The sequence below is a fragment of the Mirounga angustirostris genome, unplaced genomic scaffold (assembly GCF_029215605.1).
Source record: "Mirounga angustirostris isolate CCGP_5_RB_7025 unplaced genomic scaffold, mMirAng1.0.hap1 SCAF_5, whole genome shotgun sequence".
Taxonomy (NCBI): domain Eukaryota; kingdom Metazoa; phylum Chordata; class Mammalia; order Carnivora; family Phocidae; genus Mirounga; species Mirounga angustirostris.
Window position 1 is genome coordinate 147,344,854 of NW_026991713.1, and position 288,358 is coordinate 147,633,211.

General features: G+C 44.8%; 1 protein-coding gene across 1 annotated transcript; it reads right to left on the minus strand.

Moving 5' to 3' along the window:
- Positions 1 to 19,028: 19,028 nt before the first annotated feature.
- Positions 19,029 to 186,292, minus strand: GRIN2A (glutamate ionotropic receptor NMDA type subunit 2A). The gene is made up of 13 exons (XM_064590311.1): positions 186,223 to 186,292; positions 184,983 to 185,125; positions 179,134 to 179,726; positions 139,289 to 139,403; positions 102,458 to 102,663; positions 96,841 to 97,009; positions 96,576 to 96,729; positions 91,898 to 92,023; positions 88,179 to 88,408; positions 81,176 to 81,336; positions 61,181 to 61,368; positions 29,764 to 30,002; positions 19,029 to 23,289 (listed from the first exon to the last, which is right to left on the minus strand). Exons 1-13 carry the CDS (start codon positions 186,290 to 186,292, stop codon positions 21,490 to 21,492), a joined length of 4,194 nt encoding a protein of 1,397 aa, XP_064446381.1. The 3' UTR covers positions 19,029 to 21,489.
- Positions 186,293 to 288,358: the final 102,066 nt, after the last annotated feature.

A 288,358-nucleotide genomic window follows, 5' to 3' on the forward strand; every position in this document is an offset into this window, starting at 1 on the left:
GCCACCGTTGTGACCCGTAACTGACGGATGGTGGTGCTCCCGGGTGTGTGTGATCTGCCTGAAGACAGGCCTTCCATGCTTGACACACACACTCCACACACTCAGCAAATACCGATGGAGCTCTCCAAAGTGCCCCCAACCGGGCCACGTGCTGAGGGAGTCAACGTGGGGGGTAAAAGGTGCCACGGATCTCTGTCCTCCTGGAGCTTACGATTTGTGGAAGGGGCTGGTATGAGGTAAAGAATCACCAGATAAGCGCAAAACTACAAAGCAGATCATTTCTACACTGGGAACATGTAGGGTCTCTACTTTTAATACGTGTGTGCGTGCACACACACACACACACACACTTTGTCCCTGACTCCCTGGCCTAGTCTGAGGGCTCAGAGAAGACTCTCCTGAATAATTATAATAATTATTCCGTAATAATAATTAATACATTTATAGCATTACCGTGTGCCAGACTCTGGGTTTTCTTGTTCTGCTTTACCCCTGATGCTCACGGCAGCCCTCTCATATATTGCTACCGTAATGCCCATTTTAAGAGATGAGACCCAGAAAGGTTAAGTGACTTATTTGCTCGAGGTCCCCCGGCTGGCAAATGGCGGAGCTGGACCAGGCAGTTGATTTAGAGTCTGTGTCCTGAGCCGTGCTGAGGTCTGGAGGATGTGGAGGCTTTAAGTAGGCACCAGGAGGAGGCAGAGGATGGCGCGCACAGACCCCTTGTGTCGCAGGCGGTGTAGATGGTGCCCGGGGCTGAGTGTGGCTGGAGCTCAGGGCCACAGCAGGGGACAGTGACGACAGAGCCATGGGTGGACCATGAAGGCTCACAGGCCGGGTTGGAGGTTTTGATCTGTAACCCAAGAACTGTGGGCATTGACAAAGGGTTTGCAGTTTCCAAAGTTCGCTCTGGCTGCATCATGAAGGACAGGTTGAAGGCATAGCATAAGAAGAAGCAGGTAGACCAGCACTGAGAGAATCTCGTCCTGGTCCGGGATTAGATGACAGAGGCCCAGACGGCAGGGTGACCTTGGAGCTGGAGAAGAGCTGACACATGAAAACCCACCGAGTGGTGACACGGACAGGGTTTGTGGGTAACCGGTGCAGTGGGTGGGAGTGAAGGAAGAGTGAACGCTTGCTCGTTGGATCAAGGGCACGGTGAGCTGGTCACCAGAGCCAACGCTGGTCCCCAGGGAAAGGAAGAGGGAGACAATTGTCAACAGTCTGTGATCTAAAAAGACTCACTAGGTTCTAGTTTAACTGGAATAAGTATAAATCCTTAGGATTGGGCCCTAAATGTGCACCGTTCGAGAACGCAATGGGGATGCCATTTCTCATCAGAGCACGTAGTGGGAAAGACTGGGCACTGAGTCTGTAGGAGACGGGTGAATCATCTGTGCGACATGGCCACCAATGAACACCTGTTGTCGGAGGCTGCCCCCCTGTAAGAGGGGACACATACCCTTGTCTCTTCTGAGATGATCAGAAGACACAGGGTGACACACAATCCCTCCTGACATGCATTCAAGGAACCGCCACACCCCGCATGTCAGGATAGCACCCAGGATCCTGACAGGGAAACATGTCCCATTGTCCGAGCATTTATTCTGTATCAAGCTTTGCAAAGCTCTTCACACACGTGGCTCCTAATTCTTCTCCCGATCGTGTGGTATGTTATCCCCGTTGGCAAAGGGATGACGGCAGCTCAGATATTTAAGTGACGTATCGAAGGTGGGGCATCTCATAAGAGACAAAGGAGAAATTTTAATTTGGGACAGCCTGACTCAAACGCTTAGGCTTTTTCTACTCTACTGTATACAGTGGAAGGATATTTCACCTTGAAAATAAAGACTTGGCATTGATGTTGTCCTCTGTAAAATGGGGATGAGAAAAGTACTGAGTGTGTGGGACTATTTTTGGAATGAATGACAATGCACGTCAAGCACCCAGCCCTGTGTCTGACACACAAAGACACATGAGTTTTTATTACCATTGTTATTATTGGTGACGGTGTTGTCACTGTTGTTGAAAGGGAATTGAACTTACTCTCAGTGAGTCCGGAAGATAAGATGAAGGCAAATGGGTAGAAGTTACGGAGATGTTGGTTTGTCTCAGTGGAGTGAGGCAAGTCTTTCAAACAGGGAGGGCTGACCCAAGTACAAGGAACAGCCTCAGAAAGGGGTGAGCTCCCCGTCACGGGAGCTGCCCAAACCTCAGCTAGACAGCCACTCCTGGGAATGACAGATGATAGATCGGCTCATCAAATTGAGTTATACAACCCCCAGTGGCCCTTTAAACTGTAAGTCTGATTCTACCTCCCCCACCTGCTCTAAAGTGACATTTTTATTGTGACGTGGAGTAAATCTAGGGCACCCATTCCAAAAATAGCCTCAGAGGAAGGTGGGAGGAGGGGTTGGGTGTGTATATGTCACCTTCCCTTTGACTCCCTCCTCCTGCATGTCACAAGGCCAGACGGGAGCCGGGAAATGATGAGACAGTCCTTCTGCCCCAGCCTTTGACTTCTGTGCAGTGTCTCACCTTGGGCCGGCGTCACTCACTCCATCTGGCCCTGGGAGACCCAGCTTGGTGGCGGACCCTGAAGGACTGGTCCCCTAACTCTGACCAAGTCATCTGTCCCAGGAACACCTGGCCTGCCCTCTCTGAGGTACCGATTCAGAACGTCAAGAAGCCATCACTCTAAAAGGAGGCCGGGCTTCTGCTCTTAAGAGCTTAGGGCTAATTCACCCTTAGGACTTCTGGAGGCCTCACGTGGAGGATTAATTGATATTAAGCCAAATTAGGGCTCCTTAAAGACAGGGATTATATTTTATTCATTGTTGCATGCCTCACAGTTTCGTCCTGGGTCTTGCACATAATGCATGCTCAGTGGATATATACGAATGCATGCCTGAGGTAATGAGCAAATATGGGAATGAGGGAATCTATTCATCTGACAAATACAGATCTACTGTCTTTCAATTCAGCTCGGTGCTGACAGTGGAGGGGTGCAATTTAATGCAAGTGTTAGTAGGTGGCTGCAGGTTCAGGCCGTATCTCTAGGTGAGGAAGAGTTCCAAGACATTAAGGGGTACAACTGAGAGTTACATTTCTATGGGAAGGGCTGGGATGGATGCAAGATCCGCTCCCATGCAGCCAAGACTAGAAACAGAGCAGGAGTTGAACCACCATGAATAAAGCGAGGGCAGACATGTTGGCCTTTTCCTGTACTCGGCTGTTTCTTGAGAGTGGTCCAACAGACGGCCACACAGTCTCTGATGAGCCTTGTGTCAAAAGCGAAGCTCGGTTCCCTCTTCTTGAATGTGGGTTGGACTTAGTGACTCACTTCCGTTGTGTAGACTGGAGCAAGAGCTGGGGGGCCACTCCTGAGACTGTGTTATGGAGGGCAGAGTAGCCTTCGCACTCTTGTGTCGCTAGCTCTCCCTGGACGGGTTTCACGTCGTGAATGTGCTCAAGAGCCTACGGAGAGGGCTGTGTGGTGAGGAAAGGAGGCCTCCCAGGGTGGTCATGATCTGTATCCTGGTGACTCTCTGATGAGCTCCGTCCTTTCCCCGGGCCTCATATGGGTCATTGTCTTTCTGGTTAAACACTTTATTGAGGTATGATCGACATCTAAAGAGCTTCACATATTTAATGGGTACAACTCGCTGAGTTTGGGGATAAGTGCACACATGGGAAACCATCACCACAATCAAAGCCATAGACCTACCTGCAGCCTCCCAAAGTTTCCTCCTGTTCCTTTCTCCGTCTTCCTCTTCCTCTGCTTCTGTTTCCTCTTCTCCTTCTTCTCTTCCTCCTCCTTTTCCTTCTTATCATTGTTAAGAACACTTAACATAAGATCTACAGTCCTGTGGGCACTTGGGTGGCTCAGTCATTTGAGCGTCTGACTCTTGATTTTGGCTCAGGTCGTGATCTCAGGGTCGTGGGATCGAGCCCCATGTAGGGCTCTGTGCTCAGTGGGGAGTCTGCTTGGGATTTTCTCTCTCCCTCTCCTCCCCCATGCTCACACACATTCTCTCTCTAATAAAAACAAAAACAAACAAAAAAACTACCCTCCTAGAAAATTTTAAGTATATAATACAGTGTTTTTAGGACTAGGCTCTGTGCAGTACAGTAGCTCTCCAGAACTTACTTACCTTATGTAAATTAAACTTCATGGCCTTTGACCACCATCTCTCCATTTCAAACCACCTCCCCACCGCCCGCCAACCCTCCATGCCCCTGGCAGCCACCATGCTATTCTGGGTTTCTATGAGTTTGACTATTTTAGATTCCACATATATGTGAGATCACACAGTATGTGTCTGTCTCTGGCTTATTTCTTTCTTGTTTGTTTGTTTGTTTTTTATTATGTTATGTTAAACACCATACATTACATCATTAGTTTTTGATGTAGTGTTCCATGATTCATTGTTTACATGTAACACCCAGTACTCCATGCAGAACGTGCCCTCCCCAATACCCATCACCAGGCTAACCCATCCTCCCAACCCCCTCCCCTCTAGAACCCTCAGTTTGTTTTTCAGAGTCCATAGTCTCTCATGGTTCGTCTCCCCCTCCTATTTACCCCCCTTCATTCTTCCCCTCCTGCTATCTTCTTCTTCTTCTTCTTCTTTTTTTTTTTAACATATAATGTATTATTTGCTTCAGAGGTACAGGTCTATGATTCTACAGTCTTGCACCCTTCACAGAGCTCACCATAGCACATACCTTCCCCAATGTCTATCACCCAGCCACCCCATCCCTCCCACCCCCCCCCACCACTCCAGCAAACCTCAGTTTGTTTCCTGAGATTAAGAATTCCTCAAATCAGTGAGGTCATATGATACATGTCTTTCTCTGGTTGACTTATTTCACTCAGCATAATACCCTCTAGTTCCATCCATGTCGTTGCAAATGGTAAGATTTCATTCTTTTTGATGGCTGCATAATATTCCATTGTGACATCTTCTTTATCCATTCATGTCAATGGACATCTTAGCTCTTTCCACAGTTTGGCTATTATGGACATTGCTGCTATAAACATCGGGGTGCACATACCCCTTCGGATCCCTACATTTGTATCTTTGGGGTAAATACCCAGTAGTGCAATTGTTGGATCCTATGGTAGCTCTATTTTCAACTTTTTGAAGAACATCCATACTGCTTTCCAGAGTGGCTGCACCAGCTTGCATTCCCACCAACATCTGTCATTTCCTGACGTCAATTTTAGCCATTCTGACTGGTGTGAGGTGATATCTCATTGAGGTTTTGATTTGGATTTCCCTGATGCCGAGCAATGTTGAGCACTTTTTCATGTGTCTGTCGGCCATTTGGATGTCTTCTTTGGAAAAATGTTCATGTCTTCTGCCCATTTCTTGATTGGATTCTTTGTTCTTTGGGTGTTGAGTTTAATAAGTTCTTTATAGATTTTGGATACTAGCCCTTTATCTGATATGTCATTTGCAAATATCTTCTTGTCTTGTGGTTTTGTTGACTGTTTCTTTTGCTGTGCAAAAGCTTCTTATCTTGATGATGTCCCAATAGTTCATTTTTGCCCTTGCTTCCCTTGCCTTTGGCAATGTTTCTAGGAAGAAGTTGCTGCGGCCGAGGTCGAAGAGGTTGCTGCCTGTGTTCTCCTTCAGGATGTTGATGGACTCCTGTCTCACATTTAGGTCTTTCTTCCATTTTGAAATTATTTTTGTGTGTGGTGTAAGGAAATGGTCCAGTTTCATTCTTCTGCATGTGGCTGTCCAATTTTCCCAACACCATTTGTTGAAGAGACTGTCTTTTTTCCATTGGACATTCTTTCCTGCTTGTCGAAGATTAGTTGACCATAGAGTTGAGGGTCCATTTCTGGGCTCTCTATTCTGTTCCATTGATCTATGTGTCTGTTTTTGTGCCAGTACCATACTGTCTTGATGATGACAGGTTTGTAATAGAGCTGGAAGTCCAGAATTGTGATGCCGTGTCTCTGGCTTATTTCACTCAGTGAATGTCATCCAGGCCCATCCGTGTTGTCACAAATGGTAAGGTTTCCTTCTTTTTGAAGGCTGAGTAATACTTGCTTGTATGTATATACATCGCATTTTCTCTCCCCATTGACTGGCTGACAGACAGACATGTCACCTCCAGGTCTCGGCTGATGCGAACAGTGATGCACCGAAGGTGGGTCGGCAGCTGGCTCTTCAAGATAGTGATTTCCTTTCCTTTGGATCTACACCCAGAAGTGGGATTGCTGCATCACATAGGTGGTAGCTCTGTTTTTAACTTTTTCGGGAAACTTCAGACTGTTTCCCAGAGTGGCTGCCCCAGTTTGCATCCCCACCAGCAGGGCAGCAGGGACCCCTTGGCTCCATGTGCCCACCAAGGTTCATCTTTTGTCTTTTAATAACTGCCATCCTGACAGGGCTGAGGTGATAGCTCGTCATGGTTTTGATTTGCATTTCCCTGAAGGTTATTGTTGTTCAGCACCTTTGCATCTACCTGCTGAGTCCCACAGACCATTATCTTTAAGGGGAGCCTCACAACAGGGGAGAGTAAACATGTCCAGGGACATGTGACCCCCCTACATTGGAGAAGTAAGGGCCCCAAAAAGTCAGGGGTGCCCGGAGATAGGGCCACTCCCTCGGTCTGGAGGAACTGAGAAAAGGTTCCCAGGGCTGATGTGTGAGCTGGGATTTCAAGGATATCTATGTGTTTGCCAGATGGTTCTGGGTTCTTTATGAAGAGGACAGAGTATTTTTGAGGGCCCCTTTGAGAGGTTCCAGGGGTGTGTTTTGGCTGGATCTGCGTGTGTGTGCAAGGAAGTAGTGGGAGACGAGGTGGGAGAGCCAGTGTCCAGAAGAGCAGACCAGGAGCCTCCTGGCCAGACGTGTCATGGATTTTGGTCTTTGCCTTCTAGGTGACAGGGAGCTCTTAGAAGCGTTTCATTTGGGGATGACATGGTCAGAATTTTATTTTCGAGCAATTATTGTGGCAGGTGGGTGGAGAAAGAATTCAAGGTGGTTCTGTATTGGAAGCAGGGAGACCTGTCACCCAACTGTCACGATCAATCCATGAGGGAGAAGGTCAGAGATGGAAGGCAGGCAGTGGGGATGGAGGGCAGGAGGTGTGTGGGACATGCAGGACAGGAAAATGAACCAAAGTGGGGGAGGGATGGGAGATAGGAGAAAAAGGAGGGTCTGGACTTGAGCCTGATGGGGGGGTGGGTTGTAGGGGGCTGACACTGCTCCGCTCTGACATGGGAGACCCTAAAGGAGAAGCACGTGTTGGCCACAGCGGGGAGGAGGATGCATTTCATTTGGAATGTGTTGAGTTTGGAGGGTCTTCAAGAAATCCAGGAGGCAGCCAAAAGTATGTATCTGTGGTATTTTCCTTACTTACCTTATCTTCGATGAATAAATGTGAGCTTTATGATGCTGAGCTCTATTCCTTATGGTCAAACATCAAAAATGCCCCCCAAACCAGCTAAACACTTTCCCATGCTGTGGGCAATACCAACGCTCATGCCTCTTCCTCTAGATTCCCCTCCCCTGCAGCTTCTGATGGGGGGGAGGTAGAATGGGGTCTGCGGGCGGTGGATTTGGGATGCCCTGGATAGTAAAGCCTCTTGCGTGTGTGTTGGTTGCAATAAAAGAGGCTTGTGGTGCCCTATGCCCTATTCTGATGACATCTGAACACCTTCAAGTCCATAAAACACTCTGTGGTTCTGTGAGCCGGACTGGACCCTGGCTTCTTTATATTGCTCTGAGCACATGAGGGAGGCCCCAGAGAGTCCCCTTCTTGAGCCAGTCTGATTTCCCGAGTGGGAAGCCCACTGGGCTCAGTGAAAGGGGAGACAGAGGGGGATCTGGATGCCAACTGACAGGGGCTGGCCCCTCTTCTCTCTTTCTCTCTCTCGCTGCACATCCCTATTCCTTGGCTCTCGTTCGCATGAAAGGCCCCAAACAACGGCAGTGAGCACATCTGATGCCATCCGTCCCTGGGGCCCCCGCCTCTGCCACAGTGACCAGGGTTTGTAATCTGCTGGGGAAGGAATGCGGGAGGAGGAGGCTGTCCTTAGAGGGCAGGATTGCCTGCAGGCCCACTGAGTTCAGAAGAACAAGGCTGCTAGCAGCTTCTTCCCCTGGCTGGTGCAAGACGGAATGAGGCAGAGGCCAGGGAAAGAAAGGGGAGCTTGTGACCCGCTCTGGCATGTCCACAGGGGCTGGGACCCGGGAGAGACTTGGGCTCTTCTTCAAGGGAAAATAAGGAATTTTAAATGGAAAGGTCACAGCGCAGTCTGTTCGCAGCGTCTGCTGGCGTGCATGCGGGATGGAGCTTCTTGCCAAACCAGAGCGTGGACGCGTTGGCATCAACATCCCCAGAAATTTTAGCACCTTGGAGCTTCCAGAGGCAGAAATGGGGACCTCTTTTCTGTCTGCTGTCTTAGGACAGTAGTGAAGGCTTGCACACTGAGCCCTGGAACTTAGAGTACCCCGGAGTGCTCGGAAACAGAGCAGGCAGCCACTTTTCTATCTGCTTCCTGAGGGCGAAGGCCTGACCTGTGACCTCTGGTTCACGGGCCATTTTCCCCTCCAGGGAAAGATACTCTCTGTCCCCAGGAAAGCTGGGGCCAGGTGGCATGGGCTTCCAGCCACTTCTTATAAGGAAGCTATTTTTCCTTGGACGTGCCCTGAGCACAACTTTGAAATTCTGGAATGAAAAAAAAAAAAAGCACAAAAGGGAGTTATCTTTAGCACTGTATGGTTAGCAATGTGTCTGCACGCGCCTACGAGGAAAGCAAGCTGGAGATGACGATGCTCATTTCCAGATAGGCATGAGAACACCATGTGCGTGGGAAGAAGCAAAGGGCAGAGGGACTGGCCAGAGGTCACATGGCTAGGCTGTGGCCAAGAACCCAGACGTCCTGGCTCCTCTCTCTGCTCCTTGTTTAACTGAAGAATATTTCTCCAGCATTTACAGTGTCTTAGGAATTAGGCACGCAGGGAGTTTCTGTCCGCCCTCCATCAGAGTCTATGTGACAGCGAGCACAGGAGTGGAGATGAAAGATCATGGGGTATGGTGTCCAGCTGACAAGGGCTCCCCCTGAGCCCAGCAACATAGCCACCTGGGGTCCCCTCAACTGTCTGAGCCTTGCTTTCCCAATAGGAAGAATGGGGATTATGATCCCTGCGACAGAGGGGTGCTCTGAAGATTTTAAAAGGGTTCTTTCCAATGTTGGGTTGGCTTGATGACCTTAGGCAAATTTCATCAGAACTCTTGGAAAAGAAGGTAAATGAATCCCAAACGCCATTTCTAGCAGGCGACCACAGGGTCTCCCAAAAGAGAGAAATCTTTCTTATCCTCCAAATGATGGCACGTTTGACTGGAAAATAAGAGCTTTGCTCTCCCACGGGGCTGCCTGTTAATTCAGTTTGCTCGGCAGTCTGGTCATCTGACTCCAGCCAGTGGAATCTTGGGGTGGAAAAGACAGAACTGAGCCATTCTGGAAAGCCACATCACTGGCAGAAGCCAGTGTCCCAAGTTCCAAGTGTAAATCGTCTTCTAATTAGGAAATAATTATGCCCCCAAATGGGGCTGCATGGATGCGAAGGCATCTCACAAATTGCTGATTAGTTTCATAGCAGCGATGGTATTTAGTGCCACTCCAATTCATGGAAAACTGTGTTGGAAATGGCCCATCTTCAGCTGCTCAAAAAAAAAAAAAGAAAGAAAGAAAGAAAGAAAAGGTCGGGGATGAGAAGCTCAGAAGGGGCAGGTGGGGTAGGAGACCAGGGAAACATTTGCCCATTTTCTTGAGAGTGTGCCGTCATGACAGAGTATGGGGCACGGAGTGACAACGAGGAGGAATTTTGATTTTATTCTGGTTGTAATGGAAAGGTCGGGCAGACTCGAGAGCAGGTGAGGGATATGGTCTAATAGATCTCTTTAAAAGATTACCCTGCTCCTTCTGGAGAATGGCTACAGGTGGAGGCAAGAGGAGATGCAGGTGGAGGGGTGGAGGGCTATTATAGTCATCTACGTGGCAGGTGAGGGACCGGGGTAACAGCGGTAGCAGCTCCCGAGTGGACTTTATTTTTTTTTAAGATTTTATTTATTCATTTGAGACAGAGAGGGCATGAGCAGGGGGAGAGGCAGGGCAGAGGGAGAGGGAGAGAGAGATGCGGGCTCCCAGCCGAGCAGGGAGCCTGATGCGAGGCTCGATCCCAGGATCCCAGGATCATGACCTGAGCCGAAGGCAGATGCTTCACCGACTGAGCCCCCCAGGTGCCCTCTGAGTGGACTTTAAAGATCATGCAGACCGAGGTGGCCGATGACCCAGATGTGACGGGGAGAGAGGAGTGAAGGATGACCAGCAGGGTGTTTGGTCTGAGAACTCAGGTCCGCAGCAGCACCGCTTCCTGAGATGGGAATGCTGGGGAGCGTCGGATTTCTGTTGGGGGGAGTGGTCCAGAGTACTTTTCGACATTCTAGAATCTGAATGTAACATCTCTAGGTGGAGATCTAAACTATAGATGTGAATACATGAGTTCAGAGTGTATAGAGGAGGTTGGACCCAAATATATAAAACTTAGGGGGTAATCGGTGACTTAGGGTCAAAGGATTGGGTGAGATATGGTAGATGAGGTAGCGAGTGAGGGAAACCAAGAAGAGGTCCCCAGGCCCTCCATGTGTCTGCCCACCCAGCCATCCACTCTTCCAACTAGCTGTCCCTCTGTCCATCCAACAGTGTTTTGTAAATGCTCTCTTTGGGTCCGAAGCTGGGTGCTGGGATTCAAAGGTGAACAGTTATATAGCCCCTGTCCTGGAAAAGCTCACAGAGAAGGAGAGAGAGCACACATAAAATATAACAAAGCCTGCTAATTTTCTGATAGACATGTATACATATGGGGCGGGATCATGGAGAAGTCCCCTGTTAACTCTGCCACTGGGGAGAGTTTACAAAGGCTAAGAAGAGGTGTCATTGAAGATACACCTCAGAGGAGGGTGACCAGGGTCCCAGGAAGAAGGAAGGGCATGTGGGAAGAGAGCTCATGGTGGCTCTGCGGGGGAGGAGCACGAAGACCTTCGGGGCAGAAGTCGTGTGAGGTCCATGGTAGGAGGGAGCGTGCCAGGGACCAGAGGCTTTGTGTGCAGGGCTACGGAATCCGGGCTTTTCCTGTGGGCCACTGTTCTGAGGGTTTTCAAAGGGGACGCAGCTGGATTTGGGTTTCCGAAATGTCGCTTGATCTGGGGAAGAGAGTTGTCAAATAAAAATCCAATCTGGATTCAGTAAGGAGAGATTTTATGGACGAAACTTATTTCACGGGGGTGACAGGGACTATTATAATAGGGGAAGAGGCAGCAAGAGTTTTTCTTCCATAGGGAGGAGGACACAAAAGCAGGGAGTCAGGAGGTGAGGTGAAGGGGGCTGGCTTGTGGTTGGACAGGTCAGAGGGTGTGAGGTTAGCCTAGTCCCAGGGCGAGGGTGTGTGCTGGTGTAGGCTGACCGTGTTCGGAAGCCCAGGAGGAGGAGAGAAGCTTACTCGACGTTTGGTCGGCAAGCATATTGTTCTGATCAATCTGTGGGGACAGGAAGTTCAGCTAATCACTTATGAACAAAGGCGGGGAACCTGGAGGGTGTGTGTCTGGCCATGGTGTAGGGAAACAGTGGGGGGTGTCCGTGGGTCCTATCAAAGTCATGTGGAAAAGAGCAGTTCTTTGTAGGAAGCAGTTTCCTGGAATTCAGAAGGGAGGGGAAGTCTTTAACCACCACTTTTTTTCCACCCCCCAGAATCACGAGTCACAGAAGCTTTGGTGAAGGTCAACATTATCAGGGTCAAGGTTGAGAATGTGGGGAGTGCACAGGAAGACCAGAACCAGGTAAGGGACGCTGGCAAAGCTTGCTGGTAAAATCCAGAAGCTGAGCCACGGATTCTTCGAGATTCGACGATTCCTTCTACACTGCTGTAGGGCACAGAGGGGGAAATCGAGTCATCTGCCCTTTGTACACATACTAAGCCTGCCCGAAACATTAGTGGTGCGTGCCTACCACAGCAGTAATATGGACAACAAAGACCACGACTCCATGTCTCGTTTTCATATCAATCGGCAGAAATTAGTTTTATTAGAAAAATGAAATTTTCCTGTATTTACATTTTTACACCATAGGACTGGGCACTTTTGTTGCCTTGGGAGTTATGTACACATCAGTTTGCACACACATTTCAAACCCCATTCCTTAAAACAGTTGATAACACGTTGAACAAAAAGAAAAGACATACTACAAGAAGACAACCATAGTATATACTTTCTCTATCATAGAAAGGTGTTAAGCAAACCTGTAATTTTGTAGCTATGCTTGGAAATATTGACTACAGTTATCAGCACTTCCTCATGCAGTGGATTAAAACATGACAGGTAGAAACTGACGTGATTGGTAAGTGAACGTCTGTTCCCCAATGGGGACCACTGAGTAGAGCACCCAGCTTGCTTGGGGTTCCACCATACAAGAGATCAAACCAGTTCTGAAGTGGGTTTTGGACTGTGTTTGAGTGTGTCACTGTGAATGGGAACCCCTCTGCATATGGAGGTCGATCCTGCCCATGTTGGGTGGAAGGTGGACTCAGACATGGGTCCTCAAAGCTGCTTTATTCCATGACTTCCTGTGGGTAATGACCAGCTTGTGGATTACGTAGGCAATGGGTCTCATAAAGTGACCGAAAGATGAAGAGTTGACCCTCTTTTTGTGTCTGAGAAGGCCACTGTTTGTCTCTGATGATCTGGTTCTTACTCAAACCACCAGTGAGACTTGCCTAATTCTTTCTGAATCTTCAGCTTGAAATATATATACTATACATAAACACATATGCACAAACATTCTATTGTGATCAACTACAGTAAAGTCTACCGACTAAATAATTTGGCAAGTAGATGCTTTTAAGTTGGTTTGAGCAGGGGAATGAACAAGATGAAGATTCGGGGCTCAAGAACAACTGATAAATCTTTGGGGAACCTCAGGCTTGGAAGGCATCTGAGCCACGTCTAGCCACGTAATTCGTGGTATCGAGTAGTTTCCTGAATTTGCTATGAAAATGTTATTCTTGACCTTATCTCTGATTGGGGAAAAAAAAAAAAGGCAATTGGCATCCTTTCCCAGTGAAAAATGTGGGGAACGTGAATGTTACAAGTGCCCCCTTCATCTTTGCAAATCCACCAGAATTTTCAAAGATGATCACCTGAATTTGATGCAGAATAGTCTGAATCTTCAATTTCTAAACTGGAACATTTCCTTAGTGGCCATGGCTTCAGAGCTGTGTCTACAAACCTAATAAACTTAAAGGTTTTTTTTTTTTTTTTTTTAAAGAAAATGGGTTTTAAAAAGTCAATACCGCTCATTTATTTGACTTAGCTTAACTGAGAATAGAAATAATTCAATAGGTCTTAGATGTAATGTAATGTAAAAACCTCAGTCGAATTTGAAAGGCTATGATTATTTTTCATGGAAAAACTGACAATGTTTTTATATTTCTGGACCTTCACTATGTGCTCAGCTATTGATAGTCTTTGATTTGAGCCCTTTAGAAGCTTGAAACAGCAAAATGTCAGATCAATGAGAAGCATTTAAAATGCCAAAGACAAACTTACGTTCGCTGGAGAACAATTAACCTTATTAATTTAAAAGGCAGCTGTGGTATTGGCTACGTGTTACGTTAATATTCCTTTGAAGGCTCATCTTAAATCCTTCCCAAAAGGTGTGGTAGAGAATTAACTGGGGGAGGTTATGACCCAGGGCTATGGCTCATGAGGAATGTTCTAGACTTGCAGAAATGCAAACTTACTGTTTCATGGACCTGGTACCTAAGAGGGATTGATGAGTGATCATCTCAGTTTTGTCTTCTCTCTGCAATACTGCTGTCACCTTATTTGAGGAAGTTAATCTGAGAAATGACTCCATTGCAAACAGTTTGGTTCTGGCTCCCTGGAGGGCTGTGTGCTTTGAAATACAGCCCCAGAGAAGAAAGCCTACTGGCCAAATGGCTCTTTTGAGTGTTCCAGTTTCCGCACAGCTCAGCATCCCTGGGAGAATGTTGTCACGCACTTGTAGACCCAAAGATGGGATCTTAAAATAGGTATTAAATAATGATAACTTTTCTGGCTTAAGAGACTTTTTGCTGCCAGCTTGAAAGGTGTAAACAGCTAGAGAATTTCTCAGGGACAGTGACAAGGGTGCTTTGTTAGATTCACTGACCCTCCAGAAGGACTGAATCGCAGAACCTCCCAGAAAAACATTCCTTCAAATCTGAGCTCTGTTTCCTCACCTACGAAATGGGCCTACTGTGGCCCCAATTCACAGTAAATAGAAATGCCTGGCGGGGGGAGGGTGGCTTAGAACCGGAGTGGTGCAAGAAAGGGGTGCACAGGCTCAGTGTGGCGCCCACATCTCCCCCCCACCCCCCAATGCATTACGCACGCCGTCATGTTGGACTCCCAGAAAGCGTCATGGAAACATTCTAATTCAACACTCATTAGTGAGGCAAACTGATCAAGGTAACAGTAGTTATCTTGGTGCCAGGGACAGCCTCTTGCAAATACCATGACCTTTCTGAAAATGGGCCACAGTGTTGAGGAGGGCTCTGATGGGGGCCCACAGGGCGGTGTGGGGGCCTGAACACTTGGGAGGGTATACTACTTGCACGTGTTGAATGGAAGGAACCCTGATGTCTACGGAGAAAAAGAAGAGAGATTCGGAAGGGGATATTTAAAATTAGGCACATGCTACAGAGTAACTCCCCAGCAACCAAAAAAGTGAATGCAGAGTGCAAGGGTATGGGGAGAGACACAAACAGCATTCAAGTGTCAGAAGGGATGTGAACAGAGGTGAGATCCCCAGGAGTTCTCAATACACCCCAAACCAGACGACGAGGGGGTAGGACACTAACAAACCTCCTCCCTGCAGAGGCTGAAGCTCAAGAGAGAGCCCCAGGGGACCTCAGAACAGCATATCTCTCTTTCCGACTTTTATTCTGACCTCCGGGGCAGAGATCAGGCACTTCAAGAATACGCCCAACATGAGGGATTTATTAGCAAACTCCTGTTGCTGATGAGGCTGAGACCAACCTGAGCCTCAGTTTCCTTATCTATAAAATGGGAGCAACCGTACTTCTATCCTATGGTTATTTTGAGGATCTCATTCTAGGATGCACCTAGAATACAGTCTACACTCAATGCGGATCCCTTTCGATACTTCCAAGCTCAGGTGCTGACCCCAGGCGTGCACAGGAGATCAGCAGAGGATCCCACATTCCTGGCAATGCCCAGAGCAGGATGGATGGAGAGAAAAGACACTCCCTCTGCACCCTCCATCTTTCCGAAACACACCTTGACTCCTTCCGCCGTCTCTCTGCCCCATTTTGTCTCTAGGGAACCTGATGCGCTCGCTTTTGTCAGCCACACAGTAGGCACTTGGGACTCAAGGAGGAATTCTCCCCACTCCCTTCCCTGATACATTTATACCCTGAACGATCCAAGGTATTCTTCCTAAGACAAAAATAAAATCAAACGAAAAAGCTTTCAGGAAATAGCCTTTTTTTTTTTTAAAAACATCGCAGTCTGTTTTCTAATCCTTTGGGGGATTCTTTTCCGCCTTTTCTGGAAGCCCACGTCATAAAGCAGGGCTGCAAGGAGGCAGGATCTGGCAAGGGCTGGAGAACCTGGTGGAACCAGATTCAAGCCTCCTGCACACACATGTGGGAGGGCAAGTCTGGTCACCTGTTTAGATGCTCCTGGGTTTCCCAGGTACTGTCTTTGAATGTTCAAAGAATCAAGGGTATCTCCCCTGGAGCACCAACTATATTCTCCAAGGTTACTTACGGGTCTAGGGAAGGATGGGTTGGTTGGTTGGATCGTGGAAATCAGTGTGATATTTATTTCCTGGCAAGAACCTGATTTATCATTTCTACTTTTTACACTCTGTCTGTGTTTGGGTTTTGTGGGCCTTCGGTGGTCTTTTGTGTTAGGGAGCTGAATTTCTAGACCGAGTATGCTGCTGATGAGAAGAGTGTGTTTTCTATCCCCTTTGCATCTCCCAACCCCAAATCGGCCTTAAAAGGAGAGTAGATACTCGGTCAAGTGCTATCAGCTGATCATTGTCCTTTGTTCATCCTTGGCTCACGAGAAATAGAACTCTATCACCTCAATGATCATCACCGGCTTTCATCTTTGGTTTGAGGTTTTAAACTATATCCCTTGTTGGCTCTTCCCAGGAAATAGGTCCCTGAGAAAAGTTTTCTCTTCTCCAGGATTCTGAGGCAGGGAGTGTTGGGGAGCTTAAGGGACAACCAAATCTAAAGAGGGGGTGTATGGGTCTATATAAGGCAAGAGGGAAAGAAAGCAGGGGCCATTCTGTGAGGTTCTCTGGCTCTTATCCCAGAGGGACCCGGAGAAACTTTTGAGAGAAACCTAGAACTGAGTCAGCCTGGGGAAGGGAACCAGGCGAGGAATTAATTGGACCATGCACGAAGGTCTTGGTTTCTAGATACTGTTGATCCGATGATTCCATACAGATTATGCCCCTTCAGGAGCTCAATCTCTTAATTTTCTCATCTCCATTCCTCCAAATCTTGGCATAGCTCTAGAGGTTCTATTTTTCTAAGACCCTTCTGGGCAGGCACCTTTAGCTGATGCTCTATCAAGAGTACTTTTGGGCGCAGAGCAAGTGGGGATAGGGAAGAGGATAAGGAATTTAAACAGGAAATCTGCCCTTCGGTGGGTTCACAGAAATCGCCCGCATGTCCCTATCAGCATCGTCTTCAGAAGTTAATGTGAGAGGAACATGTATCATACCCCGAACCCCAGATAGCTTTTCTGAAAGGAGGCCAAGAACACCAGCACCCAAATCCCACTTGGGCCCTGCCATCCTCCCTAGAACATAATTTTTTTAAAAAATAAAAACAGTAGCGTCCTCTCTTCCTAAATGTCAGCCCATCGATAACCAGAATGGGTTTCCCACGTTAATAACCATCACCACGACTTAATTTTTAACATAAACTTTACATTATATACAGTTGTATTTGGATGGCACACTTGCCGTGTGTGGTAGAAATCAAGCATGTATATAGAGTATGTACACGTGTTCACGAGCATTGGTATTGGCAGGAGGAGGGCCTTTTCTCTCCTCCGATGTGTATCAGGTGGCCAACTGCCCTCATCTGCTATGACTCGATGCGAACACAGTACGATGTGAAGGGGTGAGATGGAGAAGCACACCCGCGTGTTGGTGTAGACCCCACCGAACCTCTCACCCAGCACTTCCGACCCTGCTGACCAAAAGAATGCAGGGCATCCGTAAGGTCTAATTTTGTCTCAAGTGAAAATACTGCTTTTGCACTGAAAAGCACTGTCACGTGGAATCCTTAACTCCTATTAAACACCAACCCAATGAGTTGCGTTTCCACGGACTCGGTCCCCCCGCCACCCCCATCGAACTCCAATTCCATCCACTCCAGCCGCAGTTCATACAGACGGGTTCTGCTTCAGAAACAACTCCTGTCCCCTTTGCAAGGATTCACATGCGACATCTATGCACAAGCAAACAGGACAGGGATGCGCCTGAAGTTAACACATCTGTTCAGCCCTTCTGAAAGATATTTGGGTTTCTCCAATTCGTGTTTATTTAGGTCTTACACCGTATGGGATTTCAGTGCAAGGTATTTATTTATATGACAACTGATTATTAGAGCTGCACTTTTTAGGTTTAAAGGAGATAAATTTTTAATCACCATTTAATTAACACCAACTCCCCCCCCCCTTTTCATTAGCATTTGCAAAGAATTCAGGGCATTTGTCATTTCCTGAGAAGGACGCAGAATATTAAATACACATCAGTGGCAGGCATATCAAATAGAATAAACAATGTGGGGCTATATAGCTGCTAGGGATCTTTTGACTAATTAACTGCCTTGGCCAGAGTCCCATTTAAGTGAAACTATTTCGTTTGTAAACAAGGTGTAATTTTCTTGTTTCTCCCTTGAAAATAAGTGTGAGTCAAATGTGACTGATTTTGCTGCAGTGGGTGCATTTTAATGGTCTCCTCAGAGCAGCTGAGTATGAAAAGTTCTCAGGCTCTCTGCAACAGGGGAGAGAAACCAGGTATAATCCCCAAGAGCCCCATCACGGTGCTGGCTGCCATTACGGAGTGAAATTGCAAAGGACGGAAGAGTGGGGAGATCATAATTCTGTACCTCTGGAGGGAGCCTTGCTGGCAGAAAAACAGACCCGTTAGGGAGCTGTCTTCTGGGAGCACTGAAGCCAGAAGTAGTCTGAAACCTGCAGGTGGAAGGACCAGGTAGACTATGTTCTAGGAACTCCAAGGGCTCCAGGGTAGAATATTCATGCCCCAGAAGACTCTCTTCTTACCCAGACTATTTTAAGTTGGGCATGTGTGTACCGTTACTCATCGACAGAAACGTGAGCACCTGCATTTAGGCATACCTGTTGGGCCCTTCTCAAGTGGAGAAGGCCACTTAGAGTCACTGCGGTACTGTTACGGATGCCGGCTCTGGCTTGAGTCAGGTGAAACTCGGGCACGATTCGGGGGCTCAGGCATGCTGGCTCTTTGGCATGAACAGCTGCCAGATCTCAGGCTGGGATGTCACAGGAACCCTCTGTAAGGGATCCAGAGTTGGAGGGCCTTCTATTTGTCTTTGACCTTCTGCTTCCAAAGAACAGAACTGACTTGAATCACCTTCGAATAGCTCTATGTCATTATCTTTCACTTGGCAGATGGCCTGTCTGATCAGCGGTCAGTTTTCTTATGCTTGGGATCATCACAATTAAGAGTCGATGAATTTGTGGAGGAGGAAAATTATGTATTCATTATAGATAGCATTCCAATGCTCAGTGTTTATTTTTAAAAATGCGTTGGGTATTAAAGGAAGCACGGTACTGTTGGTTCTTCCAAAAGCCCCATTTTTAGTTTAGTTTTTTTTTTTTTTAATCTAAAGAAGCATAGGGTTAACAGCAGAAATAATGCTGTTGTTAGAAGAAGGGTTTTTGATCTATGGAACAGTTCTGAGTGTAATTTGCGTTCTCCCTGGAGGTCTCTGTCACTTTTGGCAGCCCCCTCTGGGTTTTGAGGACACAGGAGGAAGACAGAAAGCCTCTTTGGATTAATGACATACCACTGCTCTCTGTGCTGGGGAGACTTTTTAATTCATTTCATGTCATGACATGCAGGTCTTGTGGGGGAAATGAGGTGATCCTGGCTGGGGGAATGTAGGTCTGGAAAGCAATGGGAGGGCAAAGGCAGAAAGTTCTAAAAGACAAGACAGCCAGGAGTGTGCCTAAGAGTAGGAATGGAGGTGAGGCCCTTCAGTCTGGGCTTCTCCATTCTTGGGCCTTGGGGCAGCAGAAGTGCAACATCCGAGAAAGAAAATGCAATGTTCAGATACATTTGTCATCAGTGCCTAGCCCTCCCCTTCTGACGGGAAGACCTACTCGCCCATGGCCTCCTCTGCCTCCCCACCGATGATCCCGAAACTTACTGCAACCACTTATCATTACTGGATGCACCTGCCCAAAGATGGAGCCATTCGCTGAATCCTCGAGCTCTAAGATAATTATTCCTGGCCCCTGCCCGCTCGCAGGAAAACACTGCCTACAGAACAGAACATGCTGTAAGTAAAAGAAACAGGGTGACTTTTCAACCTGCCACTCTGTGCCCTTCTCCAAGAACCCAAAGCAAAATGCAGGAGGAAACCAGGAGAAGGGCAGGCTAGTTTGCTTAGGGTGTTTGCAGCATGTCGCCAGACTCAGCGACTCTACAGGACCAGATGGCTAGTTATCCTAGCTATTTCAGGGTCATTCGTAAAGTTAAAATACACTAAATTAGAACTATATAAAAATGTTTAATATTGTCTGTGGGTTTTATAATATTTAATTTTTAAACTACAAAATTCTGGTCTGTTATCGCATAACAACTACCTTTGTGTTCTCAGCATGCTCTCGGTGCCAGGCCCTGTGCTGAGAGCTTCCCATGCTGCAGACTCCCCTTCCTCCCCCAGTGGTTTTAAATGAGTCTCATTCCAGGTCACATAGACACAGGTCTGAGTAAAGTAAGAATGAGACAATGCGGGGGGGGGGGGTGACTTGGAAATGACAAATGCTTTGGAGAATTTTTCATAGATTTCCGTTGGTGCTAGTGAAGTGGTTTTGACTCCAAAAGAGCGAAAATTTCAGAAAAGAGCAATCATTTTTGCCACCAAAGGTGACCCACAATTTGGAGGATGCTCAGGGTGGATGCATGAGTGTCTCATGTTTTGAAGGCTTTTGATCTGAGGAGGTTGGAGTGGAAACGAGCATCCAACTGAATTTCATGACGTGAAGGAAGAGAAACGCAACAGGTAGCACTAGGCTTCAGCAGATGGCTGGCATTGAACTTCTTACAGATCACAGGACACATTTGGCTGCTGGTGGGTGCCACCATGTTAACAGCTCTGGGAATAGCAACACACGTAATTAGATGCCACCCTGGCCTTTTGGGGATGGAACGAGTTATGGTCAGTCTGGGAGGGAAGAAGGGGTAACAGATACTATACAACCCTGAGTCGTCACCAGAAAGGGGGGGGAGACGCAAACTTACGTACACAGGAGTCTTCAGGATAAACTACAACAGCCGCTGTGTCAGAGACAGGAGATCCACAAATTAGATATCAGAGACATGGGTGTGTTTGTGCAGCTCTGAACAAGACCATCGAAGCCAAGGGTGAGAGAGTGTTCTGTGAGACGCACAAGCTGACATCCAAAGAGATGCTCAGAACTCTCCGCCTGAGGGCCCTTCTGGCTCCTTACTCCAGATGTGTCTTGGAAATGGACTCTAATGAAGGTAGCATAGTGACTGTGAACACACGGATTTGCTATTCTTTGGGGGGGGAGCCTGGAGTTCTGGGGTTGGGCCTGGGCAGTGATGGGAGGCATAACATGAAGGCTGAAAACGGGTACGAGGCCAAATTTCCTAATCTCTTGCACGTCAATCTCGCTACAGTGCAGATGCATTCGTAACTGTTTTGAGTCAGGGGTACATGCATACCATATTGCTTATTTGGAATGAGAGAGACCACTAGGCATTTCTGATGAGGGGAGCACATGGTGGACCGGTCTTAATGGAATTTGGAATATAGGAAATCATAGCATCACCATCAGCATCCAACGCATTCTCATTGCCAACATACCTAGTGGGCGTGTCTGGGAGACCTGCCCTTGTGTGTGTTTGTGTTTTTGGTTCAGGACTCACCTATCTGGTATCTGCCATGCTCAGCACGCACCTCACAAGATTCCTTGAGTGGAAGACTATGGCATGGAGCCATGTGCAAAAGAACCAACAAAAAAAAAATACCTTCCTAAATCCTCTTCCTCTTGGCAGGGCACCATCGGACATCCGACATTTACCCTCCAGCACATCGGCCAGTTACGTATGTTTCCCTATAGATAAAACATTAATGGAAGGTTTTAAACATCAGATTCAATACTAGGCATTTTCTTGTACACACGTCTATTGCTGCAGGAATTCAAAACCCTGGGGGTAGAGTACATACTGTTCTTATTTGCAGCATAAGGCATAACATGCTCCGAAATGTACACGTCGTTGTGGCCTCGACTGTCCCTGGAGCAGTACGATGCTGTTGACCTCAAGGACGATCGAAGGTAGCTGTCGTTCACGGCCTGGGACGGCAGCGAGTGTTTGTAAGGGTCCGAGGGGCATCTCCCGATGACTAAGCGTCGGTCGTCCCCATAGCAACGGAGGAAAGGGTTATCGGAGGTGTGGTCCGGCAAGAGGGACTTGCTCCGCTTGCTGTCCTCCAGACCCTGGGGGAAGAGGGCGCTCTTGTTCCCCGAGAGTTTGCTGGAGGGGACACTAAAGAGACTCCCATACAAATTTCCCTCCAGAAGCCGTTCCCGGTCCTTGAGGCTGATGCTCCTGGAGGGCCTGCTGAGGTCTGTCTCCCTGGGCTTGTCGACAATGTTATCGTAGGAGTGCTGACGGCTGATCCTGAGCTTGTTCTTCTGGAACTGGAGGGTGCTGTTCTGCGCCCAGTCCTGCTGGTAGACCTCCTCCTGGGCGGCCGGGCTCCCCGTCTCCTGGAGCATCTGGTCTTCGTCAATGTCATAGAGGTTGCCCATCCGCAGGCAGGCGTCGCACTTGAAGGGGGACCGCACGGTGAAGTGGCCCGAATAGGTGGGCAGGTTGGACAGGCAGCTCCGGCAGTGTGTGGAGTTCTGCCGGTACCGGTCGCTGCCCTCACTGTGAGGGGAGCTCTTGTCTTTCAGGGTGAAGTGCTTGGCGTAGAATTTATGTTTGTCATTGTTGGGGAGCGCATCCTCATTGTGCAGGGGGTTCCTGTTTGTGGGCAGTGCGGGGTCGCCCTTGCGGAAATTTTCGCTGGGGTCCTGGTAGGTGTCTGGGAAGTCCACATTCTCGGGCAGGGCCATGTTTTCAACAAACTGGGGCGGGTCCAGGTGGAAACTAGGTTCCTTCTCGCCATCGATGGTGTAGATCTTGTCCCTGGGGGAGCTCGCTTTGGTTTTCAGATAGGAGCACTCGACCTCGCTGCAGTCCTTGGGGTATTTGGAGGCCACGGACCTTTTGAAGTTGTCCTTGGTCTTGTGGTTCTTACTGTTGTCGGGCTCCCTGTGGCACGTGGCCCGACTCGAAGTTTCTGAGATGTCCGAGTGGGCCACCTCTTCCGGAAGGTACCGGGGACTCTTCAGGGAGTGGGTCCTATTCTCCACCACTCCCTCATCCCTCTGGGACACTGGGTTCTGGCTCAGTGAATCTTGGCGCAGCGATTCCATGGATTTCTTCCAAAGCTGCCGGGGCCTGGAGTTCGCTTTGGACTCTGTGCTCACGGCCACCTCCACCGTGTTGGGGTTGGACTCATTGAGAGTAAGTGGGTGCTGTCCCTGGAACACGTAGTTATTGAGGTTGTCCTTGTGCCTGTTGGCCACGAATGTCTGCAGCTCATTCATGTTGTCCCCAAAAATGTTGTCTTTCCCCTGAAAGGATCTGTTGTCTGAATAGATCAAATTTCCCTTATCAGAAACCATGTCCATGATGAGGGAACCTCTTTGGATTAAGTCAGCAGCCCTTTTGGGGGAATCCATTCTTGAGGAGTTCACGTTGGACACGTCGGAGATGTTTTTGGCTGACCGGAGGAGTTTTAACATGTTGCTCTGGGATCCGGTCAGGTTGAAGTCCGGAGACTTCTTCTTCTCCTCGATGTGCACTCCATGGATGCAGCTGTAAATGCCCTGTGGGAACGAACACGAGACACGGTCAGCAGCAGCAGGAACACGAAACAACCGCACACCCGGCCTTCACCTGCAAAGGCGGGATGTGTCCTTCTCGGAGGAGCCTTGGAGGGGATCTTGAAGTCCAATCTGAATCCCGGGAATGTTTCTTAAATCTATGAGACCAGTAAGCGCCCAGCTTCTCTCGTCTCTCTGGCTCAAGCTTATCCCAACACTTTACCGAACAGTTACATGTGGAGTCTGAGAAAAGGCATCGACTAATGCTCATGTATCTTATAAAGTTCTCGGTGCCTCCAAATTAGCACGGAAGGATATTGAATTGATACCTGGGGCACTAGCTCATCTTTTGCTGTAGTTTACCAGGATCATCTTTGGAGTCTGGATACTAGAGTGAGAAAACCCTTTCCGGTTACTCTAAGGCTGGGCATAAAAATCCATGGGTGATCACTCAGACATTTTGGGGAAGGAAAGATAGAGAAGCTGGGCTAGAAGGAGCAGTTGCAGGGGACTAGTCTTGCCACCATGTGGGGATGTTAGCCTGAGAGTGAAACCATCATAGAAAAGAGCAGAGCACAGGGGATGGAGAGACAGGGCATGCTTTGAACTACTGGGGCCACCACTTGAGACTTTTCATAGATGCCATTGAATATATCCTTTTGTGTGTGTGTGAGTGAGTGTGTTTGACACAGAGTTGGGTGCTAGCCATTAGGAACAGTGGAGCATCCCGAGGACACTGTAATGCAGCACTGAAATCCACCCAAGGACGGAGTGACTTTGGGACTTCTGGGTGGCTCAGACATAAGTACCCCCAACTGTGGGTCCCTTGTTTTCCATGCTGCCTTGTTCCTTTCTTAAAGATAGCTGTTTACTTTTACTTCAAAGTAACTCAAGAGCTCTTACTTCATGGTGCAATGGTGGGCAAGGCGACTTTGGGGGGGGGGGGACATTGTGATTTGTGTCCCTCTTTCCCCACTGCTGGCCCCAGATTTTGGCAGCCATACCTAAAGGGGACGATCAGAACAAGGCCCTCCCAGGACGGACAGGGAGCCAGCCCAAGAAGGGGTCTGTAAGGCAAACGTGGAGGCTGCTGCTGACTGGGGCGTGAACTGGTGGAAAGGGTGCGTGGTTAGTTGTGGATTCTGCTGACCATGGCCCCGCCGGCCCACCTCCCCCCCACCGCCTCCCCGGCATTTTTCTAGAGAGTCTGCACTCCGCCTTCCAGGAACGGTACACGGGGAAGGCACAGTAGTGAGTCTGAGCATCTTTCTCTCACCCTTTTCCCCCCCACCCCAGGTTGCATGGCTTGGGCTCCCTAAAACCTGGCATTGTGCCCTTTCCCACCTTCCTGAAGCCTGGTCCTCTGTCCCCTCTGTGCGGTGTGTGGGTCCTGCTCACCCGCTGCCTGGAAGGAGGGTCCCCTCTGCCTGCTTCCACGGCTGCTGGGCATGGCAGTCACACCAATGCGCCGTGGGTTTCACATAGCACAGAGCTTCTGGACCTTGTATGTGAACCCGTGCCCTCCCCGCCCAGCTCAGGAACAGAGCAATCCTACACCCTGACCTAGGGAGGCTCGGCCACTGTGGGTGAGAACCAGTGTGTCTCCTGTGGGTTTGGGTCAGACAAGATCTATGCTTTTTCTTCCTTTGGTTAGTATTATAAAAATAGTTTAATTTTTTTTTTCTGAATCTGTAATTTTGTTCTAATGAGCTCCCATCACCCTGCTAGAGCTTTTGAAAACCTCCCTCCACCCCTTCACGGGACAGGTCAGTATGCTCCCACAGGCCAAGATGAGCTGGCTGTCCATGTGGGGGAGGCCCACAGAAGTGGTCAGGGAGCTGAGTTATGTCTCAGGAATGGGGTGGCTGGTCATTGACTGCTTTCTCTCATCCCTGGCTTCCCCTGGGACTCACAGGCTGCAGCTCAGGCAGCTCCCAGGTGCTGATGTGCCTGGTGAAGCCTCGGGAAGGAGTCCACGTGATGGACCCAGCCCGTCCCCCAGGCCTGGGTGGCAGCAGTCTCCTACAAAGTTAACCCATCTTCTTGGTGGGCTGCCGAGGAGAGGGGTGCATGGCAGAGAAACATGGAACCTGCGGGAAGTGAGTCCCAGCTCCATCTGTCATTAGCTCTGTGACATTGGATAAGCCACTAAGCTTTTTGAGCCTCAGTTTCCACACCTGCAAAGTGGGAACCACACACTCTCAAGGTGGGTAGAGGGCAGGATAAAAGGGTGCAAACAAAGCCTCAGATAGAGCAGAGGCTCCAGAAACATGAGCCAGATGAGCTGCGCCGTCGGTCATCCCCGATGTGCCCTACTTCGCTGCCCCCTCCTCCGCCCCCACACTAGTGCGAGCATCTGGCGCCCATGGTCCCGAAGCTGCAGGAAAGCGCAGGCTGCCCCTTAGTACTGAAGGTTTGCTCTGGTTAGGGAGCAGCCCAGACCTTCCCTCGGCAGTGGGCCCTGGGCCACAGAGCTCTTGTTACTTGGAGATTCAGGCTCCATCCTTCAGGTGATGGAATGAAATGCCTTCTCGGCCCCACCGGGGCCCAGACGAGAGCCGCACTGATGAGAGTGTGAAGCTCTGGACAGTCCACTCTGCTCTGCTCGAGGGCCCTGACTCTCAGAACATTCTCGATGGGGCATGGGCTCTCCTGCCCTCCATGGTTCCCTGCAGTCTGTCTGGACCTGACCCCTGAAGCATCTGCTAAGGCCTAAACGTTTGTACCCTCCCCCAAAGTCACATTGAGATCCTAACTGTGAAAGTTGGTGGTGTGAGGAGGTGGGGCCTTGGGGAGGGGATGAGGTCCTAAGGGTGGGGCGCTTGTGAGTGGGATTAGTGCCCTTAGAAGGGAAACCCCACAGAGCCCCCTCGCCCCCTTCCACCTCGTGAGGACACAAGGAGAAGTCTGTAGCTCCTGTTCTATGAGCCCACCGGGCAGGCCACGCAGTTGCCATCCCCCTGACATCTGTCTTTCCTGGCATGTATGCATGAATGTGCCCATAAGACACATTCTCTGCCCAGACCCCCTGACCTCTCCCATTCCTCATGACTGAAAACCGAGGCAGTTATTTTTGCTGGTGACAGTGAATGTTCTCTTCTATGTGAGAGGGGGAGCATTTTGGAGAGAAAAATTAAGAGCCCCCCTCAGACCAGAGGGCACATTTTTTTTTAAGTCGAAAAAGGCAAAGGCCAAGGCTGTGGGAGAAAGTGGGTTCTAATGGCTTCTTCGAGCCCTGGCCGTCCCCTTTGGCAGGGCCAGAGCACCCATAGGTCCGGTCTGTATTTTGTTGCATGATCCAGGAGCTTCCCAAGGGACATCTGGCCCATGGGGAGGGCTGCATATGTCTGCTGTGTGGCAACAGCTAGGTCCACAGCCTGGGTGTTGAAGCTGCCGCAAGAGCTGGTTAATGGAGAGACCTGGCTGATGGGCAGGAAAGAACGTGCCTCGGGGGCAAGCACATTTCAGAGGCAGCCTGCATCTACATCCCCTGGAAAGGAACCAACACTAGGAAATGGGCTGAAGCATGTGACCCAGCCCTGCACACGTGACAGGCTTCCTCTTTCCTGTCTTTTTCTGGCATGATCCATGAAGTAGGAAGAACCCTGTAGTTTGAAGGACATTTAACGTGAAGCCAAAAGGGTCCCATTCCAACCATTGGGGCCCCAGTTTCTCCATATCCACAGGACGGGTGTGATCATAGCAAACTCACAGGGGTTGTAAGAGAGGATGGAGGAAACCTATCTGGCCCAGCCCTTACTCACACACGACCATAATTCATTGTGGGGTTGTGGTCTTGCCTTTGTAGGAAGGTGGGTTCTTGGGCTTGGAAATTCCCCACTGCAGGTTTGTTAAAAAAAATGATTATGTGTGCACAACGAAGACATTTTTGTCTGTGTTCTCTGCTCTGTGTAAGGAATATACACGTAAGGTGGCATATGCATGAATGTACCCATAAGACAAGCTTTAGAGCTATGTGTTAGCCCTTGATGAGAAAGGGAGAACATTTTTTTTTTTTTAGCAATCCAGAAGCCCTGCTATGGATAGCATCAGGGGCTCAGCCCCTTCTGAGTTCCCCTAACAAATAAGAGAGGCAGGAAAGTATATTAAATATGAAACCCTTCTATTCACGCATATCAGGCTGCACTTATTTTAAAAAACAGGTATTATCTGGGGAAAAGGAGGGTCAGTGCTGAAAGTAGGGCTCCCTGCAGGCTTTAAGGACACAGGAGTGATGGTGGCTGGGAGTCCCCAAAGGGGCATGGAAGTCCTTGCAGTGCTATGAGACACAGGGTCCTCTCTCCCCTAGGGAGGGAAGACTGAGTTCAGATTCCAGGATGCCTGGCTCCTGTGTGCCCCATCCCCCTCCAATCCTGTCCCTCAAGATGCTTGGAAGGGAAATGGGGGATTTAGTTCATTTCTCATAATGACAATCCTCTCCACTCGGCTTCCCTAACGGGATCTCAGAGGAAATGCTCTTCCCGATACAGGCAGGATTTACAAGGAAAAGCAACAGTGTGCATTTGCTCATGATAATCCCAGAGTCATTTGGATATGGAAAGCCTTCAGTAACTGGTGGAGAGAATTAGCTTAAAGTTGGCACAATACCTAGCTATATGCATAGCTATGTATGTTATTTTTAAGCAGTCTGTGTGTTTAGATGCCATCAAGTTAATTAGGAAATATGTATTTGCACAGAATGCAAGTTAAGAGTGCCACTGAACAGAAAAAATAAATCCTCCCCACTAAGCTAATGTGTGCTTTCTGAATCTCCCAAGTGCTTAAAATCACCAAATGCTAAGAATATACAAATTCCTTTAAAAATGATTATTTTGTTTTCCCAATAACCATTAGCATATAAAACCACACCAAATGTTTTTCATTAAATTCTTCTAGAGTGAAAACATTCCATGGTGAGTAAATGGGAGAAATAGGTAGATAAATAGATGGACAGATGGATGAATGGATGGAAGGATGGATGGATGAAATAGGTGGATGGATGGATAGATGGGTGGGTGGGTGGGTGGAATGGATGGATGGATGGATGGGTGGGTGGGTGGAATGGATGAATGGGCAGACAGATGAAATGGATGGATGGGTGGGTGGAATGGATGGATGGATGGGATGAATGGATGGATGGATGGATGGATGGATGGATGGATGAAATAGGTGGATGGATGGATGGAAAGATGACTGACTGTGAGATAAATAATATTACATTCTGTTAGAAGATGAGTGAATATATATGTATGATGCAACTAAGTGACGAGATTGTATTGAATATGTAAACATCCATTATGTCAGTTGTGTGCACATATGTGTTGGGTAGTATGATTTGTATCAAATCTCTTGTGTTCCTTGTATTGGATGTTTGTTGCTTATGTAAGAGCATGTGCTCTGGCTGGTACCACACCACCCGGATGCGAGTCCCGGCTCCACCAAAGACTGTGAGGCCTTGGGTAATTCTCTACCCTCATGACTTTGAGTTTCCCCACCTGTAATCTGGGGCTAATAATGGTTACCCACCTCACAGAGATGGTTTGTAGCTTAAATGGGACGAAGAGTCTACAGTCCTTACAGGGTGCCTGGCACATGTAGGTGCTCCACAAATACAAGCATTTTCCATGATTGTTGTCATTACCGATGAATTACATGTCCTGTTTTATGGTGACATACACGTGCTGTATTGTGCACCAGGAGAGGGGTTTCCTTGCGTAGTGTGTGAGCTCACTAGAGCATGTGTGTTCCGTGCTGTAGTTTATGCTGGGTTGAATGTGTACTTTGGTTTTCTATTTGATGTGTGTGCATCTTCTCATGGTTCTTCATGTCTTTGTGTCATCTGAGGCTCTGCTGCATTGCACGCGCTCATGAACTGTAACGTCCTGCACAGGGATTTTAGTGGTGTTGTAGAGCACGTCTGGCTGCTAATGGTGGACAACACAGACTGCTGCGTTTGGCTTACATGGTATTTTGTTTTTTTAAAAAAATTGAATTTGTCACTAGTATTTAAAAACTGAAAGGTTTCACATAAAATCAGATGACTACTTTCTCTTTTAAAAACTAAAAGACCCGACAATATTGCCCTTGCGTTCTCATAAGCTAATACTCTGCCCCACTTGAGGAGGACTGACCCCTTCAGGTGGGGTAGGCAGTCTGGAGTGCTCCCTCACCTTGACACCCAGGGGGCTTTCGCTGCGTTTCATCTCATTTGTAGCTATTGTTTCCATGCCCAGCCTGCTTTACCCCCAACCCTCTTCCCTCTCTGGCTTGCACAGTCATCTGGGATTGCTCCTGGCTGGGTTATGAAGGCGCAGAACCTGGATTCCTTTCCGACAAGCCCAAGAAGAGTTGGTGAGCGAGGGGAGGATGTGCACACCGCCCCCCCCACCCAGGAGTCAAGCATCCCGGATTCTTGAGGCCCCGAGGTCTTCTGGACCTGCCCTCTGCATTAAGGTCGTAGCCGGCAGCGGTACTGACCCTGCTGATGGAGAAGAGCAGCCCTGGCCGGTCGGAGCACACGCCGGTGAAGCAGAAGCGCAGCTTCCAGTAGAAGAGGTGCTCCCAGATGAAGGTGATGAGGCTGAGGGCCATGGCGGCCGCCAGCATGTAGAACACGCCGGCCATGTTGTCGATGTCCAGCTGACTGCTCATCACCTCGTTCTTCTCGTTGTGGCAGATCCCCGTGAGCCACAGTGTCTCCAGCTCCTCCATCTCGCCTGCACAGGAGACAAGAGCCGGAGGCTGTGAGGAGCGGGGCATGCACTCTGGGTCGGGGGCAGACACGGCGGACTTAGAGCTGGGGGACCTGCGGGCACCTTACTGAGCGCTCCAGGCCTGCGCATGCTCACTTGTGCGGTGAAGCTCAAATGGTAACGGGACCTACCTAATACTGTCGTCGGGAGGATGAAACAAGATAAGGTGTAGTCAGGTGCAGTCCCTGGGAGGGGGGTATGTGGGTGTGTGGGTGTGGGTGTGAGTGTGTAATCACTGTCATTATGTTCTACCCATCCTCCTTTTCTCTGCCCGTGCGCCCACTCAAGCCTGGAACAGGACGGGGCATAAACTGGCAGCTTGCTACCGCGGAAAGTCTCGCATTCCAGTTATGACTTCATCACTTACTAGCTGGGTGAGTGCAGAGCCTCAGCCCTCCTGTCTGTGAAATACACAAACAACAGTGCACCCTTCCTGGAGTTCTCATGAGGACCAAATGAGCTCACGTCTGCAAACGTCCTAAGTGCAGTGCCCGGCTCATAGCAAGTTTTCATAAATAGTAGCGTTCATGGGATTATTGCGAAGGAAATGCCCGGCACATTGCACGGCACACGGCAGTCCTCAAATATGTTAGTTTCTTCCTGCATCTTCCTTTAGAACATCTGGGATTGTTCCAAGATGCCACGCACTAGCAGGGCACTGAGGGCAGAAGGCATTGAAGAGAGACATCCCAATCAGCTCTGAATGGCCCCTTGCAAACTAAACACCTCCCCACTTCAGTAGGCAGTTAAAGAAGCAGATGGAGTTTAGACTGGGAAAAAAAAAGTAGACGTGCTTAGCATTATTTTGTCTTTCTATTATGTGCATTTCATCCAGTTGCCATTTAGGAGGAAATTCTCTGATCTAAATGTCTAGCTATTAAGCTGTCTAGCAATTCACTAAACTATGGCACTTACACTATGATTCAAACTTTAAAAATTATCCTTCAAGCACAGTGAAAATCAAACAGGATGCATATAATGTTAAATGAAAAGTATGACTATGGTGTGTGTGCGCCCGTATATCTGTATCTAAGATACAATATGAAACATTAGTAGAGACAAGTAAAAGGAAACACTCCAAGTGTTTCTTTGATTCTCTTTTGAAGAGTTTAGCATAATTACCGCTTTCATACTGCTGTCTTTTTTCAGTTTCGTGAAATTAGCGTGTGATGCTCTTGTCTGGTTTGCTCTCTTGAATGATTTGGCTGAACAGAGAAATCTAAGTTGATCCTTATTTTCCCTGGGCCTTTTGAAGATGTTACTGGGTTTTCTTCTGATCTAGATTACAGTTGTTGAGAAGTTGGCTAATAATCTAATTGTCACTACTCCCTACGCATTCTGTGGTTTTTCTCTGATGGCTCTTTAGATTTTCATTTTGTCTTTGGTGTGGAATGTAGGTGTGGACTTGCTTTATTATTTGTTCGGCTCTAGACTCAGTGTCATTCTTTGATGTGTGACTCAGGATTTTAATTCTGGAAAAAAATCTCACCCATTCTTGCTTTGAGTATCAACTCTCCCTATCCCCTTTTAAGAAAAAAAATTAGTGGGCGCCTGGGTGGCTCAGTTGGTTAAGCGACTGCCTTCGGCTCAGGTCATGATCCTGGAGTCCCGGGATCGAGTCCCACATCGGGCTCCCTGCTCGGCGGGGGGTCTGCTTCTCCCTCTGACCCTCTTCCCTCTTGTGCTCTCTGTCTCTCATTCTCTCTCTCAAATAAATAAATAAAATCTTTAAAAAAAAAAAGAAAAAAATTAGTAAACTTTATTTTTTTAGAGTAGTTTTAAGATTTCAGAAACATTGAGTAGAAGGTATAGAGTTCCCATAACTCCTCCCCATTCGCTCAGTTTCTCCTACTAACATCTGGCAGTGGGGTGGTTTTTTGTTTTTTGGTTTTTTTTTTTTTTACAATTCATGAACTGATCTTGATACATTAACTAAAGCCCAGAGTTTACATTAGGGTTCACGCTTTATGTTGTACCATTCTGTGGATTTTGCCCAAGGCGTAATGCCACGTGTCCATCGTTACAGTATCATACAGAATAGTCTTGCTGCCTTGAAAGTTCCCCATGTGTGCTCCCTGATTCAACTCTCTTCACGCCCCATCCCAACCCCTGGCAACCACTGATCTTTTAATGGTCTCTCTAGTTTTGCCCTTTCCAGAACATCACATAGCTGGAACGAAGTGCACATAGTAGCCTTTTCAGACTGGCTTCTTTCATAGTAACAAGATTTTTTTTTTTTAAGGTGAGCAATCGTCTGATTTGTAAAAAGATGAAACACAATTTAAAATGATACACAATATCAGTTTCAAAACAGCATCAGAAAGTCCACGGTTAAGTATCCGTACTCAGCTCATAACAGAGCAAGTGGATAAGCAGAATAATTCGTACTGTAGCATTTTGCTATACGAACTGGTCGTAGAAAAAGCTGATAAAGGAAGGCAGAAGTGCTCTATCTTTGAAGAATTAGAACCGAGGGGTTCCAGAATCATCTGGCATCCATTCAGTGTTGTATTCATGGTTAGAAATGTACATGGTGGGAATCCAGGGATCTTCCGGATCCTTCCTTTAAGGTCCCAGTTAACTGTAGCCACAATGTTAACACTTATGCTGAGACTATATGCATTTAAGTACCTCCACTTCTTTCCATGGCTTGACAGCTTTCTTTTTATTTGCGAATAATTTCCATTGCATAGATGTACAGTCTGTTGATCATTCACCTACTGAAGGACACCATGGCTGCTTCTGAGTTTTGGCAATTATGAATCATGCTGCTATCAACATCCGTGTGCAGGTTTTTGTGTGGACATCCGTTTTCAACTCCTTTGGGTAAATACCTGGGAGCATGACTGTGGGATTGTGTGGTAAGAATATGTTTAGCTTTGTGGGAAATTGCCAAACCCTCTTTCGAAGTGGTCGTGCCATTTTGTGTCCCCACCAGCAACGAATGAGAGTTCCCGTTGCTCCACATCCTCGTCAGAATTTATTAGCATTGTCAGTGTTTTGGATTTTAGCCATTCTAATAAGGTACATAGTGGTATCACACTGTTTTAATCTGCATGCCCCTAAGAACACATGATCATTCTATCATTTCTTCTGAAAATTGTGTTTAAAATATTCTAAACCTTCTCATTCTATCCTCCAGGTTATTAACTTTGTTTTAATATTTTCCACTCCTTTATGCCTCTGTCCTACAGTTAGATGCTTCCCACAGATTTTATTCTTTCATTAATAATATTTAGCCTTCTGCTTTCATTTAATCTATTTTAGTTGGGATATTCATCTGGCCATCTTAAGTTCCTGCCCATTCTTTTTATCATAATGTCTCATTCTTCTGTTATGAGTCTTAAAAAACTTTTCTACATTTAATAATTTCAAACCCACCATCTTTCAGATTATTCTCTGCCCTGCCTCCTCCCCACCACCTTGGTTCTTGGGATTCACATTTCTCTGCTTGCTGTGTGCGCTGGCTCTCATGGTGGATTTCTTCCTTTTGAGGTAACTTTTGAGGATGAGCTCATCTTCAGCAGGGTTGTTCTCGCTCTAAACCCCATGGGGCCCCCAAGCACACGGGGCTATAGAAATGTTCCTATAGTGGGGTTCTGAGTTTGCTTCTGCCATGGTTCCAGAGGCTTCCAATGTACCAGTTTTTGTATGAGAAAAATGTGGCTGTCACTGCCACACCATGTAGGTAGTATATGCTTGGACCTCCATACTCCTATAGGTTTTAATTTCTCACTCGGAGCTTCAAGCAGATGGCAAGACTTTCTTCGCACTGATGGACAGTTTTTTCTAATCTTTGCACAGATGCGTTGATTCACTGGGGATCTCAGATTCATGCAGTGGTATCATTTTCTACTCTCTGCACAGTTCAGGGCCCCCATGTGGATGTGAAAGCCTCGGTCTCCACCCCTAGGCCCTACATCCCCTTAGGCTGCTGTACTTCCACAGAGAGGTGCCGTGAGAATATCCCATTCCCATCTGTTTCCAGCACCTAGGGCTTCCCTGTTCTTTTGATCTTCACCGTGCTTTGTGTGAGCATGTGGGTGCATATGCATGTGTGCGTGCGTATGTGTGAATGTTCATGCATGTGTGTCTGAGCAAGCATGTGCATGAGTTTGCGCGTGTGAGTGCACGTGAGCGTGCGTGTGCATGTACTCGCTTCTAATCCTGCACTGCGGTGTGTTTGCAGCATGAAAGGGGCTCCTGTCAATTGAGTCTCCCTTCATACCACAACCACATAGACGTTTATAACTTTTGTTATCATGGCCAAAAAAAAAAAAATCACATTTATGGGAGGAAAAAATAGGAAACCCAGCCTTTTGTAAATTCATTGCCCACAAGGAACGGTGTGGTTAATCAGCGGTACAGGCACAGGTATGGGAAGGGACATCTCGGTCTCAGTTCCTTTCCTTCCAAGACCCCGCAGGGCTACCACGCGGTCACACTTGTCCTGGGGGCCTCTGTAATATCACCTCATCGTGCAGCCACAGCCCCAGCTGCTCATCCAAACGCTCCTGCCTGCCACGTGCCTCATGTACATCACTGCTTCCTCTTCTCCAGAAACACTGATGCCTTCCCTTCAAAACTCCAGCATGCTCTTGACTTCCCTCTTCCTTTGGAGCGTGCGAGGACACAGAAGTGACTCTCCGTGCCACGTTCTGTTCCCCTTGGTGTCATCCCAAACACAGCCGGGTCTGTAAGCCTAGAACAGCGCCAGTCTGGGTAGAAGAAACATCATTAGATTCCTTTCGTGATGCAAATAAAAAGATCTTCCCTCCGCCTTCTGACCTAACACCTGTCTTTGAGGAAGTCGACTCGGTAAACCGGACCCATGAACGATCTTCCCTCCGCCTTCTGACCTAACGCCTGTCTTTGAGGAAGTCGACTCGGTAAACCGGACCCATGAACGATCTTCCCTCCGCCTTCTGACCTAACGCCTGTCTTTGAGGAAGTTGATTCGGTAAGCCGGACCCATGTCACGCAAGGACAGCAGACGCACATTCCTCGATCCCAGGGACAGCCTCTGCTGCAATCACATTTGTACTTATTCATTTCCCGCCTCGTGGTCTTCTACTGGTGCACTGAACTGTAGTTCAAATACTTTCTTATTTTGTTTTTAATTTACTCAAGTATACCGTAATCTCCTTGGGGGCGATCAGGGACCGTGTTTTATGATTTTGCTATTTCTCGTGGCTGCAGCACACAGCAAAGCACTGAATCCATATTTTCTGTTTCTACTTCTTTCCTTGCATCCTCGGGCTTAAATCAGGCAGCAACGCAAACACATTCAGATCTGCTGGGTGAGTTTTTCTGCCATATAAATAGAAGGAAATACAGATCAAAAGGGAACTTGCCACAGGCTTGGGAGTAAGAGGCTGAGCAGTGCACATGTCATCGGCTGGGGTGAAGTGGCAAAGGTCAGTTTTCGAAGGAGCAGCTCTAAGATGCTCATTCCACCGTCCATTTCTTCCATTACAAAGAGGCCGTGATCTTTGTCAGTGTGGTCTTGTGAACTGGAGCTGGTAAGTGGGACAGTTAAATCTGTTTCCCGGAGCAGACTCATCCGTGCTAGGAAGACAGAAGCTAAGCGCTCCCCTGGGAGCCGAGGGGGTGTGGGCCGCTGTGGGTTTGCACCCAAGAGGACTGGTCCCTGCGTGATGCTGAAGCTTCCCCCTCCCTCTGTCTGTGCCTCTAAGGACAGGAAGCTCTGCGCACCCGAGAAGGCTTCTGCAGCCATGAAGTCATGTCTGATCAGAAGTCCTGCCTGTACCTGGTCTTCAGGGGGGGAATGTTGCCTTCCACAGGTATTCCTGTGGACCTCGGGCTCTCTGCCGTCCCAAGGAAGGCTGTGAGGCCGGCACCAGAGCGGGCGCCCTGGCTCTGTCCCTTCCCAGGGTTGCCATTAAAAGGCAGAGTGGTGGGGCTTTGAGAGGTAGGAGCCAGAAAGATGTACAATCTAAAAGGGAATATGTGACGCATCCAGCTCTCACTCATGAGGTAAGAGCCGTGCGTTTCTCGTTTGCAAAAGGAATCAATGAAAATGCAAGTAGACACTGTCCCGGAAATCACAAGAAAGAATGTTTTAGGTAGAAAACACCAGAATAAGCCACAAAAGGGAGCGCCCTTCCCCGAAGGGTTTGGGGAGCATGGCACGTCATCCTGGCAGGTCTGGAATGCCACAGGAGGTAGGACGAGAGTCTGTATGCCTGCACTCAACTGCCTTCCACACCTACGACCCATTTGACCTTGGCCCAGAGACTCCACTTACCTATCCGTCCACTCATCCCTTCCTTGATCTATTTTCCTATTCTCTTATTTAACAAAGTTACATAAATTCCATTCCATTTCGAGCACTATACTAGGATTTTTGAAAATTAACCCACGTGGCACTCATATCAACCCCATGTGGCTGGTGCCATTATCATACCCATTTTACAGATGAGGCAGAGAGAGGCATCAGTCTCTCTGGTGTCTACCAAGTGAAGCACAACAGTATTTAGCTCATACGAGTCGTGCTGGAATTAAATGAGGCTGCACGTACCTCGTGCCTGGCACACACTCATTACTCAGTAAGTATCACTGGATCCGCCGTTCTTTGCTGCCAGAAGCCAGGGGGCCGGGGGTGGGGGGTGGGGGGTGTTGTGTGTGTGTGTGTGTTGTGTGTTGTGTGTGTGGATCACACACCCCTCCCTCTGCCCTGCCAATCCGTGGAGTCTGCGATTCCAGGAAGGCATGTCCAGAGAGAAGGCTTAGTCCTCCAAGACGAATCTGTTATGTCCAAAGTAAGAGAAATCAGTTCTTTATTTGCCCTCAGACTCATTCTCTGCACTTCCAGAGGGACTGCAGGAGGTTTTCAGATTAGATTTCATTCTATTCTGCAAGACTGTCTGAGAGCTAAGGGGATTGCTTCAGGAAAGGATTTTATAGCATGCCATGTGACTAGCCTTCAGACTTCCTCAGCATTTCTCCTCCGAGGTCGGTTGTAAAAAGTTCATTTTGAACCTGTACCCTTTAGGCTCCATCGAGGGCCTGAGAATGGGCTGCCATGCATCTTCTAGAATCAGCCCACACACAGACCCTTGCGGGCATACATCTACTTAGAGTTTCTCTTGGTTTCCGGCCAGAGCCCCTGACCCTACACAGTGATGGTAATGGGGAGATGGCGTATGTGGTTTTGAGAGGCTGGCTTTGATGCCCTATTTCATTTCTGGTCATGCTTTTGGGTTCTTTGAGGACTTCATTTGGTTTTGCCCGCATTCATTCACTCATTCATTGAGAAAAGAACACTTCTAAAGCACTGAGCACGCGGTCAGCGGCATCTCTGTATTTTTATACGGAGGCAAATCGCATATAGTCTTTGGGCTCCATGAGCTCAGAGTCCTGTAAGTCAGTCATTCTGGCCGGATGAGATGATTGAACCTGCACAGGGAGTGTTTTGACATCAGAGAGAGGTTCAGAATTTGGGGGAAGGAAGAATCGATGAAAGGAGGGGCCAACTGCAAAGGACTTGGCTTTTGTGCTGAGGAGTTGGGGTGTCCTGAGAACGGGGGGGGCATTGGAGGAGCTGTATGCTTGCTGGACCTTAGAGTCTTCAGTTGCTGTGTTCTCACACATAATGTAAGGCAGGCTGTTACAGGTGCATGTGGGTGGCAGATGGGAAGGACAGGGATACAGTGTGGGGTCTCCAGTAAATTCCATCCCAGTGACATAGTCACTTTTGGGGCCCTGTCCTGGTCTCAGAGGCAGGCAGGACATGCAGATTAACTTCTCCTGCTCCCAAGATATGTGACTGACTAGAGAGAAACCCATTTGCAGGAAGTCACTGATAAGGATCCACTGTGAATTGCCATCCATATCACCATCGCCCATAACAATTTACACTGGATATACCAGCTGCATGATATGCTGAAATCTTGCCGATGGCTACCTCTGGAGTGCAGCTCAGAGGTCTCCACTTCCAGGAAGCCTTCCCTGAACGCACAAGGATGTGGGTATGAGACCATGGTTTCTTCTTCCACAACATCCTGGGTTTCTCATCAGTAGGGAATCTGTCACACTAGAGTCTAATCACTGTTTGCTTCTAAGTCCTCCCCATCGGGAGGTGAGTTTATTCAGGGTGGGCATCCTACCATATTCTTTTTGTATCCCCAGTCCCTGGTGCGGGGCTGGACACAAGTAGGGGGTTTGTACAACTGTGTTGACTGCTGATGACACAAGGCTCCTCCTCTTGATTAGCTTGTGATACACTGTTCTGAGCATCAGCAAAAACCTGAGAGAGGAAGGAATATGTGAAGCCCCAAGCAGAGGGGTCAGGAAGAATGTCTGAAGCCCAGAAATCAAGGCTGACTCTTGGGGCAAGCAAGTTCCAATCAAAGAGTCTAGCAATAGAGTTTGGTGGTTCCCCATGGGGAACCAACTTCCATCTATAGCCAAAAGACGTCAGGATGATGTTGCTGCTGATCCCGTTAGGGTTGGCTGTGAATACCAAGAGGGGAACTGACCCCGTTTCAACCCCATTTCATGTCTTGCCCAGGGATTGGGCACTTCGGGTTTCTCAGAAGCCCGAATGGAATTGGAAATGGCAAAGGAACAATTCTCTTTGTAGAGAATCTAGGACACCATCATTGACAGGCTGGTGTTCTTGATGAGAACAGATTCGGTCTCTGTGAGCTCTGAACTGTGGTCCCTAGAGTGAGGACGTGCTCTCTTTGCCCAGTTGTCCTGGAAGGAAGCGCTGGTCAGATCTAGGATGTAGTCTGTGGACTTGGAACAGAGTATGGTCAGCCAGACCATTCGATTACTGACCTTGGTGCCTAAGCTTCATCAATTTTACACTCTTGATTCAAAGCCAAGTGACCTTGGATCTGGAAATAATAGCATTCTGGAGCCTAGGACCTCTGTATCCATGACCTATGAGGGTCACTGAACAATCTGCTGGAGAGAAAAAAAAAAAACCTTCTCTGGTGGTGGTGGTGGGGATAGTACAAGATTCTGGACACACATAGCCTAAATCTGGAAGATGCATCTCCCTTATTTAAATGTCAGTATATTCCATTTCGGTATAATGCTGAGAAGTCACAAAAGCAAAATAAAAATAGGGCTAAGCTTAAAAGGATCCAGTTAGATGCAGAGACAGGCTGTCTTTGGCATTAATGTGTTACTACTACCTTCCAGCTGAGGTCTCTGCTCTGTGGACAGAGCCCGAGGCCTGCAGGAGGCCCTGCTGTTTGTCGCCATGGGGCTGGGGTTTCACAGGCCACCGGATCAACCATGCAATTTGGAGTTGGGGAATTTTGTGTGCACAGGTCCCCAACCTGTGTCTCTTGAGGAAGAAAAAGGAAGAAGCGTGCAGAGGTTGGGCTGCCCCATCAGACACCAGGCAACGTAAGTGGTCACAATTTTCCAACAGAGGGCCGGGTTGGCAAGAACCAATTCTCTGGGGTAAGGCTGCAGAAAAATGTCGCGGGTGAATCCTGTATATACCAAACACCACTGGAGCCTGCTTCATCCATCTGCTTCACACACCTAGAGATGGTCAAGCTGCCATGATTCAGAAGGCATAGGTACTGGTGAATTCACAGTAACTTTTTGACAATTGCACATTTTCTCCATTGACAGTCCTGAAAATCCTATGACTCATCATGTAAGAGTGTGAGGGCTTTTTAATGTCACAAAGGGGTCCTTGCATTTTAAAAGGCTGTAGATGGAAGGGGGAAGAAAAGGATAGCAATAATCCCACATCCCAGGTTGAGAAAGCTCTTTCTTTCTTTTAGCAGGTAAAATGGCCATTCCCATTTTTCGGCTCCTTTCTTTTTGGTCAACAAGCTTCCTGAGACTGTGGGGACCTTAAGCAAAGGGATCACATCCATTGCCCATTTTATCTGCATTCCCCATTGTCCAGGACAGTGCAGAGAATTAAAGGGCACTCAAGATTTGGCTGTGGCGTGGAGGAGAAAGAGGAGGAGAGGGTGGGGAGGAAAGCAAAGGCGAGAGGAAGGAGAGATGATGTGACTGAAGATGAAGAAGGGGAAGACCAGGGGAAATAGGACCTGTATAGGAAGGACCCTATATCTGCTGGCAGTGCTGTCCATAACCAAAGTGGAAGGAAGACCCAGTTTGTCTTTTTATGGAGAATGTGGGTTACAACTGAAGAGCGCACTCAGACCTCCTTGATGATAGTCCTCTCCCCCCTTACAGGTGTAGGCGCTTCTCTGCCCTGCTCTTCCTTCTCCCAAATCAGAAGCAACAGATGAGGTGAGACCATTGCCAGGGATGAGGGGGGAGTATAGGGGGATGGGGGTATGGTTGATTCAGATGCCAAGTCAAGAAAGTGTGTGGGGTAGACACCACAGTCCTCTTGCTCCATTCTACACAAGCAGGGAGATGGAGAAGGAATTGGGGTCTCTAAACTAGGGGCTACGATCATGCAACAACCACCGACCACAGGCATTGATGAACACACCTACCGTTCAGTGACACAAGACCACTTTACCTCTCTCCTGGAAGGGAGAGACGGGGCACTCAGAAATTACAGGAACCACACACTCTAGTGATGGGAATGCACACTGGCCGTTCTTTCTCTGAGAATTGTTTGGAAGTATCTACTAGAACAGAGTATATGCACATTCTGTGACCCAGCTATTTCATTCATAGGTATATTCCCAAACAATTAAGTGCCTACATGCGCTGAAAAGGTACAAGAATGTCCATCAATAGCAAATGTATAAATAAACAGCAGTATATTCATACAATGGAATACCATGCAGTAATAAATAGGAGTTTTAGTTATATGCATTGATATGGATTAATGTCCTAAAAGATATGAATGAATAGATGTTGTATGATTCTACCATTTATTTGAAGTTCAGAAGGAGGCAAAACCTATCCATATTCATCAAGGTCAGAATGGTGGTCACCTTTGGGGGGAATCTTCACTGGAAGGGAGCTTTCTGGGGTACTGGTCATGTTCTCAACTCTGATCTGAGTGGTGGTCACACAGTTGTATAAAAATTAATTGGACATTGAGATTTGTGCAATATCATGAACGTATGTTATAATTTACAGAAGAAAAAAAGCAGCAGAGGTATAGTAGAGGTATAAGGCGTTCTTCCATTTTGGGAGTCAAGAGAGAAAATAAGGAGGAAAGGGGAAGAAAAAGGACTTTCTAACTCAGAAAGTGAAAAAAAAACCCAATTTTTTAGAAACATGACTTTTTTTTTTTTACAAAGAGAAAGTTCTTAAAGGATAAAGAGGGATGAGTTATGTTAAATTTTTCCATATTGTTGGAATTATTTTAAAAGAACGTGTTGTACTTTTATTATTGAAGCCAAAAGTCACCAATCTTTCTGAAAAGGTCTAACTAGTAAATATTCTCAGCTCTGTGGGCCCTGTGGTCTCTGTCCCAACTACCCCCCTCTGCCTCTGCAGCGCAATAGCATCTTTAGACACACACAGTGAATGAAAGGATGTGTCTGTGTTCCAATAAAACTTTATTGGCAAAAACAGCCAACAGGGCAATGTGGGCCATAGTTAGTAGAATCCTGATTTAAGCAATTAAAAAAAGAAAAAAATGGTTATTTAAAAAAAAGTATATATATGAACAAGAATAAATCCCAATTTAGGGAGACTCTTAGACCATTGTTATGATCAATGATACTTGCTGAGTACCTACCGATGGGTACTATACTTAGCAGTTCTCATACATTATACCATTGAACTTGGTGAGGTCAGTGCCATTACGATCCCTAACTTAACGGGGAGGAATGCGGCCCTTAAAAAGGGTAAATAACTTTCCCAAGACCATAGAGCTAGGAGAGATCTGTTGTTGTATTTGAGCTCAAAGCCTTTGGTCTCAACTACACCCCATGCTGCTATATTTAGGACAGTTTTTTTGTGTGTGAAATATGACAAAGTTTTAATAAATTACTAAGATATATAAACTGTCCAGTAAAATCTATACATAAAAACAGTTAAATGGCCAAAAAAGATGAAAAGACAACTCCCTTTTTTTTCCATTTTCGCTATTCCAAGGAATTCTAAGGCAACCCTAAGATGCATCTTCTAAAACAGCCGAAAGAACAGTAATGCTCAAAGCTTCTAGACTGTTTTAAAATTAGTACATCGATTCATTATTAATAGTACTTTTAGATGGGAACAAGCCTTCTGGGCATTAATATGACACTATAGATGAAGACTCCTGATGATGTTTATAGCCATTAACCCTTCAAATTCTACATCTAAGAGTTTGTTGCAAATACACAATTAAAAAAAAAAGAGGGGGCATGAATATGTTCCTTCCATCATTATATGTACCAGCAAAAAAGGAACATTTTAACATCAGGAAAATAACATAATGAATTATGGTTTAAAAATGACTATGACATTCTATGCACAAATGTGAGGACCCGATTATGTAATGGCATGAAAAAATTCAAAATAGAAGGTAAATTAAAATAGTAGAATATAAAAGTGTATATAACCACTTATTAAATATATTTAAAGCAATGTGTCTGCAAGAAAAAGGCCCAGAAGGTAATACCTCAACTGAAAACAATTATGTTAAGGCAGTAGACTGGGTGATTTTATAAGGATATTATATTGCCTTTCCAAATAAATGTTTACAGAATCATAGCCTGAAAGGGATTTGGGGCCAGTGTGTATCCATCCTGTAATTCCCCCATCAGGTTCTGTGACATCAGCATTTGACTTACCAGCAAGCCATTCATTATGTCTTATTTCAACTTTGACGGTTCTCTTGACATTTGACTTTCCCTGGTTGGAGCGATTCATGGCTTGTCAGGCACGAATCTGGCACCACTGACCTTGTTCTAATCCTGGCGTCAGACTGATAATAAACACTGCAGCTCTGACTCTCAGGAGACCAATTGGGAAATTCACTGCAAACTTACGCCCATGAAAACCCTCAGTGCTCTCGAGCACAGAGCGAAAGTCAATGGCCCTCCAGGATATTTATGGATTTTATCTGTTTCTTAAGTAAGTGCTATTCCATTATTATTCCAAATATGTCTCTAGTTAAAATTAGGAAGGAGATAAACAAGTCTAATTTTTATGGTACCATCTGGTCACAGGCCAATGAAGAAGCAGTTAAACCCTTTATTGCTAATCTATGCTTGGGATAGATTTCATTTCTTCCTCTCGAAACATTTCATTTCTGAATGAATAGTGTGCTGTGGACATAGGAGGGTCAAAGTCACTCGGTTGCTAGGGCATCACAATGGTCACTGATCAACTCCCTTTGGGGATATGGCATCAAAGTGAGGTTTGTGTGCCTGTCAAAGTCATCCACACAGAGCATCTCCAATGTTCCTTATAGTGGTTGCTGTGCTGATGCTTACACGTTCCACACGGTTTATTTCTTGGGTTTTCACAATCTCCAAAGGTCTCTGGATATGGAAACCCAGTTAAGAGCCTTGAGAGAGGAGGAGGAGCAAGATGGCAGAGGAGTAGGAGACCTAAATTTTGTCTGGTCCCAGGAATTCAGCTGGATAGGGATCAAACCATTCTGAACACCTACGAACTCAACAGGAGATCAAAGAAAAGAAGAGCAGCAATTCTCTGAACAGAAAAGCAACCACTTTCTGGAAGGTAGGACGTGCAGAGAAGTGAATCTGAGGTGATATTCAGGAAGATAGACGGCAGGGGAGGGGGCCTCCGTTGGCCGCTTCTGGCAAGTGATAGAGCCACGGAGCACAAAATCGGAATTTTTTAGAAGTCTGCTTGGCAAGATGGCGGAGGAGTAGGAGACCTGGATTTCGTCTCCTCTCAGGAATTCAGCTGGATAGGGATCAAACCATTCTGAACAAACTCAACAGGAGATCGAAGAAAAGAAGAGCAACAACTCTCTCATCAGAAAAGCGACCACTTTCTGGAAGGTAGAACGTGCGGAGAAGTGAATCCGAGGCGATATTCGGGAGGATAGACGGTGGGGGAGGGGCCTCCGTCGGCCGCTTCTGGCAAGTGATGGAGCCGCGGAGCACAAAATCGGAACTTTAGAAGTCTGCTCCACTGAGGGACGTTGCTCCGGTGGCTAAGTGGGGGGTGGACCCTCACGGGGACAGTGTGGTCTCAGGACCCTTGGGGTCACAGGAAGACCGGGGGTTCTCTGAGTGCAGCAGAGCTCCCAGGTATCGGAGCGGGGAAGCTGGCTGCAGAGGCGGAGCCCAGGCGCGGGCTCTCAGCTCAGGGTTGCCATAAACCGTGATCCGCGGCCCAGTCGGGCCCCTGCTCCTCCAGCAGGGACCCAACAAGCGGCAGATCCGGGGAGACTCACCTTCCTTCCCCGGGAGGAGCCGCGCGGGAGTGCACCGCAGGGATCTGCTGGGTTTGGAGACTCCACACGGGGTCGGGTGCCAGAGATAGAAACACTTGGTCACAGGCCGGGTGAGCACGGAGTGTGGCTGGAGACCGGGGAGATGGGAGCGACTGACTACTTTTCTCTGGAGGTGCACTGAGGAGTGGGGCCCCGAGTTCTCGGCTCCTCCAGAGCGGAGACTGGGAGGGCGCCATTTTCACTCTCGGCCTCCAAAGCTGTATGGAAAGCTTCCAGGGAACAAAAGCTCCTGAGAGCAAACCTGAGCAGATTACTTAGCCCGGACCAGCAAGGGCAGGGCAATTCTGCCTCCGGCAAAGACATTTGGGAACCATGGCCACAGGCCCCTCCCCCAGAAGATCAGCAAGAACAGCAAGCCAAGACCAATTTACCAATCAATGAGAACAGCAGAACTCCAGAGCTAGGGGAATACTGCACATAGAATTCATGGCTTTTTTACCATGATTCTTTAGTCTTTCAAAGTTAATTTTTTTAACTGTCTTTTCTTTTTTTTTTTTTTTTGAATTTTTCTTTTTTCACCATCTTATCAATCCCTTTTTAAAAAAATATTTTTTATTTTTCATTTTTAGAGTCATATTCTATCCCTTCATAGTAGTTAACCTTATTTTTGTTATATATATATAAGTTGTTCTCTCTTTAAAATTTTGTGATACAGTTTCTTCTAACAGACCAAAATATACCCTAAATCTCTAGTGTATGGCTTTGTTCTAGTCTCCTGCCTGATCACATTCTCCCCCCCTTTTTTTATTTTTAAATCCTCTTCTTTCTTTTTTCAACCAACTTCTTATCTTATCAATTCCTTTTATAAAATCTTCTTTAATTTTCATCTTTACAAGTCATATTCCATCCCTTCATCATATTTACCCTTATTTTTGTACATATGTAAGTTTTTCTTTCTTTAAAATTTTGGGAGGCATTTCTCCTAACAGACCAAAATACGCACAAAATCTAGTGTGTGGCACTGATCTATGCACCAGCCTGATCATATTTGATCATATTCTGTTTTTTTTTTTGTTTGTATCTTTTTCTTTTTTCTTTCCCTTTCTTTCCCCCCGGTCTCTTCTGATTTGTTTAGTGTGTATTTTTCTGGGGTCGTTGTCACCCTGTTAGCATTTTGTTCTCTCATTCATCTATTCTCCTCTGGACAAAATGACAAGATGGAAAAAAATCACCTCAACAAAAAGAAAAAGAGGCAGTACCGACTGCCAGGGACCTAATCAATATGGACATTAGTAAGATGTTGGAACAAGAGTTCAGAATGACGATTTTTTTTTAAATTTTTTTATTCTTATGTTAATCCCCAAACATTACATCATTAGTTTTAGATGAAGTGTTCCATGATTCATTGTTTATGCATAACACCCAGTGCTCCATGCAGAATGTGCCCTTCTCAATACCCACCACCAGGCTAACCCATCCTCCCACCCCCCTCCCCTCTAGAACCCTCAGTTTGTTTTTCAGAGTCCATCGTTTCTCATGATTCGTCTACCCCTCCGATTTCCCCTGCTTCATTCTTCCCCTCCCACTACCTTCTTCTTCTTCTTTTTTTTTTTCTTAACATATATTGCATTATTTGTTTCAGAGGTACAGATCTGTGATTCAACAGTCTCACACAATTCACAGCGCTCACCATAGCACATACCCTCCCCAGTGTCTATCACCCAGTCACCCCATTCCTCCCACCCCACCCCCCACTCCAGCAACCCTCAGTTTGTTTCCTGCAATTAAGAATTCCTCATATCAATGAGATCATATGATACATGTCTTTCTCTGTTTGACTTATTTCACTCAACATAATACCCTCCAGTTCCATCCACGTCGTTGCAAATGGCAAGATCTCATTCCTTTTGATGGCTGCATAATATTCCATTGTATATATATACCACATCTTCATTATCCATTCATCTGTCGAAGGACATCTTGGCTCTTTCCACAGTTTAGCTATTGTGGACATTGCTGCTATAAACATCGGGGTGCACGTACCCTTTCGGATCCCTACTTTTGTATCTTTGGGGTAAATACCCAGTAGTGCAACAGAATGATGATTTTAAAGATACTAGCTGGGCTTGAAAAAAGCATGGAAGATATTAGAGAAACCCTTTCTGGAGAAATAAAGAACTAAAATCTAACCAGGTCGAAATCAAAAAGGCTATTAATGAAGTGCAATCAAAAATGGAGGCTCTAACTGCCGAATAAATGAGGCAGAAGAGAGAATTAGTGATACAGAAGACCAAATGATGGAAAATAAAGAAGCTGACAAAAAGAGAGATAAACAACTACTGGATCATGAGGGCAGAATTCGAGAGATAAGTGATACCATAAGATGAAACAATATTAGAATAATTGGGATCCCAGAAGAAGAAGAAAGAGAGAGAGGGGCAGAAGGTATATTGGAACAAATTATAGCAGAGAACTTACCTAATTTGGGGAAGGAAACAGGCATCAAAATCCAGGAGGCACAGAGAACCCCCCTCAAAATCAGTAAAAACAGGTCAACACCCCGACATCTAATAGTAAAACTTACGAGTCTCAGAGACAAAGAGAAAATCCTGAAAGCAGCTCGGGAGAAGAGATCTGTAACCTACAATGGTAGAAACATTAGATTGACAAAAGACCTATCCACAGAGACCTGGCAGGCCAGAAAGGACTGGCAGGATATATTCAGAGCACTAAATGAGAAAAATACGCAGCGAAGAATACTACATCCAGCTAGGCTGTCATTGAAAATAGAAGGAGAGATAAAAAGCTTCCAGGACAAACAAAAACTAAAGGACTGCAAACACGAAACCAGCCCTACAAGAAATATTGAAAGGGGTCCTCTAAGCAAAGAGAGAGCCTAAAAGTAACATGAACAGAAAGGAACACAGACAATATACAGTAATAGTCACCTTACAGGCAATACAATGGCACTAAATTCCTATCTTTCAATAGTTACCCTGAATGTAAATGGGCTAAATGCCCCAATCAAAAGACACAGGCTATTGGATTGGATAAAAAAACAAGACCCATCGATATGCTGCCTCCAAGAGACTCATTTTAGACCCAAAGACACCCGCAGATTGAAAGTGAGGGGGTGAAAAACCATTTACCATGCTAACGGACACCAAAAGAAAGCTGGGGTGGCAATCCTTATATCAGACAAATTAGGTTTTAAACCAAAGACTGTAATAAGAGATGAGGAAGGACACTATATCCTACTTAAAGGGTCTATCCAACAAGAAGATCTAACAATTGTAAATATCTATGCCCCTAACATGGGAGCAGCCGATTATATAAGCCAATTAATAACAAAAGCCAAGAAACACATTAACAACAATACAATAATAGTGGGGGCCTTTAACACACCCCTCACTGAAATGGACAGATCATCTAAGCAAAAGATCAACAAGGAAATAAAGACCTTCAATGACACACTGGACCAAATGGACTTCACAGATATATTCAGAACATTTCATCCCAAAGCAACAGAATACACATTCTTCTCTAGTGCCCATGGAATATTCTCCAGAATAGATCACATCCTAGGCCACAAATCAGGTCTCAACTGATACCAAAAGACTGGGATCATTCCCGCCTATTTTCAGACCACAATGCTTTGAAACTAGAACTCAATCACAAGAGGAAAGTCGGAAAGAACTCAAATACATGGAGGCTAAAGAGCATCCTACTAAAGAATGAGTGGGCCAACCAGGAAATTAAAGAAGAATTAAAAAAATTCATGGAAACCAATGAAAATGAAAACACAACTGTTGAAAATCTTTGGGAGGCAGCAAAGGCAGTCCTAAGAGGAAAGTATATAGCAATACAAGCCTTTCTCAAGAAACAAGAAAGGTCTCAAATACACAACCTAACCCTATACCTAAAGGAGCTGGAGAAAGAACAGCAAATAAAGCCTAAACCCAGCAGGAGAAGAGAAATAATAAAGATCAGAGCAGAAATCAATGAAATAGAAACTAAAAGAACAGTAGAACAGATCAACAAAACTAGGAGCTGTTTCTTTGAAAGAATTAACAAGATTGATAAACCCCTGGCCAGACTTATCAAAAAGAAAAGAGAAATGACCCAAATCAACAAAATCATGAATGAAAGAGGAGAGATCACAACCAACACCAAAGAAATACAAACAATTATAAGAACATATTATGAGCAACTATATGCCAACAAATTAGATAATCTGGAAGAAATGGATGCATTCCTAGAGATGTATAAACTACCAAAACTGAACCAGGAAGAAATAGAAAACCTGAACAGACCTATAACCACTAAGGAAATTGAAGCAGTCATCAAAAATCTCCCAACAAACAAAAGCCCAGGGCCAGATGGCTTCCCAGGGGAATTCTACCAAACATTTAAAAAAGAATTAATACCTATTCTTCTGAAACTGTTCCAAAAAATAGAAATGGAAGGAAAACTTCCAAACTCATTTTATGAGGCCACCATTACCTTGATCCCCAAACCAAAGACCCCATCAAAAAGGAGAATTACAGACCAATATCCCTGATGAACATGGATGCAAAAATTCTCACCAAAATACTAGCCAATAGGATCCAACAGTACATTAAAAGGATTATTCACCACAACCAAGTGGGATTTATCCCTGGGCTGCAAGGTTGGTTCAACATCTGCAAATCAATCAATGTGATACAATACATTAAAAAAAGAAATAACAAGAACCATATGATCCTCTCAATAGATGCAGAAAAAGCATTTGACAAAGTACAGCATCCTTTCTTGATCAAAACTCTTCAGAGTGTAGGGATAGAGGATACATACCTCAATATCATAAAAGCCATCTATGAAAAACCCACAGCGAATATCATTTTCAATGGGCAAAAACAGAGAGCTTTCCCCCTAAGGTCAGGAACGCGGCAGGGATGTCCACTATCATCACTGCTATTCAACATAGTATTAGAAGTCCTAGCCACAGCAATCAGACAACAAAAAGAAATCAAAGGCATCCAAATTAGCAAAGAAGAAGTCAAACTCTCACTCTTTGCAGATGATATGATACTTTATGTGGAAAACCCCAAAGACTCCACCCCAAAACTGCTAGAGTGCATACAGGAATTCAGTAAACTGGCAGGATATAAAATCAATGCACAGAAATCAGTGGCCTTCCTATACACCACCAACAACACAGAAGACAGAGAAATTAAGGAGTCAATCCCATTTACAATTGCACCCAAAACCATAAGATACCTAGGCATAAATCTAACCAAAGAGGCAAAGGATCTGTACTCAGAAAACTATAAAATACTCATGAAAGAAATTGAGGAAGACACAAAGAAATGGAAAAACGTTCCATGCTCATGGATTGGAAGAACAAATATTGTGAAGATGTCAATGCTACCTAGAGCAATCTACACATTCAATGCAATCCCCATCAAAATACCATCCACTTTTTTCAAAGAAATGGAACAAATAATCCTAAAATTTGTATAGAACCAGAAAAGACCCCAAATAGCCACAGGAATGTTGAAAAAGCAAAGCAAAGCTGGCGGCATCACAATTCTGGACTTCCAGCTCTATTACAAAGCTGTCATCATCAAGACAGTATGGTACTGGCACAAAAACAGACACATAGATCAATGGAACAGAATAGAGATCCCAGAAATGGACCCTCAACTCTATGGTCAACTCATCTTCGACAAAGCAGGAAAGAATGTCCAATGGAAAAAAGTCTCTTCAACAAATGGTGTTGGGAAAATTGGACAGCCACATGCAGAAGAATGAAACTGGACCACTTCCTTACACCACACACAAAAATAGACTCCAAATGGTTGAAAGACCTCAGTGTGAGACAGGAGTCCATCAAAATCCTAAAGGAGAACACAGGCAGCAACCTCTTCGACCTCAGCTGCAGCAACGTCTTCCTAGAAACATCGCCAAAGGCAAGGGAAGCAAGGGCCAAAATGAATTATTGGGACTTCATCAAGATAAGAAGCTTTTGCACAGCAAAAGAAACAGTCAACAAAACCACAAGACAACCGACAGAATGGGAGAAGATATTTGCAAATGACATATCAGATAAAGGGCTAGTATCCAAAATCTATAAAGAACTTATCAAACTCAACACCCAAAGAAAAAAGAATCCAGTCAAGAAATGGGCAGAAGACATGAACATTTTTCCAAAGAAGACATCCAAATGGCCAACAGACACATGAAAAAGTGCTCAACAGCACTCGGCATCAGGGAAATTCAAATCAAAACCTCAATGAGATACCACCTCACACCAGTCAGAATGGCTAAAATTAACAAGTCAGGAAACGACAGATGTTGGCGGGGATGCGGAGAAAGGGGAACCCTCCTACACTGTTGGTGGGAATGCAAGCTGGTGCAGTCACTCTGGAAAGCAGTATGGAGGTTCTTCAAGAAGTTGAAAATAGAGCTACCATATGACCCAGCAATTGCACTACTGGGTATTTACCCCAAAGATACAAATGTAGGGATCCAAAGGGATACAGGCACCCCGATGTTTATAGCAGCAATGTCTACAATAGCCAGACTATGGAAAGAGCCAAGATGTCCATCGACAGATGAATGGATAAAGAAGGCGTCGTATATATACACAATGGAATATTATGTAGCCATCAAAAGGAATGAGATCTTGCCATTTGCAACAACGTGGGTGGAACTGGAGGGTGTTATGCTGAGCGAAATAAGTCAATCAGAGAAAGACATGTATCATATGACCTCACTGATATGAGGAATTCTTAATCTCAGGAAACAAACTGAGGGTTGCTGGAGTGGGTGGGAGGGATGGGGTGCCTGGGTGATAGACACTGGGGAGGGTATGTGCTATGGTGAACGCTGTGAATTGTGTAAGACTGTTGAATCACAGACCTGTACCTCTGAAACAAATAATGCATTATATGTTAAAAAAAAAAAAAAAAAGATTGCAGGAAGGGAAAAATGAAGGGGGGAAATCGGGAGGGGGAGATGAACCATGAGAGACGATGGACTCCGAGAAACAAACTGAGGGTTCTAGAGGGGAGGGGGTTGGGAGGATGGGTTAGCCTGGTGATGGGTATTAAGGAGGGCACGTACTGCATGGAGCACTGGGTGTTATGCACAAACAATGAATCATGGAACACTACATCAGAAACTAATGATGTAATGTATGGTGATTAACATAATAAAAATAAATAAATAAATAAAAAGAACCTTGAGAGAGGAGAGTAGATAAAACTCAGGGTAAAGACCCGATTTCATGGATCCCAGATGAGTGACCTGTTGACCATTGGCCTCTGTGTCCAGTACTTGGCAATCAGAGAATAATGTGTCTAAGTGCTAAATTGTGTTATTCTAAGGAATGGTTCTTAAATCTTACTGCACATTAGGATATTCCAGAGGTTATGTAAAAAATGCCCCATGGGGTGAAAGTTAGGGATCTATATTTTCAAAAGGCTCTCCAAGTGAGTCTGATGGACACAGATGTGCCACAAGCACTTTATAAGGAAAGTAACTATTAAGGGCAATAGAGCGGGAACCTCTAATCATTTTTATATCCACCACCTGGAGCTTAGAAGCTGCTCAGTTATTCTTTGTTGAATGAATGTCTAGAGGCAGGGTGAATGAATGAATGAACAATTGGGTTAATAAATCAGGGGGCTTTGTCAATGGCATCCCATCTTGCTAACTTGGTTAGAAAGTTTGGGATTTATAGAGTAGCCTAGCTCAGCCCAAACTGTGAGTTCTGCCTTTGAAGTCTCAATTTGATTAAAACACATTTAGCAAGGAACAATAGCTTTCTGAAATGCCAGGGATTATGCAGCTCGGAGGAGCTCTGTGGGGAGCAAGCAATTCCGGCAACTGGGATGGGTCTTTGTGAACCTGGAGAGGCTGTTCTGTGAGCCTGTATCGGGGCCAAACATCTGACTCCTCTTAATTACATTCTGCCCTTGTTTCATTCCTTCTCATCTCTGGCTTCTTGGTCCTGAGTTTTCCCCAGACTGCCAGAGCTGAATGTTCTGTGGTGCCAGGGCCTGGGGCATGGACAAGTCTCCTTCTCCATGGAAAAATGGGTCACTTGCTCTCTCACCCTTAACCTCTGTCGCCACGTTATTCTGCCCAGTGTCACCTGCAGGGGACCGATGCTGTTTCTTCAGCGAAAGAGGAATGAATGAACACTGAATCTGGATTCTGACCAATCTACATTTCATTCACTGCTTTGACCCTTTCCAAGTAGAGACGGAGAGATGTCTACGAGGGTTATAGCAAAGGAGAAGCAATACCACATCGTGGTTAAAAGCAAAGGCCCTGTGGCCCGTGTGCCTACGTCTCAATCTAATCTCAGATCTGCCCCTTAGGAGCTTGGACACATTACTTAACCTGCCTGTGACTCAGTTTCTTCATCTGCACACACGGGTTAGTGATCATAACTCATGCCATGTAACTGTTGTGAGGACTGAATGAAATTAATACATCGAAAGACTGAGGTTATTCTGTGACCCATAGTTATCCCTCTGTAAGTGTTACCTCTTATGAATGCCTATGACAATAACAGTCATAAGGGTGGCTGATCCATTTAGGGAAATGGAACCGGTCTCTCCCCCTCACACGGGGCTCTCAGATTCTCGACACATCCTCTCCCTCACCGCTCCCCCCAACCCCCAGCCGTATTTTGGCGATTATCTCTTTAAATGGGCTGAGGCTGCTGGTTGCAGTGGGGTGCTGCTGAGTCATCCGAGGACACAGGGACCTATGTCACGAAGAACTAATGGCAAAGAAGCCAGCAGGAGACGGATGAAGAGGCCTCTGAGGCAGGGGTGAGTCAGCCGGTGGTCCGTGCCTCGCTCCAGCACGGAGCCAGCTGAAATGGGGCGGCCGCTGACTCTCAGACTTTTCCAGTTTCTGCTGCACCAGGGCGATTGGCTCCGTGGAACGGATGCAGTGTGCTCTGTTGATCTCTAGATACCTGGGCTGAGTCCTGCCTGCCTGGTCACCTGCACCCGCCTCTCTCTGCGTCTGCTCTCCTCGCCTCCTCTCTGCCTCCCTCCTCCTTCCTTCCCATCAGGCTTGCCCCCTCCTCTTCTCCTTTCCCACCTTCCCCTTCCTTTAGGAGAACTGCACAACCTAGACTTTCAAGTCTTCTCTGCCCTTTTTGTCTCCCTCCAGAAGCCTAAGACCAGAAGGGCCAGATTGCAACACTTAGGGGGCTGTCGCGGCAACTTGAGACTCCGCCCGTGCAGGAGGAGAGTGGCCACGGGCGGTTCCTGAGTGGATGGAGGTGGATGTGTTTATTAAGCTTTATTTTCAAAACCAGGCAGTGGTTGGAGCCCACGCCAGGGCCATACTTTGCCAGACCTGGAGGAAAACACTGGTTTTCCTGTTTACCTGCTTGACACAGAGACCACAAACTTGGCGACAATTTACGATCCATTTCAATGCTAAAAGCCAGGAACTGTATATTCTTGCTGGTTATATCTGTCCCAGAAAATCGTGTCACAAAGAAAATGCAAAACGGATATCTGACCACAAGAGCACGCAGAGTAAACAATGGAAGAATCCCTCCTTGTTTGCCCATTCATCAGTGAGTTCCCTGTGAACATCTACTGTGTGCCAAGCTCAGGAGGGAGTCCTAAGGGAGAAAAAAGGGCAACAAGAATGGGCCTGATTATGTCTGCCCTCCAGGGATGCAGTGCCCCTCAGTGGGCCAGGGACAAGGGGAGGCCTGCAGGCCTCTAACACATGCTCAACACTGGGCTATTCTCTTTCTGTTCATTTTCACATTTACTCCCCAAACAACTCCAATGTAGAGACAAGAAAACTGGAATTCAGAGAAATTAATTTGCCCGAGATCATGCCGCTAGTAGGCTGTAGAACCTTCCGTCATTCCCCGTCACTGGTCTTGCTTTGCTAAAGGCCACAAGAACACTAAGCATGGAGCTAAAAGGGTTCACAGTTTATAAATATATCTAGTATCGAGCTGCGGTCTTTAAGGAAATCTTAAAGGGGGACATGTAGACTGAAGGATAGGTCAGATACCAAATCAGGAAATGGGTTTAGGAGATAGAAGAAGGGATTTCATTTTTTTTTTTTTTTAAGAGAGAGAGAATCTTTTTTTTTTTTTAAGATTTTATTTATTTATTTGACAGAGAGAGAGATAGCAAGAGCAGGAACACAAGTAGGGGGAGCAGGAGAGGGAGAAGCAGGCTTCCTGCTGAGCAGGGAGCCCGATGTAGGACTTGATCCCAGGACCCTGGGATCATGACCTGAGCTGAAGGCAGACGCTTAACGACTGAGCCACCCAGGTACCCAAGAGAGAGAGAATCTTAAGCAGACTCCATTCCTAGCACAGAGCCTGATGTGGGGCTCGATCTCACGACCCTGAGATCATGACCTGAGTTGAAACCGAGAGTTACACTCTTAACCGACTGAGCCACCCAGGTGCCCAGGATTTTCATTTTTAAAGGGAGTTGCATGGAAGATTCTGTGCTTCTCTGAGAAAACTTCAAATGGTGGAATTGCAGACACAGTAGAAAGTTGAATGAGGAAAACATTTAGGAGCCCCCCCCGCCCCCCAGTGATCTCCTCAACCAACACCGCCATACATTCCTAAGCCAGCCTAAGAAGACAGGCTGTGAAGGCCACTGAGGAAAGAGCCCATCCTCGGAGTGGAGGTATGAGTGGTCATCACCACCCAGGCTGTGGGGTGTCCAGCTCTCCCCAAGACTCAGACATTAGCCCAAAGATATTAAGCGGAGGAGCTGGACTAAGGCAGTGAGGATATTAGCAACCCATCCAGTGGCTCAGAGCAATTTATGAGAACCCTAATTAGATACACAAAGAGCTTCTGTAATCACACACTCTCTACTCTGGCTGGCAGCGTGGGGTCCCTCACCACCCCAAGCCATCCTACACGCTCCAGTGAGAGAGAAGCCAGCAAACAAAGCAATCAGGAACTGTTAACCCTGACCCACTTGGAAGCAGGGAGTGGGCTTCTCCATGGACTCCCCTCCAGCACTCCCCACTCCAAGATCGGTGAGCATTAGCATTGTTATCCTGGAGTGGTGCTTTCCAAAGCTCTAGAGTCTATGCAGCAAGTTGCCTTATTAATATAAGAGCAGAGCATGTGGTCCCTTCCAATTTGTTATCAATATGGATGAATCTTTAAAACGATTGCATGCAAAGTTGCAGTACAAAGGGGCAAAGGGGCCCCAATGTACCTATCCATCTGAAATGATATATATGGTATCTTTCAAAGATTTCACATATGATATCTATCATATATGCCCAAATGGGATATAACAGGCGTCACTAACTAGCTTTAAACTGGGCGAGTCCCAGCAAGATGGGTTGAGTTAGTCACCCTATTCATACAATATTAACACAAGAGATACAGGTCTCATATCTCTCAAACATTTCACATGATAGCCATCATATATATGTAAATATGATATAATTGCAGTGCAATACAGCATACCAATAAGTTATAAAGATATATGATAAATACATATATTTGATTTGATCTGTTCAGTGAATTCAGATGAGCTACCAGGGACAAGTACTGTATTTCTGGGTTTAAAAATAAACCAACAACCATGAAAACTGAGCAAAGTACAAAGAGGAAGATTAAATGCTTCTCAATGCTTGAGCCTATTATTTATAGCTAAGGTGATCTGGCCACTAGCAACCAAGATTTTTCCCTGGACCACGGTTTAATGAAAAGATGATCAGAACCAGAGTTACAAGAACTATAAAAATCCATTCAGGGTGTTGTCCGTAGACTGGCAGCATCAGCATCACCTGGAGCTTGTTAGAAATGCAGAATCTCAGGCTCCCCATCCCCAGACCGACTGAAACAGTCTGCCGGTTGACAAGATCCCCAGGTGATTCCTGTTTACACTGAAGTTTAAAAGTTCTGCTGTAGCTCACTAAACCCAATGGAGCCTCATTTTCCTGCTCTGCAACATGGAAATACTAAGATGTACCCCAGAATACTGTACGAAGTGTTGCTAAGAATATTTGTGAGTTACTTGGCACCACACTGGGCCATTGCGTATGGGCTCAAAAACAGTGGTTTCCTTCCTTACCCTCAGCATCACTTGCTGCTGAATAATATTATACAACCTTGTTCTCAATATCTTCTTGCTGGCCTCTGTACACCCAAAGGGCTTTAGCCTCTATGATCTTCCTTCTGTCTCTTCAAATCCTAGGATCACATTTAAAAAAACTACAAAATCCATGAGATTGATGGGACCTAACAGATCTCCCATTTAACCTCTCCTTTGAAGCCAGAAATGCCATTTTTTAAGTCCCAGACTGACTCATTCTTTTTTTTTTTTAATGTTTTATTTATTTATTCATGAGAGTCAGAGAGAGAGAGAGAGAGAGAGAGGCAGAGGCAGAGAGAGAAGCAGGCTCCCCGCCTAGCAGGGAGCCCGATGCGGGACTCGATCCCAGGACCCCGGGATCATGACCTGAGCCAAAGGCAGACGCTTAACCATCTGAGCCACCCAGGCGCCCCCTGACTCATTCTTTATATTCTTCATCAGTGTCACCTCTTAGGTGCCACGGAGTTATCAGGTACTCAATAGATCCTTGCTGGTTGCTGGATGAATTAATGAATGACACTGTGAACTCTGGCCCATTCTATTCTTCACTGAGCTCTTACTAGACTCGTTTTCCTTATGACTTACTCTGCCTTTTCATCTTCCCATTAAAAAACCCTATATTCCATATTCTTCCTTGACTCTTCTCTCACCTATCCAAGATACCTAAGAATATACTCATATGTATGTATGAATTCATATATATGAATTATTATAAATGTTTATATTTTGAGATGAGATATTTTAAGTTTATTCATTGCCAACCAACAGGACTGTAAGTTCCTTGAAGGAGAGAAGAAAAAGACCATGACATCCCCCTCTTGGAACATCAGTGCCTAGGAAAGTATGTTTCTCAGTAAAGGTTGGATATTGATGTTCAATGCTGAAAAGTACCCATGAATGTTGTGACTGAAGTACTGAGAACCGAAGATCCCCATGGTGCACTACACTATCTCAGAAAGGACACAAAGGTTAGACAGGAAAAGGAAGGTAAGGTCTTATTGGGATCCTGTGTACCCCTTAAGGGAAATCACCAGTCCTTTTCCTAGGGAAATGCCTGGCAGGCTTCATGTAAGAGGTTCCCTCAATAACCAAACACTCCACTCAAAGGTTATATTTACACAGCTCATTAGGAAAATTTTTTATACTTTTGACACTCATTAGACTCGTAATCGTCCACCGAAGCTACTCTATAACAAGAGATAAACACTCCATTCTAGAGGATGAATAATAATTAGGTACTGCTTAGCACTGTGCTCTTTACAGGTCTAATTTTAGAGCATAATTAATCCTGCTGAAGCTGCATAAGATAAGTGAAATATTTATGCAGCTGTGTTAATTCATGTATTTACTCCTAGAGAGACATTCCGAATTGGACATGGCTTTCCGGGAAGATTATCTTAAGACGCCCCCTGGAGCAATGTCATTTTCTCTTCCATGTCTTTGCTTCCAGATGGTCTCTAAAGATGAAGCTGAGAAGACACGTTTCCCAATCCCAACAATCTGACCAGGAAAGCAATGAGTGAGGACTGAAAATATGTGTAAGAATCTAGATGCCCTGCTAGTAACAAGGAACACACTTCTGGCCTCTCTGGGGCCTTTACTTTGTATTTTTTTATTTGCCAGAAAGAGGACATTTTCTGTGCAGCACCATAAAGGTTGTTTCCATGATACTGTTATCACCAATACAACACTAAATAGGCTGTACTGAATACTGGAGTTGTGGATGGACAACAATGAGGAGGAGGTTTAGGTGGAGAATGGTAATGATGAGGATGATGGTGGTGATGATGATCGTGCTGGTGATAAAATGATGTTGGTGTTGGTGAGAGTGGTGATGATGGTGATGATGATGGTGGTGATGGTGGTGATGGTGGTGGTGATGATGCTGATGGTGATGATAATGGTGGTAGTGATGGTGATGATGATGGTGATGATGTTGGTGGTAATGATGATGATGGTGATGACGGTGGTGGTAATGGTGATGATGGTGATGATATGATGATGAAGATGATGATGGTGGTGATGATGATGGTGGTGGTGATGGTGCTGGTGATGATGATATAATGATAATGATGGTGATGGTCATGATAATGATGATGGAGATGATGGTAATAGCTAGCATTTATTGAACCATTTCTATTTTCAGGTGCTTTAGCTAAGCTCTTTACACATATCCTCTCATTCATCCTGACATCAACTTTATCAGGTAAATATTTCTGCATGCATTCATTCATAGAGGAGTAAACAGAGGCTAAGAAAGATGACCCCCTTCATAGAAGTATTTGTCAGTGGGACAATAGATTTAGTTCAGATATGCACTAAATTACTCCTTCCTAAAGGATCTATAAATCTCAAGCATCTAATTGGCCATCTTCGATAGACAACCTAGTGAATTGAATGAAGCAGTTTTACATAATTGATCCACTTCCAGAGCGAGGCCCCTGCAGTAGAAACTCTGCCACTTACTAGCTAGCCCTCTGCGCTTCCGTTTCCTCCTCTGTAAAATGTGTAGAAGCAACACTGAACTTCTAAAGTTATTATGACTATTAACCCAGGTGATGTCAGCAGTGTGGTGACTAGCATATGTTGCTGTTCCAGAACAGATCCTGTCAGAGTAACAGCAAGGACTAACAGGAGTAGAGTTCGAACTCACTTATTTGACAGCTACCCATCATATTTAAAAGTGTCCTGTCAAATGAAATACACCTCGACACCCACCGTTCATCCGTGCATGTGTTTGTTCACTCAGTCCTTCATGGGCCAGTTATCAGGTCAGGGCAAGTTCAGGATTTTGTGGTATTTACTAATGGAAACAAGGCTCATTTGTTGAATAGTTCACCCTGTGTAGGGAGACTTGGGCGACCAGGCTGTCAGGTGGAGGAAATGGTCCCAGTTCTTCACCCCTGTGTCCACACCCCTTGTCCTGTAACTCCAAACTCCCCCCCTCCCTTTAAAAGGCAGAGGGTACCTCTGATCTCTTTACTTTGGGCTTGGCCATCAGATTTGCTTAGACAGAAGGGTGTTCGTAGATGTGACCATGGCGAAGCAGAGACTTGAAATGCACATGTACAGTTGGGTATCTCCTCTGTGCCTGTGACACAGCCAAGAAAAGAGCTTCTCCCAGGCGGCTCCTGCCCTTTCGGCTGGAGTCCCAGAATAAATGCATGCAGAGCAGACAGCACATTTGATCCATGGGTACACCGCAGGGCCCAGAGCCACCAAGGCCACCACAGCCTGAGACAGAGCTCCTCCACTCAACCTGCACTCCCACAAGCAAAATAAAGGCCTAGTGGGGTATGCCTCTTAGATTTCACAGCCAGAGCTGACCGACACAGCCACAAGTCACTATTACAGAACAGAGAACATGGCTCATGATCCCAAGAAGGTACAAATGCCCTACAGGGAATTCAGAGGATCAGATGTTCTTATTTGGGAGTTAAATATAAAACACATTTAGATGTTCTGATGGCACTCTGAGAATCCAGGGCTTAATTCTGGGAGCAGAGAAAGGAGGAGAAGTTGCAAGGAAATATGTACCTAGTTCAAAATCATACCACACTGCACATGAATGTCTGTGCATTTCAGTGTTGTATTTGACCACAATGGTTGCCGGATTCTCCTCTCCCAGCTCCAGGGAGGTATGGCATATTCTGCAACCATCTCTGAACATGGCCTCCAGCTGTCCTTGGATGCAGCTGCTGCCCTGGGCCCCAGCTTACTCAGGTTCTCAGGGTTAACCTGCCATTTGAGCCAGGACAGGATCCTAAAAAACTCCAGCCAGTGAGATCACCAACTAGGAAGTAGAGGGCAGACTGAAGGAAATGATGCTGGAGACACAGCCCAATCACCTACAGAGGTCCATAAACGCCACGGTCCCAAGAGACTGTAAGACCCATGGGGGTGGAAACTGTCTTTTGGCAGGAGAAGCAGGTAGACTGTAGTGGAAACCCATGGGATTTCTGCTTATATTCCTTTTCTAGAGATTGCCTCTCCCTCACTCCTCCATAGGATAAAATCAGGAGCCTCTGTGTTGGTACAATGTAACCCCACCACTTAGGCACTCCTGATGGGTCCAGGAAAGAGTCTTTGGTTCAAAATGCATCAAGAATCCTTCCTCTGGAATATGAAATTTAGAATCGAGAGAACAGAGTTTAGGACTGGAGCCTAGTCATGTAACGTCATGGTTTCTTTACCCCAGGGCTACTAACATTTGGGGTCAGATAATTCCGTGTTTTGAGATGAGGGGGCCGTCCTGGGCATTGTAAGGTGTCTGCCAGCATCCTTGACCTCTCTCCACTAGATGCCAGTAGCAAACGGCCTCCCAACCATGACAATCAAAGATGTCTCCAGATATAGCCAAGTGCCCCCCGGGGGGCAAAACTGCCCTGATTGAGAACTGCTACTCTAGGACAGGACCTATGAAGTCCTGCTATCAAGGCCCGAGGACTGCTCCGATTCCTGCTTTTTTTCCCCTAAACTTATTTGCTCAACTCCTTCCTCAATTCACTGAGATAGACACTTCTGCATCCTTAAAATAAGTTTCTTTGGAAAATTTTGTTGTCTAAAATTGGTTCCCATTATAAGCAACCTAGAAAACTATGGTATCATGTGAGAGGCACCCAATAAATAGTAAGCAAATGCATCATACAAAGATCCATTGGAAAGCCAATCAGCAAAGAGAGAGAGTGCAAGGGTGTCAAGTCCCCTGAAAGAAAGGGGGTCACCCAAGGTCTTACCATCACCCACAAACTGGAGCAGGGCCAGGTCAATCTGCCTCTTCCAAGGGGAGCCCTTCTGGAGGGCAATTCCGTAACCAGTGGTGGCAAAGATGTACCCACTCCCGATGGTCACCAGCTTGCAGCCTTCATCCCTCCCAGCCTTGTAATTCAAGACTGCCGCATCGTAGATGAAAGCGTCCAGTTTCCTGCAATGACAAAAAACCAGGGAGTCATGAGGATGGTGGGGTAACATTTTGGGGACCAGCTCCTGAGACCTGATCCAGCACCGCATGCTTTCTTTCACTCTGTACAGGGTGACTCATGGCCGCCCCATCCCCTCATCATAAAAGGATCTATTTTTAATGAGGAGATAAAAGCCAGAACCTTTTCTCTCCAAGTTACATACAAGAGGCAGCTAAATAAAGAAGAATCCTTATGCCCAAGTGAGTAAACAGTTGAGTTTGCTGGTTTGCTAAGTGTTTGCCCTTAGCACTCCCAACAGTGGGAAGCAGTGGCCTATTTAGAAAGGTTTGCATCAGACCAAAATAAACCATTAAGGTACAAGAGAATTTAGGGTAGGGTGCAAGAAGGGAGAGTGAGTGCATAGGAACGATGTCTTCCTCCCAAGGGAAACATGTTTACTATCGATTTATATTATAGAAATTATTATATAATAATTTTTAGAAACCCAAATATAGAAAATATCAAAACTACAATTAAAACTTAAATTGCCTCATAATTCAGAGGCAACCTCTGTTAACACATTGGTGAACAGCTTTCCAAATTTCTTATGTATGCACACATGCGTGTGTAAACACACACACTTTTTTAAATAAAGCAGGGATTGGCAAACTTTTTTCTGTAAAGACAAGATAATAAATAGTTTAAGCTGTGGGCCATGCGGTCTGTATCACAACAACTCCACTCTGCGGCTGCTGTAGCATGTTCTGGGCTGACCCGTGACCCTCCCCAAATTTGTATGTTGAAGCCATAAACCCCCGCACCTCAGAATATGATTTTATTTGGAGATAGGGTCATTGCAGATGTGATTAGTTAACATGCGCTCACACGGGGGGAAGGGAAGGCCTCCAATCCAATATGACTGATGTTCTCAAAAAAAGGGGAGATTTGACCACAGACACACACAGGGAGACCACCACCACCACGAAGGCTGGAGTTAACACAGCCACAAGCCGAGCAACTACCGGAAGCTGGGACAGGGGACTGGAACAGGTGCTACCCTCATGCCTTCAGAGCAGGCACAGCCCTGCTGCTGCCTTAATCTCAGACTTCCAGCCTCCAGAGCCATGAGACGGGAAATTCCCGTTGTTTAAGCCTCTCCATTAGACCTAGGAAGGCTAATACACAGCACAAGGGCAACCCTAAATAATACATAAATGAATGAATTCAGCTCTGTTCCCATAAAAGATTATTTACAAACACAGATTGGCCCGTGGGCCACACTGTGTCCTCGTTTCAACCTCCAAAGCGGCCTTTGCTTGTTGCAAACTACACAGAGTGAATGTATTTCCACGTCCATAAACATAGCGCTTTTTTTCCCCTTTGTTAATGGGTTTTTTTAATCAATGTATAACGCATATGCAATAAAGTGCAAGATAAATTTTTACACATGTGTACATCCTGGAAATCACCATGCAGATTAAGGCATCGAACGTTATTATCTCAGTCCTGCATGACCCTTCCCAGTCTGCATCCCCAAAAGGCAAGCGTTGAATCATCCCTCAATAGCATGGCTGTGAATCAGTCATTACCCAGGTCACCATCAGTGGGCGTGAGTATTGTTTCCAGTTTTTAGAGTTACTTCACAAGGCTGAAGTGATCACCCTTGCGCATGGGGATGGATGGCTCAAAACTAGGTAGGGATGGGGTGGCGATGACCTAAAGTAGGTAGGAAAGCTAAAACGGAGATTACTCAATGTATTGGTACTTTCTCAACTTCACTGCCTTGCTTTCCTTAACAAGAACACATAAAACAGGCAAAGAAAAATAAAAGTGGCAGGGAGAGGAGGTAAATTGTTGCATCCTTTCAGAGACAGCTGCTGAAGGTCTCCCGATGGGAACAAAACCATTTGGAATGTTTACGGCTGCATGCTTCATTTTAATTTTTTGTCTCTGTGATGGTTAGAGGTGGGGCAAGACTACAAGGCTCATCTCACCAACAAAAAGACTCTAAAGCCTTTCTCCCAAGGCTGTAGGATTGGAGGCTTGGTGTTAACACTTGGAGAGTATTAAAAGGAGATCAGATCATCCAAGTGGAAGGGAACGCAAACTAAGCCTCATTAATGGTGATGGTAAACCAGAGCTGATGAACCGAGAGGAAACAGACTTCTGGAAAGCCAGCAACACCGAGAGCTGTGGAAATATGGAATGGGGAGTTGAAAGCAATTTGTGTATGATGGCAGGGCCTGTGTGACAGGAGCAGTTGGGAGAGCAGGTAGAGGGGATCGGGTTTCTACTCTAGATTTGGATGATGGTGAGACCTTGGGAAAGTCACTTCCTTCTTTTTGATCGCAGGTTCCTCATCTGTGAGATGAGGTAGTCACCGTGGGCCTGCTGAGATACTCTTCCAGCTGCGGCATTCTGATTCCACAAGCCAACAGTCACCTTCTGTGACTATCAACAGGGCAACTGAGACTCTGGATGATATGAGTCACCTGAAGACTGCAGGCCATGGATGGTATTTGTCCTCTCGATGAAGCTTGGTTGCTTGCAACGTCAATACCTCAACGTATCAAAGTTGCCATGGACACAAAAACAGACACATAGATCAATGGAACAGAATAGAGAGCCCAGAAATGGACCCTCAACTCTATGGTCAACTCATCTTCGACAAAGCAGGAAAGAATGTCCAATGGAACAAAGACAGTCTCTTCAACAAATGGTGTTGGGAAAATTGGATAGCCACATGCAGAAGAATGAAACTGGACCATTTCCTTACACCACACACAAAAATAGACTCCAAATGGTTGAAAGACCTCAATGTGAGACAGGAGTCCATCAAAATCCTAAAGGAGAACACAGGCAGCAACCTCTTCGACCTCAGCCGAAGCAACTTCTTCCTAGAAACATCGCCAAAGGCAAGGGAAGCAAGGGCCAAAATGAACTATTGGGACTTCATCAAGATAAAAAGCTTTTGCAAAGCAAAGGAAACAGTCAACAAAACCAAAAGACAACCGACAGAATGGGAGAAGATATTTGCAAATGACATATCAGATAAAGGGCTAGTATCCAAAATCTATAAAGAACTTATCAAACTCAACACCCAAAGAACGAAGATTCCAATCAAGAAATGGGCAGAAGACATGAACAGACATTTTTCCAAAGAAGACATCCAAATGGCCAACAGACACATGAAAAGTGCTCAATATTGCTCGGCATCAGGGAAATCCAAATCAAAACCTCAATGAGATACCACCTCACACCCATCAGAATGGCTAAAATTAACAAGTCAGGAAACGACAGATGTTGGCGGGGATGCGGAGAAAGGGGAACCCTCCTACACTGTTGGTGGGAATGCAAGCTGGTGCAGCCACTCTGGAAAACTGTATGGAGGTTCCTCAAAAAGTTGAAAATAGAGCTAACATATGATCCAGCAATTGCACTACTGGGTATTTACCCCAAAGATACAAAAGTAGGGATCTGAAGGGGTACGTGCACCCCGATGTTTATAGCAGCAATGTCCACAATAGCCAAACTGTGGAAAGAGCCAAGATGTCCACTGACAGATGAATGGATAAAGAAGGTGTGGTATATATATACAATGGAATATTATGCAGCCATCAAAAGGAATGAGATCTTGCCATTTGCAACGACGTAGATGGAACTGGAGGGTATTATGTTGAGTGAAATAAGTCAAACAGAGAAAGACATGTATCATATGCCCTCACTGATATGAGGAATTCTTAATTGCAGGAAACAAACTGAGGGTTGCTGGAGTGGGGGGTGGGGTGGGAGGGATGGGGTGACTGGGTGATAGACACTGGGGAGGGTATGTGCTCTGGTAAGCGCTGTGAATTGTGCAAGACTGTTGAATCTCAGATCTGTACCTCTGAAACAAATAATGCAATATATGTTAAGAAAAAAAAAGAAGAAGAAGGTAGCGGGAGGGGAAGAATGAGGCGGGGGAAATCGGAGGGGTAGACGAACCATGAGAGATGATGGACTCTGAAAAACAAACAGGGTTCTAGAGGGGAGGGGGGTGGGAGGATGGGTTAGCCTGGTGGTGGGTATTGAGGAGGGCACATTCTGCATGGAGCACTGGGTGTTATGCACAAACAATGAATCATGGAACACTTCATCTAAAACTAATGATGTAATGTATGGGGATTAACATAAGAATAAAAAAATAAATTAAAAAAAAGTTGCCATGGAGATGCTGGGAACCTGGGTTTTACTGCGACCTTCCCACTCTCTTAATTCCTCAAAAAACAAATGAATACACACATAAATGTGCACAGAGGCATTCAAATGTGAAGGCCATCTGTTTGTGTTTGTGCGGTAAAACCTTTCCCTCTCCTGTTAACCCACCACACACTGATGCATGTCTGGGGTGGAATTCGAAAACTACACCTGGAAACGACATGAGAATTGCCTAACAGCAGCTTAAATCAGTATTTATGGACAGGCACAGATTTCTGCAAATCATTACCATATTTCATGACAAAATATTTTTTAGCTGAGAAACAGCCAGATGAACAGAAAGAAAACAGGAAGTTTTCTCAGGGAACCAAGTTTGCAAAAGTAAGAGGGAAGACAATCACAAAAGACATGAGTGAAACAATTACACACTGGTGTGCCTGGGTGGGCTGGGGGCCATGAAGGGCCATAAGTGGGCCTGCCCTCCATGGGCTGTCTCTGGTCTTGGGGCCACGTCAGAACCAAAATGAGGACAGCACATGAAGGAAACTACAGGGCTATGTGATCAATGATTCTAGAGAGCTGGGGACTAAATGCATGTTTAAAAACATGCCCCCTCTGATAGACATGGCTTGTTTGCATAGTGCTTTACAAAAGAGGGTCCAGTAGGGAGATATACAATTATTATTATTTTCCTATGTTGTCTATGAGCAGAGGAGGCTCTGCAAAGCAGCCTGAAGCCCATCAGTATTATTTCCAAATTCTGTACTTCAAACTCTCTAGGACAGCGCTGTCCAGCAGAGCTTTCTGTCTGTGCTCTCTAATATGGTGCTCTAATGCTCTCTATCTGTGCTGTCTAATATGGCTATCACGCACTGGAAATGTGGTTGGTGCAAATGGGGAACTGAGGTTTTAATTTTATTTCATTGCATTAATTTAGATTCTAACATAAATGGTCACACACAGCTGGTGGCTCCTTAAGTGGACAGCAGGGCTCTGGGTGGGCAGGGGAAGGCTTGCGGAGCAGGGCTCTGGGTTTCCTCCTCGCTCTGACTCCAAAAGGTCTACTTGCTCTGTTTTCAATTGGAAGAAAAATGTTGCCATCATTAAAAAGAAAAAACTAAGACTGGCTGACGTCCTCAAGAGAGTGCTCTGTGGTCAAAGACTTGGAGCAAGGGGCCTGTGTTTCTGAGCCCCAGTCTTCTCTCTGCAAAGCGGGGCAGACCATCTCTGCCCTCAGAGGGCTTTGGGAATAAAGAGAATTTATATAAGTGAGACGTGTGCACCATGCCTGCCACAAAACAAGTGCTCAAAACACATGGATGCAGTCAATTGAGTTCAGATTTTATGGCAACACTTATGGCATTTGCCACATTCTACGCATTCTCTGTGACCAATCCAGTCCTGGATACTTTACACGCATTATCCCATCCCACTGACTCCTCCTAACAGCACAAGGATGGATCTGCTGCTGCCATCCATCCCCATTGCCAGATGAGGAAACTGAGTCACTAAGAGGTCAGGGGATACAACGCCACCACCAGCTTCTCGGGGTCACAGCAGCATCTGGACTTCCACAGTCTGATGCCAAAGGCCACAGACATAACTGCTGTGACCATGACGTCCATGACGCTTGTGGGGTAAACAAAGGCACTTCTGTCTATTGCTTATGAAGTTCAAACTGGGGGGTTATAGCTCTAAGTCAAGCCCAGCATAATGGAAGAAGCAGCCAGGATGAGAGCAGACCAAGAAGGTTTAAAGAGCTCTGATGGGTTATTCAGCTTCATTTCTCTCTTTCCCAATAGGTGCACGGCCCCATGAGGTCCAGAGTCACCCCTGCAGAGACCTTCTCTTGCCCCGAGCACATCCTATGCCTGCCTCCAGGAGCCATTTAGGCATAGAGAGCCAGAGCTTCTTGTTGAAGGTAGAGGGTTAGGAAGAGAAAAGCCATCCGAAACTAAAGCCCGGTGTAGACCACAAGCATCTGGGAGCCCGGAGCTGAGATCGTGGGAGACAGGGATGGATCAGGCTGCAGTGCGGTAATTGGCAGCACACCCCCCAGCCTGGCCCCCCTGGTTTGCGGCAACACAGATGAAAGGCTGGCCCTGCAGGAGAGAGAGTCTTGGGGCTCACAGCAGTCGGCTGGAAGCTCGGGGGCTCCCAGGTAAGGAAGTCAGTTCTGCTTCTCGGCTCCGTGTTTCCTGCTCCTGGCTTTTCAAGAGGAAACTGTCTTTGACCCACCTTCCTAGCTCCCGCCCATGGCCCATGGCTGTCACTGGCTGAAAGCTTCTCCCCCGGGTCAGGGGGTGCTCTAAGGAGGGGGTGTGAGAACGGTGATGGGGACAAAGCACCTCCCCGGCCCCCTTCTCTGCCTTCACTCCCCACAGAAGGGGGATCTCCTCTTCAAACATTAGTGACAAATGAAAGGACCCCTCGGCTTCCCAGCCTCAGGGCTGGGACAGAACCAGAGCCTGGAAGGGAGCCGTGCCCTGCCGTGCTGGTGACAAGACATGCCCACACCGCCTGCCGGGTGCTGTGGGGGTGCCGTCGGTGCCGTCACTCTCCCTATCACCTGTCACGGGGGATGGTCCTCAAGGAAAGCAAATGATTAAAAACGACAGTAATTCGGCACGAGAGGGGGAAATAAGATCTCTGTGAAGAAGCCAAGTAAGGAGGAATCTGCACAGGTTCCCTGTGCGACTTTAACCCCGCAGTTTCCTGCCAGAGTTTTTGACAGCTCTCAAGAGCTGCTCCAGCTTTCTCGAGTGTCGGTCTGACCCTGTCACTTCGGTCGGTCTCTCGTGTACCTGCGTGATGCCTGCAAGTTCACTCGTGGCCCTAAGATGGTCTGAGGGTGCCTCGGCTGCCCCCTGCTCAAGGGCAGGCTGTGGCCCCTTCGGGGAAAGGGACCTGGCTCCTGATATTTCCTAATCAAAAGTTTCTGGTTTTAGCTCATCATCTCCTTATGCATGTTTTCAGATGCTCTCTGGGGGTCTCAGCACATTTAAAGGCTAATTATATAGTTAAAGTTAATTATTCATTCATTAACATTCAAGAAGCCTTTAACAAGACATTGACTTGTTCTGATGAACTGATGAAACTGGAGTGTGTGTATGTGTGTGTGTGTGTGCATGTGTGCGCGCCTGTGTGTGTTTTGGAGTCTAGTCTCAAGTGTTATGACAATTAAACATCTCTTTGATAACGGAATGTACTTTTTTAGGTCCCATCAAAGCCTTGTGGGGGAAGGGAAAGGCTTCAGCCAGCAATTTAAGCCTGTCAGCACGTTGGGGCAACAGCGAGCAGGGGAGGGTGGGGGGTTGGCGCTCAGGTCACTCTGCCGGGTCCGTGAGTGAGATCCTGTCCTGGGACCTCTCTGAGCTTCGGTTTTTCTCACCTGTAAGATGGGGAGCTAACACCTCTCTCCCGGGGCGGCAGGGGGGGCTGTTGGTGGGTGAAGATGGAAGTGAAGGTGTTCTGTAAATTCAGGTGCAGACTCAGGATGCTAGCATGGCGGTGATGACATCATCGGGCACAGAAGCCAGGGCGGTGTAGATCCTTCACCAGCCCCCAGACACAAGGCTGTTGAGGGGTGCAGGGTGTTCACCGGCCCAAGAAGGGGTACCACTGGGGCATGATGACCTTTGGAAGTGCCTGCTTCGGGAGGAGACAGCGTGCACAGAGACCGTACCTGCCATCAGCCCTGGATGGTTTAAAAGTGGCTTTAGGAAGATGGCCTGGAATCACATTTGGACTCTGAGTTTGTGAATACAGCTGTAAAATCAGTTATATGGACATGGCTGCATTTTCACAAAGGAAATGTTTTGGGGTTTTTTGTTGTTGTTTTTTTTTTTTTGCAAATGCCATTAAGCTAATCTAATCCTAAATCGATGTCTCCCATGGCCTAAATTGTTTCCAGCAATTTTTGGAACCCGTTTTCACTGGGATCAATTCCTTTGTGTTTACATTTTATAAGGATTTGATTCACTGATCAACATTGGGACCACAACAAACTTTACTAATTTATAGCTGCTGCCAGTTGGAGTTTCTTGTGTGGTTATTATTTCCACTAAGTTCAATTCTCCTGGGTCAGAATTGTGTAGACTCAAATTTGCTGAGGAAGATTCAAGTCACCTATGGATTTTTAGTCAGTAACAAGTTTCACCCTGTGTACTTTTAACTGTTGTCAGTTTAATTTGCGTCGATCACATCTACTGGTAATAGTCACTGTGAACTGGGTTTAGAAAAGACCGATGGTTAGTATTTATTTATTTTTAAAAGATTTTATTTATTTATTTATTTGAGAGAGAATGAGATAGGGACCATGAGAGGGGGGAGGGTCAGAGGGAGAAGCAGACTCCCCGCTGAGCAGGGAGCCCGATGCGGGACTCGATCCCGGGACTCCAGGATCATGACCTGAGCCGAAGGCAGTCGCTTAACCAACTGAGTATTTATTTTTTCACTGAGAACCTTCTTAGCAATTTTGTGAGACAGAGAAAGGCAGAGAAGGGGGGAGACAGAGTGGGAGGGAGAGATATGGACAGAAGCAGGCACCAAGCAAAACAGGAAGACAGAAAGAATGGGAAAAGGAGGAGTCAGAAAAAGAGACGGGGAAGGGGAGACAGAAGGACACAGACGGAGAAATAAGAAGAGGAGGATGGACTTATGGAGAAAGAGAGAGAAATGAAAGCAAACATGGGAGATGCCGTGCACCCTTTGCCTAGTGACTAATAACCTCAAAAGTAAGAAACAGTTTAAAAAAATACAGCAAATCCCTGCTTTGTTTCTGTTAAGTTTAACACTGGACCCAAACTAACCACATCCAAGGAGTTGATAGATCATGTAATGCTGTCTTTTACTTTTTCAGGTAAGGAAACTGAGGCCCCAAGATCCCTGCCCACGTCAGGTGAGTCTGTATCTTTCTCTAAGCCTTGATTTCCCCACCTGACCAGGAGGTATACTGGTTGGATGAAGTAACGACTATAAATTTGGTAAATTCTAAAGCGCTAGGCAAATGCTATTCTTCTTCACCCTATAACTCATGTTCAGACATTGGAAAAATACTGATTCCTTATGGAATATAAATCTCTTCCATAGAGTTCCTTAGATTACACTCTTCAGGGGTTGGGATCATGTTAACCATTCTACTGCCATTCCCATGGCATATTATAAAGAATGCTCAAAAATGTTTTCTTTGTTCAGACTTTTTTTGAGTGTTTACTCGGTGCCAGACACTCTGTTGTTTGCCTGCATACCTCATTTAATCCTACAACGTTCTCCTAAGCAGAGGAGCCAAAATTAGCATCATTTTTTGAATACAAAAACTGGGGTCTAAGAGGTTAATTAACTTATCCAAGGTCCCACGGCTGGACTTTGGCAGAGGGGGATTCGAATCCAGGATGCTCAGCTTGAAAGCATCACATTACCCTGCTGGTAGTAGAGCATAGTATAATGATGATGCCGAACTGGTCACACATCAGAACTGAAGGATGGGGCATCTTGAAGACCAAAAAACATGAAAATGAAAGAAAGAATGGAAAAAGAATCAACATTTGATAAAATGCTAGTATGTGTCAAGATACAGTGCCGAGTACTTTCCCCAAAGTCAATTCATTAAATTCCAGGGGACAGAATTGTACGGATGTGGGAAAAGCTCAGAGACGGTATTTATTTGCCTATGGTCACACAGCTGGTCATTATCGCAGCCAGGATACGAAGCTACTTATTTCTCCCTCCAAAGTACATGTTCTGTACCAAGAGCCCACTCAGAAAATAAGTAAATCAATCAATTAGCCGAATAAGACTAATGTTCAAGAAGGTGTATAAATACTTTGACTCAGAAACTCTACTTCTTGCAGTCATGCCTAGAGAACTCGTCTGGATTTTTAACACAGCCACGTGACCGGCAGCCCCCAAAGGGAAATGGTCAAACAGACTGTGATGTATGTATACCACGGGATTCTTCCCAGCAGTCCAAAGAGGATGAAGGCAAAACAGACCTATGGATACAGAAGACTCTTCAAAACGTATTATTAATTGAACACCAAACTGTGATATTCTGCACAGAGTTTGACAGCATCGCACAGAATGAATTGATAATTATGTGTGGACATAGATATATACGCAAATGCGTATAACAAAGGTTTAGGAGAAATGCCATGTAATACCCAACAGATAACAGTGCCTACCTGGCTCTGTGTGTATGTGTGTGTGTGGGGGGGTGTGGTTTGGGATTGGGTCATGGTCAAAGGGATGCTTATTTTTCCTTATTTTTGTTTTTTTACAGTGAGAATTTATTTTGCAACGAGACACAGTACAGCATATCGGTGAAGGGCATGGGTGCTAAGACCAGCTCTGAAGCTCACCAGCCCTTGCCTGTCCGGTCCAGCCCCCCTGCCTCATGGCAAAGGTGTCCAACTCTCCCAGAGCTGTTCGCTTGTCAGATAAGCAGAGAGTTAGCACTTAGGGGGAGAAAGAGATGCCGGGTTGAGTTTGAAAGCCAGCTCTGCCCACTCACTTAACCTTTGGACGAGTTTGCTCTTCTGTAAAGTGGAGGGAAGGCCTATTTGGCAGAGTCAAAGTGGGATGAAATGAGATCATATGTTCGAAGTCTCCATGTGAGTTCAGCAGGCAGGAAGAAGAGGCAGGCCCTCGGGAGAGGGAATAGGCCAGGGAGCTCTTGCCCCTTCGTGGTCTCGGGGAGGAACTTCTAACCACATGTATCCCAATATAAGAAATACATCCTTTTTTTGGGGGGGGTTGTTTTTTGAGGGGTCCGTGAGTTCCTTTCTTCTCCCCATCTCAATGGAAGGAGAAATACTGCCCCCTTTTAAAGCAGCATTAAGATTTTCAAGGGAAATAAAAGACATTTTTAAGGTTAAAGTATGAACAAAATTGGTTCTGGGTTTTGGACAATAGTGGGCCATTAGAAAGCAGGCTAATTGGGCAGTGTTACGGGAATGTTCATAATTATTATTTTAACTTGCAGCTCAAAGCATGGGCCCTGGAGCACGTGTGACCCGGACAAGCTACTCACTCTCTCTCTGCCTATTTCTTCCATTGTTAATGGGAAAATCATGATAGTCATTCTCTCATAGCATTGCTGTGAGATTTAAATAGTGCAGGCCAAACAGGACACTACCTGGCATGTAGGTAAGCTCCCAATAAATGTTACCTGTTACTTAGAAATACCTCGCTTAGTTCCCAAAGCAATTCACATAGCCTATTCCAATTGCAACAGAATAAGGTTTAAACATATGGATAAAACAATCTGATTGAGTTAAGGGAATTCAAGAGTTAAGGCTCGTGGCTAAGGCCTTAGGGAAAGTCAGGAAGCAGATAGGACATAAGCTCTCCGCAGCGGCTCATAGAGGATCATACACTGAGCTCTGAATTACGGCGCAGCTCAAGAAAAAAGAAAACGCCAAGCAGTTATAGGGATTGTGTTGTCCGCCAGATCGAAACATGCCTTAAAGTGGAGGAAAAGCAACGCTGTTCAGGGTGCAGATGTCCAAGAGATGGTGGAGGACAGCGTTCTCAACAAACTGGTCTACAAAAATGGTATCAGCAAGCTTTCTTTCTTTTTCTTTTTTTTTTTTTTAAAGATTTTATTTATTTATTTGACAGAGAGATAGAGAGACAGCACAAGTAGGCAGAGTGGCAGGCAGAGGGAGAGGGAGAAGCAGGCTTCCTGCCGAGCAGGGAGCCTGATGTGGGGCTCGATCCCAGGACCCTGGGATCGTGACCTGAGCCGAAGGCAGCCGCTTAGCTGACTGAGCCACCCAGGCGCCCCATCAGCAAGCTTTCTAAAAGCTATTTCCTGTAGGGGCCTCCAGTGCCAGCCAAAGGAGAATGAAAATGCAGAGCAATGACAGTTAAATTAATATTCCTCTCGCTTGGTGAAATATCTCCTGGTCGTTAAATGTGAAAACAGTCCAACAAAACGGTACAGGCTCAACTGAGGAAAGCAAGGCAGGGATTTTGCGCGCACCCTGATTCAGTGTGTAAGCTGTACGAACACGAGACAAACACCAGGAGGAAATGAAGTGTGGTGTTCAGAAGAAACTTTTTTTCTGAGAATTGCAAGTGATACTTCGGTTGCAGAACATTTGCTATAGGGGTGCCTGGGTGGCTCAGTCGGTTAAGTGTCTGCCTTCAGTTCAGGTCATGATCTCAGGGTCCTGGGATCGAGTCCTGCATTGGGCTCCCTGCTCAGTGGGGAGCCTGCTTCTCCCTCTCCCTCCGCGTGCTCATGCTTTCTCTCTCTCTCTCTCAAATAAATAATAAATAAAATCTTTTAAAAAAAAGATAAAAAAAACACTTGTTCCATGTACAAGGATAAAAAGGACACCATATAATCATCTGGCATTATCTCTGATAATGTTTTGGTGTATTTCAGTTTTGTATCCTTTTTCTCTCTCTCTGTCCTCTCTCCATCTCTGGGTCTACAGAATTGGAACCCCACTTTACACTTCCCCCCCATTTGTTCCTATTTTTGACACTTTATGGGTGGCCTTGAAAACCCACTAGTGTAGTTTTAATCGAGTTTAACAAGAAGTAATTGCAACCACACACACACACACGCACGCATGCACTCACACAAAAAGCTGCCTGTGCTTTCCTGAGTTTTTATTAAGGAAAAAATTCCTAACACTGTGATGTGGTAGCAATTACTTTTAAGCTTTATTTGCAATGTGGGGGTGGATCTCAGAAAGCACGTCACTGTCTCTCTGATTTTCTCTGGAGATGATGCTATCCCACTTAGGACAATGGCTCACCGCACCCTCATTCTATGCCTGCGCTCGAACTCCGCAGCTGAAAATGAACCTCTGAGTTTGATTCTGCGTGCTTGATAAAATATAGTGAATAAAACCTGCCCAAATGGCATCCTGGAAAGAACATGTTCTGCCTAGCAGCTAACCATCAGGGAGGATCCTTATGCCTTCCCAGTCTACTTTTGCCTTGGCAATCTCCACATCTCCAGACCAGTTTCTTTTGAGGATGGAAATGAGGATGCTGTGACCTCCTCAACTCTCAGACAGTCATATACTGACTATACATACTCTACTATATATAGTATAAAATAGATGTATATCATATGCAGTATTAAATATGCATATATACACACACACACATATATAATATATAACTTCAGTCTCCAATTCTTCCCTGAGCTCTAACCTCTTACACCCAACCACCTGGCTGGCACTGCCAAGGGGAGGCAAACCCAGTAATAATTCTTAATAATTCTACAATGTTGTTACTTAGTTAAATAGACTTTTGAGTAACTTAGTTAAGCTCAGGTTCTTCATCTCTTAAGAGAGATAATAATGGTACCCAGCTCATAAGAGTGCTGTGCGGAGGGGCACGTGGGTGGCTCAGTCAGTTGAGCATCCAACTGTAGATTTCAGCTCAGGTCATGATCTCCAGGTAGTAGGATCAAGCCCTGCGTTGGGCTCCACGCTCAGCGTGGAGTCTGCTTGAGTTTCTCTCTCCCTCTCCCCTCCCACTTGTGCTCTCTCTCTCTCTCTAAAACAAAGAAAGGGATCTTTAAAAAAAAAAGAGAGAGAGTGCTGTGAGGATTAAATGAGATTATGCACATGAAGCACCTCACAAACTGTTAGGTTTCTATCAGTGCAGAGATGAGATGGGTCTGTGATGCCGCTTTCCCAAAGGCACTTCCAAATGAACATGCCCCAACTTTCTTCCATGCCTTTGCTCCTTCTGTGCCCTCCTCCCGAAATGCCCTTCCTCTTCCCTGTCCTGTCTGCTCCAGACAGAACACCATCTCTCCGTATGCGACTACTGAACCTCTTAAAAGCCATGGACGACCTGTATCTGGGTCACCAGAAGTGCTAATAAAAACATGCGTTCCCGGACCCCACTGGCTTGGAGACTCTGTGCTCTGGAATAGGGGTTCAATGCCCACCTGTACCACAAACACAGTCCTGACACATTCAAGTAGCTGTAGCCACTCTCCAGTTTATTTTTACAGACACGCCACTGAGCACAATGCGAGCCTTGCAGTACATGCTTATGGGTCAAAAGGCAACCCTCGCTCCCAATTCTTCTCTCCGACTACTCAATGTAAGGGAAGCCGAAAGATGCCTGCCGGTTTCCCAACATTGCTGGGCTGGGAACAAAATCAGATAGATAGGGAACCGGGAGGCCGAGGGCTAACGACTGATGCTTCTAAAGGAAATTAGGACTTTTCATAAACTTATATACAAATAACTGAACATGAACATCAGTTAAAATAAACATAAACCATCCCACTGTGTCGTGAAATATGAGGCTCTTTGGAGTCCTGGGGATGTCGATTGTTTAATTTAAATCTGGCATTAAGTGCTATGCTTGTACTTTTGCCCACTTGCCAAAACTGCTTGGAGAACATCAGCTCCTGATGATGGAGCATTTGTAAATCTAAATCTGCCTCCACTCATTTCAGCTTCAGCTCCCTCTTCTAGAGCAGATGTTCTGAAAAGTGGGATCAGCACCCCTCAGAATCACCTGAGGATTCCCCGGCCCCGTCCCCTGCCCCCGGAGTCTCAGGTTCTGTTGGCTCAGTGGGGCTCTGGAACCCACAATTTTTTTTTAGCACCCCTACTGACTCAGACTCAGGCCACACTCCGAGAAACCCTGGTCTAGAAAGCTGTGGTCACGAACCACTCGTCTGTCCTTGGTTCAGGAGAGCCCCGCATGTCCCAACAGACCTATTCCTGAAAAATCCTATCTCTGTCGATGTTCACAAGTCAAATCTTGTTTTCTCATTGATTTGCCCTATCATTTCTGGGATGGTTTCTCTCTATTTATCTTCAGTTTCAATAAACAATGAAACTGTACTTAGTTTCAAGTTTCTCTCTACTTATGCTCTTAAAGCAATTATGGATCCCGGGGATAAGCTACATGGTTATATTGATTGGTCTACTTTTTATATGCTGTCTTAATAAAACATGTTGAGGGAATGAACTCCTTTAGAACAGTAGTTCTCAAAGTTCGGCATGGATCGAAATCCCTGAAGCAGGAGGATGCTTGTTGAAATGCAGACTCACAGGCTCTAGCACTGGAGAGAAGATCCTGTGTTGGACCCAGAACTTGCATCTAATGTGTAACCATGTGATTCAGGTGGGGTTGGCTCATGGGCGAGGCCTGGAGACCCCCCAGCTTTGAAGAGTTATTCTACATCCTTTCTGCTAACTGACAGTGTTTATATACATGGCTTGTCTGGATTCTGTATTTTTGGAAAGTTCTAAATGAAGTGTTTGACACAAATAAGAGAATATCAGAACCATTTCAGAGACCAAAGAATTCAGTGTTTTCGCTTTTTAGATGGGAAACTGAGACTCAGAGACATGACATGACTGACCCAAGGCCACAGCTTGCTAATGACAGAACCTGGATGGAGACCAAGCTGGGACTCTTAACCATAATCCAAGGCCTCACTTGTGTTCTAGGCCCTTTCAGGCTCCATAAAGGAGCCTCCGCATCCACTGACCCTGGTGTACATGCCCACGTCTTCACTGAGCAGCAGATGCCACAGACCCATGTGCACCCAGGCAGGACCGAGCAGCTGAGCTAGATGCTCTGGGTTTTCTAAGCCAGGGATTACTGGATTTTAGGGTCCTGGGGGCCCCATAAAGGGAATGTCCTCCAGTTTAACAGTTCAGGGGTGCATAGGATAGGGCTCTTCTCTCTACCTTCCAGAGGGATGGAAACTTCTAGAGATGCTATGATGAAGGAGGGGAATGACTATATTTTTAAAGCTGGGTGGTGGGTACATGAGGAGTTCATTTTGTTATTATTACTCCTTCAACAATATATCCCCATGATATTCACTCTTGTGAAATTATTTCATGCTATGCATCATATTTTAAAATAACCTATTTCATGATGAAAAACGTAAAAAGCAAGCGAGGCGTGAGAGGGAAGGAAAAGATCAGAAGCAAGGTGACGTAGACACTTGAAGGACAGAAGTCTTGGAGGAGGAGGAAGAGAAGACATGACCCACATGGAGTTGGTCAGATCTCGGGGTGGTTCTGTGGTGGCATTTTGCTTCCCATAATCACTCGGGGGTTGGAGTCATGGCTCACACTATCCCCCAAGAGGAAGTCCAAATGTGAAAACTGACACCAGAATAGAAGAAAACATGAGAAAGTAACTTTCTGCCTTTGGAGTGAAGAAGGACTTTTGAATTACGACTCAGAATCAAGAAGCCTTAAAAAAAGATTGATAAGTTTGACTGTAAAAAAAAAAAATTGGCATGGAAAAATAATACCATCTGGATGCTCAAAAGATAAGAAAGCTGGGAACACCATTTGTAACCATACCACAAACAAAGGGCTTATTTCTCCAATATATAAATTAGTAAGAAAAAGACCAACAGACCAATATAAAAAAAAAATAATGAATGTTTTCAAAAAAGGAACTGCAGAAGGCTTTTAGTTATGCACACTGGTTGATCTGGAGGGACAGAGGGCACTCAGGAAATGTGCCCCCTGTGGGGGGTACCAGGCAGAAGAGAAACAGTGTGGGAGCAAGGTTCTTCACTGTTTATCTTTTCACACAATACGTTTTGATTTTGAATTATGTAAATGTGCTCTCTATTCAAAATTTAATTTAATTAACTTAAATAATTAACCAAGCAGCTTGTTAAACCAGTAAGTGGTTTTTCCCAACCTCAATTCCACTGAAACTGAACCTCCTGTAATGAGCACAGCCAAGCCCTCACTCTTACGGGAGTGGGGAGTTCTTTCTTTCTTTCTTCCTTTTTTTTTTTTTTTAAAGATTTTATTTATTTATTTGAGAGAGAGAGAGAGAGAGATTACAGACCTGTACCTCTGAAACAAATAATACATTATATGTTTAAAAAAAAAAAAAGAAGATAGTAGGAAGGGAAAAATGAAGAGCGGAAATTGGAGGAGGAGATGAACCATGAGAGACTACGGACTCTGAGAAACAAACTGAGGGTTCTAGAGGGGAGGGGGGTGGGGGGATGGGTTAGCCCAGTGATGGGTATTAAGGAGGGCATGTATTGAATGGAGCACTGGGTGTTATACGCAAACAATGAATCATGGAACACTACATCAAAAACTAATGATGTAATGTATGATGACTAACATAACAAAATAAAATTTAAAAAAAGTATAACAGGAAAAAGAAAAGAGAGAGAGAGAGAACACAAGCAGGGAGAGGATCAGAGGGAGAAGGAGAAGCAGGCTCTCTGCTGAGCAGAGCACCCGATGCCAGACTCAATCCTGGGACTCTGGGATCATGACCTGAGCTGAAGGCAGATGCTTAACCGACTGAGCCACCTAGGTGCCCGCAGAGTTACTTCTTTAAAAAAGACTCCTACCTCTCCAGCTCTAGTTTCTGAGCTTAATGTAACAGCACAAAACATCCCCCACACGGAAGACTGAGTATAGGGCAAGCCCGCCATCTGCCCAAGTTTGCTGGGATGGATGTCATAATTCTTATATGGCTTCCAGAAAACAATTTGTACAATTTATGGCCAGGAACTGTTTCCATTTCCCAACTCCTTTTTGTTTGAATTGTTTTTTAAAAAATGGGAAAAGAAAGAAAACAACACATTTTGTGCACTGGGTGACAGATGGATGGAGAGGGGGTGAGCTAGGCTTCACCCGCTGTTTCTAACCATTGTCATCCATGTTTGTGTTCACGGTCTGTCCCAAGTGATAGTATATGTTGATAAAAAGACCATGGAAGAAAGAAACAAACAAAGCCCCTATCTGGGGCTCAGCTGGAAAGTCATCAGAATTTTCTGATCTCTACTAAAATGCAACATACATGCATCCTATAGCTTGGCGACTCCTGTTTTAGGTACATACCGAGACCAACGTGCTCCCTCGTGCAAGGACAGACCTGGCTGAGAATACCCCTAGGAGCCCTCCCCGCCATAGCCCCGAATGGGACACTACCCCAGTGTTCACCAAGACGAGAAGAGATGGATGACTTTGGGGCATGTCCCCATCCTGAAATTCCCCACAGCAATGAGAATGAAGGCCCAGAGCTGAAAGAAGACAGAAAAGAAAATGTCCAGTGCGATTTCATTTACATGTGAGAACAACAGACCAAAAGAATCCACAGCTTTAGAAGCGAGACCAGCCACTGGAAAAGGGTGTGGTGGGCCTTCTGGGGACTGGCTACGTCTTGTGAATGGACCTGGATGGTCAGTTTGTACAAAGTCCTCAGGCACTATACCTCATATGTGTATCCTTTCTGCCCTCGTGTTACGCTCGAATAAAACGTTTTTAAAAATCACCCCGAGCCAGAATGAGAAGAGTGTGGGTGAGTTTGGGATAAGTCATGGGCTTGGCTTTTCGAGCCCCTGCTGAGGTGATGAAGAGATTCCACAGAAACTGAAGAGACAAAATGCTACCAACCAAAGCTCCTGGAAAGCACACAGGGATGGGGCTTGAGGGTTTAGAGGGGGCCCGTCTGCCCCACCAGACACGAGGGAGCAGCCCCAGTGGGCCTGCAGAACAGGTGAGAGGAAGAGGCTGCAGATGAAGTTCCAGGGTAACTTACAACAGTCATGTCTCACCGCTCAAGAATCCCTGATGACCCACATGGCCCACGGAAATTTGTCTTCTGGATAAGCAACACTGCCTTCGTGAAAGAACTTCATTTAGAAACAGAATCGTTTTGAACGGGACCCTCCCAAAAATGCATTTTGCACATCCCTGACATTGTGAAGGCCCTGTTATGAGTCCCATCTTACAGATGAGGCTGAGAACAATGAGGCATCTGCCCCAAGTCAGAAAAAATAGCAGTGGGGGGTGGGGAGAAGAGGTACACTCCAGCTTCATGTCCTAAACTCCTCGCCTCTGTGCCATCTTTTCTAGACAGTTCCTTATCACGGGAGTGCTATGCTGTGCAATGTCAACAGGTAGACAGGAACCTTAGCTGTGGGTGCCTGGGTGGCTCAGTTGGTTAAGCAACGGCCTTCGGCTCAGGTCGTGATCCTGGAGTCCCGGGATCAAGTCCCGCATCGGGCTCCCTGCTTGGCGGGGAGCCTGCTTCTCCCTCTGACCCTCCCCCCTCTCATGTGCTCTCTGTCTTTCTCATTCTCTCTGTCTCAAATAAATAAATAAAATCTTAAAAAAAGGAACCTTAGCTGTAGCTTTAGAGACACTGAGTTCACCTTGCTTTTCTCTCCCCGTTTCCTTTCTCCTTTGTCAATGTGATACTGTCAGCTTTCACACAAAGCTGCACCCCAAAAACTCCTACCTAAAATCAGAGAATAATCTATAGCACTTATTTTCAGCACTTTAAATAAGCTAACAAACTCTTTAGATCTTTCTCTTTGGCTGAGAGATCCCACGGAGTTGGACCACATTCTTTATTAGTTTAAGAAACTCCTCTGGTTCTCTGCATTTCAAAGCGTCCTGGATTTGCTTTTCCTTAATGCAACTCAGAAGGAAGCCTGTGATGCTCATCAGATTCACAAAAGCAGCTGTCAACTGGGGTTCATCTTAACCGCAGCTGCTTTCCAGAAAATACAGAGCTGAGGGTAGATAAGCACCAAGGCACAAAGACAGTCATTTTCTGTGAGGTTTATGGGCTGGCAGGCCTGCGGAGGGAAAAAAAAAAAAAAAAAAGAAAGCAACCCATCATCCTTACCCTGTTTTCAAGCTGACCAAGGCATCCTCCACTCCCTTCTGATTGAATTTGGTCATGTACTGATGCATGTAGGGGTAGTTATTACGAATGTTTCTCTCAGTACTGCCGTTAGGCACCGTGCCAAATCGGAAAGGTGGGGAATAGTCGTGAGGTCTCTGAAACTGGAGAGAGAAAGAGAGAGAGACGGACAGACAGACAGGGCAGAGACAGAGAGAGAAGGAGGAGAAGTCAGCCACCATTCTGTCTTGTGTCAGGGGTTCAACATTCGCATGCCTTAGCACAGGACAGCTGAAAAACCATACATTTCTGGGCTTCCTTTTTTATTTAACCACACCTGCCACTAGCCTGTGAGCTCTAGGTGGTTAGAAACAGCGTCTATCTCGTTCCCACTGTCCCCCAGTGCCTAGCAACGGGGCTGGCTGGGTGTGCGAGAGATACTTGTTGGATTGACTTTTTCAGTGCTGTTATAGAGATTAGCCTCACGGTGGGCACGCAGGCCATGCTTGGGAGACGCTAACTGAGCTGGAATTAAGGTACTGCTTTACTCAGCTCATTTATCTATCTTCTGGTGAAATTTTCTGCTTTCCCCACCAATCGCTCCCTCCTCTGAATCCCATTGACAACTGCCGTCACCTCCCCCAGGAAATGATGAAGAGAAACCGAACATGTCACCCTGAAATATGCCTCTTTGGCATAAGGATCCTCGTAGGCTAGTTATTTTTAAGAAACAGCAGACGCAGGAGAAGCTCTGAAGAGAAGTTAACCCTTTCCTAAGAGGCATTTAAGGGAAAGCTCTACATAGAGGGCTGTCTTCCTCTCAGCACCTGGAAAAGGAAGATGACTCAAACTCTAGAAACTCTTATCAGTGTTGAAGGCACCAACTTAAATCTGCATGATAACCTCGCCCTTGTTTACTATGCTTTTCCTGACAACCTCCCATCACTGGCCTCCCCACCCCAGCTCCCAACATCTCTTTTGTGGTTAGCTGGAGGGGGTGTTTAAGCTGGTGGCTTGGGCCATTTTGGGGAGGTACTCGGTTTTCCTGGGCATACCCCATGTCTACAGAAGGTATCCACGCTGTTAAGCTTCTGTTTATTTTTTCTCCTGTCAATCTTTTATTACAGAGGTGTCTCAGCCAAGAACCTAAAAGGGTAGAGGAAAAATTACTTTTCTTTCCCTACAATGACTGTATGTTTCCATTCACTCATTCTCCACTCACCCATTCATTCATGCATGCATGCATCCAATACTTATTGGGGGCCTAATATATTCCAGGCATAATGGCAGGCTCCATGAACATATCTTGAGCTGAAGTTCTTCCTAACCATTAGCTTCGTGGGTATGCCCATGTCTTGTACAGCTCTCAGGCCTCCAAAAGGGTTCGATGTCCATATTCTGCTTCTCTTCCCTGACTGACCGATATTGTCTGTTCCCAACTTTAGCGTTTGGGGCAACCCAACCAGATTCGGAGTCAAGAGTACTAGGTCTGAGTTCCAGACACACAAATAAAATCTAGAGTCCGCACAGGGCAATAGGTACAAGTGTGAGCTCAGGTTCAGAGGTTAAAAAGTCAGGTTCTATCATTTACGAACTGTGGGACCTTAGATAAGGCACTTCACACTGCCTCTATTTGTTTCCTGTCTCTAGAGTGGAAAACATACCAGTACTTCCCTTGTAGGGTCAATGGGAAGTTCTAAAATTGTTAAAGTTTGTCAAGTAATTAAAATAGTGCCTGGAACAGAGTTAGGACTCAGAACTAATTACTATTACTTTTTATTTTTACTATTAGCATGGGCAAAAAAGTACCCTGGGCTTCATTTTTCCACGAGATACGAAATTCTGGAACTATAATGACCAGCACTTTTTGAGGACTTGCTTGGGGCCAGCACTGTGCCAAGGACTTTACAAATGTTACAAATTTCATCCTCATGAGGAATCTGCCAGGTAGCTAATCTTAGAGGCTCCATTTTACAGATGAAGAAACCGAGGCTCAGTGAGGTTACATGGCCTGTTTAGGATCCCACTGCTTGTAAGTAGCAGCCCAGAATTCAACCCTACATATGCCTGTCCTCATGAGCCCTGTCATTCCTCACAGACCGTCAATAGTAACGCCTCCTCTTTTAGAGGGAGGACCTTGAGACCCACAGAAGGGAAGGACCACGGTGGGACCAGGGCCAGGATCCAGAGATGTCTCACACTTCCAGCCCAGCCTGTCTTCCATGCAGCTCAGAACTGCTGGAGAAGGCGTCCGAGTTTACCCGAGTCAGGTGGACTGAAAACATCATTCTTTCTTCCAGACTCACACTTCGTTTCACCGTTAATTAAAATTTCCAGTTGAAAACTGTGTCCCCTACATCAGGCATGCCGCTGTGTAATAAGTAGTTTGGGGGAAGTGGCCATACATGGTCCAAATGAGATCCTCCTGCTGGTGCCTTGCGTTGGGAGGCTGCGTGTGTATGTGTGCGCGCGCACACGTGCGTGCACACGAACAGCAAAATGCTCTTTGCACTTACTGTGGCAGGCAGTGCCCCAACTCATCACCAAGACAGGAGGCGGCACCAGCCCCGACTCTGGGGACAGAGGTATCGGTGCTGTTCATAAATCCAGGCGTTAGTAAGCTGCTCTACTCTCCAGAGGCGTGTGACATGGCCCACTGGACCAAATGCCTTCTGCTTCACTCTCCATCTGCTACAGAGGAGCCACGGAGCTCTTTAGATTTCCTTTCATCCCTACCTCTCTGCCTAATCAGCCTCAGGGATGAATTTCCACACTTCTCTGGCCTCGACTGTACCCTCCCCCCCGCAAAATTCAGCCCAGCACTGAGATCCAAGAACCTTTCCCGTTAGAGTTAAGGTGATCACACTTTTTAAAGCAGGACTCTCAGTACATGGTCCATGGACCAGGACACTTCTTCACGTCCACACGCACACGCATTCCACTTGAGAGCACTCTTCCTCCATGTGATATACTCTGACGTCCTCTGCTTTGTTCTATTTTGTTAATGGTCACGACCCTTAAATTATTTTCATGACTCACTAAAAAGCCAGGACCTACAGCGTGAAAAATAGTTAGGGGCAAGCACGGCTCATCTCTTAAATCCCAGGGCCTCCCACTGAGGACATATTCCATGTAGTTTACCAGAATGATTTCTAGTGCAACTTTCTCCCAGAGGGTTCTGTGCGGACACAGAAAGAAACAAATGTGGGCTCGAGCAAAGGAAGGGGTGATGCAGAGGGGTCCACGGTCAGCAAGATCACAGAGCAATGCAATCATGATGACTGGGGGCAGGAGAACTCCCTGGGGCTTCTCTCTCTCAAGGCAAGCCCTTCTGGATGGAGGAAGGAGAGATGCAAAATACGGGACATAAAATGTTTAGGGAAAACATGGCAACTGACCAGGACATTTCTTCATTCCTCTTACACACCCCAACGATACACTTATTAAAAATATCTGTCTTCTGTGGCTATAAATAAGGGACATTGGCACCTGGGAACCCCATACCTCAGGTACGGTCTTCTCCCACTGCTGATGGGCTGCAAGCTTCTGGGGGGTCAGCATCAAACAACCATGGCCCTTAGGAGGGAGGGGAGGCTCAGAGGGCTCTGTTCAGCCACTGACCACCCAGCAGTATGGGCGCAGGGCTCAGAGACAGCACAACTTCACGGGGACATGTTCCTGGGCTCCTCTACCAAGGAAAGTTCCCGAATTCCCCCCATTATCACAAAAGCCGACCAGTGCAGTGGCACTTGAGACCCTGGAAGTGAGGAATGGGCTCATCAGGCAGTGATGCTGATCATGAAGGAGCAGGAGGGTGAGGAAGAGGAGGGGAAGGGGCAGTGGAGGCGGGGAGGGAGGAGGGTGGAAGGAGGGAGCAGCTCTTATAATAGGATTATCTACCATGTGCCAGGCACCGTGTGAGGATTATTTCTAAGCCTCATATCAACCTTGCCAGAAAGGTATTAATACCCGCCCCCACTCTTATTAGGAAATTAAGCTTTGGGGATACTGACATATCGAAGGCCGCATGACCATTTTATGGCAAGGTCAAGACCTGAACGCAGGTTCATCTGACCCCGAAGACGACATTGTTCTTCCCACTACATTAACCTACGGAGCTCCGTTACCCTCGTGATTGCCAACATGTTGGAAAGGTTTCCCACCAACGTTTCAACTTTCCTTTAGTCATTCCTAGGGGAACATCTACCCGTGAATCTGCCTATTTATAATTGAAGGCTGAGCTCATCTGAGCACACTGTGGGCTTCAAAGGTGCTTTTCCCAGCAAGCACTAAGACTGCAAAATGCTTTAAAAGCATCGTGACCCTGAGTTGTTACATAGGTAATTGTGATTTAAAAAAAAAAAAAAGGAAGAGGGGGGGAAAAAAAGCCCACCATGTACAGTATTAAAATAAATTGATTCAATATAGATTTTTATTTTTGCAGACTTTCTTGGTGTATCTGCTATTAATCTTCTGGGAGCATTTAGCTTATTTACTCCAAGAATTTTGCTGTTTACCTAATTGTATCAAACATTTAATTAAAAGAGCTATCTGCTTGCCACTAATGCTCTGAGCTTGGAAGCCGAGCTGTGTCCCATGAGGATGTTGTATCTGTTACTAGGTGTCTCTGAGTCAGAGAAGGTCAAATTATTAGTGGTTCTAATTAGTTTTCTCGCAAGTGGTCATGTTATTTAGATCCAAAACTATGTGGCAAGTGATTGCTTTCTCCCCTTGCCTTTGAAAATAGCAACAAAAAGCAAAATGAGCTGCCCACTACTTTCTTGAAAAACCCTTCGCCGAGGACGGGGCCCCCAGTGCTTCTGTGGGACCTCCAGCTGTTTCTGTATTTTGGCTCCCACGGTGTGATGGAGTTGGGTACTGGCGCTTTGTGGCTGGAAGGGTCTCTGGAGGCTACAAGGCACGTTCACGATGGCTGTCTCCTCTCATGCTTGGTCCAACCTCTTCTCCCAAATGTATGGGGATAAATGGGGAGGCGGGGCCAGATTCTGTGACTATAAAAGCACCACAAAGTCTCAGCTGCTGAGCAGAGTCTCACCTTCCACCTGATCCCATGGGGAGCTCCGGAGAGTAAAGCGTACCCTGGGTTGGCCCCGCCTGGACGCAATGGGGCGGCTGGGGTTTTGGGCTCTCACACTGGTTTGTTCTTGGTTACAGGTAACTAAAGGGACTGGGGGCACTCAAATCTCCAGGCCTTTACTGTTCCAGTACCCCAAGGTAATGACCCTGTGAAGATCCCTGGTAGGAGCCTCTGACAGCAAACGTGGGATGGGCACATAGCCGGAAAGGGGATGCCAGGGAGAGCCAGACGGGGCGCCCACGGTGTCCTCCACACCACACATTTCTCACTCAACACACAAGTATGTCCTGAGCACCTCCGAAGTGCCAGCTAACTCTATCCTAAGCATCACCTTTAATCTCATCAGTCTTACCTCCTTTATAACACCAGCTCCTGCCTGGAATGTTCTTCCCCATTTACGTTTACTCACGTGTTGCCTGTTTCTTTCTACTAGAATTTAAGTTTCACGGGAGTATAAACTCAGGCTGCGAAGTTCATCATGGTGGCTGGAAGGCCTCTCCCAGGAGGTGGTATTTTCCCTAAGGCCTGAAAGTCAAGGAGGAGCCAGCCATGGATAATGGGGAAGAACATTTGAGGCAGAGCATGTAACCAGTGCAAGAGCACTGTGGTGGAAAGACGCTTGGGATACTGAAGGAACGTGGAGGGGGGTGCCTCGTGAGCAAGAGGGAGGGAACACATGGGGGTGGGCCAGATGATCCAGGGCTCTGTCGCCATGGGAAGCAGACTGGCATTTACTTAAGTCACAGTGGGAAGCCATCAGAGAGAGGCCAACCCAGCCCCCGCCCATCATCAGCTCCCTGATGACAGGCCTTCTCTGTACCTCTTTCAAGCACAGCATATGGCACAGATAAGCAGTTAGGGCCTTTCACGGTTGATTTTCTATTCAGCACAGTTTGTTGATAAATGCCAAAAGAATATACGTAGACTTATGTCAGCAAGACCTGCTGGTGCGATTTTATAAAGAGAGACGATTATCCGCATACACGAGACAGACAATCTTGGCTGCGCAGCAATCCCCACACTGCTGAGCTTAGCAAGTCAGGGTTTGTTTGCTGAAGCTAAGATTTCAATGGAAGGATGCACCCAGTTTACCTCTTTTCTTCCTCCGTGTGCCTTTCTGAATATCCACTCACAGCCCGCCCCCCCACCCCTCGTGACATTCCAACAGAGAATGGAGACAGCAGGTGCGACTCCTGCCACCTTTCTGATATGGGAGGCGCAGCCCCACGAGGGAGGGCTGGGGATGTGCCTGAGTAAAAGGAGCCAATGTGAATGAAAAGTCTCTCTGTTTCTTTGGTGTCCCTTGAGGAAACTTCAGGTGAATCGGGAATGCAGATGGTGGGGCTGCCTGACTACCCGGGAAAAAGGAGCTGTCTTGTCTCTGGGTAGGCCTTAGAGATGACTTTTTTCATGTCATGGATGAGAAATCCAAGGCATGGCATCTGTGAGAGGCTCGGCCAAGGCCAGAGAACGGGGAGGTGGCTACAGCTGAGAGCACCCCACTTCCTCCCAAGTTTCCCTTATCGAGGCTCATAGATCTTCTTCACCATCACATGCTCCCTTGAAGGGAGAGCTCGAGCCTGGACCCTCCCATGAGTCACAGAGCCTTGGGAAGCGTCCCTGTCGTGATTCTACAAATATGAAAAGTGACCATTTGGGGAAGCAATGCTTCCAAATGAGATCTGGAATCTTTTAGACCCTGAGGGCTGAGCTTAAGGTTCTGTTTCTAAAATTCTTAGAAATATGCCAATTTAAGTTCAGAGAGAAAAAACAAAACAAAACCCCTCTGGCTTTGTGCTCTAGAGTCAGTCAATGGGTTTGGATAATAGGAGCCTGAATTGCGCCCTTCTGAGGAGAGATCATTTAAGATCCACCTCTCAGGCGGTGAGGAAAGCAGGATGACCTTACCTTTTTGTCACTGAGGCCGGTCACTTGGTCCACAAATTCCTCCTGGATCATGAAAGCAGCCAGGTTGGCCGTGTAGCTGGCCAGGAATATGACAGCGAAGAAGGCCCACACAGACACCATGATCTTGCTGGTGGTCCCTTTGGGGTTCTGCACGGGCACAGAGTTGTTGAACACCAGGCCCCAGAGTAGCCATATAGCTTTTCCAATCGTAAAAGAAGGCCCATGGGGTGCTGCAAATAACAGAAAGGACACTGTCAGCATTTTCTCCAAAGGGCTACGTGGCGGCCGCCTGCAGCCCCACCACTGGCCAGAAGATGGAATGGTCTCTCATGCTTGCGCCCCATCATTGCCCAGAACCCCAGCCACCACAGCTCCCTTTAGCTTTAAACACGAGCATTCTTCCTGCATTTCTATCTGGCTGGATTCTTGCCATGTTTCTTAAAAGAAGGGGAAATAAAAAATAAGCAAGAAAGGAGAAGCAAATGGCCATGCAAAATGTGGGTTTGGATTAGAAGTCACGTTAGGGCCGGTTGTAAATTTGGATTCGATTTCCATTTGAGGGAACCAATCTCCTTTAATAAACATAGTGAGCCTTACAAAACTGTGTGTGGGGGCGTCTTCGGTTCTCATCGGCTAATGTGTGGTATTCTAATCCGACTCTCCCTAGCACTTGCTCCTGCTCAAACTCAGATGTAAAGTGTGTACAGTAGAGGAACAAAACCAAATGAAAGCCCTCTGCAAATGGAGACATCAAGGAGCAGAACAATAGAGCTTAATTCTTCCAGCACTTCACAGATGCAAGACATTTGGCTGCAGGTCATGGACCATGAGCTCTGATATCCCAGCACTTTTTCTCCCTCGGTGTAGCCTTGCAACAGCTACGGGTCCCTCTTAAGATTCTGAAATGTGCCTCGTAGCCATCTTAACTAAAGAGGCAGGGCACCATGGCACAACGTACTGGGGTGAGGAGTATGCATGCTGCAAAATGCACGCGTTAGGGCTTTCACGTCTGTTTTGCACAAGGGGAAAAAAAAATCAATGTATGCCCTCATTTCATGGGCAAGAGGTCTTCCTTTAACAGAAGGTTAATTTTTATGTCATTTAAGTAAATGAAGATGGGAAAAAATGATCTACTCAGACTTCAGTTGGCAATGCCAGCAGAGTGGGCAATAAAAAAAGTGGCAGAAGTGAATCACTGATGGAAGGTATGAAGTTCTGGGCAGGGAGCCTGGGAGAGACAAGCTTTCTACACGTTGGAGGCCAAACTGTGACTACAGCAATATTTATAATATCCCTCATGCAGCACATTAAAGGGAAGGCAATTAATTCTGGTATGCTCAATCTCAAACTCTTCTGTCTCTCTTTGCCTAGTTTTATAATCTTCTGGGCTTATTCCCAAGATGCCAAGAACTCTTAGGAAAAAAAAGAGTCCATCCAGTTAACTTCATGAACTGCTTGATTTTATTAGAGATGCATGTTGACCAGGAGTGACAGCTGTTTGGGAATCAGAAATAGGCCCTTGCTGGGGTTCTGTCCAAGACTTTTGGGAATTCCTGATTCATGACTACAATTATTGAGCCGTGCATAAAATCTTCCCCATAAAGTGCAGTGAAATGTAACAGAAAGCCATACTGCACCAAGAGACAAGTCGCTGTTCTTTCTAGAGAGCTTCCACAGGCAGATGAACAGGAAACGAGAAGCCTCAAGGTGATGGAAGGGCTGGGAGTTGGCGTGCTGGATTCCTCACTAAATTTACTATAGTCTTCGAGGTGTGTGCTTCAGCCAAAGGAGGAATTACGGCACGTAATTGGCCTTTGGATCATTTTTGATCTTCCAAGCTATAGCCCTGATTTATCTGCTTCTCTCCAGCCAAGTCCAAACCACCGTAATCCTGGCTCTCAGAAAACGAACACCTTCCTCACTGGGCCCCCTCTGTCCACTGCTGCCTGCCCCTCCCCTTGTCCTGACAGAGTAGCCCCGGTGACCTTCCCACACCATACATGTTTCGTCCTGCCTCTGCCCTTTATCTTGTATCACTGCCCACCTCCCTCACTCCCATCTTTTCTGTTTCATCAAGATCGATTCCCCAATAAGGCCTTTGCATTTGCTGTTCCCTCTGCATGAAATGCTTTTCCCTCTGTTTTTTCACACGACTTCTCATCCTTCAGGTCTCAGCACAAATGTCATGTCTTCCGAAAGTTCTTCCCTGCTTGGCCATCTTATCTAAAGTGAGGACCACTGCCCCCCATCACTTCACTTTGGTTTCTTCTATTCCCCTTTTTCTTGAGATTTATTACCATCTGTGATTATTGATGTATGTGTTCATGTGTGGTCTTTGCAACCAAATTCTCAGCTCCCTGGGGGTCAGGAAATCTCTATCTGATTTATCATGTGACTCCCCTGTACTAGCACAGTGCCTGGCACATAGTACCCACTTGGTAAATACTCATCAGACAAACGCATGAATTCACAAATAGCCCAAACTCCGATCCCACAAACATGAATACCGACTCCGCTGAGGTGTGGTCACTCACAGGAAGCCTTCTCAGGCCCCACTCTGTTGGAAGCTCCATATCGGTTAGTGACATTGCCCTCTCAGTGGAGGCTGACAGTTCTCCCATTTAAACACAACATGATTATTCACAGCGTTTTCACCGTGTTTGGTTGATGGGAGATGGTGTATATATAATAATCACCACTCTTCAGTGGTGAGGAAGTGGGAGGATTTCACTAAAACTAAGTTCCTAACAGATTGCCATGACCTACTGGCTATTTCCAATACTGAATCTTCCAAGTGAAAAGAGTATGTGGCAAATTCAAGTGCCTTGATTTTGAATGGCTGTATGCTGAAGACCTGCTGTCTTCCACCAACTTATGTCATGTTTTAGGGAAGAGATCTGGTCCTAGCAGCGGCCTTTTGAAACCATCCACTGTTATGCATGCAGGAAAATGCACTCAAAAGTGATGTCATGTGTTTCTGTCTATAACATGAATGTTGGTTTGCATAGGAGCCTCTTCATAAGTTAGAGCCAATGATTGTTGCCCAACGCAATTTTCCATCTACTGATTACAGCTTTATCAAGTATAATGCACTAAGGTCAGGCGCCGTCAAGAGGAAAATGTAATTCTTTGGGGGAAAATACCACTTTATAATTATTTTTATTGTCAAATGAATGCCAGTGTGATTCAGTAACCTGGAGGATGTTCTTAAACTAGATTCTATAAAAGTCATTTTTCTTTGCGTAGACAGAAGGCGAGATTCACTGTGATCTTAACATTTCTTTTGACACAGATTTTAAAAGTTAATTGCCAGGAAAACTTCTTCAAATCTGCTCTCTGGACAAATTATCGGTAGTTTCCACCTGGGATCGAGACCGGCCTTGGGCTCCTTGCTTGGCAGGAAGCCTGTTCTTCCTCTCCCACTCCCCCTGCTTGTGTTCCCTCTCTCAATGTGTCTCTCTCTGTCAAATAAATAAATAAAATATTTTTTAAAAAAATTTAAAAAAGATAAAATGATGAAAATGTTTCACTTGGCTTTATCCCTTTTTCAGCTCAGGCAAATAACTCACAACTGTGTGGAATGATGGTACTGGTGACCCAGCTCCATTCGTATCAGACTAGCGAGACAGTATAGGGTGATGCGTTCTAAATGGGAAACCTGTGTAGAAAGCAAATGAAACAGCATCAACTTTGGGTCATAGTGATGAGAGGGGTCTCACCTTTCCCTTTGGCTAAGTTTCTGTTGTATCCAACAGGACTGAAGTACTCGAAGACAAAAACAGCGATGGCAGACACAATGAGCAGCATCACAAACATCATCACCCAGACGGAGGCGCTGAACGGTTCTGTGGGTGAACAAGCCAGAGGAGTGGGACACGGTCAGTTGGCACATCCTCACAACCAGGACCAACAGGAAGCCCAGAAGTCCACTTGCAGGCTCAACTGAGAAACCCTCCCTGACATGAATCTGATAATTCAAAAGAAGCTAGTCATTGTGGATTCATACGTCTACACCATCCTTCGTTCTAAAAATACTTGAGGTATTTTATAAGGCTGCATATAATAGGATAAAAATAGAGAAGAGCATATGACATTTTCCAAATCGGGTCAAGGATAGTAAAAACAAATGGGAGAAAGAATGCAAATAAAGAGGCCATCTGGTCCTATATGATTATTGCATCATCCAGGGGACCAAGGCTGGAGGAAGCAAGGGACTAGACCCAAATAGTCAATCATAAGGCTTCTGCAGATCAGCATGGGTTTTATTCTTAATTTCATTTTCATCCTTACATGCTGGAGGGATGATGGGCAGGGAATTCCAGAAGGAAAGGTAACATTACAACCTGTTAGAAAAGGATCATAAAATCATGGGGTTGACAGCAATATTGGAAGGTCATCGTCTGCCCCCACTACTACCACGCTGCCCACCCTGCCCTCTGCTCTGGATAGATGAGATCTTTACAAGTTTAAAATCTTGTTGATGTTGGTAATGGGCTTAAATGCATTTGAAAAGTCATTTGAGAATATTACATTCACATGGTAATTCAATGAAAAAGCATCGCTTAAAGAGTAGAGGCAATGAAGTAGTAGATGGATAGGTGGTTACTCCCTCCCCTACCTCCCCACCCCCTGCCCACCGAAGTAGTTTACATCAGCTTATTTTCATACGGACATCTCAGCAGGGCAGGCCAAGTCACAAGGTTCTAAATCTTAGAACACTCCAGAAAGTTAAGAGCATTTATATTCAGTCTGATTGAGGGAGCTGAATGGAGCCACTGTATCCATATATGACACATATTTGCTAGAAAATCAACAGAGGCTAAAATTTTGAAAAATGAATCTATCTCCACCTGAATGCATCACTGGGAAGAAACTGCCCTTGGATACCAATAAACTTATAATCCTTTGCCTCATAAGCAAACATTTTCTGAGGGTAAAATATAAGAAGCCCAATAACACCTCTTGAATAGTAGACATTTTATTATTTTTAAATTGTTTTTCTGATGGAGCTAGTAATAATCATAAAGAACTAGGCTGGTTGCAAGCCACCTTATCATTAAAGTCTGTGACTACCTAACACAGCTAAAGGTCATCATAAATTCCAATTTAATGAGCTTACTACATAACCAGAAACTGATATGTCCGAAGCTTTAACTACACTGGATAATTTAGAAACCAGAAGGAATGCTTTGCAATGCAGCTTCGACAGTGCAGATATGTTAAAGAGGAACAGGTAACAACATAGCCTACTCACTCTGAATAACACAAGATGAGTTCAAAGAAATCAATGAGATTGCAACCATAACATATCTTTGTTGAAATTACCTTGGGTGGTAACAATACTATGTCCCTAAAATCATTGCAATTTGGTAATAAGGTGTTTCCAAAAAGGAGAATGAAATGAATAATTAGGGGATTAAAAATAATGAATATTCAAGATAGGAATAAATAGTAAAATAATTCTCTAAGTTGGGTATAGTTAATGGCATGGTGTATCTTACCAGAGGAGGATCACCATGAGGAGTCAATGAGCATAGACATTGAAAGTGCTTGGTGGTGTGTGTTGCACACTATACATGTAGTGAATTAAATGGAATAGTTGTTTGATTCCATGGTTAAAGCCAGAACCAGGGGTGGTGGTGGTGCGCTGTTCAGGGTCCTGAAAAAGGCACCCTGGTTTAAAACATGCGCGTTTATTAATCTGGTAACTTCTTTTCTCTGCAGGTTGGGATAACATGATAAAAAATATGAAGGGGCATCCTTTCTGAATTCTTCATTCTCACGTCAGAGTCTATAAATGTGCAGTGGGCTTCATTTGGCAGCTGATGCATCCTAGTGAGGACACAAACTGTTCCAGAAATTAGGTGACTTCAATCTAGGGACTTCAATCTAGGAGACTCTGGTCAGCATTTCTTTGGATCAAACAATCCAATCTGCTTGGAAAGTCTTTGAAAGTAACTGAATGGAAATATCCAAGAGATGCCACCTCTGTCCTTGAAGAGCTGCTGGTTACATTTTTACACAGAAGCTCAGAGGCATTACCTGCAAGTGTTTCCAACGGGAGTTAATGGAGTTTGTGGAGAGAGGATAGGAAATAATGAAGAGCAATGCAATCAGATTTTGAATGTTTGGGCTCTTCCAGATGACTGAGCCAGTGAATGGAAAAATGTAGTTTAGCATGGTTCATTATGACTTTCAAAACCTGCAGATAATGACCGTAAATAAGGGGGTGCACAATCCAATAGGGATGTAATTTAGTGACTAGAAAAAATATTAAGCCTACTGATGTCAAAACAGCTTTGAAAATAGTTTCCTCTGGCTACAATGTATTTTATTTTATTTTATTTTTAAAGATACAGTAGGAAGAGTAAGGGGGGAAAGGAGGCCTTAACTCCGCAAAAAATACCTGACTTTTTATGGCAATGTTCTATGAATCCAGGTAAGATAAAAATCTAGGGGAAATTGGGTTGAGGCCAGATTCGATATCAGTGACCCATTTTTTTTTATGAGCCAAGCCAACTGATGGTATTTTTTCCCTCTCTGATTGAACTGGGAAAAAAGTTCTCTCTAGCTCACTATGCAGATATGTCAACAACTTGTGAAAAGAAACAGATCTCTTGGGGCACCCGGGTGGCTCAGTCAGTTGAGCGTCCGACTCTTGATTTCGGCTCAGGTCATGATCTCATGGTCGTGAGCTGGAGCCCCGCATCAGGCTCCACGCTAGATGTGGAGCCTGCTTGGGAGTCTCTCTTCCCTCTGCCCCTCCCCCTACACATTCTCTCTCTCTCTCTCTCTCTCTCTCTCTCAAAGAAAAAAAAGGAAAAGAAAAGAAAGAAACAGATCTCTTTCCATTCTTTCCCTGAACTCACTTCTTCCAACCTTTTCTTAACCTCCAGGGCCAAAGAGCCCTGTTGAAAGGTCTGCTAGGGAGTGGGAAACCGTGAAAAGGAGTGGCTCACACATGAGGGTCCACCCAGTCATTGTTAAGATTCTGCATGTATTGTCTATATCAGTCGGCTGCATTTTTCATGGTGTTGTGAGGCTCCCTGATCGAGATATGGGTCCATTATCCATATCAAAGACACAAAGGGAACATAATGAAGTGTGTATCTGTCAAGAATGGAAGCGGGGAGTGCAACATCAAATTCAGGGAGTGGTAAGGATTTCAACAGCTTAAATGGATTACCAAAAATGGAAATAGCAAATCCATACATCTCTGTGAGTGAGGCGGTATCCAAAATCCTGTTCGTCAACGTTTCACTCAAGAGAATAAAGCACAGACAGCTTCACTGGATGCCACCACGACGTACCAATGAAGATTGTGGGGACACAAGACTACAGGCTGGGAGCCGGTGGCCACAAAATGGCTCTAGTCTGCAAGAGCGAGCTCTCTAATAGACAAAGGTTCTTGTGTGTGTGTCTGGAAACGTGTAAGAAATTTGGCTGCCTTTGATCTGTGTCCCCTTTCTCTGCAGTTTTCTTTTGGGGTCAGTGTTTGCCTTAGCCTTCCCAAATCTGGGACAAGCCCATGGATGCGGGGGTGCCAAGGAGAAGGGAATTTGAGTCCCACGATCTTCAAGGTAGCCACTCTCAAAAACTGTTGATGATAACCAAATACTCTACCGATACTTTCCTTTAAAGAAAAAATAAATAATGCTTGGCTCTGTCTCATGTAGTTTCTCCCTCTCTGGACAGGCATATACATACAGTGCTAAAGAAAACAGGATGATAGAAAGTAGAGTCTACCTTGCTCTAAAAAAAAAATGCTTTTATGTCAAAACATAAATTTATGAAATAGTTAAAAGGAGAGTAAGGAATTTTCTCCCTTACAAACCAGTCCACTTGAAGGATAGTCACATTTAAAATATGATTCCATTAATTTTCAATCAGTGTGTGCTCTTCAGGCTACCTGTATTTTGTTTATCCGAGTGCTGGTATGAATCACCGTGTGGTCATCATCATTTCACCCTCATATCCAGTAAATAAGTGGCTGTCATGCCAGGGAAGAATGGAGGATGGGATTGAGGTTGCTGAATAAAGGCTTAGAGGCTGATTTAAATTAACTGTGGACAGGTATATTTATTTTTTTAAATGTTTTCCAGGCTCTGAGACCTATATCTGCTAATCTCCATTCTATACAATCAAGGCCAGTATCTGAATATGCGATTGTGTTTTCAGCAGATAGTTCCGAGTCAGAGATAAATGACAGATGTTAACTGGGGGTTGGGGGGGGTGGGGAGGGAATTGAGATCATTCAAACAGGACAGGCTTTGGAATGTGCTGATGTCATTACATAGAGCTCACCAAGGTCCTACCTGGTTCCATCCTTTGAGGAAACAAGACAAATACCTCTAATTCCCTGTTAGGAAAACAGTGGTGACCCTGACGTCCACATACCTAGAAAAGCAGAAGGCGAGACCGTGCCATTGCTTCTCGAAACCATGACACTGATCCCCGTCTCCACAAAGGGCACGGAGAAGTCCACCACTTCCGAGCGCTCCTCGTTGATGGTGAGTGAGCCGACCGCCATGACCGCCCGTTGGTAGACCACCTATATGCAAGGCAAAGGAGCACAGAGCCTTTACTTGTCCTTCCCACCATCCCCCCAAGCACCACAGGTGTGGAGTCTTGGATGAGAGCCCGAGGGAGGAAGATAACTTACTTCGCCAATCATCCCATTCCATACATTGTTGACTTTCTTGCCATGCTTCCCGTTAGTCACCAGGTAAAGGTCATAGGTGAACTTCACAGTGCGAGAAAGCTTCTTCAGGATATCGATGCAGAAACCCTTGCAGCATTTCTTAATATTCATGCCCTCATTGGTTGAATTGCTGTAGAAAAAATCCCCGAGACCGTAGAATATCAGCACTGGAAGATCTGTTCACAATTGTTACCTAAGACACTTCCACTGTTTTCCATGTGGGAAACGGAGGCTCAACATGAGGGAGTGGCTTTTTCAAGGACAGGCAGTAGTTAATGTCAGCAGAAGGACAAAGTGTTCTTAATTGTGACAGTAACCATGACAACGGTTAACTTTAATTGAGTGATTATTTGTACCCGTGTACCATGCTTCATGGTAATTCTTGAAATAAATTCCATGGCATTTCTCTTAGTTAATAGGAACTGTTTCCCCATTATACAGATGAGAGTTACTACCTCTTATTTTTAAGTTTATGACACCTAAAGCCTCTTTAGACCAGAGTTCAGGCATATGATCTAAGCCAAATTATAAAAGCTTATCAGAAAATGGAAGAGAGATGGAAGACATGAAATTCTCAGCTGAAGGAGGGTTTTGCTTTTTCCTATCACTGGAGATAGAGGTTTGCAACCAAAGAGAAAGAAGGGTGCCTTCTTTAGGAAAGGCACTTTCCTTCCTGAGGAAAACGTGGCTGAGAACTGGAAGACCCGGGGCCCACCTTGTGCCTGAGTCCATGAACTTAATGTGTCTTGATGGAGTCATCTGTCAGATGAGGGCTCCTTCATAACACTTTCCCTCCCTCCCTACATAGCAGGAAGTATAAAAAGTTGACACTATGAAATAGCAATGTCCTTGATCAAGAAAAAGCCCTATTAAAATATAGAAGGTACTGGCATCTTAAAAGCTATCATCATCTACCAAGGTGACATAGGTTGATTTTTGCCAGCCACCTTGCTTTATTTACCTGGCCAAGTCATAGTCGAAGGACGTATAAAAATCAGAAATGTCTTTAAAAAGGAAAGAAAGAGGGTCTTCCAAATTAATAGCTGCTACTTAGACAACTCATGTAGGAAGGTCAAGACCTCTCTGGGCAACATTGCTGGTCCACCTTGTGATGGGGCATTTATTGAGCTCAACAACCTGAGTCATGCATGTCATGACATACGTGCTCTGGATATCCCATTGCTGGTGCATCCACACACCAGACCATTATCTAAGCACTAAAATGATGTTTATGGAAATCCAACATCACAATAGGAAAATACTTGCATTTCCATATCACAGGAAAAAAAAAGTAGGTTACAAAGTGTTCCATATAGAACAGTCCTAGCTATATAAAAACAGATGGGCTTATGAAATATCTGGATGGAAAAACAATGAAATATGAAGCGTAGCTATTTTTGAAGGGTGAAAATAAATTTTTCTCTTTTTCATATTTTTAGTTTTTTTTCCCCCCACAAATTAACTGCAGTGAATATATACTACACATATAATTAGATATATACACACACATCAAGCACCACTGATGTCCATCTATGCCCAGGAACATGGGTAGATCTGACAGTGTGACTTCGAGTAATGGCAGCAGGTTGCAAAATGCCATAAACATGATAGAAATGTGTCCTAAGTACATTAAGTCAATGGCATGTCCAAATACGATTTCCTTCTCAGTATCTATCTGTGGCCCATTGTAAAACATGGCAAGAGCCAATTCTCTTTTTTCTTTCCTGGCCACCATGGGCCACACATTGATGCCTCTTCTCCAACTCTTCCCATCTGCCTCTCCTTTGCTCTCTGCTCCCTCCCTTCTTTTATCACAGGGCCTTCCTTCCCCTGGTCAGGATTCCTGGGAGAGTCTGGATAGGAGTTACGAATGCCCCAGACTTAAGATTCAGGGTCACAGGCACATGGTGGTATTCTTTGGCCTCACTGAGAACCTCAGCCAGTTAATGAGTTAATTATCTCCTCTTGTCTTCTAAAACTAGGTGTATGTCTAGATACAGGTATATGTCTAGATACAGAGGTCATTAATGCATTTTTACCCAACAAGCAACCACTGAGTACCTACTGTATGTAAGACATGGAATTAAATCCTGGGGACATGAGATGAAAAGACACGCAGCAAATGCAACAGACGAATTTCTCATGGGGAAGATGGGAACACAGACCAGCTTGTAATTGGAAACTTCCATCAGTTCCAATCACAGCCCTTGTGTATGTGTGGAGGGGGGTGTGACTTGACTACACAGACATCTGAGAAATGGCGCCCAATGCAATCTTTCTCCACACCCCACTATCACCACAAGAAAGGATGACCCATAAAAGCCAATGTGGGGAAAAAGATCCAATAAGGAGTCCAGTTCTTCAGCTCCCTAGTTTCCCAGTGTGGTCAGTGGATAGGATCACAGCCATGGAGGTCAGACAGAGCCGCTGCGAGGTCCTGGGTCTGCTCCTAACAACCAGGAAGATGCAGACAAGTCTCTTCACTAATGAGTCTCAGCTTGTTCCCTTGCAAATTGAGAAGGCTGGTGTTTACCTTGCAGGACAGTTGGGGAGATTAAATAAAATAAAGTATCTAAAGCACCTCTCACATAAGTGCTTAAAAATACATTTCCTCTCTTCTCACCGACCATCTGACAGTTTGGGGGATTAATCGACAGTGTGGCCATTTTTCCTAACATATCAAGCCAGATCATTTTTCCTCGATTTTCTCTTCACGCCTTAACACTCAACTAACAGATGAAAAGGAATGCTTGATTTCTCAGCTCATTTTCTGTTTCCTGTTTTTAGAACACCGATGTGTGTCCTAAAGACCCCATCATTCACCAAAAGTGAGAGACAAAGGGTTTTCCCTGGGAGAATATCACCAAGAAAAATATAACCATGTTACCTAACAGAATCCTTCTTAGAACAAATCATCCTGCCTCAAAGAAATGCAATTGATCTGATCTGTGTTAATATTGGAATGAATGGGTCCCAGCGATTGCCTATGGCTTTCAAAGACTTTAATGTCGCCTAGGTGTGCAGTAAACTTGTCATGTTGCCAAGTGGGAAAAGAGAAGCTACAAGCCCGCCACCTCCCACAAGAACCAAAAATGTGAATTTGAACCTGTTAATCTGTTTATAGTCTCCAGTAAAAAAGTCAGTTCTTTGAAAGAGAGTAATTTATTGGGGGGAGGGGTTCATTTTCTCCATACAAATGTAGCTCAGGACTCGCTGACCTACTGTTGTCAGCTCCGAGCCTTCTGATTTTAAAGATTTAAAGCTCCTATTATTGGCTGTGAAGTCCCAGAGGCTCTACTTGATTGGCCCCATCAAAACAAGGAAGGCACTCTTGTCATAAAGGAGGAGCCTCTACTGAGGTAAGAGTCTTCGCTTTGTGCCATCCACCCTGATTTCTTCATCTGCCCAAGTGGTGCTCAAAGAACACCCACCCAAATCAAAATCTCTTTGGACAACTTTCTCACATTTACCCCTTCCGTCTCCCGCCCAGCTCATCACTCTCAAGCACCACCCTGGGTTTCCTTCTGTTTCCCACACTTGCCAATCTCTTTCCTCCCTCAGGGCCTTTGTACCTGCTCTTCCCTCTACCTGGAAGGCTCTCCCCCCATTCTTCACATGTTCATCATCCTTTTCTACATCGTCTTACAACTCACCTCTGTGAGCTAAAGGAGCCCCACGTACCTCAAGTTACTCTTGCCTCACACCACCTTATTTATATTCCTTCACAAGGTTTATCATAACATGGAGCTGTCCTGGTCTTTTATTGGCTGAATTTTTTTTTTAACTGTGTACACTCCATATTGCAAGATCCCCATCTTTTGTCTTCTCTGTTCCCTGATGTATCCTGCGTGCCCCGCACTGTGCCTCACACATGAACTGTGCTTCATGTTTATTTAATTATTGACTAATCTATTCAGAATTTCAACTCCAATGAGGCTCCTCATTGATAAAAAAAAAAAAAAGAAAAATCTTCTCCAAACTACAAATGTGCCTTCATAATACATTTTGCAATCATATTTTTAAAAAATGATCTTTATCCCAAGCACTGAGCTCTTGGGATTTGCATCTCATATAATGACTTATGTTGGAATTTGGGATGCGGGAGGACTGGTTTCCATTCACTCATGTGTTTAAGCATTATCAACATTGGTGGGACCTGTTTCGTGCTTGTCCCTGGGCATACAAAGACTAGTAAGCCACGTTTCCAATATTTAGGCGGCTCACAGTCCAGGGGGAAAGACAAACTATAAGCCATAAAAGCAGGTGATAGAGGGATCGAGGGGTATGCACTGAATGTTTGAGTTCCTTCAAAGTCATGTGTTGAAACCTTAAACCCCAATATGATGGCATTAGGAGGTGGGTCCTGTGGGAGGTCATGAGGTCAAAGGGTAAGGCCCTCATGAGTGGGATGAGTGCCCTTAGAACGAGATAGGAGAGCTTGCTTCCTTTCTGTCTGCTCTCCACCACAGGATGACAGCAAGAGAAGACAGCTGTCTGCACACCAGGCGCCCCGCCGGTGGGCTCCCAGCCCTCAGAACTGTGAGAAATAAGTGTCCCTTTTTTTAAGCCATGCCGTCTGCGGTGACTTGTCACAGTAGCCTGCACAGACTAAGGCACAGAGACATACCCAGAGTTCTGTGGAAGGAGGGACGGTAAACCCAACTTGGGGAGGGACTTAAAGGACGCGGCAGAATTAGCCAGATGAATGGAGGTGCTTGGAAAATACTGGCAAAAATACTTCATGGGAGGCCTCTTCCTTTCGTGAAAATCCCTACGAGGGCATGTTTTTCTTTGTGTTTGTACTAGAAAGACTAGAATCAGGGCCTTGGACTTGGTCATGAAGCTTTAGGCTTCCCGTCAAGGGTGATAGGTTAGGGACAAAACTTCACCAGGAGCTCTCACAAAAACTGTCAGTTCTTCCTTCGGTCGTTAATAAAAGAGGAAATGGCACAGCTGTGACACTGGCTTGCTGTCGGTGAGCGAGGAGACCACCAGGAGGCCAGGTCCACACTGATCACAGCACACAGCCATACGGAGCGTGCACCATGACCCCCAGCTGGAAAGACGTTTCCAAAGTTTTTGAAGAGTTTGTATCTGGGATATATAAAAAAGATGGAAGGGAGGAGATGTGCAGGATTGGAGGAGGGAGCAGTCAGAAAAATAAAATATATATATATTTTTAAGGTGAGACCGAGGGGGAGGGTTGTTTGAGCACAGGGGTTAAGAATATGGCGGTTGAGTCAGATGGATGAGCATCTTGAGTCCTAGCTCGTCCATTTATGAGCTGAACGGCTCTGAGCATGGTTCTGAATCTCCCCAGAACTGTTTAAATATCTAAAATGGGCAAAGCCACTTACCTCCTATTGCTGTTGCTGGAATTAAATAAGTGTAAACCACCTGGCATAATTCCAGTTATTTATTTAAGTCTTAAAAAATCTAACATTATAGATTATCATCTAGTATTAGAATAGCCTATTTTATATTACACTTTATTAGGATATTTTGGATACCGTTGTTGATGATACGTGCTATTTTTAAAGGATTGGGTGTATTCAAGCGACAGCATCCCTGGACTTACTTGATTTTGACGAACTTCCGACATGGCACGGTGTTCCTCACGCACGTCTCGGTCAGCGGGTCTATGTCTTCCACGATGACAAAGGGGGCCTCCTCCAGGGTGACGATGCTCAGATGGTTGTCGTCTGGCTCACAGTCTGAAAAGGATTTGTACCTCGGCCACACGGCGTGCCTCAGGCTCAGGGTGTGGTTCTCCCACTTTCCCACCTGCATCAGAAAGACAAAGGCAGACCTGTGTTTTCTTGCAGCGCCGACTTCTAGAAGGGCAAGTCCTTCCCCCATATGAGGTCCGAGACAAGAACCCTACCCATCTTGAGGGCTTTTCTGCTACTTACCTCAACATATGCTTCTCTTTATATGCTAAGAAAAATAGGGATAAAGGGAAAGCAAAGTACTGGGTGGACCCCATGCCCTGGCTTCTCCCCTGCTAATTAATATGGCTGTGGTGCCCACACACTGAGATGGGTAGAGCTCCCCAGGTGATCCTAATGTTCTGCCAGAGTTCGGGACCACTGAGGTCTCGAGGGAAGCATGGACTTTTAGAATCAGAGAAGTCTAGGCTGGGATCCCCACCTCTGCCACTTACTAGCTACAGAAACCTGGGCAAGCTCTGAACCACTGTGAATGTCTGTTTTCTCCTCTGTAAACAGCACCACTCCACCTACTTTACAAGGATGTTGTGGCAATTAAATAATACAGTCTGTGAGCAGCAAACAGCACCATGCCCAGCACATAGTAGGGACTCCATACTTTCTAAGTGTAGGAGAGATGCAAGGAGAAGGAGAAATTTTTAAAAGATGCTAAGGGAGGGCGCCTGGGTGGCTCAGTTGTTAAGCATCTGCCTTCAGCTCAGGTCATGATCCCAGGGTCCTGGGATCGAGCCCCCCATTGGACTCCCTGCTCAGCAAGGAGCCTGCTTCTCCCTCTCCCACTCCCCCTGCTTGTGTTCCCTCTCTTGCTGTGTCTCTCCCTGTCAAAAAAATAAATAAAATCTTAAAAAAAAAACCCAAAAGATGCTAAGGGAAAGAGTGTGCAGAGAAGAAGATGACGTGAAAGAGCAAAAAGGCAGGAGGATTGACAGGAGCGTCAACACGAGGAGGACGCGCGGGAGAGGAAATCAGGAGCATCATTTCCACCTCAGATCATGGTTCTATTTAAGTTGCAAATTAAGGTGAACTGTTATTAATCCGGCTTGGAGCAGAGACTTTCAGCGCTTAGCGTGCACCAAGACCTGTCAAAATAGAATCGATCTGTTCCCTCCGAGCAGCAGTCCTCATGTTAGCGAAATCAAATTGAAGGCTGTATGTTTTGAACCTTAATTTTATTTGACAGCTTATTGGCACTATTCATATACACCCTGGGAGAAAGCTGCTCCCGGCATCGCGCTTCTTCCTTCCTCCCGCTCCCCTGTGCAATTGCTTGACACCACAGGTCAGCGCTTATTTGTAATACCAACCTCAAGGAAGCACCTCGTCTGAAAAGCTAAGTGCCGAGTTCAGGCTCGTCTGTGTTGATGTGACCCACTCACCTCCCCTCCCGTAATGTGAGTGTCGCCAGAAATGAATTTCAAGCCCGTAAAGAGAATTCAGACACGCTGGACACCCAAAGGGGTGATGGGGTGGCAGCAGAAAAGGCAGACAGTGCGCTCTCAGACCGTCTTGGAAAACGTTTGCTGTTTATAGTGAAACATTCCATGTGGCCAATTACAGAACTGCCCAGCATCACCGATTCCTTCCTTTTTAAGATAGGAAGGGCCGTAGAAGAGTTTGGTCAAATAAACATGCTCATCTACCAATGTCGTGATGTGTAACACAGGCTGGGGAGAATGCTGAGCCCGTCAAATTGCTCATTCACTCAGTGCGGATTTATTAAACACCAACTATGTGCTGGTACCAGCCCGGGAGCGATGATGGATAAAACTGAATGGTTCCTGCCTTCTTGGAACCATCAGTCGGCTGCGGGACAAAGACTAAACTAATAATAATAAATAAGCAAGTTAGAAAAAAAGAGATAGCCAAGCTTTTCCTTTTGGGACGTTACCTCAGTTCCTTTTCCTTCCACTTCTCTCGGAAAACTCAAACCTTCGAGAGAGGCTGGGTAGTTCAGTTGGTATGAGAATGGCTTTTGGAGTCACGTAGAACTAAGTGCCGATGCCGGCTTCACTCGTTTAGCTGAGTGGCCTCGGGAAAGTGACTTAACCTCTCTGAGTTTTATGTTCTCTCTCTCCAAAATGCAGATAGCAACAGGACATGCCCTTAAGGACTGTAGTGAGCTTCCGATGAGGCAAAATGTTTAGGAAGCATTGAGCACAGAACTTAGCGTGTAACATACATGGTAGCTGCCATTATTTTATTATTGTTGTAATAATAATTCCCTAGTAATATAGAACTCTGCACCTGTCCACCACAGCTCTTTGATGCTCTCATTATAACAGTGTCATTTTTGAGCACTCCTGTGTCATCAGGAAATGTATATATCACCAATGACTTTGATGCCCACAAATCCCAAGGGTAAGGATTAGTCTTCCAACTTTGCAGTTCAGAGAATGGAAGCACAGAGACATATAAACTGTCCAAATGCAGCTGGGAAGCCATGGAACCAGAGCCATACCACAGGGCTGTGTGAACCCAAAGGTGCTTCTATTAAGTCATCCAGATTTTGCAACCGTTATAGCTCAAAGACTCTTCCACCCCTGGAGAGACAGCTCCCGGGAAGCCCCCGGAAACATAAATTAAGGCAAAGACCATTTAGCCAGCACTATCTTTGGTGATGTCATTGGCCACATCACTGTACCCTACACCGTGAAGTCAGGCGAAGGTTCCCGTCCAAGACTGACTCCCAGGAGAGAGGCAGCAAAGGTGTATGTGTTCCTGGAGTGTAGTAACTCCCCAAGTCTCTCCTAAGTTATGCTCTCCCTTCCCATGTCTAAGTAAGCACCCAGTGGGTCGGCCGAGGAGGGTGGAAGCAAGTGGTGGGTGGAAAAACAGAGCCAAATCCCCAAGTCCCCAAATCCCCGCTCCAGGATTCTATATACCACATGGGGAAAAGAGACTTTCCCCTCCTCTGTGCATTTTCACAAGGGGCTCTAACTGAGTCAGTCCAGCGCTTGTAGACAGAATTAAGAGAGATTCATTCGCTTCCTAAGTATTTATGGAGTGGCCACTAGGTGTCAAGCATGGAATTAGGCACCGAGGAGGCTGGAGAACATGCAATGAACTTTTTCTCTGCATGGAATTTTTATGCTAATAGGGAAGACAGATATGAGTCCAAAAGCCACACAAAAATACATCATACAAACTGGGTGGAAGAAAGAAAACAATGGGTCTAAGAGAGCAGACAGGGGAAAGAAATCACAGAGGGCTTCCCTGAGGAGGTGGCATTTGAGCGGGGATGGGAAATCCCAAGTTGAGTGGGTGAGGGGCTGGGGGAGTGAAGGGAAGGGAAAGCACCCCATGTAGGCAGGGGTTGGATGATGCAAAGCTTTGCAGGTCCTCGTAAGGAGCTGAGATTTACCCTACGAGTTCATCCAGTCTGTTGGCCAGGAGGGAAAGGCTGGATGGAAGTGACCAGGGATATATGTCCATATGTAACCTGCCTGAAGGAGGAAGCTCTGTGCTCCCTCAGTGCATCTTTGTCTTCTCTTTCATGATGAAAAATTTTAAACTCCTACAAAAGTGAAACAGTATAATGAATCTCCATGTTCCCATTATCTAGCTGCAGTAATTACTAACTCATGGCCAATCTTGTTTCGTTTATATTGCCACCCACTTCTGTATCACAGTGAAGGAACTCCCAGACATGGTAACATTTCATTCATAAATCCTTAATTCGATTTAAATATCTAATCTCTATTTGCTTAATAACATTATACCTCCACGAGCTATGTGTTTCGCTGATTAGATTAGGATTCCCCCGTCTAGGAGGGATTTTATGCAGACACCGATTGGTTTTGAGGTCCGCAGCTTCTAACTCAGGGCCTGGCACAAGGAGGGACTTAATGGACAGTTATTGATGGAATGAAGGAACACGCGACCTGAATTTTTAAAAATGTCCATGAGTCAGAACATACTAGTAGACTGATTGATGTGTCCATATTGGCCTCAGCTATGGGATCTTGTGCCCTAAGCACAAAACTGAAGTACAAAAACCTCTGTTCTCTCCCTCACTCATGCTTCACTTCGAATTCGGCCCCCCAGACACAGAGCCATTGAGAGTGACTATATTACATGTTCCAGACGGAGCCAAGACCATCATGTCAATGCCAATTTAAAAGGGGCTGTGATCGCTCTGAGGGGTTCAAGAGAATGGCAAGCTTCAATGGAATAAACCATGAATTGAGAAGAAACTTCAGTCACACCATCTCTGCTTACCTCGGTGTCCCCAGGCACTAAATGGGCACAGAATATGAATGCTCCATGTGCCTGTCTCTAAAGGTCGTATCCAAGACAGAAGAACCACGTGCCCTCTGAGGACCGTAGTGATCAGTCTCTCTCCCTGCTTCTATTTTGCGCTGATGGTGACTGTCCTGCTATTCTCTAAACTGGACCTTCTTCTGGCTCCCGATCCCCTCCAGAATCATGCACTTGCCACGGGGCAGAGTCTGTAACTTTAGATCAGCAGGTCCCGCCTGCCCCAGAGAAGTTAGTGCATTCCCAGGCTGCACCACATTTCCTCCTGGGGTAAGTTTTCAAGGCATCAGAGCAAGTGAAGTGATAACGGTCTTGGTTGAACACGTAGTCCTATTTCTGGTGCTCATAGGGAAAATGGAATTCCGGGAGGCCTTGCTAAACTTCCAGTTAGATCTCCACGTGACCGGGACTGGAAGGTGCACTTGAGCGTGTGTGTTGGATATGGGCACATATCGATCCATCGACTTTCCAGGGATCAGCCTCAGCCCTACAGGACCCCTCTCTTCTCTCCCGCACATGGAACAGAGGGAAAGGGCTCAGAATCATTAATACCATGAGCTTCGGAGTCAGACAGGTTCAAATCCCACCACTGCCCTTAGCTGTATGACCTTGGGCAAGTCACATAACCTTTCTGAACATCAGTTTCCCCAACCATCAAATCAAAGTATTTCAATTTCGTTATGTCGTTGTGAGAGTTATAAGCAAGACAAGGATGGCAAACATCCCTGAATGGAATACCCAGTTCCGGGCGCACAGCAAGTTCTCCATATGGGGCACTATTATCACTAATTCAACATCTATTAAGCCTCTCTTTGGGAAAACGGTGAGCCTCCGCAGCAGAAGCACCAGCTGAGTTCCCATGACAACTTACCTTTGACCTTCAATCTCCTTGGGTCTCAGTCTCCTCATCCGTAACAGATATGGGGGTGGTGGTGAGGGTAGACCAGATGATCTCTAAGGTCTTTGCGACCCAAGGTTCTATACGATGTGCAACAAAAGTTGCCCCCCCCCGCCCCAGCTCACTCCTTATCGGGATCAGGGCAATGGATAGATCATTAGAAAGGGCTCAACAAAGGCAGCACAGTTCACAACTTGATGCTTAATTCAGGAGAGTGGCCATGTGCCAGCAGAGGCCAGGGAAATGACATGCCTCATTCTGAATAAGACAGGATGGTTCTGAGAACCAAGCTGGAAGACCAAGAAGAAAGAATGAGGTCACCAGAGCCGTCTTGGTTGGGAGCTCTCTGCTGCACAGAAGCCAGTGGTGCTCAGATCTGAAGCTTCCCTCCAAGCTGACTCTTGCTCATTCTGTACACAGGGGCATGGGTTCAAATCCTGACTTGGCCAAGCCCTAGCTGGGGTAACTCAGACAATGATGATAAAGTCAATCGTGAACATTTACCAGGCGCTTTACTATATGTTTCCAGCACTGAGACTTTATCATGAATTATCCGACTCGATTCTCAAAACAACTCCAGGAGGTGGGGAACAATGACTATCCTTATTGCTTGGTGGTAAACTGAGGCCCAAAAAGATGAGGTGTCTTGTTCAGGTCATAGTATAAAGGTCAAAGCAGGAATTTAAATCTGGCCAGTAAAAACTCAGACCACTGCTTAATCTCTATCTTCCTCTATTAAATTTGGTTTCTTCATATTTTAAAGGTAAATAATAGTGTCCACCTTACAGACTTAAAAATAAGTCTTTCTGGGTGCGCCTGGGTGGTGCAGTCGGTTGAATGTCCAACTCTTGATTTTGGCTCAGGTCGTGATCTCAGGGTCGTGAGATTGAGCCTCACATTGGGCTCTGCACTCAGTGCAGAGTCTGCTTGGGATTCTCTCTCCCTCTCCCTCTGCCTCTCTCACTCATGCTCTCTCTAAAATAAATAAAATTAAATTAAAATAAGGAAAGAAAGAAAGAACGAAAGAAAGAAGGAAAGAAAATAAGTCTTTCTGCTTCCACTATTCTGAGCGCTTTAAATATTAATTCGTGTAATGCTAAAAATAGACTGATGAATAAGATATTATACTATTATTACCCCATTTCACAGATGAGGGGACTGAGGTGTGGGGTTTAAGCAGTTTGTTCAGTTCCCATGGCTTGAGAGTGGGAGAATCAGGATCTGAACCCAGGACTTGTTTTTAAGTCAGTGAGGAAATGCAACTAGAAGTTTTTGCTGAGGCAAAAAAAAAAGGAGAAAACTTTGATAATGCAGAAATCTGACAAACACCACCTCAGCCAGATGATTAAGGTCAGTACCAACAGGGACAGGTCCTTTTGTTAGTATGTCCCCTTGATACAATATGATGACACTCCCAAAACACATAACCTCGGTCTAATCATAAGAAAAATATCAGAAATATCCCAATTTAGCGGTATCCTAGAAAAGAGCTGACCGAAACTCCTCAATACTGGGAAGGTCATCAGAATATAAGGAAAAGCCGGGAAATTGTCACAGCCAAGAGGACCCTAAGGAGACCCTGTGATTAAATGTAGTGGGGTGTCCTGGATGAGATAGTAGGATGGCACAGGAAAAAGACATTAGATAAAAGCCAGGGAGATCTGAATAAAGCACGGGCATTAATTAACAACCACGTATCAATACCCGTTCCTGGAATGGGACAAACGCCGTGTTAATGTCAGGCGTTAGTAATCAGAGAAGCTGGGCATGAGGTGTATGAGAACTCGCTGTACTGCCTTCACAACCTCTCTGTAAATTTAAAGCTATTCTATTTCTTTTTTAATTTTTTAAAAAAGATTTTATTTATTTGTCAGAGAGAGAGAGAGAGAGCACATGCAAGGAGCCCAACATGGGTCTTGATCCCAGGACCCCGGGATCATGACCTGAGCCGAAGGCAGATGCTTCACCAACTGAGCCACCCAGGCACCCCTCGTTAAAACTATTCTAAAAGACAAAGGTTATTTTTTTTTTTTCTGAATTCAAAAGAGGGAATTTTTTTAAAAAGCAGATATACTCTGAGAGAGACAGAGTAGCAGAGTTGCCAAAACTGTGAACTCTGGAGCCAGGTGTCCTGGCTTCAGATCCCAGCTGTGCCACTTGGACAGAAAGCTGAGCCCTGAACCACACGGGTTTGAACTGCGTGGGTCCAGTTATACGTGGTTATTCTTCAATCAAGACAGTGCGGTATCATAAATGTATTTTCTCTTCCTTGTGATTTTCCTCATCACATTTTCTTTTCCCTAGCTTACTTTATTGGAAGAATACAGCACGTAATACATAGGGCATACACAATACGTGTTAATCAGCTGTTTATGTCCTCAGTAAGGGTTTCAGTCAACAGGAGGCCATTAGTAGTTAAGTTTTTGGGGAACTGAAAGTTATACATGGATTTTCAACTGCGCGGGGTAGGGGGTGGGTGCCCTTAACCCCCCTGTTCGAGGGTTGTATTGCTTTGCTGTCTTTCTGCTTCAATGGCATCATTGAAAAAATGACATGATGACAGTAGTATAATTCCTAGTTTTGCTGAGAGGACTAAATCAGTTATTCTAGGGAAAATGCAAGGAGGAATGCCCAACACAGGGGAAGGTACTATATGTTGTTTTGTTGTGGTTTACATCAATGAAAAAAAAACTTTTAAAGGTGAGTTCATATTGGGGCACCTGGGTGGCGCACTCAGTTGAGCGGCTCAGGTCATGATCTCAGGGTCACGAAATGGAGCCCCACATCATCGGGCTCTGCACTCAGCGGGGAGTCTGCCTCTCTTTCTCTTTCTCCCTCTGCCCCTCCTCCCCATGCTCTCTCTCTCAAATAAACAAATCTTTAAAAAAATAAATAAAGGGGAGTTCATATCATTTCATGTTTTAACTCCATAAAAAGATTTCTTCTTTCTTTTTTTCATAAAAACATTTCGTGATACTAACCTGAGTTAGCTTTTTTTTTTCCCCCTCATTGGTGATTCTGGCCACAAGTCACCATCTCCACATTTCCCCCTAGGGTTCAATAACAGCCTTCTGCTGTTTGCGTGCCCATCATCAGTTTTCCATGTTTTTGGTGACAGCATGTTGGTTTTCCTTTGTAGAGATCCCTGACTCCAACTTCAAGAATAGGCACATGGCCCTTACTTGGCACATTGGTGCATTTGGCTCCTGAGCCACAGTGATTGGCTCAGGAATGTGCATGTGACCTAGACTGAGCCAGTGGGAGTTTTCTCTGGGACTTTGGGATGATCGGCATAGGATGGTCATGACAGAAGAACCTATCAGAGAAAGGCTGCAGAGCTAAGCAACAGGAAACAGCAATAACATCTGAACGGCACTGCTTGAGCTTTTACAATCAAAGTTGACATTCACTGGGCTCTTGGTATGTATTAGGCACTATTCTTAGCACCATTTTAATTCTTATAAATACTCCATACACAATGAATAGGTGCAGGCAGATGATTTTTATCTCTACCATGAATTTTTTTTTTAATTAAAAACAGTCCCAAACTCATCCAAATGGGCTGTGTGGGAGGAGGAAAAAAATCTTTACCTTCAAAACAAACTGAATTTTGGTGATAAACCTTGGAGTGTTTTCAGCAAAAATAGTGAGGTTTTGAGGACAAAGAAAAATAATTGACCTCTGATGGAGAAAAGCGATTCTGTTAAAAGAACTAAAAAAGGGGAAATTAACTTTGTAATGATTTTTTTATCCGTTTTTATTAATAAAATTTAAATACAGTGCCTTTAGAAAGCTAATTGCTCTTCAGCTCTTGGAAAATGTTTTGTGAAAGGGCAGTGATTAGTTATCAAAATGTTCAGTCACTATTTTCTCAGAGCAGAGATAATTTTCATCTCCAGAAACTGTCTGTTGCAAGTTAATGTTCACCCCTTCATGTCTGGGTAAATGCAGAGAAATAGCACAGAGGTCACAGTCAGCTGGGAAAAGGTTAATAGATGTTTGTGGTGCGCCTTTCACAGAGATGTGTTTGATTTTATTAGATCTGTTCACGACATGCTTACAAGAGACGATTAAAATCTCTTCATAACTGGTCTCCTAAGCCACCCCTAAAAAACATATCAAAACGCCAAAATCATACATCAACCCCTACTCAAATCCTTACAGAATCATGCAGACTCTCCTTAACATGCACGGAACCTACACTAACCAGTCGATCTCACCATATTCTCTGCTCTCTGCTTTCTGGCACTTTTCCTCTCTCTCAGACACCCTATGCACACTCTCACCCATGTACACATCCAAACACACACACTCTCACACCTACACAGACTCATCTATGTATATACGTACAGATATTTATCATTATACCTAAGCATCTATACATAAACCCAAAGACAAACCCACACCTGTACATACACTCATACCTACCCAAACTCACAATACAGACATATATACACTCACACCCACCTACACATGCACAACTACACATCTATGCAGACCCTGCACACACATACTCACACCTCTACACACCCACCATACTAAGCCACAATAACGCATACACTTTTCAGTTCTCACCAAACACACCCTGCTTGACACCCACTTCCCTGCCTTCACCTGCACTGTTCCTTCTACCCCAAACGCCCCCCCCCGCCTTAGCACCTCCACAAACTGAAATCCTACCCGTGCTTCCCAGATCCAGCTCAAATACCACAGAGCCCAACTCTCCAGCTGGAATGCATTTCTGAATTTTCTGTGCCTCCAGAACATTCTCTCCTGCCCTTGACTTCTCAAGGGGAGGGGTTTGGGGTAGAAGGACAGTGCAGGCGAAGGCAGGGAAGTGGGCTCAACCCATGCATCTAGTGCTTTACTGTTGCAGGCCCTGCAGGAGGTGTGGAGACTGCAATCATGAACAGTGCAGGCCTGGCCCTTATCCTCAGAGTTTCCACTCTGGTTGGAGAAGAGAAGTCAAAGCTCAATAGCAGTAAAGAGAGATAATGGCCATGCTGGGAGATAACAGGATGCTGCCAAAGAAAGAGATTCCTGCTCTGGAAGGGGACCAAAAGATGCTTCCAACAGGTAGTGACTTCCGACTCTGAGCCAGACCGGTGGAGCTGGAGTTTGGCTTGCTAAGGGGTTCCATCTTTATTCTTAGGGCAACTGAAGTGGGTGGAGGGGCAAGGGCAGGGATTATTGAATCCTTTTCATCAGGGGAGGGACAAAATCAACCTGATGTATTAGAATACTTCTTCCCGAGGCAGTGCAGAGAAAGGGTTTGTGGCTAGAAGATTTTGAAGGCAGAGTGATGGGCTGGGAGGCGGCTGCATTCATCTGCATGAGTGGGACACGGGACCACATTGGTGAGACCAGCATGAACTTGAGATCTCCAAGTGGTACCATCAAGAGAACTTAGAGACAGACTATAGGACTGTATGGGCATGGGGACCGAAGACCTGTTTGTCTTGAGCGAAAGTTCTGTTGAAGAGCTGGCCTGGCCTGGCTTCCACAACCATGTGACCCCCATGGGCTGCAGCATATAGCACTCACCCACTGCTCAGCTCCATAAATATTTGCTGAATTGAACCTGGTTCAGACTGATGCACACTCTCCATTTTTACTTAGAATTCCAAGTTGAAAGAGGAGAGGAGCCTGTTTACTCAGTTCCTCTCCTTGGAGACAAGACAATAGGGATTGCTAAATTAAAAATCAGAGAGGAAATTTATTAAAACCGACAATGGGAGCAGAGTTCACACTGCCTATGCTCCAGGTTGTCTGGCCCCGCTTAGCTCATTTCATAACCAAGGGGCAAAGAGGTCTTAAAACAAACACTTGGCATGTGTGAAACATCGGAATGCATTTCACTCCAGATAATAAGCAGTGATTTACTCCCAAGCTGGAGAAAATATGTGTAATTAACTCTTCAGGAAGATGAATTTGGGGAGAAAAACAAAACAAACAGGAGGCCAATTTCTCTCTACCTGAAATATAAAGCCTTTCAAAGGACATGAGATAACTGGCCGTGAAGGGAATTTAAACTGATTTAATATCCATATTTAGCATAAACAGCATCATCGATTAGCATCACTTCTTGCCTCTGCATGCAAATCTAATGCAGCTTTACACGTGAGTCATTTTGGGTCTTGGGGTTGCTGCTTGAAACCAAAAGCAGAGCTGAACTTGATTGATCTGGAAATCACAACAAGGATGCTGGAGTCACGACTGTGGCCTGAAAGGAAGTTGAAATGTGCTCTACCTGGAGTGCTTTGCAGTGGAGACCAGTGATTTCCGTTTTAAACCAAGACCCCATCTAAAGTTTGTCCAAGATGGCTAGAGTCTGCTGAAACCAGAGGCCACACTGGAACCAGCTTTTTCCTGTGTGGTGTATGCAAACAAGCTTCTAAGAGATACTGCTGAAGGGTGGTGTGCGTCAAACCCACCCCGTCTTCGAGGCCACGGGGCCTCCGATGGCCACTGGCAGAGTGAAACCAAGGCTGCTTTTCAACAACGAGGTACAGTATCGGCTTCTTTTGAATGCCTGGTCTTAAATGCAATTATCCAAGCTGGTGGGATCGTGAAACTTTGGTGTAAGAACCTCTCCTTGGGGGGCTGATCAAAAATGCAGATTCCTAGACTTTTGGAGTGTCTGCATCAGTAGGTCTGGGATGAGGACTGGGAATTTGACTTTTCAACCAGGATCCTCGGTCATTCTGCTCTAGGTGGTCTGAGGAACATATTTCGGGAAGCACCGAATGGATCATACCTCTGGCCACCAGCAGGATTAAATATGGCGTAAATAAAAGATGGAAATCTTTCTTCTAGGGTTGCTTATGTAACCAGTGGCAATTGCCAGCAGATCTAAAATAAGTTTAATCAGATATTAGGGCCTTAATTAAATTCCTCTCAGTTGAAATTTCAGAATTGCCTGATTGTTACACAGCTCACATTGGAGCAGTTGCTTTTTTTTTTTTTTTTATCTCCCATAATAACTGCTCTCAGGATAATCTAATATCTTTATGGATAGCAGTGTCAACGGTCTTGGAATCCAGCACTGATCTGGTAATTCATGGAGATGAGTTTTGATCGCTGCTATTTCCACAAACAACCTGCATATCTGCTTCCATTCTCCTCTTGAGCTTCAGCCAATGGGAGAAGAGCTCAATGCTTGTTCAACCTCGAATTTAAAAGTGAAAGTCTCTGGAACAATGAGCCACCATTTCCTTCAGAAGTTCACTTCTAATCCCCAGTCCTCTAGAGTCCTTGTGCTGCCAGGTCCCAAGGGATGGAGAGAAGTTCTATCTCTTTGGTTTACTTTTAATTTTTTGTGTGCTCTTAGAAGTGATGTGTCCTGGTAATTAGCTCAAGAGTTAATAGTGTTTCCTTTGTCTTCTTTGGCTCCACTTTGGAACGATACAACATTAGAAACTTGAAAATTCAGCAAAGCATAAAAAAGAGCTCACTTATAATGATTAACTTCTTGAACATGCTCTTGGGATGGATCCATCAGTCCTCCCTGGGCCGCAGTGACGATTATTAAATAATTAATAACTATAAGAGCCACATTTCTTGAGCCCTGGTGATCACTCCAACCTACCTTTTCTTGTCTCACCCTGACAACTCTGTAAGGAAAAGCCCATCATCAGCCTTGTCTGACCAGCTGAGAAACAGGGAGCTCATGTGACTTGCCCAAGATCCAACAGTGATCGGGGGCATCTGGACTGTGACTTCAGAGCCTGGGACCATTGCCACCGCCTGCCCTGTTCCCAGGGCTGCCATCATCTGTGCTTCAGGATATACTAGGACAAACAGGAGCAGTTTGCTCTGTTGAAGGAATATTCCATGGATCAATCTGAAAGACCCTGCTGCAGAAAGAGTTGTGTCCTGGGGAGCTGGGACACTGAGGCAGGAGGAGGCGAGAGAACAGTCAGAGGTAGTGGTCTCACAGGTCTCTTTCCCGAAGACCTGTTTTACTTCCTCAGTTTACCCATGAGCTGACTGTTCTAAGGACCCTGGATTCCTCCACGGGAAATGCAGAACCGCAGTCAGCCCTTTCAGGCTTGACGTTGAATTCCGCTGCTACCAACACCCGACATCCAAAAGGCAATTAGAATAATAGATCAGGGGGAAAAAAAATCAACCACTCAAATGTGAACTGAGTGACAATTAGGTAATTTGGGGATTTCAACCAAGAGGAATGTAATTAAGGCTCTAACAGCTGATTAGACTTTTTCTTCACCTCTGTGGTAATCTCCAAGCGTTACATAAGGGGCCATAGAAGGGAAGATTCCATCTTCCCTTTGTATCATGGTGTACTTGAGACGCTGACGGTCAAGGCCGTGCATCTCTGTCTACCTTGCGGCATGTGTTGTTATCAAAACTGGAACGTAACTTGGTTGAAATCCTTATAGGACTGCTGCCTTGGAGAAGAAAACCAGAGTGGATACAGGTCTGCAAAAGCAGCTTAGGAAGAGATGTGAATGGGGCAGGGGACAATCACAGAATGTGGGCGGTGGTGGGGGGAGGGGGGTGGTGGCGGCAAGCACATAACACTGAATGAGAACCTGACCTCAGGTCAGTCCTCTATAACAATAATAGGGATAATCACTATCATTTTTAACACCTTCACAAAGACAATTTAGAAATAGGCTCACAGTTTCCCTTTTGACCTTCCAATGTACTTTTTCTGGGTAAATTTCAGAGATCAGTGTGGTTTCTACTCATGAGATAAATGAAATGCCATTTGTGATGTGGCCGAGTAAAGAGCTCTTTCTTGAGTATTTACCTGAAGGATATTTAGCAGCTCTCGCTCCCTTGGAAGAACTGCCAATAAACGTTAGGATGTAGTCAAGAGAGGCATGCTCCAATCTGGGCTGATACCTGGAAGGACAGTTCCTTGGTTGGGATTATCAAGACATTCTTCATTCTCACCAGCCTGAAAATTACGACAAGGCTGGGCATGAATACAGATGGGATGCCTCCTTTTACTCTTGGGCAACCTTTTTTTTTTTTTTATAATGGAAACTTTGTAAAGTGGCAAACATTTTGGGCTCAGTGTATAACCGTTTATAAAAGGAGATAAGTTCCAGGTAATTAAATCGCAGACCAAGGAAGCAAGAGACTTCAATGCATCAAACCTGACTTGAGGGGTGGAACAGGCCAAAAGCTGATGGATTTCCTCACTCAGCATTATGTAAAAAAGCCAGTTCCATTTGGATCTTGGCCCTGAATGAAGTTAACCTGACAGTGTCTGCAGAGTTTTAAAACAAGGTTAAAAGACCCGAAGGTATCGATTAAGCTGCGAAGCATTTCATCCCCTCACCCATGAAGTTCCTGGGTTGTCCAAGTGGGGTGCTCGGAACTTGGTGTCACGTCTCTGATGGGCATTTGTTCTTCCGTATCTGGGGCAAACTAATAAATCTAAATCTTTGAGCTGGACGGTTTCCTCCTTCCAGATGAAAAGGGCAAGCCACAGGTTGGTGCTGGAGGCCCTGCTAGTTATTAGGAGGATGCTAACCAAAGCCCCTGTGTGTGGGTGAGCTCCATCCCTCTGATGAAATGCACTGATCACAGTTCCAATTCTCCTCAGGTAAGACAGCATTTTGACAATCATTTTTCTTTGCTCAGCTGAGACCCCAAACTACTTTGCTCCAGGCTTGTCTGAGCCCTCAGGTATTCTGGTGAGAGGATCCTTTGAAATACTAAAGCCAACAGAAGATTTAATGGTGAGGAAACAGTAATAAGCTTATCTAGAGCTTTGCCCACTATTAAAAACATGATTAGGAGGAGGCAGTGGGGGAGAGGAGGATCCCCTTAGGATGGGCTAGATGAGACTCGCTATTTCAGAACACTGAGCCTAAGTAACCCTCCACTGTCAATCCAATTTCACCCAAACTGATTATCCTCATCTTGGACACTCATGAACAATTCCAGAGTGCTGTCATTACTGGGACGAAACTCAGATCTTAGTGACCAACCAGGCAGCTACTCGGCATTTCCTGTTGAATTATACTGGCAAACTCATAGTTTAAAAGACTCTTGGGGTCAGAAGACCCAAGTTCAAGTTCAACTACGGTGCTTATGAGCTGTGTCACCTCAGTTAAATCAAAGCTTTTCAGATCTCCACAAATTGTTTCCAATGACTCTGAGCATTAACAACCGATAGGCAAAGCTAGCCTCTAGGCTTTCAGCCACGCAGGGTTGGATTACATGGATTCATGGGTGAATTCATTCACCAAATGTTTACAGAGTGCCTACTATGTGCCATAAATGGTTCTAACACTGGTGATACGGCAGCAAGTAGATTCAAAGCTGGGGGTCAGCAAACTGCAGCCCAAGGTACTTGTATAGCCCATGACCTAAGAATGGATTTTACATTTTTAAGTGGTTGAAAAAAAACCCAAAAGAATCATATGCTGTCACACGTGAAAATTGTATGAGATCTGAATTGTGTCCATAAATGAAGTTTGATTGGAACACAGCCATGCTCATTTCCTTATATGCTGTTTAAGGTCATTTTCACACTACGACAGCAGAACTGAGCACTTGCCAACTAGGCAAGTGGCCCACAAAGCCTACAATATTTACTAGCTGCCCTTTACAGAAAATGTTTGCCAACCCTTGATCTAAGTTCCTGTCTCTAAGGGACCCACTCACTCACCAGAAAAATGAAATAAAAGGCCCAACAGAATTAGTTATAAAATAAAATAGAGAATGACAAGTGCCAGAGGTGGAAAGGTGAAATAAATTGGTAGGGGGCAGGCCTCAGGAGTGGGGGAGCAGGTCTGGTGGGAAGGTGAGAAATTACAGATGGAGGGGCAACTGGGAAGGGGGTGGGTTGCAGAGGAGGCACAGAGGTGGGAAAACCAGAATGGAGAGAAGTAACTTCTAGGATGATTGAATTGCATGGACAAAAGCATCACAGTTGAGCCAACGGACATGTTTGTTGAAGGAAGTTCAACAAATTGGATGAAAGGAAGTTGCCTGAATTGAATAAAAGACACAGGATATACAAAGGCAATGAGAGAGAAAGAGGGATAAAGGGATACATCAGGACAGGATTACAAAAGCCCCTGGATGTTGGGCTCAAATGCATACACGTTGGAATTTGGTTGCATATGAGTTCAAACCTGCAACTGGCCTTAGGGTCCCTGGATGATTTACTCAACACCCAGGGATAATATGGTGACTCGATCCATGTATGGCTGGTTTAGCATCTCCTACATCTTTTGGAACTGTCCTATTTTTAAATAATTGCATCATTTCCTTCATACATACTTTCATACTTGGCAGACTACATGGATACAATTAGAGGTCAGTTTTTTACCTTCTCTCCACTGTCCTCTTCCAGTCCACTTTAGCCATCCTTCCTCATGGGGGGAAATTCACTTAGAATTGCTTGATTTCAATGATGTTAAATTTAGATAATGCACAGTGCTCTCACTTGCGACTGTCATATCTCTTCCCCCACATCCCTCTGGCTATCAGTCCCTAGGACACTCTATTTTTCCCCAATTGGTCTACTCACTCATGACTTCACTTCCGCCCTATTACAACCTAGACCTCTTTGTCCATCACATCCCTCAATGTTTGCCATACTCATAATTATCCCACCCCCACTCTGTCCTCCTGTCACACGCTCCTGGCATCACCCCCAGGTCATCAATCCAACCACCGCCTCACCTGTAAACCAGCGAGTTGAGGCGGAGATCATCACTTAACGACAATATCAATATCATTTCAAATGCAAGGACTCCCTCTCTGGCCCCAAATCCTGTTCTCTTTTCCTATCCCATTCCCTAGAAACTATTTCAAACCTTCACACCTGCCCACGAGACTGCAGATCTGCCAGCTCCATCCTCACTCCCAGATGATGTCTCTGTCTCTTATTTCATAAAGTCTTATGGACAACCCACATAGCCCACAGACTTACCTGCCTCTGGACACATGTCGTCTTTCTTCTCTTCAGTAATGAAAGAGGCCTGTCTCCTCTAGCCTAACACCATCATCTGTGCTCTGGACACAGTCCTCTTATGCACGCAAGACCACCAGTGGCTTTCTCACCATCAACTCCAGCAGATGCCTCACATGTGACATTGAGAGCCCCACCCATTTTCCGTGAGTCTCCTTGCCTGGAACTGTCATAATCCTACCCTTTCCAAGCTATTTCCCAACTTTTTGACTTCTCCGGCTCTGCCGAAATACAAGCTCCCCTTTTTCTCTGCACATTTCACACATCCTGCCCCTCCCTCCTGGCCTCAGACCTCCATGCTCAGGCTTCTCCTACTGCCTACTCTTTAAGTATCATCTCTATGTTGACCACCCTCAGATCTGTCTTCCCCCAGTGACTCTCAGCTGCCTCCAGGAAACCTTAAACTCAATAGACTTAGAGAAGAACTCACCATCTTACCCTCAGTTTAAAAAAAAAAAAAAATGATTTCTCTCCCCGAAGCCAAATATGAGTTCTGGAACTCCCACCCCTGCAAACAGTCCTTAATTCATCTGTCTCCCTGCACACCCACATATATTAAATCATCAATCCTTGATAGTTTTAATGTTTGAGTATTTTTCCTTGTCCACTTCTTTCCTAACTCAAGATCACCACTCCATCCTGGCCTTCACCATTTCTTGGTTTCTGCCACAGCCTCCAGACCGGTCTCCCTGCCCCAGAGAGGGCCTCTCTGCCTATCTCCCACACAGCAGCCCAAGCCAGCACTCTAAATATTTCTGCATATGTGATTGGTCCACTCTTTCCCTTAAGAGCCTTTTGGTCCACTCTTTCCCTTAAGAGCCTTTTGATGGCTTCTCACTATACCTAGAATCAAGCGGAAATGCCTGACCACAGTCTAAACAAAACCTGGCCCGTTCCCAGGTCTCTGTCATTGGCTGCATTCACGCCAACCTCATTTCTGACAACCAAATCCCCATTGCACCCCTGCCCCCCACACGTTGACCCTCGAATCCCATAAAATTAATCATAGCCTTCTAAGTACATCTAGCTCCTCCCTTGGTAACTAATAATCAACACTTGCTACTCACCCAGCAAAGAAAACCCTTTCCCACTCTCTGCCTTAGTGTCCTTATACCCAGCCCAGAGCCTCTTACGGAGTAGACACATAAGTGTTTATTATGTAAGCAATGGAATAAATAAATGTATCAGCATGACCACCATAACCATGATCTTCCTGTAATCAGTTACCAACTTCCTTTGGTCTCTTCTGGTAAAATGTACTGAGAATAATGTGGATTCTAGAGTTGGCTGAACCTGAACACCAGCTCTTCTGCTTACTAGCTATGTGACCTTGGATAAGCTACTTCCTGGGCCTTAGCTTCCTCCTCTGTAAAGTGGGCACAATATGAGTAACCATTTCCTATGATTATTGTGAGAATTAAAAAAAAAAATGCCTACAAAGCCTTTATTATCCCATTTGTCACACAGTCATAGCTTGACCAGTATCAGGTGTTTTATTATATACAGGGCTCTGGTGAGGATTACATTAATTCATTTATACGAACCTCCCAGCCTGGCCCGTCACAGGTACTTAGTCAAGGTTAGTGCCATCCCATCTACTACTACGGTGCACAGTCTTCCTGAGGCTGAAGTTAACCCCTGTATGAAACTCCAGAAAAGGGAAGAGCAAGGCACTAATTTTATCAGAACTCTTATTTACCGAGATGACATTTAGGAAATGCATTTGCTCTTTTCCCCCTAAGGGGAAACAGATATGCTCTTCCCTTACTGCTCTCTATTTTAGATGGAACTGATAAGGCCCTATTAATATAATTCTGTGCACAAAGAAGGTCCTGCCAAGAGCAGCCTGGTGTTATTTTAGCTCTATCCATAAATCCAAAGGCCTGACAATTATTTTTAATTCCACTTGCTAGTGTGAGGTTCTGCACAATTAATCCATACCATTAACTGCATAACTATAAATATAACCCAAGCTTTCTTGGATCCTTATGCCAAAAAGCACAACCTTATGAATACACTTGTTAGTGTTCCACTGGCTAAGAAGCTGTATGGGGGGGGCGGTAAAAAAAGAAAAAAAAACAGAAAAAGGAAATTTCAGATAATAGACACACTTGGGAAAGCATCCTGGCTGGAGTGCTGTGTGTCATTACAAGAATCATAATATAAAATCCCAAGCTTTCATAGCCTTTTATGGGCTACCAGTTGCTGTTTATGATCTCATTTTGTTTGAGTCTTATGGTGGTTGGTCACATAAAGGGAAGGAGATAGTTTTACAATTTTTTCAGAGTGGTAAACTAATGTTCATTCAAGGAACGTGGACCAGAAAGTTCAGCATATATGTGAAAGGACTGGAGGCAATTTTCTGGTCACTGGCCCCAGGACCTGTGTGATTGTACATTTTGATATTCATCTCCTTGTGTGGGATGCAAAGAGAAAACAAGGGGACAGTGATACTTAAGTATGTTCATCTTCAAAGTCTGAGCCCAGCTCCTCTGAGGAAAGAGAATGCTAGCAATAGGCTTCTAGAAATCCACTCAAAATGCAGGGAAAAAAATGTCCTATAATTGCCATTTAAAAAATCTGTATTGCACTTTGCATAATAGTTCCCATTTATTAAACTCTTTTTACTGTATAGCAGGCCCTATGCTAGATGCTTGACATACATTATTTATAATCCCCACAAGTTATGAAGTGCCTGGGTGACCATGTTCCAATCAATTACTCTTGTAATCCTCAACATTCCCATCTATAAAATAAAAATAATTATAATGCTTACCATTTAGGGTCCCGAAGAACATAAAATGTGATAATGTATGTAATATGTTTGGCTCAGAGCCTATGTCATGGTCAATGCTCAGACATTGCTGGGCTTTTTGTTTTCACTGTTTGGAACTAAACTCCATACTTTTCCCACTTGAATCCCCTGCCTTTCATGAAACCAGATGATGCCACAGGCGTTGTAGAATTTGAGAAAAACAACAGAACTTAGTGGTCAGAGCATGGGTTTTAGAATAAGATAAATGGAGGTTCAAATCCAGTTCAGATTCTTGGAAATTAACTTGTCCTCTATATTCTTTACTCTTCTCGTTTATGAGATGGGGATAATAATAATAGTACCAATTTCATAGACTTTATGTGTGAATTAAGAGAACCTAAAAGCTCTTTCTGGTCACAGGAAGCATTTAATAAATGGTAGCATTAATATCCTCACAGGAAGCCCTTGGGGTGGATGATATCATTAGCTCTGTTTGACTGATGGAGACACTGATAATCTGAGAAATACAAAGAATGACTTTTCAAGGTTGGTTTGGGTCTCAGAACTAAGTGTTACCCACGGCCAAACTCAATTCTATAGAGCTGATCAACGTGTCTCTCCTAAATGTCTCAGCTGCTAACCAGTGCCATCCTCCAAGAAGCAGGAATGATAGCCTCTGCCCATTTCTGTTGACCATGGTGCTGACCTCTCTTTGTCTGCATGGACCCCTCCCCTATCTTTTGACAATGATTTGGGATTTGGGGCTCTGGATTAAACACGTCTTTGTCTCCAATTTCTGTCCTGATTGATTTATAGTATAACTTGATGAGTGTTCCATATTTTTTGAAGGCTCATCCATTTTCAAAGAGACGACAATTCCTGAATGCAAAATCTAGGGTGTCATTTTGGTAATGAAATTCAAATCTTGCTGTGATGATTCAAGTTACCAACTCAAATGCTATTTGGGGAGAGAGATGTGCTCAGTCCTTTCTGAGAAGTATTGAACAAATCTCTTATTTTGTCTGAATCTCTGTGTCCTCACCTGTTAAAAGGAGGCAAATGTTCCTGCTCTCCTTACAAAAATGGTGCTTGTCGGGAGTTGATGTCCAAATCTGCTACTTGCCCTCCTTTTCTACCTCATATCTGCCTGTCCTATTTTCTTCAAACACACTTTACTCATGGAAAGAAAAAAAAATACACCATCAGCTATAATTGCTGGCACACATGGAGGCTAGCACGGTGAGAAATGATGTGAAGAATCAGGATTCTTCCAACTCAGACTGCCCGTTTCAATGTGAAAATTAAACACAACGTAAGAGAGAGGCCACTGGTTTCTTCATGTCACTCTACAATTCCCTACAAGGGAATAAAAGTTGATTATCTTGTATTTTCGCAGTTTCAGATTTTTCTCTCATATGCATTTCCAATGGAGTCTTTATTTGCACACTGAGAGAAACCAAGATGGTTCAGCCCCTACCTCTTTCCTTCTCAAACAGGTCCATTTAGTCTTTCTAATTTGCAGAATTATAATTCAATGGAAGGAAAATAGACTCTAAGAACTCCCTAGATGTGATTGCGATGATTTTTAAAACACATTTTTAAAAGACAGTGGCTACAGATAAGGAACCGTATGGTGGAGTAATGAGGAATGAACGAGCCACACACTGCAGGAGGTGGGGGGAGTTTACATCTTTGGGTTTGCAGAGGGATGCTGGCTGGTTTTGCACAAAGATGCAAGAGACTGATTATGTGGCAGATTTGCATGTGGCTCAGTGGGATGCTGTGAGTGAAGCTCAGGAAGACGCCTGGTCCAGCAGGGAATCTTGTACCTGTAATAGCTCTTCTTGCAAACATTGGGAGCATGTCAACCAGACAGGGATGGGGGACTCCCAATGTAGCTTGTCATAATTAAAGCAATGACAACCTTCACCACCAATGTACAAAGAACCTCCATCTCTAACCATATGGTGTCGTTGAAATCAAATGGACTTTAGCAGCTAAAATACATGAGCCAGAATCTAGAAGTTGCCATTTACTTACTCTCTAACCTTGAGCAAGTCACCAATCCTCACAGAGCCTCAGATTCTTTAGATATAAACTAGGGGGAAGGCTGATGGTACTCATGTTGAATATCTGTTAAAAAAGAATCCAAGAGGGGCACTCGGGTGGCTCAGATTGTTGAGTGTCTGCCTTCGGCTCGGGTCATGATCCCAGGGTCCTGGGACTGAGCCCCGTGTCGGGCTCTCTGCTCAGTGGGGAGCTGCTTCTCCCTCTCCCTCTGCTGTTCCCTCCACTTGTGCTCTCTGGCTCTGTCTCTCTGTCAAATAAATAAATAAAATCTTAAAAAAAAAAATCCAAGAGAGAATACAAAGTCCCTATGCTATAGCGAGGATATAATAATAATTTTATTTTATACAATGTGGGGAATTATTTCAAGGTACAGGCAGCCAATTTCTTTGTCTTCAGAGTCTGAAAGCACCCTGAGTCTTCCACAGCTTAGAGATCAACACTGGGAATATTCAATCCCTCTCTATCTCCGCCTCTCCCTCTGGCCCACCCAGGCTCCAGTGCCAAGAAAAACAGCGTAGTGGAGAGAGCAGCTCTTGCTGCCAACGGCACAGATGAGAAAACCACACTGCAGCTACAGAAGGCAGCCCGACACGGCCACTTGGAGCCAGAAGCAGATTGCTGGGGTAGAGCACATCACTGTTCTGTCTCTTTTCTAACAGACAAATGTCATTCCTGTCCGCACCAACAGCATGCACACGGGGAAATAAGAGAAACCGACAGAGACAAAGCTGAGAAAGTCGAGAGCAGGTCCAAACAACAAACCACTGAGATCTGGTAGTTGTAGGCCGGGGGATTCAGGGGGAGCAATCCAGCTGCTGCCAACCAGATGAACCATGAAATGAGAAAAACAGGAGGAGCCTCTAATGTTTATGATTCAGTTCATAAAGTGGGTCAGATGGCCCATGTCCCTTGGATAACTCTTCTCCATCCTTTAGGACTCAGGACACGTGTGAGTTCGTTCAGGAAGCCTTTGTTTGTTGCTTTCCTAACAGTCAGGCTGGGGAGATATCCTGCCATGCCTGAGGCTTGTCTCTACTATTAGCACTCATCTTACTATGACGATGTTGTAATAGAAAGTTCACTGTGGGGCACCTGGGTGGCTCATTCAGTTCAACGTCTGACTCTTGATTTCAGCTCAGGTCATGATCTCAGGATGAGATCAAGCCCTGTGTCAGGTTTCGCTCTGGGCATGGAGCCTACTTATGATTCTCTCCTTCTCCCTCTGCCACTCCCCACCTCACTCTGCTCTCTCTCTCTAAAAAATAAAAGAAGTTCATTTCTCTGTCTCTGCCACTAGACTGTGAGCTTCTGCCTCACCCATACCTACCACAGGCTTGGCACAGGTAGGTAATGGGTAAATACCTGGCAAACAGATCAGTAGGGGTAAGTGGGTGGGTTCAAGAGTGGATGACTCACATGGATGGATGAAAGATGGTTTGTTAGATGGGTCGATGGATGGATGGACAGACAGATGGTTTATTACATGACTGAACACTGGATGACCGGATGGGTGAATACATGGATGGACAAATAGTTCAATTGTATCAGATACTCATAGTTAGTAGTTACTTTACCCCAAAGAGCAAGATTTGAATCTACATAAAGGACTAGGTATCATCATTTCTCCCCTCCACTCAACTTCCAAGGCAGATATCAACCACAAGAATCTCTTGGCTCTTTGTAAAAATTGTCATCATTCATCCTAGAAACTGTACAAAATGGTAGAATGAGCACCAGACATGGAAAGGTGTAAGATCTAAATTTGAATCTTTGATCAGCTATTGATAAAAATGGCACTGAATATCTCCAAGTATTCCATCAGAGAGTACCACCTACTTCACAGGATTATCATGTAGCTAAAATTAAATTGTAAATATGAAAGCCAATATTGTAAGGTTTGTGTTATATTCAGAGGACCAGTAAAGTCGATCTTTCGTCTACTCATTTCAAATTTGTTTTAGAAATATTCTATCTTTTCCCCAAATGAGAGCTCACTTGGAACACCAATATACCAATCAGACAGAGCATTACCATCTCTGGTTAAAGCTGGATCCTGTCTCATTAATCCCTATCTACTCAGAGACCACTGCGGTGCTCTGAAAGAATCTGGCATCCCGGAGGACACAGAAAAAAATCTCTCTCCTCTGTGATGCATGGGAGTCTCATTCTATGTTCCACGGTGTCGGGCTGAAGCCCCACTCTTCTCATTCTCCCTCTCCCTCTCTTCCTCTCCCTCTCTCCCTCTCTTCCCCCTTCCGTCAGAGGAGCCCAGGGCTTTGCATTCATCTATGCAAAGATGAGCCGATGACCCTGTCAGAAAATAAAAATGGTTTTCATCAGTCTCTTCAGGAGTTTCTAGAAATACTTCTGACTGAGACGCTCTCTGAATAATTCACTTATTTGAGATCATTTAAATAATCTATTCACTCATTTTCATAATTGATGGCAATGGCACACTATCAAGGGTACAGCTTTTGTCTTACATTTATACCATCTGTCAGCTTAATCATGCCCCCAGCACCCTCAGATAGCTTCCTTATCAAGTTGGGTTTATGAGTTCTGTAGACATGCATACTCCAGATGACATCATGGCTGACTCTGGCTCTCCTGAGAGAGAGATACTGTTGGGGTTCCAATTCTGCCTCCACCACTATCTCCTTGGGCAAGTCATTTATCCTATGTAGCTTCCAATTTCTCTCCTATGACATGGAACTCCAATTATAATTGAAGCTGGCATTTACTGACCATCTACTGGATGCCAGTTGGTGTTCGGAGCACTAGATACACATATTTTTAAATTTTCCCCACAACCTATGAGGCAGGTACTCCTATCAGCTCCCTTTTAGATATGACAAAACGCAGAGAATGGTGTGATATTTAAATGAGAGAATGCCCTAAAAACATTCACCTGCATCATGGAATAGGAGCTCAACTTTGGTACCTGCTACCATCATCACCCTCACATCAACCAATATCACCACCATCATCATTACCAAACATCCTTATTATTAACATTCCCATCAATGCATGATCTCACGGAGATATCTTGTCTGTGAATTGCTTTTTTTTTTTAACTTCTGAAATTGAGAAAACTTTTAGCAGAATTTTGCCTTCCAGGAGAACACTGGTTTAACTGCTATTCTTTTGGGAGTTGGTTTGTTGTTACGAATGCAAAAAAAAAAAAAAAGAGGGAGACCGAGAGAGAGAGAACCAATGCAAGACAGAAACACACACACACGCACACACGCACAAGGAGGTGGTACCACTTACTTCAGTCCAAAGTGTTAATTTTCTAGAGACCTACTATATTTTCCCCACTGTGACCTAACACAGTGTACTGTGTGGGTATTTAAAATAGCCACAACGCATGACTCTAGGGAAGTCAGATGATCATTTTAAATCTTCTGCGATGGCTTAACTTTCCCTCTCTAGGGCTTGTGTCATTTGAAAAACTTAATGATCATTACATAAGGAAACAAGTTAAATTTTACACAGACTCTGCTAAGGTAGTGATGTCACCAAACCCATTTTACAAATGGGCCCTTGACTTTAGATGTGGGTTGGGGAGGAAAAAGGAAAGAAAGAGAGAGAAAGCGAAGCAGGGGTTGGGGTTGGGGTTGGGGAGTAGGGAGAAAGAAAGACAAACAATGTCATTTATGGGCATGACCTATTTCTTCTGGAAATACTCAATCCAGAAATGCCTAAGCACAGATCCATGCCTGAAAATTAAAACAAACAAACAAACAAATCTGACTGATTCTGCTTTGTCATGAAGCTCTCAGCAGATCATCCGGTGAATGCCATGTGCTTCAATTCCTTTCTGACATTCCTCTCAGATTCCATTGCCACCGTCCCTATTCATACCTTACAGTCCCCTTGAACCCGAGCTACTTAAAGCACCCCTGAGAAATTTTCCCAAAGATCCTCGCCAATCATCATTTCCTTTTTAAAGAAGCATCAGAGTCTGCATCTATAAGAGCAGGCTGCAGGGTTGATATGCCAGCTCTGCGATCCTGCACACTTTTTGAATTTGTCTGGAACTCATTCCCTAGTTTATAAAAGAGGGTAACAGCATCTGTATTCCAGTGTCCATGTGAGGACCAGACGAGTTTATATATTTGAATGCTCAGCACCTGCATGGTGACTCATTAATGCTAAACAAATGGTAGCTATTACTATTTATTATTTTTCTGTTTTCTTCTCCTTCAATGGCGCCCCAATGATTACTAAATAAAGTCCTGTAGACTCGAATTCACTTCTCAGCACAGCCCTTCCTTCTCATCATTCCCTTACAATGATCCATATTCATTTCCTGTTGTACTGTAACAAACAGCCTCCAACTTTGCCGCCTGGAACAACAACCCTCTGACAACACCTCACGGCTTCACAGGCCCACAGTCCAGTGGGCCTCGGCTGGGTTCTTGGCTCAGGGTCTCACAAGGCTGAAATCAAGGTGTCAGCCAGCTTGGGCTCATGGCTGGAGGATCTGGGAAGAATCCACTTCCAAACTCCTTCAGGTCGTTGGCCGAGTCCAGCTCCTTGAGGGCTGTAGCACTGAAGTTTTTGCTTCCTTGGTGGCTGTTGGCCAGGGACGAAACTCATTCCCAGTGGCCCTCCATGTGCCTTGTCCCATGGTCCCTCAATTCTCAAGCTTAGCAGTCAAATCCTTCCCGTGCTTGAATCTGTCTGGCCTCTTCTTCTGCTATTAGTTGCAGAAAAGTCTCTACTTTATTTATTTTTCAAGATTTTATTTATTTATTTGACAGAGAGAGAGACACAGCAAGAGAGGGAACACAAGCAGGGGGAGTGGGAGAGGGAGAAGCAGGCTTCCTGTGGAGCAGGGAGCCCGATGTGGAGCTCAATCCCAGGACCCTGGGATGACGACCTGAGCCGAAGGCAGACGCTTAATGACTGAGCCACCCAGGTGCCCCAAAAGTCTCTACTTTTAAAAGGCTCCTGTGAGGACATGAGGCCCAGCCTGATTAACTCAAAGTCAGCTGACAACCCCTTCTACTCCCTAATGTGACAATCACGGGATGCATAGCTCATCATATCCACATACCCTTCAGGGGGAGGCTTACAGGGGGTAAGGGGCATTGGGAGTCATTCTTAGAATTCTGCCTACCACACAAGCTATGGTTCAAACACATTGAAATCCTTGTTTCTGGGCTTTCACTTACAATGTTCCTTCTGCATGGAATGGCCTTCCCACATATATTCAGAAGTCCAGATCACACATATGCTCTGACACTTGTCCAAATGAGAAGGTGCTCTGTACAGATGCCCTCAACCCTTCTGCCTATACATCATGTCTATCTTCTCTAAATACTGTAGAGTTCTATCAGAACATCTTTTGTGGCACATATCACACTGTCTTGTGGTTATGAGCGTCTCCTAGTGTCCTACTAGATTCTATGTATCTTCAAAACCAGTCCATGTGTTACTGCAACCCTCCACAATGACCTGCACACAGTAGGTATGCTGGACATTTTGTTTGGTGAAATACATGTGTGAAATGCATAAGGGTTATAATCCAAATCCAACTGATCTCTGTTTACGGGGGAGGGGGGCAGATTCACCAGAAAAAGAAATCATTTAATAACAATGTTTACGGAGGATACACCAGGTGACAGGAACTGATCTATATGCATAAACAAGATTTTACTGGCATTGGTACTGTCTCACTCACCAGAGATTTTCTCAGGGTGCAACAAAACTGCAATTTCCTTATTTCCTTTTCTCCCATACCATTTCTCTTAAGCTTTGCCACTAAGCCTTGTATTCCAAAGGAAGAAAGAGGCACAAAGAGCCTTAACGCAAAAAGTCCCAATAACCAGGATGACATTGACAAATCCAGGTTTTCAGGGTCACAAAGAGTAAATCTATGCCCTAAAGCCATGGTTCTAGGCCTTTAAGGGGCATGAGAATCATGAGGACAGCTTATGAAAAAAAGCAGAATCTGAAATGATCATTCCATAGGTTTGAAGTAGGGATAAGACCTTTACACCTTTCCCCTGGTGACTCTGATACAGGGAGCCCCAAGAACTACACTTGAATGACCAATGCTGAAAGATGTTCCTCATGTGGAGAAGTCCATGAAAACCAATCTTTTCATCCATTTTTATATCCATTCTACAAATACTGAGTCTTGGCAATTGAGCACCAGAGATCGAGTGGCAAGAGAATAAGTGAAAACCTGAAAACAGACTTCACTCAGTGATAGTCACAGCCAGAGCTCATGGCTTCCTCAATGGGCCGCCATTATCTTCCAAGCAAAGCGAGCACATGGGAGAAGCCAGAATGTCCTTCTGTCCACTTGCACAAGGTGTAAACAAGTCTCTTTGCTTTCAGCAATGCACACAATTATTTTATTGGTTCGTCATTTACTAGTGGTCTCTCAATTATTTTCCTCCAAGACTTCCTTCACATAATCATTGGAATACGTGTGTGCAGAAGCCAATTACAATGCTTGCATAAATACTTCAATCCTTTTGCAGGATGAACCTCTTTGCAGATTATTGATATCACACACAAACTCACACACACAAGCAAACACACACTAGAAATCTTCTACACATTCTCATGAGTTCTTGAGACTCACTGAGTCAGTCTAGGCTAAAAGTGGGGGGGTAGTGATGGAGGGGTAGTTAAAATACAATGATCCAGAAGGGAGGGAGTTACAGCAATCTATCATTAGAAATCACGTCATGGGGGCACCTGGGTGGCTCAGTCGTTAAGCGTCTGCCTTCAGCTCAGGTCATGATCCCAGGGTCCTGGGATCAAGCCCCACGTCGGGCTCCCTTCTCGACAGGAGGCCTGCTTCTCCCTCTCCCACTCCCCCTGCTTGTGTTCCCTCTCTCGCTGTGTCTCTCTCTATCAAATAAATAAATAAAAATCTTTAAAAAAAAAAAAAAGAGAAATCACGTCATGTCACAGTTGTACTCCATGCATACACCACTCTCAGTAAAGGACTTCCTAGATCTGATCACATGCTGACATGCCACATCAGAACTATACATTCCAGATGTCAGTCCAAGCCTTCTCAAAGACCTCCTGTATCATATCTGCACCAAGAATTCCTTCCTTAAGTGGCATCTCCTTCATTATGCACAAGAAACAAGGGACAGGGTATGATCCAGGAAGATGAAACTGCTATAGACCAGAAAAGACATGGCCTGTGAAGTATGATAAATATTTATCCCCCAAGTTCCAGTGAGGTGGCTTTGGGGGGAATCTGCTGCCCCCCATGAGAAAAAGAAGGTGGATGCCATTCTAAGGGTGGGAGGAGCCCTCTTAATTTCTCCTCTCAAATATCCCTGTCCCACTGCCAGGCTTTCTGTTAGATGTAGTGATTAGGAATGCAGCCTTTGGGGTCAGGCAGACCTCCACCCACATCCTGCTTCCTTCACCTACTAGCTGGGGGGATCTGAAACTGGTCACTAACCTGAATTTCTGTTTGTGAGGCAGGAATCAGAATGCCTCCTTGAGATGAGTTGTTGAAACAACTACATGAGATCATGCACGTAAAATTCCTACCATAGCTCTTGATGCAGAGTAGCTCTTAAAGAATGGTGCCTGAAGTCTGAAGTCATCATGCCCAACAGATTGTACAGAGACCATTCTGGGCACTAGAAACAAAGTCCCGTGGCAGAGCTAAAGAAACATGAATGGAACTGACGTTTTCCCAAATGGGGCTTGTGGTCTAAATGAAGATAAATATGCAAGCAAACAATGACGATGCAAAGTGTTAACACTCCTAGGAGTTAGTATACAGGTCTGTTGAATGAGGTGGAAAGGACCCAACCCATTTGAGATTATCCAGGAAGGGTGTCTTTGGAGAAATTGGAAAAACGCTCAAAGGAACAGGAATATCAGGAAGCAGAGCATGAGCCAATGACAACCAAATATCCTTCACTGGGAGGATAAGAATGAAGATGTCTGTGCTGGGACACAGGAGAATGACCATCTTTGGGAGGGGGAGACAATGATTTTGGCTTTTGACAAGAGGAAGTTGGAGGTCTGTGGGCTCTCTGCGTGGGGGTGTTCTGCAAGCAAGCGTGGAGATCAGGAGGTCTGGGCTGGTGTGAGGGATCTGGGAGTCATCCTGTGAGGAAGGCGGCTGGCACCAAGGTCCCCAGTGAGAATGCAAACAGACCGGGGAGGAGAAAGGGGAGGCAGATGCATCAGAGCATGGGAGCAAGACTCTTGGTTTGGGAAGACATGATGGGTCTCTCATGTCTTCTGGGGCATCGCTATCATCCTTAATTACTGCTTTTCTAGAAAACAAGAGGATTATTTTACTTTAATAGGTATGGGTTTTGCCCTATTTATGCTTGAGGTAAAAAAATTCAAAAACTGCTTTCAAAATCTTTCTTTGACTCTCTCTCTCCCTTTCTGTCTCTCTTTCTATCTCCATTTTAAAGCTAGTCTGTGTGTATGTGTATATGTGTACGTGCATATACACATATATATTTTCATTTTAAAGCTAGTGTAACCCAAAAATGGTAAAGAGAATTATTCCCAAAGCATTTTTTTCAGGTAGTTAATGAGAAATTTATTCAAGTTGGAGAAATCCAGTCTATACTCAAACCCAAGCCCTATCATCTTGGAGATTCCCCAGCTGGCTGAATCAAGTTCACCCTTCTCACCCCAGCAAAGGCTCGGTGATGAGTCACTTGAGGAGCAGGATGGTTTCCTACTCATCCTTGGATAAGCCCTGGTGCTTGAAATAATGGTGGCCATAGAGTTGGTGCCCAGGGACTACTGGTTGTACTGGCCTGGGCTGCCAATTGCTGTTTTCAAACATCTCTGGGAGGTCTTGCTCCAAGACCCACCAAGCTCCAAGGCAGAGCAAAACCCACTGGAGAAAAGGAAGGGCAAAGAGCACGGGAGTCCTGATTTGTAAGAGGAAGCCTGCTTAGCGCTGAGTTCTACGTCTGCTGGACACAAGCAAGCATTGGTCATGGCACTGGAATAATCCACGCCAGCCACAAACAAGAGCCCGGCAGAAAGCAGAGCCCCCTCCTAGGGCTTGTCACAATTTCCAAGACTCCCTCCTTACAAGCTGCTGCTTCCCGTGACACCACTGGGTGACCTCAGAGAGAGAGAGAAGTCGCCTCTGAACCCCAGAATAACAGCTCCCTCCTTCCGCAGGCCGCCCCCTCTGATGACCCGCTATATCCTGTATGCTGCCGGCAGGCAGGCTGAAGGATAACATGACTGGTATTTACTTGCTCCACTGGCTTCCTCTTTCTTCAAGACAGAAGCACAAGGAGTTATTTCTGAAGAACTGGATCCCCTGAGTGCCAAGAGAATAGCAGAATTACAGGAAGCATTTGTACATTCTAAGCTCAATTCGGCGGTAATTCCCTGAGCTCAGCCTTTTTGAGAAATTGTTGTATTTCAATAAGAATTTGAAGGAGGACACACAAAATATTAAAAGGGCATGTTCTGTATCTGGAAACAGAGGATATCAAGGGCAGCCTTCTTTTACTAAATGCTGTCACCTGTGTGGCAGTGGCCCCCCCGTAAACAGGCTCCCTGGCAAATGAGCTAGATCCAAAGGCAGCACTGAAAATTCACAGGTGTGAGCCAAGTGTGACCCAGGACGGGTGAAATCCAACCAAGGAGAATGATTTCACAGCTCCACAGTGATCCTCAGGTTGTGTAACTTCAAATGGTTGAAAAATAACACCAAAACAAAATGACAGAAGGCAGAAAAGGCCCATGTTCCCTATCGCCTATGAAGAATAGGAAAAAAGTAATTTGCATGTTGGCTTTGCATTTGTAAGAGGAAAGAAAACCCAGAACTTGAAGGATGGATAAAAGAAGGTGTGGGTACAGGAAAACATTACAGGTAAAAACAAAAACAAAAACCCAACATGTTCAGCGTCCCAGATGTACAAAGAAGCCCAGATCAGTGATGGAGATGTGGGCCACAGGGTATACCAGATGTCAGTTAACTAGAATCCAATGCTTTCCTCAAGCATCACAAAAAACACAGACTCCCACCCCACCCTCCGGCACAGGCAGACTAGAATCTAAGTTCCATGAGTACAAAACTTTTTTTGTCTCTCTTGTTCACTGATAGATTCCAAGTATCAAGAATAGTGCCTAGCACGTAGTTGGCACTGAATATTTGTTGGATGAATGAATGAAGTGTGATTCAGTGCTTGGGTATACCACCTAGAGGAGAAATAGAGTGTTCAATAAACAATGGTTATTGTTGATATAACTAGTATTCAGGTCCGGGAGTTAAATATGAAAACTCAGTAAATACTGGTAGTTAACTGTGCTGGGTATCTCAGTTTGAAGGGTTTCAAAAATTGTTTTGAATTAAAGTTCGATGAAATGCACTAAAATAAACAGATCTTGGGTGACAGTTTGACACATTTTGACAAATGTTCAAGATATGAAACATTGCCATAACTCTAGAAAGCTCCCTGTGCACTTTCCTATTGACTGCCTGTTTTGGAAATTCATCCATGTTCTAGGTATTACCAGTTCATTCCTTATTAATGAGTAGCATTCCACTTTATGAATATACCATAATTTATTTATCCACTCCTTGCTGATGGACACTGGCATTCGTGCTGATGTTTTGCTCTGATGAATAAAGTTGCAATGAACATTCTTATACAAATATTACTTTTGGGGTATAAGTTTATATTTCTTTACAGTAAATACCCAGGAGTATAATTGCTGGGTTGGAAGGTTTGTGTATATTTTTCACTTTATAAGAAACTGCCAAACACTTTTCCATGGTGGTTTTAATTTTACATTCCCACTGGCCATATATAAGAGATTCAGTTGCTCCATATCCTTACCAACACTTGGTATTGTTACTCTTTTTCATTTTAGCCATTCAGTGGGTGTGAAGTGATATATCATTATGGTTTTAGTTTGCATGTCTCTGATGGTCATAAGCATGTTTTCACTAACTTATTGGCCATTTCAGTAACATCTTTTGCCAAGTGTCTAACTTAATTTCCCACTTTTGTGTTGTTTTATTTTTTATTATTCATTTATTGGGGTTCTTTATATATTCTGGATATGAGCCCTATGGGATATACAGAGAGTTAATATTTTTTCCCAATCTGGGGCTTGCCTTTTTCATTTTCTAACAGTGTCTGTACATAAGAAAAATTTAAAAATTTTTAAATTTTGATGTTTGATGGAGTCCAGTCTATTTATATATTTTAAAGATTTTTATTTATTTGAGAGAGAGAGAATGCATGTGTGTGTGTGTGTGAGAGAGAGAGAGAGTACCGAGGGAGAGGGAGAAGCACACTCCCCTCTGAGCAGAGAGCCCAATGCGGGGCTCAATCCCAGGATCTTGAGAAAAAGATCTGAGCCAAAGGCAGACACTTATCTCACTGAGCCACCCAGGTGTCCCCAGTTTATTATTTTTACTGTACACCAAACGCCTTTTGCATTCTGCTTTCTTGGATCACAGCAATATCCTCCTAAATTTTCTTCTAAATACTTTACAGTTTTAGCTTTTACATTTAGGTCTGAAATTTAAGTAATTTTTATGTATAATATGACCTATGGGTCAAGGTATTTTTCTTCCATGTGGATATCTGGTGGATCTAGCACCATTTATTAAAAGGACTTTCTTTTCGTGGTGTCTGGGTGGCTTAGTCTGTTGTGTCCGACTCTTGGTTTTGGTTCAGGTCATGATCTCAGGGTTGTGAGATCGAGCCCCGTGTAAGATTCCACGCTCAGTGTGGAGTCTGCTTGAGATTCTCTGCCTCTCCCTCTTCCTCTGTCCCTCCCCCCACTCGTGCCCAAGCTCTAGGTCTAAAGTAAATGCATCTTTTTTTAAAAAAAGGCGTTCCTTTCCCCCATTGTCATAATTACTCATCAAAAAGCAATTGAATGCATGTTTGTGGATTTACTTTCATCATTTCATCACTATATGAGATGTCAGTTATAGGGTTTTCATAGATAACCTTTATCAGATTGAGAAATCTCCCTTCCTTTATCATGAATGGATATATTAGATTTTGTCAAATGCTTTTTCTGCATCTATTGAGATGACCATACAATTTTCTCCTTTATTATATTAATATGGTAAGTTACACTGATTTATTTTTTGAATGTTAAACCAATCTTGAGTTCATAGGATAAACAACATTTATCCATGGTGTATTATTTTTTTAATATATTGCTGGATTATGATTACTAATATATTGAAACACTGTGTAGATTGGTGTTATTTCTTTTTAAAATGTCTGATGGAATTCACAGCCAAGCTATCTAGGTCAGGAGTTTTTTTTGTTTTTGAAATGGGGAAGATTTTAGTCATAAATTCAATTTTGTAGCAAGTTTAGAGCTTAGAAACTTAGAGACTTCAGATTATTTCTTTTTTAGGTCAGTTTTGGAAATTTGTGAGTTTTTTTTTTTTTTTTCAAAAAATATACCCATTTTATCTACATTGTGGAATTTGTTGGCATACATTATTCGTAATATTTTTTTATCATTTTGATGTCTGCAGGATCTGTAATGTCTTGGTGATATCTCCTCTTGCACTTTTAGTATTTTTTTAAAGATTTTATTTATTTATTTGACAGACAGAGACACAGCGAGAGAGGGAACACAAGCAGGGGACGTGGGAGAGGGAGTAGCAGGCTTCCTGTGGAGCAGGGAGCCCGATGTGGTGCTTGATCCCAGGACCCTGGGATCATGACCTTAGCTGAAGGCAGATGCTTTATGACTGAGCCACCCAGGCGCCCCGCATTTTTAGTATTTTTTATTAGTATTTGTGTTTTCTCTGTTTTGTGTGATCACTCTTGCTAGAAATTATAAATTTCATTAACCTTTTCAAAGAACTACCTTTTGGCTTTGTTGATTTTCTCTATATTTTGTGTTCTACTTTGATTTTTACTCTTATATTTGTGATTTTCTTCCTTCTATTTCATTTGGGTTTACTTTGCTCTTCTTTTTCTAGCTTCTTAATGTAGAAGCTTAAATCACTGACTTTACACTTGCCTTGATTTTTTTAATTATAAGCATTTAAAGCTATAAACTTCCCCCTTAGCACATCTTCCACTTTATTCTTCAAATTTGATATGTTGTGTTTTCATTCAGAATATTTGCTAATATCTTTTGATTTCTTCTTTGACCCATGGGCTATTCAGAGATGTTATCTTATTTCCAAACATCTGGGGATTCTCTGGATCTATTTTTATTACTTTTTTTTTTAATTTTCTGATTTAAAAATTTTATTTTATTATGTTATGTTAGTCATCATTCATTACATCATTAGTTTTTGATGTAGTGTTCCATGATTCATTAAAGCATATAACACCCAGTGCTCCATTCAATACGTGCCCTCTTTAATACCCATCACCAGGCTAACCCATCCCCCCACCACCCTCCCCTCTAGAACCTCCAGTTTGTTTCTCAGAGTCCATAGTCTCTCATGGTTCATCTCCCCCTCCAGTTTCCCCCCCTTCATTTTTCCCTTCCTACTATCTTCTTCTTCTTCTTCTTTTTTTTTTTAAACATATAATGTATTATTTCTTTCAGAGGTACAGGTCTGTGATTCATTTATTTTAACACTGTGTGGTCAAAGAATGCATTCTGCATGATTTCCATCCTTTGAAATATATCAAGACTTGTTTTATGCTCCAGAACACAGTCTACTTGGGTCCTTTTCTAAGTACACTTGAAGGAAAGTTTCTTTTGTAGCTGTTGGGTGTAGCAGGCAAAATCTTCCAAAGCTTTCTCTTCATCTTTCCTTTTAGGCATCCATCACGGATCCCCCAAAGTCAGTGCTTCTGTTTGCACAGTACTTTCTTCTGATCCTAGTGAATTATGTACATCTCCCACTCCACATCCTGCATCTTCCTACCCATAGGATCTCTCAAGCCTCCAGCTGAAGTGCAAAGTAAACAGAAATCTCAAGCTGCTTGAGGCGGTTTAGAAGCCATGCCTTGCTTGTCAAGGAAGACAAGATAACGACCCAGGCTTCCTTTCCATATTTTTTGTTCTACTCTTTATGTGATCGTGTGGCGACTAATTTGGGATTTGGTGGGAGAGAGGGCAAATGGGGTAGATATTGTCATTGTTCGTGTGGGGTCATCTGTAAATCCCCCATGACGTCTCCCCTGTCTGACTCAGGACCCGGCTCAGGTGGGACATGTGATGATTTTTTTTCCTGCAGAGTTATGTTTTATATTTTCAATAGTTAATATATATGTACTAGAAAATGTGCTTTACAAGAAATATAATCTCCCTCTCTAACCTGTGATTTGCACAAGTGATACACTTAAGTTTGGGAAATTAGTTGACTTAAAGTAAAAGACTATGTCAATGAAAATACAGGGGTTTATCTATATGGCAAAATGTGTAAATATGGTACTTAATATGGGGTGTAGGCAAACTGGTGTGAGCACTGCTATACAGTAAACATTTGCTATTGCAACAATGTGAACCAACCTTTAGTCTTTAAATTACTTATCCTAAGTCCTTCAAGGACCCTTCCTAATGAGATTGGAGAAGCTGACACAAGGAACAGCACACAGTTACCACAGTTCACCCAGAAAAAGCATTCCAGCTACACCTTATGATATTTGGTTCACCTCGTTCCAAGAAAGATCTGCTCCTGGTCGTGGGATGGAATCTGGAGCAGCTCAGAAGGAAATGTGTTGGAAAAAGAATTAAGTCCAGCCCTTCCATTGCCCATGCATTCATCCCCACCCTGCATTACCAACATGCAGAAGGATGCTCACCTTTTCCCATTCTCGGTCCTTGTTCAGCACAATCACCACCAGTCTGGGATGCACCTGATAGCCTTCCTCAGTGAAGGACAAGTCTTTGCCATCCCATGTCACATTGACCATAAATCTAGAGAGAAGAAGAGAGAAAGACAAGTTTTTAGGGAAGAAGGAAAGAGGTCAGTTGAGTGGAAGGCACCACCGTGTAATACTCGGAACGTGGAGACTTACATGGCCATGATCATCCATGAAAAGTGGCCTCTGTCTGTGGGAGTATTAGTACCCATGTAGGCACTGCTAATTGGCCAGGCACTCGTTCCCATGAGCCTGTACTCACTCTCAGAATCCCCCATCCTATATAGATGTTAGTAATTGATTGTCATTAGCACATGGGATGGAACCTTTCTGTCCTGCCACACCCACACACCTCTGTTCATATGACATTACAGGAGGATCTTAAAGCATATTCTATTATGTTTTAACAAGCTTCCCTAAAGGAAGCTGCTGCCTCATTAACCATATGGGATGCAACTTCAAAGAAATGGTATTGTATCTATTCATTACTCATTCCACTAATACTTATTAAATGCTTGCTACATGCCAGGACTCAGCTACTTGGCTGAGGATAAATAAGGAAACAAATATGATCCCTCTCCTCATAAAGCTTATAGTCTAAAGGAGAGGATAGGCATTAATTAATTACAGATCTATGACAAGTGTTATAGTAGTGAGGTGGGTGTGCTATGTAGAAGTGAAACAGTGGTCAGGCAAGACATCTATAAGGAAGACTTCCAGGCTTCACTGGAAGGATGAGTCAGCATTAACTAGGTTAAAAAAAAAAAAGACATAAGCAAATTCTAGGCAAAAAGGGCAGCATGTGCAAAGGCTCTGTGGCAGTACACACGAACTGCAAACCAGTGAGACCAAAGCAGAGAGAGACAGAAGTATGTGGGATGTGGTGTGGTTGAGAAGGTAAATAGGGAAGATAATGCAAAGCTTCTCAGGCCATGTTAAAGGGTTCTGTCTTTCTTTTAAAACAGTAGGAACACACTGAAGGTTTATTGTTGTTGTTCAGTTAGCCACTGTATAGTACACATCAATTTTTGATGTAGCGTTCAATGATTCATTAGTTGCATATAACACCCAGTGCTCATTACAACACATTCCCTCCTTAATACCCATTACCCAGCTACCCCCACTCCACCACCCCCTCCCCTCTGAAACCCTCAGTTTGTTTCCCAGAGTCCATAGTCTCTCATGGTTCATTTCCCTCTCTGATTTCTTCCCCTTCAGTTTTCCCTCCTTCCCCTATGGTCCTCCACGCTATTCCTTATGTTCCACATATGAATAAAACCATACAATAATTGTCTTTCTCTGCTTGACTTATTTCACTTAGCATAATCCCTTCCAGTTCCATCCAGGTCAGTGCAAATGGTGAGTATTCATCCTTTCTGATGGCTGAGTAATATTCCATTATATATATGAACCACATCTTCTTTATCCATTTATCTGTTGAAGGGCATCTTGGCTCCTTCCACAGTTTGGCTGTTGTAGATATTGCTGGTATGAACATTGGGGTGAATGTGCCCCTTCTTTTCACTGCATCTGTATCTTTGGGATAAATATCTAGTAGTGCAATTGCTGAGTCATAGGGTAGCTCTATTTTTAATGTCTTGAGGAACCTCCATACTGTTTTCCAGAGTAAATGTAGCAGCTTGTATTCCCACCAACAGTGTAAGAGTGTTCCCCTTTCTCCACATCCTCACCAACATTTGTTGTTTCCTGTTTTGTTAATTTTTGCCATTCTAACTGGTGTAAGGTGGTATCTCATTGAGTTTTTGATTTGTATTTTTCTGATGGCTAGTGATATTGAACATTCTCTTACACCATACACAAAGATAAACTCAAAATGGATCAAAGACCTCAATGTGAGATAGGAATCCATCAAAATCCTAGAGGAGAACATAGGCAGTAACCTTTTCAACATCGGCCACAGCAACTTCTTTCAAGACACGTCTCCAAAGGCAAGGGAAACAAAAGCAAAAATGAACTTTTGGGACTTCATCAAGATAAAAAGCTTCTTCACAGCAAAGGAAACAGTCAACAAAACTAAGAGGCAACCCATGGAATGGGAGAAGATATTTGCAAATGACATTGCAGATAAAGGGCTGGTATCCAAGATATATAAAGAACTTCTCAAATTCAACACCCCAAAAAACAAATGATCCAGTCACAAAAAATGGGCAGAAGACATGGACACTTCTCTAGAGAAGACACACAAATGGCTAACACACACTGAAGGTTTTAATCATGGAGATGATACAGTCAGATTTTTCTTGTAGAATATGACTTGAAGGCTATGTAGAGAATGGGCTGGAGGGGACCAGAGTGGATACAGGGGGTTAGGTTACAGTGTGCTTATTCTCCATGTCAGAGATGATCTTGGCTTTGGCTCTGTTGTGGCCCCAACAGAGGAGGAGAAGGAGGAGTATGAGTCACCACAAATAGGACCAAGTGGAGAATATTTAGCAGGTATTCAGTTGATGTGAAGGTTGGGGAGAGAGAAGCAACAAGGACAACACTGGCCTCAGCATCTGCCTTATATAACATCCGTGTATTCAACCATTGTCCTAGCACTTTCATTGCACAGGACGCCTTTCTGCCTTATGATCATCTTACCTCCACCACTATTCAAAACCACCTTGCCTGTAGGCAGGCTGGATGTGGACGTGGAGGGAGGCAAGGCAGAGCTCCCCTCCCAGGATTTGGATGGGAAAATCCCCAGGAGTCCACATCCCCTTGTAACTTGAGGAAAAGGTGATACTGTTGGAGACTTCCAAGGGAACATACCACTTAACAGATACTCAATTAATGTAATACAGTAGGTTGAATATTCAGAGACCCCCAGAGAGACAGGGTATCTCAAGACCGTGGCATTTTCTTACTTTATACTCCTTTAACACCAGAAGCAGCTGAAGAAGTAAAATATTAAGGGGGAGAAACAGAGTATAAAAAATTCAAAAACAAGAGACTGTCCTAACTGGTCACATATCTGCCCCTGGGCCGCCACAGTGCAGGCTGTGTCATGTGGAAGGAGAATCAGGTCTCCCAGGACATGATAAAGTAATTGGGGAAAAGGCAAAGAACAAATATTGTGTATCCACTCAATGAACTATTTGGGTTTTTAAAAATCATGTTTTTGATGACAAGTTAATGGAGAGGAGAAAATGCTCACTCTTTCATGTTAAACAAGCAGAAGAGGATAAAAATAGGGTTTGTCTACGCATAAAAGGATTACAGGTTACCTTTTATTTTCTTTTGTGTGTCTTTGCGTTCTCCAAATTTTCTGCAAATACTGTCTGCTAAAAAACAGAATAAATAAACCACTGCAATTCCAGAAGGAGCAAAGAGTAATCACTCTTCTATTTGGTGCACGTGAGGCATCTGTGATCATTTCCTAGTGGGATATTTTGTTGATTCAACAACAATTTGCTGCATGTCTATTATGTATCAGGCCCTATGGGGAGTCCTATAGATACGGAAATAAAAACCACAGTGTCTGTCCGCCCTCCTACCCACATGTTCACCACCCAGCAACATAGGCACATAAACATGCCAGCACAGAGAACGCCGCTCATGCAGGGAGGCTCAGTAAGTGGGAGAAGTGAGAGTGCAGAGGAGGGCCCCTCACTGAACCTAAGGGATTGGGGGTGGGGCTTCCTGGAGAATTTTGAAGAGTGAAAGAGTTAAGAAGAGGTGGGAGAGGGGAGCCTCGGTGGTTCCTTCGGTTAAGCATCCGACTCTTGATCTCATCTCAGGTCTTGGTCTCAGGGTCATGAGTTCAAGCCCTGCATTGGGCTCAGTGCTGAGCATGAAGTCTATTTAAAAAAAAAAAAAAAAAAAGGAGAAGGAGAAAAGAATTCTGAGCAAAGGCATCACCTTGAGAAAAGAAGAGTCAGCAAAGGTCGGCAGCGTAACACATGCTGGGGGAAAACAGGGAATAGCTTAATAAGCTAAGGGGCAGTGGGATTTCTCTGGAGAGGATCCGTGAAGCCAGATCCTAAAGGACCTTGAATGCCACCCTAAAGTGTTTGGATTTTGTTCAGAAGGCAGGGGAGATCCATGAAAGGTTTTAAATAAAGGAGTGATGCATAGATTTGCTGGCAAGAGAAGCAGAAATAAAAATGCTTCTCTGCATTGGAGGACAACTTTATTTTTGTTTATGGCTAAAAATCTTCCATTATAATTAGGGGGGTCTAAACTAGGTTGTTTATATTTTTCCAGTTGACTTTTGGTTTTGTTCCCCATGGTTATTTTTAGCCCTATTATATTGTCTGGCACACTGTAGGGCTGGAGTTCATGTTTGGTGGTTGAGTATGTTAAAAGATCATCACCAGAAGTACCATCCATCCATGTCTACATCCATCTGTCCATCCTTCTGTCCATCCATCCATCCATCAATACATTCATCCATCTATCCATCCAATAGACATATTTGCGTACCTACTACGTGTCATGACCTGTGCTAAGAACTGTGGTAGGAAAAATGATAAAGTAAACAAACATATTTCTGCAATACATAACTGCAGTCAAGAACAGCAAGTGTAAAATTAGAGATATGTATTAAGTAGGCTGGCAAAGAGCAAGAGGAATAGAGTGGCCAATTCTATTGCAGAGGTAGAGCAGGCATCAGGAAACAAAGTGGAAGGAAGAACAAGGGCTGGAGGGGTGTATGGCCAGGAGCGAGGGGTGGCAATGCACTGCAGGGAGGAAACCACCAAGCCAATGGTATAGAACAGGATGGAAGACTGTTCATGGAATCGCCGATAAACACTGCAGACAAAGACCACCAGCGAGTGGCCTTTACCAGAGCTAGTAGGAAATCAGTTATCAAATCTCTGTATTTGCTGCCCCAAACTCAGAAGTTATTAATTTATTATTATGGTTGATGTTGTTGAATCAAATTAGCTATCAGGCCAGGTTTTGATTTGTCCAACACTTTGGGATGGACAGAGCTCAGGATGGATCCACCCAATTACCTGAAGGTGGATGAACTGAAAATTCCAGTCAATTATCAAGAGGTTCGGAAATATCCAGTTTGTTATCTTTTTGGAAAAGGCAGACCAGAGAGCAAATGCTTTGGTTTTGACCTAGATATGTGGCCCTGGCGAGAGCCATTCACAGGGTTACATGTGGTGCGACCCAAATATCACAGTCATCATTTGAATCAAGGAGCTAGCATGTACTATTGGGCACCCAGATTTTCTTTTGATTTGCCAGGTGAATTTACTCAAACCTCCCTCTTCTTTAATCCCCCATTTCTACTTCCTCTACTCATTCCCTTTTCTCCCATCTTGTGGTGAAATCAGATGGAATGAGCAGGGTGATGATTTAGATGCAATCACGCCTCTTTGGACTACATGGAAACGACTATATGGATGTTATGCTCCCTAGTTTTCTGTGTTCCTTTAAGATTCAATATTCTGGACCGATGAGTCTGTAAACTCAACATTAATATTGTTTTATTGTTTTTCCTTTTGTTTTTTTATTAACAGTCTTCAGTCCGTTGGGTATGTATGGGGGGAGACCCTCTTACAGAATTTTTTGCTGAACAGTAATTTCATTATGAAGTTGGCAGGATGCAAGTACCTATTATCTTCAATTCCCCCATTCAATTTCTAGGCAAGACAATTCATATTTTCTCAGACTTTCTTCTGAGACTTCTTAAACTAGCTCCCGAACAAAATTCTTTACCTAGGGAAATCCCATTACACACCCCATTGCTTGGTCCCCATTAACACCTGCTGGGTACTTGTATTAAACAGTAAAATTTTATCACTGTTTTGTTTATCTCTCAAAAATGGATTATAAACTTTTAGTGACCAGATGAAATATCAGAAATTCTAGCAGCTGCTAAGCTTCAAATTACATCTTCAGTATTTCCATCAGGGGCAATAAATACAGGAAAGCATGCTGGCAAAATGTGGCCAGGTGGGGGCTCCTGGGGTTTGCAGAAGGTCCACTTCTGTATTGTTATCAACCATTGATGGCAAAGCCAAGTAGCTGGATTTTTGGTTGTTGTTGTTTTTTTTTTTATTGTCCATGACATACACAACACTAAGACCTGAGTCTGAATGGAGAGGTGCCATAAGGGCATAATACACACTGGATCTGGAGCTTCCGTAGAAAAAAATCATGTAAGAAGATCTCCTGAATCATTTTATATTGATTTCATGTTGAACTATTTTAGACATCTTGGCTGAAATAAGACATATTATTAAGATTAATATCATCTGCTTCTTTTTACTCGTTTAATGTGCTGCCAGAAAGTTTAAGATTACACAAGGCTAGCCTTCTATTGCTTTTGGACAGCTCTTCTAGATTGTCATTGGTTTTGGGTTTGGTTTTTTTTTTTAACCAGTAGACGGTATGCATCATGAAGGCAGGGACCTCTTCTGCCTTTAGTATCATATTTCTAGTGCCAAACAGAGTGCTGATGAATACAACAATGAATTGCTATTTCTACGTTGTTGGAAAACAGAAGAGGGATCAAAAGCCTGGCTCTGCACTCCCAACTGTTTCATGTTGGGCAGTGTATTTAAAATTCTCTGAGCCTCCATTTCTTTCCTTGTAAAAATCGGATGAGGTTCAACCATATGAATTAGTCAAGACAGTCTCATGTGGTTGCAGCTCACTATTACCCAACTCCTGGGTTTAGGGGTAGCATTAGGGACGGTGCCCTTAAAATGCCCAGCACTATGCCTGGTTTATGGCTGTCACTAATAAATAGCTAAGATTTACAGACATTTCCTATGCATTTTTTTTTTTTTTTTTTACTATTTTCCCACCCTGTCATATTTTCTAACACCCCACCCCAGATGCAGCCTGGTCTTTTTAAGGCCATACTTCTCATGGCTGTGACCAGGGGTCCCTCTGTCCTCCCATCAAAAGCCAACCATATACGGGCTGCCAAAATTCCTTGAACTCTCACCTAAAATGTCTCATTCCCTCTAATTTCTATTTTCTCTCTTTCATCTTTATGGTCATAAGTCTCCTTTAACTTCCAAATCTGATTATTTGAAATGTTCTCGAGACATATTTATTATTCACCATTTCCCTTCAGACTAATTCTTTTACTGTCTCACAAATGCCACTATAACCCATTTAGTGCTTCTCAATTTTTGGTTAATTTCCCATCCGCTTCACCATTTCCCACATTCCCCCTCAGGTTTTGTATTTTTTTCCCCCAAATCACAATCTGCCTGAAATGCCTCCTCGAACTGCTTTTGGGTGTCACCCTTCTTTTTCTGTCATGTAATTTACATGTTTCTGAAAACAGTCACTGTTCTCTGGAGCCTCTTTTCACTCCTCAGGACACTCCCATTCTTTGAAAACATTTTTTTTTTCTCTCTCTGCAGCATTCTTGCGTGGTTTGGAATCCCCCCAACTCTGATGCGTGCCTGAGCAACCCCCCATCTTCCATGAACCATTCCCTGATGGGCATCAACCCTCTCCCCTCTTTAGGCCACATGCATGGTGCCTTCACCAGCTCCCAGCCCGTGCACAGGCCCTTCCCCGAACGCAAGTATCCAGCACCCCCTGCCACACACACAGTATGCAGAATGAGATGATGCAAATCAATTCAAAGTGCAATTGTATCCAAGAATTTCTGGATACTCCCCCGCAAGAATACAGACTCCATAAGGACAGGGCATTTTTCTCGTGTTCTCACCTGCACCCCATTCCAGAACCAGGAACCATTCCTGGCATAAAGCAGATGCTCATCACCTACTTACTGAGGGAATGAAAGGCCTCAGTTCGGTCATATTTTCTCTCTCTCTGACAATGAGCCCTGCTTTATCTGTCTGTCCAGTGGGTGTCCACTTGTGCTCCATGGGTCCCTGGGGATCTGATGAAGGAACTCAAAGGCAGAGGAGAAAGGTTGGGGGTGAGGGGGAAGCCTCCATAATACCACCTCCACTTGAATCACTAATACGCTGCACTCTCTTATAAATTATTATTGGAAAAACATTCTACTGCTCATATCAATCAATGAAACCAACAAGCCAGAAAACAATTAAGGAGCTGTTCCTCGACACCGCAGCACACAAAGACCCTGGCCTTCAACTTGGCAGACTGAGGATCTTGTTTTACCTCCCGGGATATGTGAGTAATGATGACTGCCTCTAAAAAAATACGGACAAAAACATATCTAGCACCAAATAGGTGTTAAATGTTGGACGAAATACTTTCCATACGCCACCTGAATTTTTACCCCAAAAACTAAGTGTGGATTATCCCATTTTACAGAGAAAGAACAGAGGCATGGAGGATTTTATGATGGTGCCAAAGGCTACACAGGGTGTCGGATACTTCTGGTTGTTCTTCGTTATCCTCTTTCCTCTTCCACTTTAGTAATCGGAAACCCCCATTTTTAGCTGTGCACATAGCCTTCTGTAATTAAGTTTACATTTCCCAGCCCTCCGTATAGCTAAGCATGACTATGTGGCTATGTTCTGGCCAAAAGCAAGGGAGAAGGCGTGATATTCATAACGTATAGGAGGTATCATATATGGAAGGGATGGACGCTTCTTTGCTCCTTCCTCCTTCCTGCTGGCTGCAATGCAGACACGAGGCAGGAGCACTAGCAGCGATGCTGGACTGTGAGGTGGAAGCCACTGGCGAGGGGTGGCAAAGCCACAAGGCAGAGAAGCCCGGGTCCCTGACACCATGCAACAGCATACAAGCCCTGGTCTACCTTTGGACTTCTTTTACAAGAGAGACAATTCAATGCCTACCCTACTGAAGCCACTTTTGCGTTTTAGGCTTTCTGTCACTTGAAAACAAAATTGATCCTGTCTGGTTTAAGTGCTAGAGCGAGTATCTGAACCAAAATACAGTCCAAAGCCTTTGAATTAAGCTGCACCAGTTCCCAGTTGGCCTCTCTGCATCTCAGTTAACCTTCTCTGAAAAAAGCGGGCATGGTACTATATATTTCTTTGTTTCCTTCCTAGCTCTGCAGTATTTGATCCTCTCTCCTGATTCCCCTCCCAGTATGTAGTGCATCTAGTCCTACCCCCATATCTTAGTGTATTCTGTTCCTCTCGCTCAAAATGTCTTCCCTCCCCATTATCTTCAATCTAAGCCCAATACCTTTTGGGGGAGGGTAAAGCTGAGTATCAAGCTCCATTTCTCCCATTTGGCCTTTCCTGATAATCTTTCCTCTTCTTAGTTCATTTTAATCCACACCTCATGTTATAGCCCTTAGCGATACATCATCCCCAACCGTTCCCTAAAAATTTCAGTCACACATTTAGTCTCAACAGAAGCAGAGATCAGGTCTTGGCTTCAGTCATTTGTGTTTATCTAGAGCCATGCCATTGGGCACAGCATGCTCAACAGTTATTGACTTGATTCGCAAAGCGGTGCATTAATCTTCACCTCAGGAAACACCACTGTTCTCCAAACTGAACACCAAATCCAGGACCGAGTGGTGACAAGAAGCCAGGCCACATGACTTTGTCCACACAATATTCAGTAGCCATAATTCCTCCTCATCCCGTCCACCATGTTTAGTGGCCACCTTTCAAGACCATCTCAAAAAATGCCTCCCTGACAAAGGTTTCCCTAACGCCTCCAAATCAGACACATCCTCTCTCAGCTCTCAACCCCGATTGTTCATGTGCTGTGCTCCCCTCTGACAGGACCTCTGTTATCTATGTCACTTGGAGTGAATTTTTTAAAGACACCTCTTTCTGAAGACCTTTGTGATGGTTCATTTCATGTGACTGGGCTAAAGGATGCCCAGATAGCAGGTAAAATACTACTTCTGAATGGGTCAGTAAGGATATCTCTGGAAGAGGTTAGCATTTGAGTTAGTTGGGTAAGTAAAGAAGACCACCCTCACCAATGTGGGTGGTCATCATCCAATCTGTGGAGAGTCTGAAATGAACAAAAAGGCAGAGGAAGGGGAAGCTGCTCTCTATGCTCAAGCTCAGACATGCATTTTTCACCTGCCTTCGTGGATCTATGCACCTGCTTCTCAGGTCTTTGGACTTGCACTGAAACCACAAACCATGCCACTGGCTTGCCTGGTTCTCCAGCTTGCAGACAGCAGATCATGGGACCTCTCAGCTCCATAATCATGTGAGCGAGTCCCTCATAATAAACCTCTTACTTTATAGCTTCTTGGTTCTGTTTCTCCAGAGGACCCTAGCTAATACAACCCTATACTACCACCTGCTAGAAAAATAGAAGACAAGTCTTTGATGAATATGATGTGGAGGGAGATTCCCAGCTGGGCATTCATCATAACCTGCCTGACTTTACCACCTCTGCTAGAGTATAACCTTCTTGAAGATAAGAATTCATAACCCAGGACTCTGAACTCTGAGAACATCAGGTAGACAAAAGAGCAGGTGTAGGGTAGACAAGCTGGGGTTGAGTTTTAAACCCACCATTGTGGGCACCGTCCCCATAAGCAAGGCCTCTGAGATTCAGCTCATTCCCATAATAAATGGGGGTAACACCACTGTCTTAGGCTGTTTGTGCTGATGTAACAAACTACCATAGGCTGAACAGCTTAAATGATGAGAATTTGTTTCTCACAGCTGTGGAGGCTGGAAATCCAAGATGGAGCCCTGGCAGATTTGGCATCTGGTGAGAGCCTGCTTCCTGGTTTACAGACAGCTATCCTCTCACCATGGCCTCAATATGGCAGGGAGAGAGAGCATGCTCTAGTCTCTCTTCCTCTTCTTATAAGGAAACTAATCCCATCAGATGAGGTCCGACCCTAATTACCTCCCAAAGACCCCACCTCTAAATAACATCACATTGGGGATTAGAGTTTTGACCTCTGAACTCAGGAAGGACGCCAACATTCAGTGCACCAAAACCACATAGTGTAACTGAGAACTTTCATGGCAGGACTACTAAGAGTGTGATGAGGGCCTATGATTAACACATTTCTTGACCGACTTCCATGTGTAGTGTGAACAACTATCCCAGTTTTCCCAGCACAGAGGGGTTTCCTGGGGCATGGCACATTCAGTGTTAAAAAGACCCCATCAAAAAGGAGAATTTCAGACCGATATCCTTGATAAATATGGATTCCAAAATTCTCAACAAAATCCTAGCTAATAGGATCCAACAATTCATTAAAAGGATCATCCACCACGACCAAGTGGGATTTATCCCCGGGACGCAACGGTGGTTCAATATTTGCAAATCAATCAGTGTGATAAAACACATTAATAAGAGGAGAGAGAAGAAACATATGGTCCTCTCAATTGATGCAGAAAAATCTTCTGACAAAATACAGCATCCTTTCCTGATTAAAACTCTTCAGAGTATAAGGATAGAGGGAACATTCCTCCATTTCATAAAATCCATCTATGAAAAACCCACAGCGAATATCATCCTCAATGGGGAAAAGCTGAGAGCCTCTCCCTTAATATCAGAAACACAATAAGGATGCCCACTTTTGCCACTATTATTCAACATAGTATTAGAAGTCCTAGCAACATCAGACAACAAAAAGAAATAAAAGGATTCAAATTGGCAAAGAAGAAGTCAAACTCTCTCTTTTCGCAGATGACACGATACTTTATGTGGAAAACCCAAAAGACTCTACCCCCAAATTACTAGAACTCATCCAGCAATTCAGTAATGTGGCAGGATACAAAATCAATGCACAGAAATCAGTTGCTTTCTTATGCACTAACAAAGCAACTGCAGAAAGAGAAATTAGAGAATCAATTCCATTTACAATAGCACCAAAAACCATTAAGATATCTTGGAATAAACCTAACCAAAGAGGTAAAGGATCTATACTCTAGGAACTACAGAACACTTATGAAAGAAATTGAAGAAGACACAAAAAGATGGAAAAACATTCCATGCTCATGGATTGGAAGAATAAACATTGTTAAAATGTCTATGCTGCCCAGAGCAATCTATACTTTCAATGTCATCCTGATCAAAATTCCAATGACATCTTTCAAAGTGCTGGAACAAACAATCCTATAATTTGTATGGAATCAGAAAAGACCCCGAATCACCAAGGAGATGTTGAAAAAGAAAAACAAAGCTGGGGGCATCACACTGCCTGATTTCAAGCTATATTACAAAGCCGTGATCACCAAGACAACATGGTATTGGTACAAAAACAGACATATAGACCAATGGAACGGAATAGAGAGCCCAGATATGGACCCTCAACTTTATGGTCAAATAATCTTCAACAAAGCAGGAAAAAACATGCAATGGAAAAAAGACAGTCTCTTCAATAAATGGTGCTGGGAGTATTGGACAGCTACATACAGAAGAATGAAACTCAACCATTCTCTAACACCATTCACAAAGACAAACTCAAAGTGATGAAAGACCATAATGTGAGACAGGAATCCATCAAAATCCTAGAGGAGAACATAGGCAGTAACCTTTTTGACATCAGCCACAGCAACTTCTTTCAAAATACATCTCTAAAGGCAAGTGAAACAAAAGCAAAAATGAACTTTGGGACTTCAAGATAAAAAGCTTCTGCACAGCAAAGGAAACAGTCAACAAAACAAAGAGGCAAACCACAGAATGGGGGAAGATATTTGCAAATGACACTACAGACAAAGGGCTGATATTCAAGATCTATAAAGAACTTCTCAAACTCAACACCCAAAAAACAAATAATCAAGTCAAAAAATGGGCAAAAGACATGAACAGACACTTCTGCACAAAAGACATACAAATGGCTAACAGACACATGAAAAAATGTTCATCATCATTAGCCATCAGGGAAATTCAAATCAAAACCACATTGAGATACCACCTTACACCAGTTAGAATGGCAAAAATTGACAAGGCAAGAAACAACAAATGTTGGAGAGGTTGTGGAGAAAGGGGAACCCTCTTACACTGTTGGTGGGAATGCAAGTTGGTACAGCCACTTTGGAAAACAGTGTGGAGGTGCCTCAAAAAATTAAAAATAGAGCCACCCTATGACCCAGCAATTGCACTACTGAGTGTTTACCCCAAAGACACAGATGTAGTGAAAAGAAGGGCCATATGCACCCCAATGTTCATAGCAGCAATGTCCGCAATAGCCAAACTGTGGAAAGAGCCGAGATGCCCTTCAACAGACAAATGGATAAAGAAGATGTGGTCCATATATACAATGGAATATTAGCCATCAGAAAGGATGAATACCCAACTTTTACATCAACATGGATGGGACTATGGAAGAGATTATACTAAGTGAAATAAGTCAAGCAGAGAAAGTCAATTATCATATGGTTTCACTTATTTGTGGAACATAAAGAATAGCATGGAGGACATTAGAAGGAAGGGAAAAATGAAGGGGGGAATCAGAGGGGGAGACAAACCATGAGAGACTATGGACTCTGAGAAACAAACTGAGGGTTTTAGAGGGGAGGGGGGTGGGGGGATGGGTCAGCCTGGTTGATGGGTATTAAGGAGGGCACATATTACATGGAGCACTGGGTGTTATATCAAAACAATGAATCATGGAACACTACATTGAAAAATAATGATGTACTGTATGGTGACTAACATAATAAAATTAAATTAAAAAAAATAAAAGCATAATTGAACTTCAAAAAAAAAAAAAAACAACCTGGACCATAAATTACGGATCATAAATTCAGAGCAATACCTCCAAAGCATCTCTACTGAAATGCTTCTAATCCATTTCTTAGCAAACACATAAATTCAAACACCTACTATATGCCAGCAACATGCGGGAGTAAGATGGTAAGTAAAAAACTTGTGGTCCTTTCTCCAAAGTCACTTAGAGTTTAGGGAGAAACAAATAATCATTATCAGGAAGTAAGGACGACAACATAAATAATTACAACAGGTGGTAATCTATTTGCAGCTGAAGTCCCTGATGCTATAAGAGTATCAGCAGGAGGACCTAACCTGTCAGAATACTGGTTAGTCTTCCATTATTCCATTTCTACTTGTTTTTTTTGTTTTTGTTTTTGTTTTTTTCCAGGGCAAACAACGAGTTGAGTTCTCAGGAGGAATCACAAACTCTCATGCTTCCTAGGACAGGGCAGGTAAAACCCATGCATGAGATGGGCCAGGTGCAAGATTATCTATGGAGAGCGGTGAAAATCCCAGCTGGACGCACTCAAATTCACTTAAAAATAATATTTTAAATGAAATAAAACACAGCTGTGGACCCTTCATGTGAACTCTGTTCTAATTTCAAACTTAAGAATATTCATGTTCCTTCCCTTAGCAAAACCTGGGCTTCCCTCCTAGAGTGGCTTACTGACACGCAATATGCCCTCTTCTTTGGGAAAGGCGTCCTCTATATATACCTGAAAGTCTATTCTTCCTCTGGACATAAAAAAATAGGTCTGGTGTGGGGGGGTTGCCCCTTCCCAAGCTGTATCCACCAGATTCTCTCTCCTAGGAATTTGAAGCCTAATAGGTGAGACAGAAACTAGGAATTGTTCCATCTGGCTCAGGGTAATAGTAACTTTCTTCCATCAGTGACTGCGCCTCACTTTCTGATCTTTCCAAAACTGGGCTGCTCAACTTTTACTCTGATTTTTTTAAGACGCCCCAGTAAAGCCCTAATACATTTTCTATGATTCCTTCTTCATTACCTCACCTCCTTTTGTTTAAATTAAGTGAGTGAGAGTTCATTTCTGTTGCTTACCACCAGAACACCTTAAGTAGGACTCACTCTGCTCCTGGCTGGACTGTTATAACATCTTACCTGGCCTCTAGATTCCCCATATATCATCCCCCACACTCATAATAAGTCTACCTGCCAGATAAATGTTCCTAAGCCTGAGTCCTGATTATGTAAAATTCTGCTCAAAAGCCTAAAATGGCTCCCTATTGTCCAGAAATAAAATCCATGCTCCTTAGCCAAATTTAACTTCCAACCTTGCTTCCTAAAACTGTTCTTTACATATCCTGCATTGGAGCAAACCCAAACAACTCATGATGTCCTTGTGATTTCCCACTTCTTGGCTTTTGCTCCTATACTTCCTTCCACTGGGAAAGCAGTAATAGCTTGTTGTTTTTCTGGCTACTTCCATTTCCTTAGATATTCCCCTACCTGGCCAATGGGAGTATCTCTGACCACGGTGATTGGTTTAGTGGTGGGTACTTGACTCAAGCTCATCCAATCAGATTCCTTCTCTGGGACTAGTTGCATTTTAGGGGATAACTGTTTCTCTTGACTTAAGGAGACGTGGTGATGAATGTACGTGAATCCACACCTAGATGATGCTCTTCCCCATCTCATGGTGGGAAACAATGAACCATAACAGACAGAAACATAAAAGAGAGCGAGAAAGAGAGATCTGAAGACATAATTTGGGCCTGGATCTAGATATGCCAGATAACAGGCACACCCCATCCGTTCCAGTTGAACGGGCCACTACCTCCTTCTGGCTTTGTTTTTCTTTCATTTTTGCTGAAGTCAATGAGAGTTGGTTTTCTATCATTTAAAGTCACAAAAGTCTCAACAAATACCAAGATTTTTATCCCCTAAATATTCACATGTTCAGACCACCTAAAACTGAGTTCACCTCTTCCCAAAAGGTTCACTGAGCTTCTAGCCTCCAATCCATCCTGAGAACTCCCATCACTTCCTCTACACCTCCCTTTCCACATTGGTATTATAGTTTTTCACACACACACACACACACACACACACACACACACACACACACCATGTCCTTTACTGGAGGCTAAACTCCTGGGGAACAGAGAGACCATGTCTGAATTGTCACCGCATGCTCCACACCCTGAGCACAGTGTCTAGCATATGGTGGGGGATCGGTGACCATGTGCTGAATGAACAGGAGCCGATTTTCATCTGGCCAGTGCTGGAGTCCTCAGCAGTGTGGAGAATGTCCCGTCGTGCTGGATGATACCTCAGAACCATCAGGACAGTGTTAACTTTGCCCTGGCCTAAATAGCAGTCTAAATGCTGCCCAGTCACGTAATGAAACTTGACAGCCCTGTGTAAATTCAGCAATAATAATGTATCATATCCTGCCATGGATTTCTGGTGTGGAAATATGTCCCCCAGAAGACTCAGCTTTGCAATCCCAGCCACTGCCCTGATATTCGTATCTTTGCCCATCATCCCTAGGCCACTTCCTTGATGGAGAAGAAAATGATGTATTTGCCTCCTAAAGAGCAAAGAAGAACTGTTAGACCAAGGAGGGATTTGGCAATCTTTTTTTTTTCCTGTATAAATCATAGAAAGAATAGAGCTTTTCTTTTTTCTCGTATAGCCCTTTCTTCTATTTGCTTTCCAAATAGTTAAGGGTTAAGTTTCCAGCTACAGGGAAATAATTGTAAGGAGAGTAGAAGGAAGAGTTAAAGGACAAAAGAAGGAAGAGAAGTTATCAAGAAGGAAAAGCCAGGGAAAGGGAGAGCAAGACAGATGAGGCAGAGTAGAGAGAAGTGTGGAAAAAGGCGGAGCCATGTCTTCTCACACTTGACTAACAAAACAAAATGGAGTGTGAAGTAGAGTGGGGCCCTTCAGGCAAGCTGGAAAGTGCTATGTAGGAGGAGATCCTCGCCTCAATAGCAGGAGAGGGAAAGAGAGTGGCAAGATGGCGTGAGGCCAGAGCTGGCCAAACAGCAAGCAGGAAGGGGAGCGGCGAGAGGAGGTCCCATGCTGTGGTTTGGCACCAGGCCCTCCCTGGTGACATTGGAAAAGTAGGTTAGTTTCGGAGCTGGCTGGGGGATGAATGGTCAGCCAGGAACAAGTGACGAGAAGTGAGGATGCTGAGGGGGAGATTGACTTAAGCATGGGATCTGGAGATAGGGTGCTTCCCTAGTTCAACAAGAACAACAAAAGCCAACTCTAGGCAATACTGGCCAAGTGACCTTTCCCCAAGGATGTAAATGTCATCTATCTGTGATGTCCAAGATGGGAGTCACTCATCACCTGTGGCTCCTGCACACTTGAAATGTGAACAGTATGACTGAGGAACTGAATTTTAAATCTTATTTCATCCTAATTAATTTAGATCTAAATAGCCACATATGGCTAGTGGCCACCGTATTGGACAGCTTAAATCTAGGGAAAGAAAGGGGCCATATGGACCACATCCAAGAAGAAACTGACTGCCAAGAGGAACCAAAAGGTTGTTTTCCCAAATGTCATCAGTGTAATTCAGGTGGTACAAACACAGGTACATTTAGATGGCGCATGGTTTAGCTATATTTTTAGAATTAAATTTTATTTAATGCATATTTTAAAATGGAACTAGCATATCAAACCCATTGTTTCATAGGTTTCATTACTTAGGAAGAAACTACAGTGAAATTGTATATCTCGAAAAAAGTAAATCAATGTAAATAAAAAGAACTATGTGAAAAACATTGCAGAAGGTTTACAGAGATGAAAAAGTAATGACCATATTTCATATAAGTGGAATCATACAGTATGTGGCCTTTTGTGTCTGGCTTCTTTCACTGAGCATAATGTCTTTGAGGTTCATCCATGTCTGGGCAGGTATGAGCATTTCATCCCTTTAGGGCTGAAAAATCTTCCACTATATGGATATACATTAAGCTTAACCAGTCATCAGCCAATGGGCATTGGGATTGTTTACACCTTTGGGTTATTGTGAATAGTGCTATTATAAACATTCATGTACAAGTTTTTGTTTGAATACCTGTTTTTAATTCTTTGGAGTACATAACTAGGAGTGGAATTGTTTGGGGTAATGAAAAAGATAGTAAAACTAGGTATCTCTGAAACCACTCTCTGGAAATACACAGTGGCAATAGCTGAATAACATTATGAATGTACTTACTGCCAATGAATTGTACAGTTGGAAATAGTTAAAATGGAAAATTTTATTTTATATGTATTTTGCCAAATTGTTTTTAAAAAAGCAATGAAGACAGTAAGTAGATGGCTGAATAGAGACTGAGCTAATTTGAATGATACAATAAGGAGTCTAAATTGGGATATGAGGTTTATCAGAGATCTGAGTTTTTTAGATTCAACATTCTACCCAAGACTCATTTCCACAATACCTCTGATAGAAAGGTGTGCCTGGACGCCAAAAGCACAAGCAACAAAAGCAAAAAACAAGTGTGACCCCATCAAACTAAAAAGCTTTTGCACAGAAAAAAAAAAAAAGTCAACAAAATGAAGAGGGAACATACGGAATGGGAGAAAAGTCTTTGCAAACCGTATATCAAATAAAGGGTTAATACCCAAAACATATAAGAAACCCACTCAACTCAATAGCAAAAATACTAATACTCCAACTTAGAAATGGGAATAGTCATTTTTCCAAAGGCGACATACAAATGGCTAACAGGCTCAGAAAAAGATGCTTAGCATCCCTCATCATCAGGGAAATACAAATCAAAACCACAAGGAGATACCCCTTCACACCTGTCAGAATGGTTGTCATCAAAAAGATAAGAGATATGTGTTGGCAAGGATGTGGAAAAAAGGGAACCCTGGCCCACTGTTGGTGAAAATGTAATTGGTACAACCATCCCACTTGTGCGTAACATCAGAAGGAAACAAAAAGAGAATCTCAAAGAGATACTGCACTCCCATGTTCATTGCAGCATTATCCACAACAGCCAAGACAGGGAAGCAACCTATGTGTCTCTTTACAGATGAGTGGATAAAGAACAGGTGAGACACACAACACAAATATTATTCAGCCATAAAAAAGAATGAAGTCCTTCCATTTGTGATAACACAGATATAATTTGAGGGCATTATGTTAAGCAAAGTAAGTCAGACAAAGACAAATATCACATGATCTCACGTATATGTGAAATCTAGAAAAAAACCAATACAAACCAACCTTATAGACACAGAACAGGTTGGTAGTTGCCAGAGGCAATGGGTGGGGGTAAGAGGTGGCAAAATGGGTAAAGGAGGTCAAAGGTACAAATTTCCAGTTATATAACAAAAAAGTCCAGGCAATGTAATGCTGTGGCATGGTGTACCATGGTGACTACAGTTCATAACACCTTATTGCATATTTGAAAGTTGCTAAGAGAGTAAATCTCCAAAGTTCTCATCACAAGAAAAAACAATTTTTAACTATGTATGGTAACAGATTAACTAGGCTTATTATGGTGATCATTTTCATATATATATATATAAACATTACACTGTACACCTGAAACTAATACAATATGTTAATTATCCCTCGATTAAACATAAATACTTATGGGGCTGCTGTAAGTATTAGAAGAGTCATGTACACAAAGCACTTTGTGCCAATCCTGGAACAGAGTAACCGAAGAATAAACATGAGTTACACTGGTATCAATGGGCACAATGGAGTGATCTGGGTAAAGGCTCCTATGCTACTGAATTCCATATGTAAAGAACAGTAAGAGCTGTAAGGGTGGATGGGAAGATTCTAAGGCAGAGAAATTAAAGGATCCGTGTGCTCTCCATGTAGAAGTCTTTTAAGGTTATTTATCTCAACTGAGGAACTCCCTCCCTCCACACACTGTCGAATGCCTACCTGACAGACAGGGGTCCACCTGCTGAGAAGTTTCCAGCATCTGGGGGCTATCCCCCCCCCCTTCCGATGAGGGTCCCTTTCACTGACAGCTCAAAGTGTTTAGCAAAGACGTCCTTCCACGGAGCCAGAATTATTTCCTTGGAGATTCAACCGACTGGCTCTCGTTCTGTTATCAGTGAAGAAAACTTATGACAAACCCTTAAAATGCTGAAGACAACTCTTGTGTTACCCCTTAGAGACCTCTTCTGTGAAATCCTTCACCCATTCCTCACACAGATTAGACATGGTGCTCCTGCCCACTCAAAAAACACACTTGTACATTCTTCTCCCTTTTGTCTAGACAGGGTCTAAAATTTTCAGAACATTTTCAGAATGAGATCCTATCCCAGGGACCTTTTGGTAAAGATTTATAGGCATTCACTGTCATGAGTTACACAATCTTGTATTTCTGGTCAAAGAAATAATTGAGATGAGTTGCTTTATATTTCACCTCTATGTAGGAATAATGAATAATAATGTTAAATTGAGGGTCCAAGATGTGCTGGGCACAGTGCTGAGTGCTTAACATAGGTTATCCCGTTTCATACTCAAGCTAAGCAGCAAATACAATCAATCGAGAGAGCGTTCACATGGTTTGGAAATTGGGTCTTGGATCCTGGAAAGGAGCTCTATTCTATGCTTCATTTGCACTTCACTCATAAAAACACCCTTTGGTAAGAGCCATTTGATGTACAAGGTCCCTTTTTTTAGCTTTGGCTTTAACTAAGAGGTCATGTTTTGCATTCTCTGACTCAACCCTCAAAGGCTCACAGCTTGCTTAAAATGTAGAAGACAGATCACACTGGTGTGGGCTTGAAGTTGGGGAAAACATTTTTCCCCCCATCTCTTCTTTGAGAGGGATATTGTATTTCAACCACAGGGGTTCTTTCTACTTGTTGCTGATTTTCAAAAGAAAAAAGAAAGGAAGAAAAAAAATACAAAAATCCATTAAGCACGGTCATTAAAATCGAGTGTGAGAAAACAATTTAGAACAGAGGCTCTTGAGAACCTATGATTTAAAGAAAGATAGAAAATCACTCTTGGTCAAAAAGATGATGCACTTGCAATATTAACATATAATCAGAGACTCATTCCTTCTAGTTGAGGTGGAGCCAGGAGTCAAAAATGCCAAGTCATCATTAAAAAAATGGCAAATCCTCGTATCTCTCTCCCTGATAGAAGCACCTAGAAAGACAATAAAACTTTACAGAACTGCCAGTTTCCAACATGCTGGCAGCCAAACCCAGCAGATGCACCAACAAGAAAGGCAAACCTAACCAGTCTAGCAGGGGCACCATTTGGCAAATGGACGGCCTGCCACCACACTGGTTTCTATTTCAGACAACAAAATTGTCCAACACCGTCTAATAGAGTTAACTCAACCAGCTGTGTGGCTGACAGGTCTGCACCTGCTTTTGATGTCAGATCTGGCTTCCGAACAGCATGCTCCATTCTGGTTCTTCTCACCATGGTGAAACGCGGTACAAAATTTCCCAGTGCGCAAATTCAGGAACTTGCTCAGCGCCTTGGATGTGCTCTGGTGCAGAAGTGAAGTTTATCAAAGATGCACAAATGTCCCCAGAGTGAAAGGAGCCTAAGGGGCTTTCAGACCCGAAGCGGAGGGAGAAGTCAGTGACTTGAACTTGCTGTGGAGGCCACGGTAGCTCCCTCACCTGGATATGACAGTAGTGGTCAGACCAGCCCCCAGAGAGGAAGAGTCTTAATTGGAAGCTCAGGCTTCACCCTGCAAAGGCAGCTACGCAACAGAACGGCCAACAGCGACATTTTCCACATGCAGGGAGGTGCATATGTTTCCATTTATTTGCATCCTATTGACTATGCAGAATTCTTAATAAGGCAAGCGGAAGAAGCAGAAGCTGACAGCAAAATACAAGTCGAGAAAATAGGAATCAACTGGTTAAGGAACACATCAAAACCAGGAAGGCTGGAACGGAGGCTGCTATCCTTAACAAGAGCAACCCCTTCCTTAGGAAGAACAGCAGGGACCCACACAACTATCCAAACATTCTGATTCCAGTAGAAAATACATAGGAATGATTTTTTTCTATGATGGCAGCTTCATAGTCTGATTATTTATCAAGGCAATTGCTTCTATTACTTGTTTCCATGTGCTTATGTGGAAAGAGCATAATGCCATCCTGTTCCTAAAACTTTTACCTTTTTTTCTAAGATTATTTGACAGAGAGAGAGATAGCGAGAGCAGGAACACAAGCAAGGGGAGTGGGAAAGGGAGAGGGAGAGGGAGAAGCAGGCTCCCCACTTAGCAGTAAGCCCGATGTGGGGCTTGATCCCAGAACCCTGGGATCATGACCTGAACCTAAGGCAGACACTTAACTGACTGAGTCACCGAGGCGCCCCTTACCTTTTTTTTTTTAACCAAGAGTAAGCAAAGAAATTCACAATCAGGAATATGCTCAATACAACAAATTGGTGTGATTCCTATAAAACAAAAGCATGTCCTCAGGGGAAGCGATTAAGTGGGGATAACAATGTTGTTGAAATGTTGGGGTCTGTGAATTATCTTTGTGAGCCTCAACTTCTTCATCTGTTAAATGGACATAATAACAGCACCTACTTCATGGCAGTGTTAAGAGGCTTGAGTTGGTTAATTAGTAGAAAGAAACTAGCACGTTCTTTACTTCCCCCCTGGGTTGTTGAGAGAGGTGGGACCACATCCCGCTTCCACTGCTTTGCGCCCTTTATCTTCTGGATTTGGAGGCAGAGAGTGGGGCCGCTATCTTTGTGTGATCTTGATGACAACACATCACCTCTGTGAACTTTATTACCTTTACCTGTTACGTGGGAATGTATAACTTGTGACTTATAGAATTGTTACGAGGAGAAAAGGACCTTTGTATTTGAATCTCACGTGCTCTAAGTAATACTATTGTGACAGTTACAAACCGTGTCTATGCAGAAGCAGAATCAGGCAAAATGATGGTCCCATTAGTCACAGATCCTCCTACACAGTGCAAAGTTTCAGGACGTGAAGACTTGGGAAAAGCAGAAGGGAAAGTGACATTAAAGTGCCACCCAACCTCTCAAGGGGTCCAAGGGGTTGAGAGTGGGAGCTTTTCCTACACCCTGAATCTGCAGCCATTTGTAAATCCGGGCCCTCTCATTCTTCCTGTATTTTCAGCATCTCCTGTTGGGAACGAAGGTGCTGGAGGAAACCATTAGGGGGCTAAAAGGCACAACTTTAAGAGCCACAGGGACAATGTGCCTTCTACTTAGTAGATTGACAGAGACACCTCGTGTTCCAGCAGGGGGCTGGGAGTTGTCCAGAGAAGCAGCTTTGACTAGCGGTTGGCTCAAGTCAACAAGCATCGTTCACCCCAGCTCTTCTTCTGCCATTTTCTCTTTTCCAACCCCTTCAAGGCAGACTTCCCTCCCCCAGCACATCTCCTATGGAAGCTCTTCAGATACCTCCTCCTGCTGTAACAGCACAGGAGTGGGGCTGGTCAGGGAATGGCTGAGAGGAATTCTCTTCTGAGGAGTAAGTTCTTGATGTGAGGAGGTGACTGGTATCCCTTTGACAGCCATTGCTCCATGGTTCTTCATGCCCTTCACTCAACAGTCCCTTCTGCAGAGGCAGTGTGGCCTCATGAGCAGAATGACCTGGAACTGAGTCTACCATCCTCACTTTTTTTTTTTTTTCATTTCCTTATACACACCAAAGTCTTTCCCAGCTCAGAGCCTTTGCACTCTCTGTTCCCTTTGCCTGAAATGACTTCCTTGGGCTTTGCATTCTCTTCACTTGATAAAGAGAAGTACTCCTCCCATCCTTGATGTTTCCCACCTCAGGACCCCTTACCCTTCCTTCTCAGCTGACATAATGAAGTGCAGTTATTTTATTTATTTGATCCCTTTCTCATTTTTGTCTGAATTCCCTAAGAGGCTATAATCTCATGAATTAGGGACCATACTCTTGTTTTTCCTCGAGGATCCCCTGTGGGGCTTCACAATGAACATGAGGTAAGTTTTTCAAATAAATGGACGAATGTAATTGTGACTCTTGCCTGATAATGACAGGACCTTGAAAAAGTCACTCAAATTTCCTGAACCCGATCTTCTCATCTAGAACACGAGAGGATCACCAGCCTATAGACCGGTAGAGCACTGAATGTGGTAGGCATTGTTACTCTACTGAATCAATGTTAAGATGCCCATATTTTGCATGTTAACCTTTTTTTAAAAAAAAAATTTACTGGGGCACCTGGGTGGCTCAGTAGTTAAGCGTCTGCGTTTGGCTCAGGTCATGGTCCCAGGGTCCTGGGATCGAGCCCTGCATTGGGCTCCCTGCTCCACAGGAAGCCTGCTTCTCCCACTCCCCCTGCTTGTGTTCCCTCTCTCACTGTGTCTCTCTCTGTCAAATAAATAAAAGCTTTAAAAAAAAATAAAAAAATAAAAAAATTATTTATTTATTTATTTGAGAAAGAGAGAGAGAGCACAAGCGGGAAGGGCAGGGAGAGGAAGAATGAATCTCAAGCAGACTCCACACTGAGCACAGAGCCTGATGCAGGGCTCGATCTAATGACCCTGAGATCATGACCTGAGCTGAAACCAAGAGTCCAATGCTCAACCAACTGAGACACCCAGGTGCCCCACATGTTAACCTTTTTGATTTAAAGATCATTTTATAATTGCTTGGGTCTTAGATTACATACAGTATGGTAACATCTCACTCTTATGCAGGACCCAAGGTCTTCTTGCATTTAAGAAGGTCCTCTGGAAAGCCATGGTTCTGTGGCTCCATGCAGACATTTATCATTTAAGAAGGAAGTTAACACCAACACTAATGCATTCAACTCCACAATTTCACCACTGCCTCCTTCTCATTTCCCCTCTAAGGACGGCCTCCTCCCCCCTCTCTTAGTTAATGAGATGACTCTCCCAAATTTTTAAAAAATCTATTTTTCCTTCAAAAGCCCCAGGGAGTTAGAATAATGAAACACACTTAATTAAGCTATGCAGAACAATCCTGCCATCTAGGTGGCATTTTTCATCCCACTTTTGTTGGTCATTCCGAGGATTCTATTCTTTTTTTATTTTATTTTATTTTATTATTCAAGAACTAACATTCATAGCATCACTGAGTATGTGCTAGGCATTGAGCTAAATGCTTTTTATGCCTTACTGAATTCTCACAGACTCCCCACCATGAGTGGGGACCAGCACAATCTCCATTTTACGGATGACAAGAATGGGGTTCAGATGTATCTAGTTACTTACTCAAGGTCCCACAGCTAATATGTGGCAGAAAAAGTTGGGATCTGATTCCAAAGGCTGTGGATTTACAGGATGGAATCCTCCAAAGACTACAAACATATGCCAAGCACAAATTATGTTTGCAATTACAGAGCCATCGTTGCCTTGTGTAAAATAATCTTTCTAAAATTTTTATTTATACTTTACTGTTGATCAAATTGAACTTTACCAAAGGCAACCACATTAATTTAAAGGATATATGAATTAATTAGCATAATACTAGAGACTAGCTGCCAAATATACATATCCATCAAAACTCTTTTGGTTGCAAGTAGCAGGAAACAAACTTGAACCACCTTAAACCACTAGGGAGTCTGGTGGTTAACATCTGAAAAGATCAGTGATAGGGTGGACTTCAGGTGCAGCATGATCATGGATCTGGTTTGTTCTCCATACTACACTTTTCTTAGTTCTGTCTCATGTGTGAGTCACCTCTATCCTTAGCCTCATTTCTTTCACGGTAGAAAAATGGAAGCAGAAATTCCAGGACTCACATCTGTACATTTCCCATATAGCAAATGGATATGATATATGATCTATTAGACCAACTCAAATCTCATGCCTACTCATCAACCAACTGGTATAGTGAGATGGATGGGGTATTTTTTTGTTGGCTGTGGCCAAATAAGGCCTGCCCACACCACGGGCTGCATAATGGGGGAGGGAAGGAATGGAATCTGGAGAAGCAAGTGCCCTATACTCCATACAAAGCAAAGCTTGTTTCTAACAGGAAAAGAAATGGCACAGGAGAAAGAAAAAATAAATGAGGCTCAGGGTTCACCACAGAAGCCTACCTTACTCTCCTGCTAAAATTCTCCAGCACCTTCCCATAACACTTGAGACAAAGCCCCACACCTTCACCATGGCCTCCAAGACCCTACAACTTGGTCTCCCTCTCCCAAGGCATGTTCTACTCACCCACCCTGCTTCTGCCACTCAGACCTTCCTGCTGTTCCTCAACCCATCCAAGCCGTTTTTCAGCTCCAGTCCTTTGCCCATGCTGGCCCCCCATCCAGAACATTCTTTCCCCAGATCTTTACATTGCTTTCTTATTCACTTCATTCAGATATCGGCTAAAACGTCACTTTCCCAACCACTGTATCTCAAATAACCCCTTTCGTGATGGGCATTAAGGAGGACACTTGGCATAATGAGCACTGGGTGTTACACACAACTGATGAATCACTAAATTCTACCCCCGAAACTAACAATACACTATATGTTAACAAAGTTGAATTTAAATAAAATTTTTAAAAATCAATATTGGAAAAGTAAATAAATAAAAATGAAGTAAAATAACCCCTTTCATCCTCTATTCCCCTACCCTGCCCTATTTTCTTCCAATCCCATGTCAATCCCAATTTATAATCCCACCATATAATCATTTATTTCCAGTCTCCCCACCAGCACGGGAGCTTCATGTGGGGAGCCTTTGTTTGCTGTGTGTGTGGTGGTCTGTGTCTCATGCCTACTACAAGGTTGAGCCCACGAACGGCTACGTGAACCAAAACAAAGGCACGCATGAATGAATGAATGGACAAAGGAAAGAATGAAGTGCAGGAAGGCATGAGACGAATGTGGGTAACAGATGTTAGGGGACCGCTTTTGTTCTGTTTGTTTTGTTTTGTTTTCACCTAGTCGGCTGAAGACAAACACTTTCTCCCAGTCCTGTACTCAGAGCTCAGAGTCTATTTAAGAAAGGCTCTGTTTTGGAAGTGGAAGATTTCTTTTTTTTTTTTTTTTAATATTATATTTATTTATTTGACAGAGAGACACAGTGAGAGAGGGAACACAAGCAGGGGGAGTGGGAGAGGGAGAAGCAGACTTCCCGCTGAGCAGGGAGCCCGATGCGGGGCTCGATCCCAGGACCCCGGGATCATGACCTGAGCTGAAGGCAGATGCTTAACGACTGAGCCACCCAGGCACCCCTGAAAGTGGAAGAGTTCTTAAACTCCAGCTCTGTAAATGGTTTAGAGGCAGGCCCAATGGCTTCCTCCCCCCATCTCCCGCACTGTGTGAGGCTGCATGTCAATGGTGTGGCCCCCTGCACACTTTAAAAAATCAAGGCAGACCACCACATTATGACCTGCCACGCGCCCAGTGTCAAAATTAAATATGGGCTTCCCTCTGCCTTTCGACCTTTTACTTCCTTCCTTCAGCCTCATCGGAATTACTGAAGCTCTCTTGCTGATGTGTCTTTGCTCAATTCTTTGCATCCAGTTAATATTTACTGGCACTCCTCACAGATGCACAAAGTCTGAAGGGACTCGTTCTAGAACTAATTTAAAGGGAGCTGATGACTCTGCAATTGAGCCTTTGACTATTCTCATAAAAATTCTCCCAGGAAAGGTCAACTTCTCCCCTTTGTTCTCCACTCTCTTTATTCTTGGCAATGCCAACGCGGATCTCTATGCTAATGACTATAATAATAATTGAGGCTGATGGTAAGAATATTAACGTTTTCAGGAAGGTTTTGTGATTTATAAAATGAAATCCCATGCATCGCATTTCTGTGACAAGTTAACCTGCAAGACACACAAAGGACTCGTGCCCACAATGGGCGGATCTTGGTACCCACTTTGTAGCACTGGAAGACTCCCTAGGGGCTCCTAAAAACACATTTCTAATGTTCTCTTTCCCGGGGCCGCCAGAGGGTCAGAGAAGCAGGTGCTGAAGTCAGAGAGGCAATCTTGGTCCTGGTTCTACCACTAAATGACCCTGGGAAAGTCATTTTTCTCAAAAATCTCAGATTTTTTTTTTCTCACGCAAAAATGGGAACCACAGTACCATGGGTTTCATGGTGCTGTTGTGAGGATAAAATAAGATAATGCTTGTAAATATCCTTTTTTTTTTTATTCATGTGACAGAGAGAGAGAGGGAATATGAGCAGGGGAGAGAGGCGGAGGGAGAGGGAGAAGCAGACTCCTCGCTGAGCCAGGAGCCTGATATGGGGCTCGATCCCAGGACCCTGAGATCATACCCCGAGCTGAAGGCAGACGCTTAACCATCTGAGCCACCCAGGCGCCCCGCTTGTAAATATCCTTAACACAGCATCACGGTCAGAGCCAGGGCCACGTTAGCAACTATCATTACTCACCCACTGACACATGTTTAAGTGTCTACGCTATGCTAGGTAGTGGTGAACACAGATAAAATCGACAAGGTCCCTGGAGTTGTTCATCATCATCATCACCACATTATTATTATTAATCACAAAGGACCTAGAAGGAAAGAGGACAGGTACAGTGGAAGCAACCCATCTAGGTCTGGGAGAAAGGAAAACTGGGTTTTGCATGCCTCTGTCATTAACCAGTCTCCCATCAGTGAAAACTGAACCCTGTGTCTTTCAGGCCCCCAATTTCCTCACCTGTAACAAAGCACAGAGAAGAAATGGACAATTTCGATGTTACAAAACCAGCTGAAAATAATTTGTAACAACTAATAATATATTTTGTGGATTTGAGACATAAAGAAGAAAAATCAAATCAGAACCCTGTATTTTAGGTTCTGTATTTAAGGTTTCGATGATAAAGTGACCTTTTCAGCAGTGACCCTTAACATGTGGCATGGGTTCCATAGGACTCCCCTCTTTGCCATCTATATGACAGATTTGGGGATACTACAAAAAGCTGGACCCCTGCCCCAACACCACCCAGAACAAGTATCTTCTTCCAGCTTTAGAAGAATATCTACAACTTAATCTGAACTGATGGGTGAGAACTCCCCTCGGGTAATTCAGTAAGTTCTTGTCTTGGGGCAAAGTCACTATAGGCACAAACAATTCAAACTCCCATCTGTAAGTTGAACAGAAAATTAGGTTTATGACCCAGGGCTGCCTGGAATGACCACTTAGTCCCTGATGACTGCATCCCAGGCACCCTCAGCTGGAACATTAAAAGCCTGTTTTGTTTTGAGAAAATGTGAGTGAGAGATTAGAGGCCCCTCTCCCATCTTGCGGGGCCTCTGGTCACAGAGAATCACACACCAGCAGTTTTTTTATGTGATTTTACCAGAATGTCTGTCCAGTAATGCAGAAAGCATACAGAATGAGGGAGACCTACGATGTCCAGAGACCTAGTTGTACAGACCCGAGGGTAAAGATCCTTGGAAGCAACATACCAAAATTTCCTGTTATCACTCATTCTCATAGCTCCCAGCCTTAAGGTTCATGAAGTTCTTATTTTGGTGATGATTATAAATGAGGATGATTACAATAAAGTTAATAAAGCAAATATAAGATACTGTGTGATAAAGCAGAATGCTTAAGGAGGCCATGGATGTAATATGAATAAGTGGTCCAGGTGGGCACTAAGTTGAACTGGGCAGGTGTTCTTGACAACACCTAGTTGACCATCTCCAGGTAGGAGGAAGGTTCTGGTACAAGATGGCAGCATAGGAGGCTCCTGAACTCACCTCTTTCCATACACATGTAACTACATATGCAGCAATTGCCTCTGAAAGAAATCCAGAAACTAGGTCTGTGACTCCTATCAAGTGAACAAGAAAATGCCCACATCAGAATGGGTAGGAAAGGCCAGGATGCTCTTGCCATAAATCCTACCACCTGCACAGCAAAATACAGTCAGGATGAGACTCAGGACTCCCAGCTTCTCCCTGAGGAGTGAAGAGTCTGGACCTCAACACCGAGGGCCCCAACCTTTAAGGCTTTCAGATAGGAATGTGGAATTATCATCATGGGTTTTTCATATTTTTCTCAACATTAGCTGAAAATCTATTTTTTGTGACATCTTTCAATTTTTAAATGTTGGGAGTTATTCAACTTTTGAAAACAATAAAAGCATCCTGTGAGGCAAACAAACAAACATAATAGGAAAACACCACAACTTCAGGTCAATTTGCAAACACAGGAAGTAGTATAATGACGTTTAGACCCAAACAAAACTGGATTTGAATTCTAGCTTCATGTTCTATTAGCTGTGTGGCTTTTGTCAAGTTGTTGAACTTCTCTAGTCCTCAAATTTCCTCATCTGTAATATGAGTTGTTATGATTTATAATTTGACCTGCTGGTAGTCTATACGGCATCCATTTTCCTCTTCCTCATTCTTAAGAGAATTCACGTTTGTTGAAACTTCATGCTTCTTGTAAGACTCAATGGGCTTTGGGGGTAACTTACCCCACCCCCAGTTCTTAGAGTAGGTCTGGTTTGGTTTAATGTAATCCTATTTGCCTTTTCAGTGATTGGACTGGCAGTCCAGACTTAAGCCAGCAGTTACATGGCATTTTAAAAATGGCTGTTACTGGCCCAAAGATGGGCACATGACCTAATTTGGCCATGAACAAAGAAGTCATCCCAGGTGTTGCTGACAGCTAACTTAAGGTCACAAAGGAAGAAATCTGATAACAAAGACTTTAATTCCCAAAGAGCAGAGTCAAGAGAGCATAGGGAAAAGAGCCAGAACCTTGATCATACTGCATCTGAAGTCCATCCTGCCTATGGAATTCCAATCAAATAATTCAATTACAAAACTGAATTTAACTGATTATTACCTGAACAAAAACATCCTGATTCATCTGTAAGGACAAGCGACTAGCACATAGGAGGCAGTTAATACACGACAGGTTGTATCATCAGAGTACTTTAAAATTTCCATTATAACACATTTTAAAATATATACGCTTCTATAACATAACTTATGAAACTTGAAATTTCTCTCCCTCCCCCCAACACATAGTGATGTATTAATTAAATTGTTAAAACTTCCTTTTACTAATAGTGATGGAAATATAAAGGAAATGAGTCCATGTCTCAGGAGAGCTGTTCTCCATCACACAGGAAACTGGTGTGTGTATTTGTTCCTTGTGTTTGGACAGGACTTAACCAAATGAAGCAAATCCTCAGGAACTGGCCATGGGGATTTGGAGAAGAGTACACCATGCATCAGCAGATCAGCCAGTTTAGTTCCCAAACTGTGGGCCCTGGATAAAAACGTGGCTGGCCTCCCATGCCTGTGCCAAACTTAGCTAGCGTCACCAACCTAATGGTGACTCCTCCAACCCCGGGATCCAGGACAGGTACTGAGGCACCAGGAGGTTGCACGGGGGTTCAGTCACACCTGCAGGGAGGCAGCCTCTGTGCGGAGGCAAGAGAAGGGGGAACCAGGGCGCCTGGGTGGCTCAGTTGGTTAAGAGAAGGGGGAACCTGCGAAGCAAGGGGACAAAGGCAGAGAATGGGTGGAAAGGCCCGCTCCAGCTGTCCAGCTCCCACTCGGAAGGGATGACAAGGTGGGCTTCTGTCCTCTGTGCAAGGAGGTGCACAGACAGACACTCTTCCAGGAGAACAAACAAAAGACAGCTTGGAAATAAACTGGCCCTTCACACTAGGCCATGTGTACCTCCCTTGCGGTGGAAAGAATTTTTCACTTATTGTTTGTGTGACATCAGATGTTTTCCAGATCATGTGAAGAAGGAAGCAAAAGCAGGAGTTTTTTCCTCCGCCTTCTGGAAGTGTCATCTCCTCAGCTCTGCTGATCCAAAGCTTGGCTTCCCATCTATGGCATGGCTCTAGCCGAGCATGGTACCGGCTTCCTAGGGCTCCAAGACTTCACTGCTCTGATGATCGGCCTGGCACTTCATCACGTGATAAATTTTACTTTCTCCATGTATTGATTAAAACTGCTGGTAGGATTATTAAGTCTCCTCGGGTGCACTAAATCCAGGTATATTAGCAACGGCCATGGATGATAGATCTTTTCCAAGGCCCACCATACCTGCCACAATATCTAGCAGATGGCAGACCCTATACAGACACCCACCAAGCTCCGTAACAGAAGCAGGGGATAGACAGTGTCCATGGGAAAAAAAAGGCAGCTGAAGTTCCCAGCCCAACTCTCTCTCTCCAGGATTCTCCTTTCCCTCAGGGGTTATTTGCCAATGAACCTGACATTCCTCATGGTTTGAGTCCAGTTCCTCTTCTGATTTTTCATTCCCCCCACCCCCGACCTTGGAATGTTACCCAATCCTGGGGCTGTAACCACCACCAATAAGCTCCCAACCTGTGTGTTGCATTTTTCAGTCTGAACTCAGACTCTCCTCTTCAATTGCCTACTTGAGATTTCCATTTGGATGTGCTCCCCTGAGCATGTTCGAAACTGGATGTTCTTCCTGACCTCCTCCTCCCCAAATCTGCTTCTTCTCCAGTTTTGTAAAAGGAACCACCATCTATTCAGCTGTACAAGTGAAAAATTATTGGTTATTTTATCTCTTTTCATACTTCATCTGCTTCATCTGCTTCGTCTTGTTCATTTTACTCCAAACATGCATTAAGCCCACCCACTTCTCTGAATACACAGCTGTTACTCCAACCCAAGTCACCGCCTGCTCTGTCCTGGACTATGCTACGGTCTCCTAACCCCTTAAAACCCTCTGTCCCCAGTATACTCTCTGTCAACAGGCACCAGAGTAATGAAGACGGTGTTTTTCCTTGCTTTATATTTTCACAGAAGGGAGTTGCAGCAAATTATTAGTGTATGTCACCAAATTACCAAGTTTCAAAATGAAGACTCTCCTGGTGTTCAACCCTTGATACATCTTTGTTAGGCATGCTGGTCCCCAAACCCAAAGACTTGCTCCAAGACTGAGGCAAATGTGAACAACAGGCATGCTTTCTGCGCAACCCCGAAACAACCCAAATCACCTTTCCCTAAAGGTAAAGGCAGGGCCAATTTCTGGTCCCTTCAAGTTGCCAGCACTGGGTTTCCACCATTTGTCGAGCTATTCATTGGGTGCCAGTTGGAAATGATTGACTTGCATTGCAGGGTTGGCATACGGTACTTTTGACTTCCGGCCAAAAAAGAGACGTGTTCCAGGAGGGAGGCCACAAACAGAGAGGATGCTGAAGAGAGGCTGTTCACTTAGCTGTCAGGCTGGACGCCCAGGGAGGACCATCCACCTCTCATGGGTCCATCAGGACACAGGCGGGAGCAGATCAAGCTGTGCCTCTGGCCCAGGGAAGGAGGACAATTAACATCTGGGGGGTGCCAACTGCAACCTAGATGCTTGGCTGAGTATATTACATACATGTAAGTGTCACCACGGTTCTCTAGGGTTGCAGTGATCTCTGTTTGCAATCAAGGAAGTGGAGGCTCAAAGAAGTTAAGGAACTTGCCCAAGACAACCCAGATGAGAGGGTGTGAACACAGCACTGTCCAAACCCACATTTCATAAAGTCACACAGCTTGGTGGAATGTACTTTGGGCTCTCAATGTGGCACATGCCCTTGGATCCTCTCATATCTCATTTTGACATATTTCTTGCTGATTTACTTTGAAGGTCAACCTTCTGTGCCCGCCACCCCCCCACCCCCCCCACCCCGCCGAATCCAGAGTCCCAGACTGACAGCACAAGCCCACAGGACGGCTTGGTCTCCTGGGTGCCTGAAGCCACTGCCAGAAATATTTGTTGAGCATACGATGATCCCACAGATAAATATTTGCAAAGAGTTATCACATTCACCCAGGGAAGTTTTAACTCCAGTCAAGCTCTGAGATTTAACTGAGCGGGCTCTTTTATTGGCATTAAAAAAAGAAACCAACAGTGATAATTCTGACTATCAAATAAAACCATGCCAACCTGGGTTAGTGCAGTCTCTTAATGGTTCATTAAGCCATGAACTTTTCCTGTAGTTATTTGAGAAATGAAGATTGAAAAAAGTATCAAGGTAACTTGGATATGAATTAAACTCACATTCACCTTTTTTGTCTTCTTCAGTTTCTTTCACGAGTGTTTTGTAGTTCCTAGAGTATAGATCCTTTACCTCTTTGGTTAGGTTTATTCCGAGGTATCTTATGGTTTTTGGTGCTATTGTAAATGGAATGCAAGTTGGTACAGCCACTTTGGAAAACAGTGTGGAGGTGCCTCAAAAATTTAAAAATAGAGCTACCCTATGACCCAGCAATTGCACTACTGGGTATTTACCCCAAAGACACAGATATAGTGAAAAGAAGGGCCATATGCACCCCAGTGTTCATAGCAGCAATGTCTGCAATAGCCAAACTGTGGAAAGAGCCGAGATGCCCTTCAACAGATGAATGGATAAAGAAGATGTGGTCCATATATACAATGGAATATTACTCAGCCATCAGAAAAGATGAATACCCAACTTTTACATCAACATGGATGGGACTGGAGGAGATTATGCTAAGTGAAATAAGTCAAGCAGAGAAAGTCAATTATCATATGGTTTCACTTATTTGTGGAACATAAGGAATAACATGGAGGACATTAGAAGAAGGAAGGGAAAAATGAGGGGGGCGGAACTGGAGGGAGAGATGAACCATGAGAGACTATGGACCTGAGAAACAAACAGGGTTTTAGAGGGGAGGGGGGAGGGGGGATTGGTTAGCCCAGTGGTGGGTATTAAGGAGGGCACGTACTGCATGGAGCACTGGGTGTTATACGAAAACAATGGATCGTGGATCACTACATCAAAAACCAATGATGTATTGTATGGTGACTAACATAACATAATAAAATTAAAACAAAATAAAACAAAACAACTCACATTCACGTTTATATCTTCCTTCCATTTCCTTTTCTGTCAGGGTAGTAATTTACCATGTTGCTTCTTAATGCAGAAGCCTGACTTCATAAATCAAGAAGTTAATATAAAATATGTAAGTGGTCAAGCCAGGTATCATCAATTAAAGCCAAATAACTTCTCTTCAATCCGAATCCGTAACTCTCCTGGGAGAAGATGTTCCTTTCCCATTCGTTTGTGCTATAGATCTCCTCAAGCACCTCAGTCTTCCCATACACTCCCCTCTCCACGTCCTGCTCCCTTCCCTAAAATGGGAGCCATAGGACAGTCATCATTCCACTGTTGAAAAACGAGGGAGAAGTCTCTTTGTCCCTCCCCTGCCTGTGAACAGCCTGCAGTATAACAAGTATAAATTAAAGAAATAATAATGATGATCATCACCACAATAAGAATAACAAGAAGACAAGAGAGACATGACCACTATTCGTGAAATGTCTACTACACGCCGGGTACAACGGTGTTCTGCATGTAAGATTTCACTTAATTCTGGTACAACAACAAGACTAAAACACACACACACACATACACACATTTAATGTTCTATGTCCCAACAGACCTGCAGGTCTAAAATTTGACAGGAACTGCCCCTGGGTCTACAAGTTTGAACCAAGAGACAGCGTGAGTATTACCGAGTATGACCAGAGCTGCAACACCAGAGGAAGGAATAAAAGCCACCGGGAAGAAGTTTGGGAAAGAGTAGCAGAGCATCGAGTGGTCCTGATCCTAGGCCTCTTCTCCTTAGGGGTTCTGCTTCCCTAGGAGGACATTCCCTTTTCTCCTGTACCTCCAACTGGTGAGATGAGCCTCTACAATGGGATAGTCCACTGACCCGCAGGGCTCAAAGACAACAAGACACATGGCAACACTGGGTCCCCCAATATTCATATGAGGGCTTCCCTGCCTTGCCATCTATGGAGAGTTGGCATCTAGCATACAGAGGGTACTAAAGACCTTTTGAGGGGATGAATAAATGGCAATGTTGTGGACTATGGCATGCAGATACATTGGTCTCACTCACAATCTTATATTTGCAAGTTTTATCATAAGAGTTAACGATTTATAGACTGCTTTCCACATGCCAGGCTCTCGGATAAGATGCAAACAGTTTTCTTGTTCCTGTGTTACATCTCAGGAGGCAGACCTGGAGGAATTAAGGGACTTGCCCAAAGCCTTGGATCTAGAAGAGTTCTGACCCGGGATTCAAACCCAGGCAGGCCAGCTTCAGTGCCAGATGCTTCACTCCGAGGCCACACTGCCTCCCACGGGGCCCGGTCCACCAGCGGCCCGGATGGACTCTTGGGACAGGACTGGACAGAACAGCCTCAGTTCCACACAGGCAGAACAGGTAATGATCTACATCACCATCCCAGGAGTTACCAGCTATATGCCCTGCACTTGGGGAAGGGACAGATGTTTAATAACTTCGCATTAGAAAGGAGGAGGTTACATAACATGGCTGAGCTATTTTTGAACTTTATAAAATGCTGACTGCTCTTTTCAAAGTGCCTTCTGTAAAACCAGGAATATTAAACATAAAGAACATTTTCCCCTTGCCCCCACCTTTTTTTTCCCCTTGAAATCCCAGGGACAGAAACAGGCCCACGTCATCCTCAGCAAGTCGACTTTTCTACCAGGTCCTGCATTGTAAGCAAGAAGTCATGGCTACAGAATCCTAAGTGCACAAGCTCGGGGTAGGAGATTACAAGCCATGTCCCTGGAGACCACAGAGGGACGTGTGTAACTGCTTCCAAGATGGCGCTCAACCAATCCAAGCTGGACGCCCGATCCCCAAAGCAATGTACCATGATACCCACCCACATGAATTCATCTGAGCTTCTTCTGAAACTATGTGCATTCTCCTTACTACATAGTGGGAGTAGTGAGAGCTACTTGGCTACCGGATACTTGGCAGAACCCTGACCTCGAGAGTCCTGGGCTTCCACTGAACGAGCTGCTGGATCCAACTCAGGCTGCAGACACTGAAGATCCCCTACCATTGACAACCTAAATGTCCATCAGGGGGTCATGATTAAACAAACAGTGCAACGCTTATACAACAGAGCACAGAACAGCAACGAAGATGAATATGCTAGAATGCCATGTGTCCTCAACCCATCTTGAACCACAAGGCTGAGGTAAAGGAAATGTGAATGTATCATTTATGGGCATTAAAATGAACTGTGCTTTGGGTCTAAGGTTGCACAGACATCTATACGAGAAGTACAAAACATGCACACAGATTTGGATCCCTACCAAATTCATGGCAGTGTTTTCCCTCCCGAGGACAGGAAGACAAGAAAGTGGGACTTGGGAGAGATCTAATCAGGACTGTGACATCATCAGTAATATTTAATTTCTTTAAAAAAAATTTTTTTTTTTATTTGACAGAAAGACAGCCAGAGAGGGAACACAAGCAGGGAGGGAGAAGCAGGCTTCCCGCGGAGCAGGGAGCCTGATACAGGGCTCGATCCCAGGACCCTGGGATCATGACCTGAGCCGAAGGCAGACGCTTAACAACTGAGCCACCCAGGCGCCCCTCTTTTAAAATTTTTGAAACAAATGTGACACGTTCACTTTCGTTCTCTGTGATGAGTGGTGGGGTGGGTGTTTTATCAGACTCTGTACTATTTTTTTCCCCCTAATATTTTTGGAAAAGTCCCTGTTACCAGAGTTTGTTGTGAGACAAACTTCCTTCTTCTTCATCAGATTGTACATTCTTGGCGAAGTTATATCTTCATTCCTGTCCGTATTCCAGGGGCCAGCACAGGGTCCACTGGATGGAAGGAATGACTGATGGAGGAGAAAATAGTAGCCTTAAGGCTTTTCTGAAAAACTGCCATTTGGGGCTCTCTCCAGTTCCTAGTCCCTTCCTTGCCTGGCAAGCGTCTTCTCTTCCCCGGGTGAATTTAAGAAACATCGGGACAATGGGCAAGTGTGGTAAGGAGCCAATGCTGTTACCATATTCCAGCCTCATACACAGGGCGAGCACTGCCAGCGCCCCACGGATGGAGAGATGTTTCATGAAACACCAGGCGGTGGATGACGGCTTACCCCACTTGATGCATTGCCACTCTGGGGCTGAAACACAATCTACAAAATTGCTGCATTCAAAGCATAACTCCTAGAAATAGCATGATAACATTGCACAGCAGAATTTTTTTTTGTTTAAGGAATGGAATTCAGGGTGGTCACTGGAAGGAGCTCTGCATGTCTTGACAATTATCCTTCTCAAATCCCTTTTCCTGTATATATTATATGTCAATTGCCCTAAAATTGAGTTATGTTTTCACCAAAATTATACATTTGTGAATATTCCAGCTGTAGAGCACTTCTTATGGGAAGGAAGCATTCATTAGCCCAGCCCTTGTCACTGGGCTGATAGCAATCCTGTCTCTATAAGAGGTTTCCATGCCTCATACTGATTCATCGGAGTTCCTTCCTGTTATTTAGACAATTATTTAAAATGCTGAAAATGGCAGTTCAGAAAGAGGATCCCTAAGGAGGGAATGAGGAGAGGGGAAGGGAAAATTGCAAAGGACCACGATTTCTTAATTCAAGAGTTCATTTTTCAGGTGTATACCGATTTTAAAGAGGTATAATCCTTCTACACCATCACACACACACACACACACACACACACACACACACGCACACGTCTCCAGACTCAGCTCAGAGATAATCCCTGAACTGTAGCAGATTCAAAGTCCTAAACCTTCCAGAGACATTTGAGAGTGACGTGTTACTCTGCTGATAATAAACCCAACCTAGTCTGCTGACTGTAAGTTCTGATGACCAAAACCACTTCACTGGTCATTTTGACAGTCATTCAATAATCACTGGGAGCCAGGCACTGTGCTACTCTCCAAGCATCACCTCATTTAATACTGAGGTCAATCCACAAAACATTGGGTCTCTGTGCACGATCCCCAGACCAGCAATATCAGCATCACCCAGGAACCTGCTGGAATTACAAGTTCTGGGGGCCTGCCCCCGGGGCGACTGGATTACAGACTCTTGAGTGTGAAACCCAGCCACCTGTGGTTTAACAAATCACCCTCCAGGTGATTCTGATGCATGTTCAAGTTTGCGCAGTGCCACCTAGAGAGAGTAATGCTATTATCATCACTCTACAGTAAACCACCAAGGCCTAGAAAGGTAAAGTGATGGGCCAAGGCCTACAGGAAGTGGACAAGACAAGATCTGAACCCTGACAAATCTACCTTCGGAGCCCCGTCCCTTCATCACAGAGCTATGCTGCTCGTTATCTGAGAAAGGAGCATGGATTCAATCACCAAACATCAGGCAAAAGCATGCAAAGTGGGTGCAGGAGTGATCATTCTATATGTCAACAGCTGAGCCACAATGATGAGCCATAAAGAACAATAACATTTCTCAGAAACATAAAACTTAAATGCCCACCAAGATGGGAGTAGTTAAATACATTAGGATACATCCATACGATGGACTATAATGCCGCTTTAAAAGTGGTATTTGCCAAGATTTCCAATGATCTACAAAAACAGGACAAAAGAAGGGAAGAAATTCAGATACACATTCAAACAGAGGATGGAAGCCCCAGCGTGGGCAGTCTTCCCAAAGTGTAACATGTTGGTGAGGATGTGGGAAATCTAGTGACCTCACAAGTGGCTTGTGTGAATACAAACTGGGATAGTTCCTTGGTAGGACAATTTGGCAACAGATGCTTCAATTTTTAAATGCACGTGCTCTGTGACCCCAAACTTCTACTTCTTAGAATCCACCCTGGAGAAACACGGGCTCTGTGTGCACAAAGAGACATGTGGGATGATGATCACTGCAGCTTCATTCCTAATGGGAGAAAATCTGAAACAACCTAGATTTCTATCATTATGGAGACTGGATAAATAAATCATGGTACATCCCTATTGAGAAATGCAATGCGTAGGTTGCAACACACATACACACACACACACCTATGTATATCTACACATACATACATATCTACATTCCTTCCTACATAAGTCTGTGTATATGTATGTATACATACATATACACATCTGTGTACATACATCCATACATGTGTATATTATCTGCATATAAAATCCATATATATCCGTATATATATACACACAGGCACACTTGAGATATAGCTATAGATAGAATATGGATAGAGAAATACATAGCTGGATACATAGACAGGTCTCGAGAGTAGGTTTCCAAGGTATATCACTGAGTAAAAAAAAAAGTTGCAGAAAACAAAGTATGATGTAAGTTATAAACGAAAGAGGAGTCCAGGGGAAGAGAGGAGAGGAGAGTCAATCAGAGAAAATCCCATAAGCACACACACAACATTCTCTACTTGCAGGGCACGTTTTCAGCAGGGAGTATGTATGTATTGCTCTGAGTTTTCGAACAACCAACCAAACAACCAAACAAAGAAAACTCTGGTCCCATTTTGGGAGACAAGCAAAGATTGCCCTCTTACTGGTGCAGAGTGTGAGGGGGGGCCTCCAGCTTCTCCGTCTGCCCATAGCAGCTGGCCTTGGCCTCGGGGATGTAGGAGAACTTCTCCAACATGGAATATGCAGCAGTGGTGAGGATGCCCAGGCCATCCCTCACCCTTTCCTCCAGGCTGTAGTCCCAGTCGTCGTAGGAGACTGAAATGAGTCCTGATGGAAACTCCTTTGGGATGAGCTCTGTGTTCCCAGAAACCAAGCTGGGGATGATCCAGAAGAAATCATAGCCAGTGAGGCCCAGGGAGCGGGCCTCACTCAGGATGAGGACAGCCTCATCTTTGGAACAGTAGAGCAGGATGACGGAAGAGTGGATCTTCTTTAACTGGACCTGCGTCTTTGCATCCTCAAAGGAAGTGTCCAAGGTGATCACGTTCTGCATGTCCCAGCCCACAAAGCTGTTGTCCACGGTGGTCTTGATGAAGCTGATGAAGTCTCTGTACCCAGGGAAGATGGTGGTCACCAGGGAGAAGACGTGCCAGTCATAATCCTGCATGATCTTCAGCATGACCGTGGCTTGTTGCTGGATGGACGCTCCAAACTGGAAGAAGGTTGACGTCGGATCCTGCCAACAGGTGTAAAAAAAAAAAAAAAAAAAAAAAAAAAATCAAAACAGAGGATGAGGTAGAAGGCGGTTTACATATAACCATCTGTCTTTACAGGCTTAAAAAATGCCTTCTTAGAAGGGAGGGCAAATACATCACACACCTATTCATTCAAGAACATTCCTGAGCACCTACTATATGCCACACTCTGGAACAGACACTGGAAATACAGAGAGGAGAGAGACCCTGAACTTGGAGCCCACAGCCTGGCACATGAAGGAGATCTATTATTTCTGCTTCTGGCTTATCCCATTTCCCCCCTGCCCTTTGGGGCCCATATGGTTTCAACACAATGAACTCTATCTGGCCCCAGGCTCAGAACTGGAAAATGAAGCCAACAGAGACAACATCAGGACACAGAGACACAGTCCTGATGATGCACTTGAAGCACCTGGAGTCTGCTGTACCTGAAGCCATCTACTCTGGACCTGCTGGTTATGTAAGCCAACAGGTTCCCATGATCGCTTGAGTTAGTCTGAAAAGGATTTCTGTCACTCGGACTCTAGACTCCTGTATAATATAAACTATAATAAATGCTAACTGGACATTCTATCTGAATGTTTATCTGAATCAGCAAATATTTGTTGAACCCCTAACTACACAGCAACACCATTTTAGGACTTGGAGAAACAATGATAAACAAGACAGACACAGACATGGTCTCTGCCTCCGTAGATCTGGTGGGAATTTGAGGAAGAGCAATTTGCAGGGACTAGAGGCTGAGAGAAGTATAAGGGGATGCTGAAGGAGTGTCCGGGTGAGGAAGAAGGGAGACGGGTGGACATTATCCTCAGAGGAGTCCTGCAGATACATCTAGACTATTCTAGGAGCCGGAGATAAATGTATTATGGCTCATGAAGTAGGGGGGATGAGATGATGGCGAAGAGCTTGGCAGGAACCCCATCATGTGTGGCCTCAGGCATATGTTCAGAGGCTTAGAACTTATTCAAGCATAAGGGGGAGCCGCTGAATGCTCTTACTCTTGAAAGTGACATGACAACTTGTGTTGGGTTAAAGGGCCTCTAATAGTTGTTGTTTTTTTAAAGAGTTTATTTATTTGAGAGAGAGTGGGAGAGAGAGAGAGAACACAAGCAGGGAGGAGGGGCAGATGGAGAGGGAGAAGCAGACCTCCTAGCTGAGCAGGGAGTCTAACGTAGGGCTCGATCCCAGAGCCCTGAGATCATGACCTGAGCCGAAGGCAGATGCTTAACTGACTGAGTCACCCAGGTGCCCCAAGGGCCTCTAATAGTTCTAACACCCCCCCTTAGTCACAATCTGATCATGAGAACAAACTTCCATTCCGAAAAGGCAGGCAGTGCATACAGCTGTACCATTTACAAACTACCTTCACACCCCTTAACTCATAAAATCCCCATGATGATCCTACAAAGGTGGTGGTGTTGGTGGGGGGGAAATGAGGCTCGAGATGAACTCAGGCTCTGGTTCCGTGGCCAGCCCCCTTTCCAAAACACAGCCCCAACTTTCTTGGGATCATTGAAGATCTGCAGATAGCAGGTGCTTAAACCATGCTGCTGACTGATAGGCAAGGTGCAAAAATGCCAGCTAAAGAGAAGGTGTGCCTGTGTGTTAGAGCAAAACACAATTTGACAAGTGCTGAGTTATGGTTTTCTTTCCCTGGAAACTAAAAGAATTCTCCAGAAGTCCTTATAGTGCAGCCATGCTTTCATTTTGCATTCTGTAGTTACCATATGCATTCACCTCAATAGTAGGAATACAGAGGTTCCATTGTGTGTGTGTGTGTGTGTGTGTATTAAGGGTGGACGATCAATTCCATTTGTCTTTCAAAACAACACTTTGTAGCTGTGCATGCCAACCCTTTCAAGAAGTCTGCCAAGTTTTGCCTGTGGGTGCTCAGTGAATAGAAAGTTTCATCTGAGTGGGCCAAAAGTTGTAGTTCTTCGAAATACTTCCCTTTTCTGAAATGCATGGGTTTGGGGGATAATTCAAGTGCAGTACGACCTGAAGGCAGAGAGGGAACAAAAAAATGGGAATAAATGCCTCTGGGTTTCTTCCAACAATACAGTTTTATGAATTTTACCTAATTAAATCAATTAAAGTGGGTAACAGATTTAAAGACTTTGGATAATTATCTTTTTCCCTACAATAGCTTTTGGAGAAATCCAATATTCTTGGATTGATTAATCATTTTAAATCATGCCTCAACAAGACTATGAATGGCTCAAGGGCAGAGAGATTGCTGTCTTCATCTCTCTGTCCCCAGAACTAGGCAGAAGGCTTGGAACATGACACATCAGGAAATGCAGGGGGAGGGAACGCATGAGTAAATGAATGTGTGAATGAAGTCTAAGAGGAATGTCCTTGGCTTAAACATAAAGCAAAACAGAAGAATTCAGTGTCTGAGATTGTACTTTTTTTTATGGCTCTTGAATGTCATGTCCAGAAAATAAAATCTTTCAACATCACCAACCTACCACTCCTCCATCCAATGTCTGAAATAGAGAGAGAGTGACCTTTCTTGATCAGAAAAGGAATATAGAGGGCCTCTAAGCCTCAACAGCTGTGCATGCAACCTCATTAAATACCAAAAACAGCGACAACATAACGAACCCACCAATGGACGAAGGCACAGAAGTCAAATTTCAAGGCAGTTATACCCAACAACCTTATGCACTGCCAGGTGTTTCTTGGGATGGGACTGAGAAGCTCCAAGCTTAATTACCAAGGAAATGTAATAATTCCCATGGAGCAAAGATGCCTCCAAGGAAGCTGCTGACCAGAGTCACATTATGACTGCAAAAGGCAAAGGGATCAGCATCTTTTTGCACTGAGCACACAAGGAATGGAGAAAGATCTCAGGAGGGCAGATGCTAAGGGCACGGTCGGAACCCAATAAAAAGGATCTCTGAGATGATCCATATGTACACACTTCCTAGGGATAATCGGAATTAGTGGAGAGGTGCTAGCTGGGGGCGGCGGGGGAGGTGTCTGGGATGCTCCCGCACCCCTGCTCCACATGCTATGAGCCAGATGTTACTGTATTCACGAGCGGCTTTGTGCATAGAGCAGAGCAGCAAGCAAGTGCAGGCTTATCTAACTCTCCATGTGGGGAGGAGGGCATGGATGCATTGTGAACTTCGTGAAAGAGAAGATAATTATAGGGACGGCAGTTCATTAGCCAAGAGCTCGCTTGGCACAGCCGTCTGTGTAAAAATATGTGCAAGCTCTTTGCCTGTGCCATTCCCACTCCCCGGTCTTGTGGTGCTTTAGTCCAGGCCGAATCTCTTCTATTACTCTCTTCTGATCCCCATTAGGGTCTTCTCCCCAGGATGGACAACAGTGTAACTTCTGGGGTCATGCTGTCCAGGTACCAATCCTAACTGGGTGACCTTGGGAAAAAAATCACTTCACGTTCCCAAGACTCAGTTTCCACATCTGTACAATGGGTATGGCAATGTCAATAATTATACTAGTTAACATGCCTATGAGAGTTGTGTGGCTCAACGCTTTCAGTGTAGTATCTCATTTAATCCTACCCCCAACCACCTTCCTAAATGGGTGCTAGCATGATCCCTGTCATACAAATGAAGAAACAGACTCAAAGGCAGAGTGACTCTTCCAGGGTCATAAAGACAGGGAATCAGGTTTGCCTGCCTTCGAGATTCCAAGCTTTTCAGTCCTGCACTATACTGTTGGTGATGATCGCACTTTCTTGTTGAGCTGGAAGGATTCAATGACCTCCTTGTAGAAAAGCATCTGGGGCAGTATCCATCAAATATCAAGTACTCAACAAATCGACATCACTGTTATTTTCCCCGTGGGTCAGGGGTAATTCCCACTCTGGACTTGAGCATCCCAACAATTCAGCCATGTCATGACTGCCTGATGGAAGTTCCTGGTTGAACACTGCTTTAACCATGCCACTCCTCTCCTCTATGGTCATCAATGGCTCCCCTAGACAATCACCTTAAGTAGAGACTCTCCAGCCTACCCCTTTATGCACACCAGTCACTTTATAGTTGAAACACTGTGGGCTCTGGGGTCTCTCGGACTTGAGTTCAAGTTGTGGCTCTGCAAGAACTAACCACGTGACCGTGGTTAAATTCTGAAACTTTCTGCATCTGAGTTTCTTTGCCTATAAAGTGGGCATAATAAGCACCATCCCAGGGTGGGAGGAGCCAGGAAGAGCTGAAGTAGGATGACAGGCTCATCTATTATCTATGCCTGACTCCCAACAGTCCAGGGACGTCTCTCCATGTCCTTCAGTCCTCTCGACAACATGGACAGAGCCAGAAGCCCAAGGGGATCCTGATCCTAGTTCAGAAACCGGTATGTCCAGATCTCCTGACATGCCAGCATCACACTGCCCCTCCGCTCCGCAAACCAGCCCACTCACTCTGAGCCCAAGGAGGCCACACGAAGAGAAGGAACTGTCTTTCTTCCCAGTGATGAATCATGCTTTGGAGAGAAACCATCTCTCATGTCCTTCATGGACCTCCCACAGTTACCCTGCACCACTATCATTTCCACTGGCATCTGAAACTTCCAAACCCATTACGGACCCAAGGCTCTGTCTACCTTACGGAGGGATGGAAGTGAGAAGGTATTTGCAAAACGTAACTGCCCAGCGAGACAGTGAAGAGGCTCATGTTTAGCCCTGGATTTTTCAAAGATATTTTTACGGACTGGCAGGAGGTGATGGAGGAATTTGGCCACACTCCCAGGGCCTGGCATCTGATATGCCACATGGCCCTCTTTTCAAGGCCCTGAACATTCTTCCCGCTTCCTACCTGAGTAGCAGAGGCTGTTTCTCCTGCACTCACCACCTCCTGCCATCCCTCAGCCTGTCCTTTTCAGATTCTATAGAGCAGTCTCTGACCACCTCTGGCACTGGCTTCCTCGGCAGTGTGCAGCCGGGGGAGAGGAACAGATTTCAGACACCCACTTGGGTTCTGAAGCAAGAGCAGTTCTCTCCCCAGGCTCACTGCTCTGCTGAAGACAGAACAAACTGTTTTAAACACAGAGTGAGGGAGGCAGGGGCTATGGGATTCTGGGTGTCTTCTCTCCACTCTGCATTTTGGCCCCATCTTAAACCGAGGTCTCATTAGATGAGAGTTCCTGATCTCATGTTCTAGAATGTTCCAGAGCTTGCTGAGCACTCAGGGTGAGACCTGACCCCGGTGGGTATCAAGGCATGATGTTTAATAGAGTCTAATACCAACTTTCATTTCATTTACCCATTCACAAAGGCTATAACGGACACTCATACCCATCAGCTCTTCGATTCTAACTACCCAAGGGATGAGGTATCGCAAGTGGCTATAACCCTCACGGATGGCATTTCTCATAAAGTCACAGGAAAAGAGGTTAAGTGATTTCCCTAAAATCCACAAGGCCCCATGCTGACAACAACTTTATTACAAGATGCAAGATGTCATCTAATGTTCCCTCGTGCACACTGGTGGCTCTCATTTCTGGCTGCAGAGGAGAATCACTTGAGGGTTTAAAAAAAAAAAAAAAGCCACTGCTTGTGCCCCATGCCAGTGAATTTCTGTGATCTGAGTACCTGGGCTCCAATGCTGATTTATTCATTTTTCTCAGTCTCTTCTCAACAGCAGCATAAGTATTATTCAAGTTAGTATTGTCAGAGTGTAGCACAATGTCTGACATACAGCAGGGGCTCAATATATATTTGGTGAGGAAATAAATGAGCAGGAAGATCCTCCCTAGGAAGCATTGAGAGAACTGGTCACTGTTGTCAACCCTGCACCCATTTCCATAGCTTATTTTCCTTCTGCCTGCCTGGGTGGGTACCAAAAAAAAGATAATGATGCAGGTGACCCAGCAAAAATCGAGAGGGATTCCTTGGGATTTTTCTTTCTCTTGTGGGAGGACTGTCCTGGTGAGACTTGGTGTTTCTGCCACTCTTATTGTGTGATAACTGAGCTTTTAAATATATTTTATTTCTGCTTCCATGGATGAGAGGAAAACTAAAGGCACCAAACTTGATAAGCCTGAGAATTTAGAAGAATAGCATTCTCACATACATATAAGCTAACTCTGTCCCAGTGAAGGATCTCTATCTCATCATCAGCCATTCTCCTCCTCCTCCTCCATCACCACCATCATCATCATCCACCATCATATCATCTACCACCATCATCATCCACAACCATCATTATCTATCATCACCACCATCATCATCATCCACCACCACCATCTACCATCATCGTTCACCATCACCATCATCATAATCATTATCATTATCCACCACCCTCATCATCATCCACCATCACCATCATCACCTACCATCATTCATCATCTACCATCATCATCATCATCCACCATCACCATCATCATCATCATTATCCACCACCACCATCATCCACTAACACCATCATCGCCTACCATCATTCATCATCTACCATCATCATCACACACCATCACCACCACTATCATCATATCATTATCCACCACCATCATCATCATCCCCATCATATCCATCTTCCTCCTTCTCCTCCTCATCACCCACCACTGTCATCATCATTGTCATCCACCATCATTGTTCATCATCATATCCTTCTATCCATTTCCCTTTCCCTTCTCATCAGAATTACCATCACCATCACCATGGTCATCATCACAGCTAATGTGGAGCAAGAGGTCTTATTATCATCCTTGTACTACAGATTTTATAACTCCAGTTCAGAGAAGGTAACTTGCCTAACACACATAGCTGGTACATGGCAGGGTCAGGATTCAAGATCAGGTAATCTGAATCTAGAATCTGGATGCTTAGGTCCTGGAAAACACTGATACCAGGTGTGCAGAACAGGAAACAAAAGTGTGTGTGTGTGTGTGTGTGTGTGTGATGAATAAACACCACTCAATCATTCTTCAGGCATCCAACTAGAAAAGAAAATGTCCAGAAATAGCAAAGTAATGTCAGTGATCTCACATCAACTGGCAATCAGTTGATGCAGAAGACTGGGGCTAACAGGGGAAATTGTACCCAGGTGTCATTTCCCAAAAACACATCAGCTCCATCATCCACAAACACAAAAATTTCACTCTAGGCAGCCTCCATTTACTGGACTATTTTATGATTTATGTTCTATCACTCATTTTTCTCCTTTCAGGATAGGAGGGATCTCTTCCCACATTTTCTACTGCACTTAACCGCCACTCAAGCTGAGGGGCATCCATTATTTCTTCATTGTCCCAGAGGATTATTTCTTTTTTCTTTCCCTGTTGGACCTGCCCATGTTCCAGACCCTTGGAAGTTCTCTCTCAAACAAGAGCGAGAACCTCCTCTATGGAGTCCCTACCCAAGTCTTGTCCCTCTCCCACCCACCTTCCACACTGCTGCTCCAGTTACTTTTTTTAAAGTTCAAACTGGAGCATGATGTCCTCCTTCTTAAATTTTTTTTCAGCAGCTCTCACAACCTTCAGGATAAAGTAAAAACACACACCAGCCCCAGCACAGTCTGCACTAACGTGTTTGGGACTCAGCATCATCTCGGTACCTGAGAGAGGTCAGGTACTCCACAAACATGTGACAAAGCAAATTGTTGAGTGAGCTAATGAAGCAAAGTAAGGTGTGCTTGGGGGAGAAAACCAAAGGAAGTCTTCATATTTTACCCCTGTCCATCATTTTCCAAAAGCACATCAGCTCCCTCACCCACAAACACAGAATTTCACTCTAAGCAACCTCCACTCATTGGACCACTTCATGATGTACGTTCTGTCCCCCCATTTTGCTTCTCCCATGAGCCAATCCACCATCATCCTTCTAAAATAACCAAAACCACCTTTCTCTGCTCTCTCCTCCTCTCTTCAAATGAGATGTTTAACCTTAAGTATCTGGTGACTAGAGGGTTCCCAGCTGGTAGGTTCCCAAAAATGAGGGTGGCTGCCATGCTCTGAGTTGGAGACCAGGAGAGGCACTCCAGTCTTAACTCAGAGTCTGTGTACTAGGCTCTCAGACTAGGGTGGAGGAGATGGAGATCATGTAAAATAATTTCTGAGAGAAGCTCTATGGTTGAGGATGGAGCAAGGAACAAGTCCTCTTAGAATGACCAAACCTTCAACTCATCCTAGCCTGGGCTTCCAATGCAGTGCCTTACTGGCTGCATGTGACTATTTAAACTTAATTTCAAAGTATTAAATAAAATTAATGATTTGGCTTCGCAGGCACACTAGCCACATCTCAAAAGCCAGCAGTCTTTAAACTTTAAAGCTGATGCTCTCCCACCCCCACCAGCCCCATACCTAAAGATGCCAACTGAGTGGGTCTGGGATAGGGTCCAGGATTTTTAAAATTCCCTGGGTGAATGTAATGTGCAGCCAGGGTTGAAAACGCTAACCTAAGTCTTCAGTATCCAACCCTGTAGCTGTGCTCCCCTGGGCGGATTTCTCATACCCTCAGATTTCCAGGCTCCAGTCCACCCTCACTGAACCAGAGTCTTTGTTTATGAGTTCTAGAATATGTATGTTCTCCAGAATATGCTGATGTTCAGCAAGACTTGGTAGTGCTAAGTCCAATTTCTCTCTCTTCTAGGTGAGGAAACGAAGACTTCAAAATCTTGAATGAAATCCTCCAAATTTCACATAAATCAGTGGGGACCATAGGAACAGACACAAGGTCTCTCACCCCTAATTCAGTGCTATCTTAATGTGTCATGATGCCATTGAGAGTGAAGTGTTTTCTACACAGAGAAACCACAAGCAACGGGGGTTGTGTGGGAGGAACATGGGCTTTGCTGGCAGCCTTAGCATGATCTGCTTCTTCCTGCAAGGAAGTTATTTGACCTAAGCCTCGGTTTCCCCATCTGAAAGACAGAAATGACAATAGCAGGCACCACCTTGGAGGGTTGCTGTGCATACTTTGAGAGATGAGGCACATAGAGCCCTTGGCATGTTGCAAGAGCTCGGTCAAGTTGGGGTGGCGATGACAGTGGTGAAGAATGGTAGCCTTGACCATCAAGCCCCAGCTCCCATGTCCATCATGGACTCCTTAGTATTCCCACTTCTTTTTTTTTTTTAAAGATTTTATTTATTTATTTGAGAGAGAGAGAATGAGAGACAGAGAGCACGAGAGGGAAGAGGGCAGAGGGAGAAGCAGACCCCCCGCCAAGCAGGGAGCCCGATGCGGGACTCGATCCCGGGACTCCAGGATCATGACCTGAGCCGAAGGCAGTCGCCTAACCAACTGAGCCACCCAGGCGCCCCAGTATTCCCACTTCTGAATTCCCAGTACCTCTGCCTTTACAGCTCACTCCTCAGCCCTAACTTGTGTGCAGTTGCCTACTTACTGAGACGCATGCATCTTGCCTGTTCCTCAGACTAGAATTCTTGAGGGTAGGGCACAACGTCCTTCTGAGTCCTTCTCAGCACCGTGCATGGCACTGGGCCACCTGCTTTGGGGATAAAACTGGGGGCATCATTCTGAGTCTGCAAGGATGCCAGTAGGTGGAAAGAGAGACTAGTGCTTTATGTATTTGAGCAGACCTGCCAGATCTACTGCTCGAGAAACATTCATCTATTGATTGCTTTTCATCCACTCAACGAATTTAACAAACTCCGGCGATGTGCCAGGCATGGTTCCAGGGGAGTGAATCTAGGGAAAGAGGCTACCAAAAGTGAAGGTCCCAGCTCTTATGAAGTTCGCATTCTTAAGAGAGCAGATAGACAAGAAAGAATGAATTCAACACAGAGAATAACATCAAGGAAATCAGATGATGTAACAGTTCGGGAGTGGTGTGGAGAGGAGCCCCACTTGAGAGCAGCTGGTCTGCTACACTGGGGCTGCTCAAAAGAATATGAAGAAATCAGCCAGGCAAGGCTGAGGGGTGGGGTGACATAAGGAGAGCCATCCGAGAAGAAGGAGCAGCATGTGGTAGGAAGGGGCTTGGCAAGTTCAGGGAACAGAGGGAGATCAAAACAGCTAAAGTTTAATGACTGAGGGAGAGAGAGGGGAGAGATGACTTAGGACAGGAAGCAGAGACCATATCACACAGTGGGTGTCCTGAAGGTCAGAGTAAAGGGTGTGATTTAATTCCTAGGTCAATCTTATTCCAAACAATTCATCTACTAAACGCACTTCCGGCAGGGAGGCTGGCAGAGGACCTGGAACTCTGGGGATGTTAGGGTTTTACATGCGCCAGCTCCATTCTTCCCTTTGGAATTCTGATCTGTGCCAAGATAGGAGCCTACATTGAAGGTGCAGTAAGGCTTATAACTGTTTGCTATATCGTTCAATCAACTGGTTATGCTAACCTCAAACAGTGTGGCTAGAGCTCCCATATCAGCCTAGGCGTTCCAGACCTAGTCCCAGTTCATCATCCAGACCCAAGCTCTCCCTCTGACAAGTAATGCAATGCTGGGAGAGAGAACACACAAATGCATGGAGGGATGTATTCCTTGAGTCCCACTGCAATGAGTTGATGACAACCCAACACTCTACATTCATCAAAACCACACGATGATTGCCGCTCTTGGACCCAGCCCTGCTTTCTAGATCGTTAGCAGGCTGACCAAGAAGAGACACCTGCTGAGATGGAGGCTCTTGTTTCTATGCAAGGACACAGTGAAGCCCCAAGCTGGCTTCACCCGGTGGTCCGTCAACCTGCGGGTGATCATCTGATTCAAGGCTTCTAAACAGGGTTATTCGTGATGATGGATTGTCTGAGGCTGGGTCCGGCCATTCTCATATAGAAAGCCAGAAGGAAATTCTACCTGATCAGAGATCATGGAATCAGGTCTCCGAGCTGCTGATAAACCCAAGTCCAGGGGATTTTTTTCCCCTGCCAGTCCCAACTGTGATTGAGCTACTAGACTTACTCTAGGCACCAGAAGCCATTTTTTTTTCCCAGATTTGTTTTCTTAGAGAAGCACAAGCCTCTCTGAGACACATCATGGACATTTGTTATTCCAGCCACTGAGCATCCTTTCGTTCTTTCTTGGCAATAGTGAATTTCCACGGAGAGCCATTCTTCCCCCACCATCACCCAAGCCTATTGGCTCATCCAAACCCCATGATGTCAGCAATGAGTTCAGGGGTAGGAATGTGTCCTAACAGGTCCAATCAGAGTGAGTCTCAGGGTTTCTGGAAAAAGTGACTGGGAAAAGACAGTTTCTCTTATTGTTAAACTTGAATTCCAGGAGGATGTTCAGCCAGAATTTCTGGCAGCCATCATGCCACCCTACACCATCCTAAGAAGGAAACCATCAGAAGCGAAGCTGAAAGATAAAGAGTTACACCAAGTCATGAGACCCTTGTTGAGCACTTTGTTCAAGCCACACCTGAAGTCATCTACCCTCACTGATGCTGCATACCCTAATGAATCCTCTCATTTTGCTTAAGCCAATTTGAATCAGCTTTTCTGTCCCTGGAAACCAAAGATTCCTGACACCACTTTGGCTAGGGAAAAAACAGTAGAGAATAATATGACTCATTCTTCTCTCATCTTCTGAGCTTAGATTGGAAGAACTCAAAACGACGGAGTGGTGTATTTCCATTCACCGTCCACGCTTTTTTCCCCAGGGGTGGCTGCCTCTCTCCACATAGCTCTGTCTTCCCTGCATGAGCTCTTCATCCTTCCTCCATTTGTGTTTTGTTTTTCTTTAATATGCCACCAAGATTGGTTTCCTCTCTGGGAGTCTGACAACCACCGCTGCCGTGACCCAGACGAAAGACATGACAAGTTGCCACCAATGATAATCCCGCTTGCTGTTCCAGCAAGGAGAAAATGCAAACAGGTCCTGTTCATTAAGTTTTTGTCTCTGTCACACACACACACACACACACACACACACACACACAGGGGCCACTGCTGGACTGAAGGAAGCAGCTTTATTTTTGGAAAAGGGAGAATTTCAGGCTTTCCCCTAACCCTTGCGAGGGGCACACCCTGGCAGTAAATATCAGAGTAGCAACGTCCTCTTCAAAATGACCCTGCTCTCTAGGAAATGTCAACAAACAGCTCTGAGAGCTGAAGGTCGGAGGGAACTGCTTCTCCCGTGGCGAGTCTGTATGTTGGTGCGACTGAAGCCACATAGACAGAGGGTCCAGTCTTGGCCCCTCCTCTCACTAATGTCGGGGCTTAGGCAAAGTGCATCCTATCTGCAAGGCTCTATTTTCTCATTTGTACAATGAAGGGAATTTAGCTGCTCCTTGAAGGAGGTTGTTGTGATTGAGATAATGCATGTGCCGCGCTCTCACTTCGAGAGCTTGATTCATGAGAGCTGGGATTACGGGGGCTGTTGTCCTCACAAGAGAATCAACCATGCTGGCGACAAGGACACCCAAAACACTACAACCCGCCGGCACAGCGTTACGAACGGTTCTCCTGTGGCTCCTCCCTGCGTGGTTCCTAAATGTCCTAATAACGGCACGCCGTGCCGCAGGGGCTTCAACTGTGTGCCAGGCACGAGATGGGAGTAGGTGGACAACGCGTCCCCGGGTTCCAGCTAGAAGTCCGGCATCCTCAGAGGCCCTCGGGCCTGGGCAGACCAGGACAACCCACCAGCCAAGCAGGGAGCTCTGCATGCACTGCATCTGCTCACTAACCTGTCAGGGGAAAGTATTTCTGTTCCCATCTTACAGGGAAGGAAGTTGAGGCTTAGAGAGAGGTCCTTGTTTCTTTTAAGGAGCCCAGGAATCAGGGGGGGTGGGGGGAATCTTGCTCCACCGCAGATTTAGATTCAGCATGCGGGGGCTGCAGTATTGCCAGCAAGCTTGCGGGTGGCACCGAAGCTGCTGGTCCATGGACTGAGCTCTGAGTAGCAGTGCTATAGACGTTCAGTGACATGCCCACGGTCACTCAGCATTTGGCAGGGTAGAGGTTGAAACCCACAGATGTGACCCCACAGAGCCTCTGGCTTGCAGGGAAAAATGGGGAGTGAGGCCAGACGGGGTCTGCTGTCTGACACCCTCCCCTCCATGTGCTTCCCTCCGGCCTCCCCAGCTGAGACATGTCACAGCCCGTGAGCCCCCTCATCTCATCCGAGAGCGCGCTTTGGGGAAGAGGGGGCACTCTGTGAGTCAGAATGTACTACGGGGGAGCGAAGGAAGAGGGGCCTCCTTGAGGTGAACTGCTCCACTCCTGGGAGAGAGCCGGAGCCACCCAGGAACAGGTGAGTGGTGGTCACCACCCAGATGGTGCCCACACCCATGTGCCACGTGAGAAAGGATGCCACTGGCCTGGTCACCCTCTCTCCCACACACTGGCCCTGCTGCCTACCAGAGCCAGTCGACCAGTCTCCCTGCACCTCCATGTTTTCTTCTGTAAAATGGACTTAGTGGGACTCTAGTTACCTGGAGGGGTGTGGGGGACCCAGGACTTGGGGATGATGCGTAAGAGTTCCGTGAGCCACAGAGTGCGGACAAATGCCAGATCACCCACTACATATCGAGCGGCTGCCACCTCTTCTGTCCTCTCTCCCCCGCTCCACCCCCATGGTGTTCCCGGAACATACTGTCCACGCCTCTACTGTCGATCTTGTCAGCAGGTATTTCGAGTGTCTATTTAAATGTCTCCATGCAACTAGATTCATGCTAATTCATCCCCGCAGCAACAGCACCCAGCCGGGCTCCTAGTAGCTGGAGGAGCCCAGAACACGTAAGCTGAAGGTATGAGTAAGCGGAGGCATGAATGAATGACAGAGGGAAGGAAGGAAGGAATGTTCGGCGAGAGAAACCGTGGCTGAGTTAGGGGCACGGAGGGAGCTGGGGAGGTGGGTGTGCCTGTGTGCGGTGTGAATGTGGGCGTAAGAGGAAGAAGGTGCCGGAGGGGGATCTCAGCGTCTGAAGCAAAGGAATCCTTTGCTGCCCGAACTCTGACAATCCGCAGGCAGGAAACAAAAGCACAATTTGGGGGGAGACCGGGCTAGTATTCCCCAGTGTCTCAATGCTTGCTACGTGCTCTCCAGAACTCAGGAATCCAGCGGATTCAGACAAAATGGTACCCCTGTCTATCCACACCCAGGAACAGAACCTATGTCCACACTGCTCTGGGGCTTCCCCAGTCCACATCTCACTTCCAAGCCCCTCCCCTGCCATATCCCCAGCACAGGAAGCCAGACACAAAAGACCACATACTGCAAAGCTCCAAGTATATGACAGGTCCAGAACAGGACAATCATAGTGGCCAAAAGCACAGCAGTGCTTGCCAGGGGCTGGGAAGGAGAGAGGGAGGAGAGAGATGGCCAGCAGGTCTGGGGTTTCCTTTGGGGTGATGAAGAAATTCCAGAAATAGATGGTGGTTGTATAACACGGTCAGGGAACTCAGTGCCACTGAATTGTACACTTCAACATGATTGCATGGTAAATCTTACTTTATGTGGATTTTTACTACAATTAAAAAAAGATAAATAAATAAATGAATCAAGCAAACAAGCAGGTTCCTTCAGTCTTGCAACCCCCTGGGGGTGAAGGGCGCCCTTAAGGAGCCCTTAGATCTCATGGTGGCCTGAGGTGCTGGCCCAGGTGGAAGGAAGAAACTCCTGGGGGTCTTGTAGAGACCATACCACCACCCACATCTTTCTGTTTCCCTGAGTTTTCAAAGACCCCCCACGCAGCCGTGCGGTCATCAGTCACCCCTGACCTCGATATACCTCCAGCATGAGTGGGCCATCCCACCAGCCTACTCCAGACAGGGCCACCAAACAGGCCCAGCCCTTCCTGTTCTTTCACACACTCAAACGGGAAGGGTCTGGGTTTTCAAGAGCACAGACCCAGCGGGACCGTGGGGAGGGAGCTGGTGCGGCAATGGAAGGCATGCGGATTTGGGGATGAGACATCTCTGAGTTCGAACCTCTGTTCTCCCACATAGCAGCTCTGTGGCCTTGAGAAACTGACTCAACAGTGTTAAGCCTCCGTTTCCTCCGCCATGAGACAGGAAAAGCAACTGCCACCTCCCTCCCTCGTGGCTTCGATGAGCCAGGCACCAGCCCGTCAGCACAGCGCCTGACCCACCGTGGCGACCATCCACTGACTCTTTCTTACAGGCCACTCACCAGTTTCCACAGTGTCTCATGTCATCATTAGTCCAAACACATGGAGTCGACAGTATTCAGGACCAAGCACATTCATTTGGATTTCACTGGATCCCAGAGCACTTGGCTCACCTCCACTGGGCAACGGTACCATCCTCTTCATCAATCTCAATCTGCCTGCGCCCTTTCCTTGACCCCTTCCTTGATCCACATTCCTGCTGTATGTATTCAAATACCACCTAAAGACCACCCCTTGCTGTCTTCTTCTCGAAGTGATGTTTCTGAATAGGAGAATGAGCCCCAGACCAACACCAAGAGATTGAGCAACGTAACCTGCCCTGTTTCTCCAGGGCACAACATTCTGCTTACTAACCACTTCCCCATGAAGCTCACAGAATGTGGAGCCTCCCATCACATATGCAGACCTAGGAATTTGAAGAGACTCAAGTTTGTTCATCTCTCAGACTCCCAAAGACTAGTAGACCAAACGAAGAATACTGCTGGCCCCTTTAACAGGGCAACATTCAATTCTCATGTGCACATTTGCACTCTGTGTGGACGCACACAGCAAAAAACAGTACTAAGCTGGGATCCCCTTGAAACTCAGAAAAAAAAGGATGGACTCATTGTGACCAGAGCTCACCATCACAGCTGAACCCGGAGCACAAAAGGCATTAGGAAACATAAACAGGAGTAGGAAGGGAGAGATTTTAACAGAAAAATTGATAGTTTGAGTGTTTTCCTAAAAAGTGGCATAAAAGGGAAAATTGAATGTCAATTCAATGTGGATTCAAAATCAAAGACTGATTTTCAGCCTCTGAAAAGGGTTCCAAATGACTGTTTGAAAGGAGAAAACAATCGATGATGGTCCATTTGCGTTCCTGCGCAGCCCCAGGGCATCCAGTTCCGGCCACACTCAGTGCTGGCTTTGGGTCAGGACCCAGTCAGCTGCCCAGCTCTGCAGGCTCAGGCTGGTCTGTCTTCTCCAGAGTCGTCGGGCACAGAAGGGACCCCTTCTTCAGGGTCTCCGAGGCAAGGAATGCCCCAACACATCACCCACGGACCCAGCCCCAGAGATGTCCCTCACCCTCAGGTGGCAACCATGAGAAATCAGTGGATGGCCTTCCTTCTTGCCATTCTCTACATGAGAAAATTGAGGCCGGAGGGTGGAGAGCTGGCTGGCCTCCTAGACTCGCTCAGAAAGCCGCAGAGCTCATCCCAGCCTCAAGGGGCCCACAGTCCAGAAGGGCTGACAGCGAAGACCAGGGAATGAACAGGGAACCAGGGGTGGATCCAGAAAGAGGGAATCCACCTGACCCAGCAAGATGGAGGCATAAGGGTCCAGAGCAAGGTGACCCCTAAGCTGTTCCTGAATGGAAGGCAACTGGGAACAGGCCAGAGAGGTCTGGAGAGAGCATCCCATGCACAGTGGACAGTGTGCAAAGATGCAGAGGTATGAAGAACATGGCGTGCGCTGAGAATGGCCAGCAGCTTGGTGCGGAAGAAATGTAACCCAAAAAGCCAAGTAGGGGATGCATGAGGCTGGGGGAGGAGGCAGGCCCGAGGGGAGGTCTGTGCTTCTTGCTCAGATGGGGAGTACCATAGAATCTGGTTTCAGAGCACTTAACACCTTTACCATATAATTCATCCTATTTCCTTATGATGCTTATTGCTTCCTGTCTGGTTGGCCCTGATAGAATGTAAGCTCTGTGAAGTCAGGAATATTTTGTCTGTCTGTTTGGTCGTTGATGTCTCCGATGGATTTGTAGCAGAGCCTGACATGCAATGGAACTTAACAGATACATTTGTGAAACCGAACTGAAGATGCTCACATCATTGCTGGAAGAGAGAAAGTCAGGCAAAGAGGAAGTGGGAGAAGGAGGGAGAAAGAAGAAAGAAAGGGAGACAGAAAGAAGGGAAGGAAGGAAGAGAGGGGTAGAGGGAGGGGTGGGAGAGGAGGGACACAGAAAAAACAGATAAGGAGCTAAGGTTTTCTGGAGTTGATGAGAAGAACCCTTGAAGAACAGCAGAGATGTAAAGTGACCAGATTTCTGTTGTCTGAAAGGACCGCTCTGGCTAGAGCATGAAATGACAGAGGCAGGAAGGGCAGGTCAAGAGGCCACCGAAGTGATCCTAGGACAGGGAGAGATACCTGAACTTGGGGCAGTGGTGATGGGGATAAAGAAGAGGAGAGTCAGGGGATGTTTAGCAGATGGCATCCCCTGTCTCTGGGAACCTGCTGAGGGGACTGGCAGGGGTTCCGGAGTATGGAGCAGACGGGGATTTGGGAAGGCTGGCTGGGTGACTGGTGATGTCACTCAGAAAGGTGGAGAACAGGTGAGGTACCTTGCTTTTGTCCTCACAGTGGCACCCCTGGCCCCATGCCTGGCACAGAGTGGCAGCTCAGTGAGTGAGTGAGCACGGGGACCAAGCGGGAAGCGCACACAGGGCGCAGCGTGGGACCAGCTGCTTGTGAGGGTTCTGTGCAGGAGCCTGGCAGGTAGCAGACATGCAGGTTAGGACCAGAGTTTGGGGTATGGGAGTCACGCACCTGCAGGGGGTGGCTGGGAGCTGCAGATCACATCTCCTAACAGGTGTGCCATGAGAAGAGCCTCAAGAGCTTGCAGAGAACGTTATGAAGGGTGAGCTGGCAGATGGACGGACAGAGAGCATGGAACGGAGGCCGAGGACAGGACAGCTACAAGGAGACAGCAGGAGAGCAGAATGCTGGATGACAGAGGGAGGGTGGGAGGGGTCTCAAGTGTCCAGGAGCACAGAGACAGGAAGGTACTGCTGCACAAGGTGAGGAGACGGTCACTTCAGCATGAGTGGAGGGGACAGAAGCCAGATCTCAGAGTGACCCACAGGAGGGAAGGAGACCCTAGAACGGAAGGAGACCACAGAAGAAGCCCCAGGACTCCATAAGCGAACCGTGCACCGTGCTTCTTCTCAAACACGAATGTATTCGGAGGCAGAGAAGAACCCTCTCTATGCTGGGGTTCAAACCGGGGCCAGGTGGCTGTTCTATGGCTGTGGTCTCTTTCCCATCCGCCAGTTCCTCCACATCCTTCCTCCTGTGCTGGGCAAAGAAACGTGCGAGAAAACATTAGGAAGTCCTGAACTAACTCCCTACGTGCTAAAGGACAATGAACTGGGTGCTTTTCTTTCTGTTGAATCCCCAAACGCATGCTTGCAATACATCTCCAGTGTTGAAGAGCGGCATTCCTCAGATCTTCGCTCTGCACATCCGTCTTTCTTTGCAGAGAAGGGACAGCCTCGCTGTGCTCTGCTCCCGAGAGCGTAACTGAAGTCAGGGTGGTGCATGGTCTGTGGATTGAGACCGCCTCACAGACACCCACTGGGGTCGAGACGGCGGTGTTTCCCGGCTCCCACGCGCTGCGTCATTTCTGTGGCTGGCCCCTCGAGGGGATGCCAGCACCCTGTCATCCGAACAGGACAGAGAGAACAGAGGGGCCACTGTACACCCAGCTCAGTAACAGCCCACAAAGGTGCCTCTTTTTTTTTTTTTTTTTAAGATTTTATTTATTTATTTGACAGAGAGAGACACAGCGAGAGAGGGAACACAAGCAGGGGGAGTGGGAGAGGGAGAAGCAGGCTTCCCACTGAGCAGGGAGCCCGATGTGGGGCTCGATCCCAGGACCCTGGGATCATGACCTGAGCTGAAGGCAGTCGCTTAACCAACTGAGCCACCCAGGCACCCCAAAGGTGCCTCTTTCCTGAAACTCACATGAAATGGACATTGGACAATAGGGACAGTAAAACCCAACTCTCTTGGGCAGAAAGCAAAGCCATGCTTAAAACAAAAACAAAACAAAAAACAAACAAACAAAAAAAAACAAACCCCAAAACCAAAAACCAACTTTCTTCATTTTTTCTCATCCTTGGCCATGCAAAACTTTCAGCCCACAAATTAGAAAAGTGGAGGCACAGCAGGCACAAAAAGAAGTTGGGATTTTAATGAGCCTTCTGCCTCTAGATGAATCTATCTTCCCGACACTCCAATTCTCTTCATGCTCAGATGAAATGCCTCGGTGGCCCAAGTCAGGCTGTGCCATGAGCCCCAACATCCAACAATGGTCCCCTCCTCCTTTCTCCAGGCCAGCATCCTGTTTGTTCATCATGTCAACGAGTGATGACTTTGTAGCGAGTTGCAGTGGATTTACTCCACGGTCATTATGCAAATGGCGACCGTGAGGATGGGGCCTCCCTCACCTGGGATCATGAGGTCCTTATTCCACAGGCTGTCTGGTCAGGTCTGGGGTAGGGTTTGGTTCTGATCCTATGGACACTCAAATCCCTACAGCCAGTTGCCTGAATCAGGAGAGAGTTTCACCCTCTTGACACCAGGAGTTTACTTCCACTGTGGCGCTGACCACTCAGTGTCAAATGGCTCTTGGGACAAATACCACAAACCACAGTGTGGCCTGTAGAGGCCAGCAGGGTCTGAACCCTGTTACCTTACAGGCTCGTCTCAGACCACACGCTGCCTTGCTTTTTTCCCCTCCCACTGCAGTGATCTCTCATCCCCTGGTGCCTGCCACAGGGCCTTTGCTCATGCTGTTCCATTTCCCTTGGAAAGCTCCCTCTGTAGGCAGATAGGGCTAGGGGTTCCCAGAGAAAGAAAGAGGAGACACAGCGTTCTTACCATAAGAGAAGCCATTTTAGGCCCCCAGGCATTTTGTGATTATGCCTGACTGGGACTACTGGCCTAACCACCTTTCTTGCAGAACTTCCTGGGATACGTTGCAGAAAAACAGACCTCAATAGTTAATGATTTTAAGAGAATAAAAAATGTAAAAACAAACAGGACTACCAGGCCAGGAAATACCCTAACCATATCAGCAATGATAAATCAGTGATTAAACTCCCAGTGCCGTTTCAAAAGTAAAGATTGTCCTAACACAACATTTCTGAGTCATTTTTGCAGGATTTAAACCCCTTTGAGCACTCAAACACTACGGCACTAAACAGAGCCAGAGAATTGATGATGCCAACTCTTGCCAGCCCCTGGGACTTCGATCTACCAGGACCTGGACTCTATCAACTTATTGGATGACTTCTGCCCCGATTCTAGATTTCCTTCACCAAGCCTGTCACGAATATGCACGCACCCTTAGATTACAACTTCCCCAATTTTGTTGTATGGGGTGGGGGGTGGGGGGGGAGACACTGCTTTGGGAAAAATCCCCGGTGGTCTCCCACTTGTTGCATGGCAACCCCTTCCTCTTCCCAGTGTTTGTTTGGCTCGGTTGTGTCTTTTGGCCCCACACCCACCACCAGGTTCCAGTTACACCTTCTTCCTCATCCTTCATTTCACTGCTGAATCATCACTTTGTAAGCAATGCTTCTCCTGCCCTCCTTGATTAGGTCACCTTCCTCCCTTCTAATGCTCTGCTTTGTATTTTCCTAGCACTTAATATGGCTGGTAATTGACATTTATTTATGGCCTTTCTTGAGTGTGTATGTCCCCCACTGGAACATACACTGAGTGCACAGAAGCAGGCACCACGTGTGATGTTTTATTTTGTTTGTCCTACTTGTTTTACTAATCACTGTATCCCCAGCGCGCAGAGGGGTCTGATCCAGTTTTTGCTTTTGTTTTGGTTGACTGGTTTGTTTTGAACAAGGCTAGGAGCCTTGCCCAAGTGTGTCAGTGTGAATTAGGTCCTCCAGTCACGCAGCACCAAGGAAGACACGTAATTCAGGCTCTCTCTCCACCTCCAACTTCAATAAGCCAGGAAGCTTAGCAAGCTGCACAACCTTTGGGCAGAAATGCCTGGCGGCTTCCGTTCCTATCATCGTGCTGAGAAATCTCAGCCGGGCGTTGGGTGCTGATTTCTACCATCATTCCATCATTTTCCACATTGTTCCTTAAAGTTGCTTGTGTTGTGCTCAGACGGTTTTCTTGCTCAAGCTGGTGCTTGAGATACAGAACTATTCCCAGGGCTGAAATCAGCCCCTCCCCAAGCTGCTGCCCCAGGCAAGTTACAGGCAACAGGTAGACTTTCTTCAAACGTAGCTGACCCGGAAATAAGGAGCTCGATCAGAATCCACTGTCCTGTGTGCTTTGTTGTCTGTCTTTCCATTTTTGTTTTTGTTGTTGTATGCTTGTTTTAATCTAAATTGTTAAAACTTCTACTTTTACGATAAGAGACCTGATGTCTGTATTTAGAGCAAAGAGGAATAAAGTCTCAGATTCTCCAAGGTTCTGTACAAATTCCAGTTTATGAGGTATGCGTCTTGGAAAAGTTGATTCATGTCACTGATCCCAGAGCTTCAGTTTCTTCATGGGAATGACAAATAGCACCAGCTATACCAACTTCCTAGAACTGTACAAAGGACCAGATGTCCAATATCACTTAACTGTGTCTTTAATTAATTAATCAGTTAATTCCATTTATTTTTTCATCTCTGTACCAGGCACTGTGCCTCAGGCTGGGGATCCAGTGGTGAAAAAAACAGCCATGGAATCTGTACCCACAGAACTTATGCTCTCAAATGGAGAGACAAGGATTAATCAGTCACTCAAATGTAAAATTCATGCTGACATTTGTATTTTGAAGGAAAGCTTTATGGTGCTTTAAGAACCCACAGTGAAGGAAACTGAACAATCTAGACAGTCAGAGATACCCCTGAAGAAGGAGTAGGAGTGATATAGGCAAGAGGAAAAGAAAGAGCATCATGTGCAAAGGCCCTGTGGTAACAGGCAAGTGTGGGGTTCTGAAAGGAAGCCACTGGGGCAAGGGTGAGAGAGATCCACTCTCTGCTTATAAAACATATTTTTATTCCTTTCTACACAGGGTACAGGCTATTACCGAGCTCTCACTTCTCAGTTACCCGAGGATCTTTTCACAGTTTCTATTTAATCTCTTTCAATAATTCCCTGGCTGCTAATCAGAGAAAAGGTGCTAATTACCTTATTAGCACTCTGCTTCTCTGTGATCACAGAATGCTCTTAACTTTCTCCACCATGGGAACACCACTGGCTTGTCACTCTGGCCCTGCGTGCTCCCTGCCCTGGGCCTGTTCTCAGCTAGAGTTGCCAGGACTACCTGGCACCAGACCCTAGTTTTACTCATGGGGAAGAGGAGTTAAAGGACCTGCCCCGGGTCAGCTCGCGAATGGTGGATCCAGGACTGCCCTGCTAATCCAAAGCTGCTTGCACTGCATGACACAGCCACCGCTTGCCCCATGGGCCATCCAAGGAGAGGGGGGGCTTTTCACTTCCAAAAGCACTCCTCAGCATTTGGATCCAAGACTGTTGGAAAGAAGGAATCTTCTTTCTCATGCCTCCCCTTGTGAAACTCCAATTTACCTTGTAAGACATTTTCAGGAACCAAATTGCAAGACACAGTTATACTCTGCTTACACAGGGCAACCAGCATAGCAGAAATGAGGCAAATACAAACCCCAAGGGGCAGTTCCTAGAGGAAAGGAGACTCCCAGAACAATGCAATCACATCGTGCCCAGAGATGGGGTGAGAATTCCCAACCATAGGAAAGGCAGCAAGAGATGGGGCCATGTCAAGTCTTCTTTAATGTGGCAGTCTGACAACACCAAGATGACCCATGATGACCCTGAAGGTCTAGGTGGCTCAGAGAGGTATTCCCTGGACCTCTCTGAACCTCACATGAAAACTGTTCTATAGACCCAGGCAGGAGAACATTGCCTGAACCTCTTCCCAGAAGTTTCCAGCAACCACACTCCTAGAGCTCCAGAGTGTGACACGGCTCACCCACATGAGCAACATTTGTCAGTGAGATCAAAGTCCTCCCCAAATGACAGGTTGGCTTGGTTTTCACACTTATGGTACACACCTTTCTCTCACTTATACTAGAGGGAAGGATAGTGATAAACTGCAATAGGATTCCAACTCTGTGATCTCCAAGCTGGGTGACATAGGACCAGTTGCTCAACCTCTCTGTGCCTTGTTTTCCTCCTCTATAAATGGGCATAAACAACTGTACATTCTGCAGAAGAGATTATGAGGATAACAGGTGACAATGAGGTAAAAGCACCCAGCATGCAATGAACTCCGAATACATTGACATTTGACTATAACTGCCATTATATGTCATCCAGTTCCCCCTGAGCTTCCTACCAAGTCCATCCTCCTTGAATGCTTACTGGCCACAGAGCCACGGCTCCCCTTGCTGAACTGGGCAGTGTTGGGCCTCTGGAGCCATCTTTGCTGGCAAACCAGACTGTAAGCTGCCGAACTGATTATTGAGTACGCTTCACACCTACCAAGGGCCACACACACACATATACACACACACCCACATGCACAAACACACACATAAGTTCAGCATGCCCTCCATAGTTTTATCCATGGTCCCCTACAGCCCTATTCCCATAGATTTTATCTGGTCTTTGTAGCCTGAGTTGTGGCACAGGAATCTTTATTATAAAAGCAGATTGTGAGTCACCTGGTCTTCATATTGGCCCTAGGACAGACTCCAGGGATAGAAGCATCCTCGCCAAAATGTAAAGTGAGTTGGGAAAAGAGTATTTGCTACATATGAGGTATCTGCTGCACATTTTAACTTTCATACTGCATTGCAAGCTACTTGAGGGCAGAAACTGGAACTTGAAGGGCTTCATACGTCTACCTCCCCCCACACCTCAGAGCGCAGGTCCTCAATAAATATCTAAAGTATTTATTTAGGCAGTTGTTTTAGGCGAGCAGACTACAAAGTCGACACAGGCATGGCCTTGCTCACAGCTGTGCTGGCTGAGTGGGCATACCGGAGGTGTTCAGGACATTTTACTGAATGAATTAATTAGCGGATGAATATAGAGGAAGAGGTATGGAAAAGCATGAAAAGAGAAGAATCGGTGCCAATTTATGTTGGTACAGAAAAATGCTCAATTATGCCCCTGGGCACACATTTTTACAGCCATCAAGCCTCTAGGCAGCCTCATGAGTACCTATTTACATTCAAATGTTTGGGCTTGAGTGTCACAAGGATGAGTAGCAATCCAGACTAGAGAAAGAGGCTGGATTTGCATTCATCTGCTGTAATGCCTAGAAATCTGTCTCACAGGATTCACAGTCTTGAAAAGTTCTTCTTCCACCCCCTAAGGGATAAAAAGTCTAGCTTCGTTTGCCCATCCCTGGCCCATCCACCAGCTCTCATCTCTGAATGTAAAGGGAAATTATCTGATATTTGTCTCCTCCTATTTCAATTTCTCATGCCCTGCACATTCCCCAGGAAGAGCTCATAATAGGCTTGCAGATGACACCTGATTCTGAAAATCAAGTTACGGCACTCGGGATTTGGAATCCCTTCAATCTATTTGCAGAGCAAGCCTTGTTAGTATTTAAATATGCAACCCAAGCTCCCAGTATGAGATATATGAACTCCTCACCTGCGAGAATGTATTCCAGAGTCCCTGCTCCAATTTGTTACACAGGATTCCTGGTGAGCAAAGCAAGGAGCCCAAGGAATCTGCAGGGAATTGTTGATGGTGTTCTTGTGGTTTTCTTCTTTGGTTAATTAAAAAAGGAGCACATAGCAGCAAACCTAGGAATCCATTAAAAGCACAAAATCCAGGAATGCCAAGAGCAAGAGATGGTATGGCTTCCTGGTTGGGACCTAGCTACATTGGCTCAGGTAAGGGACAGTAGAGCCTAATGGTAAAGAATATGAGTTTTGCATAGTACCCTGCATATAGGAGGGCTCAACAAATAATGTCCCACAGTGAGTTATCCATAAACATCAGTTGAATGAATACCAAATGAAATCCATCATAGCCACAGAGTTTGTAACACCCCAGGAAAAAGTTTCATGAAAAAGTAAGATAAAATAATAAAGATGAGAGCAGAAATAAATGAAACAGAAACTTAAAAAGAAACTCACAATAGAACAGATCAATGAAATCAGGAGATGGTACTTTGAAAAGATCAACACAATTGATAAACCTTTAGCCAAACTCCTTGGAAAAAATAAAGTACTCAAATTACCAAAATCAGAAATGAAAGAGGAGAAATAACAACCAACACCACAGAAATACAAAGGATTATAAGAAAATATTATGAAAAGTTATAGGTCAACAAATTAGACAAAGGAGAAGAAACGGGTAAATTCCTAGAAACATATAACCTCCCAAAACTGAATTAGAAAGAACAGACACATTCCATGCTCATGGATTGGAAAAATTAACATTGTTAAAATGCCTGTGCTGCCCAGAGCAATCTACACTTTCAATGCCATCCCTATTAAAATACCACTGGCATTTTTCACAGAGCTGGAACCAATAATCCTGAAATTTGTAAGGAACCAGAAAAGACCCCGAATCACCAAGGAAATGTTGAAAAAGAAACACAAAGCTGGGGGCATCACGTTGCCTGATTTCAGTCTATATTACAGAGCTGTGATCACCAAGACAGCATGGTATTGGCACAAAAACAGACACACAGATCAATGGAACAGAACAGAGTCTCCAGAAATGGACCCTCAACTCTATGGTCAATTAATCTTTGACAAATCAAGAAAGAATATCCAATGGACAAAAGACAGTGTCTTCAATAAATGGTGCTGGGAAAATTGGACAGCTATATACAGAAGAATGAAACTCGATCATTCTCTTACACCATACACAAAGATAAACTCTAAATGGATGAAAGACCTCAATGTGAGACAGGAATCCATCAAAATCATAGAAGAGAACATAGGCAGTAACCTCTTTGACATCGGCCACAGCAACTTCTTTCATGACATGTCTCCAGAGGCAAGGGAAACAAAAGCAAAAATGAACTTTTGGGACTTCATCAAGATAAAAAGCTTCTGCACAGCAAAGGAAACAGTCAACTAAGAGGCAACCCACAGAATGGGAGACGATATTTGCAAATAACATTACAGATAAAGGGCTGGTATCCAAGATCTATAATGAACCTCTCAAACTCAACAGCCAAAAAACAAATAATCCAGTCAAAAAATGGGCAGAAGACATGAACAGACACTTCTGCACAAAAGACATACAAATGGCTAACACATGAAAAAATGTTCATCATCATTAGCCATCAGGGAAATTCAAATTAAAACCACATTGAGATACCACTTTACACCAATTAGAATGGCAAAAATTGACAAGGCAGGAAACAACAAACATTGGCAAGGATGTGAAGAAAGGAGAACCCTCCTTACACTGTTGGTGGGAATGCAAGTTGGTACAGCCACTTTGGAACACAGTATGGAGGTTCCTCAAAAAGTTAAAAATAGAGCTACCCTATGACCCAGCAATTGCACTACTGGGTATTTACCCCAAAGACACAGATGTAGTGAAAAGAAGGGGCACATGCACCCCAATGTTCATAGCAGCAAAGTCCACAATAACCAAACTGTGGAAGGAGCTGAGATGCCCTTCAACAGATGGATAAAGAAGATGTGGTTCATATATACCATGGAATATTACTCAGCCATCAGAAAGGATGAATACCCACCATTTGCATTGACATGGATGGAACTGAAGGGGATTGTGCTAAGTGAAGTCAAGCAGAGAAAGACAACTATCATATGGTGTCACTCACACGTGAGGACGAGACGAACCATGAGAGACTATGGACTCCGGGAAACAATCTGAGGGTTTCAGAGGGGAGAAGGGTGAGGGGATGGGGGCTGGGGGTAGCCCGGTGATGGGTATTAAGGAGGGCATGTGTTGTGATGAGCACTGGGTGTTATACGCCAATAACGAATCATGGAGCACTACATCAAGAACTAATGATGCACTGTATGGTGACTAACATAACATAATAAAAAAAAAGAAATAGAAATTTGAACAGACCCATAACCAGCAATGAAATTGAATCAGTCATCAAAAAACTCCCAACAAACAAAAGTCCAGGACCAGATGGCTTCCCAGATGAATTCTACCAAACATTTAAAGAATTAATGCCTATTCTTCTCAAGCTATTCCAAAAAATAGAAGAGGAAGGAAAACTTCCAAATTCATTCTGAGGCCAGCATTGCCCTGATACCAAAACCAGATAAAGACACTACAAAAAATAAAGAGAACTCCAGGCCAATATCTCTGATGAACATAGATGCAAAAATCCTCAACAAAATATTAGCAAACCAAATCCAACAATACATTTAAAAAATCATTCACAACCATCAAGTGGTATTTATTCCTGGGATGCAATGGTGATTCAATATTCACAAATCAACCAATGTGATACATCACATCAACAACAGAAAGGATAAAAACCAGAAAAAGTATTTGACAAAGTACAACATCCATTCATGATAAAAATCCTCAACAAAGTAGGTTTAGGGGGAACATATCTCAACATAATAAAGGCCATATTAAAAACCCACAGCTAACATCATCCTCAATGGTGAAAAACTGAGAGATCTTCCTCTAAAATGAGGAACAAGACCAGGATGTCCAGTCTCACCACTTTTATTCAACATAGTACTGGAAGTCCTGGCCACAGCAATCAGACAACAAAACGAAGTAAAAAGGAATTCACATTGGTGAAGAGGAAGTAAAACTTCCACTATTTGCTGCCGACATCATACTATATACAGAGAAAAACCTAAACACTGCACCAAAAAACTACTAGAACTGATAAATGAATTCAGTAAGATTGCAGGATACAAAAGTAATACACAGAAATCCATTGCATTTTTATACACTAATAATGAAGTAGCAGAAAGAGAAATTAAAAAAACAATTCCATATATAATTACAGCAAAAATAACAAAATACCTAGGAATAAACTTAACCAAGAAGGTTAAAGACCTGTACTCTGAAAACTATAAAACTTTGATGAAAGAAACTGAAGATGACACAAACAATGCAAAGATATTCCATGCTCATGGACTGGGAGAACGAATATTGTTAAAATGTCTATACTACTCAAAGCAATCTACAGATTTAATGAAATCCCTATCAACATACCAAGAGCAGTTTTAACAGAACTAGAACAAATAATCCTAAAATTTGTACAGAATCACAAAAGACCCAAAGCAATCTTGAAAAAGAACAAAACTGGAGATATCACAATCCCAGATTTCAAGCTATACTACAAAGCTGTACTAATCAAAACAGTATGGTACAGGTACAAAAACAGACACATAGGTCAATAGAACGGAATAGAGAGCTCAGAAATAAACTCACAATTACATGGTCAACTAATCTTTGACAAAGGAAGCAAGAATATGCAATGGGAAAAAGACGGGCTCTTCAACAAATGATGTTGGGAAAACTGGCCAGCCACATGCAAAAGAATGAAACTGGACCACTTTCTTACACCACACACAAAAATAAATTCAAAATGCATTAAAGACCTAAATGTGAGACCTGAAACCATAAAAATCCTGGAAGAGAGCATAGGCAGTAATTTCTCTGACATTGGCCATTGCCATATTTTTCTAGATATATCTCCTACAGTAAGGGAAACTAAAGCAAAATTAAACCATTGGGACTACATCAAAATAAAAAGTTTCTGCACAGCAAAGAAAACAATCAACATAACAAAAAGACAACTAGTGAATGGGAAAATATATTTGCAAATGACATTTCTGATAAGGGGTTAGTATCCAAAATAGATAAAGAATTTATAAAAACTCAACACCAAAAAACCAAATAATCCAATTAAAAATAGGCAGAAGACAAAAATAGACATTTCTCCAAAGAAGACATACAGCTAGAACAGACACATGAAAATATACACAATATCAGTAATCATCAAGGAAATGCAAATCAAGACCACAATGAGATATCACTTCACACCTGTCAGAATGGCTAAAATCAAAAGCATAAGAAACAAGTGTTTGTGAGGATGTGGAAAAAAAGGAATCCTCCTGCACGGTTGGTGGGAATGCAAACTGGTGCAGCCACTGTGAAAAACAGCATGGAGGTTCCTCAAAAAATCAAAAATAGAATCACCACATAATCCAGTATTTCCACTATTGGGTATTTACCCAAAGAATATGAAAACACTAACTCAAAATGACATATGCACCCTTATGTTTACTGCAGCGTTAGTTACAACAGTCAAAGTATTGAAGCAACCCAAGTGTCCCTCGGTAGATGAATGGATAAAGAAAATGTGGTGTATATATACAATGAATATTACTCAGCCATAAAAAAGAATGAGATCTTGCCATTTGTAACAACATGGATGGAACTAGAGAGTATTATCCTAAGTAAAATAAGTCACTCAGAGAAAGACAAATACCATATGATTTCACTCATTCACTGTGGAATTTAAGAAACGAAAGAAAGAAAGAAAGAAAGAAAGAGACAAAATAAACACAGACTCTTAGCTATAGAAAACAAATGGACGGTTACCCAAGGGGAGAAGGGTAGGAGAATGGGTGAAATAGATGAAGGGGATGAAGACTATACTTATCATGATGAGCACTGAGTCATATATGGAATTTTTGAATCACTATTGTACACCTGAAAATAATATAACATTGTATGTTAATTATACTGGAATTAAAATTTAAAAAAAGAAAGGAAAATACAAAAACCAACAGAAAAAAAATAAATACAAACTTTTCTAGCTTTTAAAAAAAGATAAAATTTTACAGGTGCACCATGTTCATAACTACATTAAAAAAACAAGTACTGTGCTGCACATAGAAAATAATATAGGATGTAACATACACAAAACTATTAATAGTGATTGTCCTAGGGTGGTGGCCCAGAGATGCCTTTATGTTTTCTTCCACCTGCTTTTCTGTATTTCTCAAATTTCTATAATTTCCTTTACAAAGGAAAAATCAATTTACTTTACTTTAAAAATAGACAGCCCAGGGGCACCTTAGTGGTTCAGTTGGTTAAGCATCTAACTCTTAACTTCGGCTCAGGCTATGGTTGCAGGGTTGTGAGATCGAGCCCAGCATCGGGCTCTGTGCTCAGCATGGAGTCTACTTGAGATTTTCTGTCTCCCTCTCCCTCTGCCCTTCCCCCATGAGCAATAAATAAATAAATACTAAATAAATAAATAAATAAATAAATAAATAAATAAATAAATAAATAAATAAATAAAATCTTTAAGAAAATAAAAATAAAAAGATAGCCCTGACAGGTGAAGGGAACATATTTTTTCTTGGTTTCAATTTCCTGACTTACATACTACAGGTAATAACGTCTACCATTCAAGTGAGTTTTTGTTTTCATTTACATGAGACAATGAATATAAAATGCTCAGCACTATAGTGCCTGGTATATAATAAACACCCAAAAGATGTTAGAACTTGCTCATTTATTTAATGGCCCTTCATTAAGTCTCAAATATGTACCAGCAGCCACTTTCCCAATGCAGCTGTCACCCATGAGCAAGACATTCAGGGCCTGAATCACTAGGTACCATTCAGATGTCTAGAAGGAGACATAATCCAGTAAGAGGCTCATCCTCCAGACTAGGAGCTCATCTAAGAGCATGGAGATCACTGGTAGAATGCAGAAATAAAGAGCCTTCTACATGCAACATTACGGATGAACCTCCAAAACACTACAATACATTAAAAAAAAACCCTCCCACAAAAAGAATGCACACTATACAAGTCATTATAACAGAATAGGACAGAAATTTTTGATGGGAAGGGAGCAAAAGAGAACTTTCTGGGGCACTGGAAATGTTCCATATCTTGAAATGGGTGGTGACGTCATGGTTATACACACATGTAAAAATCCATTGAGCTGTACACTTCAGATTTGTATATTATCCTATATGTAAATTATACCTCTATAAAGTATCATTGAGAAAATAAATAAAAGGCTTTTAAACAATTACTACAGGTTAACTAACTTCCATTCTCTGTATATTTATTAAGAAGGTGTTATTCACTAAGTCACCCATTCGACAGATATTTGTTTTGTACCTACTATGTGCCAGGCACTGTTCTAAGCACTGGAACACAGCAACAATACACAGGCCAGATCTAGTGCTTAGTGCTACGTCCTGGTAAACAGGGGTAATGTGATCCACAAACTGGGAGAACCCAGTCTGGTGGGAAGACCCACACAGGTGATGCCATACTGTGTGGAAGGTGCTGTGATGTGGCATGTGGACCTCTTTGGTGCTACTGATGTGCAGGAGGAATGGATCCTGTGGCCTGACTGTAACTTTGGAGACACAACACAGCCTGAGAGTTGAGGGATGTAGTGGAGCTTCCAGGTGGATCTTTGGAGAAGGGAGTATTCTCAGTGGTGTGAATGCAAAAGCACAGCTGTAATGAAATGGTGGGGAATGGATGCTCAGGGGTCCACACGGAGTTTGATACCATGGCACCAATATGACATCTAAGTGTGGCTCTGGGACCAACGGTCCAATCCTGCGTCTACCACTCGATAAACATGTAACATTGGGTGATGACTCAGCCTTGGATTCCTCTTCTCCAAAATGCAACTAATGTTACTAGTTAACTCACAGGGATCTTTCAAGGATTTAATGAGCTCAACTGTGGTGTATTAGTGTCCTCTTGCTGCTGTAACAAGTTGCCATGACCTTGACAGCTTAACCAGTGCAAGTTGGTTATCATACAGTTCTGGAGGTCAGAGTCTGAAGAGGGTCTCTCTGAGCTAAAATCAAAGTGTCAGCAGGGTTGCCTTCCTTCCTGGAGGCTCTAGGGGAGAATCCACTCCCTTGCCTTCCAGCTCCTAGAGGCACCTGTATTCTTTAGCTCATGGCTCTTTCCTCCACCTTCAGAGCTAGTTGTGGACCATCTCACTGACCACTGTTCTGTCATCACATCTTTCTTGACCACAGCCTGGGAAGGTTCTCTGTTTTTAAAGATCCATGTGAATAAATGAGGACCCTCTGGATAATCCAAGATAATCTCTCCATCTCAAGGTCCTTAACCTTAGCCACAGCTGTGAAGTCCCTTCTGCCATGTAAAGTAACAAATTCACAGATTCCGGAGATGAGGACATGGACAATTTTGGGGAGCCATCATCATGCTGGCCATACACCGTACTACTGAGCACAATGGCTGGCTTAGAGTATGTACTGGAAAATGCTTAGTTGCTAGGATATTACTCTTATTATTATGACACCAGATTCAAAGAAGTATGAGCAGAAAATGCCAGAGCCCCTCGGGCCAGCAGGCATGCAAATCTAAACCAGACTAGTTGTAAATCCTGGGAATGCTCAGGTCTTAAGAAACTGCTCCAAAAGATGCACAAATCTGGAATTTCCATTTGGACAGAGTTTTTAATAAAGTAAGACTTTCTCACTCAGTACTCTCCATTGCATGCTCATCTGCTGGCAGAACAAACACTGATGGTGTTTCAGCATTTCCATACCAACAGCGAGAACAGATTCCTCTCCTAACTCCCTGTGCTGGATCAACCAGCTGGTCTGGTCTGACTCAGAAATGATGATGGCCTGGTGGTGGGTGACGAGAGCTATGTGAGCCATTTGCAAAGAACCCCCAGCAACTGGTGGGGTGGAACTGAGAAGGCTCCCCCAAATTGCCTCAACCTCTTTAAAAGTTGGGCAGCTAGGAAGCCAGGCAATTGAGTGCAAGCATATTGGGCTGGGCTACAGAATAGAGGCTCTTTGGATGGCTAGTAAATGCTCTCCCCTACGTTATAATGACATGTTGCAATAGACTTTGACACTGTTTAACTCCCCCCGCCCCATACACACACACCAGATGAGATCACAAGCTCCATTAGAGCAAAGACCTCGCCTGGAATTAGCAGTCAATCTCCCTGTGTGCCTGGTTCAGGGTCAGGCACACGGCTGGGATGCAATAAAGTGTTGAGTTAAAGAATGAAGGGATGGATGGATAGAGAGCGACTGAAAGATGAACAAACCAGGATCACACCCAGAATCACACCTTTAGATTCTAAAGCAGGAATTGACAATCTGTGACCCAAAGGCCAAATCTAGCACACAGCCTGCTGTCTATGGCCCCAAAACACAGCCGCACTTGTTCTGTAATATATTGTCTCTAGTTGTTTGCTACAACAGCAAAGCATGTGGTCTCTTTGTCTGCCAAGCCTAAAATATTTACTGTCTGGCCCTTTACAGAACACGTGTGGACCTCTGCTTTACAATATACTATGGCAGCTCAACAGAGTAACTTCGGGACATTTTAAATATATAGATCTGTATTTTAACTAGTTTTGCAAGTTTGAGAACCTTTGCACTAAAAGGGTACTGAGCTGATCTCACGAGGACAGGGTTATAAATGCTTACATTGAACCAGAATCACCCGAAAGCTTGTTAAAACACAGGTCGACAGGCCCCGCCCCTGGAGTTTCTGATTCAGAAGGACTCGTATGGGCCCAAGAAGGTGCACTTTTTAGTCCTGTCACCAGATGCTGCTGCTGCTATTGTTCCGGGGACCACACTTTGAGAACCACTGCACAAGGATAACCCAGTACCCATCACTATTCAAGTGTCATTCACGTTCCAATGTCATCAACAGATTCTGGGTTGAGTAGGGGTGAAATGTGGGATAAATTCTTCCTGGAGCTCTGTGGCAATGAAGAGTGGAAACTATGAATGCTTCAGGAGGCTGAGATAGCAAATTGTCAGTAGGGTACTTGGTAAATGTGGTTGAATTACTTTCGCACAGGGTTTCATCCCCTACAAAGTTGATCTTCATCTTTCATCTCATTTAAACCCCAGAACAACCCTGTGGGGAGGCATTATTACTACATGATCCTCCTCCCCATTTTTCAGGAGAGAAGAATGAGGCTCAAGAGGGTGGAGGGTAGAGATGAGATCCTTTCCCCTCCACGCCACGCACCTGATCAGTGGCAATCTTTCTAGGCCTGTCTTTGTTCTTTCTTCCCGACTCACCTACCACTTCTTCTCTATTGACTCTTTTACTCTTGGCCTCAAACACACCAAGTCTCCCTTCCCAAAAATAAACTCTATAGCGCTGCCTCTTCTCCTAAGAAAAACATAATGCCAGCCACATATGTAACTTTACATTGTATTGCACAAACAGGTGGAATCAATTTTAATCATGTATCTTATTCAACCCAATATATCCAAATTATCATTTCAATGTGCAATCACCATAAAAAGGGTATCTCATGTTCTTTTTTTCATAGCAAATCTGAAATCCAATGTGAATTTTATATTTATAGCACATCTCAGCTCAGTCGAGCCGTGTTTCCACTGCTCAGGAGCCTCATGTAGTCAGTGGCCATCATGTTGAAGATGATCTTCTGGTAGGCATATCCCATGTCTACCAGAACCTTTTTCAGATGTGGTGTTAGTGAATCTTTCTACTGACTATTATCTCCTTGTTCTCCTTGCCCACTCTCCTCTAGTGTCTCCACTAGAAGAGAGATCTTTTTCTGAGACACTTTTTTCTCTTTGTCCTTCTATATCCCTGATCATTCCTTCTTCTGGGCACCTCTTCCTTTACTCATCTCTTAAAGAGTTAGTGGTGTTCCCAAAGGTTCTGTTTTCTGCCCATTGTTCCTCTCTCAGTTCTTCATTTACTTGGAACTTTTATCCATTCTTTATGGTTTTAACTATATGCTGATGGATCGCAAATCCGTATCACTAGGCATTCATGGTACCCTAGAAGCCAACTGAACTCAATGGGCTTTAAAACTGACCTTATAATCCACTACTTAAACCTGCTCCGTGAATGATACATCATTCCATGGGCCATCCAGACCAGAAACCCACAAGCAGTGGTTCTCAGCAGGAGGTGATTAACCCACCCCAGGGGGGCATTTGGCATTACCTGGAGGCATATTAAGTTGTCATAGCTTTGGGGGAGGGGGTGCTACTGGTACTAATGGATAAAGACCAGGGCTGGTGCTAAACATCCTAGAGTGCTCAAGAAAACTCCTATCAACACAGATCATCTGGTGAAATAGGGTTCTTATCTTACACCATACACAAAAATCAACTCAAGATGGATTAAAGGCTTAAATGTAAGACCTGAAACTGTAAAATTCCTAGAAGAAAACATAAGGGAAAAGCTTCATGACATTGGTCTTGGCAGTGATTTCTTGGATAGGACACCAAAAGCACAGGCAACAAAAACAAAAATAGACAAGTAGGACTACATCAACCTAAGAAGCTCTGCACAGCAAAGGAAAAAAATCAACAGAGTGAAAAGGTGACCTCCAGAATGGGAGAAAATATTTGTAAACTATATATCTAATAAAGAGTCAATTTCCAAAGTATATAAGAAAGTTCTACAACTCAATAACAAAAAACCAAATAACCTGATTTTTAAATGGGCAAAGAACTTGAATAGACATTTCTCCAAAGGCCAACAGGTATATAAAAAGATGCTCAGGGGCACCTGGATGGCTCAGTCATTAAACGTCTGCCTTCAGCTCAGGTCATGATCCCAGGGTCCTGGGATCGAGTCCCGCATCGGGCTCCCTGCTCAGCGGGAAGCCTGCTTCTCCATCTCCCACTCCCCCTGCTTGTGTTCCTTCTCTCGCTGTGTCTCTCTCTCTCAAACAAATAAATAAAATCTTTAAAAAAAAAAAAAAAGACTCAATAGGCAAGGGGCACCTGGGTGGCTCAGTCATTAAGCGTCTGCCTTCGGCTCAGGTCAGGATCCCAGGGTCCTGGGATTGAGCCCCGCATCGGGCTCCCTGCTCAGCGGGAAGCCTGCTTCTCCCTCTCCCACTCCCCCTGCTTGTGTTCCCTCTCTTGCTGTGTCTCTCTCTGTCAAATAAATAAATATTTTTAAAAAAAGATGCTCAACATCACTCATCATCATGGAAATGCAAATCAAAACCACAATGAGATATTACCTCACACTTGTTAGTGTGGCCATTATTGAAAAAACAAAAGATAACAAGTGTTGGTTGAAGAGGATGTAGAGAAATGGGAACCCTTGCACACTGTTGATGGAGACATAAATTGGTACAGCACTGTGGAAAACAATATGGTTGTTTTGCAAAAAAAAAAAAAAAAAATTCAAAATAGAACTATGTGGCCCAGGATGAATGTTTTAACAAGCTTTCCAGGTGGTGCTTATGCACACTAAAGATTGAGAGTTATTCCTTTAGGTGAGACGACCTTAATGTCCAAGACACCTATTTGAGTTCTTGTTCTGTGACCAGCATCAAGGGCAGTGATACAGAAAAAGAAGGCCAGATTCAAAATCTGAGTGAGTGTACAACTTTAGCCTTCAGGATCCAACCTCTTGGGCCTCCAGGTGAATAATTTGACTCTTTTTTTCTCTTTATTAGCATTATTCCAGAAGAAATCAACCTGTAAGTTTAATGGTCCAAGGCAACTAGTATTCGATGCACAATCTTCTTCTTGGTCATGGAGCTCAGAGCTGATTTCTTCAAGTTTGAAACCGAGAAACAGAGCAGTGTTTGGTGCACTGCCCATTAGAGAGTCCAATGCAGGAAAATCCCCAACCCTTTCCACCCAATTAAACTCAGTTTGTACTTTAAAATATGAAAGGTTGTGTTCTTGAGAAATAGGATAAAGATGTAAACTGGATATGCTAAGGAAAATGGACCTTGAGGAATGTTTAGATGTACTCAGCTGCCAGAGAACCCTACAAGGAATTAACTTAGAGGAAAATAAATCTGGAATCTACTTCTGGTTCTGCCAATTGATTGTGAATTAAAAAAAAAAATCATTCTAGTTCAAGAAATGTTTATTAAGCATCTCTGATGAGCCAGGCACTGGAGATAAAATAAACAAAGCACACATAGTCCCCAACCTTAGGGAGGGTGCAGGCTGGCGAACACTCAACTGAAGAAATATTGGACGTATCAAATATGGTCCCTTCCCCTGAGTAACTCAGACTAGTTGGTGAGGAAGGCAAATAGATCTTATATTGGCAGAACAATATGGTAAATACTTAGGTATGTACACAATTCTAATGGTAACAGAGAGATGGAAACTTCATTCACTCTGGGGAATAAAGAAAGGCTTTCTCAAGAAGGCAAGGAGTTGTACAGATAGACATCTGAAAGAGGCAAAGAGGAAGGGAGGGAAAGGGAGAAGTATTTCAGGGTCCTGTACAGAGATCATAAGGGCATGATCAAGGCCATGTGCTGGGGACAGGGAGGAGTCGTCAGTGTCAAGAGGAATGAATTAAAGGTAGCCACATATTTTTGCCACCCTCCCTACTGATGGGTGTTGGTTTCTTTCTCCTCCTCTTGAGTCTGGTTGGCCCTGTGACTGTAGGACCAATCGAAAGTATCTGACATAAAGAATTGTACTGGATATGAGGATAAGGATGACATAAGAAAGAATCAGAGCACGTTCTGCATGGAGCGCTGGGTGTTATGCACAATGAATCATGGAACACTACATCAAAAACTAATGATGTAATGTATGGTGATTAACATAACAATAAATTTTTTTTTTAAAAAAAGAAAGAATCAGAGAACTTGAAGATGGATCAATAGGAATTACTTGACCTGAAAAAGAGATGTTTAAAAATTAGCAGAGGGGTGGCCAGGTGGCTCAGTCAGTTAAGCGTCTGCCTTTGGCCCAGGTCATGATCCTGGGGTCCTGGGATTGAGCCCCGAGTCAGGCTCCCTGCTCAGCGGGGAGTCTCCTTCTCCCTCTCCTTCTGCCCCTACCCCCCTCACTCGAGATCTCCCTCTCTCTCTCCTCTCTTTCTCTCAAATAATCTTTTTTAAAAATTAGCAGAGCAATGTCTAACATACATGTGATTAAAGTGCCTGAAAGAGCAAGAATGGGGTAGAAAGCAATATTGAAGAATAATGGCCTTCCCGATAAAGTGCCTTTCCAAATTTGGTGGAAGACAAAAATTTACAACTTCAAAAATTTCAGAGAACCCCAAACAGAATACATGTGAAGAAAACCATGCCAGGCACACCGAAGTCAAACAAATGAAAATCAAAACAAAAAGAAAATCAAAACAAAAAGAAAATCTTGAAACTCACAAGAGAAAAATGATACATTATATACAGAGCACAATGTTTCAAAATTTCCACAGACTTAGCATCAGAAACTATACAGTCCAGAGACAGTGGAATAACATCTTTAAGGTGCTGAAAGAAAACTAAACTCTATATTTCATGGAAATGCTCTTCAAGAATGAAAGCGAATTGGGGCACCTGGGTGGCTCAGTTGGTTAAGCAGACGACTCTTGATTTTGGCTCAGGGTCATGAGCTCGAGCCCCCAGGCAGGCTCCATGCTGGGGGTGGAGCCTGCTTAGGATTCTCTCTCTCCCTTTCCCAATCTCTCCTCTCAAATGAATAAATAAATCTAAAAAAAAAAAAAAAAAAGAATGAAAACAAATTAAAGACTTTACAGATAAAAGAAAATGAAGAGCATTCATTGCCAGCACACCAGCATGCCAAGAAATGCTAAAGGAAGTTCTTCTAGCTGGAGGGAAATGATGACAGAGGGAAACCCAGATTCCTCCAGGAACAAATGAAGACCATTAAAACTGCTAAATATCTGAGTAAGTGTAAAAGACTATTTGTCCTCAATTTTAAAAAAAAATACATATGCATATGACTGTTAAAGCAAAAATTCTTAAGTTGTTTCCCAGGGTTTTAATGTATGTAGATGCAATGCATATCACACGATATAGTCCAAGGGATGAGGAGGGGTGGTCATGGGCTTATACAGTTATAGGTTTTTACCTTTCACATTTCACATGCAGTGGCAAAATATGAACCCTCCATAGCCCTGTGAAAAGCTAAGGATGTTTAACGTAATCCCCAGGGCAGTCACTTTAAAAATGCAAGACATATGGCTAAAACTGACAAGTTGAAATGGAACTCTCAAATGTCCTAAATTTTTTTTTAATTTAAAGGCAGGTGCTGTGGATAGAAGGGTCCCCAAAGATGTCCATACCCTAATCCCTAGATCCTGTGAATATGCTGTACATGGAAAAAAAGATTGCAGATGTATCTAAGGACCTTAAACACAGGAAATTATCCTATTGTGCCTGATATAATCATATGTGTCCTTAAAAGCAGAGAGTTTTCTCCATCTGGAAGCAGAGAGATGTGGCAGAGAAGCTGGAGAAATTGAGAGATGCCACGTGTGAGAGAAACATGACCCGCCATTGCTAAAGGGGCCACATGGAAGGCCAGAGAAGGAAGTAGGCGGCCTCCAGAGACCAGCCCCCAGCCCCATGGATAGCAAGTAAGCACGGACCTCAGACCCACAACCTTTCACCGTTAATTTGTTATAGCAGCAATAGAAAATACCACAGCAGGACAGGAAGAAGGGCGGAATGAAAAGACAAACAATAAAATGGTATATCTAATCCAAACTCATCAACAGTCACATTAAAAGGCAGTGGACTAAAAAGGCAGAGATTATCATAATGGATCCAAAAAAGCGATTTGCTCTCTACAAGAGATGCACTTTAAATATAAAGACACAAACAGATTGAAAGTAAATTAATGGAAAAAGATATGCCACATCACAAGCAAGGCTGAGGCATCAGATAAAAAAGAGACCTCAAGACAAAGAGTACAACCAAAGGGACATTTTGGAATGATAAAAGGAAGAGACCACAATCACAAATGTGTATGCACTTAATAACAGAATCCTCAAATTTAGAGGGAGAAACAGATGACTCTGCAATCACTTTCTCTTCAACTTCAATCGCAGACATTTACCACTGCTCATTATTGTTTATAGATCAGCTCACTTTTTAAAATATAATTAAGATATTTTAATGTAAATTTAGTCCCATGCATAAATGGGAGACTGTGTCACTTACATAAATCATCAAAGTAAAAGCAAAGCACACCGTATTACTAGGTCCCAGTGTTATTGCATGATCTATACTTGCTCTGTGATCCGCGTTCTTTAATCTGGGGCTACACTCCCCAAAACCACCCTGCTCACCAGATGTATCCCACATTCTGGGAAACACAGATGTAACCCAACTCCCTCACACGTGCAAAGGCAGAGGCGGGGGCGGGGGGGGGGTACTAACTGGGCTCCTGTCATAAAACAAGTTACTGCCAGACCCCCACCTCCCGATCCTTTGCTGAGTGCTCCTTCCTCTGACCTGTTCCATCTCCTTTCTATTCATAGTAAGTGAGCCCCAAGACTCCCCCCTTGAAGTCCATATTTAGAACCCAACAGAAATCCCAAGGTCCTGGATCCAGAACCAACTTAGAGTCAGCTATGGGTATTGCATATACTTCTAATTTTCTGTATCTTAGGATGTTTTGACATCTTAAAAAAGGTTTCTAGCTCAGAAAAGTTGGCCCCTTCTGGGGCTAACCAATTCCTATAGATGACCAAGGGCTCAGTGGGACTGTGGCTTTGATTGGCAGTCCTGAGTTAGAACTCCTCTATCTTGGCAGGACACCCTAGGAGACAATGCTCTTCTGCCTTAATCATCCAAGGACCAGGTACCAGGCAACGGGGGACCACCCCTGTAGTTTAGAGGCCAATCCTCAACTGTTTACCCCAACCTGCCCTGCCTGTTCCCCAGAAACCCTAATAAAAGTTCTGGCCTAAATTTATCGCTTCTGCTTCCTGATCAAAACCTGGTGCTCCTCCTGCAAGTCATGTGTCTCTATAAGTAACATGAACATTTTCTTTGAATGGCACTGGCCTCTCCATGTTGTCACTCGGTCACCTTTAAAAATTAAGACCAGGGCTCAGGACAGTGTGCGGGTAGCAGTCGGTATCCAAGAGTACTCAGAGTCAAGTCCGCGCTGTCTTTCTAATATGACTGACGTCATCAGCGGAGTTACAGAAAACTGGGAGTGACCACTCCAGTTCCAGGAATGGACTCTCAGGCAGGCAACTCCCCCCCACCGCCAACACCCCCCCAGGAACCTCACAAATGATGCACATCCTCCTCCCAGGCTGTTCAGTGGGCATGACTTGTGAGTTGATCCTTGGTGGGGAGGTCACTAATCATCGGGTGGCCAGACTGGTGACACGCAGGCTGAGGGATGGGCTCAGGGTCCAAGTCTCATCAGGTAAAGGCTGCCGCATCAGAACAGCACAAAACAGTTCATCCTGCCTAGGCTTGGCTCCCTGTGATCAATGAACTTTGAGGCCTGAAACAGGAGAGCTCAAAACAAGTGTGCTTCTGTTTCCAGCAACAAAGAGGGAGTTAACTTTCCAGATTCCCGAACTGATCCATCACGGGGATGAATCTCCGATCAGCCACTTTGTTACCTGGACCCACTCAGTGTGAAGCTGGCCGGAAAGGCGCCAATTTCAAAAATTAGACCCAGGTTTGAGTCCTGGGTCTGTCATTTGCTCATTGTGTGGCTTGGGGAAGTTGGCTAAATCCGTCCATCTTAATTTCCTCATCTGTAAAACTGAGGAAATATTATTTACCTCTCTCTAAATGGGAAAATTATAGTAAAAATTTAAATCACATTTGTTGCATGCCGTCTGCCAGATGCTTTGTTGGGCCTTTCGTGTGTTACTGAAGTGCGTATGCAGAACGCAAAGGGGGGCCGGCCACACATCCAGGAGCTCACGGTATGATACACCACCCACACCGGGGCTGAGTGTTGAGGGCAGAACTGAAGCATGTTTTCAGGCAAATGTGCCACTGAGGGGTGCCTGGGTGGCTCAGTCGTTAAGCGTCTGCCTTCGGCTCAGGTCATGATCCCAGGGTCCTGGGATCGAGCCCCGCATCGGGCTCCCTGCTCCGCGGGAAGCCTGCTTCTCCCTCTCCCACTCCCCCTGCTTGTGTTCCTGCTCTCGCTATCTCTCTCTCTGTCAAATAAATAAATAAAATCCTTAAAAAAAAAAATGTGCCACTGAATTTTAACCAGCGCATGTGTAAATGTGCCCACTCCCCTCCCTACCCCCCACTGCGCACGCACGCGCGCGCGCGCGCGCACACACACACACACACACACACACACACCCAGCTCAGCTGGGTGGCTTTCCCCAGAGTAGACCATGGTGACTATATACCTCTCTTAGCCTCAGTCTCCTCTCCAAGCCAACTGAAAATCCTTTCCAATTCACAAAGGAAGGATGTCCTTAATTAGGTTGACCCTGGAGCCTGATCCCACAGGAAATGAAGAAAAGGACCTTTGGTGAGAACAAGGAGGCCACAGTTTGAGAAGGCAGTGGACGTGGGGTTAGAACCTGGATCCTGGGTCCGCTGCTGATTAGCTGGGCGAGTGTGGACACATTCTTCACCTTTCTGAGCCTCCTCTTGCGTGCAACATGAGACAGCTGGGGCGACATTTCTAGAACAGCATGAGGCTATAGCGTAAGCAGAGCACCAACCCCTCCCTTCTCTAAGCCCTCGTGGAGAAGCTGTGGGCTACAGGGAAGGGGGGTGCAGACGCCTGGTTCCACTTCCTCCTGCCTGTGTGAACGTGGGCAGGCCACTAACCTCACTTAGCCTCAACTTGTAGAAAGATGAGTATTAATTCCTAGCCTGACTGGGGTTTTGTACGGATTCAGGTGAGTATGGAAAGTGCTGCATAGGTGTCCTCCTCCCTCTCCTCCCACCCCTCCTCCTCCTCCGGCTCTCCTCCATAAAGGAAGGGTCTACTCTCAGTGATAACATCACATGTCTCCCACTCTGTGCAAGTTCACCACGGAAACAACTGTGTCCGTAGGAACATCCTCCAGAAGGCTTTCTATCACTTTTCTCTTTGAAGAAGAACAAGCTGGGGATCAACAGTTGGCATCTCTCACAAGATAAAAGTTGCTCCGTATCCCGGGCTGAGGCTCCCCCGGAATCAGAGCGATGCCTTCATCTCTGTTCTGACGGCAACACGTGGCTTGGGTTCTTCATCTCAAATGGCAGGTTACTCAGCGAGACAGAGGGAGAGCGGCAGATGGATGTGACAGTAAATTCTGCTATGTACCCACAGACACTTCTAAGACATTAAAAAGTTGTGCCCACATTTCCTACTCCCACAGCGCAACCCGTGAAGAAATCCTGATGTCAGTTTGAGGGGCACGTGGGATCTTGCTTCTCTTTGCCCTGCAAGTGCCTCCGTCTGGTCACGCCACACACAGCTTCAGCTGACCTCCCTGGTTGTGAGAAAGGGAAAGCAAGAGGAGACCAAGACTCTAAAGGGTTTGTTTTATCTGCCTGGTAGGCACACCAGATCTGGAGTGTCAGAAAAAGGATTCGAGCTTTTGTTCTGTGACTTCCTAGCAATGACGCGGAGGGAGGACAGAACAGCCCCACGTGGTTATTCTGAAGGCCAAATTAGACCTCATGCCTTGGGCCACCCTGCCTCTAACTGATTATACTCTAACCACAACAGACCTCGACTGTGATCAATGGGTTCCTGGCTCAGCAGCTTTGCACTCGCTGTTCCCTCTGCCTGGAATGCTCTTTCCCCAGCTCTTCCCATCACTAATGGCTCCTTTCCATCCTTTGGGCTTTAGCTCAAGTGTCACCTGCTCTGAGAGGTCCCCCTTTTCTAGAACAGGACCTCTGCCCATTAGTCTTGACCACAGTTCTCTGCTTTTTTTATTTCCCATAATACTTTTCTGAATCTGTAATTAATTTACTCGCCTGTGTATCCATGTCTCCCTACATGAGAAGTAAACTAGAATCTGGTCTTTTCATACTGTATCCTCATAATCTACTGCAGGGCGAGCTACCTAAGCATTTCATAAATATTCACTGAGTGAATGAATGAATGTACTAGAAAGCACTTGGGACCTGTAAAATCCTGTATACGTGTAGGGGACGTGATACACACCCACCCACACATGGGACAGAAAGTGAAATGACAGATTCATGCTGCTGATTCTGGAAGACCAGAGACCATTTCACTCAGGAGTCCCTCAGCACAGGCTAACTCAGAGGGGGAAAAAGAGACTGTCATGAGCTCCAGACTGAAAAGACACCAGTCTCCCTGCCTATCAAGCACCCACCAGGAAATGCACAAATTAGCATTAGAATAAAAACTGAAATGCCATCCAGGCTGTCTGTTATTAACTTCCTGACTCCACGGATTCTCCTCTATAATCTGAAGGCAGCGCTGCCATGCGGTTCAGAGTCTCCAAAGATGTTTACAAGAAATTGGGTTGGTAGATTTTCACCCATCTGCAAGGCTTTGTGATAGCCCAGTTTAAGTCGTTTACAGGAAACTTTACATAAACTCATGTCACTATATTCTTTTTAAACTTGCCATGATGAGAAATGGCAAACACAGAAAAGAGAAAGGATATTATAATGAACTCCTACATTCCCACCACCCAGCTTCACTAATTTTCAATTTCTGACAGTCTTGCTTTGTCCATATCCTTACCAATGTCCTCCTTTCCCTGGATGATTCTGAAGAGAACCCCCAGATGTCAAGTCAGTTCACGTGTCAATATTTCAGAATCTCTAAAAGCCAAGGACTGTCCTTTTCAGATATCACCACAACACCGTCATCACACTAGAACATGTTTTAAATCCTTAATATTATCAAGTATCTTTTCTGTGTTCACAGTTTCCCTGATTCTATTATATTTTTAAAAAAGGGATGGTGTAGTCGGTTAAGTCGGTTAAGCATCCGACTCTTGGTTTTGGCTCAGGTCACGATCTCATGGTTGTGGGATCCTACCCCTTGCCAGGCTCCGTGCTGGGCGTGGAGACTGCTTGGATTCTCTCTCTCTCCCTCTTCCTCTGCCCTCCCCCCACCTTCCTCTCTCCCCCCCATAAATAAGTAAATAAATAAACATTTTAAAATGTTTATTTCTTTTAATTAGACACAAATAGGGTCCATATAGTACGATTGGCTAATATGACTCAAATCTCTTTTAATGTATAGGTTCCCCCTTCTACCTTTGTATTTTTTTTTTTTAAGATTTTATTTATTTGTCAGAGAGAGAGAAGGAGCGAGCACAAGCAGGGGGAGCAGGCAGAGGGAGAAGCAGACTTCCCGCTGAGCAGGGAGCCCAATGCGGGGCTCCATCCCAGGACCCTGAGATCATGACCTGAGCCCAAGGCAGACACTTAACCACTGAGCCACCCAGGCGTCCCCACCTTTGTATTTCCTTGGTCGAGAAAACTAGGTCTTCTGTCTCGGTTTCTCAGTTTGGGGTTTTTGCTGATGGCATTCCCATGGTGGTGTTAAAAAGAAAACCACAAGCCCCAAATGGAGATACTCAGGCCAAATCACCAACCTGGGGCTCAATTACCTAATCTAACTGCATTTCAACCACCCCCAGAAACGTAGTCTTGACTGGTCAGTCAGGAATTTTCTGATATGCACCAAGGAGGTCATGTCCCATGGGCCCTCTCCAGCCTCCAAAGGGTGAGGAGGTTATCTGCATGATAAGACCCCCTGCCCTTCCCCCTAAAGGAAGGTGACCTTGGCTAGAGCAATCCTTTCTTTCCTTTTGCTAATAACTTCCTTGCCCCTCCCTCCTTCTTAGAAAAATCTTTCTATTTTCTATAACTCCAGAGCTCCCCTCTACTTGCTAGATGGGATGCTCCTCGATTCATGAATCACTTAATAAAGCCAATTAGATCTTCGAATTTACTCAAAAATGAATTTTTGTTCTTTAACAGTGTCATTTATCAGACGTATGCCCCCTCCGGTATTTGTTGGAAATTGGTAGTTTAATCTAAAGCTTTGCTCGGATCCAGATTTCATTTATTTTTCCAAGACTATCTATCTCATAGGTGATACGTGTGCTTTAAGAGATGAAAATTTCCTAGTCATCTCTCTCTGTAACATTAACAAGCATTGATAATCATTGCCCAGATCCATTCATTCATTAGAGTTTGCAATGTAGTGACATTCCAATTCTACTACTTCACTCATTACCGTGAAACAATGCCAACTGTCACCTTCGGAACAATGACAAAGAGAGAAATGCTCTGAAGGGCAGTTTATCTAAGAAAAGCAGAATAGATGCTGATTCTTTCCCTTTACATAGGTTTTTTAAAGCAAGGAGTTGGTTTCGTAGCATCCTCCAAAGGTTCTCTGTGAGTTATCTTTTAAAATATTTTATTATAAACTCATGAATGATTATTATAAACTCATGGATTTTCTGTGCTTCCATCCCTTGCGGTCAGTATCCGTATCGATGCCTACATTGTTCCATCTCTGGCCGGTGGGGGGCCTCACGTGGCCTTCAAGTTCTTTTGACCTGTAGTCTTTGCTTACTGCTGTGCTCTCTGGTGTGGAAAGCTGCTCTAAGAAGGATCAGCCCCTCACCGTGAAACAGCCACTTCTCCAATGGAACAACTTCTCTCCGGGCAAAGTAGTTATTTAAAAACCCAAGTCTGAAGGCTACAGCATGTTTATTGTTACTGGGCTGGTCGCTTCTGGGGTAAATGTATTTTAAGTCAAAACACATCCCAAGTTCATACTGATACTTTTTATGCCAGTTCAGGGCTCAACCTCACAGATCTCTTCTTTCACAACAAAATGTTCGTTCTTAATGTTTAAGGGTAACAAAATATAACACCCCAAAATATGCCTCTTTGGCATATTGATTACATCGGGCTGGTTATTTTCCAGACAGAGTGGACACTGGAGAAGATCTGAAACCTGAGTAAAGAGTAAAAGGTTTTGTAAAAGTTTTATGAAAAGACATTTACATTGATAAGGCCATTTGGAGCGGTGTCTCCCTCCTGGTACCAGGAAGAGGAGGTAACTAAATCTCTAGAGAAGACAAGGACCTAAATCTGCATGACAACCCACCCTTGTTTACTGTGCTTTCCTGAGACCCTCCCATCACTGGCGTCCCCAGCCCATCTCCCAACATCTCTTTTGTCTTCAGCTGGAGACGGTGTTAAAGCTGGTGGCTTGAGCCATTCCGGGGAGTTACCTGGTTTTGCCACGTCTACAGGAGGTATGCAAGCTATTAAACTCCTGTTTGTTTGTCTCCTGTCAATCTCTCTTTTATTCCAGGGGGGTCTGAGCCAAGAACCTAGAAGGACAGAGTAATAAATAGATTCCCCTCTATCCATATAGAACTTTATACTTCCCAAGTATTTTCTAATGCATTCCCTCAGTATTCTAGTCTGCATTCTTTTTTATCATAAAGCCTTTGTATGGGATTCAACTATGATCCTTTTTTTTTGTTGCTTTTTTTAAAGGGAAATTCATTGTCCTATACTTTCAGGAGGGAGAGGTGGGCCAAGGTAGCTTCTTGCCTTCATGGGTCTAGAGTTCCCTGTTCTGTTTTTATCATAAAGGGATTAAAAATATGGCCTCTAGTGTTTTTTTTTTAAAATTTTTTATTGTTATGTTAATCCCCATACATTATATCATTAGTTTTAGATGTAGTGTTCCATGATTCATTGTTTGTGCATAACACCCAGTGCTCCATGCAGAACGTGCCCTCCTCAATACGCATCACCAGGCTAACCCATCCTCCCACCCCCCTCCCCTCTAGAACCCTCAGTTTGTTTTTCAGAGTCCATCATCTCTCATGGTTCATCTCCCCCTCCGATTTCCCCCCCTTCATTCTTCCCCTCCTGCTACCTTTTTTTTTTCTTAACATATATTGCATTATTTGTTTCAGAGGTACAGATCTGAGATTCAACAGTCTTGCACAATTCACAGCGCTTACCAGAGCACATACCCTCCCCAGTGTCTATCACCCAGTCACCCCATCCCTCCCACCCCACCCCCCACTCCAGCAACCCTGTTTGTTTCCTGAGATTAAGAATTCCTCATATCAGTGAGGTCATACGATACATGTCTTTCTCTGATTGACTTATTTTGCTCAGCATAACACCCTCCAGTTCCATCCATGTCGTTGCAAATGGCAAGATCTCATTCCTTTTGATGGCTGCATAATATTCCATTGTATATATATACCACAATTTCTTTATCCATTCATCTGTCGATGGACATCTTGGCTCTTTCCACAGGTTTGGCCTCTAGTTTTTTGAGAGCTTCCTCTCTGCTCCTCTCGTTGCTTTTTCTCTGGACTTCTATGGACTTCTATGACTCCCTACTGTCTCTGTCCTGCCTGCTCTGGTCGCTACCCTCAGCCCTTTCTCCTTGGTACAGGGCTTGGTCCTGGGAGAAGACTTACTTCCTGAGAGTTTATAGGCCCGCATCCTCCAGACTCTTCCCATACCTGCAGCCCTGCCTACAGCTCCCGTGCCCCCATTCTTGATTAGAGCCTGTGAGATAGCCCCCTCCCCACCAACCATCATTTCTGCTGTCATCCTAAATGGTCTGCCTAGATTTCCAGGAGGGCCTGATGGTGATTTTGGCCTTCTGAAAGGCTCAGCGTCAAGGTAAGCAACAGTCTTTCCTCTTCTTTCTCACACACCCTTTCGAATGCCACACCTTTCCAAATGCAGTTGTTAGTGGCTTTATCCACACACTCATTTGAGGCACTGGTGGGGATGTCCTATCTCATAACTTTTCTGTAGATACTACCTGTGAGTGTTGTCTGTTTTATTATTTCTGTTGCTCTTTTTATGAAGAGTGGGTTCAAAATGTTCAAAAGTTAAGCTGCTACTCCATTCCAGATTTCCCTGGTAAGCTTATTCTTGAAGGGATGCTCTTCCAGCTACAAATACACACATATCAGTACACTCTCCTTCTCCCCTACAGACACTCATGTGCACATGTGCACACACACACACACACACATCCTTCAGAGCAATGACTCTCTGTGAGGCAGAAACTGAACAATTGACCAAAGTTGCCTGATTCATCAACTCTCTGTGCCCTCAGCCGCTCTTCTAGGGAGATCAATTCCCTCGCCATCAATATAAATCAAATGGTGTTATTACAACATCAAGCTATGGGGCCAAATAATCTATATGCTCATTTCTATTTGGTTCTCCATAAGGAATGGGAAGAAATTTCAACTTATCCTTCTGGTTCCTATCTGCCTTCCTCATCAGGAGGTAATGTTTTATTACTAAATGTTTTGAAAGGAAAATATATTGGAATGAGGTTGTTACCTGGCCAAAACCATATACAATCACAGTTGTCTTGCTCCTGGCAAATGGAGCATTCTCAACCATTTGGCTGGGACAACATCTTTGAAAGACAATAGATACATCATCTTCCTTTGGAAACAGAAACCATCAACAACTCCATCCCTTCTGCCTGGGTACTAAGATATGCTGATAAGAAAGGAAATCCCCCTGATAGAATATTCTACACCAATAAAAAAGGAATTCTACAACCAAGAAAGAAGTATCAATGGAAAGGTTGTAATAACATGGGAAATGCTAAGATATCAGGTGATTAAAAGCAGGTCACAAAGTATATGTACAAGACCATCTTAAAAGATGCTCATAAGCAAAAAGAAACACTGAAAACTATACCAAAATGTTACAATAGTGATGGCATAACAAGTGATCTCTTTCTACTATATTTTATAGTACTTTCTATTTTTTTTTAAGATTTTATTTATTTATTTGAGAGAGAGAGTGAGCGAGCACAAGGGGGGTAGAGTCAGAGGGAGAAGCAGACTCCCCACTGAGCAGGGAGCCCGATGTGGGACTCGATCCCGGGACTCCAGGATCATGACCTGAGCCAAAGGCAGTCGCCCAACCAACTGAGCCACCCAGGCACCCCTAGTACTTTCTATTTTTTTAAAAAGATTTTATTTATTTACTTGAGAGACCGTGCGGGAGAGAGAGAGTGAGAGAGAGAGAGAGAACATGGAGAGGGAGAAGCAAACTCCCCACAGAGCAGGGAGCCTGACCTGGGGCTCGATCCCAGGACCTTGAGATCACAAACTGAAGGCAGACGTTTAGATGACTAAGCCACCCAGGTGCCCCAGTTCTTTCTATTTTAAACAATATGCATTTATTATAATAGACAAAAGGCTTTTTTAAAGAAATAAAATACGCCAATTTTGTCAACACTTTGTTCATTCTTCAAGATCATTCACCCTCTTCCTTAAACCCTACAAGCCCACAATAGGGATTTTCCATTCTCCAAATTTTGAGAGTGCTAAAAGCAGTAATTTGATAATTGGATGAGCATCAGAATCACCCAGATGAGTTCTTTAAAAGGCATATATAGGGGCGCCTGGGTAGCTCAGTCATTAAGCATCTGCCTTTGGCTCAGGTCATGATCCCAGGGTCCTGGGATCGAGCCCCACATCGGACTCTCTGCTCAGTGGGAAGCCTGCTTCTCCCTCTGCCTGCTCCCCCTGCTTGTGTTCCCTCTCTCGCTGTGTCTCTCTCTGTCAAAAAAAATAAATAAAAATCTTTTAAAAAAATAAAAATAAAAAATAAAAGGCCTATATACATCTTAGTTCCACTCCAGTCCCACTGAACCAGGATCACTGAATATGATGCCCAGGAATCTGTCTTTTGAACCAGCATATCTGGTATTATTGACGCAGGTGTTCCACGGACCCCACTTTGAGACACTGTATTAAGGACCTGACTTTTCACTGGGCACACAATTGGATACTAGTATGGCTGTTTGTTATTGTAGAGTGTGTGCCTGCCACCAGGTTAGTAATTATGGAAAAAGAGTCATAACTTGTCCCTGAACCCTTTAAAATGATTCTGGGCAAGAGACCAATAAAGATGACCCAAAAATGTGGTTACCTCTTCCTTTTTTCACAGAGTTGCATATCAAAGTCTACTCACTTCCATCTGTAATTCAGAAACTAGAAGAGTGGGGGAAAACACCTAGACTATTGTGGTTTTCTTTGTATCCCTTTAGGCACATATGTGGGAATTCTACCTCTTCACTAAGAATAGCATCTGTCTGATAATGACCAGATTATGCCCTGTCCAGGTGCAGTAGAGTAAATGAAGGCATGTGAAGGTAAACAAGCCCACATATATTTTAAAAGTGGCATACTAAAATTACCTAGTCACCTCTGCCTTGAGCTAAGCTGAGAAAATAAAACCAACAGCCCCAAAGAGAAGCAAATTATTAGACATTCAAGTTGTATACATTTGGCTTAAATAAAAACAAACCAAAAAAAGACAGGGAAGCTGTCATTCACAGGACATCTGTTTATTCTGCTGAGCCCAATTCAGAGGCAGTGGTCTTAAAAATTCTAGAGGGACCTACATGAACTCAGGTCTAGATTGATTATATATGCACCCATTCTAGAAGGGGAGATTTCCCAAGCATGCAGCCAGTTTCATAAACATCAAGAGGTTGTGCTATGAAAGCTGATGTCTTTACAGACTGGGCGTAGGGGTTGACTCTACCCACTCTTAAATCCAAAAAGTGTAAGGCTAATATTTCAATGGCTGGCACTGTGCTAAAAGGTTTACCTGAATCATCTCTAATTCTCCAGCATCCATTCTGCAGACAAGACATCTGAGTCTTGCACAAAATGAACCCAAGATTTGAACCCCAGTTTCTCTGCCTCCAAAGTTCACATGGCTTCCACTACCCCAACCTACCACCTAACAGAGGCAGTGGAAGAATGCTGGGCCCAAAGAAAATAAAATATGAGCCTAAGTCACATCCTTCTTCAGGGGCAGGAATCAACTGCACAAGGAAGGAGGTGCCAAGATGTTCTGGGATTGTCTCTCCTGGACACTGAAAGAAAGAGGTCCATAGTTATAAATATGCATGTGCGGGTGTGATAAATCTCACAGACACACATTTTTAGTAAAATTTTAGTACATGAGGATGGTGGACAAATCATTATGGCATACCACTCAATTAATTTTTTACAACGTGAACACACCCCTATAACCACTTCCCAAAGCAAGATATAGACAGAAACTTGCCTCCAAGTCTACTCTAACCAAAGGCTCTCTGCAGCTCTCTGGTCATCTCTCTCTCTCTCTTTTTCAATCACACACACACACACCTTTTATAAGGACAAAAGAATATCTAAGGAGCACCTTCAGTTTACCTCATTTTGACAACAGCCCTCTGAAAATGCCATTGTTACCTCCATTAGGACCAAGAGGGAATTAAGACTCAAAGATGCCAAATAACTTCCACAGGATCATACAGCTAGAAACAAGCCAAGGCATAATTTGAACTCAAGTCAGACAACCCCCAGCCCGTGGTCTTTCCACACCACAGAGCCCCCAGTACACCCCCTTTCGATGAAATGTAGCCAAAGATCCCCAAGAACCAAATGTTGTCAACCAGAAAGATGAGAATGAAGAAGGGTGTCATCAACATACCTATCTAGCTAATAGTTATCATCCTACAACCAGCCTTAATTTTCGCCATAAGTCAGTGCTGAAAACTTAATATGTTGGTCCATTTTCCTGCCTTAATAAGGAGATGAAATCTTAATGTGTGTGAATCTTGATGTGTAATGGTGACTCCAACAGGGCTTTGGTACTCTTATTCGGAACATCAATAATCTTTGCTGAAGGATCAAGAATATAGGGTTATGGTAAAAAAAAAAAAAGAAAGAAAGAAAGAAAGAAAGAAAATGAGCGCTGACACTAAATTCTGCCTAGACACAGAGTGTTGACTCCATTCATAATATTGGCATTTCTTTCACCTGGCTTTCTCATAAAGTTCAAGCGTAGGAGAAATTTTGCCGAACAGAGCTTGTAACATAGGTGTTAGATAATACCGTTTTCTTGTTTTAACAAATAACCTGATATTTGTAAGATGCCAATGTCCTCATTAAAAGGAAAAAGGAAAAGGCAAGTGCCTGGCATTTTGTAATGAGGCTGTACACTCAGCATATCACAGAAGATCTCAGATTTAATGCTCCCAACAATCAAATAGCAGGTACTATTAACTCCATTTGCAGTTTAGGGAAGACAAGAAATGACACCGCCTCAAGCTGGAGAAACAAATGAACCTTGGTCATCAGACTCCGAAATCTAACTCTGGATTATTAAGTGGCCCAACTGGTAAAAGACATGCTGAAATTTCAAGTTGCAAACATAGTTCTCAGGATAAAGACTTCTCAGATATTAAGATAGCTTCTAGAGATTGCTGGAAGAAGTGAAGACAGGGATTTATGTGCCTACAAGCCCTCGGAGCTTATGTTCCCATGTGAAGATAGAACAGGGAAGAGATATTCTACTTGCTCCGCAGAAAGAGGGCCAGTTTCCCTCTTGGCCAGTTAACTGCAAAGTGTTTGTGTCCTATTTCTTTGTGCCATCAAAGGTAAGAAACAGGTCAATATATCTCTCAGTTCCCAAAGTGAAGGAGAAGGTACCTGTGGTGAAAATAACCTATTCTGGTTTTTTTGTTTGTTTGTTTGTTTAACCTATTCTGTTTTAGCTCCTTCAACCGGAGGCAAAGTACAGGACCAACTAATTGACTTATTGTGAATAATGTTCTGGGTATTTGCTGATGGGGCAGGTTATAAATTGTTCTTGATTTTGCAAGAGATCCACTCCGCATCAACCAAGGCTAATTTTTCAGGCCAAGGAGGAATCAAAGCAGCCACAAAATGCAGTTCATGGGAAATGTTGGCATGGGACAAATCAGAGATCGAGAGGTGGTGCTCCACTAAGTAACTGAATGGTACCCAACAGGAAGTACAATGGGAGCCACACTCGGGCTCCAATTTATCTCCTTTCAGTCTTTCTTCCAACACCACTACTTCCTGCAATAAATAATGACGATAAACTCTCACATTTTTTAAAAAAATATTTTTTTCTCTAGGAGTGGTGACTCTTCCATTTTGAATTTCTCCCACGCATGGGATGTGCCTCCATCCTATATTTCAGGTGATGACACAAAGCCACAGGGTAACTGGCTGACTTCCCCAAAGGCACCAAAAAACTCTTGTCAAAGGGAGAACTAAGGGCACAGCCTAAACCCATCCCATTGCCAACCCTCTACTCCGCTGGTAAAGACCCTGGGCTCTGGATCAGTAGAGGCAAGGGGCCTCATGGTGCATCAAGAATCAATAGAGATGGCCTGTGGGATGAAGAGAACGCAGTCCTTGTCCTTGCTACAGTCTCAGATTTCAGAAGCATCATTGCCATCATCTGGTGCTTTGCAGCACTATCATTTCTACTCACTTGCAAAGAGTGGTTTTCTATTGTACAGGAATTGCAGGTGGACCTATTCTTGAACATTCTTGACCAAGATCAGAAGAAATCCATCACATGGGATATCATCCTGCATCCTATACCCTCACATCTTTAGCACAAGTGCCCAGCTTAGGTAAGGGTTACGCTGTGAAACACCTCCTTTCCCACTTAAAAAAAAATTCTCTAGATCTTCAGCTACGAGGTTCATTTTCCCAATTTCCAAGGCAAACCGCTGAAGGGGGCCTTGCACTTGTCAGAATACAAAACCTATCTGTCGGCTCTTGGATAGTTTCCTTCAGTTATTTGAAGAGGTGACTTGGGTTACTCATCTCATATTGCCTGTGCCCGTGTCTTGTATCTCCTTCCCTCCAAGGCAATAAAGCAAAATGTCATTGTTCGGGGGACCGTGGAGCCCTCTACATCCCCAGGTGAGAGGTGGAATGAAAGGTTCTCAGCACAGGGATCCAATCAATTAGGAGGAAAACATTCTCTTAACTGATTTCTGCTGCAAGGATCTACTTCCCCAAGATGCTAACCTTTGTGTGTCAATGGAGTGGGGAGACTGGAGAGTTGATCCACTTCTCTAAATGCAGGGGCAAGATGAAGGGAACTATTGATTTCTATCAACAGAGACAAAGAGCAAATAGAAGTGAAGACTATGGACAGGGATAGACTTGAATACAAATGGAAACCACTATGTATAACACTGAGAGTTTCTGGACTGAGTTTCATTTCAGGCCCGGGGCACCTACGTCGCCAAAACATGAAAAAATATTAAGCAAAATGCCAGGCTCAACATCTCCAAGTCATCGGATTTCCTGTGTCCTGAAAGTGTTTCCCATTGCCTGCAGTTGCTATGGTAATGAAGGTGTTCTTGGCCAGGATCTTGAGGAGAATAAATAAGCAATAAACAACCTAGTTTCAGCTAGTTATAAGGGTCAAGAAGCAAATAAATCAAGCTGATGGGATGGAATGTGACAAGGGAGGGGGCACTGTTAGAGACTCATCTGGTAGTAGAGATGCCCAAAAGGTCCAGGGATGGGCTTCAGGGAGCTGAGAAATCCCTTGAAACTGGGGGAAATGAAAATTGATACGCGTGCATGCATGTTTCTGTGCAGAGAGTTCCTGTCTTTCATCAAATTCTTCAAGATGTCTCCTCCCTGCCCCGCAAGCCTCCCTCCCCAGAAGGTTAGGAATAACTGCAAGAAGGAATCCTGAGAGAAGGCCACTCTGAGGACCGAGATGACAAGAAGAAACCAGGCAGAGTTGGGGGAAATATAAGGGGGAGTAAGGCTAAGCTGACATAGTTGATAAAGCGATGGTCAAGAGAATTTGGAGAACAAACAAGAGATGAGAGACTTTTAAGCAGGTTCATAGAGGGGACAGAGGAGGTAATAAGTTTTCAAAAAGACTTTCTAGGTGTTGACCCCCTTGGGGGGTTCAATAAAGACAAGAATTTTGTTGTTGTTATTTTGGTTAAGATACCATGAGGAAGTCCCACTTTTTCCAGCTACACTGGCCAGATTCAAGAGAAAAGGCTGTGACGTGTGTGAGCAAATGGAGGAAAGGTTCAAGCCAGTCTGACCCATGGCCAGAGTGAAGCCTCTTCAAATAGTCAAATATACCCAAGGTCCTGGTCATCTAATAACAACACCTACCATGTCCGTGTAGCCCTCCCCTCAGCTCAGCAACACAATGAATAACACTGTGCTTAAAATGTTAATGATTCTTGCAATCCACATTCCCCAATGTTCTCCCTTTTCTTTGAATATATCCTGAGAATGCTTTTCCCAAGCAAGGGGTAAGTGGTCCCTAGAACCCTCACTGCCACCCAAGTAATAATGTTTGCAGGGTCCACGTGGCACCTTCAATGAGTCTAAGATATGGGGGGGGGAAGGGCTTGGAGGGAGGGAGAGAAATTAAAGGAACAAGGATTGTTGGAAGAACACAGAACAAGAGTGAGAAAGGAGGTAAAATAATAGACCAAGGAGCAAATGGGATGGGAGGGTCAACGAGAGAACAAGGACGAAGAGGGAAGAGAGAAGGAAGGAAGAGAACAGAAGGAAAAAGAGAGAAAGAAGGGTTGGAAGGGAAAGAAAGTGAAAGAGAAACAAATATGAAGATAAGAGAATAAAAGCATGGAAGACGAGGATGCCAGGAAGGCAAGAAGCAAAACAACCAAGAAACCCAGAGTTAGGGAAGGTAGAAGGTCATCTCCAACCATTACATCCGACCGGGTCATTATGTGCTGCTTTCTGCCTCAGTAAGTCAGCTGCAGACAGGGGATACCCGAGTCTCTCCCAAATACTGCACCGTGTCAGACCACTGCCCCGACGCACGCTCCCTGTGCTCCCCCAAACAGCGATTCACTCCGACTCGGGTGTGCACGGAAACTGAGCTCCAATAAATGTACACTGGGCTCCGGAAGACCGGATCCTGCCATTACTGTAGTCATTCTGAGAGAAAATTGTCTGAGGCCAGATGGTGGAAATCCAAGTAGACGTCGCCTCCCAAGTGATCTGCCCCTGACTGGATGCTGGTGGGCACACCTGTACGTAATATTCCAAACTCTTTTGTCTACACAGAATTTCCCTTGTTAAGATTTATAATCACATATACGTAATTGTGGTGGTTGTTGAATATCTGGTCTTCCCCAATACCCTATAAGCTCTATCCATGGGGACAAGCCATGGCTAATTTTTTAATCCCCTAGCATTTGGGGCCTGCTAACCACTCATTAAATAATCCTGAAGAATGGGCAAATGAATAGGAGTGGAGATCCTAACCCAGAACTCACAGTTCTTTTTTTTTTTTTTTTTTTTTAATATTTTTTTTTTTTATTTGAGACAGAGAGAATGAGAGAGAGAGAGCACATGAGAGGGGGGAGGGTCAGAGGCAGAAGCAGGCTCCCTGCCGAGCAGGGAGCCCGATGCGGGACTCGATCCCGGGACTCCAGGATCATGACCTGAGCCGAAGGCAGTCGCTTAACCAACTGAGCCACCCAGGCGCCCCAAGAACTCACAGTTCTTAACAAGGAAAACAGGGTAAAAGTATACTGCTCATTTTTCTGGTTTGATTCATCTTATAGGTTTTTTAATTAAAAAAAAAACTCTTAAAATTATTGGGGATGCCTGGGTGGCTCAGTTGGTTGAGCACCTGGCTCTTGATTTCACTTTCAGCTCATGGCATGATCTCAGGGTCGTGAGATCGAGCCCCTTGACAGGCTTGGTGCTGGGTGTCAAGTCTGCTTAGGATTCTCTCTCTTCCCCTCCCTCTGTCACCACCCCATCCCCCACCGAGGGCTTGTTCATGTTCTCCCTCTCTCCAAAAAAAAAAAAAAAAATCTGAAAATTATTTCTCACACATTGAATAGTTAATTGCTGTAAAGTCGCAAACAAAAGGTGCCAATCTTCAGACAATTCCTAAAGCTCTGCTCCTCCATTCTTTAAAGCAAACCGCAATTTTTTTATCCCCACCATCCCCCCAAATTTATCATCCTGACAACTCAGAAAGAACAACTCGATTAAACTTGGAAAACTTTCTCGAAAATCGAAACACTGATTGTTGAGTCAGACTCGAAACAGGAGATGTGTCCTGAACCGGCCTCTAGACTTTCTAACACTGGAACAAACTGATAATCACCAGCACCGGAGATGCTGTAATTAAAGTCGGTTTGTACAATGGGGAGAAGGCTGAATCTAAAACCTCTCACTGTCCGACACTCCCCCACTCAAGCTGTTCCGCTCCAAAGGATAGAGTAATGATGTGATGGATGGTTTCACCCAAATTCCACCCCAGGGCATTTCTGCCTCTGTGGGCTTCCCTCTGTGCCTCTTTGTTGGTTTCTTTCTGTTTCTCTTTCACCCGGTTACTTTTTTTTCTCTCAATCGGATTCATTTATATGTACACATTCTCCTTCAGCAAATCCAGACACTGAGAGACAAAGCTGACATCCCTTGACCACCATCCCTCATCCCAGGTCATCCCCCACAGCAACCCCTGTTGTGTTATGTATTTATTGTATACCCATCCAAACCTCGGCCTGTGCATTTATGTTCCTCTATTTATAGAGTTATATCACCCCATTTCATAACTTTTTACATAAATAGGATATGCTTTTTGTTCTATAACTTACTGTTTTCACCCAAAATGGTGTCTTAGAGACCTCTCTACATCAGTACCAGACTCTACTTCATTCTGCCAAGTTTTTTTTCTCCCCATGGTGCAGTGTGTCATAGGTCAGCCAGGGCCCTACAATTAATATTAGTCCACGGCTAGTTTTTTCTATTGCCCTCGAAAACATTTTGCTGAGTGAAAGCTGCCAGACACAATGCTGTATGATTCCATTTATAGGAAATGCCCAGAATAGGTAAATGCATACAGCTAGATAGCAGATTGGTGGTTGCTAGGGGCCGGGGGTGGGGGAAGGAAATGGGGTGTGACTACTTAATAGGCATGGGGTTTCCATGTGGGATGAGGCAAAGGTTCTGGAACTAGAGGGGGCGATGGTGGCACAATACGGTGAATGTACTTAATGCCACTGAATTGTCCACTTTAAAAAATGGTTACAGTAGTAAACTTTCTATTATGGATATTTTAGTAAAATACAACCTGCTGGATCTGTTTTTAATTTTAGATCTGTTCCTTTAATTTTAATAAAGATTGGTAAATTGCCCTGCAAAATCTTACTCCTTTTCTCTGGTGTCTGTATTACCGTGTATCCCTTTCTATGTATCTTTCTCAGTTTATGTCAGGGTCTGTCACTCCCTCTCCCTTTACCCCTGCCCCTCTCTCTTCCTCCCTCCCTGCCCCCTCAATGCTCTGGTCAGGAAACCCCCCTCTGACCTTCCTCTCTGACTCTACAAATAGTTCCGACCATAGTCACAAATGTTCCCTCCGCCCCACAAAAAATCCAGATGATGTATCGGTCGGAATGACACGGGTGGCCTCCCCCTTCCTGTGGCTCCCAGCTGACTCCCTGGATGGCTGGATGAAGAACGTAAACACACTGAGTGTGAGGACGCATGGAAACCGTATCCCCGGGGCGCCTGGGTGGCTCAGTTGGTTAAGCGACTGCCTTCAGCTCAGGTCATGGTCCCGGAGTCCTGGGATCGAGTCCCACGTCGGGCTCCCTGCTCAGCAGGGAGTCTGCTTCTCCCTCTGACCCTCCTCCCTCTCATGCTCTGTCTCTCATTCTCTCTCTCGCAAATAAATAAAATCTTAAAAAAAAAAAAGAGTCAGGGATAAGAATTTAAAAAAAAAAAAAAGAAACCGTATCCCCGTAGTCAGGTCAGAACCAGCAGAAACACTGCATCAGTAGAACAAGCAAAGTTAAGTCAGAGGCCCCGATGTGTCACAATGTCTATTACACAAGTGAAGGGTCTCCCTAAGAATAGCACAAAACTTTGTGCGTAAGGCAATCTCCCAGGCACCTGCTGGCCCAGAAAGGATATTTCGATGTCTAAGACTTGCCAGCTACATGAGGGAGTACAGTGCAGTGGTTAAGAATCCAGGTCCTGATATCAGACTGCCTGGGTTCAAATCCTGACTCAGGCACCTAACTAATGAAGTGACTCTAGGTAGATTAACTTACCTCTCTGAGCAGTATTTTGTAATCTTTATACAATGAAGGATGGATGACAAAGTAAGCAAGAATGAATGCAAAACATTGAGCTCAGGCCTTGTCACGTGGTATATCCGTTTTCAGTCACTGCTCTAACAAACTAGCATAAGCTTAACGGCTTAAACCAACACGTACGTATTATCCTACAATTCTGGAAGTCTTAGATTATAAACGAACTTCACTGGGCTAAAATCAGTGTCCACAGGACTGTGTTCCTCTGGATGCTCTAGGGCAGAATCCATTTCCTTGATTTTTTTTTTTCCCCCCAGTTTTTAGGATTTGCCACATTCTTTGGGTCCTGCCCCACGGGCCCCCAGCAGTCTCATTACTCGGACTTCTGCTGCTTCTGCTTCTGTCTTCATGTGTCCTCCTCTGCCTCTGACCCTCCCGTCCCCTTCTTTCACTTAGAAGGACCCTTGCGATCACATGGGGCCCACCCAAATCATCCAGAATTATCTCCCCACCTCAAGATCTTTACTTAATCACATCTTCAAAGACCTTTTCACCATGTGAAGTAACATATCCACCAATTCTGAGGACTAGAACATGGACATCTTTGGGACCCATTATGGTGCCTACCACATATGGTGAGACTCATGTATTAGCAGCTGCTGTTTCCACGTTCCTCCTACTACTAGAGAGAAAGAGAATTTCTTATCCTCCTAAAAGGATAAGGAGAAGCGATCATGGCTCAGCTATCAAGAGACAATATCCTTCTCTCTTATCCTCTCAAGTTACTTAATAAAACACCTCCTTCCCTTTTTGCCAATGGGCCACCTGTTTGAAGTATGAAGCACTGAGTTATGTTCTAGAGCACTCTTGAGTGGCCCTAAAGTATCTGAAGGTACTTTGGCATAAAATATGCAAGGAAAAAGAGAAGAAGAAGCTTTCTGGGCATCTCAGCCTAGCTGAACCATGCTAACTTCGTTGTGTTAAAGAGAAGAAAGGCAAAGATTCTTCTCCTTTGTTCCTCACGCTTCTTTTGTCTTAGATAGCACCTCATGAGCACCTATTTCTTCTTTCTCTGACCTTTCCTTTTCCATTCCCACTGTCCTCACTCACTCCCTTCTCTTTCACTTTCCAGAAACTGCTGCAATGCTGGGTAGCTCCAGCCTCCCATCCCCATTGCTTTGGTCCTAGTCTTGGTTGTGATACAAAGGCCAGACTCCACGAACTCCTGACTCCTGCTGTAGAAAGTTTGTCCCATCACCCACCGTATCCAGGGTCTGTAGGCAAAGGGCTCCAGATCAATGAGAAAAACAAACAAACAAACAAACAAACATTTAACTAGTATGATAAACAGGAAAAGGAATAAAGATGCTGTGATGTAAAAAAGAGCAGTGCACTGGGGTCCAGCCCACCTTCGCCTTGAACCCCAATTGACTTGGACAAGTTACTTTTCCTTTCTTGGCCTCAAGTTCCTTGTCTGTCAATATCATGCGCTGGACAGTACAATTTCATTGGTCTCTTTTAGCTCTGAAACTCTATGATTCTATGGAAAGAAGGTCTATCCAACCAAGCAAAGAAGAGCAGAAATGGCATCAATTTGGGAACTAGATGGTTCTGGGTTTGAATCATGGACCCACTGCTAACTAGCAGAGTGTATCCATCAGTCAAGATTCATCTGGTTGCAAATGACAGAAAATTCAAACCATCTTAAACAATAAAGAAGATCACCAGCTCATGAGACTATCAGCTCATATGAATAAATGACCAGTGACAAAGAAGGCTTCAGGATTATTCTGAGTTGGTGGACCAATGATGCCATCACGATTTTGTTTTTTCCAACTCTTGTTCTGCATTCCTTATGCTAAAACCACACTATGGACCCAAGATGGGAACATGCCAACCATTCCAGGAGCCACGTGCATGCTCCTCCATGTCCTGGCTAATAACAAGAGGGTCGCTTCAGATGGTTCTCAGAATCCCCGACCAAATCTTATCACATCATTGTTTTAACTGTGACTCATACTAAGCAATGAACCAATCGCCGTGGCCAGTGAATGGGAATTGCACTGCTTGGTTTAAGCCTGAGTCACATGCTCTGTCTTCCCCAAAGGATATGAACTGCATGGGGTGGGGGTGGATATCCAAAGGAAAATTATGGCAGTCACCAGAAGGCAGAGGAATCTGTTTTGGAAAGACAAACACAATGTCTACCACAATGGCCTCTGAGAATACATTTAACCGCTCTGAGCCTCAGTTTGCTCATCTATAAACTAAGATAATATCTACCTTTAATTAGCATTAGACACAATTATGCTTGTTAATCACTTATCCTGGCATGTGGTTTACCCTGGCTGCAGTTTTCCAATAAAAGGTAGCTACTAATATCATTATCATTATCACTACAGAAACTAATACGTCTTCCTTTGGGTCCTGCCAAGTAAGCCTTGAGAAATCTTTCAGATGGCCACACACATCAGATTGGAGCTTTCAAAGGGCATAAAACAACTAGATAAAGAATGTGCATCCCCTGATATTTTATAATTAACACAGTGCAAATGTTGAATTATAGCTCTTAGTGGTCCTGAGCCCTTGGGAATGCAGTGGAAATCAAGTTTGGGAGGGGTATAATAATCCACATCAATGCCCCATGAGTCTACCTCCAACCAAAAGGTGGAGGACTTGAGAGATGAAAATGTTACTTCAATAATTGGAAGAACTTTCTTCCAGGGAGAGCTGATTATAGGAGGAATAGCTAGGTGGGAAGGTGATGAGCACATCTCTGGAGGCTCAATGACCAGATGCGGGGCATAGAAAAGGGAGATTGATGGATCAGGGGGTGAGGGAGGGGTCTGTGTCGACATCTATATGGTGCCTTCCTCCTGTGAGCCCAGAATTCCACGGGAGAAGCTGCAAACTCAGACGCCAACATCAGGCAGGTAACATAATTGAGCAAAGTAGGGTGGATAAATATCAGATCAAGATGAAAAAAAGATTGCTGCCTTATCCTGTGGGCAGCAACTGCTCAATCCCGGCTGTCTATAGCCATACAAGAATACAAGCTTCATGTTGCCAGATCTTCCAGTATTTTAAGATAATCCAGAAATCAGGGTTTTGTGTGAAATATTCCTATTTTAAAAGCTGGCAACTCACTCACATTTAAGATCTTGTGTAGGTCAAAGAGAACCCACTGGTGAACGAGAATCATCCCATGGACCCCCCATCTTGTGGCCTCTGTGAGAAAGATAATTTCCATATATGCCACCATGAGGTCTTTTATTCATGTCAAAATTCATCAACATTTTATAAAATGTAATAAACTTTTAAGCATTAACTACTAAAAATGCCTGGCATCTTGCTGCTGAGTGAGCATATAGCTGCAGGGACTGACACTTATGGACATTAAGGCCCAAACTAGCTCTTGAGGCCTTTTTTTTTTTTTTTTCAAAGACTTTATTTATTTATTTGACAGAGAGAGACACAGTGAGAGAGGGAACACAAGGAGGGGGAGTGGGAGAGGAGCTGAGCAGGGAGCTTGATGCGGGGCTCGATCCCAGGACCCCGGGATCATGACCCGAGCTGAAGGCAGACGCTCAACGACTGAGCCACCCAGGCGCCCCAAGGCATGTTTAAAGAGAAATAAAATATACAGCAGTCAATGTAAAATTGACTGATCCATTTCTTGGGAGGTCTACATGTGTCTGTATATGGGGAATACAGAGTCCCTGATCCTCCATCCATTTCGATTAGTCCAGTCTGGATGTAGAGAAGCAGAAACAGAAATCTCAGATGCTGATTCCAATGGCAGAGACACGGAGTGAGAGGAAGAAAGAGAAAAAAGCCCATGTTGAAGATGGTGAAGGTAATTATCACAGAGGGACTTCAGATAGCAAATCTATTACACAGGAAAAGGAAAAGACAGGGCTAGCTAGGAGGAATTAAAGAACTAAGTTAGTAGATTCAGGAAAACTGTATAGGACCTGCTAAAACATTAATTTAAAGAGAGAAAAAAATGAACGGGCTTGACCATGGAATGGTTTGCACTATTTTGGCTTGAGGAGACAGGAAAACCAAGAACACAGTGGGAGCATACCAAGTAGGTCTGAGTTCTTGGACAAGACTGGAATTGTGCATGCTTGAACTTCTGGTTGCCTTGGCAACGAGATGCCTACTTTATACTAATGACATTAGAATGACTAAAACCCCACACAAACGAAGTACACCGTGATCAGAGACATTGCCACATGTAGTCTTGATAACACCGTGTCAGAGGAAAGTTTAGAATATAGTTAGGCGGGGCCTGTCCAGCAAAGAGGTCATAAAAGCAAAGAAATTGAGTTATGAATAAAAGGGGAAAATGCTTGAGAAAGACTGAGTTTTACTGACTTGTTGGCTCTCCCATTGATTTTGGTCATTATGGATAATAGATCGTATAGTCATGTGTCCACATTGCCTCATCTGTTCTATTTTTCTGGGTCCCTCCTGGGAAGGAACCGTGGAACGGGGAAAGATGGTGGTTTACTGTCCCGGTTCCCTCTGTGTGTTCCATCTCACTGGTACCCATAAAAGAGAGTCAAAAGGAACATGGAAAAGTTTCACGGAGTGGCTGATAAATACATAAAGAGGCTGGTCATGGAATGTAATAGTTTCTTACAGCTGCTATAACAATTTGCCATAAATCTGATGGCTTAAAACAATACATGTTTAGGGCGCCTGGGTGGCTCAGTTGGTTAAGCGACTGCCTTCGGCTCAGGTCATGATCCTGGAGTCCCGGGATCGAGTCCCGCATCGGGCTCCCTGCTCGGCGGGGAGTCTGCTTCTCCCTCCGACCCTCCCCCCTCTCATGTGCTCTCTCTCATTCTCTCTCTCTCAAATAAATAAATAAAATCTTTAAAAAAACAAAAACAAAAAAAACAATACATGTTTATTCTCTTACAGTTCTAAATGTCAGAAGTCCTAAATCAAGGTGCCCATACTCTCTCCAGGGGCTCTCGAGGAAAAGCCATTCCCTTGCCTTTTCCAGGTCCTAGAGCTGTAGTCCTTACATTCCTTAGCTTGTAGCCCCTCCCTCCATCTTCAAAGCAAGAAGTATAGCATTTTACTTTAGCGATCAAATGCCTTTATCTGTTTCTGTAGTACAGTCATCCTCTGCCTTCCCCTTGTTAGGATATTTGTGGTTATATTATTAGCACACCTGCATAGTCCAGGATAAACTCCCATCTCAAGATCCTTAATTCCAACACATCCGCAAAATCCCTTTTTGCCATATAAGGTAACAGGTTCACATATTCACAGAGCCCAGGGATTATGACATGGACATTTTAGGGGGTTATTATCCAGCCTACAACATGGGGCAACAGAGAGCAGAAGTGGAGGGGAAAGTGATTTTATGCATCGTTACTTGAAGCGCCTTATAAATTAGATCCCCATTAATGTTGTTGGAAAGATACAAGTAAAGATGGGGATTTCTTTTTAGTAACTGTTAACTATATTTCTCTGAATTTGACACAGTTCTGATACTGGACCACAAGGGGCACCGGCCTATATATAGGTTACACACATTTATCAATTATAATAATCATTTGGGAAAAAAATGACAATCAGCCACATGCATCACTTAAAGTAATCATTTCAAGTAATGACTTGTTTGACAGCACTTATTTTAAATAAGTATTGATATGCAAAGTAGTAAGAGAAGGTTTAGATATCAAAAAAGCTACTTATATGCTGAGCCAGTGTAATCTTAAATGTTGCTCCCTCACCTGCTCTCTCTCTTTCCCAGGTCTGCTATGTGTACTGGTAAGCTTGGGCAATTATATCAATGAACAAACATGGATATCTTGTTTTTTTTATTACTCGCATTATAGCTACGTCCCATTCTGAAGGACAATGGATGAGAAATTTCAAAACAAAGGTCACAAAACCAAATGCCATTGGAGCCAAGCAAGTGACGTAAGTCCCAGAAGCAGTGTGCGTGGGAAAAGTGGCAAACGGAGGGAGGGGGGGATGGAGGGGAGGGGAGGACACATGCCCTACCTAGAGAAAGAAGCCAGCACTCACCTCCATCTTGCTATTGCTATTTCAAAAGGCAGTTATCACCAGCTTTTAAATATTTGAGGGACATTAATAACCCAGAATTTCATGCAATATTTCCCGATGGTTAAATGTTGGGAGACTGATTCAAAACACCATGCAGGCCAAATAAAGCTCATGTAACCTGTGGCTTGACACTTTGTAAACTCCATTATAAATTCTGTTAAGTATTTTTGACTTTTTGACCTGAGGATACAAAGGTTTCACCTAGTGGCAACATATGGCCATATTTGTGTTGACTTTGTTATTTCTAATGCAACCACCTGCACGCATATGCACATGCACACGTGCATGCGTACACACACACACACACACCTACATAAGCCTAGGATTGTGTGACTGAATGACTTTTGAAACCATAAATTCTTGGGGCGCCTGGGTGGCTCAGTCATTGAGCGTCCGCCTTCGGCTCAGGTCATGATCCCAGCGTCCTGGGATCGAGCCCCACATCGGGCTCCCTGCTCTGCGGGGAGCCTGCTTCTCCCTCTCCCACTCCCCCTGCTTGTGTTCCCTCTCTCGCTGTCTCTCTCTCGGTCAAAAAATAAATAAAAATCTTTAATTAAAAAAAAAAGAAAAGAAACCATAAATTCTTAAAGGATAGCTTTTATCCTCATCTTACAGGTTTGGCCAGCACTGCCAAATTGGTTTGCCTACAGAGAAGATCTATCTAGGGCTATTGGTTGTTGTAATAACCAATCTAGGCAAAACAGTTCCAGAAATCTGTAGCCAGAGAGGTCGATGGCTATGTCCTCCTGGCCTATGGTTAGGTCTTGAATGGAACTATCCCAGACATATAAGCATTCACCCAGATTTCAAAACACAGGTTTTTTTTTAAGTGACTCCAAGGTCCACACCAACAAATAAAATACGTGACCAATAAAAATAATTTTTTCAGATAGCTCTGTGCAAGACAAAACAAGGCAATGAAAGTGCGATCAGAGGGGGAGATCAAGAAAGATGTGTCAGGGGCGCCTGGGTGGCTCAGTTGGTTAAGCGACTGCCTTCGGCTCAGTTCATGATCCTGGAGTCCCGGGATCGAGTCCCGCATCGGGCTCCCTGCTCAGCAGGGGGTCTGCTTCTCCCTCTGCCCTCTTCCCTCTCGTGCTCTCTGTCTCTCATTCTCTTTCTCTCAAATAAATAAATAAAATCTTTTAAAAAAAAAAAAGAAAGATGTGTCACTCCTGAGGAGGTGACATTCGTGTTGTGGAAGAAACCAACCCTGTAAAACTTAGGGGGCTAAACATTCTTGGCAGAGGGGAGTCGAAATGCAAAGACCCTGTGGTAGGAATGAGCTTGCAGACTCCGCAGAAAGAAGGCTATGGGACTTGGAGCAAGGTGGGAGCGGAAGGGAGTGGGATTAAGATGAAATTAAGGCCACTGGCAGAGACCAGGTAAGAACAGGGGAGTGCCTTCAACTGAAAGGTCTTCAGCAGGAAGTGATTTTCGTCTTCAAGTTTTGGAAAACTCACTGTGGCAAGTCATTCTACCTCTTTGAGCCTCTGTTACACCCTAAGATACAGCGAATATCCTTATTTTACAGGACTCTTTAGACGGTTAAAGTGGATCTTGGGCAGAAGGCATCCGGCATACAGTAGGCAGGCTAGGAAAGTGAGCTGAAACTGACCAAGTTGAGGGGGGAGGGGCTGCAGGTAATGGAGGCCCTTGGCTCTCCTGATCCCTGACAGCCCCAGCTCCCAAGAGACACTGTGATGGTGTGGCAGTGCCTCCCCTTGACTTGACGTCTCACGCCTATGCTGCAGCTGTGCCCCAACAAGCATCCTACGGTGGCTTCCAACAGGCAAACTAATTTGGTTGTATCGTGCTGAGAAATCCATCTTCTAATACAAATGTAACAGGCTAGCAGGCAAAGAATGGCCTGCTGGTGACCAAGGGGCTAGTGGGACAGACTCGGGAAGGCTGAACAGTGCAACCACGCTCACCCATCACTGCTGCTCAACAGAGACAAGAGAGTGGGTGGATTGTTTGTAACAGTAACCACCGGCTTACAATGAAACACTGAGGCAGTATCCACTCAAATCACACCACTCACCATGTGCAACACCGCCCAGCTGTGCCTTTTGCAGGAAGCGTCCTGGGGGTGCTGAAACCTATATAAGGAGGTATGTGCAAAGAGTTCAGGGCATTTTGTCTGCAGTGGCAAGAGATGGGGGACAACCTAGATGGCCATCAGAAGGGGACCGGTCACATCGATTAGGGGACATCCTCATCATGGATGCACATTCTCTGCAGCTGATTAGAAAGCAAAGCTGATTCACGTGTGCTAAGAAAGAACAACGTGAGGAACATAGGGCTAAATGAGGAAGGCAAGGTCCAGACCAGTGTCACCAGACAGCTCCCATTTGTGAGAAGAGTGAGCGGTCTATTCATCCACTGACTGAGAGCCTTTTTGGTGCCAGGCACTGGGGGGACAGCAGTGAGCAAAACAGGTCGTGGCTCCATGAAGTTGACAATCTGATGGAGACAGACAATACACATGAAAATACATTCTGTACCAGGTGGTGAGAAAGTACAAGTACCATATTTCTGCTCGAATTCAACTGAACTACAGGAAATCGCCAGTGTGTAACAGCTCTAACCTCGAAGGTAATTTCAGAAGGTCCAACCTCATGCAGACACGGACAAAATGATATAAAAACAAACAGCGGGTCCTCTAGGTAGGGAGAGTTAAGGAGGAGAAAAGCTTGTTCTTCATGTGGTGGGCTGATTATTTTATCACACACAGGCATTGCTTATTCAAAACAAATAAATACTTGAAAATATATAATCACAGAATCAGAAAAGAGTTGGCACACTGAGAGGGAGAAGGTAGGTATGGACGGAGCGAGGATTAAGAGCTAAGAAGAGGCGGAGTTTTTTTAATGCAAAAGTCAGCAGGTACAGCAACATAGTATACAAGGGTATGCTCAGCTTGAAACTGAGAGTGGCCTTTTATCTGTGATTCAGCTCAGTCCCCAAGGACAGCACAATCCCTAGACACAGATCAGGAGAGACCAGTGGTAACTGGGGAGAGACCTGGGCAGGATGGGGCGCGGTGGGCTCTGTGCCTCAGCTCACCAATGCACCTGCTCCTGATGATCCTCGTTGTGGGTCTTTCTGACCTGCCCTGGGTTCGCTGATACCAGCAGGGATTGCAAAAGCTCACTTCCCATTGTCACCCTCCACGTCCTCAGTGCCTCCCTCAAATGAGCAACTCTGCTAACTGACTTTTCCTGCAGGAAATGAAAACCAACATATATTATTCCAGCGCAGACCAGAGAGGCGTCCAGGAAGCAAGGTCTTGTGGCCAGAGGCAAACTCAGCAGGGAGGGGTTCTTATGGGACAGAGATGAGCAAGAGACAGAAATAAAACGGGATGACGGCCAGACATACACAGAGACCGGACGCGAGGTTCCTGAAGATGCAGCCTGGCATGGGGCAGCCATTTATCTTGGCCCAGACGCAAACCTAGTCCGCTCTGCTCTATGCGTGGGTGGCGAAGCCTGATGAGACATGTGTAACGTTGAACTCTGTCCACATTCCTACTCTACTTCCTAGCTTTGTGCCCTGGGGCACACCAACGAACATCTCTGAGCCTCCTAGCTCCAGTCTAAAAGGCTGATAAACATAAGACCTATCTGATTAGCATCCTCATTTTATTATTTAATCACCTAGCTATTCATTTCAGCCTGTATGTCTAGCTCTTTATGTTACTCTATATGCAAGAATAATCCCCTCCAGGCGAATTCCCACATCCTTATGTTTCTGAGCCCCCAGGACTTTTGAGGTAGGAGCTCATTCTTCAGTCTTGAGAGGATTAACAATTGTACCTACCTCTGAAAATTATTATAAAATTATTATAATACAGTTCCTAGCACTTAGCAGATTATCAATAAAGGCTTCCCATCATTATTGCCCATCCATGAACGCCATGGGTATACAGCATTAACAAGTGATAACTGGGGCATCTGGGTGGCTCAGTTGGTTAAGCATCTGCCTCATCGTTTCGGCTCAGGTCATGATCTCAGGGTGGTGGGATCCAGCCCCACCTTGGGCTCTGCACCATGCACGGAGCCAGCTTGTGATTCTCTCCCTCCCTCTCCCTCTGCTTCCACCTGCTCACGATCTAAGTGAATAAATAAAATCTTAAAAAAAAAAAAAAAAAAACAAGGGATAACTAAGTGAAAGAGCAAGCTTGAACCCTGGACACCCTTCTGTTGCCCATCTAGGGCTCTTACCCTGGTCCCCAGGGAAACCCGTGGCCAGGACTACCACTGTGCACAACTGTAGGGGGCAGCACCGAGATGGTATTCCATGAGCACACTCCCACTGGCATCTGGGGTCGTGCAACATGGCAGCCCTCCCATACTCAAGTTTCGGGTTTGTTGGGTTATCACCAAAGCATTTTCTTCCATTGGACCTCACCCTGACTCTTCGTGGCCACCCATCAATGCCACACCCCTTCCTTAGCAACATCACCCACTAGCACCTGGGCAGATTCACACCTACTTCTCTCCCTATTTTTCTGATACATGAATCAATTTGAAATGACCGGGAATATTTGTGCCTTTCCTGTGAAGATGGCTCTTAACATTAACTGCAGAAAAATACTAAATTAACTTCTTGAATGCTACAATGATTTGCCCAGGGCTTTATGCCAGATGGAGTTCTAGGCTGGGAGGCGAGAGGGGTCTTAAAGATGCTCCATGCTGCGCTCCCTGCTTTGTTTTAAGAGGAGAAATTGAAGCCTAGGAAGGAAAATGGATTCGACCAAGTCCACTGAGCTCACCGCAACTCTCTGCACTATTCCACATCCCCACTCACCCTTCCGTACTTAGATGCAAAGGGACCTCTGGAATCACCTGGGCCTCAACCTAAAAACTATTTCAAGTAAAAAGCTGACATCAGTATCCAACTCTTCTTGTACTAGTAGCAACATCCTATTTCCCTTTGGGGATCACCTCCCCCCAGTCACACTGGTGAGGGCATCAATCAAGGCACCTGCCCTCCCCAGGTCAAGATGAGACCAACCAATCAGATTCATCCCCCCAAGAATTCACATCTCAAGGGGAAGACACAAGTTCAGAGCTGATTGACCCTAGCTGCTGAGTGCTAAAGTAACTGCCCATCAGATCCTGCCTGATTGGTCCCCAGAGCCATCCTCCTTCCTGTTCTTTTTTCTTTTTTAAGATTTCATTTATTTGAGAGAGAGAGAGAACACTAGCGGCAGGCAGAGGGAGAGGGAGAAGCAGACTCCCTGCTGAGCAGGGAGCACGATGGAGGGCTCAATCCCAGGACCCTGAGATCATGACCTGAGCTGAAGGCAGACGCTTAACCGACTGAGCCACCCAGGCATCCCCTCTGCTTCCTCTTCTTGTAGAGGTATGCTCTTTCAGAGCATCCCTGACACCTACCTGTAAATTATTTTTCAATCTAATCTAGCCAAGCCCTTTAATTCAGAGATCACAAATGCAAATGTCTACAGTGGAGAGGTAAAGGAAATGCATAAAACCCATTCAGTACTCTAAAGGGGTGGCCACGTGGGGTACACGGAGTAATGGCCCCCAAAGACGTCCATGTCCTAATCCCGGTTACCTTACAAGGCACCTTTTGCCATGTAAGGTAACACAGAACAGACCCAAGTACAGAGACCTGTGGCATACCACCAGAGACCTGCTCTCAGGTGACTTACTTCAAGTCAGTGACAATGACTAGCTCCCTCAAGCAGGGGAAAAAAAAAAAGACTTCCTGCTGATTCTGGAAGCACTTCCAATGTCTGAATATACTCACATTTGGAAAATCACTTTGCCCTTATGCACACATTGTGCACTAGATTAATCTGCCTACATTTAACAGTGCATTCTGAGCGTGATAAGCCCTTCACCTGTTCAATCATCCATTCACTGCATTCCTTCGACAAGCATTTACTGAGCACATACTCTTTACCAGGCTCCAGCAACTGCAGCAGACAGGGAGGTAAAAGCACTGAGCCCTGCTCACAGGGAGCTCAGGGGCAGTGTGGGAAATGGACACCCAAGCAGATCCTCCATGGTGATCGAGCAGATAAAGCAAACATTCAGCACAATGCCTGGTACATGACAAGTGTTCAATATATGATAGCTTATTTTCCTTTCGTAATCATTGCTATTATTGTTACTATTAGGCTGTGAGGATTAGAATTAGATCATGCATGGAGAAAATCCATCACAGTCCGGCACACGGGCGGAGTACAAGAAATGGTAGGCATTGTCATAAGGGTGGTGGGGAGGAAAGAGTAAAATCTGGGAGGCATTTCAAAGAGGAAAGCTAAGACAGTATTTCCAAGAAGAATCTGCGGGCACACGTCAATGTAAAGACAAAAGGCATTTCAGGGCGCCTGGGCGGCTCAGTCGGTTAAGTGTCCGACTCTTGATTTCAGCTCAGGTCGTGATCTCAGGGTCCTGGGATCGAGCACTGCATAGAGCTTCATGCTCAGTGGCGAGTCTGCTTAAGATTCTCTCTCTCCCTCTCCCCCTCCTCCTCTTTCTCTCTCTCTCTCCCCCCCTTCTCTAGGGAAAAAAAATAAAAGAGAGACAAAATGCATTTATCATTAGCAGCATTATTTGCACGTAAGACAACTTATCTACCCAAGGCAAAAAACAAAACAAAACAAAAAATACAACCGGTTTGCTCTCAAGTGGATTAGGCCACCCCCGCCCATGCCCCAATTCCTCTTTCTGCTCATTTGCTTGGCAAATGCTTCCCTCTGAGACTGCAGCCAGATCAATTTCAGCCTAGCACAGAAAGGACTCAGAATTACGGGCGTCAGAAGTTGTGGCTCCTGGATTTGCCTCACGCTGACTCCCATGCCAACTTAGAAGTCACCCCAAAGAAATGAAAAGTCTCCGTAGCTCCGTGCTCAGGGTCTGAAACCAAAGAATTGTACTTTTTCCCCACGGGTGGCTGGTTTGGAACATTTAGTCTCCCATCTTAAAGACTAATTTTTTTATTAGAGAGAGAGAGAGTACAAGCAGGGGGGAGCAGCAGGTAGAGGGAGAGGGAGAAGCAGGCTCCCTGCTCAGCAGGGAGCCCGACGTGGGGCTCGATCCCAGGACCCTGAGATCATGACCTGGGCCGAAGGCAGCCGCTTAGTCTCCCAGGTGCCTTTAGTCTCCCATCTTAAAAGGAAGTTTGTCACAGATGCTACTTTGGGCCAGAAACTTGGGGGAAATGTTCAGTCTAGGAGATGGTGCTATAAAAACAGCGATCTGCATTTTTCCTATGTTGGAGATAGTCCACTGATAAAGAGGAATGGCACCCAGGCTGCTGAGCTCAGCGATGCTGGAATCGCAAAACTGGTCCAGCTGCTGGCTGGTCCAAGCCCTGCTTCTCTGCAAGGCCCTGAGGATGCACACAAACCACCCCTACAATTTCAGGTGCAGCCCAGTCTCCAGTGGCTACTCAGACCTGTCCTTCCTGCCAGGTACTGATTTCCCCATTCCTTCTCCTCACCCACCACTCTGCCAGGGGTCCTGCAAATGCACGGGGACTCCCATGGAAAGTGGCCTCCTGTTAAGCAGGGGAGCCTCCAGGATCCTGCAGGAAGGAGAAGGCTTTCTCTGCACTACTAGAAGGAAAAACAATAGCCCTGAGCTGGGACTGGAGACAGTACTAGATCTAGCTCTACCACGAACCCAATCTCTCTGGCTCTCAGCTTCCCTGTCTGTCAAGACATGGGGAAAATAGGGAATGATCCCCCTCTGCCACCTTTCAAGAACTGTTTCCAGTGACATACTGGACATACACATTCAAAGGCCATCTCAACCTTCACTGCACATTAGCACCATGCAGTGTACTTTTTAAAAATATATATTATTTATTCATTTGAGAGGCAGCGAGAGAGAGAGAGAGAGTGGGGAGGAGCAGAGGGAGAGGGAGAAAAAAATCCAAAGCAGACCCCACACTGAGCACAGAGCCCCAAGCAGGGCTCAATCCCACAACCGTGAGATCACCACCCAAGCGGAAACGAAGAGTCTGGCGCTTAACTAAGCCACCCAGGTGCCCCATGGGGTACTTTTTAAAAATTCAGATGCCTGGGCCCCACTTCAGAACCACTAAATCAGAAAGCTCCAGGGTTGCTAACAGGCATGCGGGGTGGGAGCCAGCAGGCAAGAAGATGAGGTAATGGAGAAACGTGTGCTTCTCAAGGCATGCTGTTCCAAGTGAGGTCCATGGACCTGCTTCGTATGGGTCCCTGGCAAGATTAATACAGAAATTGAGAACACGGTGTCTAGAAACTTTTATAAGTGATTCGGCAATGTCCAATGGTAGGATCACTTGTGTAGTAATTCATGTTTATTGTATTTTACAAAAGCTTCTGACAATGAAGGAATCCTAATTTAAAAAATAAAAGTAGATCCCCCTCCCCCATGCATGCACATGCATGCACGCACGCACACACACACATACACACACTGCTATTGATTAGCAGCACTGCTGTAGGGCAGAGTGACCAGCTGTGAAGTCAGGTGAACCTCTATCCAGACCCAGGCTCGGTCCTTCATTCACGGCATGCACTTGCACGCTCACTGACGCTCTCTGGGTCCACTTTCCTCATCTGGAAAATGGTAAAATACATACCTGTCCTGTGTTATTTTTCTGACAAGCCCAGGAGTCATCTATGTAGAAAACACCTTTCATGTGTAGATGACCAATGAAGATAAAATCGAAGTTCTACATATTGCTTCAGTATAAGGGGGAAGTTAAACGCACAGGGCACACAGTAGGTGCTCAACAAATATAAGGTTAGAGTTCTCCCTTATGAGGTTAGAGTTTTCCCTACTGCGTTTCTGAAAAACCAAGAAGAGCATGGACTCTGGAGCCAAGAGATCAGACGTGCTTCCTAGCTCTATGATACAAGGCGAATTAATTAAGTGTTCCAATCCTCAGCTGCAAAATGAGGGTAAATAATCATGGTGTCACCCATGATGTCATCAGGATGAAATAAAATTAAGTACATATAAAGCACCATGCATCGTGCTTGGCCCCAGTTACGTGTTGCGTAAATAGCAGTACCGTATGGTAATAATCATCATCACTATTATTATCCTTGCTACTCCCTTGCCAGGTGGGCCGGGGATCCTGCCTGTGTCAGCCCCACAGAGAGGACCACGATGCAGAGTCTGGTCACGTCACTGGGAGTTGCTGTGGGTCTCAGTCAGCGCCCCTGCTCCTCGGCAGCCTTTGCGCAGTCCCATCCCATGGGCTTCCCTCTCACCTCTCAGTATGTGCGAAATAGCTTACCAAGCAGCTTCAGACTCATTAACATCTCATCAGTCGTAATTAGCTGCGATTCAGCAGGCTGGGCTCTAGGAGAAGTCCTTCCAGGGGGCAGGTGGCTGCCCGAATCCCCACAGAAGGATACCCATGGCTGGGAGAGGAGACCAGAATGAGGTCCTTTAAGAAACCCGTGCCTTCCCAGCTCTAAGGCAGCCACAGAACATAGGCATTGAATGAGGGAGTGAACGACACACTGACCGAGCATGGGGCTCATGCAAACGTACTTTTTGAGCACCTACTGCATATCGCGCAGTGTGCTAGGTACTGGTGGTACAGCCACGAACAGAACAGATGGTTCCCTGTCCCCCCACGGAGTTGAGAGTCTTGTCGGGGAGACAGATCAGAAAGCAAGTGAACAAACTCATCAGAACGGTCAGCATTTCTTGACCACCTGCTGTTGTCAGGCTTTGTCCTCTTGGAAGACCCTCTGAGGAAAGATCTACTGTTATCCCCATTTCCAAGGCGAGGAAAATGGAGCCCAGGAAGTTGGCCCCATATCCCAGCAGTGGGTATGTGGTGAAGCCCAGAATCTCACCTCAGCAATCTGCCACAGGATGAACCACCACCAGACACCAGGAAGGTAGATTCCAACGAGGCTGACCCTACACCACATGGTAAACAAACTAAAGGCTGACCACCAGCTGGTTTCAGGATTCCAGGATTCCAGGTGCATTCTGAAGCTAGGTATTTCCAAATCTGGAGGAATTCAGCCAACAGAGGCAGTGGCTCTGTAAACACCACCAGGAGCCAACGAGAAAATATGGGGGAGATGATCACATGGTCTCTTTGCTAATTTTTCTAGGACTTGTGATTTTTCATAATGACTCTTTGAGGTCTGTATCACGATCACAACTTTACAGATGAGGAAACTAAGGACAAGATTTGTTTAGTAATCTGGCCAAGTCTTAAAACCAGTTTAAGGGGACATACCAGGATTTAAGCCCCAACACGACCTCATTTTCTACTATTACCACCGATGGTTGAGTACTGAAAAGTCCTCAATAACCAGAGATGGAAGAACTGGGTATGATGGAATTAACAGAACAGAGAGAGCCTTCTGGAATTTCCTCATGCCCCAGCTCAGTGACCTCTCCTGGGAGGAAAGTTGTCAGTGTGTGTTGATATAAACGGGCATTAATGTCTTGCTGGTTGAACCTGCAGACGGAATTAATAGGAGTGGTACCAAGTCCCACATTTCCATAGGCATTCCTAAGAGGCTTTTGATATCGGTATGTCAGCTAATCCCCCAATGGCCCTGGGAGGTGGGCTCTGGTGCCATTTTACATACAAAGGAAATGAGATCCCAAAACAATGAGAACAGTGGTGACAAATTTATAGTAAGCATGTGCCTTTGGCAGGCACTTGGTACAGAATGCCATTCAATCCACTCTTGGGAAGGTGCCATGGTTTAGAAGACCAGCCTGGGGCTCGGGGAGGTTAAATGACTCACCCACGGTCCTATAGGTGGTCATCAGAGCCAGAACCCTCACCCAAAGACATGTCCTTCACCAGCAAGGCCTCCTGCCTCTTCCAAGGACAGACAAGGGCTCCGCCTGCATCCATCAGACTCCAAGCAGACACCTACCAGTTCATTTGGACTTGTGGCTCATTATAGACTTTTGTGAAGACGGCACTGAAACCACTCACAGTTCTGAGCAAAAATGTATTTCGGTCGCAGCCAACCTAGGTCCCTGCCACGTGCTGGAAACCACACAATAGACCACGGATGGGCCTGGCTTTCAGACACTTTCCTGTGGTAGTCCCGTTCGAGCCACAGAGTTAGAGTGGTGGCAGTGCAAGAGGCCTCAACAATACTGGGGGGGGGCATGTTCAAGCATCACCCCCTATTCCCCACTCACCGAAGAGGCAGACACAATAGCTTTCCTGCTGCTTGGCATTATTTTATGTCAAGTGAGAATCATCGAGTGGCATGAGAGACCACTTGTAGATGCAGAACAGTTCTTTGGTTGGCTGGCTGTTCATTTTTTGAGGAAACAGAAAGAGCTTTTAATTCAAACACAGCCTCCAACAAATGAACCCAAGAGTGAACAACAAGGAGGTGACAGGTGAAGTGAAGAGAGTATGGGGAGGCCGAAGGATCTGGCTGGGAGAGAGTTAGAGAGGAGGAAGAGAAAAGAAGGGGTGAGGAGGGGAGAGGGGTGGAAGTAGATGGGGAGGAGAAGTGGGAGGGAGACGATACAGGAGAAAATAAAGAGATGCAGCAGAGACTGGGGGGCTGACAAGGACAAGAAATGATCACTGGTGCAGGTGAATCATGAAACTCTCATGTTTATTAGAAACGTGGCTCCAGGGTTTCACAAAAGGTGTAATGCCTCAACTTGCCAGCCTGGGGAAGCAGCAGGACTTCTGGAATACGCCGAAGTAAGGAGGCCAGCGTGCCTTCTAATTTGACTCCAGGAAAAGGACAGTTTGCTCCAGAGGTGAAAATAAGGATACAAAGGTAGCATATCGGGCAGGGTCCACCCAAGGGTACTGACAAGAGTCACCACCCCGGTGTCTTGCCTGGCTGTGACAGGCAGGCTAGCGGATGCAAAGGCTCACAGGTGGACACACGGCCTGGCTCCTGAGGAAGTTTGCTGCAGACCCAGGAGACTCCCAGACCAGGGCTGTGGACAGGGTTGCAATGACATTATGTATTCCAAGCAGTGGAAGTTTCCTCCAAAGGAACGAGGGAGGCGAGAGGCTTAAGCAAGTCAGGCAAAGCACATTTTGGCAGCCAGAGTCCTGGACTCAACCCCAAGGCCGCCAGTCTGACTCGCAGCGCTGTCTGGCTCCATGGCATTGCTGTTCTCAGCCTTGCCTCCTTCCTGGTTATAAGAGCCCTGTACATTCACCATAGTGAGCAGACACAAAGTCAGAAGGATGCGGAGATGTGCCATTATGTAGATTCAAATGAAAAAAGAGCATTTTAAAAAGAGGACAGAAATGCTGAATAAAATATTAAACAGCAAAACCCAATGCAACACTTAAAAGTCAATGTCCCAACATTTATTTGGGGGATGAAGTGTATGTCTCACCTCGTCTGTGATTAAAAAGCTCCCTGCCTTACTCATGCAGTGGGTTTTTGGTTGTTTGCATTATAATGCAGCCAATGAGAGTAGAAACCGCACGCACATGGACTTTGCTGCTGGTGATGGAAATGGAGCGCGGGCAAGGGGCTGCACCCAGCTGCCCACAGTTGGGAAGAAATCTTCTAGTTTTCCAGAAAATGGAGTAGGCACCTGCTGAGCTTCCCTCCCCCGCCTCTGCTCCAGATGGTGACACGATTGCCTTAGCAGCATCTGTGCGGCCCGAATGCTGCCTCTCAGGTGGGGTGGCCACAGCTCCCCACAGCCAGGTGCTCTGTGGGCAGCGGGCTGTGAAACCCGAAGGTATGCGTTTGGTCTCCTGCCCACACTTTCTTCTGCGGATCCATGCATCCTGGGGAAGGTCCTGCACAAGGACCCGGGCATTTTCAGACAAAAAGCTTTATCTTGGGCTCCTTCTACCTGCCTTCTGTCTCAAGCTCAGGACTTTTTCTTTTGCACTTTTAGAGTGATGAATTACAAAAGGGCCTCTCTCCCTTCCTTGTCTTCATTCTAGCCATCTAACCCGTTTCCCTGCCGAACCTCTGCTCTCAGGCCAGGAGGCATTACCTAGACATGTAAGGTGCAGGGTGATCATCTGTTCAACTCAGCAAATGGTCACAGACTACTTCAGCCTCCGGAGACACAGTGCTGAGCAAATCACAGTCGCTACCAAGGTGCCTACATTCTAGTGGGGAAAACAATAAATGTACAGTGTGTCACCCAAAATATTTAAAAGTAAAGCCTGTTTGGATTTATGTTTCCTACACTGCTCAGGGGGTGGGTTCTGCCATACTGGCTTCTGGCATTAAAAAATGTTAGGGAGCCAGGGAGAAATCTGAACTTGGGAAAATGGTCTGGGGGTCTTGGAATTAGAGATCTAATGGCCTCAGCTGGAGTCCTTCTGCCACTCAGTTCATGTCATTGCCAGTTTCCATGGGCCTCTTTTCACTCCCTAAATAGAGCCTAAATCCTCAACATGGCTGGGGCGCCTGGGTCGCTCAGTTGGTTAAGCGACTGCCTTCAGCTCAGGTCATGATCCTGGAGTCCCTGGATCGAGTCCCGCATCGGGCTCCCTGCTCGGCAGGGAGTCTGCTTCTCCCTCTGACCCTCCCCCCTCTCATGTGCTTTCTCTCTCTCATTCTCTCTCTCTCAAATAAATAAATAAAATCTTAAAAAAAAAAAAGTCAATATTTCAGAGGATCTCCTGGGGTGCCTGCGTGGTTTAGTCGGTTAAGCATCCAGTTCTTGATTTCGGCTCAGGTCATGATCTCAGGGTCCTGGGATCGAGCCCTGCAGCTGGCTGTGCACTTAGCACAGAGTCTGCTTGTCCCTTTCCCTCTGTTTCTCCCCCCACTCACCCACTCTCTACCTCTAAAATAAATAAATAATATCTTTAAAAAATTTTTTTCAGAGGATCTCCTCACCAAACCAGCAAGTTGGGCATCTACTGTGTGTACTAAGCATTTTATGTAATGAACACATTGAGCCCTTGCAACCTATCATTATCTTCATTGTACAGATGGGGAAACTGAGGTATGGAGGAGAGAGACTTGCCAACACACACACAGCTAGAAAGTGGTGGATTCAGGATTTGAACCTAGGCCTTCTAACACCAGCCCATGCTCTGAACCATCCCCCAGCAGTGAAGAAACCCACATGCAAACCACTAACAAGGAAACTGAGGCCCAGAAAGGGTTAGTGACATGTTCTGTTTGACTCAGAGTATGAAGCCACCACACGCAGGAAAGAGACCAATGTCCAGTGTCCTCACCAATGGGGAGTCCCCCGAATCCATCACCATGCCCTCCTCCCTCATACATCAGGCTCCCAGGACATTCCCGATGCCCCACCCAGGCTGCACCTAGGGGTACAGTTCACCTGCCCTCCCGGCATATGTTGATACTCATATTGAGTCACTTCTGTGACTTGCCCAGGTGCACATACCTGGTGCCCCCACCTGTCAGGTCAACCTCAGGCTGTAGCCCCACTCCATCCACATGCACCAGGGTTCTACCCCACGGAACTGAGCAGAGAGCAAAGGCTACAGAGTGAGGCTTCAGTCAGGCCTGTGTTCAAGTAATTCATCTCTTCACTCCCTCCTTGATTCATTCAGTTGCGGAAGCCCACGCATGAGATGGAGTTTCACGACGCACTCAGGATACCAAGGTGAACCTGAGAGACAGGGGCACTGCCCTCAGCAACTCAGAGCCACAGAGACACCACAGACACAGACACACAGGAAAATTGGCAGGCGTGCTGCACGTGGTGATAGAAGGTAAGCCAGGTGATGTGGCAGGAGGAAACCCAGAGCGGAGGGTTGGGGAGATCTTTAAAAGAGGGCTGGCATCTGCCCTGGACAAGTTCTGTGCCTTTGTGCAAGTCTCTTAACCCTCCAAGCCATGGTTCCCAGATCCGGGAGTGGGGATGGTAGTTATCTATGTCAAATGGTCAGAAACGAAAGCTATGCTTTTATTAAGCCAGGTGCTAGGCATTCAAGTGTGAACAAGCCATTGTCTGCAGCCTGGGAGGGGAGACAGACCACAGGAAGGTATGTGCCACCAGCCTTAAGGGGACACCAAAATCAGTCCTCCCAGAGCCCTGTCCCCCGCTCATCCCAATGCAGCCTGCTGTGTAGAGTTCCCCGCCTGTCCGCTGCCCACCAGAACTGGTGAGCTCTCCAGCTCGACCCAGCCCAGCAGCCAACCGTGAGAAAGGTGGCAAGACCAACCTTCCTCCTCCCACCTGCCTAGATCATTGAGCAAAGAGGAGACAGGCAGATAGGCCCACTTTCTGCCTCTCCCTTGTTTTTTTCCCCTCACACCAGGCCAAAAAGCCAGCAAGGAGTAACTGCTCAGAGACCTCACAGGAAGAGGCCAGAGCTTGGCATAGATGGATGTCTTCATGAAGTCAGGCTGTCGTGAGAACTGAGATTAGCAGGGTGACGGGCTGACAGCCCTATGATCTATGTGACCAAATCATATTCAGAAACAACAGCCCGGCATTCTCTGCTTTTGGGCTGGGTCAGTGATCAGGGGAGTTTAGCAAATTGGGTCAAAACTGATTCAGATAGGGGCGCCTGGGTGGCTCAGTCGTTAAGCTTCTGCCTTCGGCTCGGGTCATGATCCCAGGGTCCTGGGATCGAGCCCCACATTGGGCTCCCTGCTCTGGGGGAAGCCTGCTTCTCCCTCTCCCACTCCCCCTGCTTGTATTTCCTCTCTTGCTGTGTCTGTCTCTGTCAAATAAATAAATAAAATCTTAAAAAAAAAAAAAACAACTGACTCAGATATGATAGAGCGAGGCTCAGTAATGGTGGTGGGGGGAGAATCATGATTTGCTGGCTAATGGTCAAGGTCAAGAGAAAAAGGAGTCACTCATCTTTGAATAGCCCCAGGTGGGAGAAAATGGGTACATCTATTTAGGAGATTTGTTGGCTTGTGGCATTCTTAAAGATCCCCTGAATGAAGGCATTCCTGGCATCCCCACTACACACATACACACACATACACATGCACACATATGTAGACGCACATGCATATATAGAGAGAGGTAAAACATGTATGTATAGACACAGACACATACAGAGTATATACAAACATACATTGTATATAGACATATATGCAAACAGAAACATGTATATATAGACACACGCATGTAGAGACATACATGCATGTGCACAGATGCACGTGTATACAGACACACACGCATGCAGGCTCCGCTGTGACATCCTATCACACTCACCCAGGGGTCCTCCATGAAGCATACACTCATCCTGGCCCTGAGACCTCCACCGTCTGACCTCACCCTCCTTACATCCAACCATTCCCTTCTGTAACATTTACACTCCTCTTTGCTTATTCCACCCTGGCATCTCCTCAACTTCCATCGTTCAGAAACCAAGTTTGCGATCTTTGCCATATGGGGAAACCACCTATTAGCAACTTAATATTTTTTTAAACTAAGCTGGGTTTCGCCTAAATCAATTTATTTTGAGAGACAACTTGATTTGCAGTGTCATCCGTGAAACACCGGGGCCACCCCCCATGACATCAAGGCAGCCACGAAAACAAAAACAATGAATACAAGATAAAGCAGGTGAATTCCAGCTGCCGATGGGAGCCAGTCAAGGCCCTCAGTCAGAGATCTGCTGGTAGTTTGTTAAGAAGGGGGAGAAGCCGGTGCCGGAGGTGGGGAACCTCCAAGTAACACCTTCTCCTCCACATGATCCGGGAAACTGGAAAAGGACTGCGACAGGGGTCTGTGGCTCTGCTGATCTTCTCCGGTGCGGGCGTGGCCCTTCCCTTCACCTCAAGAAGCACCAGACTGCAGCCTGGAGAAATGGTGGCCGAGTGCGCATCCTCGGTGACTTGTCGGCGGGAGCAACCCCGCGTGTTCAGCCAGTGTGTCAATTACACAAACTACCCATCGCTGCTTCATCCCACAGCAATTGTCCTGAAACTCCATTAGGGGCCCCCCATGAGGTATGAGCTCTCCCGGCTTTCGAATCCTCGACGTGACAATTTCTTTGGCTTCCTCCTCACTTCCCACTGCGCTCCTATACTCCTTTCCGCTCTCCTCCTCATGGGCCGCTGTTTCCCCTAAACACGTCCTGCCTCTGCACCATCTCAAAGGGCCTTCCCCGCTCCTGCTGAAGCCCCACCATCCTTCCAGGAGTATCTCCACCACGGAGCTCCCCCACCCCTTCCTCTGGGTCTCATGTATACCCCAGGCCACTGGCTCTCACACTTGAGCGTCCGGCGACACCCCTGGGGGTTTCTGATGCCGGAGGTCTGGGGGGAGGCCCGAGAACTTGCATTCCCCGGTGAGGCTGATGCTGCTGGTCTAGGGACCACACTTGGAGAAACACTGCACTAGGCAATCCACAGGTTTCTGTGGAATTTCATCTCCTTTCTGCCTCCTGCTTCCAGGTGAAAGTGGCGAATGCTTGGTTGTTAGATCCCCCTGATAACAAGCCCCTCTTGTGACACTGAGATCAGAGGGTCTCTCTGAAATACACCAGGACCTCCTCCATCTGATATATTCTGTTCCCAGGGCTGACACAGCAAAGATCCACCAACTAGTGGCTTAAACAACAGACACTTATTCTTTCAGGGTCTCGAGGCTAGAAGTCCAAGGTCAAGGTGTTGGCAGTGTTGGTTTCCTTCTCAGGCTAGGAGGGAAAATCAGTTCCAGGCCCCGCTCCCGGCTTCCGGGAGCCTTAGGCGCTCCTTGGCTTGTAAATGGTGCTCTCCCATTTAGGTCATAAAAAGAATATTAGTACTTGCCTGTTTTTTAAAAAATTGCATATGTCTTCACATCATCTTCTTTCCCTACGTGTCTGACTTTGTGTCCAAATTTCCCCTTTTTCTAGGGACACCAGTCATTTTGGACTAGGGCCCACCCTCACGACCTCATTTTAACCTGAGTCCCTCTGTAAGCACCCCATCTCCAAATAAGGTCCCATCCTGAGGTCCTGAGGGTTAGGACTCCAACACGTATGGGTGGGGAGGGAGCGGACATAATGGGACCCATGATACCCTGTCGGGTCACACCTCTGATCCCAGGAGACCCAGGCTATAGAGACAAACAACACACTCGCCTTGATGACACATCATCACACAGGTGTCCCTGGTCCCCAGTCCAAGCATCGGGGTTTGGGCCACTGGAGAATTCTGCTCGGGTTGGCAAAAGCGAGTTGCTTGTGTTATTGTGCAGTGTGCTGACCCGGTTCATAACTTCAATGAAAGGCCGTTGGCAGCCAGGCAAAACGTTGGATGTACGTCTCACCAATGCATGTCTTTCCAGAGCTTTCTTCTTGAAATATAAAAAAGACCCTGTTATGTAACTGCATTCCACTGCACTGAGTTAACTGAGCTGACTCTAAGCCCTTTGGTGGAAACAGTGATTGCCTCTGGGTTCGTGGGCCTGAAGTAAGGGGGCCAGCTCCACCCCCTCCATCTCACCGGCCACTCCCACTCCACCCTACCCCCTGCAGTGATCTTCCTAAAACACAACTTGACCATGACACTCCCCTGCTTAAAACGCTGTAGCAGACCCCCTCACTCTAAGATAAAGGGACAGTCAAGGTCTTAGCAGGGCAGTTGAGGGTCTTCCTTAACCCCCATGTGACAACATCTCTGCTCCCATTTCCAAACCCTCCCCCACACATGGCAGTCCTTCCAGAAAGGCCCAGCTCCCTCAGTTCCTCTCTCACAGGACCTGGAATGCCTTTCCTCCTGCTTTGCCTGAACCCGGGGTTTCTCAACTCGGCGAGGGCACCGTCACGGAGAAGGGTACGGGGTGGCGGGGGGTGGGGGTGGTTAGCGTCATGGAGGGCCGGCTCCTGGCCCCTCCACTTGTGGGAGGAGACTTGTCTTGCAGAAAAGCTCTGAGAACAGGGAACTAGGCAGAAATCAGGCCCCTCTTTGCTACAAAGGAGCAGGCTAGAGAGAGAGAGAGAGAAGCCCTTTCTCCCCTTTCACTCAAAGGAGGGCTGTGGGGGCAGCAACACACACACACTCACAACCCCACACACTCAGCACACAGAGTCAGACTCACAAACACACACTCACACACACAAATACCCACATATATACCACACATCACACACTCACACAAATACACATCACAGGCAAAGCACGGCACACTTCACACACATTCACACGGATGCACATACACACACACAACGCACTCGCACACTTGTGCCTCTCATTTTCTTTACATTGGGCTCTCGGTTCCTCAAAAAGCCGCTCTGGAGGCTGAGATACGGTTGTGGGGCGAACGTAGCCATGGAGGGGGAGCCGCTGGGGGGGTCCCAACCTGCTCCAGGTGAGGGGTCCAGCAGAGGTTTGGCAGGAGTAATCACTGCTCGTAACGTCCCCTTCTGCCTCAGGTTGGTTTGGGTTTGGGTTGGAGTGGGCAGAGGGTGGGGGGGTTCTCTGCGCTGCCTGTGAGCCCTTCCCAGCCTCTACCTGACACCAAAGCATCTGGGCAAAGTAATCGTGGTGAATGCACCCCCTCCTCCCTCCAATGCTCTACTCCCATGCACAAGTGATCTCCGAATGAGTGGGTGGAGTTCCAGGTGTTAATTAAAAACAATTAATGGGTTTTTTACTTCAATATACCTTATCATCTTTATAATAATAAAAAGTGAATTTAATTTTTAAGACCTCACTTCTGCCATGAGACCTTCCCAGTTTTACAAGCTAATTTTTCAAAGCTAATTGTTCTAACAACCCAGTCTGCCAAAGCTATAACACAGAGTAGGAATTCCAGGGGGAGAGATGTGCAAAGTAAATCTTAATAAATTTTGAATCATCTTTTCAATGCACTGGGTGGGGTGTGGACTTGATAAGTAGGGAGACTCTTCAGTAAAGGTTCAATAAAATGACAAATTCTTTTCTAAAGAGATTACTCACTGCTGTACCTACTCCCTAAAACTAAATTATATAAAAAGCCTCACTTCAAATTAGCTAGTCACGTTTCTTAAGGCAAGATACTGGCTCCCAAGTTGGCTGAAACACAAGGATTCCATACGCAAGCATTCCGAGTGGAGCCTCTTACTAGCGACCAGTCCTCTGGGGGATCACTTTAAGTCAAGGAGGTTGTTACGTCAACTGTAAAATGGGGATAATATTGCCTGTCTCCTAGAAGTGTTGTAAGGGTTAAAAATATACATGTACACGGTGTGGTATACATTAGGTATTCAGTAAATGCTAGCTAACACCTTTGGTATAGACATGCTCCTCACCAGCCCCAATTCCCATCTCTGACCGTAAATCTACCAGTTCAAATCCCACCTGCTCCATGAAGTCTCTCCATCCATGTGCTTATTTTATCTATAATCCAACCTTTACCCAATTGCAACCTAACCAACATATTGACCTCAACTTCATGAAATACCCAAGCCAGAATCTGCCAACTAAGTTGTTCCTGAATTCCTGATCCACAGAATCTTTAAGATAATAAATGTTTGTTGTTGCAAACTGTTAAGTTTTGGGATTATTTGTTATGCACCAATAGCTAGCTAACTCATTCCATTAGTACATGGTTCAGAAATTTGATCCAATCCTGGACAATGATACACTTAGAAGAAACAGCTAAGGGAGAGGGGTCTTGGGAATGCTTTTTTACTCATTCCTAAGGTGGCCATAGTAAGATAAAGTCTCTCTTCTGCTACAAGATATTTGTGTCTGGATGTGACGCCTTTTGGTACCAGCCTATGAATGAAGCCAACACCAAGGATGGTAGGGTAGAGAAAACGAAGGAAGCTGGGTTCTTGATGACACTGAACCACTGAATCCACCAATCCCAAAGCCTGATCTACTTCAGTTTCTGGACACCTGAGATAATAAACTGATAGACTGTACAAGCTACTTTGAGTCAAACTTCTCTCACTTGCAAGTAAACACACCCCAAGTCATTCAAAGAGCTATGTGTAATGTCTTTCCCGTACTTTACATTAAATGTCACTGTCCCTGACACTTCCTACAGACTATTTCTAATCTCTCCAGGATCCTACAATTTAGGTATGACCATCCCTATTTTATTTGTTTAAAGATTTTACTTATTTATTTATTTGAGAGAGAAAGTGCACGAGTGGGGAGGGGCGTGGGAGTAGCAGAGGGGGAGGGAGAGAGAATCTAAAGCAGACTCTGTGCTGAGCACAGAGCCCAATGCAGGGCTTGATCTCACAACGGCGAGATCATAACCTGAGCTGAAACCAAGAGTCAGATGCTTAACCGACTGAGCCACCGAGGCGGCCCTACCATCCCTATTTTAAAGATGAGGAAATTAGGCACCTGGGTGGCTCAGTCATTAAGCGTCTGCCTTCAGCTCAGGTCATGATCCCAGTGTCCTGGGATCGAGCCCCTCATGGGGCTCCCTGCTCAGCGGGAAGCCTGCTTCTCCCTCTCCCACTCCCCCTGCTTGTGTTCCCTCTCTCACTGTGTCTTTCTCTGTCAAATAAATTTTTTAAAAATGAGGAAATTAAAGCCCAAAGAGGTCACTAACTTGTCTAAGGTCATACAGCCAGTGAGAGACACAACTGGGATTCAGTATATGCCTTTACTGAAACCCCAGGTCTGCATTCTTTCCAACACACTACACCGATGAACAAACGGAATGCTGAAACAGTTCCCCAAGATTCACCCAGACAGGCAGCCAGGACTGCATCAGCAGCAAGACTGAACCTTACATGCTAACTCCTTATCTTTGCGTAGAGCTGAACACTGCCCTCTGCCACGTAGCCTCCCAAAGCTGGACAGGTCTGGATGTGATTTTCTACTTTTCACTCTATAAGGTATTATTTCTCAATATCCTACACAGACACCACCAACCTTCAATTATCTCAACTGGGTATGCTTCTATAACCACTCTAGCCCACAGAAGGCTCCCTGCTCTGAACCCCTACTGTATGATAACCATAGTTTCATGCTGAAAGGGTTTTCAAATTGCTTCAAGCATCCAAACCTGCCTCCATTATCCCAGCTGTCTGCTCCTTCAGATCAAATCCCTGTGCGAAATTCTTCTGTTTGGCCCCCAAGTCTAGGTATCAAAGTATTAAGCATAATTGGGGTGCCTAACATACGCTTTCACACTGATCAATGGCAAGGGGCTGCATTTTTTTTTTTTTTTTTTTTTACTGAAGGCTTTATTTATTTGTCAGAGAGACAGCACAAGCAGGGGGAGCAGCAGAGGGAGAAGCAGGCTCCCTGCTGAGCAAGGAGCCCGATGTGGGACTCGATCCCAGAACCCTGGGATCATGACCTGAGCCGAAGGCAGACGCTTAACCGACTGAGCCACCCAGCATCCCTCCAACATTATTTTTTAAATACATGGCTTTTTGCTGCATCAAAACCTTCGACTTGCCTGCCCTCTATTATGCCTTTTCCTTCTCCCATGCCTTTGCTCAACCTTTGTGAAGTCTGTCCTAACACCATCCTCAACCCCCAAATTAAGTCAGTTTCCTTCTAGGCTAACATTGTGTTCTATATATATCTTTAATAAAGCAAGAATCCTATTGCTTTATGATTATCTGCCCTTGAAAAGCTCTTGGGGAATCAGGTATGTGAAAAGAAAAAAAAATATTTTCAATTCCCCAAGTACCAAAGGTTGGTATTTAGTAGATGCTTAATAAATGCTGCTGAAATGAACGAACACATTTATGATTCAAATGATATCCAGTGTCTTCTGTGCTTCTGTAACAGAGACCACCTGTCTCAGCCCACTACACTGCAGTTATGTGTTTGAGACGGAGTTTCCAAGAGCAAAAAATGGATTATTTTTTGCGTCCCTAACATCAAGCATAGGGCACAAGGCAAGCATTCAAACATTTGCACATAAATGTATAATGGTTGTTACCTGTTTAGTTGAGCATAAATGGGTTATTGCTTCTCAATCGGTCACCAGTGAATTACCGGACAATACCAAGAAATTGGTCTTGAATTAAAAATTTACTATACACAATACCTGGTGGAAATAGTTTAAAATTTTTAGAAAATATTTGGGGGGGGGCACCATTAGTTGATGTCATAAACTTCTTTGAGTTGGTGACAGGTTCTTGCCAAGTGGCCAAAGCCTTCCTTAGCACCTTGCATCGGAAGGTTGCAGACCTGACTCAAAGGTTTCTGGTAAGGCCTGCCTATGAAAATGCATCCCAGGAGTTCAGCATCCCAAAGCAGCATTTGAGAAAATACAGATAACCCTCTGCCAGGAAATTATTATTTCCTTCCCTGGGAAAGAATCAAGTTAAAAATGTCCTTCCTTATGTTCTACAAGACCCCTTATGTTCACCAGGGGACTCTAGCTGGTCCACGGCCTTTTGCAGAGGAGGCTCCACCTCAGGCCTCCTGGAAACTGGTCGGCGCTGCTCAGGCTGCAGAAGAGAGAGGTTCAAAGTGGGACACAGCTTCACCATCAATTAATCCTGACTGATCTCCTGCCAGAGGTGATGTCCTATCCTCGGGGTTTGGCAGCAAGTCTGATGGAGATAAGAAATGCCAGACTGGGTCAGACCAATGGCCTATTTAGGCCACAGCAGTGTCTGACAGAGCCATCCAGAGATGTTTTGTAGGAAAGAACTGCATGTGTCTCCTGTGACATCAGTCATCAAAAACATGCAAAGCGCTTCTGCGGCAGTCTCTTGGTGGCCCATCCAACTTCTATGCCTCCCTTCCTCCATCTTGATGGAGTCCCCACTTTGTTCAGAGGTCCAGCCCCCCACAATGAAGCTTGGGATTCGATCCCTTTTGCCCCACACCAGAGTTTGTCAACCTGTGTGCTACTGATATTTTGAACCGGATAATTATTTGCTGTGGGGACTTTGTGGATTGTGCATTAATAGGATATTTTGTAGCATCCCTGTTCCTTTGCACTATATACTAACACAACCCCCATCCCCAACAGCCATTTGTGACAACCAAAAATATCTGCAAACATGGCCCTTAGGGGAAAGGAAGACAAATAGTCCTCCAGTTGAGAACCACTGCTCTAAGCCAATATGGTAGCCCCATTGCCTTAGCCAGTCACTGGTTGAAGGGTGAACATGTGGCCCAGCTCTGACAATGAGACACAAGGGGAAGTCGTCTTAAGGGCATCTTATAACCACACTGAATGCACCCAGTGAAAAGGATCAAATAGTTATTTTTTTTTTTAAAGATTTTATTTATTTATTTGACAGAGAGACACAGCGAGAGAGGGAACACAAGCAGGGGGAGTGGGAGAGGGAGAAGCAGGCTTCCCGCTGAGCAGGGAGCCCGATGCGGGGCTCGATCCCAGGACCCTGGGATCCTGACCCGAGCCGAAGGCAGACGCCCAACGACTGAGCCACCCAGGCGCCCCCAAATAGTTATTTTTTAAAAACCATGGCTCCTCCATTGACTTAACCAACCTGAGGGCCACCATACCTCAAGAACTTTTTGTTACATGAAATAATGTAGTTAGTGATTAACGAATCGGAGTTGGGACTTTGTTACTTGCAGCCAAAAGCACACTAATAGATATACCTTCCTATCTTCTCCATAACAAACCTACTCTGCCTCTCTCACTCCTAAGTAGATCAAACTGTCACCTTTGAATGTACTCAAAATCCACATGGGATAGTTTCAAGGGCCCAGGATGTTATATTAGTAATCATAGTGCAATACATAAATGTATTGAACCAATGGGTACACTTGGAACATACACAATATTACATGTCAATTGTATCAGTTAACAAAAAATTTAAGGTGCCCTGGATTCTGAGTCAGAGAGAGGTAAGCTCAGGCAGCAGCTCCACACACAGCTCTGGCATCTTCAGAAGTCACGTGATTTCCCTCATCTTTACAACGATGGTGATAATACCATCAATTCTGTATCCCTTTGGGATTTTATGATGGTCAAATGAGAGAATGCATATAAATATGCTTTTGGTGAACTCTAAATCCCTCATGAGTATCCTTTTCTTCTTAATCCCTACCACCCTTTGAAGAGTGGCACATCCACACATCCATCACCCAACACTGAGACATTCTGCTAACGTTTATTAAGCCCGTACTAAGCACTGTGTAGATCAGTTTCCCAACCCCAGCACTGTTGACATTCCAGGCCAGATAATCCTGTGTTGGGCAAGGCTGACTTGTGCACTGTGGGGGATTTAGCAGCATCTCTGGCTCTACCCACTAGATGCCGGTAGCACCCACTCCCCCAATCATGACAACCCAAGATGTCTCCAGACATTGCCAAATAGGGGACATTTTTCTCTGAAAGACAAAATGGCCCCTCATTAGAAACCACTGGTGTAGATGATGGCATTATACAGACAAAAAGATTTGTTCCTTGACCTCAAGGAACTGACGCTCTTGGGTAAATAATCATTTATTTTCATACTGTAAAACCACAACAACCATTACTTGGGAGTAGATAGATCACAGATCTAGATTCAAATGCTGGCTTCACTCTCTACCACCCTGGGGCATTACTGTCTCAAACTCAGTTTCCCTATCCAGAAAACGGGGGTAACAAGGTCTACCTCTCTGGATCATTTTCAGACTTAAATAAGATAGTGTGTGCAAAACACCTAACAAAAATGCCTAGCATACAATTAGTACTTAATATATGTCGGCTTTCCTTATTATTATGATCTTGGTCCAACGACTGTCTGGGTTTAGGAATGAGGATTTAGCTCCTATTGACTTTCTTTACTTCATTCCATGATTTTACAGACTTGGGTCCCATGCCTGATAAAATAGATGTCGTTGGTGCTCCACTGAAGATCTTACTGTTTTGGCAAGGCTGACTAGCCTTCCACTAGCCACAACCCTGCAGATGCTGGGCCCCACATTCCCCAGACCCTTCTGAACCCCGCGCATACTCCACCCTGCAACAGTTTTGAACTAATGACTGATAATGGGTGTGGGAGTATAAATACCCCCACTTAGCTCATTCCTCAGCATGGCATGTGTTCACAGATTCCTAGAACTTCCCTGCAAGATTAAGCTTTAGCTGCCCACTCTGCTATCTGGCTCAGTAACATACCCCTCCTTGTATCTTCTCTGCTCTCCCCCCGCTGGTGCCTCTGCAGGTCCCAGATAAACCAACCAGTGCACTGTCTTTAGTCAGGGTCTGTTTCTAGGGGGGGCACGCAAATAAGACACTATTCCTTGAGTTTAGGGATTAAGAGTCCAGCCTCTAGAGCTACACTGTCTGGTCAGAATCCCATTTCCAATATTCATTAGTTTTGTAGCCTTGGGCCAGCTATTTACCCTCCCTAGAACATTGTTTTCTCTATGTAAAATGGAAAATATAATGCCTACTTCACAAAGTTATTATGAGGACAAAACGGGTTAATATGTGTTAAGTACTTAAAACAGTGCTAGATACCTGGTAAGCCCCACACAAGTTATTCCTTTAAATGCCTTTGTAATGAATCTCAGTCTCCTGGGCAGTCTGGGTCAAGTTTCCAGGGCTTAGGATTGCTTCCTGCCATCTCAAGCCAAACACATCAGGAACTGTTTAAGAATCTAATTTTCAAACACAGTCAACAGTGAGAAGGTAGCTTCTCCCATTTGCCCCAAGCACAATTCCAGTCTTCATTGGTGGAGACATATGTGGGGACATGTTGCTTGCAAACTGCTTGGATTTCTGAACTGCAATTAACACTCAGGAAATGTGCCTGGTTAGATCTGCATCTGCTGAATAATCCCTCTGACCTGGGAAAGACCAGAGATAACAGTGTCCCCAGATGCTGACACACCCCAGAACTATGCCCTGCAGCTGTAGACATTCATTCCCCAGGTTATGCAATGGGCAGGCAACTGTCCATCCTGCAAGACAGCAACATACAACACATCGTCTTTCTTGGGCTGGTGCTGTAAGTGGCCCAAAATGTTTCTATCCATAAAGGATTTCTCTCCCCTCTTCCTCTCTTCACTTCAACCTTGTAGGATTTCTATTTCCCAACACTTTTCTACCCTGCATTTGGGATCTCAGTGCAAGCTTCAGGGCCAAGTTCTACAAGTCCGTTTCCTGTGACATAGGGGAAGGAGAAGGAGGAAACTTCTCTGGCCCCAGCCTGTCCAACATTCTTGCATCAGAAACCTACTGTCCCTACTCTGAGTGATATGCCTCCCAGTTGTTGCTATTCCAAAAGAGAGACAAAGGGGAGGAAAATCTAGAATAGTATTTTAATTTTCTAGTATGTCATACTCCATACTGAAATAGCCCTTCCAAAGTTAAGAGTGCCCCTTGGCAAAAGCCTAGTGAATTTCAGTGAGTGGTACCATGCAGAAAGACCTGGATTTTGTTTTATGGGTGGTGGGGTGAAAATAAGGGGATGGATTACCTATTTATGTATTTAACTTAATTTCTAACCTACCTTTAAGAGTGTTTACTCTGTGCCAGGCACTGTCCTAAGCACTTTACATTCATTATCTCAAATGCCACCTTCTCAGGGAGCCCCAGCATGATCACCTCATTTAAATGGGCAACACCTTGCCCAGAACTCTCCATTCCCCTCCCTGCTTTGATCTTTGTCCATCACACTCAACACCCTCCCATACAGTACATCATTCACACTTTTTGGGTTTTTTTAACTTCAAATTTCATTTCATTAACTTAAAAGGTGAACAAAATGTGTATTTCAAATCTTATTAAAGTAATTTATCTGAAAGATGGACATAGAGGACAAACAGATACAAAATTTCAAGTAACTTATGGTAGAGTCCATTGCACATTTAAAAATATGCTTCTTTCTTCCACAAAAACTCTGTGTTGAAAGGAAAAAAAAAAAACCAAAACACCAAAAACCTTTCTTTTATACTGCTTAAGAACTAGATGCAAACTTCTGATGTAAATTTATTTCACTGTTAACTCTGATGCTAGGCTGGGAGCCACACACGTTCAAAGCTCAATTAAATGATGCAAACAAAAGGCTTCTGTTTCTCGAGGCATCTGGGTGGCTCAGTCGGCTGAGCATCCCACTCTTGGTTTCGGCTCAGGTCATGATCTCAGGGTCATGGGATTGAGCCCCACATTGGGCTCCCTGCTCAGCAGGAAGTCTGCTTGGGACTCTCTCTCCCTCTCCCTCTGCCCCTTGCCTGAGCTCATATTCTCTTTCTCTCTGTCAAATAAATAAATAAAATCTTAAAAAAAAAAAAAAAAAAGCTTCTGTTTGACTCAACACAAATCAGAAGCCTCCATTCATGCATGTGTCACAGTAGAATCATATATTTGAATCTCATCTCAGGGCACTTCTTCTTCCCTTCCCCCTTTCTCACTCCCCTCTCCTTGCTGAAATCTTTGGTTACCACATCGTGTCTTTTGGGGTCCTTGTGCTTAGTTTAGGTATCATTCTCATGGCATACAACATGACCAACTCACGATGGGAACCGTACAAGGCGGGAGGATGCCATCTTCCTATTTGAGCTGGACCTGGACTCTGCCCTGGGACTGAACACAATTCCATTCTCTCGAGAACATTTTCTTTTTTCAAGAAATACATCAAGTACAACTGCTGAGCATGCACCTTGAATCTCTGCAGCTGTAGGATTTCAACAGTCTTACAGGGCTTTGCCTCCCCTCTCGGATGGTCTTCTGGTTATTTAAATAAGCAGGATAGATACAAATGAATCTGTCCAGGTCAGTGCACAGCCATCTGCACCAGGGCCCACACTGCACCAACCCAGGGCTAGCAGGGAAAACGGCAGTCCTGCTCCTTTATTTTGCTGGTCTATTCCCCTGATTAGAATGGAAACTCTATGAGGACAGGGAATTCTGTATGTTTTTTGTGAGCAGTGCCCAGCTCATAGGAAACATTCGATTAACATCTGCTGAATGAATGAATGAATGAATGAATGAATCTCCCGGCACCCTTCCAACAACCCAAAAGAAAAGCCAAGGTTATCATTAAACCATACCATTCATAGCTGCTAGGCAGAATGATGCCCCCTGCCCCCCACTAAAGATGTCCATGCCCTAATAGCAGAAACCTGTGAATGATCCCTTACATGGCAAAAGAGACTTTGCAGATGTGATTAAGGATCTTGATATGGGAAGGTTATCCTGAATTATTTGACTGGGCCCAATGTAATCACACGTGTCCCTGTAACAGGGAGGCAGGAGGGTCAAATGAAGAGAGATATTTGAGGACACGAGGTGGCTAGCTTTGAAGAGAGAAGGAACCAGGCACTAACCAGGCACGAACCATGAAGGCAGGGGCCTCTAGAAGCTGGAAAGAGCAAGGAAGCCTATTCTGCCCTAGTTACAAAGAAACACAGCCCTGCTTTCACACACCTTGATTTTAGCCTGGTAAGACCCATTTTGGACCCCTGTCCTCTAGAACACATAACTTCTATGAAATCATAACTATGTGTCACGTTAAGTTAATACATAGCAGTCGGAGGAAATGAATACACCCATTACTCAGATGAGGAAGCGAGGACTCAGCATTGTGTCCCAGGTCCTGCAGGAAGTTAGGTGGTGGAGTACAGAGGCAAACACAATCCCCTCAACTACCCACCTCTCCCTCTTCTGTACAAAACAGAACAGTCAGAGCTCAGCATATTGGTCAAATTCAAAGAAATCAACTGCGTGTTAACACCCAGCACCCGGAATGTTGGTGCCATCACACTGATCATTCACTCTGCAGTCTCTACAGCACTTTCAGGGCATACTTCTACCTCCTAGTCCAAACGCCTGCAGCCAGCAGTGAAAATGCACAAACACCAACAAGACGCCGCCCCACGTGGATCCCAGAGTTTAGCAGAGCAGGAAAAGTCATAAATGAATAGCAATAAGGCACCGGAAGATAAATCCCATGGGTGCAAGGACCCTGCCTTTTCACAGAGCCTAGATCAGTGCCTGACACATAGTAGGTGCTCAATGAATATTTGTTGAATGAACAAATGAGTGAGTCACACACAAAGTAATTTCTTACAGTGTGGTCATTTTTATGATAATGAGCTTTCTTTTCAGCAAATAACATCTCTTCTACGGTTGAGAGTTTCAATATGTATGTAATCATCAATTCTTGACATCACATGGTTTAGTTTTTGAGAGTAAACCTGGCAAGATCATGAAACACCAGCAAGACCGGGGCCATGGAATTCGGACTTTGTTTCTCTGTCCTCTTTCCTTTTACAGAAAGCCCACTTCCTTCTTGGACCTCAACAAACAATGTTAAGTTTGGCCATGTAGGAGGTCAATGTTCCTAAACCCTTGGGACTCACTTTTCCTTCCCCAGCTATATTGAGGTGTAATTGATGAATAAATTTGTATATATCTAATGTATACAATGTGATGTTATGCATATACACTGTGAAATTATTGTAATCAGGTTAATTAATACACCCATCACCTCACATAGTTACTTTGACTTTCCCTCTTTTTTTTGTCAGAACATTTAAGATCTACTCTCTTAGCAAATTTCAAATACACAACACACTATTATTAACCATAGTCACCGTGTTTTATATTAGATCCTCCAAACCTATTCATCTTATAACTAAAACTTTGTGCTCTCTGATCAACATCTCCTCACTGCCCCCACCCACCCCCAGCTACTCTATTCTACTCTGTTTCTATGAATTTGACATTTTTTCCTTTTTATTTTTTTTAAGATTCCACATATAAGTGATTCTTATGCAATATTTATCTTTCTCTGTCAAGCTTACTTCACTTAGCAGAATGTCCTCCTGGTTCATCCAAAGGATTTTTAAAGTGTTCTGGGCCTGCAAAGCTGGAAGAGATTAATTCTACCCTGGGTGTGTGTATGGCTAGGGGCACAGAAAGAGGAGATATCAGGGAATGAACCATTTGAAATTAAATTTCCAAGACTCATAAGATTCGTCCAGGAGAAAGGCCATTCCAAGCAGAGGACCAGCATAAGCCCAGAGCATGGAGGTGGGAAGCTGCCAGGGAAAGCAAGGCATTCCAGGGCAAGTACAAAACTGGGCAGGTGGCTCGAAAGACGGGAGACAGGCTGACTGTTTGTACCTGACAAGCCTGGCTGACTTGCCCCTGTCAGCCCTGGGGCCGGCACAGCTGTTCAAGCAGAAGGGTGATTGGTATTTTATAATAAAGAGACTACACTTGTAGTAGGTGGACATCATAATATGCATTTTCATTTCTCAGATCACTGTCAAGTACTAAAAAAAAAAAAAAATACCTTTCTTTTGTGCTGAGAGATCCCAAGCTACCTGTTTTACTGAAGACTTTAGTAGAAAAACTGCAGAATCATAATGGGCTGGAAAGATAAGTCCCTGCAGGACAAAGACATCACACATGCTGAAAACAATGTCGTCAGGAAATTTGAGAGGTTATTAAATCTTACTGCAGAGGAAAATAATAGAAAGGTAATCTTAATGATAAATGAATTCTTGCGATAATTTAAGGTATTCCCCATTTGGAAGAGGAGAAAAGGAAACGGCTCTACAAAGAGCCTATGATGTTCAATCTTTCCCTGAAGACCAGAGAGGTGGACACAGCTATCACCACTCTATCGTTAAGAAGACTGAGCATCCACTATGGAAAACAGCATGGAGGTTCCTCAAAATTTTAAAATAGAACCACCATATGATCCAGCATTTCCACTTCTGGGTATGAATCCAAAGGAAATGAAAACAGGGTCTCAAAGAGATACCTGCACCCTGCCATTTTCAACATGGATGGAGCTTGGGGACATAAATCAGAGAAAGACAAATCTGTATGATATATCACTTATATGTGTAATCTAAAAAAAAAAAAAAAAAAAAAAAAAAAGCCAAGCTTGTACAAACAGAGAAGACAGTGGTGATTACCAGGGGCTGGGAGGTGGGGAAATTTTTGTTTAAGAGTACAAACTTGAAACTAGTCAATACGTAAGTTCTAGAAATCTAATGCACAGCAGAGTGATTACATCCAGTAATACTATATTACCAACTTCAAAGTTGCTGAGAGACTAATCTTAATTGTTTCTACCACAACAAAGAAATGATAATTATGTGACGGGATAGAGGTGTTAGCTAACAACATGGTGGTCATCAAGAGTGTGAAGTAAGTGGCTCCCCACGTGAAAATTAGATCCATATTTCACATCACATACAAAAGATATTCCAAATGATATAAATATCTCAATGTGAAATGCAAACCTTGAAACTTTAAAGGTTCTATCTTTAGGTCACTGGGGTAGGAAATGAGTTCTTTTAAAAGATGCAAAAAGCAAACCCTATTAAGAAAAAGTTTGATAAATTCTCATTTTTTTAATTATGAGACCCAATTTATAAGTTTAAAAGATAAACTAAAGACTGGAATTAAAAAATTCTGCAAGGATTTTAGGAGATTCAAAACTTAGTATCTTGGATATATTTAAAAAATGCCTACAAATCAGTAAGAAAAAAATAAACACCCCAATAGAAAGGAAACCCAAATGGCTAATAAACATGAAAATATGCTCAATTTCCCAATAAGATAAACGCAAATTGAAAAAAACAGTAAGACTCCATCTCACACCTATCCTGTAAGCAAAAAAGGACAAGACAAGATTTTCAAAGAATGGGAGAACATTGTATCATTCATTCTTCACTGTGGGAGTGAACATAAGCTGGCTCAGTCATTTTGCAGAAAAAATTGGCAATCTCTAGTGATGTTGAAGATGCCCACACTCTGTCTCTCAGAAACTCTACGTATAGGTAGATTTGCTTGAGAAAATCTTTCAGATGTGCAAGGATCTTTACTGCTTCATGGCTCAAAATAACAAAAAGGTGCCCACCACTCTGTTTATGGATAGGTAAAAGTTTTACACATTTGTACAATAGATACTATAAAACAGTGAAACCAACTGGAGCTAAATAGCAATGAATCTCAGTAACATACTATCAAGAAAAGCACACGCTGGGGAAGGATGCATAAAATACAATATTGTTCATAAAAATTTTAAAATACCAAATACTGTTTAGGTTTGCACACACATATGGAAAGACATATCTCCTCTGATGAGGGAGACAAGGAAATTGCATGAGGGTAAAAGGATTCAACAAGATCTTTCTTTGTATTTTTAAAATCTGAAATAAATGTGACAAAAATGTGAACTTTCGTTACATCTAAATAATTGATACATGGGTGTTTGTCATGTTAGTCTCTGTACTTCTCTGTATGTTTGAAGTATTCTAGCATTTATAAATCTTTTCTCCTTAAAGAGAAAAATTTTCAAGCACAACGATAGGACCAGTTCTCTGAGGCTTCCGAGTTCACGTATCTGGACCAATGCTAAGGAATGCTCTGAGCAGACAAAACATCTGAGATCTTTGGCATCTGTTGAAGTGCATCCATCTGGCACCAGCCTGCAAACCTCCTATTAAAAGAGTGCTGGCAAATGCAAATCGCTTAAATAGACAACATCAGAGCAGGTGCTTTTAAATTTAACTAAGCCCTTCTTCAGACAAATAAAATAAAACCTTCCATAGAAATCAACACCCAAACTTTAGAATCATCAGCACTGTACCATTAATTGTTGTCCAATCTGAAATCATGAGAGCAAATGTGCAGACCTATGGCATTTTACCTGACATCAGGTTGAAGATTTTAAATACATAATAACTAGGATATGAAACAGTTGTGTCTCTGTATATTTTTAGTTCCTAAACAACACAAATTATACCCAACATGTAACATCTTAAGAGAGTTGTTCCAGAAGCCAGAAACACAATGCAGTCTGGACATAAATCCAGACTGGAGATAACACCAAGTGAATTCACACACACACACACACACACACACACACACCCCCCTCTCCTATGAAGATTCACAGACCAGGAAAGCTGTCAGTAGCCACTCTGGTGAATTTCTGAATGCAGAGTAAACAAGATGACAAATATTTAATAGGCACTTCCCAAACGCGAAATGTAATACTAGGTAATAAAGATAGAAGATAAACATACATGCCATGAATTCAACTATGAAGAAGTTTATAATCTAATTGATCCATCCATCCATCCATCCATCCATCCATCTCTCCACTCATTTACCCTTCTGCCCCTCCAACTTTCCATTCAATCTGACATCTTTCTAGTCATCCATACAACAACCTCCTCACCCATCCATCTTTCCACCCTTCCAACAACCATGATCCTCCCTTACAACTCTCCACTCACCCACTCAGCTCCTTCCACTGCTCCACATACCCATCCCTTTAACTCTCTGACCATCTGTACTGGGTTAAATAGTGTGCCCCCAAAATTCACATCCACCCAGAACCTCAGAATGTGACCTTATCTGGAAACAGTTTTTACAAGTTTAATTAGTTAAGTTACAAGGATGTCATGCTGGATTACAATGGGCCCTAATCCAATGACTAGTGTCATTATAAGAGGAAAAAACAGAGAGAGACACACACACACAAGGAAGATGCCATGTAACAAGGGCAGAGGTTGGAATGATGTGTCCACAAGCCAAGGAATGCCAAGAATTGCTGGCAACAACTAGAAACAAAGAGAGGCAAGGAACGATCTTCCCCCTGAGTGCTCAGAGACAGCACAGACCTGCCAACACCTGGATTTCTGACCTCCAGAACTCTGCTACAATAAATTTCTGTTGTTTTAAGCCACTAAATGTATAGTACTTTGTTTCAGCAACCCTAGGAAACCAATACACCACTCTTCCAACCAGCTGCTCCTTTCTACCTCTCCAATCCCCAACCGATAACCCTTCCAATTATCCAACTCTCCACCCATCTACCCCATCCAGGATTCCTTCTTCCTTCCTTCCTTCCATCTGTCCTTCCTTCCTTTCTTCCTTCCATTCATCCATCCACCATTCACTCCATTTATCCATCCATCCACCCACCCATCCATCCATAGTCTATTTAGGGTCCATGTGCCAGGTACTGTTCTGTGTGCTAAGTATACAGGTAACAATGGCAGTAGCGAAGGTCATGAATTTTGCCTCCCATACATGCTAACATCCCACTAATATCACCAGACCCCAAGTATAAATACAAACTAATATCATGGCTTGCTAATAAGCAAATTGAGCTTCAGGCAAGTTCCCTAGCCATCCCTGGCACCCACAATCACAACAGTGGCACTTAGGCCCTTCTGAAATTAAAGTTTTGAATCTTCCACTAGGGAATGAGCAAAACCCCCACGTCCTCTTCTCCTATAGAATAAAGACATTAAACAAATAATCACACAAATAAATACATATTTGTAAGCTATGCTAAATTTTATGAAGGAGAAATCTCAATTCTGTGAAGAAGACAGCAACACTGCAGGGGCCAGGGTGCTAATTATAAATGGGAAGGCCTCCAGCAGTTGGAAAATGAAGACAAACTCATAAAAAGTGACACATCCCCTCCCAAAGGGGCTTAATGCAGGATCAGGGGTTTATTGGGTTTGCCAAACATATGAGTTACGTGCTACACACTTTCAGAGGAGGAGGAATCCGCTACGGGAAGCAAAGTGCTCTTGGAGAAAGATCTGCCTGGACCCTGAAGGATAAATGAGATTGAAGTACCTGGGGGGTGGGGGGAAGCAGGGGAGAGGGGGAGAGAGATGTTCCTGTTCTTAGCGTGGCCCTTAATACACAAAAGTGCAGAAGTTATTCATCCATTTCAAGGGATCTTGACTTTTTTGTGCCAAAGACCACCTTGGCAGGCTGGTGAAGCCTTCAGACTCTTTCTCAGCCCGACAAAGCTATAATGTGACTAAAAACACATCAAATTTCAAAGTTACATCAAAATACAGTCATATCAATAATTTAAAAAAATAATAAATTTGTGAAATGTGTATGTCTATGTTAACATGTTAAATAAAAACATCTATGCTCTGTCTACTAAAGACAGTGATTTCAAAGTAATTTGATGAAAGTAAACAATAATTCTAAGATACCTGCAACAACAGTGATGTGATATGAAAATATAGCTGATTTCTCTTGGTGAAAAGAATCAGAGAACTGCTTCTATCACTGGGTTTGCTCTTACCATTCAAAATGAGAGAAAATGGAATTTTTAGTTACAGGTGAGTGGAAATAGGTGGTTTCCCCCCCATCCAAGTTTATAGACCATGGAATTCTATCCACAGACCCCTTGGAGAGCCTGGAGCTCCAGTTGAGAACCCCTGATTATGCATCTAAGTATTTATTCCGCGATTCATTCATTTACCCATTCATTCCTTTCCCACATCCTGAGTGCCTATGACATGCTTGACAATGGGCTTAAGTACTAGGAACACACTGGCGCAAAAAAGACAGATGTGGTCTCTGCCCCAGGGAGCTTATATCCTAGGAGGCAGAAATAGTCAAGACGCAGGTAAATACACGAGATAGTCACAGAATGTGATAACCTCTGGGAAGGGAGTCTGCAGGTGACGTGGTAGAGAGAAACTATAGTGGGCAGAGGGGGAGTACACTTGGTGTGAGATCCCATGAGGCCTGAGCCACGCCAGGGCCCAGGCAACCACCATCACGCAGGGAAGAATGCAGAGCACAAAGGCCCTATGATGGGAGAGGAGCTTGGGATCTGAGGAGCAGGAAGAAGGCTCGTCTGGCTGCAGTGAAGACTGCGACAGGAGGGGTAGAAGGTGAAAAGAAAGATGGAACAGCTGGACCTCCTAGTCCATGGGAAGGTTTGGGTTGCACTTGGAGTGCAGTGGGTAGCCACTGAGGTTAAGCTGGGGAACAAAAGGATCTTATCACGGGGCACCTGGGTGCCACAGTGGGTTAAGCATCTGACTCTTGATTTTGGCTCAGGTCATGATTTCAGGGTTGTAAGACCGAGTCCCGCATCAGGCTCCATGCGCATGGAGTCTGCTTAAGATTCTCTCTCTCTCTCTCTCCCTCTGTCCCCCACTGCCCCACCCTCTCTCTCTCTCTCGCTCGCTCTAAAAAAGAAAAAACACACCAAAAAAAAAAAATCTGATCATATTGCTGTAAAATATTTCTTTGGCTGCTGAGTGGAGAATGAATGGTAGAGGAGAAAAGATAACTGGCCGGAGTGACTGACTTAGAGGCCACTGCACTCATCCAAGTGAAAAGCACTGTGTGTTGGGTTGGGGGCCTGGGGCTGGGGTGAGGTGGGTGAGGCATCTAGGGCACAAAATTCCAGGAAGCACTCAGTCTCAGGGCTGTGCAAGTATAGGGTCAGATAGCTCGGGTTTGCACTGGTGGTGAAGATAGAAAGACGTGGGCAGTTGGAAGATATATTTTGGAGGTAATGGGCCAGACAGAAAAAAAAATTATTCTAGGAATATAAAGTTCAGAAGTGAGTAATAATTTTAGAAAGGAGCTTATGCAACAGTCCGTGGAGGGTCTTGAATAATGGAGAAAGGAATTTTGACTTTCTCCGGTAGCTAAGCAAGGCTCACGGAATTAAAGAAATGAAATTACTTGAAAATAAATGAAATACATTGTCCTGACAAAGGACTGTGGAGCTCCAACAGCCATTCAGGACCATAAAGCAACTTTGATGACACAAATCATGTGCTTAGGAACACAAAAGAAATACAGAAGGGGCCTGGATCTATGATGACACCATGAGGCCACCAAGCCACCTGCCTCCAGGCTGCTTTGAGCTAAAAGGAAGCACCTGCCTCCAGGCTGCTTTGAGCTAAAAGGAAGCAAACTTCTACTTCGTGTTAGCAACTGATTTCCAGACTCACCCATTGGCAAACACAACACCTAAAGAATGCACGCACTTGCCCACAATGCTTAGTAAAATCCAAATGAATAGAGATCCCTGTACATACTCATTTCCATTCACTCACTTTGATTTAAATACAGTCAACTGTGTGTCTCACTTTGGTTGATAGGGTGTCATCAAAAGGAGACCTTTCTCCCTTGCTGCTTCGGAAAAAGACTCTCCAACCCAGGGTGAAATAATTCTGCGGCACAGAGAGGTGGTGTAATATTATATATGTCATTATAAACTCTGAGTGCCTCTTTTCGGACTCGGAGAAGGTTAGCGGTGGCAAAGGCACCAAAAAGTCACAGTGATGAATAGAATGTGTTGGAAAGTGGCAGAAGAAAGGAGGGAGACACGAATGTCAGCTCCGACGAATGCCAGCGGTCAGTCCGAAGCAAAGAAAGTAAGGTGTTCCCTCCGTCCCTGGGGCAGGGGACACCATCACAAGCAGAACACAAAGACAACTCCAACTCTGCAGCTGCATGGACAGGAATCTGGGTCCCATATTTACCTACTTCTCTGTTGATATACTAACTAATTCCTTGTGGATTGCAAGAATCTGCTTTTCCCCCAAAGGCAGGGTCTGCAAACCCCACTGTAGGGGGTCAAATAGCAAATACTTTAGGTCTGTGAGTCCCAGGGTCTCCATGGCAACTCTCAACTCTGCTATTGGTGCAGCACCCAGAGGATAGTAGTGACGGATGGGTGTGGCTGTGTTCCAACAAAATCTATTTACAAAAGCAGCAGGATTTGACCCCCCCACCCCCATCCCCGGCCAGAGGTTGCAGTCCCCTTACCTAAGTCATTGTACCCATGTGGTCCCTGGGTCAGCTGCGTCAGCAGCATCTAGAACTTGCTAAAAATGCAAATCCTCAAGTCTCCCACCTCCAAACCTACTGAATCATAAATTCCAAGGGTGACATCTAGAAATGTTTTTTCACAAGCCCTCCAGATGATTCTGACACCACACCAAAGTTTGAAAACCATCAAGCTCAAACAGAATCACAGCAAATCCCTGTCCTGCCTGGCCATTTGAGTACACAGTCTAGTGTTTGGCTTCTAGTAGGTGCCCGAGACAGCAACTACTAGCTTCCCATCCAAAGAATCTATTCTATTCTTCTTTCTTATTGTTAGAATCCCCAGTCTCAGCTGGACTTGTGGCTACTCAGAATAAAGCCTACGTTTCTACACTTTTCAGGGTCCCTTGCCAGCTTAGTTTTGCCATAGAACTAAATTCTGACCACTGAGATGTAAGATTAAGTATTGAATGGCAGCTCCTGGGCAGCTCCATTAAAAGACAGTCCCTTCCTCCTCTTTTCTCTGTCTGAAGTTTAGACGTAATGGATGGAGCTCTAGCAACTATATTGATCCATGAGGTGACCTTGGGAATAGAAGCCACCTAGTAAGGATGAACAGGATAGAAGAAACTTGCCATTGTGTGGCCACCTTACAGGAATGGAGCTGTCTGCCAGATTTCCTTTATATGAGAGCAAAATAAAATTCTGTCTTACTTAAGCCACTGTTAATTTGAGTTTTCTATCATAAACCACCAAACCTAATCCAACTGGCTCATTGTCTGGTGAACATTAGTTGAATGAATAAATAAAATGCAAGAAAATTAGAAGAATCTGGATTGCAAGTTACAGAGAGATTTGGTTAATAGAAATGATTCTTCAAAGCAGAATGTCCATAGGGGCCAAAATAAGAAGAACCACATTTGGTGGTGAAAATATTGGAAATTTCTATGCATATGGTAGTCTTCATTTCTTATACCACCCAGATCCAGGCTGGTAATGGAACAAAATCCCCCTCCCTCAGGCTCCCAGAGGAGGTGGCCACTATATCCCTGACCCAACAGTCCCTTCATCCTGGAAGCCTTTCCTAATTAGGGCATTCCTGGCCTTCTGGGGTTTTGTGTCTCACAGCAATACTATAGGACTGTTTTGTCCTGCTTCATTCGATTCCCACCAATCTGTCATTTTGCAATGATTCTCAAGTTACTTCTCAAGCAGAGAGCTTTTCTAACCCATGGTAGACTTTCAATCGATACCTGTAGAATTCACCTAACCTCGTTATGGGAGTGTTTTGTTTCTCCTGCTAGAACATAAATTCCTTGAGAAGCTGGGACTTGACTTTTCTACTTCCCAAACAGCCCCCCACTGGCCACAGACACGTGCACAAGCTCGACCCAGCCACCACCCCCGCCTCCGGCATGCGATGAGTACTCCTTGCTGCGTTCCAGGGACTTCCCCTCCCCTGCCCATTTTCACGCCCCAGAACAACTTCCACACTGGCCTCTCCTCGTCTCTGCTTTCTGAGGACTGAGGTCCGGCCTGGTCCCCAAAGCCCCGCAGCAGATGTCCTCAAACATTTTCAATGAGGACCTTATGGAGCAACCAGAAAAAAATTAACAGTTTTGCTCTGTGTCACCCCAACAACTACAATCAAACCAATGCTTCTTTCTACTGCTCACGCCTTTATGGTCGTGTTTCTTAAGTTTTATAACCCAGACCCCTCTGATACACAGTTTCAACAGCTTTATTGACATATCAGTGATGTACAACAAACTGTCCGTACTGAAAGCTTACAATGTGATGCTTGGATAGATGGGTATACCCAGGAAACCATCACCACAATATCAAGGTAATTGACCTACCCATCACCTTGGTGTTTTCCTGTGTCCCTGTGTGTGTTTTGTTTATGGTAAAAACACTTACAATTTTAGAAGACGGATCTCAGGTCAAGTGCATAATACAGAACTGTTGACCACAGGCACTCCATCTATAGAACAAATTCATCTTGCGTAACCGAAGCTTCATACCAACTGGAAAACTCCCCATTTCCCCCTCCTCTTGTCCCCTGTTAACCATGGTTCTATTATCTGCTTCTCTGAGTTTGACAAAGACTGGCTTATTTCACTTAGCATAATGTCCCCCAGGTTCATCCGTGTTGTCAACAAAGGACAGGATTTCCTTCTTCTTTTAAGGCTGAATAGTCCACGGCCTTTTCTTTATTCGTTCATCTTCATATACATTTTTTACTTGCATCTTCCACCAACATTATTTGAAATTTCAAGATGAATTAACATTGTGACTAAAACATATCAAGTCATGTTCAGCAGCCTCTATAATCCCCGCCCAGGAATATTACACACGTCTGTCTCAACTGAAAAATCTTTGCTATGCGTGTTTTTCTCTGACTCTTGCTCACTCAGTCTGTTTGACTCCATAAATTACAGCAGGGGAAAATCTCTAATGCTTTAGGACAGAATTCAGATCCAGCCAGTTGTTAGATGGCTGACATCCATTCATGTGGTCAGTGCATCCATTCAAACTGACTGGTGCCTATGGATGATCAATTATGGTAACATATTAGAAGGCTCTCCACACAAAGTAAGAGTGTAATAGATCTCTGGTGCAATTGTGAATTCACACAAGCCAGTAAGTTCTGTGCTTTATTTTAGCTTTATTTATTTATTATTTAAGTAGGCACCACACCCAGCATGGATCCCAATGTGGGGCTTGAACTCACAACCCTGTGATTAAGACCTGAGCTGAAATCAAGAGTCAGACGCTTAACCGTCTGAGCCACCCACACGCCCGGAGTTCTGTGCTTAATTTTAAATAAATATATGCCTGCTGCTACCCACCCAGGAGCCTGCTGTGTGGAGGTACACACATAGGAAACAACTAGTTAGCAAACTAATGCCCCCGCAACTCAGAGCATCTATCCTTCAGACTTCCTATTTAGGGCTCCTTGCTCAAACCACTGTTTCTTTCTCCATTGCTGCCTACCTCTCCAAGGTGCCTTCAGGATCCACCTACCCCCAAAGTTCATTTAATGTACATTTAGATCACTGTCATTTGCTCCCTGTGGGACCTTGGGCAGCTTACTTAAACTCAGTTTCCTCCTCTGTAAAATGGGGCTAGTAATAGCCTCTACCTAATAGGGTTTTTAAGAGTTCAGTGGGGTCATGGACAGGAAGCAGCACCCAGCACGGGGCTTGATGTGCAGCGTGTGTTCAATAGTGTTAGTACTTTGGAAAATTTCATTGGCCACCAAATAGAACACTAAACTGGAAAAGAGTTGGATGTACCGTTTACTGGAACCCCAGCCCAAATGAAGACCATACTAACAGCATGCTGGAAGCTACCTGCCCATTCCTTAAAGGCTGTTCCTTAGAGAGCTTTTGGAAATGGATTGAGACATCATGACTTCAACAGCCAGGAAATCATTTCTCCTGTCCTCCTCACACCTTCTATCGCCACTCACACCCCCACCCCATCTAAGGAGCTGAGTGGAAACATCCTTCAGGCTCTGAAAAGCAGATGACACTCTGTCCTGCCACAGGATTTCTTATCTCCCAGTGTCGAAGCAGGAGTCTGACAGCCTTTGGATTTCGGGATGTGTCTCCCTCTCTGTGCCTCTTGGGGGTCTTGTGCTACACTGCACTTCTGGGGAGGGTTGGCTGAATGCTAGCTCACAAAGCGGCCCCTGGGGTCCTTCCCTGATTCTGATCCTGTCTGCCTCATCATGTCTTTCCTCTGAAGAGATCACCAACTTACTTATGTCCCTGTCATAAAAAGGAGAGAGGGAAGGAGTGGTGGAGAGTTTCAAGGTTAGCTAATGTCTTTGGAGTAAAGATGGTATGTTAAGGAAGCTGTGTGCTGTACAAATACAGGGAAGCCCTTCCTCTGACTACCCTAGCCCCTATGCTTCCCTCTACCCCACCATTTGACATACTGTGTTATAATGTAATAAAAAGTATTGACTTGTGTGTCTTCCACAAAGACAGCTAGAGAGTGGGAACAAATTTGTACCCAGCTCCCAGCACGACCACACTCCCTAGCATAGTATGTTTGATGGATGAACAGATGCAAAGACAGATGAGTGGGAAGACCGATGGATGGATGGAAGAGTGAACAGAAGAATGGAGAGAAGGATGGATGGGTGGAAGAATGGATGGACAGAATCATGGATGGAAGAATGAATAGAAGGATGGATGGATGGCTGGATGGATAGATGGATGGATAGATGGACAGACACAAGGAAGGAAGGATAAATGGATGGATAGATGGGTAGATGGATGAATGAACCAAAAAGAGAGCCCTACCCTCTACCTGAGCCTTGGCCAGGAACTCACATTCTCTCTCTGGCATACATACTCCTTTTCTATGCCTTTCTTCTTCCCTTGTACTTAATAAGACACTTGCACTTGGAGCTTCTTCTGAAGCTTCATCTCTTATGCTTAGAAAGACATCTGTGTTTGGGAGCTTTCATCTGCCCCCAAAAGAGGCAGGAAATAAATTCTTACCTTAAATCCACACACAACACCCAAGAAAAATTCACACTCATCTTTGAATGAAGAAAGGCTGGGAGGCTAGGCTCTTATAGTGGTGGAGCCACAAGTCTATTTTGACAAGTTATCTCCTCATAAACACACTGGTTTATCCCATGCTAAACAATTAGACGTGCCACTTAGGCAAAGAAAAAAAATATATTGCACATTTTATAGACAGTCTGCTAGTGTCCATGCCAGTGACACAAGCATCTGAACATAGGGCTGATGTTAAATAAACCAGAAAAGCAAATGTTTATTGCAACTCTTGGAACACACCATCCATTTGCTGCATTCCCAGAGGGATGCA

Excerpts from the sequence above, each read along its gene's own strand:
- GRIN2A (XM_064590311.1), bottom strand. The coding sequence starts at position 186,292 with ATGATGATGACAGTGGTGGGTGATGAGGAGGAGAAGGAGGAAGATGGA. Across the intron at positions 179,727-184,982 it reads GTTATAGCCTTTGTGAATGG|GATCCGACGTCAACCTTCTT; the intron begins GTAAATGAAATG and ends ACCTGTTGGCAG. Across the intron at positions 97,010-102,457 it reads CGGAAGTTCGTCAAAATCAA|CAATTCAACCAATGAGGGCA; the intron begins GTAAGTCCAGGG and ends TTTTTTCTACAG.